The sequence below is a fragment of the Oreochromis niloticus genome, linkage group LG16 (assembly GCF_001858045.2).
Source record: "Oreochromis niloticus isolate F11D_XX linkage group LG16, O_niloticus_UMD_NMBU, whole genome shotgun sequence".
Classification (NCBI taxonomy): domain Eukaryota; kingdom Metazoa; phylum Chordata; class Actinopteri; order Cichliformes; family Cichlidae; genus Oreochromis; species Oreochromis niloticus.
In genome coordinates, this window is record NC_031987.2 from 4949974 (window position 1) to 5238331 (window position 288358).

General features: G+C 40.0%; 6 protein-coding genes, 1 long non-coding RNA gene and 2 other non-coding genes across 13 annotated transcripts; all 9 read left to right on the forward strand.

The window, feature by feature from the left end:
- The first annotated feature begins 42489 nt into the window (after nt 1-42489).
- Nucleotides 42490-47503, forward strand: LOC109197546 (uncharacterized). The gene is made up of 5 exons (XR_002058602.2): nt 42490-42570; nt 44252-44595; nt 44744-44805; nt 45253-45524; nt 47336-47503. It is a non-coding gene; the product is annotated as an uncharacterized LOC109197546 (long non-coding RNA).
- An 11502-nt stretch (nt 47504-59005) lies between these two features.
- Nucleotides 59006-188021, forward strand: tmeff2a (transmembrane protein with EGF-like and two follistatin-like domains 2a). Its single transcript, XM_005450459.4, has 10 exons — nt 59006-59962; nt 72522-72631; nt 108885-109014; nt 124857-124883; nt 158669-158765; nt 170064-170212; nt 173502-173558; nt 173735-173861; nt 184760-184918; nt 187181-188021. The coding sequence occupies exons 1-10, from the start codon at nt 59773-59775 to the stop codon at nt 187275-187277; spliced, it is 1143 nt and encodes a 380-aa protein (XP_005450516.1). The 5' UTR covers nt 59006-59772; the 3' UTR covers nt 187278-188021.
- Nucleotides 188022-191243: 3222 nt separating this feature from the next.
- Nucleotides 191244-191325, forward strand: trnas-aga (transfer RNA serine (anticodon AGA)). Its single transcript has one exon. It is a non-coding gene; the product is annotated as a tRNA-Ser (tRNA).
- A 10182-nt stretch (nt 191326-201507) lies between these two features.
- On the forward strand, nt 201508-222317 carry cavin2a (caveolae associated protein 2a). Its single transcript, XM_003443315.5, has 2 exons — nt 201508-202433; nt 218202-222317. The coding sequence occupies exons 1-2, from the start codon at nt 201837-201839 to the stop codon at nt 219054-219056; spliced, it is 1452 nt and encodes a 483-aa protein (XP_003443363.1). The 5' UTR covers nt 201508-201836; the 3' UTR covers nt 219057-222317.
- Nucleotides 222318-223717: 1400 nt separating this feature from the next.
- On the forward strand, nt 223718-223799 carry trnas-cga (transfer RNA serine (anticodon CGA)). The gene has a single exon. It is a non-coding gene; the product is annotated as a tRNA-Ser (tRNA).
- Nucleotides 223800-224358: 559 nt separating this feature from the next.
- On the forward strand, nt 224359-228720 carry nabp1a (nucleic acid binding protein 1a). Its single transcript, XM_005450460.4, has 6 exons — nt 224359-225421; nt 225639-225777; nt 225877-225948; nt 226349-226433; nt 226618-226687; nt 227365-228720. The coding sequence occupies exons 1-6, from the start codon at nt 225328-225330 to the stop codon at nt 227565-227567; spliced, it is 663 nt and encodes a 220-aa protein (XP_005450517.1). The 5' UTR covers nt 224359-225327; the 3' UTR covers nt 227568-228720.
- Nucleotides 228721-229291: 571 nt separating this feature from the next.
- Nucleotides 229292-233741, forward strand: LOC100707345 (C-X-C chemokine receptor type 2). The gene is made up of 2 exons (XM_003443316.5): nt 229292-232006; nt 232107-233741. Exons 1-2 carry the CDS (start codon nt 232000-232002, stop codon nt 233180-233182), a joined length of 1083 nt encoding a protein of 360 aa, XP_003443364.1. The 5' UTR covers nt 229292-231999; the 3' UTR covers nt 233183-233741.
- A 2309-nt stretch (nt 233742-236050) lies between these two features.
- spegb (striated muscle enriched protein kinase b) lies at nt 236051-275597 on the forward strand. Of its 5 annotated transcripts, none has more exons than XM_019353356.2 (41): nt 236051-237064; nt 247603-247689; nt 248175-248241; nt 248419-249962; nt 250121-250264; nt 250366-250548; nt 251694-251860; nt 252113-252201; nt 252985-253160; nt 253416-253676; nt 253783-253941; nt 254535-254724; nt 254832-255061; nt 255616-255735; nt 255965-256069; nt 257468-257674; nt 257788-257911; nt 258271-258443; nt 259067-259179; nt 259360-259528; nt 259618-259714; nt 259822-260022; nt 260234-260291; nt 260393-260470; nt 260602-260774; nt 261511-261537; nt 261666-261818; nt 262199-262241; nt 262332-262400; nt 262485-265212; nt 265329-265481; nt 266542-266658; nt 267069-267236; nt 267329-267451; nt 267937-268101; nt 268387-269146; nt 269359-269598; nt 269697-269920; nt 271024-271099; nt 271293-271442; nt 271532-275597. In XM_019353356.2, exons 1-41 carry the CDS (start codon nt 236647-236649, stop codon nt 271782-271784), a joined length of 10782 nt encoding a protein of 3593 aa, XP_019208901.1. In that variant the 5' UTR covers nt 236051-236646; the 3' UTR covers nt 271785-275597. The 5 variants fall into 5 exon arrangements, with proteins under 5 accessions (XP_019208901.1, XP_019208902.1, XP_019208903.1 ...); XM_019353357.2 differs by having other exon boundaries at nt 265332-265481; XM_019353358.2 differs by having other exon boundaries at nt 248181-248241.
- A 252-nt stretch (nt 275598-275849) lies between these two features.
- Nucleotides 275850-277337, forward strand: spegnb (SPEG neighbor). The gene is given in 5 exon segments (XM_019352486.1): nt 275850-275870; nt 276135-276166; nt 276475-276774; nt 276941-277096; nt 277199-277337. Coding segments are annotated over 5 exon segments (648 nt in total).
- The last annotated feature ends 11021 nt before the right edge of the window (nt 277338-288358 follow it).

Genomic DNA, 288358 nt, shown 5'->3' on the forward strand with positions numbered 1-288358 from the left:
CCACCCTGTATAATGAAGCTATGAAGCTGACCTAGTTTTACTACTACTACTGTGACTTTAATACACAAGTAAAATGCATATATGCTTAACTTGATCAGCGAATAGAGGGCTCTCCACTAATTTCATTTTATATGATGTGGCTGAATAAACAGAATAAAGAGTGTAGCCTTTGCTTACTCATTTGCATATGTATAAATTATTTAAGCATATGCTTTAATATGTCTTTATATAGCTGTAAAATACATTTGCCAGCACCGTTTTTAACAACAAAAAGTGTGATTTCAAGATGGGAGAACATTGTCTTTTTGTCTTTTCATGCCAACAGTCAGCCTGTTTCCTTTTAACCATGACTATGATCTTTCTCCAAGCTTAAAATGTTTGACATTTTTGGGAAAAGCACTTGCTGTCTTGCAGAAAATTAGATTTGAAGATCAATACCCTTTTTTTATGTCTGCTGAATGAGAAGCTACAGCCAGCAGCTGGATGGCTTAGCTTGGCAAACACACTGAAAACATGAAGAAAAAGCTGAAGTGTCCAAAAGTAAACAAAAATAGCCGACTTGTGAAGCTCACCTTAATAAGAAATTATATCTTGTTTCACAGACTGAAAACTTAATTTAATTTTAAGTTTGGAAATTGTAGAGCTACTTATTTCCACCTTTATTGGTAAGAACACAAATAAGATTACTTTCCCTCTTTATATTCCTTATAATATTACATTTATTCTTTTGCTCTAAGTCTGACCATCACTGACTATTATGTAGAACAAGTCTGTGGAGATACTAGCGGGTGGATAGATCTGGAGCTGGAAATGTCAGATTTATGAAAGTGGGAATTGGCAATTATGGGATGATGATCTTGACAATGCCCTGACCACACTGATTTCAGAACTTTACAGTGTGTTTATGGTCATATACACTTTGATTTTTTGACCCTTGTAGAGTAGCTTTGTGTCACTGACAGTTCAAAATAATGCTTTAATGCTTTAATTTATCTTATGACTGATACTTGTGCTGTCTGAAGCAAGCCAGTTTAAGGCTAACTTTCTTCTGATTGGCTAAACAGCAGCCCCATTTTAGTGACATCATAAAGATGCAAGAGCAGAAAAAGTTGCCTGTAATGGACAATCAGTTTGAAGCCTGATATGTGAATTACTTGCATTGAACTCATTATTTAAAACTGCTGTATATGCGGATTTACTGTGGTTACAACTTTTATATATGATTTATAACAGAAAATACACAAAATTATAATAAACATCAAAAAACACAATCATCCCATAACGAACAAAATCATCCCTAAGGTGAACCAAATCTACATCACTGTGTTGTCACAACACAAAACGTATTGTTTATGTGATTTGTAATTGGTTTGGCACTGCCAAATTAAGCTATTTTGCTGATATGGGGTGTCACGGCAGAAAAGGCTCATATATTTAGCTTTAATAGACCTTATATTTTGTTTTTGAGATCTTGTAGTCCTGAAACATTAGATGTGTAACTGACGACCAGAGGCAAAACAAAGACACATTAAAAAAAACACAAACACACACACAAAAAAAGGCACAATGAGGACTGATTTTTAAAAGCTAGTGTAGGAGGTGCTGTCAAATGGGTTCACTGGAGCCATCTTAAATAGATTTGATGGAGTGCTTTGTGTTAGAAATGAGACTAAGCTGCATCTTTGTCGCTGCCTGATGTGGTAAACAGAAAGAAAACAGAATGCTTTATACCCCTTACACAACATTTGCATATCAAAGCACGCCATGTTTTTATATCATTATAGTGTTTGAAGTGTGCAAGTGTGGTGGGATTATTTCATAAGCAAATCATCGGGACTTTAATTGGAAAAATCTGATGTCAGGTATTTCAGATTTTCTCTGGTCCTAAGCGCAGGTTGCAATGTACATTTGCATCACAATAGCCCCGTTCACAAATCTCAAACAAAGTGGCTCATTAGAATTCAGGTGGCAAGAGCCAGTTTAGTGGGTGATCATGTGGGGAGATGCTCTTTCAACTCGTAAAAAATAAAAACCACTGCAAGAATTCACATGGCATTACTAAACCAGCTGAATCAGTGCTGGGATTTGACAGAATCCTTATTGAGGATCAAAAGCGCTACAGTAGGAGCAGTGAATATTTCACTTGTGTGACAGGCATGGTATACCAGCTGCCAAGGGTATTGGTAGATTATCACATATACATGGCTTATCTGCACAGCTATGTTTGTGGTTGACAAATTTCTATTTAACATAATGTGTATGTTTGTCTCAAGTGTCTTTTTCTCTTTTTTCATCCCTTTTAAAACTGTATTCCTCAGACTTGTATAATTCTGACTTGAGAACTTAAGTAAACGAGCCTTTGAGAGTTTACTCAACTCACTACATTAGCATTTAATACTCCCTAGACATTTATGGGACAAAACAGAGGTGATGGACGTGTTGCAAACTAGAACTGTTGAGAAAATATACATTTTGTGAATTTCTGGAAAATCTGTGAACAGTAAACTAATTTTGGTTTTAGCGTTGCCGAGAGATTAGAGTTCAGACTGGCTCATGATGTCACTGGGGAGGTGGACACCAATGTAAACAGTGTGAGAAGGGAGCGCCTAGGTTAGCGATGGCATGCTATGCTTCATGTAAATTCCATAACGGAACTGAGGGAAATAAAATTGCCAGAATGAGAATGGAGTCATGTCTCTCTGAGGGTGCAACAGAAGTTTGTTGTGTAATGTGGCAAATTAGGCCTTGAAGGACGTAACCTAAGATTTAATGGATTGTTAGCATAACCCAAGAATTCATTCAAAACTTTCTTAGCCATCATGTTTGAAGACAGACTGGATGACACACAAGCAAAAGCTAGCAAAAACATAACCTCTTTATAAGAGATAATACTTTTTTAAAATTTCTTTTTTACTTTTTAACTTTTCATTTTTGTTGTTGCTTCAGTCTTAAGTCCCTTTTCCATTAGTACCTACGTTGATCAACTCGCCACGGCTCACCATGACTCGACTCAAATTGACTGATTTTCAATTAATAATAGAGTACCACCTAATATACGTGGTCATCGTCATAGCAACGTGGCCAAGGGTCCCTCGACCGCACAACTAAGGTGGACGTCGAGGCGACGATATACCTGCTCCTTGGTCTGTGGCTTTTCAAACAAAACAAACAACCTTTATTTGTCACATACATAATCATGCAGAGTACAACATGTAGTGAAATGCTTGAATCTGAGTGGACAGGCTGCAGGTGTGGCCGAGCCATCTCAGGGGCTTGGTTTTTAGCATGGGGGCTCTAGCCAGGACCCTTACTGGATACCACTGCAAGGCGGTAATTGAACTTGCGACTCCCGCTACGCTGTAAGACTCCGTACTCGGGGGGCCATGACCTTGTTTTTTGTGGTCATTTCCCTTATTACCAGGTTTAAAAAAAATGTTGCTTTTAATTTCATGAACGACATGCTCTCATGACTCATCGAGTGACGCCAGTGACCAGCCAATCAACGGCATGCAGTCTGACAATGTCACATTTTAGTACCTGCTCAGATCGTTTGGAACCCTGGGCGAGCATGTACTATTTTAATACCTGGTATCAGGTACAATGACCTACTGGAAAGCCCTGAAACCCTTGGCGAATCATGGCGAGCTTTCACACATATAGAACAGAAAAACAGAGAAATCTTACATCCTGTTTTGAACTAGTTCTTGTACAGGGGGTGTGGTAGCAGTTCTCTTAACTTAAGTTCTATATTTATTTTAATTTCATAACTTAAAGATGACTTTGACCTAACAAATCCAAAAAAGTGAGGGGAACTTATTCTACACAAGAAAAGAAAAAGCTGTAACAGGTTTGACCTTTTGGTCTAATTAATTATTCAAGTAATTAATTAATACACATCTATCAGAACTGTTAACCACTGATTTTCTGTTTGCTGGAATGATCAGTGGCTCTCACATCACTTTCAGCTTGTGTACTTTGTGTTTTTCTACAGATGACATACATTTGAGTTTAGCAACTTGCAGAAAAAGAATCACAAACTAACAGATCAGTTAACAGACTGCAGGTAATTTACTCAATGAAGTCAGTGTTATGCCTCTTACAGTAATAACTCATAATCCACTTGTTAATAACTAGAGTGGGTGGTTGTTTGCTTCAATTACAGAGCATTATGTTAACACTTAAAATTTTAAATTTTCAAAATAAAAACACGTCTGATGTGAAAACATCATGGTTGAGGTTTGAATGTAGAGGCTCAAACAGGACACGGTAAACTTGGTGGTCTTGATCAGGTCACAAGAAACCAAGAAACAATGAAAGTGTCAAACTGACATTTTGTTTAACATTCCAACCTCTCCAGCAGCTGTAATGTCACACTCTTTCCCAGTTCGTTTTGTGCTGTTAACCTTAACATATTATCATTTTTGAGGAACTGCTAGAACAACAGAAGCTGTCATTTTACTTGTGATGATTTTGGAAACATTTATACCAGCCAGCAAATTCTGTCTGTTTCTTTTTATTTATTTATTTTATTTTATGCAAATGTCTTGTTCAGGTCTATCTTGCAAAAGAAGTATCGCCTCTGTAGGGCTTACCTGAATGAATAAAATTGGAGTGAAGAAAAAACATAAGCACTAAAATTTGTCCTGTTACACTGCAGAAATTACTTCTTTATATACTGCAGGCACTATTTGCCCTCGGGTCACTGCAGCTAGAACAATACTGCAATTATCAATCTTTTATCTCTTTCTCAATACAAGTTTATTTCTCGAGGCTCGCAGCTATTTTAAATCATGAACTCGGCTGAGATATTTGGCTAACGCTCCTCTTGGACGTGGGCCAAATGCAGTGGAAATTGAACAGTTATTGAAAAATGTTATGTTCAGCGTAGGAGTTAGAGTGGATTTTTCACTCTCCAGCTTCGGCATGGGTTCACATTCCTTTGATTTGCACCTTGTGAACCAGAATAACAAAGAAGGCCTTGAGTAGAGGCTTTAACAGAGCCCTATTAATTTCACATTGTCTATAAACATTAATTAGGGCTGTGAGCAATTGTGTATAATTACTCAAAGTATCATTTTTCATCCTTGGTAGCGTGGTTCGCACATTGAGACACCACTGTTAAAGATCAGAGGCCGAATGAGTAAAAACAAGAAAGTGTACCCAGGAAGGTGACACAGCGTAGAAAAAGCCTAAAATAAATATTTTGGGGCCTGGAAATGATTTACAGTGATCAACAGAGAGACATGGACAATCTACACCAGCAGAGCCACATAATATGTATTTATACATAAATTTGCTCTAAAGCTATGTAATTAAAGTGACTAAAAAAAATGAAATGCACCAGGAACACCATATGAAAAACATAGTATGTGTGTCTACACATAAAAAGAATTTATTACCTTTTGCCCCTCTGTATGCAAAGCCTTTCCATTTCCATTTGCTTCTTGATAGGAGTTTAGGCCAAATGGAGCTCTGATGGGCAGAGGACACAGACAGCAAACAAGACAGGAGAATGTATATGAGAAATGTCTAATGGGAGTATCTGTAAATAAACCTGGAGGCATACTTTTTTTTTCTGCGGCTCCAGTGAGTAATTTAACCCAGACAGAAATCCATGAACCTGACAGATGAAAAAGCCAAATTTATTTTTTGTATTGATGAAGAATGATGCCTCCACCTGTATTAAAGCCACCGAACTACGTACGCGAGGCCTCTCCATATATCATCATGTTATGAGAAAAAACACACAAAAGAAAAATCTCCATCAGAAAGAGAGCAGCAGCGTTAGCTAGTTGCAACATTTTGAAATATACACTGCTGGATCTTTTACTTGATGACCTGACCCATAAACCCAAAACTACAATTTGTAATTTTTTTCTTCTTTTTTTAGTCATATGCATATCCATAGCTGGCCTTGTTTGAACAAAAGGGGAAGGACCCTGTGCCACTTACCCAGGTTATCGTTCTCTTCCCTGTCTTGATGCATTCTCAATCATCCAGGAAAGTAAATCTCCAAAAGTTGAATCTGTTCATCTGGACGTAGCGTTTTGTGGGAGAAACGTTTCGTCACTCATCCAGGTGACTTCTTCAGTCTCAGCCGACTGCAGGTTTCCCCAAACCTTATAAACAGTACATTTGCATAATGACTGAAACCAGCCCACTGAGGGAACAATGGGCTGTGAGGTCAGTTCCTTAATCATAATTATGCAATTTCCATGACCATTGATCAACAACCACTGACCAAAACCCACTGATCAAAGAACACTGATCAATGGCCATGAGTACCATTCACAGAGAGTTGGGGAATGGCTGCAATCACAGCATTGTAAGATGGCGAAAGATGTACCCTTAGGCCCCCTCCTCGATTCAGAGATGGTCTTTCCCTTTTCACGTAAATGGCCTCCTTGACTCCGCGCTCAAACCAGCGTTCCTCCCTGTCCAGGATGTGTACATCCTCATCGTTGAAAGAGTGTCCACTGGCCTGTAGGTGTAGATAGACTGCAGAGTCCTGGCCTGATGAGGTAGCTCTTCTGTGTTGTGCCATCCGCTTCGCTAGTGCCATCCCCAAACAACCTCTAGCAGCCATCTTACAATGCTGTGATTGCAGCCATTCCCCAACTCTCTGTGAATGGTACTCATGGCCATTGATCAGTGTTCTTTGATCAGTGGGTTTTGGTCAGTGATTGTTGATCAATGGTCATGGAATTTGCATAATTATGATTAAGGAACTGACCTCACAGCCCATTGTTCCTTCAGTGGGCTGATTCAGTCATTATGCAAATGTACTGTTTATAAGATTTGGGGAAACCTGCAGTCAGCTGAGACTGAAGAAGTCACTTGGATGAGTGACGAAACGTTTCTCCCACAAAACGCTACGTCCAGATGAACAGATTCAACTTTTGGAGTTCTCTTCCCTGGTTTTACTTAATCTAACATTAAATCAGAGTCTATTAAATCATAAGACACAATTCATAGTACAGTCCTCCGATTACAGTCAAAGTTACAGACAGAAAAGTTCTTCTGCATGTTGCTGTTACATTTAGGAGATGACAACTAGCAATAACATTTAGATTTTCTGTTACATTATCTGCAAAGTTGCAACATGTTCACACTGAGAAAAGGTCATAGTCAAGCTTCCTATTGTTTGTGATGATTATTTATGCTATGAATGACTGTTAATTAAGCAAAACCCATTTAGTTATGATTGCCTGCCTCTGAAATCATCAAATTTGGATTCTAAAATATCAGCAATTCTAAAGACATCGGTGACTATTATGCTTGAATAATTAACCAAAACCTTGATTTTTCCCAAATGCTGTCCAAACTGTTTTTACCTAGCCACATCAAAGTATCAGTGCAGCCCCGCAGTTCATCCTCTTTCTGAAATGAGCTTGTTTAGCTTTGTTTTCCCTCCTCTTAAGCAAGCTTACTTATTATTGGCAGCAGAAAGTCAAAAACAGAAAGTCTGAACAGCACGTGCTGTGGCTGACCATGTGTGGCAACCTACAGATCCGAAAAAACTCTGAGCATTTGTACCATTGACTTTCTGCATGTCTGTATATCCATCTCCATATATGTGTGTGTGTGCTGACTTTAACAGTCTGTGGTGTATGTGCGCAGTGTGGTTTTAATCCAGGGGATTCATTTATCAGGAGAATAAATGTAGAATGAGTAGCAGCTCTATGAGTAAAACCTGGCAGTGCACACAAAAAAACTTGTAATCTGAACTATAATTTATACCTGTGCACCATCAGTAGTGATAAATCTAAAGTATTGTAAATGGTTGTGCTCATGTGTAGGCAATCAGTTTTATTTTCCCAGCAAGCAAGCAATATCTACAATATGTACTGAGCACTTTTCACAGACAGAAGTCACGAAGTGCTTTTTAGTAGTCTATGAATTACAAAAAAAAAAAGACAGGACATATTAAAGACCAAACACAATTTAAATTTAAAATAAATAATTTACCATAATTAGACGCTAAAAATGTCCAATATATAAATCAGACTTTATATAAGAAGCAAAATTAAAAAAAAAAAAAAAAAGTGCATTTAATGACCAACTCAAGATGGAAAAAAATGACTCTAAAAGAGTGATCAGGACAGGCATATGTCAAAGATAACCACGAGACAGGGCACTGAGACTCTTTCTGATCATTTAGGCCACATTTTGGTGCCTCAGTAAAAACCTGTGTCTTTTGCAGGTCAGATGTGAGAGGTCCCACTGGAGATTAAGAGGAATTAAGTACAAGTCTCTAACAGAGACAGTGTATAGATAAACGCAGTTTATATAAAGAATATACTCATGGTCTGAAAATCTGGAGCATAAAGAAGAAATAAAATATTTCACTGATAGCAAAGTGGAGATTAACACCGTAACACCGAGGAAGAATTAAATGATAAAACAGAAGTTCTTTGGACACAAAAAAGAAACTGCACTTACCCGTCCTCTTTCACTCAGCCCACTTTGCCAAGCCGAGATTAGCATGCACATTGGCAGCCACGGTACAACACCAGCTGTGATTTTCACAGTATCATTTGCTGACAGTAATTGACAACATCTTATATGTTTGCAAGCAAAAGTCAAAATTAAAATAAAAACATTGATAGTCAGGGACTCACACACTTTATTTGTAACCTCATGAATGTCATGTCTCTTTAGGTTTTTGTTTTTTTTCTACATAAAAACAATTTTATGTTATATTAACAATAAGCAGCATTTACCAAAAATAAGTATAAGTCAGTGGTTAAACAACAAGTGGAACAATCCAACTGTGGAATAACATCAGAAATAGACTTTTTTTTTTTTTTACCTAATTCCTTTTTTTCATTCTGTGTAACATAATTCATTTTTAGCATATTCTAGATGCTGAGCAGGGTTTTACTCAATTATACCGTTCAGCTCAAGGAACTCTTGACCCAAACTGACTGCTGTGCTCTGGCTAACAGAAGAGAACAGCAGGGCTGGGAACCTGGGATTTAGCAAAGGTCTGAACCCTGAGGCACCCCAGCAGCAGCCGGGTCCAGTACCTCCGAGGGTCTCCCTTCAATTAACGCCCAGCTGTTTTCCACAGCAGTGTGGGGTTCAAGGCCTCCCTGGTATCTCCACTTCTACTACATTACACACTGACACAGCTTAGTTAGGCTTTGCAGAGGAATCTATGAAATGGTTCTATGGTTTAATTTGAGTACTCATTAGTGATAGGTAGCACTTCCCCCAAGGAGAAAAATCTGCAAGAAGAGACCATGAGAGGAGCCAAACTGGAAACTCTGGCCTTCAAAGCGGCTCCTGCAGGTGAGGCAGATTAAATCGTAGCTTTGTAAGACTCGTAGGTACGAAGCTGCAGGCATGCTGTAAGTGCTGAGGAGTGGCTGACGTTAAGTGACAGATTTAATACCTATGTATATGCCCCGTTGCCAAGACTAGAAGCTTTCATATCTTCAAGGGGGGTAACAGGCAGAAATGAATGCGAAAAAAAAGTGAAGACTACAATGACTACACTGATCTCAGAGAGAGTGGTATTTCATCAGTTTTCAAGGCCAAACAAGAATCGCTGCAAAGTTAAAGCTGTTTTATATGATTGCATATCTGTAAAATGTTGAAAAAGAAACCTGTGTTTGTTACAGCTTTTTTATGTGAGTATTTCATTCAAAATGCTTGACAAAGTTAACTATAATCTCATGTCAAGGTAAAAATTAGCTATACACATTCATATATGGGTGGCATACCGTCACAGTAAAACGAAAGGAGGATTTAGCAGCTAAAGAGCCAAACAGTCCCCTCAAGATTTGGAAGAGGTAAAACTAGGAGAGGCTAATGCGAATGCTCACCAGTGTGAACAGCTAGATGAATAAACATATCAATGTTTCTCATATGACTTTAAATTATCATAATTTTAAATGATTATGATTATGTGTTATATCAGTTATATCAAGAACCTATTTATGCTGCCCCCAGTGCCACTGAAATAAGAAAATCCTCTAATTGCCACCCACGTGAGGCTCTGAGGCTGTCTTTAGGACCGAGTCAGTCCCTATTGACTCCAATGTAAAAATGCCCGACTGAAAGAAGTAAAAACCAAGTTTACAGCCTGGTACAAAAAAAGTTGTTGTTTTCTTAGCTTCCTTTTTTATAACCACTGTGGAGTTATATTAGTAAGGCATTAGTAAGTTTCAGATTGCTACTGCTTTGAAAACCATTAGGTGACATCAGGGCAGCTATGTTGGTCTTTTATTTTGAGATTATGTTTTATACCAGTAATAAAAGCTGTTGACAGCATTAAGACACATTTGATAGACAGTGTTTAATATTTGAACCCAGTCCCAGCCAGTGCATGCTCTTCTTTGGCAGCCATTAGAGGTTGGATTTACTGAGATCGTGGGGAGCGCACAATAAGACAGGCATGTCACTACAAGCTGGATACAAAAAGAAAGGAAAGAATTTAATAAAGCAAAAGAATACTGGAATAGGGAGCAAACTAATACAATTTTTAAAATAAATAAATAAATAAAAACTAACTAATTAATAAATGATCCCATTAAGGTCTGGGGGCGGTCCCAGGTGTAACGCTCAGCATTACTTTCAACAAGTTTTTCTGCACTTCATCAAATCCAGGTTGTTTTTATACTTTTGGGGTGGACCCAGCTCTCTTACCCCCTGCTGCCTTCCCCTTGGGCCTGTGTCCTGTAAGGAATCTGCCTGATTATTTGCAGACCTGCGAGTCTCTGCATGCCTTCCTCATCATTATTTTTAACTCTTCTTATTATATTGAAATCACAGTTTTGTGCATGCTTGCATGCATCCAAATGTATTATTATTGTCACTGATACTTCCAATTCAAATCTTGTCTTTTGTTACACTGAATTTGTTATTGATAAATTGCTCAAACATGTATGCGGGTTTAACATGTGTTAATTTAATATTTACTCTAATTTTAGCACTATTATGGTGTGGCTGTGGCTATATCTGGCTCATTACTAGCAAAATATTCCCTTATTCCAAAACTGGATGATGTTGGTGTGATAGTTTGTAAATATTCATGTGATCCAAATGTGTCTGAAATTAATTTAGTATTTAATATTCCAATTATTATTTTGTATTTGTGGCTAGTGAACATGCTGTACTTTAAAGGAAGCTGTCTATTCTGACTGTGGGAAGTGACACAACTACCTCTAGTGGCACTTTTCTGGGTAAAGGAAAGGCTTTTAGAAGCAGCCTATCTGAAACCAGATTTAAAAGATGACATTCCTTTTTCTTTCTCTTCGTTTCATCCTTGGCTCTTTGTCTCATCTTAACAAGGATCAATAGGCGCTGCAACCGTACCCCAAATACGCTGGCAAATGTCTCGTTGGTAATTTTTAGCACAACCTGAAGATAAATGGGTGATCGTTTTATCACTGATGTCATCGTCAAACAGAAAATCAGCCTTCAGTGAGTTGCGCTGAGAGAGTTTTGACTGACAGGTGTGCCCAGCAGGGGTTTTGTCCTGAGGGCAGGATCTTTAATGTTCTCTCTGAATCTAGATTGTTCTTTGTTCAGATGCTGAGAGGAGGGAATCACAGATAAAGAAAAAAAAAGGCAAAGCACGGGGAAAAGAAATGTGTTCTGCATGACTAAATCCCATTTTGACATTTTTTCTTGACATAATTCTTTAAAATAGATAGCCTCATGTTCGGCTCATGATTGTTCTTAGTCATCTTAGTTGAAGTGTTTATTTGAAAATCATCGCCCAGCAGCTGTCAGAGCTGTGGTTTAGTATGTCATGCCTTTATTCAGTGTGGTTATCCAATTACTTAAGTGGATCCTGCAAATTCACCAGTTAATCACATGCCTCATCCCTAAACTGTAATACATGTTAGTACTTAAAATGAAATATCAACCAAGAAGACACTCTGTCATTACTTTTCACTTTTCAAATCAAACACACCATTAAGCTCTGTCTACAGGCAATAGATAACTTTCAGCAGCTTTTGTCCTTCCACTGTCCACAAGGAGACAGTCAATGTTGTAGCTAGTGATGCAGGGTCACAAAAGACAAGACAAGTGCACTTTTCCTATTTTCTGCTTTTGCCTTTCTATGCTCCATTGGACAGTGTGGCTCTCACTGCGGAGCCCTGACACAGCTCTCATCCATCATTCTCACTTCATCTTTGACTTGGATCAGATATGCTTCCTTTAGTCTACTGTCCCAGACAGGAGACACCACTTCCCTAGTCCCCTTTCCTGCTTTCACCTTGTTATTTGAAATGTCTTACTTTCAGATGAACTTGAGTGAATTTGAGTTTTGTGTTAACAATCAAATGCCTGATATAAACGAGAAAGAAATATTCACACTCTGTTGGAATGTTTTGATTTTATATCGCTATAATTACAAGTTAAATTGCGAGGCCATTGGTTCACTAGTTTTGAATGGTATCAGCCCAGTGCATACTGCCAGTAGGTGGTCTCCTCCACCTCCTACAAAGTCATTATCACCTCATTCAATTGTGGATATTCCGCCCACCTCAGTGGGGTGGGGGGAGCAGTGGGTGGTATTTTCAGGTTTAAAAAGTTGAAAAACATTTTGCATGTGGAGTGCAGAGGAGTCCCGGAGGGACAGTGATCTCAGACGTGCATTTAGATTTTACTTTTGTTTCATTTTGATGTTTACTTTTGGTTGTTTCACACATTTTTCTTGGGTTCTCTTCTCTTACCAATAAAAGTTTTAGATGAAAACATGTGTTTTATGGCACAATCTGATATCTATATATAAACAAGACAAATCATACTCTAACAGAAATTCAGAAATGAAATAACCACATTTGATTTGATTACAGGTTTGTCTTTATGTAATTTTGTAAACTATTCTGGGAACAGTGGGAAGAAACAGAATTGCCAAACTAGTAAAGTGTAAAGTAAAACATTGGTTATTTAAATGCAGTAAGACAAAATACTGAATAAGTAAAAATATGCAAAAAGACAAATTATTATTGTTATTATTAGTTTCACATTCATATTTCTATATAATGTGGGAATTTTGAGAGCAGACGTTGCTGAATCTGCACCCCAAGCAGGCAGAAAGTGTACTTTGAGGTCCCTTGTGTATTTGATGAATTTTGGATTTGGACAGCCTTCAGCACTCATGGGGATTTGCAGGGAATGTGACCCAACCCTTAAGTTGGTGAATCTGCCATCCTCTACAATAAGGTGAGATTTGGAAACAGCAACGAGGGCTTTGAAGTGGATCTGAGGGCTCATAGGGAGTTAACAAAGAACAGAGTGTTTATTCTGATATTTATTTATGCATTTTCATGAGCCACTGACTGCAAGGTCTTATTTATGCTGTTTATGCATCCTTTCCTGTTATATTGTGCCCAAGCAATTGCTTAAATATTTGATGTAGTATATAATTTAATGATATATAATTACATACTTTTCAATCAAGTATTTGAACAAGGTAGTATCAGCATACATGTTTAATAGGATGTTGGCAGTTGGTGTAACTTTAAAGTTAATCAAGTAACTAAATATAAACAGAAAACCAGATGTTAAGGCAGCACACCTCTGTTTACTAAGCTTTGAATGGTGCCTTGCGAAGCAGGTAATTGTGTAACAATGTAGCCAATAGCGATAAATATTCAAAACAGTAACTTCAGTCAGTGTTGCCACTTTTGCTTTGAGTCTGGCTCTTTGCCTAGATGCAACAGCTCACAGGGTAAAGGTACATGGATATTATTTATTTAAAAAACACAAAAGTTGTGCTGTCAAATCAATCAACACCTTTTTTTTTCTTTTTTTTTACAGTTTGACTTCTGCAAACAAAACCGATCCATGCTATCACATTTATGCTATTAAACCAGACTGATTAATTCTTCACCAAAGATGAATGGAAACACATGGATATAGTCTGCATGCTGCATGTGTGACTTGTTTTCTCCTGGATATGTCATGCAAACAGTTGTTCCCATTTTTCAGTTAACTGACATCTTAACAGAAAATAACATAAAGCCAGCTGTTGTTGCAAGCAAGCCTTTTGCATATTTACTTGACAACCACCAATAATCATGCAACTGGAACCAAATTTAATTATTCATTCAGTTTTATTTAGAACAAGCTGGAACATGCTGAGCCAGTTTTCATTTATTAATTGCTCTGTCTGAAACTTAAACTTATCTTTTGCTTTTTCCTTCAGCAATCATTCCTTTTGGTTGGAACCCCTCTGTATTTAGACATGTTAATACACAATATGACTTTCTGAAAGAGTCCCTTTTCCTAAATTTTGGCTAACCCAGTGGAGGTTGATATAGGATGCATGAGAAATCAGTTTTGGTTATATATCATTAACATGTTATCAGAAACCATAAAAATCTAACCTTTTAAAGCAATCAACAATGTGTGCAGGCACAGCTGATCTTTACATGAGGTAACAATATGTTAGCATCAAGGTTAAGAGGAAGGACACAATGTCACAGAAGAAATTCAGCCCAGAAAAAGAAAACTGTGTCAAGCAGCGTTGAAAACAAGCTAGATGTTGTGTCAGATGAGTCCTAGTCCCTTTCTGATTTGGCAGGGACAGAGTTTTAGTGGTTATCTCAAGAACGGCCTGAAACTCTTCAAAGACGACCCCGTGGCCAGGCAGACAGTAATATATTGGCTCCTCGAAAAGAAGCTGACTTCAGACAGAGGGTAAAGAACCTGTCAGCTAAGGGAATGAAGGCCTGATTACACCTACATACCCACACCTGAGCCTTACAGCCTGGTACATACTGTGTAATATGGATAGATGCACACAATCAGACCCATGCTGGCAGAGCCTATGTGCATGGTGCACATGAGCACATATATAGGATTCTGAAATCCCACCAAAACATGTAAGCTTTCATGACATCTTTTGTAAAGTAGTTGATTGCTGTACAGCATATATATATCTGCACACACACAAATACACACACGTTTCCTCTGGCTTTCTGGAAGACATAATTTAAAATCCTCCACACTTGCCTGCACACACAACAGTGCAACATTGCAATGGGATTTTTTTTTCCCTCAGATGATGAAGATAATATCTGAAAAGTTTTTATTGTGTACCCAACACAAGCAGCAGTAACTCCATTCGCTTGTCAAGATCTATATTGAATAGCCTGTTCCTGTACCAAGCTGGTGTTGGCATAGTGAATTTACCAATAACTGATTTCTAACACCTCAAGAAAACAAGATAAGTTTGCAGTTTTCCAAGAGCATTGTCTATTGGTACTTCCTGGATTGCAGTTTTCTTATACCTGGTTTAAATCAAACACTATTAGTGCTGCACAGGATATGTCTCTGAATCTAGGATTTTTTACAGAGGTGTGTAATTGATACACTAGTAGTTTAAGCGACTAAGAGAGAGAAATCTACTCAACCAACAGATGGGGTGACGACAACAGAGAAAAAAAAATGTTTCAGTAATTAACATTTGAGTTATTGTATTACAGGATAATGATATTTCAGTAGGTGACAGTAAAACCACATGCTGAATAAATTTTCAATTCAACTCAATTTTATTTATGTAGAACAATATCACAACTGTCACCTTAAGTGCTATATATTGTAGTGTAATGATCCTACAAAAGAAATTCCAACAATCAGATCACCTTCTGTGAGCAATCACTTGGTGACAGTGGAAAGGAAGAAACCTCCAGCTGAACCAGGTTTAGGGAGGGACAAACACCTACTGTGACCAGTTGAGCATGAGAGGAAAGTGAGAGAGATATTAGAACTAGTATCATCATCTCATATTTCATGACTTTTTCCTAAAATCGGCTTATTCACATAGCCTTATACATCAAATATTGAATTTTGATGTGAGTGGGATCAAAAGAAAAAATATTACCACTTTTAGCTAGTACCGCTGAGGATGTTATTTTGACCCCTAGAGAAATTAATGTAAAACCACTGCTGTACCACTCCAGGTTGCCTAGCAACAGGGTTGTTTACACACACTCTGATGTGAAGGCTACTATAAAAGAAGACCCAAAGCTAACTATATGTGATTAATAAATAAATATATAGGGGACTATAGTTAAATAAAAGATGAAGGATAGGATTTTGAACCGGAGTAGAGCTGGACAGAGCGGGCGGGTTGATGGCTGTGCAGAGCAGCAGGGGAACTTTAGCTGAACTGAATAAAGAGTCCAGAGTCTGGGGAACTAATCCAAGCAAATAAAGAGTGAAATCTAGAGAAAAAAAGGTTTCAGGCCTGAGCAGGAGAGCTGAGAGGTGAAGCTTCAGCCTGAGATGTTTGGAAGCTGGATGCATGTTTGCAAATGTGGACGAGATGATAAACTTTGTTCTGTTTTGCTTTTACAATATTTATTTAAAATATGTTATGGATAGATAAAGCTGGGTGTCATCTGCACAGCAATGACAATGATGCTTTGTCTTCTAATAATACTGACTAAGAGAAACATATATAATGGGCAGTGGGCTAGTTCTTACATAGCACTTTTCCACTCTATGTGAGCACCTAAAGAGATTTATGCAACATGCTTCATTCACCTATTAATACCCAGCTATACAAGCACTTTTTTTCTATGCTTAAGTACTTTCTAGCTAACATTCACACACATTCACACTCCGATGGATGAATCGGAGAGTAATGTGGAGTATAATACAAATACTGCCACCCTAATAATGTAAATAGAATTGGTCCCATTGCAGAACCCTGAGAAACTCCATAATAAACTGCAGTATATGAAGAAGACTCCCCATTTACATGAACAAATTGGAGTCTACTATCTAGATATGGCTCAAACTACTGCAATGCAGTACGTTAATACCAACATCATCCTCTAGTTTCTATAATAAAATATTATGGTCAACACTACTGAAAACTCCCCACATGTCTAGCAGGAAACAAAAGTTTGAACAGCAGATGAATAGGGCAGCTGTGTTTACAAACAAGAGTAATTATTTGAAACTGTGGGCACTTATATTATTTTTATGATTGAACAATACAGCAGACAAAAAAGGAGAGACAAAGAGAAAGAGGAATGGCCGACGGCAGACTCAAACCCGAGCCCCTGCAGTTGCCTTTAATTATATGCATTGTCGGCAGACTTATACCAGCCCCCAAATTTGACCATGTTTAAATTGAGCATTGAAAATCACCATTCTAGCAATACAGATATAATATGCGAAGGTATAAAAGCTCCATTGTATTATATTTAAAAATAATAAAATAGAGGGAGAATAGAGTGCTTGGCAATGATCTTAGCATAACTAACCAATGCAGTCAAGCAGCAGCTTCTGCTGGGGTGTGGTAACAAACCTCCCAATTAGATTATTTGTGTATCAGTATATTGGTGGGGACATTTTGAGCACATTTGAATAATTATTGTGAGGTTTAAGCAAAGTTTGATTTGCCAAGGGGTATCCACACATCCATGCCTCTGCTAAATTATTTTTTTCTTCCCTGTGGGGATAAAAATGTATATCCCCCCCAACCTCTCCCACTTAAACTCTGCACTTGAAAACAGTCTGCAACAATTAAATCAGAAAGTGACTTTCACTTTGGGTGCTCATAACTGTAGAGATGAAACTGTGTAGAGGGAAGTGATAAGGATTGTGTTCTATTCTAACTTTTCAGTATGCCACTCTGCATGTTGTTTAGTGCAAAACACCAATAGGTTTGTTTAGTAAAAACTACAATTAAATAAACACAAAATATGAAGGATTTTGATTTGATTTTATATGGATTCACAAAAACTCAGAAATATTCCTAATGCGTGTCAAACATATGCTTTATCATTTACAGCTTCTTATTTCAACTTGTTAAATCGCAGTAATACACCAGGCCTTAACACTGGGGTAGTTAAAGGCTTTCCTGAAGAAATGTTACTCATACAAAATGTGTTGGCTTTAGAAATGATGTAGCAGCCACATTTCAGTTTGAAAATATTAGTCCTAACCTGACCTTCATTAACTGCATCCGTCTCAAGTAACAGCCTACACTGAAGAAAAATGCAGTGACAGGTGACTTGGCAAGAAAAACCATGTTGGAAACTTTGGTGGAGGAGATAAAGAAGACTGAACTCTAAATTGTTCCTGCCGATCATTGCTATGCTTGACCTGAAGATGTAACCTGTAATTTTTAAAATGACAGAAAACAGAAAGCCTTCAACTTCTGTTTGATTTATGTGGTCTCTTACTGGGGAAACCCCAACAATCAGACAATTGTGATTGTTGGGGGATTATCAAGAATACTATAGGCTCTTTACCTTGCATTATAATGCACTTTGAGGCAGCTGTTATTGTGATGAATGTGACTCAGCTAAAGAAACATTAGCTGGTGCCCTCCAAGAAGCTCCAATCTGGTTTTGTAATCATGAGGTGATAAAGATATTATGGTCTACTTATTAGCAGAACATTTGCTATCTGTACTCTGTAGATGAACATAAAGGCCATGACACAGTTTCAGCTGCAGCAGGAAGGACTGAAATGAAGGTAGAGTTTGAGGTAGGTTGACAAAATATCCAGTAGACAATCCAGGGCCAGGCCCTCTGCTGATTTTAAAAAAAAAAAAAAAAAAAAAAAAAACAGGTGGAAAGTTGGAGCAGCTCTCACACACATAGGATCATTATGTTTTCTTTTCTTTCTTTTTTTTGCCTCAGTGTTACTATTCACAGAGTAAAAACCCATCAAGCATCAACATCTGTCCTTTGAGGTACTTTGAGAATGTCACAGGAGATGTGTCAGAGACCAGAGATGTACTGCAGGACATTTTGTATAACAAATAAAGAACCATCACTGTGAGCGATTCAGGTGGAAGTGTTGATTTAAAAACACCAACCCAAGACTCATCCTTGATTCTTCAAATATTCATTTTATTCAAACCAAGTACACACATTTCTGTTATTATCTAAAGTTAACAGAAATGCAACAATTTTGAATCAACAACGGTCTTACTCCAAGCATCCAGACAGATTCATTAGATGATATCAGGTTCTGAGTTTAGAGAGTCTGACAAGATGCTGTTACCGGAAGGTAGAGTGTAGCAGGGAAAGAATACATGTAGCAGACGCACATAAGCATATCAGTAGAGTAGAAAAAGGGTATGATTGTGTTTTGATTATTTGAAATAACAAATTTGGGGCATTAGCTTGTCAGCTAAGCAGTTACAAATTATTGCTTATCAGTATCAAAACTCACATCACTGCAGTCGCAACAGCAATCTATCTGTCAATCTCCCGCTCCCCTCTCCTCTCACTTGACCCCAAGATACTTAAACACCTTCACTTGGGGCAGTAACTCACCCCTGATTAGGAGTGGGCACTCTACACTTTTCTGGATGAGGACCCTGGCCTCAGACGTGGAGGTTCTGATTCTGATTCTCACCACGTCAGTGCGAGCTGAAGGCCACCATCCAATGAAGCCAACAGAACAACATCATCTGTGAAAAGCAGAGATTAGATTCTGAGACGGCCCAAGTGGAAGCCTTCTGAAATTCTCTCCATAAAATTATGAATAGAATTGGTGACAAAGGGCAGCCCTGGCAGAGTCTGACACCCACTAGAAATGAGTACTACTTATTGTTGGCTATGACCAGTGGTTGTATAAGGATTGAAGACACCCCAATACTCCCAAAGCACTTTCCACAGAACATCCCGAGGGACATGGTCGAATGCCTTCTCCAAGTGTACAAAACACGTACACGTTGAGCAAACTCCCATGTCCCCTCAAGCATCTTGAAGAGAGTAAAGAGCTGGTCCAGTGTTCCTCGACTGGATGAAAAATGCATTGTTCCTCCTGCATCCGAGGTATGACTAATGGACTGACTCTCTTTTCCAGCATAGACATTCTGAAGGAGGCTAAGGAATGTGATCCCCTTATAGTTGGAGCACGCCCTCCTTTCCCCCTTCATGAATATTGGAACCCCTACCCTGATGTGCCAGTCTAGAGGTACCCACTCTTCATCTCCAAGCAACATTGTAGAGGTGTGTCAACCAAGACAGCCCTACAACTGGGCGATCGTGGCTCAAGAGTTGGGAGTTCGCCTTGTAATCGGAAGGTTACCGGTTCGAGCCCCGGCTCGGACAGTCTCGGTCGTTGTGTCCTTGGGCAAGACACTTCACCCGTTGCCTACTGGTGGTGGTCAGAGGGCCCGGTGGCGCCAGTGTCCGGCAGCCTCGCCTCTGTCAGTGCGCCCCTCTGTCAGTGCGCTGTGGCTACAACGTAGCTTGCCATCACCAGTGTGTGAATGTGTGTGTGAATGGGTGAATGACTGGATATGTAAAGTGCTTTGGGGTCCTTAGGGACTAGAAGGCGCTATATAAATACAGGCCATTTACCATTTACCATTTACAACATCCAGAGCCTTCAGGAACTCAGGATGAACCTCATACACCCGAAGGGCCCTGCCACCAAGGAGTTGTTTAAATGCCTCAGTGACCTCACCCCCAGTGATGGAATAGTCATCCCCCTCATCCACAGATTCTGTTTCCTTGTGTCAGTGGGATTAAGGAGGGGCTCGAAGTATTTCTTCCAACGCTCAACAATATCCTCAGTTGAAGTCAGCAGTGCTCCATCCAGACCATACAGTGCAGGGAGAGCACCGCTTGCCCCTCCTGAATCGCCTAAGGGTTTCCCAGAATCTCTTCGAAACAGTCCGAAAGTTTTCCCATGGCCTGTCCAAACTCCTACCACAGCATCTCTCCAAGCTGCGTTCTGCTCTGCCTTCTGGTACCTATTGGCTGCCTCCGATGTCCCACAGGTTAACCAAGCCTGACAGGACTCCGTCCTCAGTATGATGGTTCTCTTCACCTCAGGTGTCCACCCTCTGGTTTGGGCGTTACAACTATGACAGGCACCAACCACCTATCGGCCACAGCCAAGTGCAGCAACTTTAGCATTGGAGGTGCTGAAGTTGGTCCATTTGGACTCAATTTCCCAAGTCTCCCTCAGGATCCTGTTGAAGCTCTGTCGGAGGTAAGAATTGCTACTTTTTCATGGTGGAGGGATCTGTGTGTCCCAGGGATCCCAGGGACTATGTTGTCAGGGGGGTTTTTGCCTCCTGGTACCGTCTCCCATGGCAAATTGTCCAGAGTGAGGGACCAGAAAAAGAGTGATTAAAAAATCCCTATGAGTTAAAGATCTTGGGAACAGTTTACCCTGCCCAGAATAGGGTTACTGGAGCCCCTTCCTAGAGCCAGCCCCAGGGAGGGTTGGCACCTGGTGGCCGGGTCTTAGTCCATGTTGTCCCGAAAACAGGCCATGGGCCTACTCTCCTGTAGTTCAACCACCCACAGGAGGCGCCGTAGGGCGGAGAACCTGGTCGATCGATTCCCGGGTACTGAGACTAGTAATTGGGACATGGAATGTCATCTCTCTTGTGGAGAAAGCGCCTGAGCTAGTATGTGAGATTGAGAAATACGTACTAGATATACCGTATTTTCACGACCATAAGACGCACTGTACTAAAAGGCGCAGTCTCAGTTATGTGTGCCATTACTGTATTTTTTTTTTTTTTTTTTTTTTTTTTGCCTGTCCCGTTTGGCTCTTTTGCCATCAGAATTATTGTCTAAAGGCAAAGAAAGATGCCCAACGGATTTACTTTACCAAACTGACCATCCCAGCCTTGCCGTAATGGTCAATTTGATTCACCTTTTATTGTTTATTTTATTTTCATTTGCTGAATACGGGACAGACTTTACCGGGAGAAAGAAAAGAGGAGAAAGAAACAGGGAAAGAAAAAACAGCTGAGAAGAGGGACGGGGAAAAAAGGGCAAAAACCAACAGAGCAAGCAGACAAAAAAATACATATATCGATCACCTGGATCACCTGGATCACCTGTTGAAAAAGAAAAAAAGAAAACAAGCAGAAGAAAACGAGAGTAATAGGATAAACAACGTCACAATGATATATGGGAATATGACAGTAAATACTAAATATTAAATATTAAACATTATTGTGCAGCACGTAAGATCGACAGCGCACAGTGTACTTTGAGGTAGGAGCCAAAAAGGGTGTAGTTTGTGTGTGTGATCACCCGTGTGTACACCTGTGAGCATAGACGCGTTTGTTTTTTTTAAAAGGTTCCTTCATGTAATGATCTGCTAGAGGGTGTGGGGGGCCACTGCCCCATCCTCCAGGGCATGAAGCAGGTATGGAGGAGATCGAAACTCCAGACATCCAGGGGCCCCCAGAACACAAGAGACCAAGGAAGACCAACAGAGGGGCAGCCGCGCCACTATCCCAGAAAGAGCTGTGTGCAAGTGTGCATATTTAAAAATAAAGCAGGAGCAAAACTGAGTTTGGTACTCACATTTTTATTACCAGTAATCATCATCATCAACAACACACAAGCATACAAGTGTGCGTATTTAAAAATAAAGCAGGAGCAAAACAAAGTTTGGTACTCACATTTTTATCATCAATCAAACCCATCGAAGTCCTCATCCTCCGTGTCTGAATTTAACAGCTGCGCTAAATCTCCATCAAACATGCCAGGTTCACTTTCTTCACTGTCAGAGTCACTTTCCGTGCCGTGCGGCTCCTCGGAAATGATGCCGGCTTTTGCGAAAGCTCGAACAACAGTGCCAGCAGACATGTTAGCCCAAGCATCTACAATCCATTGGCAAATTGTGGCGTAACTCGCCCGGCGCTGCCTTCCACTCTTGGTGAAACTGTGGTCTCCATCCGTCATCCATCGCTCCCAGGCCACTCGCAGCCTTACTTTGAACGGGCGGTTCACACCGATGTCCAGCGGTTGGAGTTCCTTTGTCAGGCCTCCCGGAATGACAGCAAGCTCACAGTTCATTTGTTTCACTAGTTTTTTCACATCGGCTGTGAGATGGGCACGCATAGAGTCACAGATTAAGAGCGATGGTGATGCGTGGAAAAAACCTGGTCTCCTTACATACACCTCCCTCAGCCACTCTTTCATCATTTCCTCATCCATCCAGCCCTTTTCATTTGCCTTAATGATGATTCCTGCTGGAAACTTCTCTTTAGGCAAAGTCTTTCGCTTAAAAATCACCATAGGCGGCAGTTTCTGTCCATTAGCATGGCAGCCAAGCACAACAGTAAAAGAAGACTTTTCATACCCCGTTGTGCGTATCGCTACCGTGCTGGTCCCCTTCTTCTCCACAGTGTGACTCACCGGGATGTCAAAAGTGAGCGGGACCTCGTCCATGTTTGTGATGTGGCTGGGCTGGATGTTTTTGTCGCCGATGTGTTTGCTGCAGTAGGAGCGGAAGATGGCCAGCTTTTCCTTATAAGTTGTTGCTGCGCTACCGTAGTCCTGGTCCAGATGGAAAAATGGCACCGTTTCATAAAACGAAAGCACCAAGACGGGCCTCCTTGGAAATGTTCAATGTTCATCTCTTCAGCTAGTGAAACTGCTTTTAGCCGAATGGTGACCGTCGAAACGCTTCTCCCGCTCGTTCTTTGCTCGATGATCCACCGCTCGAGTCTTTCCTCCAACTCGGGCCACCTCGCCTTATGTCCGCGGAAACTCAGCTGCGTTTTCTTGACCTGCCGGAGCTTGTTTTCTAGCTTCCTCCATTTGCGAACCATCGATTCGTTAATCTTAACCTCTTCAGCCCCAAGGGGGTTTCTGAGCTTCCTGCTCGAAAATGCAATGCCTAAATTAAATTGATTATTTCCCTGCAATTACAAACTCCGTCCTTACAATCTTGGTATCAAAATGAAGCTAACACTTGGGACATTTAATCAGAGGTGTAAATATTAAAGCAGATATTACTGTGTCAAAGTTACTGAGACTGGAACACAGAAAAAGGAAGTGGATTTTATTCTCGCCTAATTTTTTTCTTCTTTTGCGGCTAATTCGGTGAATTTTGGTCCGATCGTGGTCAAACTTTGTGTGTTTACGCAGTGATAGCCCTGGAAGCTAGCCAGCCTATTTATAACCGGTTACATGAAGTCTGAAGACTGTCTGGTTCTCGTTTGCGTGTTTAGCAGACTTCTGCGCATTTACGTAACTGCTCGTTTAATCGCGGCTTGTTTTCGGTGTGTTTGGTGGTTGTAGAAATGGTTTATATGACATTTTAGCTGAGATTCTGAGGTTTCTGTGGATACCACACATGTCTGGAGTTATATTTCTCAACCGGCGTTATAACCGATTAAACGTGATCTCCTCCCTTTTGCCCCCGGTAACGGGGGCGTGGGGCTTAAGAGGTTCTCTCGCCGCTGCTCGATTTCCATGTTCCTCCGCGTAGCTGATGGCCTTCAGTTTAAACTGTGCTTCGTAAGCGTGTCTCTTTGCCATTTTCAGGGTTGTTAAAACAACTATGTCCTGCATAACGCACATACCTGTTCTTTTATACAGGTATGTGCGATAAAGTCAACGCCCACACTTCACCCTTTAGCGTTCTCATGGTGTTCTCTACTACGTCCTCATTACAACACACAGGGCGCGCCGTACTTTTTGAAGAAAATCTAAGACTTTTAAGTGCGCCTTATGGTCGTGAAAATACGGTAGTCAGGCTCATCTCAGCACATGGCTTGGACTCCCGAAATAGTCTCCTTGACAGGGGCTGGACTCAGTCTGGAGTTGCCCTTGACTGGGGTGGGTATCTTAGTATCCCCTCAGCTGCCTGTATATTGGAGTTTTTTCAGGTGGACGAGAGGGTTTGTTCCCTGCGCCTTCTGTCAGGGAACAGGTCTTGACCGGCCTTCTTGGAGTCCCTTATGAAGGTGCTTGAGGATGCGCTACCTAGGGATGCTGTCGTCTTTTTCTTTCTTTTTTTCTTCTTTTTTTTATTATAAATGTAAGCATCTAGCTGCATTTACAATTACATTCATTTCCATGATGTGTTCATAAACCAAATCCACAAACAACAGCCTTCTTAGGGGATATTTTAAAACCATATTTTTCAGAATTGTAATTAATGAGAAAATCTTGGATTATGTTTAATGTGTGAAAAAAACTGAATGATTCAATGATAAATCTATTCAAATAAGTAATTTATGTTATATTTTCTTTCCTCTCGGTTAAATGGAAGAGATGAACTATTTAACTAATATAAAAGTGTAACAACCAACCAGGATTGGCTTTTTTTGACCATCCTAACTGACCAATAAGTGAAGATTAACTATAGCCCATATAGCTGCAAACTACATAGTGGTGGTAAAACTTTTGTGATCCTGTTTTTGTGAGAGTGACACAAAAGGGAAGGCTAAATAAATGTCAGTAAATCAAGCATAAAGTAACTTCAATACTGTTCATTTTTCAAAAACTGAGGTTTCAGTGTTGTGCTCTAAGTGAGCAGGGTACCTCAAGCCTTTCCGGGTGTTTGTAATTGAGGAGGACAAGAGGAACCGAGTATGGCAGACATCAAGTATCTCTCCAACTCTCAGAAATGAGCAAATGAAATGCACACCCTCCTTTGTCAACACAGTTGGAGACAAGTCTTCTATTTTGAGTCAGGATGTAGTAAAAATGGTGGAAAGGTTATTATGACTGAGATTTGAAACTTAGGGGTCATCTGCAGTGCAGTTTGCTTTCATTGCACCTTAACTGTTTCTGGGAAGAGAGAAGTGAGAGAGTGAATGTGAGAGAACATTTAGAAAAAAGTAAACTGACAATTGCTACAAATTACTGGCTTTACTGTGTTGCAAGTTGGTCAACACCAGAAACATCAGAGTCTCACAGATGTGTTATCAGTTTTGTGAATCACTTTTGTTGTAAGGTTTTAGGTTTAAGACATAAACCTGCCAAATTGATCTAATTTGGTAGAGCTAATTGAACATTTTTATACTGTAGATTACACCACCGGGAATGAACAAACACTGCACACTTCTAATAACCAACTTTTTTGTCTCTGTTTATAGTCTGTAAGCACAGCTGGCAAGTAAATGCTACACTATATATCTTACGGTAGAAATACTTTGTTCCTGTTTTTCAGTAGAATTTTTAGGTAACTGTACTTTGATTTTGTATTTATTTTTCTAACTTTTTATTTTTTGTCCTTACAGGTTAACACAAATATCTGTATTCTATCTATGTATCTCTACTCTTTACACTTTTCACATATTGTTAAACTTCTTGTAAAACAAACTGAAGTTGAACATTATTCAAAGGTGGCAGTTTAGTGCAGGATAAACAGATTAATTTGCTGTACTCTGATGAACTTAAAGTAAAATGCTGCACTTGTGCACAGTGGCTGTGTTGTTCATGGTCAATGTTAAAGTACATCAACTATGACAGAAATTAATCTGATTATACTTAGATTCATTCATTGAATTGAACTTTATACCAACTCTAGCATCATAATGTTAGTATAGGGAATGAAAATTAGCGAAGATAGTTTGTGAAACATCTGCTTACATCTTGTAGAATTCAGATTTGTAAATCCACAAAGAGTAGTAAACCTCAGAGCACCAACTGCACAAGTCAGCTGATTAAAGCTTGAACACAAAGAAAATCTGCTGGAGCTCACAACCAACATTACTGAGTAAAGAACTTTGATCAGTATTTCCGATTTTATATTTTAAACAGCATTATGTGGGGGATTTTTAACACAAATATATGTACTTCTGCTTATAATAAGGAATGTATGTTTGCCATCTCTGTAGCTATGAGATCTTCAGATCCTCTTTAGGCAGCACAGAATAGTTTTAAAGCCTTTTTCTGTTTCCTGCAGTTTCTAATTTACATAAAGATACCCCTTCTGACTCTACACACATATTCAAGCACACATACAAACAACTAATATCACTAAAGGTAATTGTAAATACACTCTATAAATAATATTCATATCGTTTGAATAAACACTAAAGGATACAAGATGCACACTTAACACATTTCTGTCATTCACACATACTGTGAGGCAATCTAGCCCAACCACACACACCCTCGCACACAATCGCCCTACTACTATCTCTGTTGGTGTTCAAAATTCCCGTGGAGTTTATGCTTCCGGAACCTAATTATGCCTCACTAGCAAATTAGCCACCATTAGCGAGGCACCAGCATGCATCTCCAGGGGAGAAAGAGAGGCCTTTATCTCGTCTTATGGCCTGCTTTCCTGCTCACCAAAATACTGATTAGCTCATAATTCAAACTAATGCAAAGGCAATTGCACTTCAACTCTCCACACTCTCATAATTGTCAAGTGTGTGCTGGAGATGTTAAGATATTAGATAGCTTACACCAATCTGTGTTTTTTGGAGGGGGGGGGTCAGTTCTTCAGTTAGCTTTCTTGTACATATATGATCAAGTGTCACATTATTTCAGGTTTTCGAAATTCATGAGTGGAGTAAGATAGAGAGAGATTTGTGAATAACTCCAGTGAAATACCTGTATTAGCTGAAGTTAATGTACCATGAATGTACCGAGAATCCACGGGACATTATCAGTATATGGCTATATGTTTGCAAAAAAAAATATTAGATTACAGAAGTAATATTTACCGCAAGCACAATTCCTCTTCAACTGTGCACCACAGGTCTTTTTTATAGACAAATAAAAGCATAAATAATTATGTTTTTTTTGGAAAAAGCTTTTATACTAATTCTAGATAATATGACACACGGACACAAGGATGCTAATGTCATTTTACTAAAAAGACTAAAAGCTTAGAAATATTTTCTTTGTTGGACTCTTGGGCACTGATAATATTCTGAAAGACATCAACAAGTACATGTTATGCTTAAGTTCAAAAGTGGAACCAAAGGCAAAAAGTTGACTTTATCTTAAAGCTAATAATAAAAGTAAAAAGCAACAAAGATGACTGAGTCAAAAGGTACGAAACTAAAAATCTCACAAGGAACAGCAAATGGGGTTATAGTAAGCTTACACAAGGAAATACAGTAAAACAAACACTCCAACAGAGACATAAGATAAGATAAGATGACCTTTATTAGTCCCACACGTGGGAAATTTGTTGGAGGAAGATAAAGAGGAAAGAGATACAAGTCAAAGCATCCAAAATGTAATACTGTGTAACCAAAGCTCACCATACTGGAATGACAATGAACCAAAAGCAAATGAAAGAAACAACTAATTTAAGGGAAAACCAAGTTCTAAAACCAAAGACTCAACCATTTCACCAGAAGTCAGACTCATTAATAAAATAATAATAATAAAAATATATACCATCAGTATTTTCAGAAAGTTGTAAAACTCTATGCACATGTTAAAACTCTTTACTTTGCTTAGTTGGGATCCCTTGGTGTTGCATGATAATATACTGCACCATTTAATGTGATTTATTTAATCTGGACATTTACCACCATGAAATGATCATGGTTTATTATAAACAAATGCTTATAAGCAACAACAAATAATAATAAGAAACAACCAATAGCCTTGCAAAACTAACCAAACCAAACAGTTTTGTCTAAACAGTCTAAACTTAAAAAAAAAATGTGAGTGAAATTATACTTACATATTTTGACTGTTCTGTTAAATTCCATAAAGCAAGGGCTCAGTGGCACTATTCCAGGGAGGAGGATTTTGTCAGCAAAAAATGGAATATAAAGCACCAGAGTTTGTGCTGCCAGCAGTGGTAGCTAACACAGCAGCCTAAAGCAGTGTATTGTGTTTTACCATAATTCTTGTTGTCCAGGATTTGCTGAGACTGTTCCTTTTTCTGCACTTTGGGGAGTAGGCTATTTTCCAAAACTGGAAATTCTGTAGTAGTTTAGTATGTTGGCAGATCTGTGTCCTTCTGACAGACGTGAGTCTAATGTTTACTGTTTCTTTGGTCTAGTCTCCACCAAATCAGAGGGAAAAAGCTGGCTCTTGGGTGGCAATTTGCTCTTTTAATTTTGTGCAGTTTGACACTATGGCTTTGCCATTCTGAGTAACACAATTATTAACCATTAATGTAAAAAATATTAATTAGAACAGCTTTAAGCCAACTTGAAACTGTTAATTAATTTTGCTAAAGTTTTCAAGTTGAATTAATTTAGAAGTGCTGACTCATTTAAGTCATCACCCGTTAACTTATTCTGCAAACAGTGTGTGGTAATTTCCAAAGTAAGTTCCAAAATGCAACCTTTCTTTGCCTACATAAATATAAACAGCTGTACAGGTAGAGTTGAGTTTAAACTCAAATGTATACGGTCGAACAGAAAATACCCTTTCTTTAAATTCTACCATTTTAAGTACCAGGACATAAAATCAAGTCATCTGTCCTTAAAATTAGGTAAGTAGAACTTCAGGTGAGCTACAAAAAATTACAAATTACACTATGTCATTATTTACTCGACCAAAAAAAAAAACCAAAATCCAGAAGCAATATAGGAATTAAGAGGGTAAGTAACAGCTAAAAGCTGCTAATGAGATGCATGTGTTTCACTGATCATCATCAAGTGTGACCACCTCTATAAAAGCAGAGGTTTATCAGTTTGCAGGTCAATCTATGGACTTGTCCAAACAATCGTGAGTTCATTATTCTGCAATGAGAAAGAAAAGATTCAAGACACTCTTACCAGGAGTGAATATCCCAGCAAAGTGACATGTCAGACCATGCAATGCTTAGAGAAATTACAAAAAAAACTTCCAGACTCTCTCAGACTCTACAGGCCTCAGTAAACATGTTAAATGTTGAAGTTGATGACAATAATACATTTAGGAAAAGACTGAACAAGTATGAATTGTTTGGAAAGATTACCAGGAGCATGTTTCTTCTCTCTACCAAGGAGATGACAGCGTTAGAAAATGATTAAATAAAGCTGTTTTTATTATTTTTATATACACAACACAATGTGCTCATAAATGAGTTGGTGCTTCGTGTTTTGAGGGTCAAAAGCCACGTCCAGCGGTATGTTTGGGTTGAAATATTGAGAATGGACCAGGCACACTTGAGGGGTTTTTTTGCTACATGCTCACACATCACACTTGATAATGGTTAGAAGGATATTCTCTGGACCAAAGGGAGTCCAAACAGAATGTCCTGAACTAGATATATAGAATCAGTAGTAGGAGATTATTAATATAATCAAGGCTAGGCCAGGAGGTGTTTTCATGTCTGTCTTTGTCATTCTAGGAAAAAGGAGCAGATAACGAGGTTGGAAGTGAGTGAAGAGGAGGCCAAATGGAGACATCAGGCTGGTTCTGGATGAAGACAGACAAAATAATAATTTGTTATTGTTGGGTTATAAAACCTGTGCAGGGTCATCCTTGGTGTGAAGACAGATGGCTGTGTTCACATCGAGGTCCAGCGCTGTAACTTGTAATTTCAACTGCTGAAGCAAGTTAAATCTTTTTAATAAGCGACAGATATTTCTGCTCTGCTTCCTTCTGAAGAAATCTGAAGACAACAGCAGTACACTTTGGGTTTGCAAAGTTGCATCTGAACAAACCATAAAACAGGGACCAAAGTGTCAAATGTTTGACATCTGGCAAAAATCAAACACAGCATATCACTCCAAACATTTTATACCAGCTGTGAAACATGGCGGTGGAGGGCTCATGATTTAGGCTTGCATTGCAGCCACAGGTCCTGGGCACCTTGCTGTCACTAAGTCAGTCATGGCCTCTGTATACCAAAGTATTCTACAATCAAATGTGAGGCAGTTTCTGTGTCAGTAACTACAAGTTATTGCAGAAAAAAGTGGTTCTACAAGCTATTGAATCGTGAGGTGTATGTGTTTTCACACACTGTTTCTGTATTTTGGATTCGTTTTCTATCCATCCAACCCAAGACAGGCTTGACTAACACCAAGGCCATGTCCACACTAATACATTTTCATTTAAAAACCCATCTTTTTCTCTCTGTTTTGGCCTTCCGTCCTTACTGAGGCGGCGTTTTTGGTCAAGAAAAACTGAGCTTTTTGAAAACGCTCTCCAAAGCGGATACATTTGAAAACGCCGCTTTCACGTGGCAGTGTGGACCGCGAACCCGGAGCATTTTCGAAAACGATGACGCATTTTAGTCATGTGTTGCAGTCATGTGATCAATTAACTAAGATTACGGAGGGCATTATACAGCAGTTGTTTTGTTTGCTCTCAATTTTGACAGCTCTATTAAAGATTAATATCAGTTTGTACATGCTCCAGATAGCTTTTCTTCAAATTCTTTAATTCTCACTCGCTTTTGCAACTGTGTACTTTTGTGTTAATCACAGCAACAACTCAACATAATTGTCAATCCATTCAAAAAACTCAGTGCTTTTCCTCAACATTTTGCCGCGATGTTTCAAAGAGCCGGAAAGTAAATAAACGGCAGACAGAAATGAGGCAGGTCGAATCGTCTTACGTTTCACCCATGCGCAATACAGGAACGTAATGTTTTCGATCGTTTCAGTGCGGATGAACTACTGTTCGGAAACACTTGAAAACGATAGTGTGGACACGGAGCGTTTTTAGATGAAAACGCCATTTTCAAATTTATCTGGATTAGTGTTTACCCCCTTTTAAAGCATGCGAAGGACTAGATGTGTTTTTAATATGTTCTGTTATATAGAACCTTAGAATTAAAAGAGTTTTTTTTTTTTTTTACCACCTTCTTCTAGTCTCTGCTTCTATTATCAGAAATAATTGTCTTCTTTTGAATATAATTAAACTAAATAACATTTACCTCAAGCTGCTCAAAGCACCAAAACTATGATAGAGAAACCTAGTAGTGGTGTGCCTTTCCAGAAATCATGACCTGGTAATTCAATAAAATCCAAACACTCTGCAGTGATCAGTTTCTTGTAGGTTTTCACTGTCCACATCTGCCAAAGAAGACGCTTGCAGCTAACTAACTTTGCAGCTCAGTCAGAGGGGGCCCCACTATTGTTTACATTCCGTTACACCATCACTAACAAGAGCCTCTTGTCACGGGCAGATGCAGAGTGATACAGCTAGTGGGTGTCGTTCAGTAGAAAGAAAATAGTTCCTGCATGAAACTGCTGACAAGGGCTGGCTCTTCTAGGCAGCACTTTTGTCTTTTTTGTTTTGTTTTTTCAGTTGCTGCTGAAGGTGTTCGTTTTTCTGGATGCACGCACAGCATGAACTCATAACCTGAGGAGTGGTGATGTACACAACTGACCTCCAATGCTCCTGTCACTCACTGAGGATTCTCCGAGGAGAAGAGACACCCTACTCATCAACACTACATGACAGAAAAACGTTAGAAGGATACAGAAATACTACATTACATTAAGCAGCTGTAAAATCAGCTGTTCCAGACATTTTTTAATAAGCAAGGAACCCAGGTTTTACTCATATACTCTGACAGACTACAAATTAATTACTTGTTAATCAAATCAGGGTTATTTTTTTGCATACGATTTCTGATCTTTTATTTCATAATTAATTATGCACATAAACTTTATCTAGTGCATTTGAATTTCATAGCCTTCACAAGTATTCAGCTTGATGTGCAGTGTAAAAACCTTGATTTAGAGTAATTCTTTATTTGTAACTGAAGTTTTTGCCTCACAGAAGATAAACTCTCCAAAGCTGAAAATCCACCTCATACTATGCTGAATATTCCTCTGAAACACATCTGTCAGCATATGCGGACAGCAGGAGCTCTCCTTTGATCAAGTGTCACGTTGGATGGCACTTGCTGCAATATGAAAATGGAACGAAAATTCAATTATCCGTGGCTTTGTTGTTGCATATTAATTATGCCTCAAAGTGGAAGTGGCAAAGGATAGTATGATGATGGATTTAAATAGATTCCAGAGCTCTTGGGTGAATGTATTAAGAGTGCTGAGGGTGTTTGTATGCTTGTTAAGGAAAGTGAGGGTTTACACACATTTGTTTAAACAAAACTATGTATACAGCCTAATAGAGATCAGTTACTGCGGAGGTCAATGAGGCTCTCAGGGGCTGGCGTCTCTTTGAAATCCAGAAAACATGAAGGGACTGTCATCATTTTAAATATGCTACTTCTCTTACTTTAGTTACTGACTGTAATATACTACTTTAAGATAGGCTGTCGTCTTACACAAACCCACAAAAAAGCCCTTTGGCTTCAGTGTCTTGACATGCCTGCTTATGCCACCTCGTCACATATGGATACTTGTGAAGGGACCCTGCAGCATCACATTTAATAAACACACTGGATTTTTTTTCAACATCCAATTTTTAAATCAAACCAAAATCTTTTCTTGGAATAAACCAAGTTCTAGTTCCCATAACCGAACACGTGGGTGAAACCGAAAGAATCTCTGCAGGGGCAAAATCCTCTAACACACCACATTTGATATCTTGACATTAGATTGCAGGGATTTAGAAAGGGGATAATTTAAAGCTATTAGTGAGAAAAAACAGCTATCATGTACACATATTTTATGGTTTTGTTTGTTTTGTTTAATAATGACTTTCTGAATTGCATCTTGTCTGCCTGGTGAAACCTCCCTTCTACTGCAGTGAAACAAACATTTGTCCCTTTGATACCTCAAGCACAGATACAGCAGATGAGCAAATACCCGCATTCGTCAGTTTTATAACACTAATTAAATAAGTTACTCAAGGACATGCTCAGGAATAAACATATAAATTAAAACTTTTCATCCAGCTAAAATAAGAGGAAGACTGTTTTCCTGCAAGCTGTTGTCATAAAATTGAAACTAACATTTAGAGCTTCCGACTAATATTATTTGATATTATTGTTTTTCAGTTCCAGGAATTCATCCAATGGAAATTCTCACACTGCTCTCACAGGAAATGTGCCATATGACCCATGTGAGTTCTATACAAAAGGGCATCAGCTGCAGTTTCTTTGAATTTCTGCAAACTTTCTCATTTGTCAGGGTGTAAGGGTTATGCTGACATACTCTCATTAATCTGAACAGGGGTCATCAACAGAAAGCTTTGACAAAACTATCCAAAGGGCCTCTGGCTTGAACTGGCAAAGGTTATCTAGAATGCTTATCAGATATGACTTTTCACAACATTCACAGCTCGTATCTTTACAGACAGTTTGGGTTCTTCATGTTAGTTCTTGTGTAGTCCCTTTGAACACCAATTATCTTATTCGTAAAATATAAGAAGCAACACACTCCACTATCAGTCTATCAAGTTACGGTTCAAGTTTCCTAACCCCTATAAAGTTACACCCCAGTTTGCTGACTCTACATGGCTTTAGAAACCACTCATCAACTGTTATCAAAGGGCCTTAAGCGTTTTCTCCTTTTTACCACCCACTTGCAGTGTTGTTTAAATTCATTAGATATGATGGAGTCTTTGAAGAGACTTTTCATCACTTTACATTGATGTGCTATTGCTTCCTTCCATAAGCATTTACTGTTCACCCCTGGAGCCTTTCATGAGAAGCACACTAATCAATATCTGCTTCTATTCCCTCTCTCTCTCTGCAGATTTCAAGACAAGTTTAGGCTAAGGTGATATCAGGGATGGAACAAAGTCACTTGAAAGTAATTCAAACTTTGCCAGAGGCAACTAAACTGTCTGACATCTCGACTCTATGAAAGAGACTCGCTGCAAAAGAGAAGAAATATACAGTTTTTCTTTAAGGTTAAAAAAAGTAGCTCAAGCTATACCTTGGTAAGTTTTGCAGTGTTGCATTGAGCAGCTTAGGTGTGCATAGTTCTGTGTCTGTCTGTAGCATTTTATCAGCAGTTTACTGAGATCCCTTCTGTGCGTTTCTGAATGCGTGCTCGACATCATGGTGCTGTGGGGTGTTCTTGCTGTTCCCATGGACCGTCAGGCTTACAAGTTTTAATTACATCCAACTTAACAAGACAAGACTTATGCCAATTGTAATTAGTACCTAACAGAACAGATCACCAAGGAGACGGCGAGTGTTGTAGATGTTAATGATAGAGCGCTTTATCTGCCTAAACACATAGATTGACTGATTAAACAAAAATATATATATCTATAAAAACTCCAACACTCTAGATGTCAAGCCGCCTGACAAATGGCTGCGTTGCTGTTCGGTGGATAGGTTACGTACACATGCTGGAATGTAATGCGTAACCCGACCTGCTCCATCGTTCAGATAAACATCGGCAAAGTCGTGTTGCCTTAGGCTCGACTCCTGAAGAGGTCAGGTCCAGGCCTGCAGCTGTCTGGCTCCTGTGCCTCCTGAAAGTCTCAGTCGTGTGCCAAGATGTGAAAAAGCTGTCTCTCATCTTGTACTACTTAATTCTTTTAGGTTCCCTCCTCTCATTCCTTAAACTAATTTCATGGGTCTTATACTGTACATCTCATCTCACTGCAGAGTCTTTGCAGCCACTTGAGACAGACACGTCATGTCGCAGTTTAATTTGAAAAAGCAGACTCTGCTGAGTTCTAGGCTAACTATGGAGGAGGCAGTTTTTTTTCCCTTTAATTCAATCTACAGTATTATTGCAATCTTTCCAAAGTACAAACATGTGATATTCACTTGTCAACATTTGGCAGCGTAGAATTAACCTTGTAATCTCTGTAGGAATAAAAAGAAGACATGTTTTACTTTTAAGGAAACTACTTTCACTGGAAACAAAAGCTGTTGGTTGGTTGGTCCACATATTAAGTTTGCTATTTCCTGAATGTCATCCCATGTGAAGCAATTTGCCCCCTGCTTTCCATGATAAAGGTTGAATTTAAACCAAGGAAGCTCTGTAGTTCAGTGAATGTTTAATATTATATATGTGCAGCAGGTTGTGTAACACATTTAGACATGTACAGTCTTCAGTTCCTTTTTCGTGGCTTACAGGCACTGAACACTGTCCAAAAACAAAAAAGGAAGTCCATATCAGAAAAGATCTGAATTTTTAAACTCTTTTTGGTGAAATATTTAATGTGGCTACCCAGCCACATCCACTGTCCAGCCAGTTGTGCCTTGGTGGGCCCCTCAATTTATCTGTTGTCTGTTCCTTTAAGTCATCTTTCTTTTCTGTCAGAAAGTTTGAATGACAGTTGGTGGGGCTTCTTTACCAGAACTGTGTGCTTAAGACAATCATGTTAAGAGTATTGTTTCTCTATGACATCACACAGAGCCAGGAGCAGACAAACAGCTCTTAAAGCTGTTAACAGCAGTCTGAAGCCTACGTTTTTTGTTCATAAGTATTAAATGCATATGTACTGACCTCTTTATTTAAAACCTTAACATGAACATCTGTAATTGCAACAATAAATGTATGACAGAAGAAAAGGAAAAGCACACAAGGTCTACTTTATTAGGCTTTTTTCCCTACAAGCCCCTGCAGTTCACTGGATACTTTTAGATTGTTTGCTATTAGCTATCTGGACCCTTTTCGCCTCAGAGATCCTGGTCCATGTTGGTTCATTTCTCAAAGGTGCTCTTTTGGATTGAGGTATGAAGTCTGTGAAGGCCATTTGAGTACAGACAACTCATTGTCATGTTCAAGAGACCAGTTTAAGATGACTTGACCGTTGTGACTTAGGGACATTTCCCATCAGAAGATGGCTTCTTTCTTGTCATAAAGGAACGGACATGGTCAGAAACATTACTCAAGTAGCATTTGGAGTTTAAACAATACTCAGAAAATATCCTCACACCATTATACGACAAATAACAGTCATAACTAGTCACAAAAAGCAAAGTGGTCTTCAGCTGCTGTCACCAATCTTCTTTATGTTTGATGTGTTGCTCATTCAGAGATGCTCTTCTGAACACCTCAGTTATAACAAGTGGTTATTTGAGTTGCCCATCAGCTGCTGGACATCCTCCTCTGACCTCTGCACTCAACAATGTATTTTTCCCAAAAGAAGTATTTTCACTGGATATTTTCTCTTTCTCAAATCACTCACTGTAAAACATAAAGATGGTTGTGGAAACCATCATATCACTAAGTAGATTAGCATTTTCTGAAATACTCAGACATCCAGTCTGGCACCAGCAACCATAACAAGCTCTAAATCCCTTAAATCACCTTTCTTCCTCATTGTGATGCTTAGTTTGAACTTCAGCAGGCTTTGTTGACCATGTGTACATGCTTAAATGCTTTGGGCTGCTGCTATGCTACTGGCTAATTAGATATTTGCATTAACAAGCAGGTGAACAGCTGTACCAACTTGAGCGTTAATTTAGTTCGTGCCTTATTGTCTTTTATTTTGGAAAAAAGAAAATAAGGCACTAAAACACATCCTCACTATATCTCACACAGATGGCATTTTATAAAACCATGTGCACATTTGCTGGACAGGGGAAGTCCTCTAAACTTATTAGATTTCCTTCTCAATTAGATGCAAAAATTATTGTTATCAAGAATATCATATTACAAGAAACTAAATTGCTGCACTTTCGTCAATCTAAGCTAATTACTTAACAGTTCTAGGTCATCAGTAGAAAGTTATTTTTAGATTGTTTTCTGGTGGCTGGAAGTCTTATCTTCAAAATGAAAGTTCAGTAGCAAAGTAAAAAATGACCAGTACAGCCAACATTAGTGTGTTTTTTCCTTCAACAAGTCTTCGGAAAAAGAAAATGAATGTTGGTACAAAATGTTTATTCTACTTTCTCATAGTGGTCAGTGTGTTTGCTGCCAAGGTGTCAGAAGAGTGAGAGGGGTTAAACCAGTGTTCAAGACCTCTGACTGCATTCACCCTAGAATCACATGCTGTTTAGCTCAGGAACACTAATTAAATTTGGAATCCAATTACAGGAATGGTAATGAAATTTCCAAATGGGGAAACTCGTAATCTGCTCATTGAGGTGTTTAATTACAAGCGGGTCTGTGCATCGGAGATATGTTACACCTCAGGATTTGGCGGACGGAGACATGGACACGAGTTAGATTGCATGAGCATGTTGAAGTAATGTAGGAGAAGAAAAAAAATGTTTGAGCTTGTTATGCAGCTCATATGACCCTGCTTCTCTCTTATGTTATTAGGATAAGTGACATACCCAGGTTCATCATCTCAATCTGAGTCATTTGATTCTTAAGAGGTGTTTTTGAGATATTCTGTGTTTTTTCACTCATAATGATTTTTTCCTAAAAGCACTGTAAGTAATTAAACATATTCAGTTCAGATCAGTAAACCTATTTTGACTGGAATGTGTAAAAGAGTTTTTTAATTGCATTTTCCCTGGAAAGATACTCTTAGTAATACTGAGAACAGATAATCTATTAAAATCGTTCACATATTTGAGGAAACTCAATTTCAGATCAGTCATATCTTGCTTAGAGTAGATCCCGCATGACTGTGATTTATCATACTAAGTGAACATAGTCAAGTCGACGTCACGTGTGAAGCTGAGAATTTTTTGGATCACCTGCTTGTTTTTTTTGTTTGTTTGTTTTTTAAACCGAACATTAAAATGTAGCCTCAAGGTAGTCCCACTCTAAAACATGTCCTGGTGTACTGTTCTCCTGGACCCTAATGAGGAAGATGAGGAATAAGCCTTGAACATAGGAACTGATATTATCAACTCATCAGAAAAATGGTTACTGAGGACATGGGTCAAGGATGCTAAGGGCTGTTTTACTGTAGACATCTATACCTCTTTAAGCAATCGCAGTTTTCAAACCCTGCTGGCAATTAGGAAGAATCCAGGTTTTAGGCACATCTCTGTGAATGCTTTCTTATATTTTTATGCATCTGCCTTACACACACTCTCATCTGAATATAGGTATGTTCAATTGATATGCTAGGATTTCCATGCTCCCTGGATTTGGTGAGGGTTTGGGGTTTGGAAAACTCTTCCATTTAATTGATGTCATACTGTCTGTCTGTCTTCTCAATGTATTCCTAGTTTTGCCTGGATTCCTGTAGAGGATTTCGGCTTGTTTTTACTTTGGAATTTATATTTGATCTAATTCGTGATTTCTTTCTGGGGGCATTCTGCTGTGGGGTTCTGATGGTTACACATGACCATTGCAGTCGTAGGTAAACTACTGAGAAAAGAATCAGTAAAATCGATAATGATATTGAAAATGTTTGATTAAACATAAACTGTGATCTGTCTTGCATCAATTATACTTTTACAGCTCGTTTCTCTTGACTTTATCGCCTCCTTTTTAAACATGTCACTAAAGTAGTTTGTGCTCTAACCACACTCAACAGTAGGTAAGAAAGCATTCTTTACAGGTACAGATGTAGCACAAAAGCTGCCGCTGCTCTGCTAATATAACACTTTCACAGCCTGTGTAAGAATTGGGTTACAGTCTACCTTACTGCAAATTGGCTGCACTTTGTCTGATGTTGGCACTGAATGCTGGGAAGGGATATAAGTCGTGATGTGCAGAATCATCTATTATGAGTGTAGTTGTTAAGGATACTGAGCTGCTTAAACTGTGGGCATGCAAACTTCCACTCTTGACCCAGTTATGACAAACAGCTGTGTATTATAATAGATAGATCTTTTTAAATCCTCCTCTGTTCCGTTACTTTCTTGCTAGAGCCAAGAAGATTGCCATCTAAGTCTGCTCTTGCGGCATCTAGCCTCTCTGAGCACAATACCTGGTATAGTTGAGTGATCTCTGCAATTCTTAGGTTTGATGGTACTGAGTTACTAGCTTCTTTGACTCCTGTGTGGTTATTTCTATCTCCTTCAAGTGTTACTCCTAAGCAGTTTTAAGTGCTGCTCCAGTCATTACACCACACTCTTTAGCAGTTCTGCTTGTTTGTGTAGCGGCCACTGGTTTCCATGAGTGGTCCCACTTGTGTTATTACCCGCTGGGTCACTATAAAAGGACCCAACTCATTTCAAACCCCTCTTAACAATAGTGTCCAAACTCTGTCATTTTTTAGCAACACAGCTCCTTGCCATAAAGCCATACTGTAGCAGTACTGGCTAAAATATCACTTTTCCAACATAAAGCCGGTCCTACTGTGTCTTGAACTTGTCTCTGGACAGTCAAAGAGTGCAGGCACAAGTCCTTCTTTACACAGAACTCAGTCAAAAACACATAGCAAGCACACTGAGACTTTATCTGAAGCAACAAGGTCTCTGCAGATGTGTAACCGTACTCACCCATAGACAACACAGAATTCAATATCTTCAAAGTCATTGAATGGGTACAGAATGTTCTTTCAAGTATGTACTTCAGTCAGTCCATGGTGCCCACCCTGTATATAGACCATGAGCTATTTAGCAATTATCCATTGCACTAGCTGTTACTCTCAACACCAATGGGGTACAGAGAGCTACTTCACAATGACAGCCCATTACATCAATTCTGAGTGCGACATAAAACGTCCTGTTCTACAAACAGCACAAAACTAAAAGAGATAAAAGGAATAATAACAAAGACATCCCCTAACCATGATTCTGAAATGGTAGAAGGCACTATTTTATTAAATTAAACTCAACATGCAAGCTTTACCTTGGCTATTAGGGCTTTCACCACGAAGGTCATTGTTATAATGTCAGTACTCAAGAAAGCACTTTTGTACAAATTTGAGTTGCTTATACCCAAACTGAATTTACTTTTTTGCTTCTGCACATGATAATAATAATAACCAAATCATACCATATTCAGTGTCTATACTACTACGTTTGTATCACTATAATATTGAAGTGTTTTATACATTGTGAATATTTTCAATTTTAAGCCATAGTATTTATACTTTAGCTTAAGTAAATGTTCTGAATACTTCTTCTACAATTGAAAAATGCCCATATCTGCCATCATCTGAAAACAGTTCTGATCACATGAATGGTGCCTATTGTTGGAGAATGTTAAAAGGTCCCATGTGTTGTGACCTTGACATTATGAAGTATTGTTGACTGTTTTCATGTTATTAAAGTAAACAGTAATCATGAAATGCCTATTGACGATGATTTGAAATACAGAAATACAGAGTCTATACACACTCATTATCACCAGGAATGTCAAGGCAGTATCAGGCTTTCAAGGATTTCTCTTTAACCTGATCTTTTTAATGGGCAGATTCAGTGCATAACATACATCTAAAGGAGTAAAAAATAATTAAGCAAATACAAATTGTAAGTACAAGTCAAAAAAAATTTTAGGGTCAAACACAAACATATATATGCATTACACCTAATATTTGGTTAAATATATTTAGCACCAAGATTTTGGTATAATCCCGTTTAGGTGCTGGAACACTTTTCTAGGCAGAATTAGCAGCAAACTACAAAGCAAGATATTATCAATCCTACGCTTCGTAGTGTGTGCAATTTTCTTGGCTTTGGATGACTTTTCTTTATTCTTCTTAACACACCACTGATCATTGTGTTTAGAAGAGTCAGTTTGTCTCATCTGACGATAAAACTTTGATCCAGAAGGCTTTCGTTCTCCATGTTCTCAGATACAGATTTCAGTCAAGCTTGACTGCCTTGATTCTGAAGTACGAAGCATTAGATTCCAGCTACGGACAGGCATCTGCCAAAATAAATAAAAAAATCCCCAAATTCTTGAACTCAAAGAAAGTTTGTTTGTTGTGCAATCATTTAGACTCAGAAAAAAAACTGAAAGCCCAGTATAGCCAATATTCATGTCCATGAGGAGTGTACATAAACTTTTAACTTAAAGTATAGTTATATAATACCGAAGCCTGAGTAATTCTGTATTTCTGAGGCTCCTACCAATATCAATATTTAAGAGTTAAAAGCACTTGCTATATAAGAATTCTTTTTTTTTCTTCTTTGGACAAAACTTTTTACTCGTTCAAAATAGTCACAAACATTTTTTTTTGTGTGTGTCAGCTTTCCTTGGATGCAGTTTCTCATTTCTTATCAGTAGTAGGGTACTGCATAGGCCAAGATAATTTAATGAGTTTAACTTGGCCAGTAATATTTTGCTTTATCCAAAGGTCCCCCAACTAAGTGGTTACAGCTGTCCAACTGACCTACATCAGTGTTTCCTGAAACAACATAGTGGAGGGTTTCATATTAAAAGGACAAAAAAAAGGTCAGCATTAGAGGGAAGATGGGAAGGCAGAGGAATAAAAATACTTCAAAATAGAAGCGCTCACTGTTTTGCAGGATTTAGGTGCGAAAAATTTGCATGCTAAAAGGTTACCAGGATGACAATTTTCATCCAAACAAATGATTACATTTTATAGTCAGATAGAAGCTATATTTCAAATTAGCTTTAAAATGTAACTGTAGTTTATAATAGGAACATAAACCATAAAGGACCCATGCTGTTGTTTTCTGGGGGGAGAACAGTCTTATTCCAAGTGGACAAAAATCTGGTGAGTTTCAACTGCATATTTTGGGGAAACGAAATGTATTTCTTTGTCAAACACATGAGGGAAAGGCTGGTGGAGAGGGTGCGTGGGGGAAAAAAATATTGTGAAGAAAATGAAACGGGGAGATGGCTGTGTGAAGTCAGTAGGCGGAGAGGCCGTGATGAGCAAGAGGTAAACATCAAACTGGGGTCGGAACAAAATCCTTTGTTCCTTTGTTTCTGTTTTTGTTTCCTGGCCCTGTTAGAGCTCAGTCCTTTGATCATTGCCTCAAAGCTTGTAATAGTGCAAAGCACTGCATATGTCAGATTATTGTGGAAGGGCTGAAGGGGCACACTCAGCTCCACTATCCCACAGAGCCAGCCTCAAAGTGTTCAGTTTCCTCTGAGAGATGATCTGTGTCAAATGTCTGTCCACTGATTTGCATCTTTATTTTTAGGAGCAAGTGACAGAACGCAGTCTGGTTAAAAGATGCAGTAGTGGCTCAGATCCTAAAAGTGCAAAGGAAATATTAGCGCCCACGTTACCTCTGTAGATTAAGGTGAGTGAGGACTGCAGACCATGTTTGGAAGACTGAAAGGTGAGTCAGAGTACAAGAGTCTCACTCTCTGACAGTCACAGCAGTGAAGAACACAACCCGTTTTATGTGGTCATAGATTGTCAGCTTGATGAAGATACAAATGGAAGGGATATTATTATTATTAATATTATTATTATTATTATTTTCACCAAGTTGTAACTAATTTACTATACTCTGTTGATGGAAAAGACTCATTTTTTTCACTAATTGGACAGTGGCTTGGTAGTTTTGTTTGCCCTTGTTAAAAAGGAAGCTTCAAAATTTTGAAATGCATTCAAATTTATTTTACATCCTTTACAATTTGAAAAGACAAGGGTCTGATGATAACTGATAAATGCATCACATTATTGCCTCAGCCTCTCCATTTGTCACTTTGGCTGCTTAAATATTATGAACTGCGTTGCTTTGAATACACAAATCTCCAATGGAGATATGTATCTATGCTGAAACTCAACCCGACAGCTACACAGTTAATCATCTTCTGTGAGTCATCTCACTCAACTTACTCAAGATAATTTACACCAAAGATAATCTTTACTTATCTATTAAAGAGAAGGATTCATAGTATTTTCCCCTTCTGCAAATACTGTATGCCGATCTTTCTTTGTGATCAATATCCTTATGTCTGTACACTCACCAGGCTACAGCCAGGGGAGGGTTAGCTTCACATAGGTGATTTGATATATCATCAAAAATCCAAAGTGTGGGTTTTGCTTTGCACACTGCTCCTGATAAACTGCGCTAAGATGTCATCTCCTTGCATAGCATCTTAGAAGAAACAAGAAAAGTGATCACATCACTCTGGTTTTAATGACCCTATGCTGGCCGCCCATTTGTTTAAGAATTGATTTTGAGATTTTACTTATTACTTTTAATGCCCTTCAGGGCCTGAGCCAGAATATATATCCAAACCGCTGTCCACCACCTAACCAGTGTTCAGCCAGAAGCCTGCTGACTATTCCCATGCTTAAACATGAAAAGGATGAGGCATTTATCTTACGGTTCCTCAGATGTGGAATGGACTGCCCGAGGAACTCCAGCTCACTACATCAGTATCCTCTTTAAAATTTTACTTTTATTTTTAAAGATGTATTTGTATCTGAAGATTTTTTCCCCCTTCTTTCTTTTCTTGGCTTGACCAGTTAATTCAAGGAGTCTCCAGTGGTTGCTTGGGAAGCTTCAGGAAGCGACTCTACCTCAAAATAAATATTTCCACCTCTTAACCCTCCGTAAAATACCAACTTTTCAAACTTGGGTTTTCATTGCAAATAAAACAAATGAGGTGGTGTGTTTGTTGTTTAGTGAGGTTGAGATGTGCTGCTAGCTGAAGCTTTTTATAGTATTTACCACACAGAAGTGAGCAGGGTATGACTGTGACTATAGTGCCAGTTTCAGCAAAACATTTGTTTCCTAAAATCTTTCAAACACAATCAGTCAGAACAAGTACTAAATGAACTTCTCCTCATTCATGCCCCAAATCAACTGCACCACCATATACAGCTCGACCAAAATTTTTATTTTATTGATTTCTTCTGTGACTTATGGCCATTTCACTTTATGACAGCTTCACCACCCATTAAGCCAACCTGCGGTCACATTATGTGCCATTAGTCTCCTTCGAGCCATTTGTGAAAACTGCATTTAATTCAAGTTTCTAATTACTCTCCCCTCCTATCCCCAGTGGCTAGCCAAATCGGAGAGGAAGCCAAATGAACTCTGCCTAACCAATTAGCCGAGTGGGCTGCTCAAGCAAATGACATGACAGTCTGTGGCTGCTTCACTGCTACAGGAGGCCCTGAGGTCTGCAGGATCCCTCCCTCGCAGATGAGGAGATTTAAGAAGGATTTCAGTTCCTGAGCCAACTGCAGCGTTAATTACTTTAAGGGGCCTGGGAGTATGATGTACCTTCTCCGCCCTCTGGGGCCACAATTGAATTTCTTCAATTGACCTGTAGCAGAACATTTAAAGCAAACTGATGTTAAAAACGAGCACTACCAGAAGAGTTTGAAATGACCATGAGGACTGGTGAGAGATTGTAAAGCTTTTACTTATTGCTATATAATGATGCAATTCAGACTTATAATAGCTGCAATTTAGACCTCTGCTTAAGCACCAAGTAGATGAGCTTATTTCCTTTTATTATGAGATCTCTCCTCTTGCTGTGTTTTTGTAGCAGCCTCAGGTGGAGGGAAAAGTGGTCTCCAGAAGGTTCCAGAAATCGGTGTGAAGTTTGCTGTAAGTGAAGCAGGTGCCATAAAAGTAAAAACGCCAGACAAATACTTCTGCATGAAAGACTAAGTGGACTGTAAAGTACTTTTGGTAGATTAAAAATCCAATCAATTTTAGAAATGATCTATGTGCCAAAGATAGAGGATTTTTTACATTAAATGCTTTAATGTTAAGTGCTAAATGTACAATATCCTGGCAAAGACAAGGCTCTGTGCATTAGTAACAGGTACCTGTCAGCTGGTTTATATTTAAAAGCAGTTTCTAGTAGTAGTGTGATTAATAATGAGGCCACACCAATCTTATAGCAGTTTCATTGTATTATAATTCAGTAGCTAATGACCTAACAGCACAATATTAAGTTCGGGTATACTACACCACCACTACATGCTGATATTACAGATATTTCATCATGTGGTTGTGCTGCAGGTTTTGTCATTGTGCTCTCTTTTGCAGTTTAGGCTGGGACATTTCCAGATGGACCGAGAGTCTTTTTGTCCTGTTGTGAACAGTCAGCTTGAACAGTGATAATATGACAGGCAGGAATGAGTTGACGGACCTCTCAGACCCATACGTGACTCTCACGCTCGCCATAATGTGTGAAGGCGCCCAATGACACTCATAGGAGTGACTGCAAAGGGTGTCACTGGGCAAAATGAAGTGCACAGTCACAAAAAATGTTGAAAAGGCAGCTAAATGCTGCAACAGAAGTCACAGCAAGGGACAAGGTCAGTCAAAAACACTTACTCATACACATGCAATGTGTGTGTGTGTGAGGAGGTTTTTTTTTTTAATACTTTTGGCATGCTCGATGCCTTATAAGTGTGCTATCTTGAGAATGGGTTCTGTATTTCTGTGTTAAACTTTTGAGTTGGAATTTAAAAACTAAATTGTAACCGAACAAAATGTGGCTTACGTGTAAACTGTTGTTGTTGTTGCTTGAATAAAAGACATGTGCCCACATGTTGGGCACAGTTTGAAGGCACCATAGATTTTTCCTCCAGGTCCCAAAGGCCACAGAAAACTGGTGAGCAAGGTCTAAGCTTGACTGATGGAGGCTTATTTTCAGAATGACCCAACCTTTAAGCAAACTTGCACACACTGGATGTGTTGTCACTGAAGAATTTGCTCTAGGCCTGAGAGAGGGTTTCTAGTTTACACAAAATTTTTATTACATTAAGTGATCCTTGTTTACGTTTTACATTTTTCAATTATAAGTGTTACAATTAACTGGCTACTGTCAAAGGAGTTTATCTGGAAAGTGTAATAAGCAGTGCACTTTTTAAAGACTAAACATGTGGTCCTTTTGATGTGAACTGGCCTACTTGTTGCCTTTTTGTCGTTCTTTCGTCCTTTCACCTGCACCGAGAGTGCTTATCATTTAGTTCGTCACAAAATACTTCTGCTGCTTCCTTTGCCCAGTTTAAAATCCCTTACAAAGTGACAGTAACTTCAGTCATGGTCATGCTGCACACCAGAGAGACTGTGCAATCTCAAATAAGGCCATGCAATTTCAAAGAAAGCAGCACCCACTGACAGCATTCTCTGTAAGCCTTGGGGCATAAATGCAAGTTTGTGTTGCCAAAAACAAATCATCCAGGTCAGCCCAGAAAATTAAGAGAAAATATTTTCCAACAACAGACCTTTCCTACATCTGTCTGAAATGTAGCCTAGATAATATCTCAATATAGTTCTTTCCGTTGCCATTGGCTATTGCACTAATTTCTCATAACTGCATGCTGTCACTCACAGTGTCTGTGCCCTACAAACCTTATTAGAGAATATGCTGCGATGAAGGTACAACAACAACTCATTTCTAATAAAAAAAATTATTGTTCTTATTATCAATTTGATGCATTAGAGTGTGGCCCCGACACTTATTCACACTGCAATACTTCTTTATAACCTCGTCTTTTGCCTAAACAAAGCCAGATAAAGTTATTTTCTAAGTGACAAAACCCTTGTAACTGAAAGTGTCCTCTGTGATCACAGCCACTGGTATTGATTTTTGTTCACTCCTGTCCTCACTGACCTTTCAGGATTTTGTTTCAGAGCTGTGTCGAACGCTGACAAGGTTATCTTGGCAGATAACCAAATTAAAAGTACAAAAACTCAAAAATCATCAGTTATACAACCACTATTTTTACCTTAAAAGCCAGAAACACAACCAGTTTGTTTACTGTCAGAAACCAGAAGGAATTCCCCACTCATAAAATAACTGATCCCACCCACCGTAATCCCCAACTTGTATGACCTTATCTCTGCAGCCCTGGCATGGAGAGCATTAACTGTCAGCACAAATAATTTGTGTCAGATCACTCTTGCAGAAACAGCCAAGGGTCACTTCAGGGGGACAAAGCTTACCTTTATATACATACTAATCTCCTGCATTGTAATTCATGGTGAATTCTTCATTTATTGAGTTATTTATTGAGTTATATTTATACAAACAGAGGTTATCATAATCACATTAACTGCATTAACCACTAAGTGAAGCCAAAAGTTTACTTGTTTGACAATTTTTTTATTTTTCTTGTAGCACTATAATATAACACAAGGGTAAACAAGCCATTGCCTGCCACAGACCATGTTCACAGCAGACATTTCGACTCATCGCAGCAGGGAAATGCACAGGTGGATGACGGATCAAGTGTCCCAATAAGCCACGACAGTGAACCAGCATGCACAAAAGCAGAAGCTCTCTGAGTGAAACCCACCTGTGCTTACCCTGCTGAAAGAAGTCAAAACATTCTTCATGTTTCATTGAGTAATAAAGATGCAAATGAAGATTTTTTTTTTGCTTTTTGCTTTTTTGTTCTTGTTCTTGTTGATGCTGAAAAACCACTGATGAAGCCAACAGTTGCATATTTTTGATGTGCTGTGGGGCATGTTGATTTTAAGAACTGTGGTTTTTATCCCCTCTGTCTTCACATATACACTGGGATTGTACTTAAAGGCAGGCATTTATCTCCTATAGTGTATCGAGATTTACCTTCGGTGTAATTACAGCTGAATGAACTTCACACTTGACTGGATTTTGGACTGATACTGTACAAGCACTTTGCTAATGAATCCTACCATTACGAGTGATTGCGCATCAAATCTCATCATGTACATTGCGCACACATCGTGTCTTTCCAGTCAGGCTCTCTGTCTCTCACAGGCGCATGCACGCGCAGTGCCAGTATCAGTACGTGCATCATGGCTTTTTGTTTCATTCACTTACCCTCTATGTTGCTTGTGGTTGCATTTGTGCATCTTGTTGACATTTATCTGCGTTTGTCATGATGTCCTTTAAATTCCCTTTTGTTGCTGAAGAGCAAATCTCAAGCAAACAAATAAGGGCACAGACTGTGAGCTCAGTCTATTCTGCCTCATGGCTCTGATGCTCACACCGGCATTACCAGTGATATTTTCTTATCATACAGAACCACTTTGAGTATTAATGCATGACATTTTACTTTGTTGTCACCCTTGCAGTTCTTTGACACATTGCAATGATGATTTAACAAATAGCTAGTTCATGAAAGCTCTAATATTTACATATACAGTACTGTGCAAAAGTCTTGAGGCACCCCTCATTTCTTTACATGTTGTTATGAAATGGGAAATGGGTGCAGCGATTTATTGAAACACATAAACACAAAATAATAATTCATTTCAATTGTGTATTGTTTTATATGGCGCCATTTCACAACAACACTCACTACAAGGCACTTCATACTCGAAGGAAAATACTTTATAATCACCAACATTTACCCCCTATGCACAAGCGGATGGCGATAGTGGAAAGAAAAAATTCCCTTTTAACAGGAAGGAAGAAACAGTAAGAAACCTCTGATAGAACCAGGCTCAGGGAGGGGCAGCCATGCATCTGCCATGACCGGCTTTGGGGTGAGGGAAAAGAGAGAGATAGCAAAGAAGGCAAACTGTAGGAGAGAGAGCCAGAGTTTAACGATAACTGATGATCAAAAACATGTATAAACAGACAGAGGTTCAGGGTCACCTGATCCAGGCTGAACTACAAGCTTTATTACAAAGAAAGTACAGTATATGTGGCAATAATTGAGTTTGTACAAGCCAAAGAGCTTGGAAGTCAATATTTATTATGACCACCTTTATTTGTTGAAAAGAATTTGGGGTTAGCACACCTCTGCTTTTCCACTTTTACTTTTTGTCTGCTTGTTTTTGAGACATTTTCTTCAGAGCTATGTTGTTGCTTAAATGGGAAGATTTGAGATCTGGCGCTTGGCAAGCTTGGAGCCCAGAGGAATTTTTGACAGCTGCAGTGTTTTGGTGAACAAAGGTGAGCAATCAGATGAAGGACTCATTAAAACTCATTCTGTATCTGTCTCTGTCTTTTCAGTGACGATACCCGGTGATAATGTATTTAGTGTATAGAACTTGTGTGCATCTGCACAGACAGTGATTTATGTACTGAACAAAATTCAAATTCTGTATTAATCACTTTGCCTACAAAGAAACAAACAAAAAATTGTATTTCGGTTAATTGCCAATCAATTCCATCACCGCTTCATTAGCTGCTCCACTGTGTAGTATTGCCTATCAATAAACATTGATTTTTAAAAATGAAAATATGACACCGCTGATTTTCATGGAGTATTGAGTAATCTGATTCTTGCTGTGGAATAATTTCATGAAGATGAAACTTCCATCTTTAATTTGTGCGGTGGCTTACCGGTTGTTATTCCAAAGGAATCTGTGGATTCAAACAGAAGGTGACACACACTTGCACACAGATGCAGTGAGGACGGTGGATAGTGCACGTTTATCCTTCACTTAGAGCAGCGTGGCTGTCTGCAATCAGGAGAGACGAGCTGCTTAATGCCTTTTGTTCCGCTTCCCGGCACCTGCTCATTAAAATCGCTGTTCAGAGAGAGAGACACGGCCAGTTTTGGTTTGAGGCGGGCTGGCAGACTTTGTACTCGAGCTCCTGATGCACTAAGCCACATCCACATATGAGCACATCTGTCCTGATGTAATTACTGTACAGTACATGCACATGCAAACACACACACAGATCAAAGATGTCTCAGGTGTAAATATATTCCACCCTAATGATATTTTTAAGTTGACCAACATGCACGCAAGCGTTACTTTAAAGTCGCGACTGTCATCTTGTGTATTTGAAGCATTAAAGTCAAACAAACACCAGTTAATGTGAATAAATTAAGGGATGGATATAATTATCATAGTGCAAGATACTACAATTGTACATAAAGTCTAAACATATGCAGTCTGTGTTTTTTATGCTCGAGGAAAGCTGAAAATTGGTGAGGCTCGTACTTTTTTTTTGATTCACACAACTTTTGACAAGTGAACTGTACACAGATTCTAAAATATTAAAAAATGATTTTTGGAAAGTTAAGAGAAAGTGCAGCTTGTCCACACACTGTAGGCAACATCAATTATGTGGTATGCGCAACTATGTTGGCTGGAACTTATATTGCCAGAAGTGTCTTCACTACCAGTCGTGCCGCCCATACTAAAAATGTATAAGAAGACCTTTCGCTGCGCTGCTTTAGGTGTAAGTATCCACTAACTGCTTCAGCCTGACTGTAAGAACTGTGCTGTAGCTGCATTTCTCCTCTACTGCAGGCTAATATCCTCAGGCTAACTCTATTAGTTCCCATGAGTGGGAAAGAGGAGAACTCTACTTCCTTATTCCCTTCAAAGATCTATCTGACTCAAAACACACTGGGATATTTATGATGGAGATTTTATGGACCGAACGGTTTCACATCAATTATGGATTCAGTCTGTTCTCTATTTATTCATGCACAGAGTATAATTACTGGGATGAATTAAAGGATGTTTGATATGTTTAAGTTCTTTCTTGTCTGCTTAAACAACCCAAAATAAATTCTGCTCCAAGTGATTATCTCGCTCTCTTATAGAGAACAATGCTTGCCATTGTAGTTTTGGATTGTGCCCTGAAATCAGAAGTTACAGCACGGATGTCAAACATATATCCCATGGGCCAGAACCTAATCTGTCCCTTTTGACTGGCTTTGGAAAGTGTGAAAATTGCTGTGGATTGGGTTGATTTGGGGGACTTTATATTCTATTTTGCACCAGAGGCATTGTGCTGGCGTTAAGAATGGATCACGTCACGAACGTGGTGTCCAAATTGTTAATTTTATCTAAGTCAGCAGTCTGCATAATTGTCTGACTCACATCATTTTAAGTGACAAAGACATTACCCCCTGACCTGTTATACCACACTGAAGGTGGTTAAACCCGGGATCCGTGCTTAATGACAGGAGACTAACTGAAGTGGTCTTTTTACATGAGACATCTAAAGTCATTATCATCTGTTCTTTAAATGCAAACATTTTCAGACTGTTTCATACTTTTGATTAAACCTTAAAGCATAGAGTATATGGGGTTATTATAAAATGTTTATTATTTTACCGCTCTGGCCACTTGATATCAAGTATCCAATGAACTAAAATGAATCTGACACCCCTGAGTTATGGTCTTCAGCCAGTGCCCTCAAGCTACTCACTCTCCTGCCAACCATGTCTCCCATACAGCTAAACCCCATTCTCAATTATGTTTGGAGGGAAAGATATTTTCTCAAAATACCTTAGAATCTAAAATGGTGACAAAGTCTGCAGGTGTTGGGTAGTGACAGTCACACAATCCACAATACGAGACAGAAAGTTTACACTCAGGTAGTCACAGGTGAGTTATATTAGACCATTTCACAGTTAAAAACATTTGCGCCATTTCCTAGGTTACCACTGTGTGGAGTCCAATCCTGCTGAATATATCTTTGGCTGCCTGAGAGAGAGCAATAGAAGAAAAGCAAATAAATGGCAAAAATACTGATTGAGTTTTTAGAGTTCTTTATTGATCCCTTCCATTTCTATGAGGTAAGGTATTCCTCTACCAAATATTTGTCAAAGTAGTGTGCATCAACCAAACCCAAAAGACATCTCAGTGAAAATCTCCAAGCTTAAATGTATGTGCAGAATGTAATACTTGAAGAATGAGTCCACGTGCATTCGTTCAAGTTGGCCCGTTTCCTGCAGTCATCATAAATCCCAGTTTTACTTACTGTAAGTTCATTACTTACATTTTTTTAGACCAGCGTGGAAACCCACTGGGTGGCATGGTGGTGCAGTGGTAAACAAGAGTCATGAGAAACATACATATTGAGAAGCAGGCACTTTAACTTCAAAGCTAACTGTTAAAGCTCTTTTCCTGTCATATATATTACAGTGGAGGATACTTGTATTAAACATAGGCAAAGTTTCAAATGAAGACGTCAAAGTACATACCAGTAATCCCAATGAGCATAAATCCTCAGGCTTTAGACTGGTCTAAGAGCTCAGTTAGGAATATTTTTAGAAACTCTTGGTTCTGTATGATTTCAAAGATAGGAGTTTCCTCAATATCTCAGACACACAGCTCTGGTTATTAGCACAGCATCTCCACCCATCTGCTGTTCAAACATTTTGTTTAGGAGTGGCAGACAGTCAGACGTAAGTCAGCTTAAGGGGAGAGTGACTTTGAAGGGAGAGGAGCAAAAACAGCTCATTTAAGAAAAAAGATGTACTGATTTCTTGTACAAGGCCAAGGTCCAGTGAGGTATATATGGAACATTTTTAAGTGTAAGTCATGCAAAACTGCTCCAGGGAAAATACGGAGCTTAAAATCGACATAACAGATCCACTTTAGAGAGAGAGTAGACAGGATTCTAAGAATTGCTGTATAACAAATTTGTAGAAACACTATATTAGATAAAATATTAAACCAATCTGGATTTCTTTTCCTGTCTATGCAGATCAAACTCTCCAAATCAAACCGAAATAATCACAATTTCACAGTTAAAGTTTGTTAAGCAGAAAAAATCGCACAGAGTTGTGTTTCAATGATTTAAAGAAGAGCTGATTGCTAGTTATAAACACACACATGCACACACACACACACAAATTCTTGGCAATCATGTCACAGGCTAACACAATTACATACATACACCCCTCTGTGCACTCTAACCTTTCAACTTTTGGTAAGGGTAACATACACCAGCGAATGTTTCCCATGACACTGTCAGGTCCTAGATTTACAAAAGAAATGGATGATTTATTAATACATCAAAGTAATTATGAGGTAAAAATCAATCATCAGATATCCGATACAGGGTTGAGTGTTATTCCAGAATGCTCTCTCAGGAGACGGTGTACATTTCAGCAAGTCAGAAATGTAATTAGCCTTTAGCCCACGGCTAGGCTGTGTTTAGGCCGACCTCCTCCTCACCAAGCCTGCATGGGTGTCACTGATACCAGACCAGGTATTCAATCAGACTAATGCGCAGATAAATGAGTCAAAGACAGAGGAGGAAATGTTGTGGAAATTGCTGTTTAGTTGCAGTGCAAATTTTGTTAAAGCTGAGTTAAAACTTGAACTCTGTGTAAATTATGGAGCCAAATCTCAACTCATGGATGAAACTAAAGAGGACTAAACTTTACCAATATGTTCTAAGCTGAGCTGGACAGACACTGCTCTGCTATTCTACTTTTGTTGGAGGAGCTGTGCTGGATAACAGTTTTGCCTTGAGCTAAGCCAGCTGTTACAGACAGTTCATTATCATCAGTACACCCTCCAAAACCTTGTGGGTAAAGTTTTGCACAAAGTTGGATTCAAGTGGGGCTAATATTTTTTATTGGATTGGACTAAAGTGTGCTGTGGCTGCACACACTTGGCTTCTAAGAGAAACTCAAGGAGTGTATAAACAAGATCCTGATCACATATAAAAGAAAAAGAAAAAAAATTCATACATTTCTTTCTCAAAACTCTGTGTTGGGTGGCCTTTCTGTGATCTGTGCACATATAGTTTGCAGTGACTACTGGCGTAAATAATTTTCTCTCTGATGTCTGAAAAAAAAAAAAAGAACAGAAAAAGAAATAATGCAGTGCTACAAACTGTGCTGGCCAAAAACAAAGTGAAGCTCTAATCCCAGCAAGTAACAAGACCAAACACACCAAATGTTCAGTTGTTTTCCCTGCAAGGACAAGAATGAAGGCCAGGACAAAGTGGGGTCTGGTATAAATTTACTCCTCAAGGATGAACCAGAAACTGCATGATTCAGTTGATAAATTTGAATTTCCAAGTTCTATTATGAACCCTAAAGTGCTTGTCCTGTTCTGGTTATGTTAGCACCGTGCACTAATCCGAGAGGTTTAAAGTACACGTTGTGTTTTGCTGCCACATCAGAAATAAAGAAGAAGTGTCTGCAAAGGTACCTAAGGAAGATGGATAGGTTAGTTGGACTTCAGCGAGAATGATATAGTGTGTGTGACAAATCGTCTGTTGGTCAACCATAAACTGGCCGAAAAAGCACTCTTAGAACTACTCCAGTCAAGACGCAACCTACTGCTGATGGCACAAAACTCTTCAGACAGGCCAGCAGCTAATGCTATTGCTGCCATCACTGTTGTTATTAACTCATCCATCATTGCCTTAGCTAGGTTTGTGGACATGTCTCTCTGGAGTAAAGCTTGCCCTTTTACAGACTCAAACCTGAAACCTGCTTTGTTGATCAGCAGTCAGTTTCAAAATCAGTTGCAAGAGGCAGGAGCAAAGATCTTTCTTGTGGAAAATAGACTAGTACATACAACAATAACTGTACTGTGATATTTACTAGACAAACCAAATTGTTCATACTTTTACATCTGTTCACATTTTACCAAGCGGTGTCGATATGTGCCATGTGTTAGATATCATGTTAGTCAATTAGGGAAGAGCTGTGTGGCGTGCTAATGGCTGTACTTTGCGCTAAAGTCTGTGTTTGGTGTAAAATAATGGGTGGAAAATTATAGTTTTTTGACTTTCACAAAACACAAAATAAAAAAGGGGGCTGAATGATCATTGGCAATTTTGGCGTTTTTGCAAATCACGTGTTTAAGGCACAAAAAAATCCAAATATTGTTCATTACATTTGAAGACTAGACTGCTTCCTTTTCATAAAACTTGCTTTTCAAAACATTATATTTATGCATTTAATAAGAAGAACACATAAATATGTGAATTTCACCTCTAAATATTTCATAAGATTAATTTTACTCTTTAATTAGCTTAAATAAATCAAAGCGGTGTTTTTCACTGTTATAGGTCGTAGACTGGTCGGGTAGTAACTAAAAAAAAAAAAATTTCAACCTGCATTAAACATAATGTTTTTTTAACCAGTTTTTTTACTATAAAACCAGATGCAGCATATTAATTACACTCAAGTTTCTTTAATACAGCAAATAATCAAACTCAAACAAAAGCTGTTTGCAAAGACAAAGATTTATTATGAAGAAAACAGCAACTCATATCATGAAAGCAGTAATTTGGGATTTGACATTCAAGGACATTACTGCTGTACGGAGATCAATTTCGTTCAACAGGTTTTGAGGAAAGTATTGATCATTGGTTGACAGAGAGCCCTCAAAAATCTTGTGTATGAAATATGATGTAAACAACCTTATAAGGCAAATATTCATTCTTTGGTTTACACTCTCAGAAGTGTTTCTCATACATTGCTTTAGCAATACTAACCAGCTTTGGTGGCTATCTGTTTAGCACGCTGTTATCATATCAAGCAACACAAAACAAACTTTAAGGATAGCGTGGTATGGACAGCATATAAATGATGCGTATGTTTGTTTAGATGTATCTCCACTACGTCCACTGATCTTTTGACCTTATCTGGGAGAGATCTGCCTCTCTCTGTCTCTCTGTGTTCCAGGTCTTCCACTCGTGAATGCCACAGCTGAGTAGTATTTCCTTGTTAGTGAAGCTGCACATTCAGCACCAAGTGCTCCTTTTTGTTTAATTCCTTGCCAAATCTAACAACCTCTGTTGGGCATTAGATTTCGGCTTACTTAGCATATCTTCAGCGTGTTTCTTGCAAATGGCTGGAAAGCCTGTAACCTCTTGGCTGCTCACTACATGTTTTCTTTCATTTTATATTTTAATTACTTTTTTCTGTTTTGTGGCGACCCTTGGGTCAGGTCTAAGGAGTTTAAAAAGGAAATCAACTAGACTTCTGCAAGTTTCTTTAAGTTTTTGTGACGACGTTTTGTGAAACTTACACAAGTCCAGTCACTTTCTTTACGAGCTCCTTAGATCACCAGCGCCTGGATGATTCACACAGACACCCTGGGTACAGGTTTTGTAGGTTTTCTTGCTGCTTAGTTTTTGTTTCGTTCTTTTTGTTGGAGAGACTGGTTTATTGGTTTTGGCAGCCTTGGAAACCCCAAAGCTTATTTGCTTTCTTTTGGTGCAGTTGTAGTTTACTGAGAAACTTCCTTTTATAATAATTCATGTGCAACCCTGGACTCCAAGATAAAGTAAAGTAAATCTATTTACTTAAACTGTTAAACAAGCTTTGAGAACTTTGACATATTGCATAGCAAACAATAGTTCTGTCAAGATCATTTTGTTACATTCATAGTTATATTTAACAAACTATTTACAACCATTTGAACTATTTCAAAGCACAAATTATTTCCATAAAGCAAAAAATAAAATTGTTCTCTCATGGACATTTTGAATAACTTCAGATCTTTTCTGCACTTATCCCATTATCAGTTCTGAAAAAAAAATGTATTTCATCAGAGACCACATTTATAAAAGGAGTATTATCTACTAATTTAAAAGAAAAAGTCTAAAGTCTGCTTTTGTGTGTGGCATCACCTCACGCGCCAGCAGGGCCAGACGCTGTCACAGTGGTCCAAATCCTTTGAGTCAGGTTCTTCAAAGATTCCTCTTGGCGTTTTGACTCATCCTTACAGCCTAGCTGAAATTCTAGGCGCTAAAATCCTTTGATGCTTTGTTTATATCCTGCCAACAAAATGAAACTCTGATGAAAGAACCCACTCATATCTAAATCTAACGCCATCCTTACCTATTCATTATTCACAATTTGATGGTAATAAAAATGTTAAATAGATTCTTAGCTTTTGTGTGTGTGTGTGTGTGTGTGTGTGTGTGTGTGTGTGTGTGTCAAACAGAATAATTTATAGTGGAAGTAAGTTTCACTATCATTAATGTAACCAAGGTCTACAGCTTCCTCTATAGAGCGTCGCTGTTGAAAAAGCACACACTTCATATGAAGGACTTGCTGTTGCTTTCTGAAAATTAGATCAAAGTGGTTTGACAAGCTCCATTACACTAAAACTGTCACATTTTAGCCTTTGACATGCGGATTATATACCAGACCTTGCTGGAAAGGAGCAGTTGTACAGTGTGCCCGAATGCAGCAGTGAACATATACCGCTGGCAGCAAAATGAAAAACAAACAAACTAAGATCCAAATTAGCTGAACATGTCTTCATAAAGTCAAACTTCTTTCAAACAACAGTCCTTTCCTGATTATGTTTGTAGGGCAACATATATTACCCCAAAATAAATTTAAAAGATGAACACAATCCATAATAAAGAACCTGAGAATTGGGGTTGAAGTATGCAGAAACATGACTGCAAATAAATGCCGGTGTCACTTCACAAACACACTCTGACTGCAGTTTGTGAAACAGTCACGAAATGAATTTATTGATTGGTGTTCAGGATTTTCCTTTTGGTTTGTGCAATGATTGCCACACAGGCTGAGAGATGTTTGTGATACACAGAATTATGTCTATTAGTTCATTCTTTTGGAAAAAAAAAAAAAAGATCTCTGTGCTTATTTGGTGTTTTGAGAGAACAGAGTCCATAGTAGGAGGCAGAAGGTGTTGGCGGTGGCAAGAGTTACTCATTATTCCCTTGTGTTTAAGTCCCACACAGGACCAGTGGTTTTTATGCTTTGTATAGAGAACCAAACAATAAAGTGGTTTTCATTCATTTTTTGGTTATGTTTAAGATTCGCGTTGGACTCAAAGCAAATACATCTTGAACAGTTTTACTGAAACACAGGAAAGAGAGAAGACTACAGAGCTGACTGAGTCTGCAGAGAAAAACACTGGCATAGTACTGCTGCACTGGAATAATGAGCAAGCGAAATACCATTAAAGCCTATTACAATTAGTTTCACAGATGTTTCCCCAGTCCTAATCAATATCCTGTGTTTTACACAGCATATTACTGCCAAACCGACCTTTCACAGTCGTTGAGGTCTGCGTCGCTTGCTTAAAGTACAGCAATTACTACTTGTTACAAACCTGGCTTTTCTTTTCACTCACCTGCCCCTTTCACAGGCACAGAACTCTCTTCAAAAGTTAAATGTGTTAACTGCCCTGAAAAAATGATAAAAATGATAACAAGAATGTGTGTCCACAAAGAAACAGATCGCATTTAGTAGCTATTTGGTGTTTTTATCTTGAGAGCAGGTATGATTTTGCTGAATTACTCACTGTTTGGTAAAACAGCTGTCAGGCTCAGAGGTCAGAATATGTCAGGTTTGTGTTTGCGGCTTGATTCAGCTGCCCCCTGTGGCCAGTAAAAGTGTTTGCTCATTTTAATATTTCATATCTGTCTTTATTTATCAGCTTCTTGAGTCTTTGTCATTCACACCGCATCCCACACAGGTGCAGGTGTCTGTGAAACAACCCCCTTTGTTGTTTTTGCTTTTTTCATTGTGATGACCCAGAAGAACCCAAAAGTATCCAAGTTTCTATATTTTGCATTTTGTTGTTTGTCGCATATGTTCTTCAAGAAGCCCATCGGCAGAGGAAAAATGTAATGATCTTTAAGTAAGAATAAGGGGTTTATTTGTTTGCAAGCAACTGCAACGTTCTCCTAATATCATGAAGTGAAACGTCTTCACAACTGTGACAGATCTTAACAGATACCCCCTTTGTTTGCTTTATGGGGCTTTTCCACGCGCGTGGCTTCCAATTTCCTCGGTTCAAAGGCTGATCGTTCTCAGCCTGACGCTGGACTTGGCCGCTCCAGCAGATGCTGTGCACTTTCTTTCATGACCAAAAGCACGTCAATTACCAGCTCCATCCCGCCCCGCGTGACAGCAGTAGCTGCTATCCAAAAATATATGAATACTATTGAGGTCTCTGTGGATCGCCTGGAGGCAGAGACTCAGGAATAGCGTCAGTTTCGTTTCAAAGCGGAGCAATTATCCCAGGCCAGGCTGGACGAATCGATTCCTGCAGACACTAAATGCTCCTGGCCAATTATAAAGGCAGTGTGTCCTCCTTTATGCTGCCTACTCGTGGGGAAGCCATCAGCAAGCACCGGGACAAAGCCCGGACTACTTTGTTTTCTATCTTCATTCATTTAAAAAAAATCTTTTATTTTCTTCTCTCTGTTATCGCGTGTTTTTATATTTTGCCTTTTCCACCAGTTACCCGTTCTAATTGTTACTGAGGGGCGCCCCCTTCCTCCTCGCATCATGCTCCACGTGATCACAGCCAGCTGCTGCTGAGAAAGAGAGAGAGGGAGAGAGAAACAGGGGGGAGAGAGAAACACCAACTCGCCGCGACTCTGAACGCACCGCACATACAAACTAAATCGGGAGGACCGCTGCTCGTTTCACCCGTGGATACTATTACACAACTGCCGTCGTCTCCAAATCCTGCCCGTGGGATACTCTGGCTTCATCCTCTCTGCTGTGCAGTTTTATCACCTCCTTTTATATCACCCTCCTTTTTCCCCCCTTTGCCATCTTTCTCCCCTCTCCTCATCTTTGAGCATCTTCTCCTGCTCGCAAGTCTTCTCGCTTGCGTCGCTAACTTTTTTCCTCCATCCCACACAGCCTCCTCATCGCCCACCAACCCCTCGGCAGTGCCCCGACTAGATCTCTTTTCCTCCTTCTCGCAGTCTCGCTTGGATCGGGCGGAACCTATTTGGCCGGTCAACACGGGGCACTGCTACATGGGGCGCACGGTCTCGCTCGGAAAATGTTCTGCTGTAGGTCTCTAGGCGCCCCGCTGAACCTGTTGGGATTGGAGTTGTCGGTGCGCGTCTGTGTCTCTTTCCCACCTCGCTTGTGCGGTCGGGGCCAGTGAGAGATGGGTCTCTCCGTGGCGGCTCAGGCACCTCTCGAGGAGCCCCGACGACTGCGCCGGTGGAGCGGGACAGCGGGGGGCTGGCTCAGGATCACACTCGTCTCGTTTCTCGCCACTTTACCTGTGGAGCAGCTGCGCGCCTTCCCTTCCTCCCTCAGCGACTGCCAGACGCCGACCGGCTGGAACTGCTCCGGTGAGAGTCATTTTATTCAATAGCAGCCTCGCTCCAGGTTGTGTGCAGTAAATATCTAGACGCACATCGAAGTTAAACTCATGTGAGACTAGTGTTAGATCCCCGAGACTGAGCAGCACGACCAGATCAAAGTTTAGGAGTGCGCTTGCAACAGACGCCTCATTCTCCTCGCTGTAGTTTTGTGATTGTGTCCCGTCAGAATGCCCGGGGTCGGTGCTGGAGCCGTGGAGCACTCTGGCTGCAGATACCGACCGCAAAAGCCCGACGATGAGGGGATGCAGAGTTTTGGAGGGGGGTTGCTTGATGTGCATTTAGCCTCGCTGAGGTCGCCTCGGAGCTTGACAGCAAAGCATGCAGCGGCGATCATGTCACCGGGCAGGCGAGCGGGAGGGTCGATGATTTCGATCCGACACGAAGTGGAAGCAGCGACATTAAGGATCATTTTAACGAGAAATAGAGCGGGCGGGGAGGGATGGGGGGTCTGTGGGAAGCTTGTCCACGGAACAAGGCGGCGTGCGCCACAATAACACCAACACGGTTAGTTTGAGGTCGCAGAAATTCCGTTTGAGTTCAAACGGACTTCTTTCGTGTGGTCTGCGAGTAACCCGAAGCAAAAACACATTCTAGTCAACTCTTGGGTGTTTTATCGCGCTCAGATTGAGCATTAACTTTAACCCAGCAAATTGATCGCAGCAGGAAATTACAGCCTAGTTTTATGGTCTTATTTGGCAGGCAAGTTGTTTAATTAATTGACACCTTTAAATAAAAAAAAACCGCTGTCGTTTCTTTAACAGACCACTGAGCTATAAACTTGTTTTCTCCCTTTGGTGCCCAAAACGATAAAAGAAGCGGAGCGGGCTGCAGAGCGCAGCGCCTCGCCTCCCTTTGTAAATCAGCCGACTGTGCCGCCATATATTTCCCCTGTCGCCTGTCTAAGTCTGAACCCTTAAAATAGCTCTAAGCCGATTCCACACACTCATGGGCAGTAGCAGTATTGATATTATAGCTCATAACAGCCAGACATCAATATGAGAGTTATGACTGCTGTTTGCTGCTTGAAAAAAGGAGTATCAGTGTAGCCTGCTTGGATGACATATCAATAAGAAGAAAGGGGGAGTCATTTATGACAAAGAGCATAACTAATGCACATGTGACATGCATGGGAATGATATTAAGAAATGCTGCAAGATAGATCTATATTTGATTCTACAAACTAGACAGCCAATCAGAAGGGAGGGGGGTGCTTAATTTGGATATCAAAGTTTTAAAAATGAATTTGATTATGATAATGGGCTGATTAAGTCAGACTTAATTAAGTACACGCAAACAAGAAGCGATTGAACTCTATGGTATTACTGTAACCTGTGGAAGGTTGCTGTCTTTATTCTAAGCATAACCGGTATTCATAGGTTTGAGACCAAAACCGTGATGCAAACATCCGCAACATCAGACTGTGATTCTGTCTTCCTGTATCGTGATACCCATGTTGAAGTGCTAATGTTGAAGGATCACTGAGGTAATGAATGAACTGGAAATAAATGAGGATAATTTTATGTCATTGATCCACTAATGACCAAGCGATCAGGCGTGTGGTACAAAGATTTTTTTCCTTGTTTTATTAATCATCCTGTAATGAAAAGCCCAGGTATGAAGTGAAACCGTGGCCCAAGAATCTACAGCTCATGCAGATGAAGTCATGAATGAGTTCATCTGAACAGTACTCTCCTCTGATTCAGGCCGATAATTGATCATATCTTTATTCAGATTACTGCATTGTAACCTATTGGAGGCTGGTTTTGTGCTGTTGATGGTGGTGATGATTTGCACGTAATCACTGATAATGGTACACATCCTGTCCCAATACACACTCGCCTGCCTCCCCACTTCCTGACACACTCTCATCTGCATTTCAGCGAAAGCTTTTATCCTGCACGCCTTGAGGAGGCTTAAGTGCATATGATAGAACAATGGACATGCACTCACATGCACCCAGCATCAGTTACAATTAATAGAGCACAACAAGTGACATGTAGTCCACCGCGAAAAGATAAGACCCTTTGAAAGATAATAAAAATAAGATAATGATATTAATAAACCAGTAATGGCACAGGGCTTAATTATCCACTTCTTCCTAACAACACCACCAAAGTGTGACAGTTTGCTGCACAGGGAGAATGGCACTGACTGAAAAACAGTTTGGTGATGAGCCCAATGTCACTTCAGTGCTAAGAAACAGATAATTATGGGCAGTAGTATCAAGAAAACGAGTTGCCAGTTTCAACAGCGTCGCCTTTGAAAAAGCAATGAATTCGATTTTGTTTTATGGAATAAAAGGAAGACTTAGAAAAAACTTGGTTTGACAAAGACTGCCATTCTGTTTGGCTTGCATCTGTTAATGGCTTGAGGAACTGCCAGCGTGGAGACAGAACAGCTCAATCTCAATCCTAGAAGGGCACCGAGTGAGTGTTTGAGTGCGAGTGCAGACATAAAATTGTTCTTGAAATCCCTCGTGTCATCTTGTACTAGGTAGCATTTGTGAAAAGATTTGAATGTACGAGTTGTGGCTCTGTGAAGCTGCAGCAGAAAAAAATGTTTTCCACACTTCTTAAGATCCTATATAGTATATATTTCTTTAATTAATTATATTTGAGTTAGGTGCGTGGGAAGCTATAATCATTGCATACATTATGTGCCAAGATTTTAAAAAGGGATAACTGAACTGTGAAATGTTTTTTAACACTTGCCACCATATTGATGGAGTAATGTTACAGAAAATGAAGAATTTGACATTTTGACACATCACAATACGTTAGGAGCAGTACGGTTATAAAATTAACGAGTGCTGAATTCCATTTAGCTGCTTCAGTTCCTGATGCTGTGCATGTATTGTGCAGACTCCTTGTCACACTGTTATGACTTTCTAGGACACCTGAGTGTAACTGCATCGTTGTTAACGTAATTAAAAACACATGATTTTTCCTGCCATGACAAGTCATAATGACTGCTATAAAAAGGGCCCATTTGATCTGCGAGTTGGTCGATTTTCTATTGATTTGTGTTTATGCCTGTTGCTGCATCATTATTTGTCCAGTAAAAGGTTATCATTTTCAGGATGTAGAATTAAGGGATTCATTAAAAGCCATAAGAGAAAAGAGGGGATGCTTATTTTTCTTTATTGGTCTTTGTGTTACTTCATGATGACGCATGAAGTAGTTGTGGCATTCAACAGGGTTCAGTGCTAGGGCCAATACTTTTTACCCTCTACATCCTTCGTCTAGGCAATATTATCAGAAAACAAGCAGCCATATGTAAAGAACACCAAGGTATTTCTAAATTTAAGTGAAACAAATCAGCTAAAATACCAGCACCTATTAAAAGACATAAAGGCCCCACATGACATGTAATTTTCTATCTGTGAAGTTAGACCTGAATTTGGTCCTACTTGCTATTGTAGACGGACTTAAACATAAGAAAAGAGTAGCAATGACAAACAGACCATGATATGTCAATTAAAATGAAACATCTTATAGTATGACGTATTTGGTAATAACAAGTGAAAAAGAGTTAACAAGGTGAAGAGGGTGGTTTCAGATGTGAACCTGTCGTCTCACTTGGGGGCGTAGAATATGTGGAATATTCACTAGAGACTAAATGTCAGATATGCTAGGACTTGGACGTGGCTTTTGTTTCTTTATAGTCATTTTTCCCTTGGAAAGGTCCTTTATCTAACAAATGAAACACACCCGTCTCCTGTTCAGTATCGTCAAAATCAGGAACATCTAGTTTCTAGATAATAGCTTGCTGGACACTGACCTTAAGTTGCACAATTTATTGGTGCCCGATCCAGTGATGATGTCGATCAGTGCATCAAGTACATTGAGTATTAAGATCCTGAAAGGCTCCCTATAGCCAAACTGAAGGCTCGCCTCACCTGTCATTTAATATTGCCTTAACACTACAGTAATGTGTTAATGTTACTACTGTCATGTTAAGACTCTTTGAAACACATTTCTGTTACAGATTTGTGCTGGGTAAAATCCTTTCCGGTGACATTTTACCTGCATGCACTCAGAAACTGCTGCTTTATCCAAGATGTCATACTCATCCAACACAGTTAACTATATAATTAAAATTTCGTTTAATTATCTCAATGAAACCTGCGATTTTCGGGCTTGTATTGCTTTAAGCAAGCAAGCAACGTCTGTGTTATATACCGACTGCACATCAGCTGGCTGATAGACATCTTTGACAGATGTACTTGCAGACTTCTACACACAATCAGCTCAAAGCTTTTGGCTGTATTTGGTCATATTAAAACAAGTAGTAGAACAATGCATTCATAGGTTGCTGAAAGGAATTCAGTCCAGTTCAGTTTTATCTTTATCACACATTTCTACGGTAATAATAAACTGTATGAATGACTGCTCACAATTTAATTATACCTTACATCTCCTGTGGGTACATTTCTGTGATAAAGACAATCTGTTCTTCAGTGAATACTTTGCTATTGTTAACTTTAAAAGTCCATGTGATGCTTTGAGACTTACAGTGACAGGGATAAGTGTAGAATATGCAAAGCCTCCTGCAAATCCCATCAAGCGGAGGGAATTTAAGAGCATTCAGGGGAGAAGTGGCCATTTGCTTTCGAGATCTGTCAAGACAGAAGTCAGACATACTTGCATGCAGGGTTACACCTCTGAAAATAAACTGCAATAAAAGATGAAGTTTGAGATAAGCAATGCTGGCTTGGTTTTATCAAACCAATCTGAAGTTGCTAATTGGTTCTATTAAAGTAGTGAAATGAAAGTTGGTCAACTAAGAATGCTTTATGTTTTACTTTCTCATTAAAAAAAAAAATCTTGAAAATTTTTTTAAAGTCTCAGGATGTTTTCACACCTGCATGGTTTAGGCCATTTAAAGAAGAGTCTAGTTCATTTCCCTCCTTGTTGCAGTTTGTCTGTGCAAACTGAACACAGATCACACTCAGGTGAAGACAAAAACATCTGCATCAAGATCCTTTGGAGGAGCTGGTCTCAGTCCAGTTGCAAACAACCTACGGAGCGGTTTGTTTATGGTTAGAACGTGATCTTACCTCAAGCCAAGCAAGCTTTGTGCTAAACATCTTCCCCTAGCAGTGTTATGCTTTGTATTCTGAGATGTGAAAAAGTACCATGGATGTGCAGAGTACACAAACTGTAACTGCTAGCTGTAAAATGAGCCGAGGTCTCAATAGTCCAGAACACAATATGTTCTTCCTGTATTTACGTTTGTTACTCCTTCCACAGAAACATCTGGCCAGCAAGCGAACTCAATGCTGTAATGACAAATTTTAGATCACTTCAAGTTTTCTCTGTGCGAAAAGAAACCAAACCACAAGAAAGAGCTACAAGTTTACAAACCCATCAGTTGCTTCAGACCAAACAAACTATGACTTGCTTTTGGTGTTCAGCGTTCAATAATCTGATATAAAAAGACTAAACTGTAACTTCCTCCCTCACAAACATTTGAAAAAAACCTGTTGCAAAGTTATAAAAAAAAAAGACCTCCAGTACGAGAAAGGTCAGGAGAAGATGTCTCACCGCTGTGGTTGTTCAGCCTTCATTATTAATTTAGTCTGTTTAATTATTGATCAGCACAATGCTTAAAACCTGGGTGGAGAACTCTTCATTCTTCTTAGTGCATAGTTCTTAGTGCAGTGAAATTCCAGGTAGGTAGCAGGAGATGCATTTGGCTAACAAGTTCTCTCTTTTAGACAAGTAAGTGCTTCGCTTGGCATCTTAATCGTTAGCATATAAACATTACCTTCTCAATATTTGATGTTTGGCAGCTTGTTTTCGTTAATTATTCAGCTCACTGTAATCTCCTCCTGGAACGACAGGGCAGGAGCAGGAAGTATACGTTTTCCTGGCCTCCGACACAGCGCAGCTTGGGCCGTGCACGGAACTTGTATCAGTTGTGTCCCATTTACATTTGGTTGGGAATGAGACACGAGAGCACGCAGCACACATAGCGACACATCCAAAGCAAACAATAACAGCTGGAATGATTTTATCATTGCATCTGTTTTCTGTTCTCTCCCTAAAGTTACCTTTGGTAAAGTTGGTGATGCTGGGTTTGGAGCAGCTCTATTTAAAGCTGTGGTTTTCACATTTTTATTGACTCAGTGCATGTTTAGGGAGCCAACAAATCATTGAAGGCTATATGCAGCTACAGGAAATTGCTGCGCACAGGAAATTGCACACATCTGCACATTTCTGTTTATAATGTGTTATTTCAGAGTGGCAGTTTTGTTAGTAATTGAGGTTTTTTTTAAACAGTTTGTGAGGTGGTATTTATTGGCAGTAGTTATATTTTTCACTGAGAAGCTGCAACATTAGCCCATTAGCAGCAATTTTAGAACCCTGGATTTAAAGAGTAAGGAAGAGAAGTGGTCCTAGCTTTTACAACCTGTGCTTTATGCGAAACATTAAATTTAAATTTTGGGGTGGGACCAGAATTACTCTGGCTTGCCTGCTGATTCATGAGCATTTGCTCTTGCTCGCTAACACATCCGATTTCTTTAGCTAAATGTTCTTAAGATTAGCTAACAGATAGCTAATTATCTGTTAATCGGTTGGTTACCAGATGTGACAAATACTAGACACTTTAATTTGGTCTTCATACCAGTTGGATGGTCTGCTACTGTTCATCAGATCTGTGCCAAGTGTTAACCATAACAGTTCTGCACATCAACCAAGCACAAATAAGTTATAACAACTTTAACTGCATATCCAGGCCCACATTTCTTTTGTTATATTTAGGCCTTATGTGCTATTTAGCACATGGGGCAATTAAGGGTGAAATCCAGACTACACATGTTGAGTGTATAATGTCTTAGCCATGGTGCACATTTAATTTCGGCACTATTTGCTATTTGACACTTGAGGGTTATATCTTTTTGTTTTTTAGTTGATTGCCAGATATAGCCCACATCTGCATGCTGCCCGTATCCTTTTCACACCAGAACTCTATCTATCTATCTATCTATCTATCTATCTATCTATCTATCTATCTATCTATCTATCTATCTATCTATCAAAACAAAAAGAAAGAAAAAAAGAAAAATGCTTGGGGTTATATAGAATTATAAAATGGAATCATCATTTGTCCAGTACACAAGCTGGGCCTTTGTTGCTTACGATACTCAAATACATGAAGCATAGTCTGCTTCACAGCTGAGCAGACAGTAATGTGGAGTCAAGTAGCACTTTTGCAGTAAGCTTTTAAAATTTCCTAAAATACATTGCTGGAAAGAAAATTAACAGGTGCCCACTTTTCAGTTTAACTCTGACATGTAAAGAATCCACTGGCATTTTTTCTTTTACTCCCTAAATGTGTTGGGTTCAAATACGTAACTTCGTCAATGTCAAAACTAGTTTCAGAATTCATATTTTTTGATCAGACCTGTCCTCTTCAGCTTGGCCAAACCGGGTATGTGAGGTACACTAACCCAAAATGCATTTTTCCCCACTTTGGATCGAGCAGCTGTAAAATAGTGAATATATTGTTCTGAGGATTCAGTTTTATCCATTTGATCTGATCTTATTCAGAACATCTGGATAAGCCATACAATTACTTTACTTTACCCCCGTTCATGCGTGCCGCAAAGCAGCAGGAGGCCAGCCAACTCGACAGGAATCCTGGTTACGATTGCTTTGTTGGATTGCGTGCAACATGCTCATGGAGGGAGGACATTTACGAAAGATGTGTAGCTTTCATTTGAAAGAAAATTAGGTGATATCTTGTATTCAGTCCTTCTTGATACATATACGTTTTTAGGAGGTAAAGTATATCACAGAAATGTCTCTGAAATCTGTATGAACTTTATCAAACCAGTCTCACATTAGTAAAATAGAAATTCAACCTAAAAGTTCTGTAAACTACTGACTTTGAATCACAGATTAGGCAATTACAATTATAATACAATTACAATAATCCCACAGCATATTGCAAAATGTTTAGCTAATATCCACTGACTGTACATGTAGGTACTTGTACAGGATACTGACAACATTTTTAGCTGATAACGATAATGCTTATCACTGTAATCCTGTTTCAGGATCCTTAAAATGTTTACATTTCAAACTTGGCAAATCTCTCCAACACCTCTATTTTTTTTAATGTTTGCCGAGCATGGGGGGTTGAATTTTTGAATTCAAAGCAGCTGCCATGTAAGAGAATCTGAAATCAGATTGCACCAAAAGGCAAAATGGTTTTATGATTAAAAAACAAAGGTGATGAATACTAACCTGTTGATTCTGTGTCATTTATTATGGTGTAAACAAAGACATTTTTCAAGTTGTACCATCGCAGTAAATACCAGTTGTATGCAATCATTCTCAAATGACTGAGATTGGTGCTATTTTTCCCTAAAGCCTAAACCCTTTTGGCCCCCGTGTCTCTGAAGATGTAAGAGAAGCAAGTATAAAACATAACATAATTTATGTCACATGATGATTGTTTGTCAGGCATTTACAGCTATTACAAAAGCTGATATGCCACTCGCATCCTTGTAAACAGTTCACAGGAACAATCGTCTTTGATTCCAGTAGACAAAGCGTCTTCATCTGCAAGTCTTGATTGCACTGTTGTTCATAAGATGATAAGAATGTCTCCAGCAGTAATGAATCCCTGTGAGTTATTGTTTACAAGTGATAGATGTATTCCTCTTGCTTCCTGGCTCCTGGAGATGTCCAAGCTTCGCATCTGTTTCTCAGTAAAGAAGACAGTTTAATGACTTGTGGAGGAGTCACATTTTTTTTTCATTTAAAAACGAGTTTTTGCTTTTTTCCCTCTTTGTTTTCCATGAGCCTGTTGCCCAGAGAACCTTGAAAAAAAGCTAAAATATTAAACTATGATATTTGTAGCTTGGACTGATTTCACACACACAGATTCACGCTCACACACAAACACATTTCCAATCTTTCAAAGACTTTGCTTGCTGGCTTGAAAATGATCTGATATTTTCCAATCATTTGTATGCACGTAACCAGTTGTATGATTGTCATCCTAACAATGCTTCTCTCCAGTATCATCAACATGCCAGTTGCTTGGGTGCCAATTTTATTTTATTTTTTTGCGTGTGGTTTTCCAGACCGTCTTGTATGGCCCCCTTCAGGCTGAGGGCTTTGTTCCATCAGTGCACTCCAAGCTTGGAGACCTCTCATGCCACTGTTCTTGGCTCACTGATTGTATGTTTTCACAGAAAGCTTACATTTTATGGTCATTCAGGACCCTGGCAAATAGCAGGTTCGTTTTAGCCTGGACTTCTATTCCATGGGGTATTATTGCCTGATAGGTTGTTCTATGCCAAGAAGGGCTTTTCGAAGTGGAGAGGGTCATTGGTTATGACAGGTTACAGGAGATGCTGTGTCTAAGTGTCCATTATAATAAGATATCTATGAATAGAAAATAGCTTTGTAAGATATCTTGCCTGTAACATCCACAGACAGCCAGGTATTATGATGTGTATGAATATCACACGTGCCATTTCACATGATAACTTTTTGCCATTTTGTGAGATGAATGAGGCCGGCTCCTTACCTTAATGCAATGTCATGATAGCACGCTGGCAGTGTAATAATGAGAACAGTTTTTTGTGGTTGATAATGTGTTTCGTTTGCATACGTTTAGTTTACACCTGTAAGTTCAGTGTACAATGTTGCATTTAATGGAATTTAATCAAATGAAATTTACTTGATTGGGATGCGTTCACTTTATACCGATCATGTTTTCCTCTAATGATTACTTATTTGAATACGGTACATCTCTCTTTGATTTTGTTTTGTTTGATGTTACAGAATAAAAAAAAACAGAATTTATTTTACTAATGTGGAGATTTCATTGTTTAAATTGTGTATTTCTTAACGTAGAGTTTGCTTGATTAACTTTTTTTGAATGATCGTAAAAGCAGGCTAAGTGAAAATCAGAACACTCACAGGGGTAGTGGATAGTGTAATGTGCTCCCTGTAGGACGGTGTGGTAATAAAGAATATCTCTGTAAGAAAAGTTAAGCACCCAATTAGGAGGTTTGTTTTTTTTTCAAGCTCTAATTGTTTGATTAAATAAGGTTGATTAAAATAACCTAAAATTAAATTTTATTGCTCTTAAGAGACGTTTGATCCCAAAGAAATGTGCATTTTCCCTGGGGGCTTTCATAATGGTCGCAGATAAAAGTAGGTGTTTTAATTGTTGTTTAAACCTAAATACTCAGCATCTTCATCGTATACTTGCTTCACTTGTGTCTCATGTTTAAAAGGAAAAAAAATAGATAAAACGTCACTCGCCTATTTGCTTTTCCCTTAAGGCTGCAAAGTATAAACTGAGACATAAAAGAACAAAACCCACACTGTTCATCTTTGAACATCAAAGATGAATCCCTTTGATGTTCATATTTAGCTCCAAATTCCAATTTTGCCATGCCTTGTGGACCTTCTAACTGTGTTTTTCTTTTTAATGGTTAATTAAATACTTTAAAAATGCTTGCTAAAAGACACTGAAATGCATCTTTTCTCTAGGTTTTAGTCGTATATATAACGTGCTGTACCTAAATACTGTCATTCCACTAATCTATACTGTGTATGCAGTTCGTGGGAACTTAAGTAGAGCTGGTTTCCTTCCTTCTGAAATGGTTTAGATTTATTTTCTTGTTGTTAACTTTCATGGGAATTCAAAACCACCAACTTCACACTTTTAATGAAAATAGCCTGCTGCTTAAAATTACATCCTAAAATTTGACAATATCATATTAATTATTTATATTAGTCTGCTTTTTGGTATTTTGTTTTTCTGCCTTCTGTGCGCACCTACAGCTGACAAATGGACTGATAAATGGCCAAATGACATGATACGACTGCCTCAGTGTTTGCATTTGATGTTAAAAAAGTGTTGTGTTCTCATCAGAAAAACTGTTATTTTTGCAGAAGTCATGAAATCTCCAATCACAGTTTTTTTGTCCTGTTTGGATGGAGTGGAAACAAACTGTCCATGTAACCTTTTAAATACAAACAGTGAAATAATGTGAAAAATGTACAGAGGTCTATTGTTCATTCATCTGGTGTGATGTTTGTGTTCATGACTGTAGATTTAGCATGCACTCTATATTAACTCTGCTTTTTGTCTCTAACAACTGCTCTGTTGCTGTTCAATACTCACCAGGAAGAGTACAGTAGATTATTAAAGCTTAACCTGACTGTTGTGACTGAAAACAGTGTTAAGACCTCACTCTTTGCAGAGGGAGGATTAATGTTAATTTAGTAATTAATATTAATAAAATAACTGGACATTTTGCTAGAAAACACATTGTAATTTCTTGAGAAAAAACATGTATACACCAGTAATATAATGGACTGGACTTTAAGGGTTAAATGCAAATGCTTAGAGCAATACAAAGCAGCCTGTCAGTTATGAATGCAATTTACTGACATGTCTGTGATATGTCATATCTAATATATTCACTGATTCATGATGATGTCATACAATTTATAGCTGAATAAGGATGATAGACATGTCAGTATAAACGTAAATAAAAATCTTCTGTAGTGAGTCTACAGTCTGACCTGGGCATCATGGCCGTGTTTATATAATTTAAGTCATTTGGTCCATAAATATTCTCAGCAAAAAGTTCTCAGATTGGTTTGTCTGACAAATGTCTTAAGCTTTAAAATTTTATTCAATGATCTTTTAAAAAAGGTCAGCTTTTCAACTTTTAACTTGGAATGCATTAAAATAATCTTTGTGCAAATAGATACTGCACGATTGCCGGGTTTATGTCAGCTGGAATTTGGTGGAATACACTTTAAATGTATTTTGGAAAAAGCCTTCCTGCACATTTTACGGCCTTCGTGCACGTGGCTTTTTTTTAAAGCAATCACTTCAGGTAAGCTAACAGCCCTGAGCTCAGTCCACAGTCTCAGGCCCATGTGACTCGTTGATTTGATTCAGAAAGCTATGTTGGAGTCATTTGAGCTCCCTAACGCAGCCTGAATCGGATCATATCCCAGTTTTGCCTCTGCTGGACAACGCCCCAGGAGTTAGTCTTGTTGTACACAAACAAATATTAAAGAGAAATAAATAGGTGGAGAAACGGAACAAATATGTTGTGTAGGACACAAAATTATACGCCATGACCTCAGTAATGAACCTAAATGTCACCTCTATTAAACATCTGAGTGCTTTCTAAAACGATGTATTAAAGAGCACAATCTACTATTCAATATCTCCAGTGTCATCAGAACATCATGTAATATACCATCATCAAAAAATCTTTTGTTCACCCTTCAGCAGCGACTACTGCTTTTTCATTTGATCATTCTTGCAGCTAAGGACAAGGATTGCACTAGCATTGTGTTTTTGCACAGTAGACCTACGTGTTCCAAGAGTGCAGTGTGCTGAGGGAGATATGACTAATGGCAGAGGTTCATTAGGAATGACCCTGAATGGGTTTCAGGTTAGAGTTGCTTGAAGGCTCGACAGAAAAGCACTTAGTCACTGTTGTCTCTTGTTGGTTTTGGTCCTCCAGGTTCCGATGACCGGGACACAGACCTGTTCTTGTGCGACACCAACACATGCAAGTTTGATGGGGAATGTCTAAGAATTGGGAACATGGTGACATGCATTTGCGATTTCAAGGTAAGATGTGACGTTTCTGTTACTGTTTCATTGTGTTTTTTTACTACAATGTTTTTCCTTTTGGTGTTAAATGTCTCTCTGCTAACCCTCCCCTGTCTTTATAAAAAGTTCATTCTTGGTATCTATAACAAAAAATGTAAGGCAGAGGTTCGATTTAATTGTATTATTTATATATTTGAAGAATTGTAATAGTGTCTGTCTTTCCAGCCTTTCCAAATTGTTGCCAATATTTATGCTAACATACAGAATGGTTAGCACATCTGCTAACTAGCTCACTACATATTTCATGTTACATTTTTTTCAGGGATTGTGCCCATTAATTACCATATGTTGACACATGTTGGTTAACTTTCCACTTTTGTCCTTGTCCAGATGTTAGCCATTAAAACAGGCCCTAGTTTCAAGGTTATAGCACTAATGCTACAGTCACACAAGGGAAAACAGTGTTTATAGACTGCGACACAAACAAAATAATTACAACTCCATGCAATGAACTTTTAATCTCTTTGAATTTGAAATAGTTGCTTCTAACACAGGGACCAGGTCTGCAACCACTTGTGGTTAGTTGCTGTGTAAGAGAGCAATAAAACAGCAGTAAGATGAATAAGATGAACCCAGTTATGGCAGTTATACTGAATGTGTTTGTGATGAAACAGCAATTAACTGTAGTAAATCAGCAAAAAAAATGCATATCTACTGCCTTCTGTACATGAGGACACTCACATTAAAAAGGAATTCACAGTAAAAGCTTAGATTCCAGCCAAAACCCTGTGGCAGATTGGCGAATCACAATTTTGTCCCAAGTAGTTTGCTGTCCTGTTTTGTTGTTTTGTTTTTCTAGCATAACTGAGACATTACCTGGCTGCCGCAATCTATGTTAATTTTGAGTATTCATTTTGTTACTGTGCGAATTTGTAGCACTTGAATAAATGCTGCATTGGAACAAAATAAATAGTGTGCATGGTACACTATAATCCCTCAATCCAATTGCTGCATTTTATAAATGCACAAATGATCATTCTAAACATCTGATTAGTGTTATGTAAAATGATGATTACTAAGTGTCTGAAATCTCAGTTCAGTACAGCTGCAACAGTCGTGAAAACCAGGGCCCTTAGTCTAGCCTCCTTTATTTTAATATATTTAACAGTCAAAGGCCAGGAGTGTGTGTGTGTGTGTGTGTGTGTGTGTGTGCTTTTGCTTTCAGCACAATAAATCAAAATGATTTGAGTGTCAAATGCTGAAACTAATTAAAATTGCACTTGTATACGTGTAAAAATGGCACGTATAAAAGAAAAATAATAATGAAACAGCAAAAAACACACTTGTGTTATTGGAAATATACACGTATAATAACTTGAAAGTTAATCTGTGATGCGTCTGAAGAAAGAATTTAAAGATTTATAGAATCGATTGGATCGAAGTCCATTGTCTGTATTAGATGATATTAGGCCCAAGGGGAGGTGCTCGCATACCATGAGCCCAGTTTATAGCTTGCTCTGAAATCCGACATCGCTATCCTGGTATACTACACTCTCCACATTCATAAACAAGACTGTCACTGATGAGACCAGAGACTGAAAGGCCCTCGTTAACGGCATAAATCTAGGAAATTAGGCTGTTCTTGATAATGACTCATACTTAACTTTATGGCCAGACCTATAATAAAAAAGGAGCAAGCCAGTCAGCAGAGTATTGATTTTTGTATAATGTTTGCAAGCTTTGCCAATGAATATGCTATACAGAGCCCCTGATAATAGAAACCACTGGGATCTGAGGATGTGGCACGTGTTCTCATCTGTCGCTTTTATCAGAACGTCATCAGCGCGAGCAGGCACTAGGCAGGCTGACACTCGATTGGTCACCAGTTTTTATCTCAATTTCGTACTTCCCTGGGAGCAAACGTTAACAGAGGCCTGCAGATAAATGACATTACAGCTCCATTCCTCTTCAGGAGATCTCACACTGATACTGCTGTCGCTGTGCATTCAGGCGCTCTCTGTGCTCTCGGAAAAGAACAGGTCACACCACAATTTCTGCCTCAATACCATGAGTCAGAGGGCAACTTTCTATGCATCTTTGCTTTGTTTGTGTGGAGGAGTTCCTGATGTCAGTCTCTTTATTTCATCAGTCAACATAAACATGACCCCCCTAGCCTAGCAGGCGATGCCATGCCCTGAAATAATCAGTCACTACTAATCACTGTCAAATAAATGGATCCAAGATTTTTCTCCTGTTGGCAGTTTGTTCAAGCTTTCAGAGGGGAACGTTGCATAAATTCTCATCTTGGATGGATTTCCTTTGTTCCAGAGGAATCTATGTGTGCACACATTCGCACACAAAAACCCCAAGCAAGAGACATGCAAGGGACTGTGAAGAGGAAGAGAGTTTGATGTGGTGGAATCAATGGACACTATTCATTGCCAAGATGCATTAGATTCGCCTCACACTGACTCTTTAAAGAACCAAGACTTTCTCTCGCTAACCCAAGTCAAACTGCTACAAAGCAGCGTGCGCTCTTGTACCTGAATATGAGTTACGTCTTGTCTTTGCTAATGCAATGCCCTGACTAATCACATAAAGTTTGCCGGTAATTCATCTCACAGCAGCTGCCGGGCAAAGCTATTGTTGCCGGTTTGGTTTTGTTAATGTCAGGTCACAGTGCTGATTCCCAAAGGGATCGTCCAGTCTAAAAGTATGTGCGCTCACGGCGATGTGAAATACTTCAACTCAAACTGTCCACTAAAGGGTAACTGGAACAATTTATTGTTCTTAGTAATGGTTCTTTTTAACAGAAAAGTTGGGAGTCGCTGGAAAAATGTCCAATAACTAGACACAAAATTTACATATAACTGTTCTCAGACTCTGAAAGATATAAGACATGATGGAAGCAAATAGAGGAGGTTTAAATATAGGCATCACAGGAACGTCTGGGTTTTTTTGTTGCTTTTTTATGTTTGATTACTGGGCTTTTTTTCCCAAAAAAATAATTTAACAAATTTTCATTTAATTTTTTTTTATTTTTTAGTAATAATTCCAACAGTCATCTATCCTAAACTGTCATGACTAAAGATAAAAGATGGATGTGGCAGGCGATGCTGGAGTAGCCTACTGGGAACTTTGGGACTATTTCCCGTTTTAACTGTTGAGCAAATTAAATTAGATAAACATCAAGTTAATCTGCTCTAAAAGTAAGACTCATATTGCACCTTTTACAGCTTTGATATTGGAGCCTCTGGATGGATGCTATAACCTGAGGGAATCCCCCGCCTACATCATTAAAGTTGGTCTAGCACATAAAGGATTAGATCGTTGATTTCATCATTGATATTTTCTCTACAACAACTGGCAAGAGATGAGGAGTCTTTTAATTATTACTGAATCTCTCTTGTAAAACAAGAAATGCATCAGATCAAGTCGAGTTTCGCATGTTAGGCCTATTTGTACAATTGAGTATCAGAAATGGCCGAAAATGTCATTAAAAATAAAAAATGCAGTCCTTAAAAATCTTGCAGTTAAAGGTTTTCATATATTTTTGAGCAACTGATAACGAAATTTTCTGCTATGAATGAGGATGGTCTAGAAGTTAGTTAGCGAGGAGCACAGGATTGCTGAGAGGCCTGATAGGATACCGGGAAAAACAATGTTTATGAACCACATTAACTGCACTTTCAAGTAGAAAAAACCCCACACAAACCCACAGAGAACATGATAAATGAATCCTGCATGAAATCCAGATGTTCATACGCTTCTCATGTTTACATTGTAGATTGGAAGAAATCTATCACGTAAATTCAAATAAGATTAAAGGCTATTGAGCCAAGTCATTCATATTTTTTACAACATTTCACGTACATAAAGTCAAAGATACAAGCAGAATTATTAAATGAATAATTGATTAAAGTTGTTAAATCAATAGCTTGACGGTATCCATGAAATTACAGCCGCGTTCTGACTTTAATATCAATCAATACTGATGGATTTAATACTGGGGTGGGGGGTTTGCATAACTTAGTGTTGTTTAGGAGACTGATAGGAAACTAAAAGAAAAGTTTAAAGTGAATTGTGCCGTCATTTATCCCGTTTTCTCCACCATGAAAATGGTCTGTAGCATGAAGCTAGTGGCACATGATCTGTCTTAATGTATCAGCTCTTACATGTTCTGTAGATTCTTAGAAAAATACAGGAATCAGATATAAAGTGGTTTTTTTTATTATCTGTAATCAGATAAAGTTAGAACAAAGTGCTACAGGGTTTGGTAGAGTAGAATAAAATAGCTCAAAGAATAATGAGTTTTTCCCCACATGGTGTAATTAGTAGTATAAGTATGCAAAGCATACCTTCATGAGTCTCTTCCACACACAATAGCAAGGTTTTTGGGTCAAGAATGAATGCAGTAATATTCTTCAGAGAAAGTTCAAAATCTGTCATAGCCTGCAGCAGGAACAAATTCAGGAACAGTCATGCTCTTGTTCCTGCTGAAAACAACGTTAACATTGTAGCTGCAGCTCTATAACACTAGCTAACACTACTTAGCATACACTTTTTGCATTTATTTAAATTTTCTGCTGGATTGATGCATTTAATCGACAAAAGGTAATGATGGCAAATAAATTTTAATGGCAGCAAAATACTGGTACTTAGGTGCAAATTAGTGCAACAGGTCAATCAATTAATTTAATTTGTGTGAAGGAGAGCGAGTGTTTTAGGTAGCAGAGGAAGCTTTATTTATCTGCAATGTAATTACACAATGAATTTGTCTCTCACGTTATAATTTAATAAATGTTTTCTATCAAAGTCAGTGAAATTACCATTAAATGTTTTCAGTGGCTTAGTGTATTAAACAAAATAAGATGACGCTGTACAGGCAAATGTCCTGTCAAAACATCGGTGACACCAACATTATCAATTACTACTTATTAAGCCTGTGTTTATTGAGGTAAGTGAATCAGTAGAAGAATTTGGGAACAAGTTAAAAATAAAAAATGCAAATGCTAGAAAATTAAATCATTTTTACAAAAATTTGGAGGAAAAAGTGTTGGCAAAAATGATGACCAAAGGATGTGATAGACTGTGTGCAAGCAAATCTTTGACAGAAATTCTTTTTGAAAGGCGTTCAAGTCTCAAAGGGCAGAGTTGGAAAGCACCGTGAGTAGATCCAGCAGCTCTGTTTATGAGTAAGATGTTACATTACAGCTGAATGTGAATGGAATATGTGTAAAAGCATCCAAGCATCTCCCGCCGAAGGTGTTGCAGATGAATGGGAGGCAGATGTTAACACAGCAGATGTAAGTAATGTGATGGGTCATTTATCTCGGGATTATGTACTACTCGAGGCTGATGACTACCAGCCCAGAGTCCTTGTAGTGTTCCAGGTAGGTCATGTTTAGTTTATGAAAGTTTCTGCAAATTGCCTGGCACCAGTAACACATTTCCTGAAGCAGTACACTGAATGTTATTGCTGCTCTGGATAGTTTAGCCCTGTTGTCTTAAGAAATACTTTTTTTTCTATTTAAGAAGTTTTTCAAATGTACATAAATCTTTGATCACTAGCAGTGTGACTCTGAAGTGCTGTACTGTATGTTTGTAAGTTTTATCCCCAACAAAAACAATGTCGACGAAACGTTTTGCACCGTCAAAGGCACCTGCGGTAGCGCCCAAAAGGCAGAGGAAGATGCTAACCATCGCACAAAAAGTTGGACTTCCGGACATGGGTTTGATCTTTGGTTTCATTCTGTAATACTGGACTTATTCTTCAGTGTGTAGTAAGGGGTTTTACAGCCTTAAAACATCTATAACAACTGTAACAAAAAAAAAAAAAATTCACCTATCGCGGGTTTTTTTTTACAACGTAACTCCCGCGATAAACGAGGGAACACTGTAATCCTTATAATAAAAGTGTCTTTTAGATTCATAATCATAATGCCACAGTGTGAAAGTGTATGGTTAAAGTTTTATGAATAGGCACTAAAAATCAACATAACTGAGAGCTGATTTTCCCTTTAGGCTGCTTTGAAAATACACTGGCTCTGAGGATCTTATTTAATACTGCTTCACAAAGTCTCAACGTTGTCTGTGTGGGTTTCAATAAAAATGTCATAGTAATAAATAAATATAGGAAAAAATTAGTTGACTCTTTTGTATAAATTTTTGTATAAATTCACCTCTCACCAAGACAGCAATGGCAAAAACACTCACTTTCATAATGAGAGCACATTAACCAGTGGGTTGTGCCAAAAGACAATGATCTTGGAAATCCGTGAGGGCTGATTGTAATTTAATTCACATTCAACTCTAAACATCTCCTGGCATTTTATATCAGCATCTAAGCATATAACCAACACTTGCAACAGGAACATGTCTCTCTGTACATCCCCCCACGTGGCACCTCTGCCCTCTTTATCGCCTCTTTGTAACTTTTTATCTTACCGTCTGTTTGAAGATGAAACACTATGCTTCACATATTGAGGACACTGTGAGTCACTCTACACATGTAAAAATACATTTGGGAGACAGACTCCCTGGTATCACTTTCTGTTACCAGTAGCAGTAGCGCTGCTGTGTTTGGGCAATTACCCTGCCACCGATGCTATCAGATGGCTATCAAACAATTGCTGCGCATATTGAATGATTTGACTAAGAAGGAGGTCGTTCAGCCCTATTACATCAATCTTTTATATACCCTTGTATATTCCACAAAAACAACAACATTATTCATTCAAATAGGCAAAACGACCTCTGTGCGGTACGTGTACGTGTTTTCCTCATAAATGACCTTTTGTAGTCATGGAGATAACACATTGTCTGAGACAGAAGTAGTTTAACGTCATAGCAGTGCAAACGCTCTTAGAGAGGAGGTTTAGGGTGGACAGTGTGCTTTGACATGCGGGGGCAGCTGTTCCCATGCTGTCTCCTGCTACGACTTGTAACCGCTATTTTATGGTATATTATATGTAATTGAGATCCTTCTCTGTGGAAAGCTATTAATATCGCATTTAAAAATAAGACCAGTTATTAGCTAATAAAATAACTGTATACAATCAGGCATATGTAGCACCTTTATTATATAAACTGAAGAAGTTGGGAAGTTGCTGTGGCTTTTGATGGCAGCAAGACATCTCAAATAGAGCTGGGACAGCACCATGTTTACCACTGTGGAGCATCCCCTCTTCAGTCTATAAAAGCTGGTTACTGAGGAGATCAGTTGCTGGGTTTATGGGAGAGATTGCTGCCCCTTTCTTTTCTGATATATGATTCTAACTGCTCAACATTCCTGGGTCTTCTTTGTTGTATTTTTCACTTCATGATGCACCAAGTGTTTTCAGTTGGTGAAAGGTCTGGCCTGCAGGCAGGGCAGTTCAGCATGTGGACTCTTCTGCTCTGAAGTCATGCTGTTTAAATAGATACAGTGTTCAGTTTAGCATTGTCTTATTGAATAATGCAGTACCTTCCCTCCCTGAAAAAAATAATGTCTGGATGGGAGCACATGATGCTCTAAAACCTGTGTATACCTTGCAGCACTGATGGTGCCTTTCCAGATGTGCAAGCTGCTAATTCCATAGTCACTAATGCATTGCCATATCATCAGAGATGGAGGCTTTTGAAGTGAGTGCTGATATCAAGCCAGATGGTCCCACTTCTGTTCACTCCAGAGGATCCGGCATCCATGTTTCCAAAAGGATTTATATGACTATAGATTACATTTTCATTTTGCCTAAGTTCATTTTTAATGAGAATAGAAGGCCCATAGCAGAGAGTGACATTTCTGGATTGGGCTCACACATGGCTTCTTCTTTAAAAGACGGAGATTTTACCTGCTTCTTGGATAGAAGTTGTGTTCACAGACAGTGTTTTCTGGAATTTCTGAGCCCATGCCGTGATTTCTTTCACAGAAGCATAAATGGTTTTAATGTAGTGCTCTACACCTCTAGTATTAATTTTTGACCTTGTCCCTTGCGTACAGAGATTTCTCTAGATTCTATTTTGAGTTTATGAACTGTAGAATAGGAGTTATTTACAGCCTGTGCATTTTTACAGGAACATCATTTTGAAATTCGTAGATTGGTGAACCCTGTACACATCTTTACTTCTGAGAAACTCTGTAAGATACTTTTTTGTATCTAATCCTGTCAGCGAGATGTTGCCAATTAACCTAATTAGTTGTAAAATGTTTCTCCAGCTGTTTCTATTTCACACCACTTACTTTTCCAGCCTTTCGCCACCCCTGTCCCAACTTTTCTGAGATTTGTCACTACTATCAGATTCAATGAAAAGTAATATTTTTTCTTAAATGGCAATTTTTGTAAGTTTGAACATTTGATATGTTTTCGATATACTATTGGAGTGAAATAGGAGTTAATGAGTTGTCCAAATCATTTCATTTTCACAGCTCAGCTTTTGTGAAATTTGGGTTGTATAGATTACCTGCCCTCTAATGGATCGTCACTGGAAGGAAGGGAAGTGTCATTTTTACCGATTGCTGTGTCAGTAATTTAGCATTTTTTTTAAAAAGTACAAGAGAGTTAAAATTTAGCGGGACAAATATTGACTTGAAGTTAGAAAGATATACAGAGCAATACTTCAGGCCAGGGTACACAAATGTTGTGTATGCAGGTAGTGTAGTGTGGTGTAAAATCTGTGCATGCAGGCACTATCCTGTCTGACCTCTCTAAATACATCCAACACTGTACATTCAGACTGCAAAGCAAATTTATTGACTTTATATAAAAGAATTTAGGATAATGTTGGCAGCACATTTGGTCCTCAATGTGCTCCCTGCTGGTTGTTTGATGTGGCCACTCCTCGCTGTTATGCCTGACCTCAAATTGCTCTCCCACTTTTCACCGCCGGAAGCCGTCTAATGTTTGGGTTGTGATGGCCAGACTGCTGAAGCTCGCAGCACATCAAAGAGGGATGGGAGCTAATGTGGGTTCATATGATGTTGATGGGAGGGTGTGGAAGGGCATTGCGTCCTTCATATTGCACTAAACAAGAAGCTGTGAAAACGTTTTGACACACACCTTTCAGAAGCACGTACACACGGCAACAAATGCCTGAGTGCACCTTAAACAGCGGAAACACACCTGGCCTTCCCTCTCTCCCCACCTTCCTCCTTCAACAGATTAACGCAACACCCCATTCACTTCCACACAAATAAGTTAAAATCATGAAATCCAGACACCGTCACACAGGCCCAGGTGGTACTGACAGTAGCTTTTGATGCAGACCCCATTCCATATATTTGCATTCATTTATAATCATTTTATCCAGGGCCATGTGTACCTACTGGGAGTGAGCTTTTGAATAATAGTGAGTTTGTTTCCTCGAGCTGACCAGTATCACAGTTTTGTCAGTGATCTAGATTTGGCTGTTCACTGCAGCGAGTGGACAGCATTGTGACTTTCTATCACATCATGGAAATCAGTTGGTGAAATTTGATGGTGGAAAAAGACTGTCGCGGAGAGTTCTCATATACATATTATGAAGTCATCATTAAAACAATGATTGGATATGATCTACATTTTAAGATAACAAATGTTAGAAATACCCATATTACAAAATCGCAGTTACATGTGTTTAAGTTACTTTCTTTAACAGTGACGAAGAATAAATTACATTAGTCTTAGCTTGAACTTTTGATTTTGCTTGAACAAGCGTATCAGTTAAAGCAGCAGCATTTTTATGGGAGGCATTCCTAAAGAAAATACAAAATACACTTTTGGTTCAAGTGGTTATACTCCATGAAGAGACATTCTGTTATTTCAGCTCAGGTTTTGAACTATTCCTGCTGCAAGTGCAACACAAAAGAGTTGAATGGAATGTTGTTGCTCTAAGCATTTTGTTCTGCTTTGAAATGCTTGAAAGTACTTCATAACGAAAAGCAACATTTTTGGATTAGTTTCTGTAAAGATTAGTTTCTGAATTATTATGTTTTAGTTGAGTAGGAGGCTTTAAGAAGCACAAGTGGAATTCCAATCTCCTTTATATCAGAAAGGACCACTAAACGAAGATGGTTATTTCCATCTGTAGCAATTTATATTTAGTCTTAGGGAGCTCTTCTGGGACCTCGAACTCACGTATAAATGGAAAACATAGGGCAGAGGACACATCTTACCATGTGCATAGAAAGAAAGCAGGTGGCAGAGAGCAGTAGGCTGTTAAGGACACAGTAGGCGTCATTGACTTCAAACTGATTAGTCAAACAAATTGAAAAGAGCTGCTGATGTGGAGGTGGGTTGCAAAGTGGCTTGCAGATGTGCAACAGCTGTAAGCAGCCTAAGGTAGCTTTAACAGTCCACCCTATGTAAAAGTTAGCAAAAGCTGATATCACATGCTCGACTTATTATGGTGGCAGCGGAAGTATTAGCACTGACTGTGTCAACATGTCAGCATGGTCAACTAAGCAGGACAAAGCACCATCTGTGGAACAAATATGTCTCTTTAGTTGTTTGGGTCAATTAATTCTTCAGGTTGTTTGATCTTTCCTGTCAGAACTTCATCTCTGCAAGACAAATATACCAATTAATGTTACCAAGAGAAGTTAGCACAGGAGGTGAGTTTCTGGGTTCTTTTTTTGAATTTGTTTCAAATGCAACGCCATTCATCACAAACAGAGGCAGTAATAATGAATAAAATAAAGGTTTCACTCGTATTTTTACTGACAGAATTTTTAATAATAAGCTTGAAAAAGCATGCATGAGCTTTCTTGAAGTCTTGTAAAACTTTTGAGATTATTATAGAATATTTGCTCTGTTGTTTATATAAACTCTTCTGCAGCCACAACTCTAATGGTTGGGTTAAAATCACAATAGAGGCTACTTCTCTTAACATGAGCTCTCATACCCAGATGTAGTGCATGTGATATATATCAATGATAGCCTAAATATGTTCCTGTTACACTGGGAAGGCAGAGAAGGAAGACACTGGACTCGGGGAGGAACTGCGCTGGGCGTCTCTCCTGAAAAACGGAGGATCTGTGTCAGCTCCTCTGTGGCTCTGGCTGGCCTGTCAGACACTATTACAGAGGAGTCTGTCTCTAGCGACTCGGCTGGGGAGACTCCACAGGGACTGGCAGGCTAGGCCCTAATCAAGAGAAGACTGCGAAGCGGTTAAAGAGCAGAAGCACAAGCCACCTCCCAGTCTTCCTCTATCTCTCTCCATCTTCCTGTTGTCACAGTAACTCCCGTCTCTGTCTCCCTCTCACTTGTCCAAACAACTCACCCTGCCTTGGTGCTGTCCTGTGCTACTCTCTCTTTGTCTTCTCCTTCATTGTAAGGACTTGACCAGTGTGCGTAAACATGGCAAGGCATCATGGGAAAACAGTTTGTCACTTACCCAGACAGTGCTTGACACTGCTCTATCCAGGAGGTCTGTGGAATACAACACATTGTCAGGCACAGAACAGATTTGTCACTCTGGCGGCGCTCCTCTGGGATTCATTGTTGTTTTTTTGCTGGTTTTTTTTCACATTCACCTTATATGACATCCACTGTTTCTAAGTGTTTGGGACCCGGCTTTGCTAAAGTTTATCTTCAGCAAAATAAAACTTTACTGCACTTATGGGACACTGCCTTTGTCAGCAACTCGGCTTTTGGTTGCTGCTAGCTTCAGTGGTGTCCATTCTCCCTAGGAATTTTGATATAACTGGATCTGAAAGGAAGTTGAGCCCAAGCCTGTCAGTGACCATTATCACAGATGCACCAGCCCACACCACACTTTGTTCTTTGTGTGTGAGCCATCGTTAGTGTTTTGGTTGTCTCTTTTTCTTGCATGGATGAAGGTCAGTCCCTTGCATGAAGCTGATAATCTGATAAATGTTTTTTAGCACAGTGATGCAGCAGAATAGATGTTGTGAATTTTGACTTTGGGACAAACCCGTGCTAATGATTTGATATTAAAGAATAAATCATATCAGAGAAGTCCTGATATGATTCATTCTGCAAAAACATTATAGATTAATAATTAAAATGTATGCAAAATACATTATTTTTCAGATAAAAGCTGTTTTTGTGCTGATGTTTAAATCAAAACCCAGACATATTTTATCATAGATGGAGTTTTTCCTCCTATCCCCATACTGTACATTACCTAATCAATAGAACAGTGAACATGCCGTATTAACAACAGAACGATTTCTTGAATGCTGATTGAGATCAAAAGTTTTATGGAAAGGTTTTGAGCATTACTTTGCTTGATTTACAGCCAAATTGTGGACTAACCATTAGAATATGTGCAAAATGTACTTTCTGAAAAAAGCATTTAGAAAAACATGTTTTTGAAACATTTTTTTAAAAGATGACACTAAAATAAACCACAGGTAGATTATTCGAATAGTATAATGATTTCATTTGGAATTGCTTCTGCTACCCTTGAACATTATTCTGAAAAATGAAATATGAAAAATTGCTATAATTCTTAAAAACAATTCTCAGTGCTTGAATGGATGGATAGAAGCTTTACATCAGGACCTAACGAGCCACAAGTGTTGCCTCTTCCTTTCCCCATTTTCGCTGTACAGTCTTGCAATTATTTTTTAAATGGTCACAACAGCACATTTATTTAATTTTGTTCATGAACACACAATGTCAGGTATTTGTTTTGGTTTGGTTCACTCCAGTAGCTTTAGAGTCACCTTTAGCAGAAATAACTTGAAGTAATCATTTTCTGTAAGACTTTTTCATTCTCTCACGCCAGTGTGGAGGAATTTAGGTCAGCTCTGCTTTATCACCTTCTCTTAAGGTCCACCCCAGCATTTTAGTCCGGTTGAAGTCTAGACTTTGATTAAGCCATTGAACCACCTTTTTCAGCTACTCTGTTGTAGATTTGGGATCATTGTTTTGTTGGATGACTCAATTCTGGTCAAGCTTAAGCTGCCTGATAATTGACTAGAATATTTTGGTATAGAGAGGAGCTTATGAAGAACTCAATAACTGCAAGGCGCCAAGGTCATGAACTTTAACATTTAGCATCCTAACTGAGGTCTGTAGAGTCTGAGATGTAGCTCTTGGGATTTTGCAAGTTCTCTGAGCACTGCACAGTCTGGCTTAGGGAGAATCATCAAGAATCAGTCAAGTCCATGGGAAATTAGAAAATTCAATCCGTCCATTGAAAGTTCATTGCAAAAGTTGGTTTCAGAAATGTTGCAACTTCAATAAAGCACATTTGTTTATATTGTAATGAATTATATTACAATTATTATCATACAATACACCAGGAGGGGGCAATCACATTACAGGCAGACAGGGCCACCCTATGCCCTCTTCAGCCACACCCCTGTTAATGCCACAAGAAAAGGGCAATTCAAGTCCACATTTTGTGACTACTGGCCCGCCTTTAGAGATATGCTGGTACAACTGAAGCTGAAACTGAAAAAGAAAAGGGTAATTCTGTGTTTGGCACTAATGTGACAGAAAAAGAGACATGAGTCTCAGGAAGCAAAAGAAAAGCTGAACAGAATGTGTATTTTTTTTAAAAAATCGAACATGGTATTTATGCATTATTATATACAGTCATTCCCCCTCTCTGAGCTCCCTTACTACCTCATTTCACTACAAGGTCAAATCACAAATGCTGCAGACATCAATCAACCGACGACGGGGCAGGCTGATGGAAAGAGGGCGCGTCGCATGCGTGGCGGAATCTCGGACGAGAGCGTCTGTCTCTTGTCATAAGCCACAGGTGCTCTCTGCCACCATCACCGCAGGCGCTGAGCCGTCTCAGTGAGACTTGATACAGCTTTGATAAGCATAAGTAAAGATTGCACCTGGGGGTCTCAGCAACTGAAGACAAGTAGTGTGGGAAGCAAATGTGGCGTTCAGTAGGGGCCGAGCAGGCAGAGGGTTTCATCAGAAGTAGAACGTGCTGGGCGGTGGCGTCTCCATCCTCTGAGGCTAGCCCTAGTTTCGTGGAGATGTTTATTATTGATAGAGGTGGATGATAGCCTTGGGATGAATTGCATAATCTAGAGCCGCCTCTAATGGATACAGGAAATGGATCAGGCTATCAGTCAGGTCCCTGTGGATGAAGGATGTGTCTGTGTTTGTATGTGTCTCTCTGTGTGCATGCACATGTGTGTATGTGTGTATTCACAGTAAGTCTGTGCAATCGTGTAGAACTGTGAACTGCAGGCGTGTGACAAATTAAAGGGGAAAAAAACGGAACCCTTGAGCCCGACAGTTAGAGGATTGTGTGGCTCTGATATGCTGTGGCAGCGGGCGGGAGGGGGAGTTTCGCCGGCATGCTTTGGTTCCACCTGTCCTACTAGACTGAAGGGTCATTGCAAATGAATATGAAGTTATTCTGTGTGATGATTTTTATCTTTTGTTAAAACATATTTATCCTGAGTGGAGTGGTCATTTTTTAGGATGACCTCTACTTTAAAACATGAGCAGTCACTGAATGGTTTAATGAGTATAAAAATGATATATTGCTTAGTTTTTCCCTTAAAATTAAGATTTACAGGTCAGACTAAAGCTGGGTGCTTTTTCAAAAATAAATACATATTAATAATCACGGAACTTTTCACATCAGACATTTTGACTTTAGGAAAAACAAAAAATTTGTAAAGCGTGACTTTCCATGATTTGATGTCATGCACCAAGCCTGGGAGATGAAAATAAGCATTAATAAGGCATTCATAATGATAAAAACCTTTGAATTAATGGTGCAAATTTGAATATTGCACGTCACATGTCTTTGCTAAGATTGTTTTTGAGATACACTTTTAGGTACTGTTATTGTAGACATTTCTGTCTAAATAATTATACTAGTTATATATATTTTATTACTATTGATCTCTGGTAACCGTAAGTGGTAATTGGTGTGCTGTTTAAACACACCAGGCAATGAAATTTAACCCATTTTCTGTTCAGAGAACCAAAGGTGTCCATGTCAGATGAACAACTTTCCAACTTGACAACAGAACTATCTGGTAAACGTCCCGTTCCAGTGAGCCAAGACACACAATATCAGGACTTTCCCCAGTGGAAAATAAAAATCATTATTGTTTTTTAGCTGCTATGAAATATCAAAATGCCACGGTGCATGAAAGGTATCTGTATTCATCTTCATCACACCTACGTCTTCAGGCAAAATAAGAATTAGCTGTTTAGAAAGAAAGAAAAAACACATTGTAAGGTTGGAATCTAAATGCACTTAATACGCGACAGATGGAACTTTAATTTAACTTTATTTTGCAAAGTAGACCCAACAGTTTTTTGAGTCAGTTGTTAAGCTGTGCTGTTGTTTGAGTCATGAAGTTTGGGTTTTGTGTCAAAGCCAGGAAAGGTTATCCACAGTTAAATCATGGAAGAGCTGCTGCTATGGTGAGGCTGTCAGTGCAGGAAGGAAGAAAAGGTTCATATTTTCCAATTAAAAGAAAAGCTGATCATTATAATGCTTCAAACAAAGTTTTATAGATCCTGGACTGTCAAGCATGTTTTCTTTGTCCAAGTGATTGCAATGAGCTTATTTTGGAGATGGAAATGAAAACGTCAGCGTTGCACATGTTAACCAAAGAACCGGGGATAACATAATAAACATTTAAAAAGGTGAAATTCTTCCGGCCTATCAGGTGCAACAACGTGAGCAGGTGAGTCAGAAAGTTGTCATTTGAGTCACCCACACAGTTGTCAGAATAGATTAAATCAGGTACAACAAGCAAAAAAACACCTGTGTGGGTGGACGGCGGATGTATCAGATCTTTAGAGAAGGCACTCCAAATAACTGCTAATAACGATTAAATAAGGAAGCAAAAGCTCTGTTAGAAACAGAAATAACAGAGACAGCGACCAGCTGAGTGCCCAAGCATGCATATCAAATGGTTCACTGACATCTATAAGAAGTATGTGTTAAATGTCAGAACACTAATTATGTCAGTCAGGGCAGTCTTTGTGTTGTAATTAAATTTGTCCTCCCAGGAAGCATATTATTACGACACATTATTTTTTAACTCAGAAGGTTTTATTAAAATCTCACATTTGTTCTGTTCTGGAAATTCTGAAAGTCTTGAAGGAAATAAAAACAATCAGTTTGAAACTACAACCTCAGTTCCAAACTAAGATAAAGCACTATGGATAAAAACAGAATGCAATGATTTGCAGATCTCATAAACCCAGATTTTATTCACAAGAGAACCCATCAAAGATTAAACTGTTCCATTTTAAGAAAGAAATAAGGTCATTTTGAATTTGTTGGTAGCAACATAGCTCAAAAAAGTTGTTTACTACTGTGTAGCATCCTCTCTACTTTGAACAACAGTCCAGAAACATCTGAGGAGATGAGCTGCTGGACTTTGGGGAGAGGAAAGTTTTCCCATTCTTGTCTTATAGAGGATTCTAGCTGCTGAACAGTCCTGGGTCTTTGTCATATTTTTAGTTTTCAGATGTTTTCAGTTGGTTAAAGGTCTGGACGGCCAGGCCAGTTCAGCACCCAGCCTGTTGCGCAGTATTATCTTATTCTTCTTTAAACCACAGGACATGTTGTCCCTGTTTTATCAAAAAGAATTTCAAATTTTCATTTGTCTGCTCACAGAACAGTTTTGCTCTTGGCCTCAGTTCATTTTTAAATGAGCTTTGATCCAGAGAAGGTAGTAGTATTTCCAAATCAACTACACATATGGTTTCTTCTTTGCATGATAGAGCTTTAACCTGTGAACTGTGTGGAAGTGACCATTAGTATCCAGTATTAATTTTTCAAACTTGTCACTGGCACAAAGAGATTTCTCCAGATTCTTTAATTCTTTCAATGATATATAGGACTGTAGAAGATGAGATATTCTAAGTGCTTGGAAATTCAAGTTGATGGACACAGTGTTTTGTAGATTGGTGAACCTCCGTCTCTTTAAGGTTATCTTTACATACCCAGTGATGTTGCCAGTGAACTTTATGCATTGCAAAATGTTCTCCCACCTGTTTTCACTTTAGTACCACTTACTTTTCCACTCATTTGGTGGAAGCCCCATCCCAACCTTTTTGAGACGTGCCTTTGCCAATAAATTCAAAATAAACAAATATTTTTCTTAAATGGCACATTCTCGTTAATATTATTTGTTTTTTTTATGAAAAAGGAAAATGTCTCAATTTGATGTTGTTTCTGTGTTCTAGGGTTAATATGATTTTTAAATTATTGGACTACAATATTATTATATATGAACACACAGATATTCATTATAAACTAAAATATTATTTCTGACCAGTCAAAACTCGGTATTTACCAAAGCTAGAAACACTACTTGTGTTTAATGTCAAATTTTATTTAGATTTTATCACCCATGTAGCCTGTCTTAAGCTAATCGCACATATAATTTTTGGATTACAAACCAAAGCAGACATTTTGTGGTGAAACATAACTGGCATCAGGGTGGTTTGTGAAAACCACCAGAGCAGCCAAAAGGTAATGGAAGCATTAAAGCATCTATAAAGAATCAATAGTTACCTGCAGCAGTGCTGTTCACTCAGCATGTGGAGCTATTTTCTGCAGGGCTGTTGCACAGACTGGGACTGTCTGTACATTTTTTTACCCTACAGAAGTGAAGCCAGCAATTAGCCACACTTTAGAGCAATGTCACATTTACCACTGAAAAGAAAATGCAGGCGAGAACACAATATCCACCCGTTTCCTTCATTACATTTTTAAACACTGCGGGTGCTTCTCATTATGCTAACATATATCATTACTTCCTTGCATCCTCTCCTCAGTGTGCATCTGATGCAGGATACATCGGTTTTTCCTCACTTTCACTTCTCTCTGTTAGTAAATGGTAAATGGACTAGTATTTACGTAGCACATTTCTAGTCTTACTGACCACTCAGCGCACTTTTACACTACAAGCCGCATTCACACTGCACTTAGAAGCTTTTATCTCTCACATACACTCACATGCCGATGAATGCAATTTGAGGTTCAGTATCTTGCCCAAGGACACTTTGACATCCAACCAGGAGATGACCTGTTCTACCACCTGAGCCACTGCCACAGACGTTTCTTGTCTTCACAAGGTGCATTTAAGGGATTGGAACATTCTCAGTGATTCTCATTCTCAGTGGATCTGGAATAATTTCCTGGTTATGCAAGTAGAAAAGATCCAAGGAAGCATAATTTAGCAAACTGAGAAACAAGCTGTTTCTTTAAATGAATAAATATAACTTCATTGAAAAAAGTTGACATACTGTGTGAAATACTGTTGTATAATGTTCCACAGTACATTTATTACGTTCAAGAGCAAAAAATTGTGATAACATTTTTAATCCACATTGTCCCGTTCATCCTGTTGCTGCTCATATTAAATAAGGCCAAAGTTTCAAATAACGAGGTCATCATATGTACAAAACACATCAGGCTCCACTAAAAGCTCCAAACCACGCAATTCTAGTCTAGTCTATCAAAGTCCCCTCACATACTCAGTCTAACTTTGTCATCATCCTTGTATAATTGGTTTTGTTGTCCTCTTTTGTTTTATTGTTTTTACCATTTCCTCCTGTTTTTAATGTTTGTAGTTACTTCCTGTTTCAGTTTAAAGGTTTCTTCATTGTGTGTCTTATCATGGTTGTTACTTCCTGCTGTTGCATTTCCCCCATTTTCTGATTGCCTCTGCCTTAATTGTTTTGACCTGTGCCTTGTTCCTGCCTGTGTCTATTTTTCCCAATCAGCCCATTGTGTATGTGTAGTATTGCATGATTGCACGTTTCCTTTCCTCTGTCCATTGCCTTTGTTCCTGTGCATTGTATTTGTCCCGTCGCAATTTGGGTTTCATTTACTTTTTGTGTTTTCAATATCATTTTCACAGAGCCTGCCTTTAAAGATGCATTGTAATTTATGCCTCCTCGAGTATGCAAGTGTCTGTAAATTTTGTCATCTACTTTAAACACATCTATAAAACAGTAAGGAAGTATAAAACAGTTTGACGTGTATAATAGAGGCTTAAGGTGACACAGATCACCACTTGTGTATCCTGTTAACTTATAGATAATATACAATGTTCAAAATGTGTGTTTTTGTTACATCTGAAACAGCACTCATATTTTTGGTTCTGGGAGTGTGTGTGGACAAATGTAACCAAATTTCTGACAGGCAAATTCTTTTCACTGAGGAGGTCTTAACTCCAATGAACTCCAGCTTTTCTTTCAAAGACTCCCTTTCAACTCTTTAAACTCTGCTCTAATCTCATACCCTCTATCCCCAAGACTCATCCCTTACCAACTACCACACACAAAACCATTCAAGACAAATACACAAATCTTTGCATTTCTAATGTGCACCGCTTGTCTGTCTCTTGCAACTTCTCTAAGCATCTAGTGCTACTCTTTTTTCTGTTTGTATATACTGCACATGTGTCTGTATGTTTGTCCTATCTCTACTAAATACAGAGAGAACCATCCTCAAAACATGTATTAGACTTAATACAAGCCTCTTACTTCCATGCAGTTGTCACTCCAGGTGACCTTTGCCACCTTTTAAAAAGGATGAAACAAATGGATCTGCTTTAGGCATTAATGTAGCATTTTGTACACAACTCATTTTTCTTTTGATGTCTCTACATCATCTGTTGTAATGTGTTACTGTCCAGATAGCCCAGCTGGTACACTTTAGCCTTGAGGGGTTGATATTTACTGTACTATCTTCAAACCTTCAGTCTACCTAAAGCGTTTTTGTAGAGTGAGGTTAGCCACTGAATCTATTTTTACTGTTTATAAACTTTCTGTTGCTCATATTTTCACATCATTGGTAATCTGTACTTAGTTTGGTGTCCCAATCTTTAATACAAATAACAAAAGTTGCACATCACTCACCATATATCATTTGGTGTACATTTATGAATTCAAAAGAAAAACAAGAACAATCTGAAACTTACTTGAATATGTCCAATATGTCCTTATTAACTGACAGCATCATATGAAAACAAAACACTTGACAGTCAGCTTGGCATGTAGACTCACAGAAATTGTACAAGCAAAACAGATCTCATTATTAAAGCAAAAATAAATATTTTCCCCATCGACATGGTCTTTGCAATGATTTCGTACCACGGATCCATTTTGATGGGATGCTGAATAAACAGTTCTTACAGTACAGTTTGCCTCTGGTTAAAAAAATTCCATGCAATTACATTTTTATGAGCAGTAATGTTAAAAATACAAAAAGATAGACCGAACCAATCATACTGTCACATAACCTCCTCTGTGAAGAAATCAGTGTTCTGATCTGATCACATGTTATTTAGGGCTTGGTTAGGATTGGGCGACAAAAAAGGTTAGCATTTGAAAAAGTGTTAGGCACATTCATCTTCACGGTTACAGTGATAAATACTTTGTTGAACATTTGTGGTCGTTTTAAAAGAAAATAACACGACTGTACCAGAGATGTCATGACCTTCCCCATAACTCAGTTCAGCTTCATCTTCTCCGATTTGTAAAAGTCACAGTTTATGTTATTTATGTTATATGATTGCTGTGTTTTTTGAAATTGAATTCCTCGCCCATGGGCAGATGGATGGTCCAGGAGGCGAGACTTAGTATGTGAACCGATTAAGGCTGGTTTTAGACCTCTGAAGGACTGCCACGTCCCAGATTTACACACGTTCATTTTAGGGTAAACACAATAGCCATCGAGTCTTATCATGTAAGTTTGAGAGGCTGTGAAGGAAACTAGAAAATGTGAGTTTGGATCTGAAAATCAAACAGCCTTCTTAAGACAGGCTTTTGCAATCTCCGAGACTCTGGTAGAGTTCACAACACGTCTTTGTCTACTTCTTTAGGTGTACTTCAGCGATGCACAAACAGTGTCAGATTAGCTCTCAGATCCATATGTCTCTGTGTCGCTCGTCAGACAGCTCCAGATACACTCAGACATTTCAAAAGAAGTGTCTGAAGGCCATGTAATAAATTGTTGTGCAGCACCTCGACTCCCAGCTAGGATCAGTGGACTCCATCCCCTTGAAACAGTTTTCTGCTCCCCAGGAAAATGTCAAAGTTGTCATTGAAATTCATTCTATATGCCACAGATGCTGATGAAGGGAGGGAAGTGTAGCAAAGCATTTCATACCCCTGTTTTATGTTGGGGTAATGCCTGAGATGCCTGCACAGAAAGGTTCCCAAGAGTGTCCTTCCAACAAATGAAATCCCTTCTCAGCAGTTCTGAACCACTGACTCTGTATTTAGGAGGATAGTGAGTGGGCCCACATGCACCGTTGTTCTCTTGAGATGTGAGCATGTGAGTAAAAGTTAAGTTTGCCTTGGTATAGTGCTCACAGTATCATGTAGGCTGTGGCTTTCCTCTCTGTTGCTGTTGTGCGTTTGTAATTGTTTTCCACTGTTAAATTGTCCATAAAAACTTTTCAAATGAACTTAAATTTAAATCACATGGAATTTCTCATCATTTAAAGTCAGTCACAACTACAGAAATGTGCAAAAGTCTTGAGTTATTTCTTAATATTAATATTTTTCTTCCAAGGAGCCAGAATTTAATGTGGGTTTTTGAAAGTGGTCATGAGCAATAACTTTCCAACCTTTCTCAAGGTCTTTCAAAGTGTTTCTTTGGCCATTGGTTGCTTTTTCACTTATTTTCAGTTCAGTTGAAGGTTCGTGGTTTGATCCTTTAGTCTTTTTGTTTAGGTATCCACAGTCAAGAGATGCCAAACCCCCGATGCATCCGTGTGAGTGTTTGAATCTTCGGTTAAAACCAATTGTCTTTGAACAGGTGAATGAGGCTTGTAGTAAGAAAGCACGTCAAGTGCTTGAATAGAAAAGAAGAGTAAGTACCAGTTCATTAATCACTTACAGTGGCAGTCAGTGGACTCAGGTGGACTCTGTTGGGCCTTTCCATGCTGATAGCAACCGTAAACTTGACATATTCCCACTTACAGTTTCTCAGCCTTCGGTGGTGCCCTGCTGACCTGGGGATCCATATGGGGATCCGAACCTGTCTTACCTTGCCTGCCTCTGCAAATAATCTAGACTAATAAATAGCATAAATTGCAAATAGCAAAATTATGTGATCTTGATCTTGGGCTGAACTGGCCCTTTAAATTGCATTTGTGTAGCGGTTTTGGATGAGAACAGCTAAATTAACCTGCAGTGCCCACCAGCTTTGAGTGTGACTTTGTGTTATGTAACAGAGCAGTGAAGAGGTGTTGTTAACAGGTGATTGCTTTTAGTTTTAGTATTAGCTGGCACTTCTCTTTTTTCATGTGTTTTTAGGAGAGTCATAAAATGCAATTTTTGTTGAGAGTGTCTTGGAATGCTTTACGTGGGGATTTTAATTCAGCAAGGACTTTACATGGATTTACAAGCTGTTTCAGCATGTGAGTGAATGGTCCTAGTTAGGCATTAGTCATTTATGTGATACAGTGAGAGTGGGCGCATCTGTCTAAATGTAAGCTAGCAGTAAGTCCATATGAGCTAAGGCTTTCTCAGGGAATACTGTTTGCCAGGTTTAGTGCATACACAGCAATCTCTCGCTGTGCTAGCCTGGCAGCAAATTTGCCCAACACAGCCAGTCATATCATTAGCTTATGAAATGGTCTCTGTTGATAGTAGTACAGCTGCTTTCTAAATCTCTTGCAAAGTCATAAGGGCTATACAAATATTATCATGACAGGAGCATCTGTTTAGTGACACACTGTCATGCTTGATCAGGCCACAAAGTAGAATGGATTATTTTGAAAGTGTCCCTAAATGTGTCATTATGAGTTATCCATTTCAATATTTTATAATCAAATAGTTGTGTCGTACAAAAGCACAAGGAGCTTATCTTTTTTAAAATATTTTTTAAAGTAAAGTTTCAGTATGTTCAAATTTGTATTTGTAGTTGTGTTATTTTAACTTTTCACTTCCAACATCAAGAAAACCTGATTAGTAAAAATTTTAACACTTCTTCACATCTTTTAAGGCCTAAAGCTTACTGCTTGGGAGCTTACTGGTAGATCGCCTGCTGGTAGCTCATAATAGGCCTTTGATGAAGAGTAAATAAGCAGACAAATAGCAGCTTATGAGTATATCAATGGTGATTACTAACAGGGAGCCTCTGCTGGTTGACATGGTAGCTTATTCCATAGGGTCAACATATTGACTGCTAGGTATCAATGATGTTTTGTCTTTAATTACTGTCCTTTCTGTCTCTGATAATTATTTCCACTAAAGAATCTGCAATCAAGTTTGAAATCTAAGTTTAGATGCTGATGTCATGGAATTCAAGGTGGATGTAAGGTCTTAATTTGTTTCCATCTGCATGTTGAACTCCACCCAAACCTCTAACACGAGGCTGTGGTTTGGCCATGAGTTTTTATGTGCAAAACGTGGCAAACGCCAGTTCTGTGTAAGCTTTGCCAATTTTGAGATAGCAAACTTGCAGTTATATATCTGCAAAAAAACAGCCAGGATGGAGACAGCGTCGATAAATCCAATATCTTTGGTTTTCCTGGTGATTAAATGACTAAATATAGAGTTGTAGATGCTTAAAGGATATAATGATGTTAATGATGATAATAATAATGATAATAAGAAGAATAATGATATTGATATTATGGGAAAAGGATATTATTTAATTGTTGTAGACACCGCATTGCACTGCATCTCCTACACTGTTATTGCTCCAGTCAGTACTGTTTTCATTAAAATTCATTGAGTTGAGGAGGACTTGAGGAGTTTTTTTCAAGTTTCCTTCAGCTCAAGTGCTTAAGGCTAGCATGATCTAGATGAATGAGAGCCTACACAGATATATTTTCATTCACTTAACAAAGACTCGGTGTCACCAGTGGCTGTAAGGTGCTGTATTCAGAGACTAGCACATCTGTTGTTCAGCATGCCCTTTAAATTTCCAAGAAAACACACAAAGTAGATTTTTTTCATTGAAATCATCCATTGTATGGTTGTCATGAAATGGAAAGTATTCAAAGAGACCAAAGCCATTTTCATTGCGAGGCTGTAAATATGCTTAGTTCTTCTGTAAATCTGGGCATTTTACAAAAAAAAGGACTTACTCCCTCTTGGAGTCAGCCTCAAGTGGCCAGTCCATAACTGCACTTTTTGCACTGAACTCCTCTGGCAACCTAAGAGGTCTGACTTGATCCACATTAGATCACCATCAGTCTCTATGACTGGTTCATAGCTGAAAGAGAAATATTTGTCTCAAATACATGCCCCATAAGGAGTCTCACTGACAACACCCATGTTGCCATCTTTTTTTTTTTTGCAAATTTGCCAAAATTTAAACACCTGAAGCCTACAAAACATGAATTAAGCATTCTGAGAGCCTATAACTTGATTAATAGCATTGCTCAAAGGTAGGGATGGGAAACGAGAACCGCTTCTTGTAAAGAACCAGTTCCTAGTAGTTCAGAATTGTTAGGTAGAATCTATCGGCAAGCAAACTATCTGTTCCACTTGTGCTAGCGCAACAATCGGCTGATTTCAGTCCTCATTAGGATAGGCATCTGTGTTGGTGTGCAGGACTCTAATATATTTTTTATATTTTTAAATAGTAATTACGAGACCATGTGTTTCAGGTCATAATAATAATAACTGCATTACTTTTAAGAAAAGTATTCAGTGTAATATGTGAAATATATACATTTTTTGAGTAACAACCCCAACACTGATCACAACAAAGAGGGGAAATACCTCCAGCATGCACAAACATTTGACCACACAGCATGCGATCAATTTGTACGAATCTTTAATACGCTGCTTAGAGATGATGATGATTCTCAAAGCGGAACGAATGAGAACTCCCATCCCTACACAAAAGGAACCAAGTTGTTGAAGGCAGGTCCTTAAATCCGACCAGCTTTCATTGGCATCCTGCTACAAGAATCAGAAAGTGAAAACTTGATAGATAGATGACTTAGTGGTCTCATTCAATTCCATTCAGTTTTATTTCAGCGAATGGAATTCTCAACAGTTGCCTCGAGCCACAAGAGTGTCAGACATACATACCACTGACCCTGGAGCAGAACATTGTACAGATTAACTCGGAGCGATTCATGTTGGGAAATCAACATGAAATGCTACAAAACTACAAAGAGATGTGAAAACATCAACAAAGACAAAGAGTAAATGGGCTGCCCTCCTCCCACATGAGGATACCAGTCATGCTGGTATACTTATGGCTGCTGCAGAAGATGTTTGAATGCATTTAAGGAGCAATTTGGGTTCAGTGTGTTGCCTAAGGACATACTGGCATGTGCAAAAGAGGAGCTGGGGATTGAACCTTCCACTTAGAGTGCAAGGCCCTGCTATGCCACCTGCACCTCACCATCCAATCAGATAAACTTGACAATAATGGATTGAATGCTTGAATCTATGTAGGAGGGATGGTGGTCTTTGATATTCCTGTCTTTGCTAAGAATGTTTTTTTCCCAAACTATCCTTAACTTCAGGCTATTTGGAGACACACAGAGGAGCTATTAAATGCTATTATTTAATATTTAAATATTTAAGTTGTGTATTTGGCATTTGTTACACCGAATAAATTAATGTTTTTTCATACTGGTGGGAAGCCTTCCTGCTGCTGGGAGCAGAGATGGGCAGTAACGCGTTAGCCTACTTGTAACGCGTTACTGTAATCCGATTACTTTTTTCAAGTAACGAGTAATGTAAGGGATTACCATTGCAAAAACGGTAATTAGATTACCGTTACTTTCCCGTAGGAACGCTGCGTTACTGCGTTACTAAAACCGTGAGTTTTTTGCGAGAATGTCTCATTATAGTGACGTAAACGAGTGCGACTTTCGTGACAACAGCTGTCTGCAGATCAACAATGGATAATATATCAAGTACGGGAGAGAGTATGAGGATGCAGCGTTTAAAACGTGGAAGTACTGACCTTACTTTGAGTTTGATTCCATAAAAAGTGACAAAAACATTAGCGTCCGTTGTGCGTGGGAAGAAAACTTCTTTTTACAGCGAAAAAAACCCCCTTAACTTCCAAGCAAGCACCGAGTGCGCTACGACTGTAATGGGAAATTGACAGAGAAACTCGCGGAGTCTTCAACTGACCGCTGCGGCACACCTGCACCAGGGCACACCTCCGCCTACCCCAGTCCTGCTTTACAGGTGAAAATAGAGCAACTAGCCTGTGTTTTACTTGCATCTATTTGAAAGAGTGAGTGTAAACACACAAAAAAAATTATTTTATGTGCTGGAATGTGCAGAAAATAGGTTTAAATGTTAAACAAATTTCTTCCAGTCAGAGAATGTTGCATATAATTTAATTTTTGCTTGATGCATAAAGTTAAAAGATTAAAACTAATAAAACAAGTTTTAAAAAGAAACTTTTCCATTTGATTACATTTTGTATGATGGATTATGCAGAAAAAGTAGAATTGGGCTGAAAGATCTATCGCTTTATCACCTATTCAGGTTGTAAATCGTGTTTTTAAAAAGTAACTAAGTAACTAAGTAATTAATTACTTTTGAAAATAAGTAATCAGTAAAGTAACGGGATTACTTTTTGGGGGAAGTAATCAGTAATTAGTTACTGATTACTTTTTTCAAGTAACTTGACCAACACTGGCTGGGAGTAGTTAAATGAAGATGATTTAGACTAACTGAGTTTGCTGGTGCAATCGTGACGACTAAAATCATTTACTTTCTTTCAATTAAATAAAATCTGATTCTTTTTTTTTTTAATGAAGTGGTCCCACAATATTTTTGCTGATTGTGTTTAGATTAGGTGATAACCTTCTACATGTGTTCTACAGATACTGACACACTTCTTTAGTCAGTTCTGGAAACCTTTATTCACAATTCTTCAGTCCTTGTGCCATAACAGGTGACGTTTTTTAACCTATACTTATGTTGGTGTGTCTGCATTGCTGATCATGTTGGACTTGGAGCTTATGAAGATCGGGAAAAAGCTAATTTTCCTGATATGCAGAGTAAGAAATGATGGAGTCTGCACATGGACTATCAGAGCTATGAAAAAAATAGAAAAAAAATGGCCTATGTCCACACCGGCAGAATACTGAGGATTGTGTTAGCAAGCAAGATAGAATTGCAGACTATTCCATTATCCTTGTGATAATCAATATACTGTGTTTACATGCTACCAAGCAGATCTATCAAAGCTATTGCAGTGTGTGTCCCTGCAATGTGTAGTTACATCTCTGGAAAGGTGCACATCAAGCTATGCACAGGTTACCGAGTGTGCTTGCTGTGCATAGATTTTGCACAATAACTCTAGTTTATAAGTTTAACACATAAAAAGAGGGAAAAAAACCAAGCAAAGCACTGTGAAACTTTAAGGGCTTAAATGTCTGTTTTTTTGCTGAAATTTTATCATATTACGTTTCAGTGTGGGCTTTCTCCTCTCTTGCTCTTCGATTCCCTGTGACTGTAATATTTTAGTACATTTCTGGTTATGTGTTTCATAATATCATCAGAGAGAAATGTAAGTCTATTAAGTTTGTTTTAATGTTTACACACAGTACTAAGGACTTTCACTGTAAAACACGTTTAAAGCCAATAAAGAAAAGTGAGAGTTTGGCTTGTTAGAGGTTTGTCTGCTTGCTCAAATTTTCACTTAATTATATATATGTATAATGAGAACATAATAGCCCTGTGATGGGCCGGTGTTCTGCGTGTGGTGTACCCTGCCTTTCACCTTATGACAGCTGGGATAAGCTCCAGCCTAGCAAGAGAAAAGTGGATTTCCAACATATAAATGAGTGCATTAGTGGGGAAAATTATTCAGTTTGCCTCAACCTGGACTTCCACTAATCATCAGAATGTAACCCCCCTGCTATTCTGTGGCCAACAAATGCGTTAGTGTGACTTCAGTGCACTTGATTTGCAATGTGGGACTAATTTTTGCTCGTAATGAAGATCATTTTTCAGAATGCGGAGATAGCAGCGTTCAGGGGGAGGGGGGGCTCTGCTGGACGGATGGATGTGTCATTTGTTTTCTCACTTATTGATGCTGATATCCTGTCATGTTTGTTCTTGTTGCGTTTTGCAGAGCTCTACCCCTCAAATTGGCACGCTCCTTCCCTCTGCTACATAGTCACGCACTGATGCGTGCACCCGCCTTCACTTTCTATCTCTCCTCTCCTTTGTCTCCCACTCGCGTTGTTTGCTCTCGTGTGGTTTCACTTGTGCGCATCCCTCGCCACTCCCGCACACTGTCCTCCTCGTTCTTTAATTGCTGTCATTGCTATCGCCCTATCATCCACATCTCTTGCACTATTTGTCCTTCTTTTTTCCTCCATTATCTTCTCCACATTCACTTCCTGCTTTTTAACTCCGTATTCTGCCTGCTCCTCTCGCCCCCCTCCTCCTCCCACCACCACCTGTCTTTTTTTCCACCCCTGTCAGCCAGCAGTTATGTCGGATGTATGGTGAAGTGAACACTGGGAGCTGTTATCGAGGCACAGGATGAATGATGATGGTTCTGCTTGTTTTGCTAGGTTGTGTGTTGTGACCTGGTAAGGAGCAGATGCTTTTTTTTTTTTAGTACAAAGTGCTCCGATGGTGGATGCATTGGTTGCTTTGTCTGTGTATGTGTGTCTGTCCAGGATCCCAGGCAGGTAGGGAGACAACAGGTACTGGCTGCAGTCCCAAAGCTTAGCATTTCAAACTCAAATGAGGAGGGCTGAGGCTAGGCAGAACCACAGCAGCCCCTGCAGGAGGTTTGTGGAAATTAGATTTACTGTGACAAAATGCAGAACGGGTGCAAATGACATGAAGTGGAAGATTAGAGACTGGTCTACATGTATGCATACATGCTGGATCACATGCTGCAAATGTAACTCTGATGAGCTATACGTATCATCAAATGCATTTAAGTTCACCCGTGTGGTTGTCTTCCACTTTTCCTGTCAATAAGGCGTTCCCATACCATATTCTCTAACACACATAAACAGAACCATTAGCACCTCTTCTGTTGTGGTATTTTCAGTCAAGACGCCACACAACTGTCCGGGTTTTGTCAAAGTGGAGCCGCAGGGCAGCGTCTGCGACTTCTGCAAAGCTTGAGCCAGCGGGCACATAAGGCTGCGCCATATGGCCCTGGCCACTGGCCCCCACTTCTCTGTCTGCAGAGAATTGCAGAGGATCAAATTTTCTCACCTTCTGTCTCATTCACCCCATCTCATTAACATAATCGCATCGTTTTCCTCCTCCACAATCTTCCCTTCGATGGTGCTGTTTTTCAAGCGCACATCGCAGACTTTTCTGACACCTTTGTCTTGTTTTTTTTGTTTTTTTTGTTGTTTTTGTTTTTTCATTTCCATTCCGCTGACAGTAATCTTGCCTGGCATAGAGTTAAGTGCAACAGCTGACAGCTTATATTTGCAGACTGCTAACGTCACACGGTGCTTGTTATCAACGCATTAAAGGATCAAAGCTGCAGGGCTCTGACAAGGGCTACAACAAGGATGCCTTTGTCTCTGATGCGGTCATGCGCTGCTTAAAGAAGTGCCGTGTGGAGAAATACGAGTCAGGAAAAAGTTTGAAACCAGTAACCTTAGCTCACTCCCTGCCTCGCTGTCACTTCAAGAGAAGTCCCAGAAGAATAAAAAGAAGTTGGCAGATGAGCGTCAACATTTCTTTTTTCCAACAAGAATAGCTGAGGAAAAGTTGAAAGATTCAGCCAAGATGAAGAAGTCGAACGTTTCACATCTTTTCCCGAATGTCTTACTTTATGTTTGGCAATCTATTTCTGCTCCCTGGCTGTCTTACATATGGTCCGCCTCACCTAAAACACAAGAGATCCGATCCAACATGCTGTAAGGGACCAATAACACGCTCCTCTAAGCCAACACTTGAGTATTTTTTTGGGTGAGACTTTTAATTTGCACACAGCTGCAGCCTCCGTCTTGCACCTCCTCTTGGAGAGATTGAGGTTTTAAATCCTCGCCCCCTCCTCTCATCACTTCTCTCCTTTCCACGGGGGTGAGAGCCAAATACTGAGGAAGATCAAGAGATGGGTTGAGGGAGTTTTCACGGGAAAGAAGGCACTCTTAAAAGACGCCCGCAGGGTTCTGCCGGGCAGCTTTCCCTTCAGTTGCATCACGCCTGGCATGAAGCGAGAGTCCCCAGGTTAAGGACAACCCAAGCCAGATGGGAGAGAGTGTGAGAGTGGTGCTGGTGGTGGTGGGGGGGTTAGGCAGAGGGGAGTGATAGTGGATGGCAAAAGCAGTGCGGGCCCTGCAGTAAGCTATTCCAAGCGCCTTTGTGGGCTTGCCATTTTTTTCATTCTCTCTCGGTCGCCTTTGAGGGGATTTTTTTATCCTTCTCCTTCTCTCGGTCTGTGTCCCCATTTCTTCTCCTCTTTCTTTTTTATTTCATGATGTTCCCTTTTTTTCCGTGTATGCCTCGGTTTCTTCAGGCGCTGTGGTTCTTTTTTATCGTGCCAAGTTTGTTGAGCCAGGGCCCTGTCTTTGCCTCTCCCTTTCTGGCCGTCTGCATCTCATTTCTGTATTTTTACTTTTCTTTCATTACCCCTCAGTCTCCTCCTGTCTCACCCTCATCCATTTCCACTGACTCCTTCTCCCCGTTAGCCCAATTTCACCCATCGTTTTTGCCTATCGTCTTTTCTACAGCCTCTTTCCTTCCTGCATTCCAATCCCTTTGATCAGAAGCCAGTGTGCAGCTTCACTTTCCCTACTATACTCCCCCCTTTTACTGTCTTTTGTGTGCTTTCTGCCATCTTCTTTCCCCCAGCTTGTTAAAAAGTGTTCACACTTGATCATTATCATCCGTCTGGTTTCCTGAATGGATGGTTATTTTTGCTCTTTTCCTTGTGGGTATCAGATGGGTATGTGTGTATCAATTGTCCTTCACACTTAGTTAGCTTAATCTGAAATGCAGTTTATGCCCTCGTGCTGTTTTTCCGGTCCTTTCAGGCCTTTCACAATCAAGCCCCCTAAACAACAGAGTTGCTGAATCCTTTCTGTTTTGTCCCCAAACAGCAAAACTCATGTGGTAAAACGCAGGGCAGCCAAGTTTCCCTCCCGGGCTCTCTGTTCTCATCTTTAGCATGTTTTCAGTACAGAGGTCACTGATGTTGTTAGTCTAAAGTCTAAAAGCCTAAAAGCTTTTCAACGAGGTCACTTTTTCTGGTTCATACTGTTTTAAGAGTTGATTATGGCATTTCAAAATCTATTCACTTTGGCAGCCATTTTCAACCAACTCACATGCCTGATTAAGTATGAACATTATCTTAGCCTGTAGCTACTAGAGTGCAGGGTTGATTGGTTATTATTTGCCTGGGCGGGTCAGATGAAGTTGAAGGGTGTCGAAGATGCTAAGTTAAGTTAAAGCTCCAACACTGCAAGGTAAAGAGAATCAGCTAAATCAGACATCACACTCTACTTTACTCTATTCTCGTGCCAGTTTCTTAGTACAAAGTCTGCATAAAGCCCATGGAGGCAATTGTCTGGAGAATTCCCAGCGAGCATAATCACCACCCCTTACCTAAGCTAATGGGAGTTTCTCTCTAGTTGAGTACACAGGCGGCATGAAGAGTGTCCTGTTGTGCGCTAAATATAATAAAGCACAAGTTCTGACAATGTTCAGACCTCATTCTACTGATGCTGTACTAAGCAATAAAGAGGAAAATAAATCTGGGTGCATTTCCTGAAATGGCCACTTGAGGCTGGCTTCAAAAATGAGATCCATCCATCCATCCATCCATTTTCTTCTGCTTATCCGGGGCCGGGTTGCGGGGCAGCAGCCCAAGCAGAGAAGTGAGATGCTTGTGTTAATTTGCTCAACTTTACAGGAGAACTAAACATCATGTAACCTCATACAATAATAATTTCACTGATCATGACAACTGCCCTACAATGTGATGTGATTTAAAAAAACACTATAAGGTTCAGAGTTATGGTTTTCTAAAGGAATGCCTGTTTTCGATCAGTTGTTGATGCTTAACCTGCTAGCTGGGCCTTTTATTTATATTTGTACTGTTTTGAATCATTTCCAATGTAATGATCTGATGTGTAATGATACATAATTTTTTGTACTGAAAGGACGATCCAAGAAGTATGCACTCAGATGATGCACACATGGTAAATGGAGTGGTACTTATATAATAATAATAATAATACATTTTATTTGAAAGCGCCTTTCAAAACACTCAAGGTCACTGTACACAGTAGAGTAAAAAGCAACATAAAAGCAAAGAGTTTACACAATCATAAAACATAAACAAATTTAAAATAGCAAAGTGGAGAGGTTATGTGGGATAAGCTATTTTGAACAAGTGGGTTTTGAGTTGGGACTTAAAGAGAGAGAAGGTAGAGATATTTCTTAAATCAGGAGGTAGGGAATTCCAGAGTCGTGGAGCAGAGCAGCTGAAAGCCCTGCTCCCCATGGTGACAAGACGGGGGGAGGGGACGGAGAGTGAAAGGGAAGAAGAAGACCTGAGACAACGAGATGGGGCGGTGATGTTAACCAGATCAGAGAGATATGGAGGAGAGAGATGATGAATAGCTTTAAATGCGTACAAGAGTATTTTGAAATTGATATATTGATAAAAGTGATATATATAACACTTTTTTCCTCTAACTGAACATTCAGAGACCTTTTAACTACTATTCGCATTCACCCATTCACAAATATCCATTTATACTATTCTCTTATTCTGCCCGATCACACAATAGTTGCATCAGCAGGAATTTGGGGTTTTCTTTCACTTCAGTATGTGGGCTGAAAGAAACCACCAAACTTCCAACTAGTAGAGTGCTCGTGCTTCTTGAGCCACAGTTGGCCCAATCTAGGGCTGCAACTAGCTAACATAGCTAGTTAGCACTAGCACTAGCTAGCTTTAAATCCTGGCCGAGCAATTCAATATGCAGTTTGCATGTTGTCGCAGAGTCTCTGGCTTCCTCCTGTAGTCCAAAAACATGCAAGTTAGGTAAATTGGCTGTAAATAGCTGTCGGTCTCCATGTGCTAGCCCTGCGATGGCTTGTTGACCTATCCAGGGTGTACCCTGCCTCCTGCCCTATGACAAATGGGACAGGCACCGCCATAACCCTGATATGGAAAAGTGGAAAAATACGGATTTTTCTCCCCTGCAGTTTGCTGTTTCCAGATCTCGAAGGCCTACTCCTTCTAAAAATTAGAATATGCAATGGAGCATATAACGAGTGTCAAAAGCTGGCAGCTTAGCACATCATGACATCTTGCTTTTGACCCCTTTTTTGTTAACCATCTGCCAAAGCGGACTACTGAAACTGACACCGGAAAAATATTGTGCTAATGGACAGGTGTGAAGAGGAAGGAGTGAAAAAGTCAGAGCTTCAAGTGTCACAATTTGTTACTCCAACCAATATTAGACTAAATGGGGTTTTTTTACTGGAAGGAAGGAAGAGGATAAAAAATATTCTTTTTCTCCAACACTATGCTTTTACAAAGTTGGCTTGACATGTGACCATAAACACAGACTTACTTGAATATGTTGTTATTGCCAGTCTGTGTTTACAATAGGTCCATTTGTGAAAACCATGCAGCGATCCATGAGGGCACAGAGATGATTTAGCTGTGAGAAAACAGATTTCAGAGCAATCCATTAGAGACTTAAAGTAAAAAAAGGAAGTGGAGACAAAGAGCCGTGAGCTCCTTAGCTTCATCCCTGTGGGGAATATCCAGTGAGCCTCTTGTCCTTGCGATGTCACACCCAGCAGGAACACATTTTCACACATTCCCCATTTTTCAACACTTTTATATTTAATCAGGTTACGGGCTGTGACTACCGAGCAACAATTTCTCTGGACCTTCTGATAGCTGTTCTTTCTTCCCAGGGAATAGTGGGTAATATTTCTCAATTGAATAATCACGTTTGTTATTCCTACAGTGCGGCAACAGTGAATCGATTTCAAATCAAATGAATATCTCTCCTCTACAGCCAAAAAAATGAAAACTAAGACTCGGCCCTCCAGTGCCATCAGTCATCTGAAAAATCATGACTTACTCCATAGCCAACAAACCATGTGAGGAAAATGAATGAGTAATGTTCTCATGTACCGTAGTAGCTATTTTTCTGAGTGCCCTTGAGCAAGTCACTTAACCTCCTACTGCTCCAGTGGAGCAACAAGAGGTGTGCAGCTTTTCAGAAGTCTGCAGTGTGAATATAATCCATTAACAAAATCTATGGTGCTAGTTTTTTGTTTGTTTTTTACACTTATACTGATTTTCGGTACGCATCAGTTCATAATTAAACACAATTCAGAGGAGCACTTACCCAGCTATTCTTTCTTTTTGCATCTTGTTTTTTAACACCTACGCTGGACTGAAGTTTGTCATTCTCCAAACTAATTCAAAAATCGGTCAATCTGCCAGATGTGCGATGTGTTTTAGTATGATAAGATTTTAGCTCACTTACTCCTTTTCTACACTGGTAAATTACCATTTGGATTTTTTGCTGTTGGACAAAGTGTGAACAAAGCAAAATATGTTTTGATTTCAGGGCAGTTTCAGATTTTCAATAGACGATGATCATGGCGGAAAGGATATCTAATAATACAAAAGCTAGTCAACGAGCCAAAGTCATTCTTAGCTTTCTTTGTTGCCGTGTTCTGTTGATCTTGTGGTTTAACGCAGGGCGGTGTGAATGGGGTAGGTGCAAGGTGCTGTTGGTGGCGGCTACAGATGGCTTATTAAATCAGAGTAAATAGTGTAAAAATGACATTAAAGACTGTGCAGCATATTAACTGTTAAATAAAAAAAGCATGAGTGTGAGGGTCTCGAGCTGACTTTGGGGTTTGTGTTGTCTCAAAGTGAGCGAATGAAGTCACCACGGCAACAGGAACATGAATGACGTTACCTTTCTTTAGTCACCCGTAAAGTGAGTGCAGTTTAGTAGTTAATGAAAGGGAAGTGAGTCACAGTAAACTGGAACATGTGACTGTAGCTGTGACTAGACTGGTGCTTGTACTATAATATCTATATAATCAGCTATAATGTGCCAACTTTAATTTTTTCAGGTATCATGGTTAGAATCAGCACCAGTATATCTTCATCAGGCAGTCTTAAAGAACTTCAAACACTGCATGATCTTGCTAATGTGAGGCAGATATATTTATGGTTAATTGGGGTTAATTTTGCTTAAAAAGGTATTGCATGGCTATGTTTCTGGTGCTTAATCGTCATTCTAGCAATGGTGAAGGAGTAGCATAGAAATGTTACACTGAAAATGAGGTTTTTTTAGCTGTGCGAATACATCCTAAGCAGTTTAGCTGGTTAACATACTGTACATACTATGAATTCAATACTGGGCTCTTCCACCCATCTCACTTGAGTTTAGCTTATGTGCATCTGACGCAGCACTTTGTTACTCGGCTTAAATAGACGTGGATGTTTTGGAGAAAAGCCCTGCTGAAAAATGAGCGCACTGACAGAAAACCAGTGTTGAGGAGCAGTGGATGTCAAGGTGTTTCTGTTACTTGAACTCTTGAGGGCACTAGTTCTGTGCTGTTTGAAGTTTTCCTCAAGTAATAATAATGAACTCTGGTTTTTACAGTTGAGTCACACTCTTATAAATATGCCAGCTTAGATACCCATTCAGTTTTCTTCGTGTCCCCTTACATACGTCAGGGCGTACTCCACTGTCTCTTTAACTTGACATTGGTAACAATGGCTAGTTTCTCGAGCTATTCAAGCTGGCGTGGCCAATTTGTAATCTGCTTATAATTTCAAACAGGAAGCAGAAGATTCTTATAATATTATCTGACTGTACCACATTGGGTAAGAACAAAGTGGAGATTTGCACTGTTTTCATGTAGATCTCAACTTCATTTCTTAGCTAACAATGAACGTGTTATGGTTTGTCCTTGTACAAGAAGCTTTCAGTATAAAGGTGCGCCAAAACCCCTTAACCGAAATACTGAAGAACTTAGTGGGATTAATAAAGGAGAACGCTGGAATTAAAGAAAAGCATTCCAAGTTGATCATCAGGCTTTTTGAAGTATTGGATTTAAAAGCAGATCTTTTTTCCTGTTTGTGCCGTTCAGCAGTGGTCTGCACAGTGTTGTTGGTCGCTCGATAAATGTTCAATGTGAGCAATGTAGGCATCAGCTGTTGCTTTATTACTCTGCCAAGCTGGTTATGTCTTTGGTGGAGTTTGCATACGTGTCATTCTTTTCAGTGCTGAGATTGAAGAGTATTCAAATTGGGAATTGAAGGCAGTGGCTTCCCTGCAGAATTCTGAAGGCTCAAGTGTTTACTTGAGGACACAGACTCACTATATCACTTTAGTTTAACCTTGTCCCTTTTACATGCTCCTTTTCTTACCTGTTTTCTTCTCTCCTCTCTGCAGTGCAACAATGACTATGTCCCTGTGTGTGGCTCCAACAATAAGAACTACCAGAACGAGTGCTTCCTGCGCAGGGATGCCTGCAAGCAGCAGTCTGAAGTGCTTATTGTGTCAGAAGGCGACTGTCCTGCTGGTATGTACATTTACCTTATGGTGCCTACACACAAACACAAACCCATACACGCGTGGATATGGATGCAGAGGAGTTCTGATACCAGCACACTGAACACATGCGCAAGCAGCCGTGTTTGGATTTAATATATTCAAGAGGTTTCACGGCTATCTGTAAGCATGCATATGAGATTCAGCAACAGCAAATATAAAGCTGAAAATGCAATTCCACATGAATTTTAACGTTTTATATGCAGCAGCACAGATTTCATGTTTCCTTATTACTCTCATCAATATTTTAATCTGCATCCAGTAGCTGGGATGCAGTAATTACCAACGGATCTTTTATTTCAAAGGAGTTACAAAAACTGCGTAATGAAAATGTGCAAAGCGCAAAAAAATGATTTCATCACAAGCACGGCACCATCTCTCAAGAAAATGAACACAGCATTTGGCCATAAGGCCTTTTTTAAATTACAGTTTATTAAAAATTAGGTGTGTTTAACAAGAAGCAAAAGAAATCTCGACAGCTTTGACCTTTCGTTACGTAATGTTTAAATAAATGTCAAAAGCCATAGAATGCATTGGCCAAATTGTCATAGGTAGTTACTGTAATGCTGTTGCCACGAGGCATGCTCAACAAAGCAGAAAATGAAATCACTGAATCACACATCATCTTGATGGCCGTTTCCTTTTTTCAACACTTTTTTTTTCTGTTAAATGTTATTAGGAGTACTTTCTGTAGCTTTAAGAGAATCATTTAATACTGCGCTGAGGGACCGTAACAGTACTAAACCTATTCACATCAACCTCACTGTGCTGTATAGCTACACTGCTTGTTAGCTATACTGTGATAAAAAGTATCTGCCTCAGCAAGTTGTCATTCTGAACACGTTAGCATGCTGACGCTACAGAGAATCCACATTAAACGTGAGATTTGAGTGACGTCTCTATCCTCAGAAGCAGCCGTGTGTCTGAGCTCGGAGGAGCTCAGAGAAGAACGGCTGGACTAACAGTCACGTTGACTGACAGCAGATAGATAGAAATAGCTATTCATTTGAATGATTCTGGTCATCGAGGGCTAGCTTCTGACGCATAAATGCTGCATTAACAACGCTCCTCTTTCAGCTTCGGCATCATGTTATATACATCATGTCCAGTGTATTCCCTTCCACTGGCTGAAAAGTAAAAGTGCTTGGCATAATTATTGGACATAACTGGGATTACCGTTTGGTGTTTAAGCTGCTGAGTGGGTGTCTTCATTTGGAAAAGGTCAGGCACTTCATTAGCCATGATGTGGAGACCACTATTGGTGCTCAGAGCATGCACTACTATTTGTGAGGATACCAGTCCACTGAATGAACGTGAATTAAAGACCCTCGCACATGCAAGGTCTAAAAATGGCACATTAACTCTCTCAGTGGAAGCAGTGAAAATCATTCTCATGTAATAATCAGCTATTTAACACCCTTGGCCAGTGGTTTCACTTGAAATACACACATTTTTTTATGTATCATATGAATGAAAACACTGCAGTCTGAATTAATGATGAATTAAACTGCATGCTGAGTCTGTAAAATTGTTCTTCACATGCAAATTTTTATCTTAACATGTAAAATTAGCTTTGGCCAGAGCAACGTGTTTTATCCTATGGTGACAAATTTATATAGATGAGCATAAACTTGAAAGAAAAGCAGCAACGCCTACTGAGGATTCTACCAATTAGTGAGTCATGTTCTGAATACTGTGCTTAGTTGTGAATGAGTGAATCCACTGGCAATGTGATGCTGGCTGCTGTTAGGCATGTGTGAATCATTGCTTAAGCCAAGATAGTATTACTGGCTCAAGTTGAGCAGTTGCTGACTCAGTTAACCTCGTTGACAGAAAGCCGGCACAAGTCCATTAAAGGTCCCCTTGAATGGGCACAGCTCAGCAGAGGAAACGTGGAGACCGAGGTGGAAATGTTTGTGCCATAAGAGCAGTGGTGTCTGTGTGCCAGTAAGTAGGGCTGTGCACGGTCACATGAAATTCCCAGGTCCACTCTCTAAATTGCTTGTTTGTTGCTTGTGTATGAGGTCCTCTTTTCAAGACATGTGATGGGTGTAAGCCAGTGTGTCTGATATGAATTTCCGTATCTTTTGAAATAGAAAGAGATAAGGACTCTTTTCTTCCACACAACAGGCAGTACTTCTGAGGACACAATTCACCATTCACACAAGGATTTTGTTGTTGTGCAGACTACTAATAGAGCAGAACAGTGGTTTTATATTCTTCCCTTTGGTATTTTGTTTTTATGTATGCTTTGTTCTCATGTCTGTCCAGAACAAGGTCCTAGTAAACAAATAGACGGCCTCTGAGAAAGTAAAGATTGAAGAAGTCAAATTTTATTCTAAACTGTGTGTAAAAGATGGAAATAGTGACAATAACTTCATCGGCCAGCTTGAAAAGGCATTCTAAGGAGTTTGGAAAGAAAAGCGTCTGGACTTCTTTAAGTTGCTTGAAGATGTTTCACCTCTCATCCGAGAAGCTTCTTCAGTTCTGGGGTCAAATGGTGGAGAGTCCCAGATTTAAGCCCTGTGGGAGTGTCACCCCAAGAGGGACAATGGACCCCCTAATGATCCTCTACCTAATCACATGAGCCACGGTGTGAAAACGGGTGTAGGTCACAATCAGCTAAGGTTTCGGGTGAGCTCATTGTGAAACCTGGCCCCACCCTATCATGTGATTTCCTGAGGTCAAATCTGGGACTCTCCACCATTTTCCACTTAATAACATTTAAAACTAGTGACTACCGTCAAACTCTAATCAGAAAAAAGCTCAGTAAGGTCAGAAATTGACGCAGATGAGGGTCAAGAAATAAACTGAAACTTATTACAAAATCTCTTCTTTATTCCACCCAAACAAAGTGGTATGAAATTTGCTACACTTTCACTCTCAAACTTACATTTTTTTTTCTGGGACTTGAAGCATTTCTGGTGTAATTTGTTGTTTCATGAGGATGAAGAAAACAGATAAATTAAGCAGGAGGCAGTAAAAAGGAAGAATGTAATTTAAAATGATGCACCGAGCACTTGAGACAAACAAATAAATTAAAACAAAATTTCACAGAAATTAAAATCTATTCCATTTATACAGCAGCGGCTCAGAGACTAAAATAAAAGACAAATATAATTAGTGAAAGCACACAGGCTGAGTGGAGAGCCTTATCTTTGTTTTAAAAAAATAGTGGCGTGGTTGACCAGCTGTCTTGGGATATTAAGATTTTTAAGAACAAATAAAAGGAAAGCGGGTATGATCCACCTGCATTTGAGTTCATATCCCGGTCAGATCTTTTGTTCTGCAGAGACTAAATTCAGACTGAGTGGAGAGATGAGGGTTAATCCTGCATACTGAACATTTTGGGCTTCTATTTACTCAAACATCCAGCCATCCAATTTTCCACTGCTCATTTGAGCCCAGGTCATGGTGGCAGCTGTCTAAGCAAAGATTTCAGCTCGCCCAAGGAGGAGAGATGTTTCCGAGCCAGCTGAGAGACATTAACTCTCCAGGGTCTGCCCAGGAGTCTCCATCACCTGAACCACCTCGACTGGTTTCTTTCAAAGCAAAGGAGCAGCGACTCTGCTCTGAGCCTCTTGCTAATGACTGGGCTCCTCATCCCATCTCTAAGAGTGAGCACAGACACCCTTCAGAGGAAGCTCAGTTCTGCCACTTTAGTATTGTTCTTTCTGTCGCCAGTTAAATAAACATTTTTAATTAAGGTAATACAGCCTCTTTCCTTTAATGTAAGTGAACCACTTATGCTTAAATAAATAGCCACACCCCAAAGGCCCATTTTGAGGCAGGGAAAAAAAACATTTTTTTACCCAGGTGTTTTCTTCCGCATGTGCCTCCAGAGCAGTTACAGTGGCCTTTTGTACACTCTAGGAACTGGGACTGGAAAACCCAGTCTCACTGGATCTCCTGTTATGGAGTAATTCCATCAAGGCCTCTAACTTTGTCTCATCTGCTTTCCCCTTGATAGTTTTTGTCCTGAAGTCTTCACCATCAATATAAGTGCATTTACCGTGCTTTGAGACTAAATGTCTAAGCGAAATGTTAGCTCACTTATTGTACTAAAGATATAATGTTTAAAAAAGCAGTTTTTCAATGTAAGGCTTTGCGGGGGGGCCCTCCCATGTGAATTAAAATTAATTTAGCTATTTCCCTCACCAAGACACGTCTTCCTATATGATTGCTTTTCATGTGATAAAGCATGGTAGGCAGCTGCTTCTGAATGGTTTCTCTCTGCTCTCTTGCATTTTGTTGATACTTTCAGCTTTAAAATCACTTCAGCAGTGAATATGTTAAAATGCTGTGAATATGATACGAGCGATACTGAGAGTAAAGAATTCAAGAGCGGCAGCTATCTAACCGTACATCCACTACAGCGAAGCCTTCTTTTTTCTCCTCCTGTTCTGTTCCTCTCGCAGTTTCTCCCTGTCCTCCTTTCCATTTCCATCCTCAGAAATCCCATTAGCGGCAACAGTACACTCTATAATGGATATATGTCAACTCGCTGGCACCAATACTTGTTTCCCTTGCTGAGGTGAGAGATATCATGCACCAGACTGCTGGAGAAAAATAAAAGATAAAGTAATGTCATTTTTGGGGGGGGAAACAGCTTCACTTCTATAGATGTTTGTTTGTTTGTTTGTTTTCTGGAACTTTCAGTCATATCACAAGATTTTCTTAGCAGAGTTTATGTTGGTGTCAGTGTTTACAGCCATTGCCCATTTAATATCAGTGAGACATAAATAAACATTAGAATTGGTCTGATCGTACATTTCTGGTGGCCTGATAGATCAGTCACACTAGAGTAAAGTGGGACATCAATCTCCTTGCCATTGATGGTTGAACCTTTTTGCTGTACAAGACTCTGGGCGACCACTTTCGATTGCGAGATGATCTGAGAGACAAGAGGCAGCCTGTCTCCAAACAATCACAGTCCCGTTCAGACTGAGTGCAATCATTCTCAGACACGATGGTGAAGGTGAAGGAAGAATGGCAAGACTCAAGTTCCACCAATAAGCCCAGCTCACCTGAGATGTGTCTTTTTGTAAAAGGCGATTCGACTCACCTGGTTGCACCTTGTTCTATTCCTGTACAAAAACATGGTTGCTGAGCACCTTTGCCATTTTGGAGTTAAATCGCCATACTGCGGTAATTATGTCGCTATTTTTTGAGGAAATTCAGAATTTCTGTTTCAAATCTATGACATTCCGGTTGTAGTTAATGTGAATTTCTGTTTGATGAGAATTTGAAACACATTTGCAATTTCTCTTGATTTATCATAAACAGATGGTACATAGTTGCCAACTCGACTTCAGTCAATCACAAACTAATAACAGGCTGACTTTGTCTCGTTGGACTTTTCTTGCCATCTTGACACACCAATGTCGCTTTGAAGACAGCAGCTGACTGAGAGTTGTCACAGACCTGGTCCTTGTCTTCAAAGGCAATGAGACAACAAATTCATTGCACAAGCTCTTAAAAATTTGGTTGGTCTCCAAGCAAAGTTTTCTCTAGTGTGACTTTAACACAACATTCGTGCTTTCCTTCAAGTTATGCTTTGGTCTCCGGTAAACCCAAAGCCTGTCTCTCTAGACTGTGTGAATCATACAGTCACTGACTGTCTGTTGCTGTTTAGTGCTGCCTTCAAAAGGGAAATGGCTTTATATAAGCTTTATAGCTGAAAACAACCTGCTCTAAGAAATGGCAATGAGGATACTGGTGAGACTGAACAAGAACGTTATATATGAGTGTTACCAGAAGAAACTACGAGCTGAAAGGTCCTAAACATTTTCTAGACTGATTAGAATATTACTGTTCTAATTTTTTAGTTTTAAAAATGAGATGGCTGATTAAATTCTGGATTTCATAACTGGTTGGAAATAGTACATAGAGCAGTTATTGTAGAAAGACATTTTTACAGCTTGCCCAGGGCCTGCCGTTGCAAATTTCTCTTTTTCAGTAGTGTCAGTGTCTATCTATCTATTTTGTAGCATATATTATAACCAGCTGCAGATCCCAGATTCTCTTTTCTAAAATTTGTAGAGCAGATGCCATCACTTCAGCGTAAAACCAACAAAGTGCACTCTCTAGATTTAGTGTTTGTCTATTCAGGCCCTGTGTGGAAACATGGTGGCACAACATTGCACTCTCTGGGGAGAAGACCCTTCCTTTGTAATCATGAGTGGCTTCCTCTTGCTCACCCATACTAAACCTGAAACCACACAGCTCTCCACAGATTACACTTTCCAATTTATCCCCTGTGTACTGATGTTGATTACACTGATGAAAGATAAATATGAAAACCACAGTGTGCTGTACTTGTATCTTACATCTTGCATTATCATTTTTCTTCTTATACATAAGCGACGTCCACGCTTCCCTTGCGCCGAACCCCTTTGATCCTGCCGAGGCCAACAGGGCAGACGTTGGAGTCGGTTGTCATTCCAAACAGTAAACAGGAGGCCTGCTGAGGTGCCCGTGTCATGCTGTGAGGACACCGAGGCAGAGACAAACATGATTTGATAGTGTTGCCGTCTGTTTTTTGTATATAAATAAAGATGGCACCATTTACTGGTTGCTATAGAAAAGAAGGCGCTGTGTGGTGACCAAATAACAGAGCAAGCAAGGAAGAAGTGGAAGATGTTTATTTTACTGTCAGGAAGACAAAGTTTGGACAGAATGAGGATTTGAGCCGCGATATTGCACCACAGGTTGTGATGTTTTACAGTGTGGTTATTTTACCGTTTAGTTTATCGACTTCTATAGCGTAACATTCGTGAGAAGAAAAAGCTAATTTACACTCTGTTCTGGACTCTATTACCTTTGTGTCACCAACAAATAAGGAAGTCCTAATCTAAAAGTCGATAGAAGGAAGAGCTCTCAGGATTACAAAGCCAGTGAAAGCTGATTAGAACAGGATGGCACCACTTTCCTATCACATCAGGTGCTAGCCCAGCACAGTGAGGAGCAGTTAAGCATTAGCTTAGCAAAGCGAAACAAACCCAGCAGTCTATTTTCCCCAAAGGAGAGAGTCGAGCTAAGGCAAGCAGAAACACAGTATTTCCAACTCAGTTCGTGGAGTGTGCCGCATAAGTTCCAGGAAGTCATTAAATGGAAAGGTGAGAGAGCATTTAACTGACACATTGTTAAAATGTCGATGGCATGTTTAATCACCGTTTCGTGTGACTGCGATGCCTGAGCACTGACAGATGACAGGAGCCATATGTTTGGCAAATGATTTAAGGAGCTCTCTCTGTGCTATCAGTAGACATTAGAATCAGTCCAATGGTGTCAGCATAATCTCACACACAGTACAGGAGGAGTCAATGCACCGCTCATTCTCTGTGTACAAAAAAACCACTGTCATTTCTAGTTATTTCAGAAGTCTATCTTAATTTAAATTACAATTACATTAAGTAATGATAATCTAATATATCATTGATCACTGCAGATCTTTCAACCTGCTGCCTTCCATCAAGCTGAGAGGCCAAGATGAGCCACAAAGCAGCAGGGATATTTTAACTTGAAGCAGCTCTATTAGGAAGGGTAGGATTCGACTACTTTATTGTGTCTTCTTTCTAAAATGAGAAGGAACAAACAATTCCAATGTGAGGAGACTTTGAATATCGAGGATTTCTAAAGGGAAGAATGTGAAGGAAGGCGATAACCAGAGCGTTGGGGTGTTGAGCTCTAGCTGAACAATACTGAGCATGGTTTAATTAGTCATGAACATTTACTACACAGAAGTAATTTGAATTTGCATCTGAATATCAGATGGATAAGGCTGGCATAGACTAGGGGTGTCAAATATGAGGCCCAGGGGCAAAATCTGGGCATTAGGCGTCTTTGGAGGGCGTAGATTTTGGACTTTTAACTGTGCGTTTTACAACTTTTCCTCCTGATAAAGACCTGCTCCATGGCCATTCATACTACACCAAAGTAATTAAAAATGGTAAATAGCCTGTATTTGTATAGCGCTTTACTAGTCCCTAAGGACCCCAAAGCACTTTACACATCCAGTCATCCACCCACTCACACACTGGTGATGGCAAGCTACATTGTAGCCACAGCCACCCTGGGGCGCACTGACAGAGGCAAGGCTGCCAGACATTGGTGCCACTGGGCCTTCTGACCACCACCAGTAGGCAACGGGTGAAGTGTCTTACCCAAGGACACAACGACCGAGACTGTCCAAGCCGGGGCTCGAACCGGCAATCTTGCGATTACAAGGCAAACTCCCAACTCTTGAGCCACAATCCATATCTATTAAGTAATAGATATGGATTTAAATACTGGTGACGTTCTTGTTTTTTCACAGTATACGATACAAAACATTGTATTTTATTATTTCTGGAAAGTCTGGGCAATGAAATATCAGAACTTTTTCTGTAATTCTGCATATTAGTTTTGACATGCTACCTGCCCATCTAGGCTCCAGGCCCTCACTTTTCACCTTGTTGCAACAGAATGTAATTAGTTTTTAATGATATTTTCTAATTCTCCACCCGCATCACCAAGGACACAGTGTTTCATTTAGTTTTGGTGTGGGAAATCACAGCAGTGAAGGTGACGGTGTTGTCAGGCGCACAGTAGACACCACAGCGCTGCTCACACTCCGCCTTCTCTGGACACCTCACCCCGGCAAAACTCCACCACCTGCACATATGGATTGTGTAAATTAGCAAAGTCTGGAAACAAAGCCGCTGACAGCTCTGACAGCAAAATGAATACACTCCATGCCCTGGTAGTGCAGGCCAAGTTCACAATAACAAAACTCTAATTAATAAATAAATAAAGTTCACATATCATTTTTCCTCACATCTCAGGGTGGCCTGATAGCACTGAGTGTTGCAATCATTCTGGAAAGTTGTAAAGCAGTCACTTTAGTTGCTATAAACATAAATATTTCTGTGACACTCATGCGTAATGCTGCATGATTGATGCACTGGCACAGATGACTATGTGTGGACTGTGATGTATAAATGGAAGATTGCCTGGAGGTGTGCGTACACACGGTTTTATAAATCTGATTATCTTATTTATGCACATTATTTTCAGCATTTCCGCATGTACACTTTTAGTACGGATCTTACGCACAGCTTTACAAATAAGGCTGCTGGTTCTTCCCTGTATGTTCATCGTCAAACTGGAGTTTTGTGCTAATAGTCTTTTTGGATAGTAACTACTTTTTGCCTGGCACACCTCCCATGCAGGTCAAACACACGCAGGTGGGTGTTTGCTTTCCTATTGAGTTGCCTGCACATCCAGTCATGAAAAATTGGGGATTCTTAAAGACTTAATCTTTTCCTAAAACAGTCTGTCTTTTACAGGTGTAACCTCAGAGAGCTTTTTTTTTTTTAATTAATTAAAATAACAGCCAACCCTAGATGTGAGAACAGATCCTCTGACATCAACTTGCACCTGTCGATCCTCAGTGGAAATATTAGGCTACATAATATTTTTCTCTTTGGCCACTTTGTCAGATTAGGGAGTTGTAGAGTCATAGAAATCTTCCCTTTTCATGACTGACAGTCATGACAGACTACATGTTGCTCCCCGATCAGCCAGTCTCGCTGGCTTTTGCAACAATGGCGTGTGTGATACTGGCTGTCTTCTTCATTTCACACTTTTATCTTGCTAAACTCATTCCTCTTTCGTTTTGCCGTTGTTGCATTGGTCCAGCGCTCGGCAGTAGAGAAAGACTCACTGGCCAGTGCTTCTCTTGATCAACCTCGCAGAAGAGAAGGAAATGTCATGTGGAAGACGATATAAAGTGGCCATCAGGGGGCGACTGCAATAAGACTTGTAGTTGTATTGAAGTCTATGGGACAACGGCCCTTGGCTCTGTTTCTCTCCCAGTAAACACATTCCTGATTAATTTATTATCTCATTAGCTTGATTCAGTTCTTTTTTATTTCAGTAATTATTAGAGTCAGAAAGGAGGATTATTCATGCTCATTTGCTAACAATGGCAACAGAGAAACCTTTAGCTTGGGGCTTCGCAGCAGGAATTCACTGACTCGTTTTGTCATGGTTGTGACGTTCTTATTCTAAAATTCTCACGTGCTAGCCTTTCTGTCAGGATATTATGTAGCAACTTAGATGCAGCATTAGTGTTTTTTGTCCATTGTGACCCACTTTGTAAGAAAATATATTTGTAACTCCACCCCTTTTAATTTACAGACCCTGTGTCTGGATATAACTGAGTTTACTTTGTATGGTCTGAACAAGCATACAGTGTGGAGGGGCTTTTCTCTAACAATCCAGTCATGTTGTAAAATTCTGATATAACTTTAAAATCAAAGTATTCTAATCTTGCCAGACACCTGCACACAAGCGGACAAAAATAAAGAGCCACAACTTGTGGAATGAATAGGTGCGCACAGCTGAGACAGAGCATTCTGGATTGCACACAATATTTTAACAGCACCAATTAAACCTCTGCTCTGTGAGAGAGCACACTTGTTGGCCACAAACACACAGGTGAGCAGATTCATTGTGAGGCAGAGGTCCCTCGTGACACAATGCTACTGGCTCCAAAATATCCAGTTTGCACTGGACGTACTCCAAATGTGACTTAGCACTCAGATGTTTAGGATATAAATTTCCTTCCTCATGTGCTGCACTGATGTCAATCAGATGAAGAACTTGCAATTAATCACTGCAAGTAAGAGAATGGTCACTTAGATCACATGTGTTTTTAGGCTCTTTGAAAAGGACAGCGATGCTTGGCTTTTTAAAGCATATATGCTGATATCTTAGTGTAGCGATTGGAGAGTTTTTCTACAGGTTGTGTGCTTCGCGGCAAACACTCACGGTATTACTGTAAAGTTTCTTATTCAACGCTAACTTGCAATACTTATTTACAGTAAAAAGTGGAAAAGTGTGTTTATGTGCAAGGACTGGTGTGTGTGTGTGTGTGTGTGTGTGTGTGTACAGTTTGTGTGCAATGCAGTACAGACTCAGCAGCTCTGTAAGGTTAATAACAGTTTCCCCTAGAAGGTTCCTCTCTTCTTCTTTCTGCTTCGCACCTCTTCCAATCAATTGCTTTAAAACTAGGAAAAAATTCTATCATCTATTGATGCAGTCCTCCTCTGCTCTCTCCCTCACCCTCCAGTGCCTCTCACAAAATAAAATTGTGTGGTATCTCCTCTTTGTGACCCTTCATTTGGCAGACAAATGGGAAGAAATGTAAGCTTGTCCCTCTCTCCCCTGCTGTTTTGTTCTATTTTCTAATGTCAGTCTTTTTCTCCTCAAACCTTTACCCTTGTACAGATACTAAAGGTTTTTATTGATCTCCCATGAACCCCTTCTGACTTCAGCCTGATCCTTAAAGCTAAGCCTTTTCATGAAACACTGCACATTTAGTGTCCCACACACTCCAAGGTCACTGGAATTGTGTAGGGAGAAAGGCAGAGGAGTTTTTGTAGAGGCTGTTCACAGTTTTTTTTTTTAAATATTAAAGGTGCCCTGTACAGTTTTCTTGTAAACAAAAAAGAAAGTTTCTACTTACGGTCAGTATTACCAAATGCTTCTGTTCTGGAAGTTTAATAATGGTATGCATCATGGATTCCAAAATCAGTGATTTCAAGCGAAGATACTTTTTGAATTTGATGCATATTTTGGATTTGTTTAATACATTTAAGAAGTATTCAGTCTCCAAACGATGTTCATAGAGTTCAGCAAAAATTTGGCCTTCTCCTTTTGCACACAGACACACAAGTTTGCAAAACTCGTTCTGAGGCATCACGTGCCTCTGTAAATGTTTTAAAGAGCTGAGGTGAAGTGACTGTGCAGGAAGGACGGTGCAGTAGGAATCTTTCTACGCGAACATGCAAACCAGAGGCCTGACGGATCAAGCACTGCTTGGAGTAGAGTGCAGCTCTCCAGCTGTCTGTGAAGGTTCTCAGTCATCCAGGTCATCGTAGTCAAAGGAGTTTGCAAAGAAAAGCGTCTGGACTTCTTTAAGTTGCTTGAAGACGTTTCACCTCTCATCCGAGAAGCTTCTTCAGTTCTCTCCAGCTCTAGAGCAGCAAAATACTGCCAGACTTAAATATTCCCACTACCTCCTGCTTGTCTCCTGTCATATAGTACCACATTCTGTTTACTACCACAAATCTAAAACTGAATTCATCAGCAAAAGGAACTTTTTTTTCCAGTCATCCACTGTGAAGTGCTGATTTGCGTTCTCTCCTGAGAAGTGGTTTAGACGCACTCCTCATCCTCTGGGACCACAGCGTTGTTTTGACAGGATTTTTACTTGTTAGAGTTTTTGTCTCTTGATTTAGCTAATTACATATCTGTGGTAAAGTTGCTGTAGCATCTCTCTACAAAGCAGATATAGAGAGTTACACTTCTGGATACAAGTGATTTCCATAAAACATGTTAGAGTGCCGTGCACTGACTCCCGTAGGAACCTTGTGTCATGCTGTGATTTGATGCTGAGAAATCCCTTCTTTGCTGAGAACAACAATTTGACTTCTGACATGTTGAGGGGCCCACTATCTCCATGCTGCTTAGTAAGCAATGTTTGACTGGAAAGGTGAAGACACACATATTTATACCAGGTAAACAATGGCTGCTACTTGATTTATATGGAAAAGCCTCTCAGTTTTTATCCAAAAGATACTTCAGTGGACGAGATACAACTCAAGGGAATCTGACTTTTTATTTGGTTTGCTCCACTGATGAGATTACACTTTACTGCTGACATAGAATCAGTGTACCAACCTTAATAGTTCCTCTTTTTTATGTTTGTTTCCATTGTTTCCTTTATTTCCACACCGAAAATATGACAGATTTTCTATGTGGTTCAAGACATTTTGACTTCACACGTTTTCTTCCTCATGAAATCTCCGTAGCCGATTCATTAATATTTATTAATTTAAGTGGTGATTTTTTTTTTTTCATAAGTGTTTTTAAAGATTCAGAGCTGGAAGCAAGATACAAGAAGTGTGGCCTTGTAGGTCAGCAACAAAAGCCAGTGGGATTTGTGTGTAGCCTTTTGATTTAATGCAGAAATAAGCAATTTTTTTTAAGTTAATGATATTTACGGGTTTTCTTCAGCAAGAAAATCTCAGCACACTGAAACTTTTAGGATTTTTGAAGTACAAAGGCAGTTGGAAAAAGTACAACATTAACATAGAGCTATACGAGGTACAACATATTTGGTACGTATGCCCCAGTCAGGCACGACATTTAACCACCTGCCTAACATTCCCAGCAGAACATTTCCCAAAGCATCTTCCATTGTTCCACGATGCAGTTCTAATGCTCACCTGCCCATTGTTGGCACTTTCAGTGGTGGACGGGGGTCAGCATGGGCACCCTGACCGGTCTGCAGCCCCATATGCAACAATCTGTGATTCACTGTAAATTCTGACACCTGTCTATCAGAACTTTTCTGCAATTTGATCTGTGATCATTAGCCTCCCCATGACCCTTTTGCTGTTTCATTGTTCCTTCCTTGGACTTTTGATAGATATTGACCACTGCATGCTGGGAAAACCCAGCAGTGCTGCAGTCAAATCTAACACATCTGTTTGAACAACGTTGTTCACTTGTTCCCTGATATATCCCACCTACCAACAGTATTCACTTCACCTGTCAGCGGTCATAATGTTATGCCTGATTGGTGTATATGTACATGTCATTGTCACTACCATTAAGCTTGTGTGTTTAGCTTGATCATGTTGAAAGCCCATGACAACGTCTATAGTCTATTGTTAGATGTCTTCTCCGAGACATGAAAAGCTTAGAAATTCACACTTATGTCACAATGTAAAAGAAAACATGAACAAATGTGTTTATTTCAGGCATCTAACCAAATAACAGATGGTGGAAAAGTGTGTAAACACTCATTGTCGGGTTTAGGATTTGCGCATGAAGCACTCTTTTGAATGTATGTTTGTCTTTGTAGAGTCTTCCTACTCCACGTTTCTACTCTTCCAGTCATTGCGTTGAGGTTTTACCAAACTTGGTCAGACAATGGCCCTACATCATAAACAACCCCTGTTGTTTCTGATAGTGTATCAGTTTGAAATATTCATTGGCCATTCTCTCACTCTATCTCACATCTGTCCTCAGGGGAAGAAATCACTAATGATCCCCTTTTTTCAGCCCAGTTCACTGCACTGTAATACTGCTTTCAGCTCCCGGTGCTACAGTAAACAACCATACACCATTTGTCCCAACATCACCTACACGAAGCCTCAGAATCAGGCTGATGGATGTTGATGATTCTAATGAAAATTCATCCCTACTTGGTTTATTTTGTATCCATTATGTGAAAAGTCATTTTTTTAAATTAATATTATTATGGCATTATTCCTGATGCTGATGGTGTTCTCATAGTAGTTTGTATTTTTAGAAAAGTGTGACATCTGTGAGGATGATGGATTCTTTTACTCTGGTTTATATCTATTAGTGAGTTTCACCAGTTGAGGGGTTAAGGCAAGGATGGCAAACTCATTGTGAATCGTGGGGCGCACAGAGGCTACTTTGATCTGATTTAAATGAAACTACTTGTTCCCTTGCTCCGACTGAATTATGAAATAAACTTTTTTTTTTTTGTAGATTAAAAAAATGCCCATTTTATTTAAATTATTTTGGTGTAGTATGAATATGAATTGACAGCAGGGGGAAAGCTGCGTGACCTAAAAAAATTTAAAAATCTGTGCACTTCTTCACATTTTCAAGACATTTTCAGTGGGCCAGATTAGAGCCTTTGCCTGTCCGATTCTGGCCCCCGGGCCTCATGTTTGACACCCCTGGGTTATTGGATCGTAACATTCGAAGCAGCTTTCCAAAGCGCATTACTCGATACTGCCTATCTAACTGATACTAATTCTATGCATAAGGGCTTTGACCAAATCACCAGTGTGAACGCCTAATACAGTACTCACGATTATAACGATGTGAATTATTCAGTGATCATTGAACTATATAAAATATCAGTCAAACAAGAGTGTAAGAGTTACTTTCCCCTCACACATCGGAGCGTCTGCTGCTCTGACCTCAGAGAGTCTTGACAATACCGACTCCCATCAAAAATGTATTTTATTGATCCAAACCTTGTGTCACGAAAGTATCAGTGTCAGCTTGATGGTTAGACTCCATGTGTTCTGGGACTGCAGTTGCCCCATGACGTGCACCTCTTCTTATAAAACCCTCTCACATGGGTGTTCATATGGAGCTGCGCTTTCATCCCCCCTGCAGTCCTCGGAGGGCCTGCGTGCGCTCTGGCACTGTGCGTTTTAGCAGATCACTTTGTGCAGCAGCTCGAGTTACACGGAGCTTCGGAGTGCTCATGAGTATCTCTTTCACAGCTGTATTGTTGAACAGCTCAGTAAGCTCAGTGTGTTTGAAGGGGCTTTACACAGATTCAGTGGGAAAGCCATGAAGAAGGATTCGCTGACACACAAACACATTTGCAACAGTACGCCTTCCCACAGTCCTACCACTGAGAGGTCCACAGTTGGAGGTGTTGTGGTACAGAATGGGGGAGCTGCGTGATGCTCAAAGCATCAGTGCATCCTCCACCTCACTATCATCCTCCTCTCCGGTTTTTCAGCTGTTTTTTTTTCTTTGTAGATCTGTCTCTCGGCATCACTTTCTGCACTGTCTTCACAGAAATCTCATCTCGCTTAAACACACCCACACGCACACAGACGCTCTCTTGTGTACATGTACACAATCACAAGCAGATATTCAAATAGGTCCAGACGCACACTTACATATGCAGACACACATTATTCAGCTAATGTCTGTGTCTGTGAGAGCCTCTGGTTAATAACTGTTTGTTCTCCTTTGCAGATGCTGGCTCAGGATCAGGAGACGATGGTAAGATTACTCACCTCTTCCTCCTCCACCTCCTCTAACTCCTCACATACTGCTTTTTAATATGCTGCTCTATACCCGCTGTGTTCCACAGCACTGTATTTATTACTGAGTATGAGGGGCTGACTTCAATGTATTTTAATTTCATAATATGATAAACCAATTAAAAACATGTTCTCTTAATATCATTAGCTTCACTTATTATTTTATTCACGCTAACGTTTAATGTAATTGAATTCATGTACTAAAGCAAAACTTTATTTATGAAGAATATTTCATACCAGACAGTTTGCTACACAAATGCACTAGTATCAAGACTGTAGCATGAGTATATACATAGATTAAATTAATAGAGAGATAAAACCAAGTGAATTAATAACATCTAAATGAAACAGTCAACTGGTCCGGGACCAGCTGACTGATTATGCAAATACTTATACACACACACACACACACACTCACAGCAACATGCTCACATGTTATTGGCATGGAAATGCTTCGCTGTGAGTGACGACACCGTTCACTAAAATGGACTGGAGGGAGGCAATCACCAAAACATGGACAACAAGAAACCTAAACACCTGAATAACGCTCACACAGCTGAACACAGACATTTTAAAGAAGCTAACAAAGGCAAAGTGGCTAGCAGGTCACTATCAGCTCATATCTATCAAAATCCTTATGAAACTTCTGTCAGCGATGAAAACCAAACCAAAAAAAGCAACTGTAATATGTAAACATCCTTAAAAGGCACCAAATTAATAAAATAGTAAATAAAAATAAAATGGGCTGGTTCAAAGAGCTTGTCAGAGAGATCCTACATGTAAACATGCAGGGACTATAGTGTTTTATTAATAAACTCTTTGTTAATAATTGTTTCTTGGGAAACAATTATGGGATATTATAAATGACCATCAATTATTCAATAACTTTCAGCAAACAGGGTCACTTCTGCTGATAAACTTAAAAAGGATTAAGAGCTAACTTTGAGCTGCCTCTAGCTTTATGTAGTGTTTTAGGCTCTTTTAGCTCATTGTTTTGGATTGATGGCTTTGATTTGCACTCCACCTGCTCATCCCTATTTATTTATTTATTTATTTATTTAATGCAACAAGTGGACAAAACAAGTGAGCATGGAGTCATTTTATTTATTTTTATTTTTAACATGCAGAGTAAACTTTTACTGGTTATTCATTTTAATCAAATAGCCAATCATGTATGGGAAACTGTGAGTTTACATAACGTGATGGGTGCTAACAAACACACATAAAGATGAAGGAAGTGATGTTGCCAGCATGTGTTTTTTCTTTTGTCCTTTTGTCAAAACTAGACTTTTGTGAACAGGCTGTTCTCACAGCTGCAGTAAAAGATCATGTGACTGCAGCAGAAAATACATTTAAAAAACAGAACAATTGGTATTGTAACTGATTTTCAATCACAACTGATTTTTTCAAGTCTCAGCCAGACAAAAATTTGCATAATGTTCTAAAAAACAGGGAATTATTTGAAAAATTGAAAGTGTTTTTTTAAGCAAAAGCCCAGAAATTACACAATTCACATTTCTAATCTCACGCTGATTCATTTGACTACTTTTTTTGTGCAAATTCGACAATGAAAGGCAAGATTTGCAGAGACGGCATGCTGGAGAAAGTCCTCATTTAGCTTTGCGTGCCTGTCTTCACAAAGCCGAGTGAAAGGGCGAAATGGTGGCCTGGGCAGCATTGCAGCTGACAAACAGTGGAGCTTGGGGAAAGAGTGACAAGTGTGTGAGAGTTGATTGCAATAAGATTGAGATGAGCTTATAGCCATGAGTGACTTTTTTTATGAATAACTTTTGTGTAACTAATCACATAAACCCCCATCGTATTAATAACGTGTCTTTGAGCTAAGACTCTAATTTGTTGCTTAATTGACTAACAAGATTCAACTCTAACATCAGCGCAGACAGTAGTCAGGCTCGTCTGTCAAAACACGTTTGTACCCATGCATATATTTACACTCCCCACTCTGCATCCTCTCTATCCTCCCGTGTGTTTGCCCATGCAGTTACTTCATTAACTCCAATGCATGGAGCTTTCCCAAGCATATATGAGAAGGAGAGAGAGATTGAAAAAGAGATTAGTGCCCCCCAAAAAGACGGCAGATAGACGGATGAACAAGCGGAAATGAAACTGGTGCTAGGTCAACCAGAGAGAGAAAGCGAGAGAGGGAAAGACAGATAGAGAGGAAAGAGAGGGGGATGGGAGATGGGGGTGGACAAAGAAATGGCCTGGGGAAAGTCGCAAAATAGATAACAGAGCAGAGGAAACAGACGGTGAGTGGTGTAGAGATTGAGGGACAGAAGGAGGACAGACAGCCCTAAGAAGCAGGAGGAAGGAGGAGCAAAATGAAACATACATTTTTATATATGTCCCGTGAACACAATGTGCTTACACTTGCATGGGATTAAAGGAAAAAATGGCATGGCCAGTACCATCGTGATTTGTTTGTAATGCCATGCATGCTCGGTCTATCTCTGAGCTCCGATGTATAGACGATCACACTTCCTCGGGCTGTTTTTCGGCATTTCATTGCAAGACACCACCATAAAATCTGCAGTGAAAGAAAGCAGTCACAGGGTTTCTTTTCCCTTAATGCTCTCTGTGCCTTACAAGAACCAAAATAGCACGGAGTTCAATAACAAAACCGAGAATTTTTAGAGTCCTATAACGTGAAGAACTCTGAAAAGATGCATTTAAGCGGGAATTGGAAGGAATAGCTTATGTTAGTTTGCTCTAATTTACAGAACCATTGTTCCACCCAAACCCAGCGCTTGTTTACAGTAGTACATATATTATTTCTAGCCATAAAAGTCAGTTTAAAGGTGGGAAATGTTTTAGTTCACACACCATTTACAGACCAATTTGATCAAGCTGGTTGGACCAGTAAACCACTGCATAATAATCCATAAAGAAAAGTGTTTGAGTGCAAATTAGCACTTTCTAACATTCATTCACCTTTAATGAACCGTTTAATTACAAAACAGACTAACAGCATGAGATGTCTCAAGAAAAAGTGCAGTTTCAACAACATGTTCTAGTTTTCCCAGCCAGCCTGCTGTCATTACTAAGACTCTTTGTAAAGAGAGTGGCTCTTTGGCTTCAGCACCTTATTGCTGCGCAGTATGGCAGGAATGGGTAATGTCTTTTTCAGTAAGAGGCTCTAACCTGACAGCAATTCAGAACTCTGGCTCAGGTTAAATTTACAGTTGAGGCAACCACTCAGATCCACTAATGCATTCTTACACAACACAAAGCCTCCTGGTGCAAAACACAGTGCAAAATCCCCCAAAAGTAATGCTCTCCTTCTGTGAGTTTTTAGACTTTTCAATGAGCCAAATTGGACCCCTTGCTGGTCCAGGTTCTAGCCTGCAGGTCATTTGTTTGACACCTCTGTTGACTAACGTTAGCCTGGAGTTATGCTACAGGGCTTTAATCCGTTTTTCAAAAGCATTTCTCTTGCAGTGCCATCAGAGACACACAGTGTTTGACAATTATATTGTCTGCATGAAAAATAACAGCCAGATCCTCCGACTTCTGGATTTTACTTATTTATTTACACATCCATTAAGCGGCGAGTCTGCCGACTTCTTTTACCTCATTCGGTAAGTGCATGTTTAAAATTCATTTTACTTGTGGTAAAATCAGTCTGCTTGAAAACATTAAAAGGTCAGCGAGTCGAGTTTCCAACCAACACATCATGCAAATAATTTGTTAGACAGTTATTTATGTTAGTCTAAAAATGAAAAAAAAAAAATCTTACCGATGCTGCGTGACATCTGAATAACAAAAAAAAGACTGATTTGTTGCAGTTGCAGTCACAGGAGATATGTACAAAGTGTTCTCCATCAGTGACACTTTATATTTATTTGCACTGGTCGGCGTCATCATCATGCAGGTTTAACGTAGCGAGAGGTGAATATTTTAACCCAGATTAAGACCTTTTTTATAACTAACCAGGTTGTTTTTGGTGCCTATAGCAAACCGAGCAGTGAGTGGAAGCTAAACAAACAGCAGTGTTCTGGCTGAGCAAACTCTAACTGTGGCCGAAATGACACCTACTGACTATCTGCAGCTTTAAGCCAAAGAGCAGTGCTGTGATAGCAACACACTGATGCAACAAATAATGGTACAGCAGACTGCATAGTTTACTTATTTTACACATGTTTTATCTAAAGTTTAAGTATCATAAAACAGAAAAATAATACTCCACATGCTTCATGTGTCCTTCAAAATAGTTCCCCAACAGGACATCACTCCATAAAATAGCGTGACATACAGACTGCTACAGCGGGCTTAAAAAAGCTAATAAAAAAATCTGATAAAATTTGTGTGTCGTCATGAATAAAAGTATCCCAGCCAAACCTACAGGAATGATTAGTGTAGCGTCAGACGATCAAAAGGTGAAAGGTTTAGAGTCATCGTTCACATATTTCTTTAAGTGAGACAGATTTTCTCTGAATATCCCCATGAAAGCTCATTATAAATGTTCACCTTCCAAGACCCCTGGGCGGTTTAAAGTAGAAGCCTGAGAATTGTCCTCACTCTCAAAATGTCAGATAAATCTGACGAATCGATCATTCAGGAGGAAAAGAGACAATTAAGAAAAAATAGCTCAAGGGTGGAGAGGGTATTTGCGCAGTAGAGGAGGAAGAAGGGAAAGAAGAGGGCAAGGACAGGAGGAGGAGAAACACAAACACACCCTATAAAGATAGAATCATAGCGGAGGTCACAATAGATGGAGAGATACAGTAGGAGAGATGGAGGGGAGGAGGGAGGGAGGAGCGGCAGGATCTGCCAGAGGTGGAAGAAGATGCTGGTGTTTTATGAGCAGGGGAGAAGGTTAAAGCAAGCGGTTGTAAAAGACGGCTTGGACTTGTAAGAAGTCAGCAGTAGAGAGCCATCTCAGTGAAAATCAAATATATTTTAATGGCCGATGATAAATCTACACACATAAAACTTGGGTCAGCCAGGAAGTTGCCAGTTTCAGTGGCAATGTGGTGGATGAGTGTGTGTTTGTGTGTGCGTAGAATGCAGACCAGCGGCAGTGCAGGCGCGGGTGCATTCATGCTCGTCAGTGTGTGTTCTCCTTTGTGTTTGCTGTTTTTTATCTGATAAGTACACAAGTCAACTGTGCAGGGAGATGCCCTCTGGGCACGAGTCGAGTCACATGGCCCCTTTAGTCAGAATCAGACATTTGTCTAAATCAAATTGCGCAGTGGAGAAATTGAATTGCGCTCACATGATCATGCAAGAACAAAGACAGAGCAAAGCCTTGAGCCTGAAAGATTTCGAGGTATCTCAACAGTCCAAGTATATTTTTAAAGAAGACAGACAATTTCGCACTGCTGGCAGATGATCATTTGTTAGAATGCCAAACTGTAAGAGAGATAAAACCTACTCTTGCATGATATCACCTCGAAAAAATGAGCTGAAGTGTTGTAAAAGGGGAAAAAAATACAGTCCTTATTTTTAGAACTGAAGCAGCACCACCTCTTGGATGTCAGTCCACCGCTTTTGTCCACACAGAAATATCTCCACAAGATTTGGATGGGTTGGCATGAAATTTCTTGCACGCAGCAGCTGATCACGAAATACCATTAGAAGTATTGACAGCTTCAGCAGTGGAGGTGGAGCGAGAGGTGGATTCTGAGATCAGGTTTGTCGGAGGGTGTCTATTCCAAAGTGATTTTGGTTTTTTTGTGGATGATCAAATGTGTCTGGTGGGCAGGTGCAGTAAAACATGCTCTCTGTCAGGAGGTGGGAGCAAGGAATTGACAAAGATGGTACTTTTCTTCTCTTAAAGGTTGAGAGGCAGTAATGCTCAGCAACAACCAGGAATGTAACAAATAGAAAATATCTATCTGCCATTTTGCATGCAGGTCATAAATCTTATACTGGACCCAGGATAAGTCCTTCAGTTCTTCTTCTGTCTCAAACAAACAGTTTTAGTACTTCTCCCTTTAAGCCACCTGTATTCTGATTAGCCACCCCCTGTAAAAGATGGTTTTAGTGTAATATGGGCGGAGCCATGTGCCCGAGATGGTCATTTTAGGAATTCCCCTGTCAATAACATCCTCCAGAAACAGGAGTACAAAAAATGTCCAGAATGACTCATGAAGAAAATGTATTTCCTATTTATTACCTGTCACATTATTTGAAACTGTGGCCATTTTAATATAATTGTCCACCGCAATTGTTTTTACATAAAATAAGAAAAATCACAAGTTCCTTTTGATGCATTTTATAAAAAACTCTTTAATTTATTGTGGACTAACAAGCAAAGCTTTGACAGACTGAACTGGTATGAAAGCAGCCTGCAGGCACAATGAGTAGCAACCAGCTTATGTTATATGTTGGTGTTGGTCATTGCTATGACAGATGCCAGGTGTTAGTATTAGAGATGGACCGATCCGATATTACGTATCGGTATCGGTCCGATACTGACCTAAATTACTGGATCAGATATCGGTGAGAAATTAAAAATATAATCCGATCCATTAAATATAAAAAAAAAAAAACCCACCTCACAAAACTTGCCACACAGCTTAACTCGGCTCATAACCGTAGCATGTCGGAGCAGTGTGCTTCATGTGATAGAGCGGCTGTGTGTATTTGTAGCCTCTCTACCAAACCAGCATTTCATCTCCGAGGAAGTTATCCCAGAGAGAAGTAAAGCAAATGTGTAAGTTCATCTCTGAATGTTTGTAAAGCATTCCCATGTTAAGTTTAACAACCGATACATGGAGCGACTGCCTCTCTCCCCCTCACCTTCCTGCGGCTACTTCAATCGTGAAACTGCTTAATGATCAGCTGATCGGCTTTTCTGTCGCGAGTCCGTCTCTCTTCTTTGTTTTTGGCCCACTTTGCACCAGAAAGAGGAAACCAGCGGCTGAACAACAGCAGCACCTTTAAGCTTGATAAGCTGTTGTTAGAATTTATTTAATATTACTTTCTACACCAGGATCCTTTTCTACGTAGCTGACAGACGGCTGGTAACTGTGCAGGGGCGGATATAGCAAAGTTTAGCCAGGGGGGCCGATAGGGCATTAACAGGGAAAAGGGGGCACAAAGACATACTTTTCTTTCTTATTCTCATTTAAAATGTCTAGCTTTTAATAAATAATTATCTGAATCTTACACCCAAAGTTTTAATCTGATGTAAAATGTATAGAAGTCCATTACTGTATATAGTAACTGTTAAGTCTAATATACCCTAGTAAGCTATAGTACTTTTTCCTTTGGGAAGGTACCATCTGTGCAGTCTGCAATTCTGTTGAAGAAAGATGTTGAATCTATTTAATTATTCTTGAAAAATAATTTAATTCTGTGCATTTTTTTCACACTGCATCAAATTAATGTTGATTACATCGATTAAGCATCATGAGGTGGAGGGTGGGGGTGGTTCCCTATTTTTTTTTGCTGGGAGTTTGCAACCCTATTAGTTAGGTTGCTTAATATTTCTGCTAAGTACTCTTTAAAATACCAGAATAGGGAGGATGGAGCAGGTTTAAGTTTATTAGATTGATCAGTGTTGCTGAACTATAAAATATTTTTGGTGCAGTGTATTTTTTACATACAGGTATAACAGAATAGCTTTAGTGTTGTTGTTTATTTAAACTTGAGTATGAACTTATACAAAATGCAGCAAGATATGAAAAAAAAAACAGTTTTATTGATTAAAAAATACACTATATCGGATTCATATCGGTATCGGCAGATATCCAAATTTATGATATCGGTATTGGTATCAGACGTAAAAAAAGTGGTATCGTGCCATCTCTAGTTAGTATACAACCAATAGTAGTAAAATTCCAGTATATGATCATTGTGACTTAAACACTATAAGATGCAGTGGATTCTGTTGCACAAACTTGAGTGTCTCTCTTTGCGGTGCTGAGATAAGTTTGATATGCTGATGTGACTGGCATGCAGCGTAAATGCAAACTATCTCCATGTTTGAAGTTTAATGTTTTTTATTCCACAAATTGCAACAAACCTGTCATTGGCCAGCATCTGTTGCACCGAACGAACTGTAGAAAAGCACGTCCTGTCACAGTATCAGCACTGATGGCTCTGACTCAGCTTCAAAGACTCAGTGCTCAATACAGTATCTTTGCAAACTGGGCTTCAACACTGCAATCCAGTCACTGCAAAACACCACAAGAAATCCAGCCATTGTGCAGTAAAAACACATTGAAATTAGGGTTATTTGCTTGCATAATATTTCTTAACATTGTCATGAATCAATTTCTGAGACGCACAAAACATTTTTTCTGATCTCTTCAGTTTATGAAAAACAGAAGTCATCTAATGCATCTTTATACAGGGAACTAATTAATGTGCAATGCTACTTTGCCAACCGGTGACTTTAATTATTCACTGCCTTTTTAAAAGACCCGAAAGTACGTTAGGTCTATGCTTCGCTGTGGCTTCTCCAATCCAATATTAAACAGTGAATTTTTGAAAAGTGTTCTAGTAGAGATAAAATAGTCCTCAGCTGGACCAGCAAGAATACTGGTTAGGAGTCAGCTGGACTCTGCTGCCTCGAGCCGCTAAGTCAAAGATTTAAGCGCTGTCATGCTCTGTGAGCCACCGGCATTGTAGTGACCTAATTTCACCGCAGTTTCGAGGGTAACTCTTATCTGAATTAAGTGCTTTGTCAAGGTCAAAACAGTGTCCCATAACTTATCAGAGCCTGTTTTTTTCCAGTTTGAATAGTAAAAAATGACTCCATTATAAGTCCTTAACAGCAGGGAGAGAGCATCAGGGCTGTCAACGCTGTAATTACCAGTATTTATGGGGCATTCTTCGAAGTGTCTCTCCTGCTTTTTTTCACCTACCTGCTTCTTTTGTGTGTCACTCTAATTATTTCCTGAGCTTTGTTTAGGCTCACACTTTAGAAGCACTTGTTCTGGCGGTATTTTAGTAAACTCAGACTAAAACGAACTGAAATAAAATGAAGACAAAAACTGAGATGATAGTGTATACTTTCAGTTCTAATAGAAAATACACTGAATGGCAGGTCTGTGTTTTGTAGTCTTTGTCAATTTAGCCAAATTGCTCAGTACAGCAAGGGCTTTTGGTGCGCGTACTCAGCAAAAATCAGTGGAAGATGACTGTTTTTGTGAGCTGAAATCGAAACGTTAACCATAAAAGCAGAATTTGAAGTACAATGCTGATATACTGAAGTTCGATTTGTATTTCTCTCTCCATAAGAACATGTGCCGAGCCTTGTCTCCACTCTTTGTGTAAAATGTATTTTTCTGAGTGTTGACTAATGAAAAGATAAACACTGCACTTGACGTAATTGAAATACAATAGCCTTATTGGGGTAATTAATCTAATGATCAAACCCAAAACACTATGGATTTGCAAGCACTTCATTAATTTGAATTAAGGGCGAGGCTCCACTATAGTGCAATTATGAATTCAATATCAATTGATCTTCCTTAGCCGCTATGCAGCAGTGCACAGAAATGGCAACTCGAGCTGGGACCTCACACGTTTTACAGTTTATCAAGCCTCCAAATATTTTGCAGCAACATATCTTATCAACATGCATGCAGGGCTTCTTAAAGTAGCTACAGCACACTCCATTAGGAGAAATGAAGAAGAATGTCTGCTCTGCCGATGTTGTCACTTTTCTCCATGTTGAAGCACACGACCAGAGGATGACCTCATTTAGAAAACACAAGAATAGAACCAAATGAATCGGCGAGCAGCGGAGGTAAAGCCACCGGCTGACCTGCGGTTCCCCTGGTGATTGTTACATCCATTCCCGCTTCAGCAGCCTCCACAGTGACCAACCGCTGCCCCAGTCACATTGCTATTGCTATGGTAACCAAGTTAGAGGTTTAGGGAAGTGAGTAATCTAATCTTCCCACTTTGTGGTGTAGCGATAAGGCTCGCCACCGTTAGCCCACCCGTGTGTGTGTGTCTGTGTATGTGTGTCCTATTCAGTTATTCTGTGCTGCACAGCTTACATGCACAGACTCACACACAGAACCAATATGTTCCACCCTAATAGGCAGGTGAAAGCCAAGGGGCAGATAGGCATCCAGCCTTGTTGAAAAGTCTGACCCTCACTCAAGCTGACATTAAGTGGCACTCATTTATTATGAACCTTGACTATAAACAGGGGAGGTTTTGTTTCACTATTTTCACACCCTGGACATGTCACCAGTCCTTTACATTTATATCTATAGACAGTTTATAATGTAAAGAGACCCGTTAACTTAACACACCGTTGTCTGGTTTGGTGGTGGAAGCCAAAGGAACCGCAGGAAATCCATGCAGGCACATGGAGGGCATGAAGACTCCACACAAAGACAGCACAGTCGACCAGAAAGGCATACTGATATTTTTTTTTCTGCTGTGGAGACAGTGCTAACCACTGCACTGCAGTGCCACCATAAAGAAAAAAGGAAAATAATGGCACAAGATACCATTCGAAGGAAAAAAAAATCTCTCTTTCGTCTGAAATTGACACAAATGTGTGATTTAAGAAGCCCAAAGCTTAAACCTGAACCCTGTGCTATCAGAAAATGTGTTTTTTGGCATTTGAAAAATGTTTTTTGGGGGACAAACAATTTTATTAGGATTTAGTTTTAAGGTTAGCATTTCTTTTCTCAGTGAGGACTCATTTCTTCCAGTGTTAAAGTGCTCTCTATTAATCCACCGAGATCATCTCCACAGGGACAGCAGTTTAGGAAAACATGCCCACACCTCCCTCTTCTTAACCATCTCCTTTGGGTGGAGGTGGCTGGGGAGGAGGTGTTTCGGGTGTCCTGATGAGATGCCATAACCTCACCTCTAAGCCCCTCCCGATCACTAAGCTCCTCTCCCTGAATTTAAAGCTGGTCAAAGACCACCTTCAAAAGAAGCTAATTTCTGCTGCTTGTATCTGCACTCTCATTCTTTTCATCAGCTCCTGAACACAGGTGAGGGTTTTCGCTGCGCTTGTGTGGGTTTCATTTAGGTATTCTGGCTTCCTCCCACAGTCCCACATGTCATGCATGTTAGGATAACTGCTGGTCCTAAATTGGTCATTACACTTTGAGCACCTAACTACCTCACATCCATGACCAGAGTGCTGTATGAGTGGTCAGTAAAACTAGAAAAGTGTTATATATAAATGCCAATCCATTTCTGTTACTGCCGTACCGTCTGTCAGTGTCTCGCTTCACTCTCCGCTCAGTGATGAACGAGACCCTGAGATATTTGAACTCCCACACTTGAGTAACTCGAAGAGAGCAATCCACCCTTTCGGACTCAAACTTGGATGTGCTAATTCTCATCCCTGCAAACTGCTCCATAGTGAGGTGGAGGCTAAAGTGGTGTGTGTGTTTTTGTGTGTATGCATACAAGCAAAAGAAAACAGATTACAAAACCATGTTTTAGAGAACAAAGAAATCTCAAGTTAAAGTCATCCTCCTAAAAGAGGCAAATCTAAAACATTATCTTTTTGTCATGGAGTATTTTTGCTTCACTCTGCAAGATTGAATCAGCGTCATCACGCCACAGCCGCTTGCAGTGGATAACGAAATCAAATTTTCCTCCGCACTCTAATTTATAAATGAGGAAATATTCTTTTTCCCTAGATCTGTATCATATTTGGACCTTGAAGAGACATTTGCCCAGAACTGGGCCTTTCCAGAAGAAAACAACGCGCTCATTGTTACTGCAGCAGATCATCACTAATCTGTGGTGACTGCTCTGGTGTGTTGAGGGTGAATTAGAAATAGCAAAGTGGTTCTTGACCAGTCTAAATATAAGAAAATTACAACTTTGTGTATAGAATACTGTTTGTTGTTTTCTGAGATTACAACCTCACATCATTCATTATTTAAACCACAACAGCCCCAAAAAGCCACTCTAGTTAAATGTCTGAAACATTTTATGGTAATAAAGAGCTGCATATAAACTGCATAAACTGACCATCTCCACACTGACTGTGACTAATAGTAGTTAAAGTACAACTCTCATGAAAGCACAGCGAGTGAGGTGATAGAACAGGGGTAGGGGAAGAGAGCACTTAAAAAAACGTTTTTTCCTTAAAAGCCGAGGTAGACGCGAACATTTCCACAGCTGTGAACAGTGACCACAGGAAAACTCCAAACACGAGATCGATAACAAACTGAAACATTGAAATTCAATTCCAGATTTAACCCTGTGAAGTATCACTTGACTGTTTTCTTCAGAGTCTGGGTGGTGTACTGTGAATAAATAGGCTACAACAATTTGTGTGTGATACTATGATGCCGAGGCGTGCTACTTCCATAGACAAAGTAATGTGTTCACTTGTAGGTAAGTCTCTTTGTATGACCGTATGGGCATAATATAGTTTATTCAAGTCAATGATGGTAAAACAAAGTTAAAAGGTTTTGGACGGCAGCCCCATTTCTTACAGTCCACAGCACATGAAAATGAGTGGCATTTGATTTTTTTTTTTTTTCACAGTGTACATGAAGATAGTCCCTGTGTTGAAAGAGATCTATTCTCCGGTCTCACAGAGCATACGTTCAGGCAGAGCACACAAGAAAGGCTGGGCTGATAAGCCTTTATTTTGGCACGGGGATAACAGCGTAATCTAGACCGAGAGGGATAGGATCTGCAAATGAGATAGAAGCAAAGTTGTTAGATCCCTTCATCCACACACGTTCGCGCTCACTCCCTTTCCCATTTTCCATCTCTCACCTCTGCGGGTTTGCTTTTCCTTCGTCTCTCCATGGGAACGTATCCAATCATACCACTCTGAAATTATTATTGAAATTTCCCTGGCCTATGTGTGCGCGCGCATATGTGTGTGCGCAGCAGGGGTTCTGAATGAGATGAATTGGAGTGGGGCGGTGGTGAGGTTCAGACGGTATCTGGTGTGAGGGTGGAATAATGTAAACGGAGAGTGGCAGCTGCCGTGTGGCAGAGCTATCAGTGAAGGTGGAAGGAAAAGTGGAACGGAGGCTGATGAGAGTAACAGGGTCACCTTAGGGCCAGCCCTTGCTCTCAGCGGCATCGGGGATTTTATTGTCATATATTTTTTTGTCATCCTGAAAATAATGGAACGAGGCTGAGATGGAGAGCGGTGCAGGGGGGGAAGATTGCCAAATCAAGGCCTGTGGAAAAGGAGGGATGAGCAGATATCGGGATAGAGAGATGGCAGGACTGGGCTTTTTTCTGTAATGACAGGATTTGACTGGGATTAGGAGAGGGAGCGAGGGAATCAGGTGGGCACTTTAGGAAAAAATTTGAGCAGTGTGATGAGTTTGGGATGGAAGCGAGAAAGGAAGAAAGGAGGAGAGAGAGAAAAAAGTAAAAATGAATGAAAGAAGTGGAAAGGAATAAAGGGAGGAAGGAAAAGGAAACCCTGAAAGAACAGAAAGAAAGAAGGAAGAGAGTTATTTAAGGAAAGAAGGGGGAAGAAAGGAAGAAGGAAACAAATTAAGAAAGGAAGGAGGGGGAATAAGGAAAAAAAGAAAGAGGTCACAATAGCGGTTCCTCATGAGGGTCATTGTAGCGGGGAGAAGAACATTTTCTCATTTGCTTGAAGATAATTGCAGCATTCATTATTCTGCTGATGCTCAGTTAAGCACTAAACCAGAGCAGGTCATTTTATATGAGACTTCTATGCACTGCTAAGATGTAATATCTGTTGGACACCCTGTAGCCATTTGTTGGTTTGTCTTTGTCTCATCTTATTGCTTACAGAAGCCATTATTATAGTAAGGCATGATAGCAGCACCCACAATTATATTAATGCAGTCAGTGATTTAACAGTGGGCTCCATTTAGGAGTGCAAAGAATAAATGTTTTATTCTGGATAAATCTGAGTATTTACTTTACAAATTTGGGCAATGAAATGGTAAAGTCATAGAGACGCATATGTTCAGATGTCCTTTTTTCATGCAATTGAGAGGGGAAAAAAATGATCCTCCCATTTGCTTCTGTTTATCCAAAGTTGAGCTGCAGAGGCAGCAGGTTAGACAGATGTGGTTTCCTGTTCCTCCTAGGGGATCTTCAGGTGTTCCTAAGGCATATAAAAATCAGTCTGCTCTCAGCTTGGCGTGCCCAGAAACCACCAGGGGAAATGCTGACTTCAGCTGGCTCCTACACCACAATTCCTCCAAATGTCCAAGCTCCTCCTTTCCTTAAGGCTGAACACCACCACCATACAGAGGAAACGTATTACAGCCTCTTGCATCTTCCTCCTCTACTTCATGTCCAGAGGGGAGAGGTGGAATACACAAATGACAAAGTAAACCAAAAGCTTTACCTTCACACTCAACGCAACGGCTACATTATGCTCCACCTCTCCATTGGTCATAAATAAGATTCAGATGTATTTAAAATGCTTTACACAGTGTGGCATGTCTCCTTAACCCAGAAGGAGCAAGCCACTGTTTTCAGGCAGAGAACCAGACTCCCAGCTTGTATCAACAAACTCATTCCTTCAGCACTACCCAGAGCTCTTCAGCATAGGTGAGAGTTGGTATTTAATTCCTCTTCTAAATCAAAAGCCTTGCCTTCTGGCTCAGCTCTTTCCTCTCCCAGTACAACGCCCAAAGCAACTCTCACCCAACCCATTGGGAGCAATCCACTGTTTTCTGGCAGAGAATCACTGCTTCAGACTTGGAGGTGCTGACTGTCATTCTGGCCACTTCACACTTGGCTGCAAACCACCCCGGTGCTGAAACGCAGGTTCTAATGAAGCCAAGAGAAGCTAGAAAAAGCTGCGATTCTGCACGAACTCTCTTTGCCTTGGCCATTCCTTATCTTTAAGTGCCATAAGTGAAAGCAGGGCAACTTTGTCAAAGTCACCCACTGACAACATGCTTGAGTTTGTATGAATTGCAGAGACACTGATATTACAACAGTTATACAAGGAACTTTAAGAAGCAAGCGCTATAAAGCTAAATGTAACAGACTTTGTTACATGTCAGACAGAAAACCATCACCAGCAGTATCGCAGCATCCTCATTTGAGATGCCGAGACCTGGAGACCTGCTGGAAAAAATGTTTTAAAGAATAAACATGTTTAAAATTCAGTGCACTTCATCGTTATTTCATCAACAACTAAAATAAATAACTAAAAATATGAAAATTCCTGCATAAACAGTCATTTTTTTTCCTTATCTCTGTAATATTCCTCTCTTAATCAGTCATCATGAACCGACACAGCAATTTCTGATTCTTCTCATCAACAGTGCAAATGAGCTTTCCGCTCATTCTCCGGAGGCCTTCGACGGTGTTGTGCTCCATATGTAAACATCTGAAGGCTGTTTATTTGTGGGCTTCAGCACTCATCTCAGGAGGAGCAGGCAAATCCCTCGTGGCGCTGAAGTGGGGTGTGGGGTGTATGTGTGTGTGGGGGGGATGGACTGTGTGCGTGCTAAAGGCTTTGTGTTTGGAGAGCCAAACTTGCACATTGTGCATTGGGAAACCCCACAGTGGTTTGTGGTTTGTTTACATCAGAGAAACTGATCATTTTGATTCTTGTAATGGCAGATTGGCAGAGGGACAGTTGGCTTGTTTATTTACGGAAAATCGCAGCACACACAAAGTCCTCTAAATATTAAAGTGCATTGTGAGAAAAGGAAAAGCTTTGAGACATACGCTCACTGACACATCAGTCACATGGCTGTAAAGAAACAAATAGCTCGACACACTTTTTCTATTGTCCTCGCTAACATACCCAGTGTAGTTATTTCAGTGTACACAGCTAAAATCAATCTAGCGCTTCTCCTCTAAGTCTGCTTTTTTTAATTTAATATTTCCCCAAATACCTTTCAAAATCCTCCCGAGTGTTTGTATTCAGCTGTAATTTGCTGGTGGACATAATGGCGAGCCTCTGAGTCACATCCTCAAAGACATCTATTTAGGTTTCTCTCAGCGGAGCAACTGGTATATCTGCTTCTACTTTGAATTTCCTCCTGAAGGACGTCTATAAAATGTAGCCTCGCTGTAATGTGCTACAGTATTTGAAAATGAAGCCCACTTTCATGTTTTTTTTCTGCTTTCAGCATGTTACCTTCTTATCACATTCCTAAACAGCTACTTTATAAAAGAACTTGTCAATCACACCTCATCCGTTACATACGTGAGCAGAGGCTGGATTTGGAATCAAAACGGGGGAAATGTATGTATTTGTGAATGCAGGGCGGTTAGCGGTGTTCAGCGATTACACAAAAGATTGCACTGATTATTACGTCTGAATCACTTATAAAAGGGAGCATCACTGTCACGGCTAAATGCAGGGGGAAAAAAGAACAGGTCAATTAGCAAATGGCAGGTTTATGAACTTGCTTTCAGGTGTTCTTTTTTTTGTACCTGTAGCTGCCCGTCATGCAGTACAAGCTTCTCAATACAAGCTGCAAATGGTGTCATGCTAACCTCACCTTCCTCATTACATACTCCGCCAGAGTTTCACAAATTAGGAGAAAGACACAGCAAGGAAGTGTCGCAGAGCTGCTGATGACATTTTTACTAGAGGTGCTGTAAGGCCACCGAGACAATTAACACGTGTTGTAGATTTTTTGCCTCATGTAGAACTGCCTCCATCAACCTTTAAACTATAATTAACCTGTGTTTCTGTAAAACCAATTTCTACATATAACATATCTATGAGCTCGGAGCCTAGACACCAGACTCTAACAATATTCCTCCACCGCTGCAAATCATTTCGAACGTGAGCTGTCTGACTGAACTCACTTCGATGTCTAAGCTTCTTTTTTTTCTGTTGGAATATTGCCCTTCCACATTTTTCCTTCTGGCAGTGCTGCTCTTCACTGTTATGGACAGCTCAGTCTGGCCGTAAGCAGACTGTCATTAGCAGAATGTGCCGTTTGTTTTGGGGTTTTTTGGTATCTGGAGCACTCTCATATACTGCAGTTCATAAAGTAAAATACATTTGTATGTAACACTTTTTGAAATTCAGTTAATAAACCGCTCTACAGACTGCCCTGTGCATCAAAGTGCCACAAACCATCCATCCACCCCAACCTCCTCCATATGTTGCTTTTTAATCAAATCTTATCTTTACAAGGCGAAATGAACTCTGATGGTACCGAGTAACAGATTATTGCTTTATAATCAGGACACAGTTTGCTAACAGACTTGTTTGTGTTGTTAAAATAAGCCAGACTCATATTCTCCACATCCTGACATGGCTCTTCGTCCCATGTTTCCAGCTCCTCTCTTCTTACTTGATCTAGTTCCAAATTCTCTCTAGTCCCCATATCTCTCTTTAGCTCCAGCCAATCCTCTGTGGTGGTCCTGTGTCCACAGGATTAGTCATTAACTCTTTCTCCTCCACTCCTAATATCATACCCCGCCACTGCTCACCCGCCATCACTGTCCAGGGCTCCAATCCAACTCTCAGTGGCAGCCTCGCAGGCTGGGGCCGAGATTAGACCTTCCATGGCGGGGCTCGGTGGGCAGCAAGCTGACACTGGTGCAACAGAGAAATCGCAGGCTGGAGCCTGACAGTTCCTGGGATTTTCTGACACTGCTGCATAATAGAGCAAGCAGGTGATGGGGACAGAAGGGGCATTACTATGCCAAAATCACCAATGTCTGTCATTGCCCAAGGACAGAAGTGTCACTAGATGGTGACAGTCTGGCAGGTGTGTTCTCAAAGGTGTTTTTTTTTTTGTTGCAGGGTTGCTATTAAAAAAACACTGTCATGTTGATTATGTTGATTATATCAACGCATAATATGAATTATGCCGACTTCTGATGAGGGTGAACTAAGTCGATTAAATTACTTTCACCCATCTGAACCTGTTTCTTAAAGTTGTGAGGATGTTTTTTGGCTTAAATTTGGTATATCACATTATTGTATGATATGACAGCCTACAGTACTGTGCAAAAGTCTTGAGCCAAGGTTTGTGATTTATTAAAACACACGTGGAAATGCAGTATATAATGAAAGACACTGTTTTATTCTAACAAGCTTGAGAGTCAATATTTGGTATGACCATCTTTATGCTTGAGCACAGTCTGAACTCTCTTAGGCAGCTTTCTGGTAATTTCTTTGAATAGTCTTCAGGAATAGTTCTCCAGGCTTCTCAAAGGACATTCAAACCTCTTCTTTGGATGTTGACTGCTTTTTGGTCTGTTCTCTGTCAAGATGATCCACACAGTTTCTGCAATGTTGAAGTCTGGGGTGGCCAATCCAATTCAGTGGCTAGGGTTTGTCAGTTGTTTGATGCTGGACAGGAGGTGTGGACAGGTAACACCTACGGCTCCATAATGAGACTCACTAGGAGAGCAGCTGAGTGAATGAGAGCAGAAAAGTTGCAGACCAGAAAAACTATGACCTGAAAAACATTCAAACCAAAATCAGAAGAATCTGTAGAGTTTGATCTAATTCAGTGTGGATTTGTTTCTGATTTCAGAAGTTACAACTGAAAAATAATTTGGTGCTTGGAAGCAGAACACAGTAGATTTGGAGTTGCATGTCCAAAGGAATGCCCATCTGCACTGTCTCATCTATCAGATGTGTGATACCACAACAGTAGCACATTTGTTTTTATGAAGTTTTATTTAGATGATCAGTCATGTTACATGAGTGTCATATGACTGGCTCAAAATAGCATTATTGGTGATGTGATTAGCTGTTGGCGCAGTGGAACTCCAGTCACTCATGTCACACAAATATTTTCCAAGTCCTCAAGAGAAAAGCTGTTGCTCTGCCCACTAAAATGACACTACAGATGTCTTTTCCTGCACTCCGAAAGCCCTGCTGAATGCATATTTTGGTTTCTCAGAGTGATGTGCTGAGCAAATTTCTTCAGTTATACGAGTGCCTGAAGTGCTTCTCAATGGGTTAGAGCGGTAAGCAGCAAAATGAAAATGGAGATTGTGAAACATCTGTCTGATACTGATATTTTTCTGTGAGCACAAAAGGTTTGTAATCGCAGATTCCCACAGAACTGCCTCCTTCCTGATGAGTTGTTTATGATCATGTGTTTTAGTATATACAGCCACATTAAAACATCTGACTGCTGAAGTGAAGGACATTGATTATCTCGTTACAGTAACACCTGTTGAGGGGTGTGATATATTAGCGAACAAGCCAACAGTCTTTTCTTGAAGCTGATGTGCTTGAAGCAGAAAGAAATTGCGATCTGAGCGACTTTGACGAGGGCTACATTGTGACAGGTAGAGGACTGGGTTAAAGCATCTTTAAAACCCTGGTCTTGTGAGGTGTTCCAGCTTGCAGGCGTCTTGGACCTTGCAAAACTGGCTCAGGGGGAAGCAAGCAACAAGATCACGGGCTCATTGGTGCATGTCGGGAGCAACAGCTGGCCCGTGTGGCCCAGTCCCACAAAGGAGCTACTGTAGCACAAATTCATGAAAACCGCGCACCACTTATGGGACTGTATAGCCCGCAGAAAGTGCCTACAATCGGCATTTGACTCCATAAAAGAGGAGCAATAAAAGATGATGTCCTGATTTAATGAATCGAGCTTTCTTTTACATCATATGGACAGCTTGTCTGTGTGTTTGTTTGTTTACTTGGGGAAAAGATGGCATGCATTATCTGAGTGTAAAATTGTTGTAATTTGTGCATCACGCAGATCCTTTGTTGACATATACCTGAGCTCACTGAGACTAAAAAAAAATACCGTGTCCTACTATTTGTTCAGGTACGGTTGGAAAGTAAGATGACAAAGAGTTCAAGGTGATGACTTGGCTCATGAACTTCCAGATCTGAGTTTAATCAAATATCTGCAGGGTATATTGGGAAAACAAGTAAAAAAAAAATCCCAAAGCAAATCCATGCATGAAGCATCACCTTGCACCTTACAGGAATTTAAAAAAAAAATCTGGTGCTAAAGTCTTGATATCGGATACGACAGGAGACCTTCCGAGGTCCTGAATTAGTGTGAAGTTCATGCCTTGAAAGGTCAGAGCTGATTTGGCAGCACACATGCGACCTACACTATTTTAAGCAGGTTGTTTTAGCAGATGAGCCTGTCTGCTTGAAATACAAACACTTAGATGCAATTGTTGCCTGGACAGATGCCAGTATACTGTCACATGTAGCATTTTTTAAACTAAATTAATAACCAAGCAACCAAGCCCTTTTAGTGATGGAAGATTTTTAATTTAAGAATGAAGGAGACAGTTATTGTGAATAAAAGTCTGGAAATACCCACTAATACTGCCAAAATGCCCAAAAGAGTTTCTGTAAATTCAGATCTTCTGCAGGGTTACTGGCAGCCATGGGCTGATTAAAAATTCAAACTAAATATTGATGTTTATTAAAATGGTACGTGATTCATATCCATTTTCTGTCCATGTCTTTAATTCTATTTAGTCTTTGTCTTACCTCCATGACCAAGCTACACCATTTACGTATGTTGTTATAGAGGCTAAAACCAAGATTTATGTATTTATTCACTGCAGTAAATGTGAATCAGTAGACTCCTGCTCACATTACACTTTTATTTAATAAGCACCGCTTCTAGTATTGAAGCAGAGACCTCAGTCTGTGAAACCTGCTACAGCATGCATGTTTTGATAAGAATATAGATATTCAGTGTTTTACACTATATTATATTTTGCCATATCTTCAGCCACACCTATGCTCTACACATAAAAAGGAAAGTACTGTGTTTGCACTGCTTTACCTGTCATAGGTGAACCCAATGTTTTTAGGCCCACAGCAGGACTTGGGCTAACCATATATTAAACTTAACTGTGGTTTACAAAAGCTCTTGCTGTGTCACTGATGCAAACATAAATCTCAGCCTGGCTCATTTTTCTCCCCGTTAGGAGATTTTGGTCCTCATAGCTGTAGAGATTCACACAAAGCACACACTGTCTAACTCAGAATGTGGTATCCTAGCTCTCTTTTGCTGTCATATTGTCTTCTTCACACCTGAGGGACAGCCACAGACAGATTTAAAGTGCAATTTTTGCTGTTTTTTTAACAATAATCCCTTTTTAGGGAATTTTAAAAGAACTCCTTGTAGCATAGCAAAAGATGTTTAACTACCATACAAGAGGCTAGCACATACTGATATTGTGCTTGAGCATATTTATATCATGTACTGTCGTGATTATCAGCTACTCAGCAACCGAACAAAAGCTGCTTGTGTTGCTGCAGCCTCAGTAATAACAACAACAAATGACACAGTATATAATTACACTGCTGGTCAAACGCAGCATTAGCTTACAGAAACAGTCATTAGTCAGCTGCTGTCTTGTTGCTTTGCCATGTGGGCTCGCCACTTGCAAGGCAAGGAGCCTGGTGGGTTGCCAGCTGAGTGGCAGGACATGGGTAAGCATTAAAATATGAATGGATTTGTCTCGAGTTCCAGATGGAGCTGGATGATACCTTTGGTCTAGCTTTCCACCAGACCAGAGTGTTAGCAGCTCCAGCCCCAGAAAATCGCAGTAGCACTATTAGCTAAAGTGACAGAAACATGCAGTCACAGCTCCGACAGTCAGACAGCTTGTGTTCAGTGGTCTTCTGAGGGGTGCACAACAAAGAAAGTTCAACATAGTCTGGCTTTCTTTGACCTAAAACCACAATCAAAATAAAGGGTATTATGTGTCGGGGTTATCGGCTTTCTTTGTCAACTCGGGCTTTCTGCTTCAGGGTATGTGCACACAGACATGAAAGGGGGCGTCTGACATGTCATTTGACTCCTCTTCTGCACAACATGGACCAACTGAGAGCTGTCTGGTTAGCCAGGAGAAACAGGTCATTAAGACCTATAAAGAACAAAAACAAGAGACGTTGGTAGAAACGCCTTAATACATGTTAATTCCTGTGGCAAGATGAAGGAAATGTGCAAGTGTATTTATGCACTACAATACCATTACTGCACAGCTTTGGCTCAACTGGCTGTCCGCAGTCATTTTTAGAGCCTATCATTGGGAATATAATTGGTATAAATTAGCATGAATGGGTCATTTTAAACTAATCTTAAATGAGAGAGGCTCAGCATAAGTTGCTTACACACTGATTGAACTTGGCTGTTCACTTTCTGTAAATGTAAATATGATGCTGGGTTGTGGTCATTATGCTGCAGTCACATTAGGGACCATGACACAGCCAAAATTATTGTAACCGTGTACACTAAACTTGCAATCTCATTGACTTGAAGTGGTTGCTGCAAAGACAGGGACGAGGTCTCTGACCACTTGAGGTCAGTTGCCATTTTCAAAGCAACTTTGGTGCATCAAGGTCACGATTACATGTTAATAAGACAGAGTCAGTCTGCTAGCAGTTTGTGATTGAACATGCTCGAATTGGTAATTAGACGCAATCTGTTTGTGATACTGAGATCAACTGTGATAAATTGGGATAAAACCACAAATCTGTTGCAGAAATTCCTCCAGAAATAGTGAAATCACTCTTTAGTGATTCTTCCTTGCGACAAGAACGTAGCTGTCATATTTTACTCCGGTGCGACTGGGCCATTAATGGGTAAAATATCATTCTTTTTTGCTATCATCTGATGCTGCCTTAGGAATTAATTTAAAGGAACAGTGTGACATTTTGAGAAATGTTCTAATTTACTTTCTCTGTGCCTGTCTCTGTATAACATCCCTTCACCTACTGAGGCACATAACTCCCCATTAAGTCACAGATTTTGATTGTTATGCATGGTTTTATAGACATTTTAACATGTATCTTGTTTGTTTGCAAGCTTAATAGACAGAGACATGCCAGCGGTTTGTTTTCCTGCTGCCACCCAATAGATGAGGCAAACACATGCAAAGACTTTTCATTAAGCATCACCAAAAATAAATGAAAAAAGGGATGAAGTGTACTTGGCCAAATGATCGCCTAATTCAAGCTGCACGTGGAAAATGTGCAGGAGCTGTAGTTTTTGTCAGGTTGAAAAAAAAACATTACAGGATTTTGTGATGTTGAGGTGCTTAGAGGCCTCACCCCACAGGTGTTTCCACTTCATATACCTAATTATATCACTTCTCAGCACTGTGGATGTGTACACACTGTGCTTGATTGGCATGTTTACACCTGCTTTTCTTAGTTTTGTAGCCCCCTGTCAAGCCAGAATAACGCCTGTCTGTGTTGTTATGAGGTAAGATCTAATTAGCAGACATTTAAAATGTTGCCTTAATATATTTAGGTAACTTTACACCATCACAGTAGGATGAAGTGCACCACAGTACCTATCCACGGAAGCTTCGCACTGTAGCATTGGTCCAGGTGGGCTACTTGTGTCCCAAACAAGCCGCATAGGACACGATATTTTTGCAGAAGGACCACTCAACAAACCAGAGTGCATCACAATTTTCCACAAGGGTCGGATAGAAAAAGCCAGAGACACAGAGAGAGCGTTACTCGCTGCCAGCTCATTCCTGTATATTCTTCACCTTGTGCAGGGGCTTGAGTGTAAATATGCCAAGGTTAGAGAGGCCTAGCTGCTAGTGCAAGCTGAGAGGGAAATTAATTGAATTTCCAACGAGCATGCTGATGTGAGATATGGCTTGGAAATTCAGAATCCTTGTGGGCCGTGTATATGAGGACAAACAATGGCATGATGGAGGGAAGTATACACCAAGAAAGAAAATCATTGGCTAAGTAATGGTGACTGCTTGCATATTTGCCCCGATGGTGCTAGCTGCCACATTTGAATCAAATTAAATGGAACTGAAATTAAGCAGACACAAAGGCGTGAATGATTTTGTGAGGTTGATTTTTTTAAATCCATTTTTTCAGCTTAATAGACAGTAAGTGCTTTGGACCAGAGCTGTTGCTTTGTCATAACGCATTAGTGATAACAAACTTAAAATAGATGGGTGTCCTCTTAAAGAAGGAGCAGTGTGCAGTGCTTTCTCCCCGTCTTATTTAAAGCCCAATGTGACTTGCTTTAGGCTAGTTTAGCATATTTCCGGATTAAAAGCAGAGTCTTGTCTGGGACACAACAAAGGAAGGGGCTGCTCAGAAAAAGGTTAGTGTAAACCGCCGCAAATATGCAGGGAAACGGCACAAAAGCTGATTCCACACTCTGTTGTTGGGGAATCAGTGCAGTGTGAAATAATCCCGAGCTCTTCCAAGTTCTCAGTGTTACTTTATGAATCCTAATTTTATGGCATGTTTCTCTCGTAAGACGGCAACATGTGCCATTATTATTTGTTCTGTTTAGATGCCTTCAGTTAAGTCATAATTCTTTTAATTAGTAAAGAGTTTTAATACCTGTGGTTTGTTTTGGTTTTTTTTGGTTTTTTCAACAAGTGAATAATGTGAAAGTGCATATATAAAACATACACTAAAATCCTATGTTAGTAACCTGAATGTACTTCCCCTGAGCTCTGGTTGATGTTGGTGACACATCCTGGGCCATTTGGGTTTAAGGAGAACAGAATGCGTGATCTAATCCGCTTAAAGCAGGGAGAGATGGAGTTTTAGAACCATAATTCATATTTTTAATCCATTCATAAAGGCTCTGACCCAGTTGGGAACATTGTTTATGGATTATGTTACATTAACATCCCCTTTGTTATTGCTGATGGAAGTTTTACCTGGCTGAAGCTGTGCCTGGCATTTGTGGGATTTAGACAGAGGTCACCGTGTGTGTATTTCACTTTCAATTTTAGCAGGTTTATGTGATGCACACACATTCACGGACAAAATTCATGGAGTTAAGTCTTACATAACCGCAGCACTGTGAGAATGATCGGGCTGGCTTGTTAGTCTCTCTCACGACCAGTTACGCTAACCTCGGTCCAGGATGCAGCAGCAGCTCGAGTCTCATTCGTGGCCGAACTTTGCACTTGGTTAGGCGAGGAATGGTACTTTGACACGGCGCCGTGGATCTGGGTATTCAGGAATAATCCTTTGTAGATCTTTACAAACATTCATAGAAAGATTTAAGCAGGCTTTTCTTGTACAACCTTGCGAAATCTTTGTCAAAACTGGTGTGAGATAAGTAAGGATTATTTTGGACTGTGAAACATGCAAAGCTACTCTAGTAGAGTCCAAGAATATAAACATATGGATTTGGAAATGAGCAGAGTATTTCCTTTTAATGATTTCCAGAGTGGCTGCTATAAGGGATTACTGCTACCTCATTTGTTAGCATTAGGGGTGGAACAATTCTGAAACTGAGACTGAATACAAATCCAGTCATAATACAAACATCAGCAGTTTGGTCTCTTGGTTTCTTAATGCTAATACCATGAGACCCATGTGGAATTGGTTATGCCTCCTTAAAACTGCTTCTTTTTTATTATTCTTCCTTTCTGAAAAAAAAAATCAAACTGTGGTTTTGGAGAAACAACAGGTCAGCGTGCTCACAAAAGCTCAAATATTGCAGCTTGTCATATCACAGTCGAGTAGCACTCCTTAGTAAATTCAGAACGCCAGCAACACAACTTTATTACTATACAATAAAATATATCTTGTGTTTTTGTGGTTCTGACAGGGTCAAGTAAGAATTCAAATAATATTTTATCGCATTGTTACAGGGTAGGGCCGGGTTTGTGCATGTTTGTCATCTCTTTAATTGCAAATAATTTGCAATTGGATTATAATAAAGCTCAAACCAGTAGTGAATCTATCCTGGTGTGGACATTGTCTGACTTATTGTGCGATCAGGTCAGACTCCAGTAAGCAAAATTTATCGTGGCAAACCCACTGCAGCCCAGCAGCATTGCTTCTTCTTTGGTGCATGGATTACTTGCAGTGATAAACAATCATGTTAACAATCGATCTTTTCTGAAGGAGAAGCCCATTTCTCAAACCGGCTGGAGAATGAAGATCCTTGAACTCCGGCTGGATCAGTTCGAGACTGGAAGTAAATCTTTTCTTTTCTGCTTCCACATGTAAATGAATCGCAAGCAATTTTTTTTGCTGGCTTGCACCGTCAGTAAAAGAAGCTCCCAGAGCTTAGGAAGAGTTTTGCCTTTTAATTATTTGACTGCAAATAAAATACCCTCATTCACAGCCTTAGAAAATATAGCTTAATGGGTTTTATGTTATGTCACTGTAGTTCACATGATGTGTTTCTGTGCCAATACCCACCAAACACTTTGATGGTTTCATTATTTATATCACTGTCATTATTGTCCCATGCCTGATTCATTTTGTCATTTGCGTCAGTGGAACAACCGCCCTTGGCTCACATGTTGGAGAAGCTTGGCTTCTCCTCACTGGCCTTATGGCTGACAAATGACTTTGTGAAACGCGATATGGTCTCCCACAGCAAAAAAAGGAATAGAAATTGAATCCTGGCCTCTGTCGGCAGTCTCATCTGTCATCTTTTCAATATTGATGTCCATTATGTTTATGGATTATTTGGCTGTCTTCTGTACTCTGGCCCAGCTCGCCCTGTCAGATCGGCCACTTGGGGCAGTGTCCCCGTAGATAATGTCACTTTGATTGATGGCTTTCATAGTTTAATTGTCAGCACGGTCTAATTTTAATGGAGCTCTCCACACAACAGAGAGATTACATCTTAAATGAGGCAGGGTTCAAACTGTGTGTAAGGTTGCACTGCGATGTTGATACAGTGATACTGTACAATAGATTCTGTATCATCATCCCAGGCCATTATCAGCTACTTAGCTCATGTTCATTGCTTCCTGGATCACTTTTCATGGATCGCATGTCGTTTTACGGGAAGAAAACAGCCCTCGGTTAGATTTATCACACCTGCCAGTAGGCATAATTTTGTTTTGCTGGCATGGTACATAAATTTAGTAGCCTGTACACAGGACATTTGGCGCACACAGTCAAACTAAGCATTTGGATAAGGCGTAATTCATTAGGTACACATAACTAAAAACATTGATGCACAGCTCGTAATCAGTCAGCTATGTCATTTGTCATATGCTTACAAGTCCAAATGTCAAAACATGGACACTTTAAATAATCAAATGAAACAAGCCCATTTTTTTACAGAGTACAACAACATGTTGATGGCTGAACATAAATAACTTTAACTGACTGTAACTAACAGTTGACATATTACCATTAGTTTTAACCACTAATCAAAGGTTTCCCAATATTTGAACCTTTTATATATTTCATTGTAAGACAAAATCTCAGACTTCCCAAGGGTTATGTATCACTGATTAGACATCATCACATTTTCCACAATACAAACTCATTTTTACTTTTACAATTATTCTGCTCTGAATCCTGATTAAATGTGTAATATTATATAATTTTTTTACAATATATGGCCAAAACATCCTTCAATCTTAGCCAAATAAACAGGGGGTTTGAATAAATTGCTGTAAACATGTTAGATCTAAATTGTAAACGCAATTCAATTCAGCTTTATTTACATAGTGCCAAATTACAACAGCAGTCACCTCAAGGTGCTTTATATTGTAAGGTAGAGACCCCACTATAATATAGATAAAACCAATCAAACGACCCCCTTTGAGCAATTACTTGTCGAAAGTGGGAAGGAAAAAAAACCCATTTAACAGGAAGAAACCAGAGGAACCAGGCTCAGGGAGAGGCAGCCATCTGGTGTGACTGGTTGGTGGGTGATCGAAGGGAGAAGGGACCAGAGATTAATAATGACTAATGATGTAAAGTGATGTATAAAGATGGGAGTGAAGAAGAAACACCAGCAGCACAGACCTATTGCAGCGTAACTAAGGGAGGATTCAGTGTCACCTGATCCAACCCTAATCTTGTAAATAGAAACTTTTGAAAAGGCATTCTGCAGTAACAGCAAAATGTGGGGTCTTCACAGTATGTTTCAGCAGCCACACACAGCCACATGTAGGATATATCAGCCTCCATCTCTCTCTCATCCCTCTCCACCACGCTCCATCTCTCCCCAGTGTGTTTGCAACCAAGGTCGTAGTGGTCCTGCTCTGTTTTCCAGGGCTGTGTGGGCTTCATTCATCATCCCAATGATGGGCGCGTTGGGTGTGTGTCTTTGCGTGTGCGTGCTTGCGTGTTTGTCTTAGTGTCTGTGCCGACGTGCAAGCCTGTGCCGGTCTCTTGTTCCCTCTGTACGCTCGCTCAAATCAACAACCCCCGTCTCTGTTCTCTCTTAATCTCCTTCTTATTTCACTAATGCATCTACATGAAGAAAGATGCAACTGCACCACACTGTCACACATGTGGTGGAGAATATGCTTGTTCAGGAATAATGCATGGTTATAAGCTGATATTCAACCAAGGGGGAGAGGAAGAGCATGAGAGTGAGGAAGAAAGAAAATAAGAGCAACAAAGAATACAAAAGTAACACTCACCCCACTCAAGTCAATAGTTAGTAGAGGCGCTTTTGGCAGCCGTTACAGCCCTGGGCCAATATCAATAGGTCTCTATCTGCTTGGCACATCTGGACGATGCAATTTGTCCTCTATTTTCGCTTGCCAAAGGACTTGAGCTCTATCAGGGGAGCGTGAAATCTGGATCGGTCTGAGACAGAGATGGTCGTTTTTAAGTCATCACACTCAGATCCAGCGTTACCGCCATAATCTGGGCTGCTGAGTTTTTTTAAGACCGTATAACCCTCTTTCACCGAGTCTCTGCTGAGTCTTCTGGCAAATACTAGCCTCGGTGTCACGTGAGGGGTTTTTGATAGGCATAAAGCAGTGGCAGACGAAATCACTCCAGCATTAGCAGGTCCTATCTCAGCTATGAAAGCCTGTAGCTTATTCAGAGCCGATCATTCGTAGACATTTTTGGAGGACGGGCTACTTCTCCTCTACTTATATTTTTGCTTTACTATTCAGTGCCTTTGTGTGTTGTTCGGTAGCTCCACGTCAGCCTTTCCTTTGAATGTGTTTAAATTTAGTTCTCTGATAGGTAATTTAAACACGATTGTCTCACAAGGTGCATTTAGACTGAATGCAAAGTGAATTTTAGATGTGCCGTCATTGCAAATGAAGCCAACAGAAAGCCACACAGCACAAATAGACACATGCAAATTTTCAGCGGATGGTGTGAATTGAATTGAAAATGTTTTAACTGAAATGCGTAAAGAACATGTTGTCCTGATTCTTTATGACTCCAGTTCATGAACATTTGTAGGTAATAAAAAACAAAACAAAACGAAATGAGCGTGTACTGGTGGGAAATTATTATTATAGATTCGAAAGCGTGTGTGCAGTCGCAGAAACGCACAGTTGCTACATATGTTGGTAGTTAACAGCTACATCTGTGCAGCTGATCTGTTTGCTGTTGGGGGTGAATAAACTGTGTTCACATTTGCACGGAAATGTCACCATTAGATTGGACTGCAATGTTCCTTTTGTCATAATATGCTCGTAAAGTCACAATCTGTGTGAGAAATGATTGTGGTTAACTGCTAGACCTCAGTTGCAATTCACCCAGAATCACAAATATGGTTCAGGGACTGCACACTGGATGTCCCTGCTTTTATTTCACAAGTTACAGGAGCCGAACAAATCGACCAGCGCCTGCTTTCAGCACAGTGACTCAGGCAGCTGCTGCAGTTAAATGAGCTCCAAGCTTGTCGCTGGTGTCCTCCCTTGCAGCAAACCGTTTTTTCTACGGCAGCCTGGAGAATGCATAGCTAGCGCCACCAGTGGAGTGATGAATTCTGCTGTTTTTTATGTGAATTTCCGTGGATGCATGCATGGCTAATCTCCATACACAGTACTAAGGGGATTAAGAATGCTCTCTAACCCCCAGATGAAGGTCCACAGCACCTTTGTGACTGATCCACCATTTTTTACTCCTCTGTCATTTTATCTCTTATCCTGCTTATCTCCCCTTTAACTCACATTTTTCCCTATGATCTCTTCTTCTCTGCCTAGTAACTTAATGCTAAACGTCCCTTCTCTGTTCTTTCTGTGCCTTCTTCTCTCCTCTTGCTGTAGTCTTGCACAAAATCTGCATTTCATGTGTTTATTTAGCCTGATTAGATTAAAACAAAAGGAACAAAGGGAAGGCAGGTTTTCTTAGAGATGAAGGTGAGGCTCTGGACCGCTTTGGTCCAGGCGTGGATCGATATTAGGTGATGTAGGAGCTGGCGGGGGTGATTGTGGGGGCAGCAGAGGGGCTAATCATTTCAGTCATTACGCAGCCGTGTCTCCTGATTCCTGGGATTAGCAGGCACAGAAACACGGGAGATGTTGTGTTAGTGGTACATGAGACTCTATCGGGGATTTGGAAGGTGGAAAGTACTGCCTGTCCCAAGTTGCTTTTGGTAATTGTGTCTGCAATACTGAGAATGGGGATCTGGGGAAAAGTGCGTGAAGTGTTGGCTGCAGTGCTATGGAGAAAAGGACAGAAAGAAGCAGGCACAGAGATAATCCTGGCATCTGTGCCATGCATGCGCGAATACACATGTAAGAAATACAAGCGGGCGATACAGATACGTGCATGGGCTCGCTCTCTCTGTCTCCCTCTCCTTCTCCCATGTGCAACTGTGGGAGAGTAGAGCCGTGGGAGAGCTTACATGCTCGCCTGCCCACAAGCCTTTATTTGAAGCTGATCATTTGACAGAGTACAGAGAGGCTGGCTAGTTCTGTTGCCTCCAAGAACTGAAAATTGCTGCAACCTGTGTGTGTGTGTGTGTGTGTGTGTGTGTGTGTGTGTGTGTGTGAGAGTGAGTGTGAGAAACAGAGAGAAAGAGAGAATTTCACACACCAAAACATACATGACAGGTGGAAATAAGGGAAATTACATTCACGTCAGTGGTCAAAGAGTCACAACTGGCTAATTCAATCAGCTGGAGTCTCTGCGCTGACAATACGCTAAACTCTGATGTGAGACAAAACCCAAGTCCATATAATTGAACTGCTATGCGCTGTTGAACACTTGAGAACAACACTGACAGAAGTCCTTGGAAGTATATGAATTAACAGACATGGATTTTTTTTTCCTGGCTTCTGTTAATGGGCTTTAAAGGGCACGTTAGCAGATTTTATTTTATTTTATTTTTTGTTTACTTGCGATAAAGGCAAGTATTCAGCCTCTGATTGATGTTGTGCATTGCATACATCTCTTATATTGTTTACGTAGATTTATAACAAAACCTCTGACTTACAAACTGAAGAATTTGAACAAGATGGCAATTACCAGAGCAAATAGGTTATAAAGAAAATATACTATTGAGTTACATTGTGCAAAGTGAAACTCCTGGAGTTTTGGAGCTTGACTTACCAGAGGGAAGAAGAAATGTTTTAGAAGATAAAAACTTTAATCAATATATTATTTAGCAGCTAAAAACAAGATAAATGTGTACCTTTGAGGGTATAAATTGTAAGTGGTACATTGACTGGAATTTATATGACACATTTTACTCTTACAGGGCTCTCAATACACTTTTAATTGAATGAAATTTGTAGGCAGGCATCATGTTTTGTTCATTGTGGTTACACTGTATATAAAAAAGAACAAGGTTAATACACCGGAATAAATCAGTATAACAGCTAAACATTATCACTTTAAAGAGGCAATTTATTTATAGTTCCATATTTTTATTCTACTCTTTATAGTTCAAATAATCTGTATTTATCCTGTGTTGAGCCTTGGTGTAGCCCTTAGTTTGTTCAGCCTGAAACAAGCTGTTGTAGCACTCTTTGAGCCAACTTCTGTGCTCACCACCAGAGCTGTGTGTCTGATATTGTGACTGTATTAAGGATATCCACTCTCACATACATCAAGCTATCATACAGATGCAAGAATACTTTATGAAACATTTCTGAAACTGAGCTTTTAAAGCAGTGTAAACCCTGAGCTTTTGGCTCACAGAGATTACTTTTATATATGCTGAAACCGCTACTGCTGATTCTAAATGAGCAAGAGTGGAAATTTCTAATGGTGTTATCTCAGCCCACAGAAGGCTCAGCCACCTTCTGTTCAAATGTTCTGTTTGCAGTGCAGAGCCAATCAGAAGACAAGCCAGAGAGGCTAGGAAGCTAAAACATCTTGTTTCAGACTGAAGACAACCTGTGAGTGTTACACAAAGACCCAGAATACGATAAAGGATGAATATTTTCAAATATGAATCATGTAAATCTCTAGTAAAGCTCGTGACTAGTTGACATGGATATATGTCCTGTGATAGTCCAAGAAGATGGATGCAGGTCATCTACCAATTGGAAAGTTAGGGTCTCCAGTATCCATGCCAAAGTTTTCTTTGGCATTCTGCTAAACGCTAAATTGCCCCCGAATTCTGAATGTTAAATAGACAGCAGATATAGATGGAAAAAAAGTGCTTGAGTGAATGAGAAATGCTGTATAAAGAACTTTTGAGTTCTCAAGTAAAGTAGAAAAGCAGTATAAAAGAGCCAGTCCATTTAACCGTAGGTAGTTCAAAGTCATCTACTGATTTTTTAACTGGAGAATTAGGTGAACAAAACTTTTACAAACAAAATTTATATGTTTAAAGCATTTATAAAGTAAGCGTGCTATTTGTTGATTAGACATTTCAAAGTTAGCCTAAAGTGGAACTTGAAAGAGGTTTAAAAAGACAAACTAAGCAAAGGGTTTCTCCGTGCATTCACGTTAAACTCGATGGCTACACACCAACACCGTTTCACATTTTGTATTCTTGCCAGCCCTGTGACCTGAAGGTAAAGTGGTGAATTCAAAATGTACATCTTTTCACATGACCGCAGATGTTCAGCATTCAGAGGACATGCTGCCTTATTGCCATGGCTGCCGTCTAACACCTGCAGCAGCATCAGACGCAGCTTCAAAAGAAAAGGGGGAAAAAAACACAGAAAGCAAAGGCAGAGCGTCTGAAAGGAGCTTAACATCCTCAGCAAAAGAAGTTTTCACTCTTGTAGGCTGCATTGTGGGATTGGACACAAGCAAAAGGCACAGACAAAGCTGTTGGGATAATCTGACCAATAGCAACAAAATTCAATCTGAGAGTTATGGATAAGAAACTTCACATGTTAACAGTCAAACAAAGCAGACCTAACTGACTTTGACCTTAAAAGAAGAGTCAAACTCAACTTAAGCCTGAGAGTGGAAAATCAGGTTAAAACCTTTCTACCAGAGTTCTTTCCAATTCAATCCAGCGTGTCGCGAGGGATCACAAGAAATAACAAAAGTTTCTGAAGGGAAAATGAAAGATGTGACACAAGGGAGCAATGCGTGGTGGCAGGAGCGTGGGTGTCTGTGCAAGCGTGTGTGTGTGTGTGTGTGTGTGTGTGTGTTGGGGAGATTAAAGATATGACATGGGGAAATGATGCCAAGTTCCACCTCTTCGTCTTCTTTTCCAAAGTTGTCCCCACGGGCCCTGGTAAGTTTAAAAATAGAGCTTGTCTAATGGAGAAGAGGGCCGAAGGGAAAGGAGAAAAAGCACGAAAGAGCGTGCAGATTCCTCTGTGGTAGGAGAATGCAATTTGAGATTGGCCAGATTACTTTTTTTCCCCCCCTTTCTTCTCCCCTTCAGCCGCTCATGAGGCGTGATATGCACCGGTGGGGTCCCTAAGCCACTATAAGCCTGACGCCAGTACCTACACCGCCGCCAAAGAGTCGTCGCACTCTCAGAGCGAGAAAATCAGCGAGATGAAATAAAAGAGGGACTCCGAGGAGATCAGCGGGGATTTGAGAGAGATAGATGAGAGTCAGGCGAGGGACTCGAAAGGGGTGGAGGAAGGGGGTAAGAGTGAATGGATGAAGGAGATAGCTTCGCTGGGATTATGACGGGATATGGCAGAATGTAAATGCACTTGTCTGCTTTCTCATGGTCACATTGTGAGAGGTTGGAAAGAACCTGCTGGCTTTTAGACAACAAGCAATAGAAGAAATGGCAGCAACGAATCAGTCATCGCATGTTTCCCTCTGTTTCTCTCTGTTTCTTTCAGGAGGAGAGGGCTCAGCGGAGACTGGGCTGAAGGAGACGTCCACCTGTGACATTTGCCAGTTTGGGGCAGAGTGCGATGTGGACGCAGAAGATGTATGGTTAGTGTTCCCAACCGAAACGCTTGCATCTACCATTTTTAAAGCCAGTGAGCTCATGTCGGTCCACAGTCCACAAGAATCAGTACTCCTTCTACCGTAGTGGTCGCAGCTTAATCAAACTTGCGCTCAGTGATCACCTAATGGCTCTTCACCCAAACTGCGGTCATGGTCAAGGTCACAGTTTGTGCAGTACAGCCAACCACAAGAAAACCTCACGCATTACAGTTTCACTGGCAAAGGATGGTGAGTCAGATGAGGTACATCACTAATGTTGTCAAAGCCTTGTCACACAAATCATGTTATTTTCATCATAAATATACCCCTTATGTTTGTTATTTGAGACATTTTGGCAAGTTTGAACACAAAGAATTCAAATAAGAGCCCTCCTTTATCCTGCAGACGCTCAGCTCTGAACACCCACTGAGGTTTAGTGCATGGCTGACCATTTCATTTAACCTCAATTACTAGAGCAGGGCAGGGAGAGAAAGGAGATTTTCGCTTATTCTGGAAATCCAATTACTATCCTTACAGGACTTGGCAATGTCAGGCCAAAAATGACTTTGACTTACACAAGAAAAACTAGTTCAGTGATGAAATAACGTTTGTCATAGATTTAACCATTTGCTGCAGATGAGATGGATGCAGGTAATGTGTTTTTTGGCTCGCCCACATGCATTAGCGAGGAGGCAGCACTAAAAACATCCTCAGGGGTACATAAAAACACGCGTGTTCAGAAGCCAATTAGAAGGAGGCTCAACTATTCCAGCAAAAGCATCAGTGCTTTGTGCAGCATGAATGAGGCTTAAATGAACCGACGTTACAGATTTGGTGTGGAACACCGTCAGCTGGTATCAGCAAAAAGGAAGGTAGCGCTTCTAAGAAATCCCAGATGTACCGCTACAAATTAGAAGTGCCCTGAGAGTATGACTCTATCAAACTGCTTGATGTAATGGAAAGATAATGTACCCGGGTGTGCAATAACCATAATGCCAAGGAATGGCTTCATGATGCATTCTGAGCCCTGTTGCAAATACTGAACAGCTGGAGTCCACTCCTCCCGATGCCTCCCACTTCCACAAATGCACCTTAATATTCTGCTAAAGCACATAAATTGATTTATTGGCAATTTCTTAATATCCAAAGGGAGAATCCATAAGGTCACAACGGCAGAGTGTGCTGTCAATGGTTTTGCGCACAGAAAACCAAAAACATTAAAGCAAGAGGAGCCTTGAGCATATTTAGCACAAGCTGAAATAAAGACAATTATACTCTACATAATGCAGGGAGGGAGGAGACAACGGGCGAGAGAGGCAGTAAAAGTCAATAATGCATCTCGTTAAAAAAGCAGTTGACATAAACAGACGTATGAATATTTCAGTGTCCTTTCTTGTAAAAACAGAAACTACGAGTACCCTTTAATCTTTCAAAAGCCCTAAAGGTGTTTTGATAAGAATGTTTCTGGCGAATAATCAGAAAGGTAATTGCAAACCAACAGCAGGTAATTTTCATCAAACAGCACCCAACAACTGGCATAATATAAGATCATTTTGATTAAAATGACAGGTTATTCCAATCAGGAGGCAGCTGAGTTTAATCAAACAAACCGTCAGCTGATGAAACAATGAGTGGAGAGAGATGAAAGTAATCAAATACCAGGTGAGGATAAAGTGATGTCACGTGTAAAGTATTTTTCCTATTTTCGCACAAGCAATGCAGATAATAATTAAGGAATAATGTTCCTCTGCAAACTGTTTGCTGCCATGTAAAGCGTTGCAATGCTCTGAGATATATGGGACCTGACGTGGGCTGATAATCAAAATGAAGTGGCGTCTCGTTGTCACTTAATTATTCAGTTTCGTGTTTATTTCTTGTTAATTAGTGCTTGCTAATTAGCGAGGTTAAGTGGTGTTGGTTGGTAAGACGATTTTGTCATATTTGGACAGGCCTAGGTTAACTCCTGCTTTCAGTTTTAATGAAATGACAAACTCTACAGAGCGAAGCCCAGGAGAAGTTTCTAAAACTGCACTTCCTTTGATATCCACCTGAGGCTGGCTTCAGAAGCTCGACAACCCTCATAGACTCCCATGTTAAAAGAATTTATGGAAGAGATAAACAAATTTATGAATTATGGGGCATCACACTCACTGTGTGAAGGCTTAAAGTTATGTATTATTGATGTTGATTGATTGATGTTTGCACGCCTCTAACTGTCTGCTACATTTAACCATCGCTAAGGCACATTTGCTGATGCTTTCTGCAGCATTTTCAGTGCAGTTATCTCACAAATCATTTGGCCCTGTGTGAGAGAGAGACCACCCAATAAATCCTACACTGTGCTGGGATTCATTTTAGTTAGTAAAATTCTAATATTACTTTATTTATGCATTAGCACTAGTTTGTGGCTCCACATTGTAGTGGTTAACGCGTTTTGCCTTAAATGTGAGCGATCTGCAGTTCAAGACCAGGATGTGACACAAACCCTGCCAGTCCCAGTCCTGGAAAACTATTCAAATCCATCCATTGTAGCAACCCTTTGGGATAAGAGAGCAGTTGAAAGTAGCTTTATACATTAGCACTGATCATTCACTACATGCTTTTTAGTTAGAAAAATTAAGCTCATTGGCAAAATTTAAAAAATGTTTTCAGTCACTTTCTCTGCTTTTTATCTTCATTTCTTTCATACAAGTTGATAACAAAGACATTTGTGTGTTATATGCATATTCCATATGGTTATAGCATATTGGCATATTTTCCCAACCTAATGAAAACAAATGCTTTGTGCCACTTCATGTTGTGGTGTTTCCCTCCTTTTCCTTGAGGGAATGCGTTAAAGTCTTTACTTGAGCATCAGTACTTTTCAGAAAGCTCTGAGCAAGTGCACTACTCTCAATACAATCTTATACCGCACTAACAAATGGTGATTGCAGTTACAACAATTGTCTATGCAATATAACAATTTTTTTCTCTAAATCAAGCTAGCTAACGTTGGCTGATAACGTAGCACTACTTTATCCTCCATATCAGTCTTAAAGAAACACAGAGATGGTTTGGATTACATACAAATGATCACTAGTCCACAAACAAAGAATATTATGGTGGCTATGTCCATGTTTATTTTTAAGTCTGAAGTTTTACTGCAAATTCGAGCTAACTAGCAGTCGACAGGAGAGCGGTATCAATATTGTCACCTTACTGTAATTTGAATGTTAATCAGTGGATATTACTATATTGCAATTTTATATATTATTATATTGCTCCTTTAGTTGTCCTGTGGTCAGATAAGGTAATTATTAACTGGTGGTGGTCAGAGAGCCCGGTGGCGCCAGTGTCCGGCAGCCTCGCCTCTGTCAGTGCGCCCCAGGGTGGCTGTGGCTACATGTAGCTTGCCATCACCAGTGTGTGAATGTGTGTGTGAATGGGTGGATGACTGATTGTGTAAAGCGCTTTGGGGTCCTTAGGGACTAGTAAAGCGCTATACAAATACAGGCCATTTACCATTACAAAGTTGCATTTTTTGCGGTAAGTTAGCTCGCCAACATGGCTACAAGACTTCCAGTCAATCACAACCCAACATTGGTGATTAGTTCGGTGCCAGAAACCAAGTTTGTCATTTGTTGTTATGCAATGAAGCACTGTGTATACTGTCATTGGTTTACATAATGGCAAACCTGATGAGAAAGTGAAAAATTATTTCAGTGTGTTATTGTGAATATTGTTCCCGCTACACTATAACACGCTGCAGTGGTTAGAACAAGCAATTGTCCCAATCAACCCGGATGCACAAGGTCTCAACTTGGCAGTAGTCCAAACAGCCCATCAGTGCTTGTTTTGGACCAATTTTCCTGTCACAGATTTTTTTGGCTTCGGTACAGGTACACAACTTCCACATTTGTAATTTCTCGTAAAAAGCTGTGATTGGCTCAGTTGCTTTTCTAACTGCAGTTACAGCCATTACTGAGTCAGCCAGCACAAAACTAAATTTATGTGAAACCCTGATGGAAAAGGGTCTGAAATGTGTGCGGCAATTTAGAGGTCCAGATAAAGGCTATGGTTAAAACTATTCTAGAAACTGTTTCGAAAAAAATTGCTGATGGTGATGACATGAATTTTTTTTTTTTTTTTTTTTTGCTTTGTTGAAAAAGAATTCATCAGTTTGCTATTTGCATCTTTACGTTTGTGTTGTTTTAAAACCTGATTATTATTTTTATACATTCTGGCAGTATAAAAGAATGCATGCCTGCATGTTATAAGCTGTTCAGCTTGGTCAGGATAACATAAAAACTATTTCAGCATTTTTTTTCCTCTTCAACAAAGTTCAGATGATTCCAGTTGTCATCATTTATGATTCATCATCACATGCTCGGTTAAAAATGCCCTTGACCAAGGAATTTGCTTGCAAATGTCTATTGTTGCCGCATAGGGGGTGCCCACTGGTCTTAGTTCTTGCAATGGGTTAAAGAGAGAGAACTTTTTTTTTTCCTGCAGGAATCAATAAAGTCTACCTCGGCTCACCATAAATCAGTCTTCATAAATCAATCTCCTTCTCTTCATTGATTCAGATAAGAAAAGGAAAAATGTGCTTAGTCTTTCTGTGTAGTTAGCAAGAACCTCTTTTGGGTAAACTTTGCTGCACTTGTTCCTGCTGTATCAAAGAGCCTTGGTAGCCTTACTCCACCTCTCTATATTCTGGAGGCAGACAGCAAGCAAAAAAAGACAAATTTGCCCCTGAGGGATCAATACAGTGTCACAAAAAATCCATTTAGATCCATTTGTGGTGTAAAACTGTAATTACCCAGAAAAATCCATGCTTTCAAACCCATCAGTAGCACCCATTGGTGTTGATAGAATTAAGGAAGAGGAGGAGCAGATAGTGAACCGGTCATGGCGAGGGACACTTGCTGCATGAACACTGGGGTTAGACCTCCTGAGAGGGTTTTTTAAAAGCCAGCACTCATCTCCTCACTGAAACCCATTCTGTGGAGAGCAAACTACCCCTCCTGCATGGAAACCAGAGCTTTGCTTTTCTTTATCATTCATTTGCTATTTCTATATGTTCATTTCTCTTTCTCTTCTCTTCTCTCATTGTTTTACATTTCCTTTTAGTGCTTTTTTAGACCTCTGTAGTGTTTTGTCATGTCACATTCTTATAGTTTTTATAGTGTGTTTCTGGATATTTTGAGCCCTTTTGTAGATATTTTGCATCTCTTTGTAGAAATTTTGAGTGTTTTGTTATTTTATATTAAGTTATTCTAATATAGTAACTTCACAATAGACTCTTTGTCTCTGCTTTGCATGTCTTTGTTTAGTTTTTAGACTATTTTGATAACATCCATCTGTATGTAATGCATAATGTACATTTTGAACTTTTTTAATAGGCTTTGTCATTTCTCATCTCTTTGTTCAGTTTCTAAATCCATTTGTGGTGGTTTCACTTGGAGTGATGGTGACCTTGAAAGTTGCTGTAGTATGTTTGTGATGCTGGTTGGCACCTCTTTATAGAAGTTTTGAGTCCTTTTCTGGTTTTTCATTTGTTTTTAGACCTTTTAAGTTAATGTTTTATTGTAATATAGTAATTTTTCATAGACTCTGTTCATTCCTTTGTCATTGCTACCCATCTCTTCTTGTATTATTTTATTCTGTTTCCAATTTTTAAGACTGTTAAAATCACATGCCAGCAATTAATTTTCCCAAAGGCTCACATGGGAAACTGCTGCTTGTAAGAGTAGCTGTTACAATTAGGCAGTGAAGATGTGAAATAGGCAGAGTAAAAATGCCATGGTGTTGTTGCAGTTTAATCAACATTGACAAAAACTGTTGTAAACAAAATGTGCATGTTTTTGCAAAACAAGGACTTTTAACATTATACAAAGTGCTAGTGCTATTTTACTTGTAGTTGAATTATATAATCTGCAGTTTTTTTGTCCTTTTTTCTTCTTCAGTGAGCGAAATCAATGTCTGAGGTGAAAACACAAAGGACGGTGACATCAACAGCAAATGCTGCATCTGCTTTCCATTCTGCATCTGAGAGCTCTGGAATGTCCTTGTCTTTCTTCTCACAAAACTCAAATTTCAGCTCTCAGGTCCCACACTCTGTTAGCACTTTGGCCAGGCTGAGACACCTGACAGCTTTCTCATGCATCTACTTTAAAAACGCAACTGATTTTCACAGCCCCAGCTTATTGAAGCATGCAGTTTCCCCCATGAACGAATCACTCCTGTCGTGGTCCCTTTCACTGAGTGCATTGCTGCCATCCCCGTCGTAATCTCAAACTCTTTAACTGCACTGTGTTGCAAACATTGCAGCTGTCATCGAGGACAAAGACGAAAATTTTAAATTGTCCGCTGTATGTCAACTGAAGTTCCAGATTTCTCTCAATGTCTTGTTACGGCATAAGAGTAACAGAGTCCAACAAACATGGGGTTGTCAAAGAGTTTATCAGTACAATGCCCAGATGTGGTTTATAGGGGGTTTTCTAACTTTTCATAGACTTTATTTGTCCCTTTGTCATTGTTCTGCATCTCTTTGTGGAGGTGTGGAGGTTTACTTCCACCTGTAGTCATCTTTTAACTTTCTGTACTTGTGGTTTTGATGTAGATTTACATTTCTTTGGTGACCTTTTGGGGGTTATTTGACATCCCTTTGTGAGCACTGGATAACTACTCTACTTTTAGTTAGTTTGCAACTCTTTGTGGTCTCTTTGCATGTCCGAATAGATGTTAGATTTTATTTCTCATATTACATGTTAATAGTGACTTTTGGCCCAGAGATGACTGTACAGAGAGAGCAGTGTTATTATTTATCAGTCTGTAGTTTTGCTTTGTTTTTCCCATTCCGGCATGTTTCCCTCCTCATGGGAATATCAGCTGTGTTACCCAGCTCTGCTCTGACAGGTGACGACTGCGAGTACATCTCATGAAGATAACACATCACATTGACTTAGATGATGAATGTGTTTATGTCTGTAAATAGCTTTTTCTGCTTTGTGATGATCCTCTGTCTTCAATTTGTTTTTTGATCTAGCACCTGTACAAGTTGTTTGTCTGCGCCCAGTATACCTGTTCAGCAATCCATCAATGATTACTGGACTCATAACATTTTGTGTCACAGAGCATTGCAATTTATTTTTGCCATTTGTGCCTGTTGGTTTTTATTGTATATTTTCTCTTCTTTACTTTGCATTGTACCGTTACTGTTTTCCTCTCTCTGTCTCCACAGCTCTCTCTCTGGCTCTGTTTGTCTATTTGCTTCTCTCGCACAGTTTTTCAAAGGATTACAGTGAAATTTGAGGCTAAGGATTATGAAAATCAATGCTGTGTTCAGTTGCAGTGAGGTTAGCTGCTAAGGATTTGTACACAACACGAGGCAGTCAGTGGATATGTTGTCCTCAGCTGCTGTAAGTGTTGAAATGTGTGTAAAGTGGCCTTTTCAGTTGGGAGCCCGCAGACAGTCTGGAGGTGGGGAGGCTTTGATGGGAGGGAAATCGCCAGAAACTAATCAATACTACACATCCTGCTAGGAAAGTACTCTCTCACACACGTTGTGCACAGACTTGGGTATAGTTCACACATTTGCACACACACTGCTACCTTTCATTTAACACTTCTTTACCCCTCTGTACCTCTCAGCAGCATGTGTGAAGGAATGGTTTGGTGTGTGTGAAAAGGAGAATGGGGAAAACAAGGACTATGGCAAAGCGATAGCTGTCTTCTTTATGCATATGAGTTTTTGTGCATGCCTGTCTGCGGGTAGCACTAGGATGTGTTGACGCACTGCAGTCTGGTGGTATAGTGCCTATTGTGGAGAAAGTGAGAGGCCTCATTAAAAATGTATGGAGCCCAGATATCAGCCACCGACCAACTGCGGCCTCTCGGGATGGACAACAGTCTGAAAGCGTTCTACGATGGGAGATGGGTGGTGTGCATGTACACATGTATACGACCGTGTTGTTAAGCCTATATTGTGTTTTTTGGTGATGGATGTCTGGAAACTTGCTCTCAGTTCAGAAGCTGGGAAGACTGTGCTTTGATTCTTTGAATCTTGCTGCTTCCTTTCATGCTGAAACTGTTCCCATTTAGATACTTTTTATGATAACGCCGGCACTATAATTGTAAGCCTAATCTTGTCTTTAGGGCAGCTTTTGCAAAAATTAAAGCCTGTGCTGTATAATCTTTAAAGGTTAACACAAATGACAAAAAATATTTTTTTTCACTTGCCTCCAGTGGTATCTAGCTATGCAGATAATTTGAGCTTGATTGCTGAGAGTCCTGCTTGTAAAATCTGTATCCACCTTAATGTATTGGGATGTGTAATAATAATTGTCTTGATTTGATTGTATATAGAAGACGAACACAACCACTGTGACTACACCCATTTGGCTTGGGAAATCCACACGTTATTCTTTATTCCATTACAAATGTTCCAAAAGGAATCAAACTCCAGAAACATGATTAACATGTCCAATCTAATTCAGTTCATTTTTATTTATGTAATGCCATACTGCGCATTTTGCAAGTAAATGAGGCCTAGAGTTGGACACCCCTAGTCTAAGGGAATTTACTATAACTTTATATATTGCCTCTGGGCCTGAGAAGTGAAACCTATGTGGAAGCACCTTAAACCTGCATTCTTTCTTATGATTTCTTTATCACATGGCAACTCTCCTGTTTGCAAAAAGAAGTGCAGTTGTGTAGAAGTCTATAGAAAAAAACAGGCCCTCAGTTACACTGATTCATGCCCTCAGTAAACACGTTTCTGAGGAGTCTGTGCTTGCAGTTTCAGATCTTACTGAATACAGCATAACGCTCATTATGTAAATCATGGTCCCCATTAGTGTAGAATATGATTTAGGGCAGGCCAGCTAAGTTTGAATGTGCAGTGTCTCTCTCATTATTAAGATCCAGCACAAACTCGTGACACCTGCTTTTAAAAATCTAAGATCACAGTGGCCAGAATGTTAAGTTGCCAGTCGAGGAAATGCAGTTTTTGCTATTTCTGTGTCTGCTTTATTTTTCACTCCCAGGGGTTGCTTCTTGATCTTGTCCAGATCCATAGTCCATTATGTGATACAAACTCAAAAGGAAGTGAAAACTAAACTAAAACTAGGTCAGTATTTCATCAGTTATTAATCAAACACATACGCTGCTAACGGCATCCTAGCTTGTTTAGCTTGCCGTACGATGTAGTTCTTTCGTATTTGACGTCAGTCAGGAAGAGTTTTAAAATAGCATTAGCTGCATTCGATTCACACACATTTCTGAAATGACATGTAGAGTTCTGCTGGTATATTTTTAAAGCTACTCTTCATGTTGCAGGAGGAGAAGTCTGTGTCAGGATTTCAGGCACTTTAGTATATGGTACAGTGTGACATTTCTTTGTAGTTTTTCTATCTGAAAATGGAGCTAACTAGCAAGAGAAGGTTGTTTGGTGCACACACGCCAACAGCAAAAACAGAGTGAACAGAGAGGGCTTTCTTCATTTTGTTTTGTACAGCTATATCAAATTGTGTGTCATGTCTGTGGTTGTGCATAGATTCAGACTGTTATTTTTGCACCCCTAATTGGAGGCGAAAACTGGCTTTTTTCTTGTCATTGGTGAGAAATAGTATTTGGAATCACAGCGTTACAGTCTCGTTGAGCAGCCCTCAGTAGTGGCGGGTCATTCATAGTTGTGGCAGCTCACCTTCAGTGTCATGTGGGATTTTGGATGTCGGCAGCCTCAACACAAGCGCGTCCTCTCTGATGCATAACGAAGCCTTTCTTCACATCATTCTTACTTTGCTGATCCATCATTACAACAGTAGCTAAGCGCTGCCACACTCTGCTGCACGGTGTTTCAATCAACATCAATGTCAGCAGTACGAATCATCGCGGCTGATTGTCAAGGTGTGTGTGTGAATGCATGTGTGCGTGCGCGCGTGTGTGGGGGCATCTGTTTATGTGTTGGCGGGCGCCCATGTGGGCGTGTATGTAAATGCTGCTGTAAGACAGCTGAATGCCTGTGCTTTACTGAGAGCTTGGCACCAGGGGAAAATGAAAAGGCCGGGAGAATAATGACAGATTTATAATTACAGAATCTTGCGTTCAGCGCTACTCAGCAGCAACTGTCTGGGGAAGGCAATCTGGCTGTAATTTCTGCTGATCAGGCCTGTCACAGACTTAAGGGTCACACTACACTAATGCCAAAATACACACACAAACACACAAATATGCACATGCACGCAGGTGTGCGCGGCGCTTCGCTCTCGCTGTCACTTATGCAGATGTCAGGCCGGGAGAAGAACGCAAACAGACACACAAACACAGAACGTCTCGCACTGAAATTTAATCGAAAATTGTGGCGCGCCAGCAAATTGCCTGGTTAATTTGCGAGCGCTAAAAGCATCAAGTAAGCTCCAGATTCCCGGAGAAATGGATGTTTTTCAGTCTGCCGCGAAAACACCGCAGAAACGTCAGCTCGGTGGAAGAAAGCAACAAATTCATTATGTAGAGAAAACAAACTCGACTACACAATACAATACAATACAATTTTATTTATATAGCACTAAGGACTATAGGACTAATTTTAAAGGTGAAAGATCAGGCAGCTGCCTCGAGTCTCGAGCCCATCATTATGATTTTGTGAATTTCTAAGCGGGTTTAAGTTTAGTTGAAGGACATTATATTAGCTTGTTATAAAGCCAGATACAAGAAACAAGCTGTTCTGCATAGTACAATGGCTTTTCTTCACAGGCTATTTCAATGTGAAGTATAAAGCATTAGCATATTAGCATATAAGTTATTATTTTGCATTTAGGCAATTTTCAATCTTATCTCCAATAAATTCCACATCCTACAGCTTGAATTGTGTGTGAGTGTGTGCTGTTTTCTCCACAACATTAAAATGCACTGCTTTGTTATCTACAGTTCTTTCATTATTAATTGCTTCCTGCCTTTGTAAGAGAACATCATTTGTCAGTCAAGCCCTCGGTGCAGCCTGTCTCTCTCTCTCTCTCTTTTTTTCTTTTGCAAAAGTTAAATACATTTGCTATTGTGTCAAATTGAATGAGCCGAAACCCCAGTTTGAACAGGATTACTATGCATGGTCCAGCATTCTGTCTGAGTGCAAATGTAGGGGTTTTTTTTCTGTCTTACCTTTAATCCCTGAATGAATTTGTCTGCAGCAGCTAAACACACAAAGCAGCCTTTCCAGAATAAGGATTCTCTCGTTTTTATTAATATTTCTGTTTTCATTTATTTTAGATTTTTGACTTTGATAATCAGAAGGTTTACTGTAACATGGATATTTGTTTTGTTCGTTAGGTGTGTCTGCAACATCGACTGTTCCCACATCAGCTTCAACCCAGTGTGCGCCTCAGATGGTCGTTCCTATGACAACCCCTGCCAGGTGAAGGAGGCGTCCTGTCAGAAGCAGGAGCGCATCGAGGTCAAGTACCTGGGCCACTGCCACGGTCAGACTCTCAAACACACACTAACACACTGACTCTGAAAGGCACAACAACACTTTCACAAACGCAGCGGAAGCCGTCAGTCTACCTTCATGAACAGGTGTTTGCGTCACATTGGAGTGAAAACACGGAGGCAAATGAGGCATCGTGCGGAGCTAAATGCAGGCGGCGTGATTTTGCATCTCCCTCCAGCTGCAGTTCCAGCCACATTTCATAATTACAGAAAGTTTCACTCAATCAAATTTTGGAATGGTGTGGAAAGATAATCCTCAGAGCCGCTGCTGCTACATATACAGATAATTTTACACAAAGTTAATCCTTCCTTTTTTTATGTAGTATCTTTTATTTTGGCGCACTATTTCCGGGGATAAAGTTGTTTTTCTATTAATCTCAGTGCTTTAATCCCTAAACTGAGTTATAGTTCTAATTCATGTAGAAGACAAAGTCACACAAATGTGTTTTTATTTCATTTAATGTCATTTAAGGTTTGTGTGGTTTAAAACCTAAAATCAGATTAGTATATTTTTCTTTTGCCCTGGACTCATTCATTGTTTTGTATGAGTATTCTTGACTATAATGGAACTAAATGGTATTCATGTGGAGCTCCAACTAGCAATATATATAGCTATAGTTATAGATATGAAAGATTTGAAGCACCAGATTTCCATGGACCTTTTTTTCCAAGCTGAATCTGCTCAGCCAGTCATGCCCTTAAAAGCGCTGTTCCTTTCACTTTAAAGTTTGTTAGAAAAATCTTTTCAGACTATCACAAAGATTTGAATTCAACCGGATTTTAACAATTAGCAATTTTGTTGCTATTTTGCTCATTTTGTTGAATAGTTGAAGGTTAAATTCCGTTCAAAATATCAAGTTTAGTAGACTTTAGACAACTGTTGTGATTTGAACCTATATAAATAAAATTGAATTGAATTGGTGTAAACAACATGAAACGATGGATCCATCCAGCCTTGTATCAGTGATTCAGATTGTTGTTGGAGGTATAATAGTGTGGAGGATATTTTCTTAGCACTTTATGTCCCTTAGCACCAACTGATCATCATTTAAATGTCCATCCATTTATGATCACAGTGTTTCATCTATTGCTTCCAGCAGGGTAACACACCATCTCCCAAAGTTTCTTCAGTCTGTGAAGTGAAGAATTAAGGCAAAAGTGGGTTCTACCCAGTACTAGCAAGGTGTACCTAATAATTTGTCCAGTGAGTGTATATCCATGCCCTGTAGACAGTCAACGCTTAGTGTCCTCACAGGTGAAGGCAGTACAGAGGTGCAGTGCTTAGCACTAACCTCTTAGCCAGAAAGTCTTGTTTTCTGGTCTGTTGGTCATCTGAACACTTTGCAGAGGTGTTGAGGAGAATCAGTGTCAGCCTCACTTTCCAGTTTATTGCGGCTCTCTTCTCATTATGTAACAGACTTTACTGCAGCCTGAGCTTGTCTGCACACTTTGTGGCTGGTCACTACCACCAACATTCACTTTACTGTAGTCGCAGCTAATTCCCTCGCACTCTGTGAGAGACTCACTTCCCACAATGAACCCACTAAGTCAAACTGAGTCACTCACCAGATGCAGTTAGGCTCTGTTAAGATGTTGAGTGAAGCACTGGAGATGGACGGCGTGCTGACGACCTTATTCTTACTTTAATTATGAATTTGTTGTCTGTTGTTTTTATGGTGCCTTCTGTGGGCTGTATGTACACGTAAGACTGCTTTGCACTGAGAGCATTATGTTTTCCAAAAAGTCCATGGAGCTGTGAGAACTTTCATTTTGGAATTATTTTAGGCATTATTTCCAGTCTAAACAGGAATGCAACTAGGTAACCTTGCAGCTCAGCTGAGCGCAAAAACATGAGTGTTTACTGTCACAAAAGCTTCCTTTTGCAGATTGATACACCTGACATGTGTCGTTCGGTAGGGAAAAAAAGTTCATACATAAAGCAAATCCTGTTGTGAGTGCTTTTTTGAACCAGGTGATGATTTCTAGAAATAGTTACTGAGTTTTTAAATAAAGCTTTTTTAGAGGGTCATTTAGTTCCATTAAGTGAAAGAAGAGACAGAAATCTCCCAAACTAGGTGATTCACACCTAAACAATCTAAAAGAAACACTACAGGCTTTGATTCTGGAGTCAAATGCACCTTTTAAGATCTGTAGTTATTTTTTTTTAGTGTAAGAGACCGTTTGAGAGGTTCTGAGTACACACAGAACAAATAGGTCTTTTGAGAAGTAATGGGAAGTAAAGCAATCAGGGCTAACGAGCTCTGGAACACAAACAGAAATCTGTATTCCCTCGTGTTATGTCCTGTGGGTCAGACCACCCCGTTTGATTCTCTTTCAATCAAGGAAAAAGACAAATAGCATGAAATGGAGGCACTGAGACGACCTCATGTTAGCAAGGACTCACAGTGACACCCTGGCACTTAGATGGCTGATTATGCTCCACTTTCATGCTATTAGGAAACGGTTTCTGTAACCGCTGCTTGCTACAGTGGCTCAACAAAAAGCGCAGATAACCTTGCGAAGATATTGTTGAACCTCAGCGCCACAGCCAAATTTAACCAGATACTCGTTGAATCCACTGGAGCTGCAGTCTGTTGAGCTTGTAGCGTCTCGCCGCTGGCTACGTTTTAAAATTCATTTGTTTTCTTCATTTGATTTTTCTTAAGTGGATGTCACGCATACGGGACTTGAGCTTTTGAACTGACTGAAATCTTTCTGAGTCTCTTTTCTTTTACTGTGCCTCGGGTGTTCTTGTGAATAAAGAAATAAATAAAAGAGGAAAAATAAGAAGTAAATTCAAAGTCACAGATCCAGCCACAAGTCTTGCATCATGAATCTGAAGAATGCTTTCACAGCTTCTGTTTGAGGGAACGATCGTACTGACCTCTGAAAAAAAAAAATCAATCGCAATAAAATGATAATGATTTGAAGGTGATTTTGTCTAGCCATTGTGAAAAGTAGAACTCGATGCAGCGTCAATGAGGTGAGCAAAAATGCATTATTCCCTCTGATCTTTTCCACCCGACTCTGCTCCATTCTGGCCTTTGTTCGGTGTAATACATTAGGGGCGGCGGTTTCTGACTTGAAGAGAATGGCTCACATTTATACGCATTAAGCACACAGGCGCACATGGCACATGAACCTTTTGTTGAGATGATAATTCACATTCAGTCCTCTTTACCTGCAGTAGCATCACTGTGCATGAGTAACCTGCGATAGAGCTGTAGGAGAGGTTGTAGTGACCTGAGCTTAGCTTTAATGTGTCTTTGGCCTTTCCAGATGACATAATTGGGAACACAGGCGGAGATGGACACTTCGCACGGACCGACCCCACGGGTGAGTGCTTCCGTGATGGTGGCAGATAAGCACATAACATGTGCTGTCATTCAAAGATGAATTAGAATCGCTCCCAGACTTTCCTCTGTTCATCATCCTTTCATGTTTCTCACTTGTTATAATTCATCTCTTCCTGAGGGGCAGTGGCAGATTTTAAGGGTCTCGTGTTTTTGTAGGGGAGAAAGAGGAGACCAGGAATGGACTGGCCCGCGGTCTGTCCATCCCCTGTCCAGATCGCTATAAAAACTACTGCGTCCATGGAGAGTGTCAGTTCCCCAGCAACCTGGCTCAGCCTTCCTGCAGGTACACATGCACACACACAAACAAACACACAGGACAGAGGTTCGTAGGAAGAGGGAAAACAGAAAAACGACAATGATATTGCAAAGTGATAATACATGTTTTCGCACATGAACAGCGGACAACGTCATGAGAATTAAATCAGGAGCTTTTTCGAGCTCCTCCTTTCTCACATGCAACACACTGCAGGAGATAGTCTGTTTCACAGATGCGTTCTCACTTCTGGGAATTTCATTAATGCTGCAGTCACACTAGCGAAAATAGGCATGACCAAAATCGTTGGGTTCATGTGCAGTGAACTTAGAATCTCTTTGCTTTTGAATTAACTGCTTCGAAGACCACTCGCAGTCAGCTGCCGTCTTCAAAGCGACTTTGGTGCAGCGACATGACGCTTAAAAGTGGCAGTAAGATGGAGTTCATCTGCTGTTAATTTGCACTGAATGGGGTCAAGTTGGCAATTACACGCAATCTGTGGGTGATAAAACGGCGATTAAGTGTGATAAAAAATCAAAATCGCAAATCTGTTGCCATCTGTTGCAAATCTGTTGCACAGAAATTCACATTAACCGCTTACATTCAGAAGCCAGCCAGAATCCCAAAGATCTGAAAACATAATAAATTCAGAAATTTTCCACACATGGTCATGTAGTTGCTGCAGGATGGTCATTTAACTGTAAAATAACATGGTGGGCCTTTGGGTGGTCAGTTGGCTGCTGCAACTACTTGCAATCGGTTTCTGAATGCAAAAAAACCCCATCACTTTGTCCAAGTCACAGGTAAGATGTGCAGGATCAGTATACAAGCCAGACACTCACTGAATAACCCTGACCATGACCTGCTCTGTTGTTGCATGAGCACAACAGGTCACACAGACAGTGCACAGAGCAGGTAAAAGACTGTTTAATTTTTTATGTCAAATTATGATATTTGCACTTGTTTGGTTTCATTTTTGGGCATTCTTTAGGTTAGTATCGGTGCCTAAAGTAGTTGACCATTGTCTCATCATCTCCGTGAGGGTTTGGCCCCTGGCTTTTGACATTTGCTGTCACTGACTTCTTCCCATGACCACGAGATGACTCCCACATAAACTGGTTACTCTCTATCACTGGTTACCAATGATAACAGGCTTCTAAGCTAGCCAGTGTCTAGTGGAGGGAGCCTGTTGGTGGTGTGTTATGAGATTGACAACAAATGTGGTTTGCATCTTAAGCAAAGATACACATTTCACATTTCATGCTGCAACATTTGAAGACAAGTTTGATATTCTAACTTAAAAGCTAGCCAGCCCACCATTGTTTCCTAAATATGATGTACTTTTAGCAGAGTATACTGGATTGTAGATGGTATTAACTATTATTTATAATGAGAGAAATGGATTTTAAAAAGCTTCCCATTATCAATTTTATATTTATGTTAACTATTACGGTCAGAGCGTTAGCCATTTTCTACTTATCAGTCGAGCATACCGTACTCATTAGGTTTGCACTTAAACAAACAAACTCTACATGAAGCAAGATGACTCAGACCCGTTCTGTCTTTTTTATCACAAATTTGTTGTTCCTCTCTCTCTCTGTGATCTGCAGACACTAACAGGAAGTGTGGAATGTAAGACAGCTAATCAGCTGTAAAATTTAGAAAGTGCTAGAGCAAATTTATTTTTTAATCAGCCTTGTTTATTTTAAATGAATATAAGCCAGTGCGCTGAGAGCGAGAAGTGTTTAAGATCCCTCCTGCTGTAATGGTAGGACGGGCTGTTGACCAGTCAAATATGCTGCACTGCTTCAAATTAATCCCATGTTGGGTTTGTTGCTGCTTAATGAGGATGCTGGTGTTTCCATCCCCATGCTTTATGATCTAGGGTCTTATTTTGCGGTGTGCAAGGCTTCGGGTCTTGGACCCACAGACTTTGTGCCATCTGCAATCACGCCTTTGACTGTGGTTCATATCCATACAGCACACAGTAAGAGGCTGAAGGGGGATATATACATATCAGAGAGGGTTGTGATTAAAGTTAAAAAAAAAAAGTGTCAGCTTCTGTCTTCAGCTGCAGCTGTGCTATTCACAGACAGGCAGGGATTTTTCTCAACTTAGAATGGGCCTTTGGGGAGGTGCACTCCTGAGGATGAGCGAGCCACTTATAATAAAGGCAGTGAGTCTGGTTTACCTCACTGGACAGAAATCAGTGCATTTCCTGCTATTTCTGGTCTTCTGATAAACAAAAACGTATCAAGATTTCACAGTATTGAAAATCATACCCTAGGGCGCTCTAAATATCCTGGTTATTAAGCTTGAGTAAATGGAGCCCAATTAATAAAACGCTTTAGAAAAATAATTTAATTAGAATGCCAGTGATTTTCCTTTGGCTCACAGCAAAAGTGGTTCGAGGGGATAGCCTGCATGTACGAAAAACCCTGAATAGCTTAACAAGTCCAAAGCCACTTCTCTGGGAATTCATATTGTGTCATATTGGCACAGCCTATGCCCGCACTGCCACAGAAGTGCAGATGGCGTGTGTTTTATTGGTTTTACTGAATTTGTATAATGATGGCAGAAACTTACAGTAAAAAATTAATAGTAAAAAGCAGAGTAATTTGCAGTATACGACTGCATCAATTGTTATATGATGCGATTTGAGTTTTAATCTCGCATCTAAGCTCGCATCATAAATGGTTACATCGTGTCATGAAATGTAACACAGCCATGACTCCTTTGTAACGCACTTAACTTTTACTAAAAGAGAGAGTTGGAAAGGAGGTTTTATTTGAAAGATGTTGTAATCCAGTATCTGATCATAACCTGGATGAAAAGTCCCAACAGACCAGTTTGGTGTACTGTATGTGGAGCAGTGGTGTAGTCTATTTTACTGTAGTGGGCATGCTCCCTCCCAGTAATGTATACGCCAATGATGGAGCAGCACCTCATAAACACCACCAAACTCCCTAACGCACAGAATATACAGGCCAAGTGAGATAGATGTTCCACTTTTTCAATAGCTGTAATGATCTGACAGCTGTTGACATCCAACATATTCTATAACCATTTACGAGTCTGAAAGTCTACAATAACTGGTCGTAAATTAACTATACTCTTATTTGCATATAGTAATTGACTTTCAGTGTGTAATTCCAAATGCTTATATCATATGGGTGCATGCTGCTGTTGTGGAGAACACTAAAGAAGCACCAGTTGCAGCATTTTGAAATTATCGGCTGGCGATGGCCTCTTATTCTTGGTTCTTTAATGAGCTAGTGTGCAAACTGCCATCTTATGAGAGTTGAGGTGGATTACATCTGACAAGGTGCCGGTCTAAACAAGTGACATATATATTTTTAGACTAGAAATAGTCACAAACTGTTCAGTTTTTAATAGTTTAATGACTGCTTGAAAATTGAAGTAAAATTAGCCTAGTAGTTAATACTATTATCATGTTTCTGTTAATTTGCAAAACAAAACAAAATCACTCAAATGAAAGTTCTGTCAAAAAATCCTTCCATCCACCATTTTTCTCAACTGGTTATCCAGTTCAGGGTTGCAGAGGGGAGGAGCCTATTGTAGCTGTCATAGTGTGAGAGGCAGAGTGTCACCAATCATCTTCATGTTCACATCCACAGCGATTTCAGAATCTCCAATTATAATCTCACATGCATGTCTTTGGAGTTCGGGAGGAAGCCAGAGCACCTCGAGACCCCTGCAGGTTCAAACCATTTTCTAGGGTGCAGCCAAGGATTGGAGGGTCTCAGGTACAATGGTCTCGGATCTCATCTCTGCTTTTTGCAGATGATGTTGATCTGTTGGCTTCATTGACCCATTACCTCCAGATTGCACTGGGCAGTTTGCAGCCAAGTGTGATGCATCTGGGGTGAAAAGTAGCATCTCCAAGTCTGAGGACATGATTCTCAGTCGGAACAGGGTGGAGTGCCCACTACTGGTTGCCTTGTGAGTTTCTACCCCAAGCAGATGAATATCTTATCTAAGTATCTTGGGGTCTTGTTCATGAATGAAGGAAGAATGGAACAAGAGACTGACAGATGAATTAGCACAGTCATCAGTGATGAAGAAGCCGTTCCAGTCTGTTGTGTTGAAGAGAGAGCTGAGCATGAAAACAAAGCCGTCAGTCTATCAGTTGATATATTCCCACCCTCAGCGGTGGTCAGGTTATCTGGGTGGTGAATGAGAATGGAAACAAATGGTGGAAAAGAGATTCTTCTGTAAGGTGTAGAAGCTCAACCTAAGAGATCAGATATTCGGAGGGGACTCAGAGTCAAGTTACTACTCCTCCACAACGAAAGGACTCCATCACAATGCTGTGGGCATCTGATCTGGATGCATCCTGGGCACCTCCTAGGTGAAGTGTTTCAGACATATCTTACTGTGAGAAGTCCCCGGACTGAGATAAAATCTCTTACCTGGCTTGGGAATGGCTTCGTATGCCCCCAGAAGAGCTAGAGAGGCATGATAAGATGGATGGATGGATGGATGGATGAATGGATGGAGTTGTCACATTGTTTTATCATTTTTATTTTATTTATTTTTTTAGTTTTCCATCTTTGGGTGTAATTGTATAACTTGAGCACTCAGTTTTGTAGTTGGTATGCACACAGACGACTCTGTTGCCTGAACTTTGATCAGTGCAGTACAGTGCTCATGTCTACCTGCCCATTTTCTTTGTGACAAAAATATAGCCCAAAAGTAAAGGAAAAGGAGGACATATCCTGGGGCATTTTAAGCAGGTACAGAGAAACCCAGGCACTTTCTTGGTGCAGATGTGGTATAAAGCAGTATATCATGTGGTACTACACCAGTGATTTGTAGGGATGTGTGGTTACTTTGTAGCAGCCTAGTGTCATTTGCATGTAACTGTGTACAAGTGTGCATAATAGCTAGGCGCTCTTGTGTTGCTGTGCTCTAATCATAAACTGCAGATGTATCAACATATCTGTGCCGCTGCCTTCGGATGGCTGCAGGGGATTCATGAACTGAAGCAGAAACTTGAAGCAGCTGCTGATAATAGACACTTTAAGAAACTCTCACATTCAATCACAGATAAATGCAGATGGATTTACTGGCTTTCCTGCTTCATGTTCATTTATGATGTTGATATAAAAGTGATCAATTTAAATGATTTATTATTTTTATTAACCCTAAAAGCCTTATCCTGTTATTACTGCGCATTTGCTGGAAGTATTAAATTTGTTATTGTTGATCAAATCTGCAAAGTGACAGCAAAGCGACAGACGCTGCAAGTCATTTTGTGCCAGCTCAGTCAAATCTTTATAAAAGAAACATATTATATGTGGAAAGAGGAAACTATGAGTTATTTAAAGATTTGTGCCCTGTTTGAGATTTTTAAGTTGGTATTCACAGGCAGAAAAAAATTCAGCAATTAACAAGTTTAAACATTTCACACATTAAACACATGAGAAAAGTATTTGACCATTTCCTGATTTCTTAGTTTTTTGCATACTAACAAAAACGTAAATATTTTAGATCATCAAATAAATTGTAATATTAGCAAACATAACTAAAGTAAATACAAAATACAAATTTCAAATGATGGTTGATTTTATTAGTTTAGCCCCCTAAACTAAATAAGTGATTGTGTCACGCTTGACAACTGCAGCTGCTAATGAGTCTTTCACATCTCACAACGATGCCGCATTGGGTGTGGTGAAGGTCATACCAAAGCATCTCAATCCGATTTAAGTCCAAAACCTTCATTTTGGTTTTTTTGAGTCATTCAGATGCGGACTTGTGTGTTTCAGATATACATAATCCAAGTTCACTTTAGTTTCAGGGCATGAACTGATGGCTGGACATTCTCCTTCAGGATTTTCTGGTAGAGAGCAGAATTCATCAGTTACGGCAAGTCCTCAAGATCCTGAAGCAGCAAAGCAGCTCCCCAGACCATCACACTACCACCACCATGTTTGACTGTTGGTATTATGTTCTTGTTATGAAGTGCCGTGCTAGTTTTATGCCAGATGTAACGGGACTCAAACCTTCCAAAAAGTTAAACTTTTGTCTAATCAGTCCACAGAGTATTTTCCCAAACATATTGGGGATCATCATCGTCTCTTTCTTATGTTGAATCATTCTTAGGTGTTTTTCTGGGTTCTTTTGTCTCCTGAATGAACGTTGGGCTGCCCACTCCTGAATATGATCACCACTGTTTCAGATTTCCCCAGTTTTGGATAATGGTTCTCATCGTGGTTCGTTGGAGTCCCAGAGCCTTAGAAATGATTTTGAAACCCTTTCCAAATTGATAAATGTGAGTTTGGTAAATGGTAAATGGACTGATTCTTATATAGCGCTTTTCTACTCTCCCGGAGTACTCAAAGCGCTCTATACAACATATCGCATTCACCCAATCACACCCATTCATACAAGCACTTTATCTGTACTTAGTGCTTTTTCTAACTACATTCACACACATTCATACTCCGATGGATGCATCGGAGAGCAACTTGGGGTTAGTATCTTGCCCAAGGATACTTGACATGCAGACTGGAGGAGCCAAGGATCGAACCACCAACCTTCCGATTAATAGGTGACCTGCTCTACCTCCTGAGCTACAGCCACCCAGAGCAGAGAAGCAAAGTTTGACTTTGCTTCTCTGCTATTCTTGAGATCGTGGCTCTATGAATTGCTTTTTGAGATTGTTTAGCCCGCTTTACTTTGTCAGACAGGTTCTATTTAAGTGACTTCTTGATTCAACAGGTCTGGCAGTGATGAGGCCTGGGTGTAGCTATTGAAGTTAAACCCAGCTTTCCAAAAAATGTGGAAAATCACAGTTAATTCATGATTTAACAATGGCAGCAATTACTTTTTCACACAGAGTCGGGTAGGGTTGAAGAGACTTTTTTTCCCTTAATAAATTAAATCATCATTTCAAACGTGTATTTTTGTGTTAACTCAGGTTACCTTTGTCTAAAAATACAATTTATTTGACGATCTAAAATGTTTAAGTGTGACAAATATGGAAAAAAATGAAGAACTCAGGAAGAGGGCAAATATCTTTTCATGTATGTGTTCAGGTCGTTGCTTATGATACGATATATAATGTAAACCTCTGTACCAAATCAAACATATGGATCCATACAAGAGAGAGGCTGAAAGTATTATTATTTGCAGGTTTAACTTTCTGTGCTGAAAGTGTTAGCAGGAGGTAGACACGTGTCTCATAATGGTTTTTTACTCAAGCCACAACCTCCACGACTGAAAACTAATCCATCTAGTTAACCAGCTGGAAATTAAGTATGATCACTTGTGGCCCTAAATAACAGAACAGTCACAGCTAAAATTCTCGAAGCTGTTTGAAAATGGTAGTAGGTGGGTTTAAATACATCCATCTACTATATACAGTCTGTGTTTTTACTGTCACACAAGAAACAGCTCCAATTCTGTACTGAGAGAGAGTGCAGCATTTAGTTGCTTCAGCATTTAAAGTTGGAATTATGGACAATTACAAACTTTAGAGCATTTTCCTTTTTTGAAAATAAATTGATGCTTTCACTGTGTGTATCGAGCTGTCACTCTAAAACCAGAGTTCATGCCAAACCGTAAATTCTGTGCACCCTTGCGCCCCTATTTTGCAGACAGACACACCAGCTGAGAATTGGCCACACAGGTGCAAATTTCATATTCATACAGGCACACAGAACACACTTAACACAGGCAGCAGAGATATGCATTTACAAAAAGGCACACTGAGGAATGATATTAAAACCCACCACCCACGCACCGAGCCAGTATACATGTGTGCTGCTCAGGTCTGCCATCTTTTACAGCCTGATAGTGTAGCAGCCAGGGGGTCTTGGTGTCTCTCGCTCGCGCTATCTTTCTCTACTTTCTTTCTAACCTCGATCGTCCCAGACGTTCTCTTTGCATGCTGAGCAGCCAGGGAGTGCGGAGGGTCTCTGCTGCCCCCTGATGGCTGTACAAGGCAAAGTCTGTATCTTAATGTGAAGGAAAGCGCAGCGGTCTCTGTGGGAGTGGTGCATGTCTGTGACTGTGTGTGTGTTTGTGCGTACACGAGTGTGGAAACCAAGCACAACCCCCGAACAGAACAAGGTTGCAATGTTCATCTCGTACGCTGTCAGGTCGAAGGGATAGAGAATGTGAAGCAGGTTGTGTGTTTGTGTGTGTGTTTTTGTGCCAAACAAGGATGTGCAGGTGTTGGTGGGTAACAACCTCCCCAGAGACAGGAAAAGCAGGTAAAGAGGAGATGGAGGAGAAGGGGAGATTAAAAGGGGGACTGTTTTAGCTCGTCTCTGAGGACAAAGATCATCTCCATTAGTCTTTTGTGTGTGTTTGTATGTGTTTTCCCACTCAAGGTCCACAGCAAGCTGGCAAAACCTGTAGTATTATGCTGTGAGAGCAGTCTCCCATGAAGGAAGAGCCGATTGCATCCGTAAAAGACTACCTCTAAATACAAAATGCTCTAAATACAAAAGGTTTTTTGTGAACCTGTTTCACCCCACATGTCCTTGTATGGAAACCAGGCTGTATCTGACACACAAAGGCAACAGTGTAACCAAGCTTGCAACACCAGTCTTCATTTCTTTTGCATCAGGTTTTTTGGAACTTGCAGGTGAGAGTAACAAGTTCAATAAGATGTTTTGGGTCATTGTTGTTTGGACTCTAATTTACACTTTTGATATTTGCTGGACTTTTTTAAATTCTGAAATAATTTTGGACTAAACATAGCCAAACAAACTTGTGGTATAGAACCCAGCATTGTTAATTTTGGCTTCACTTTTTTGCAGGGTGGTGAAATTTGGGCATTTTTTGTTTTGTTTTGTCAGATGTCAGAAAATACCCTAGAAATAAGCGCAGAGGTATCAACCATACAGCCAGTCGGCTGGAACCATCGAGCCAAACATCTGGCCCACTAGAGAAGGCTGTCAGTCTCGCCCCAGCCTGAGGTCTAGAGTTCTTCACAGGCGTGCTAACATGTTTTCAAGTAGAAGCTGGTGTCATTCAAAGCAATATTTGGGACTCAGGGTTAGACACACATTCAACACCCATATGGAAAAGATTAGTATAAATGAGATTTGTTGTAAAATGCACATTGGTTGTGCATGTATGTTCTGGCATGTATACACGCTAGAGAGTATGAATCTTTGTGAAATTATAATATAATGACATAATTAAAATTGCAGCGGCTCTGATTTACCTCTGTCCAACTTTAGATCTGTAATGTGGTCTTTCACAGTCACACCGTGCTCCCGGTAATGCCATTACTGTCTTCTCTTTGAACGTGTCTAGAAAAACACTCTGGCCCAGACTGTTTTATACGTTTGAAAACTAAGTTAAGAAAAAGACAAATGAATAAATCTCTCAAAACTAAGTAAATTATATTTCTTAAAAGTGTGACAAGGATGCCACCAAACAGGCTTTCTATCCATTGTTTTTAGAGTTTGGTTGTATAAAGATGTCAGATGTCTAATTATAGATAGCAAAGCCCAAACTGTCATACAATATGAAAAATGAGACAATATCATTGAATACATAGAAACTGAGTTGTGGAAATGGGTATACTTGCTGCTGTCATGCTGGCAAAGACCCACACAGGCACACCAGTTCCACACAGAAAGGTCTGTCTTGTCTTCTAACCACTCAACCAACTACGTCACCCAACTTTGCACCACCTAGTATTTCCATGTGGACATCCAAGTACTAACCAGCTCAGACCCGACCATAACCTGCAAGACAAAACTCTGCATTTGCATCTTTGTTTTTCAATGTGCGCATGTGGAAATGCAGATTATTTAGCCTCCACCAGGGGGCAGCACCTCAGCAAACCTAGCCACGCCAAAGTAAAGTGATGAATCTAAGTAGCAGGTGTTCTTTATAATGACAGAAAATGAACTGAATGTAGAAAAGCTGGGACCTATTGCTGCTTTTACATCTCTTATTCTGTTGTTACTGATCTTTGTAAACAGATAGTTTATTAAATATATGTATTTATGTGCTTATTTACGTCAAAAAAGGACACATTTTAGAGTTTCTCATTTTAAGATGGTATGTGGCTTTTCTTGAAGTGTGGCTCAAGTGGCGTGACCTACTTGGGATGAGCTAAATGAGTCTGGCACCCCTGGCAGCAAGTAGTTAATACCACTATCCACCCCGAAGATCATTTCCTGAGAAGATTTTCTTTTTTCTTTTTCTTTTTTGATGCCAAAAATGTGGACTTTATTTTTGTCCTAAGGTGTCAATGACAGCTCGAGCACCACAGCTCCCCACAGCGAAAGCTTTGATTAATCGTTCAGTGTTTGATTTCACACACTGATACCAGTGCCGCACCACAAGATGGATGTATCATGACCGAATTGCATCATGCTTTAATTATAGTCCCTGCAGTAACTGTTCTTACATTCCATTATTTCGTGAGTGTCTTCCCTATTAATCTCCTGATATCAGAAGCTTGTAAGAGAAAACACAAGGAGCCCAAACTGACCAACCGCACTACTTGATGTTTTCATCTGCTGGCTTTCACCACAGCTATGGCAGCTACATGTGTACATTCTGTACGGACACACAGCTTAACACACTATCTATAATGGCAGCATTAGTATGGCCACAGGCCTAGAACAAAGAGAAGATTATGCATTTTTAGCCACTTGGTGTGAAAACACACACACACGCTCTCCCGCTAACCGTTTTCCACTGCAAACCCCATCAGTCATGTTCATCTGAACGGCTACAGCTAAGGAAAAAAATAAAGTCACCACACTGTCACAGAAATGCAGCGTTCCACCGCAATGTCTTTATCAAACACTCTGTGACGTTTCAATTAGAAATGCTAAAAATAATGAACCTGTCACTCCGTGCACAGGAATGACTCGCTTTCTCTCTCGCTTTCCCCCCACTCTTGTGCGTCTGTGTGTGCGTGATCTCAGCTGTCACTCGGGTTTTAGGGGCCCTCATTGTGACATCAAGGAGTACAACGTCCTCTATGTGGTGCCAGGCTCCGGCAAACTGCACTATGTCCTCATCGCCTCTATCATCGGAGCACTCCAGGTGGTCATCATCTGTGTGGTGGTGCTCTGCATTACCAGGTGAGTCATGCTCGAACACACACGCACACACACATATACAAAAACAGCCTACTAATGAGCCTGGGAGCAGTGTTTTCCATGTTGTGTGTATCTGGGAGTCACAGGCTCCTGAGCATGGAGGAAACAGCTGAAAGGTCACCAAGGTTTTGGGCATACATAGAAAGTACTGTCACATTCTCAGAGGGCACACACACACACACACACACACACACACACACACATCTGAAAACCTGCAGGTGTGCATGCAAGCACAGAAACCCGCACATATCTGTATAGTCCAGCATGCACACACACACAGACACTTGTGTTTTAACATAAGCATTTTGTATTCACTATAAAAACCCAGCCACACTCAGAGCCACAAACACACACATATAGCCTGCAGCTTGTCTGCCTCTGGCTGACCTAAGCAATTTATGACATTTAATAAAAGATTTTAAAGGAGTTTTGACCGAGACAAAACTGCTCCTCCGAGCAAAGGAGGGAGGAGGAGGAGGGGCGAAATGAGAAAGTGGAGCAGGGTGAGAGGGTAAGGAGAGGAGATAAAGAAGCAAAGAGAGAATTTATAACACAAAATACAGCGACAGCAACACTAATGTGTCCTGCAGCGTAGCGATATCCATTTAACACAAAAACATACTTGAACATTCTTCTACGAGTCGAAAGGAATGAACTTCCAAGCGAATCGACGCAGGCGAGCGTTTCAGCGGTTACTGACTCGCTCCGTCTCTGTCAAGCCGATCGAACTTCCACGGCATTTGTTGCATTTTATGAATGTTGCTGGAGTTTTATGTGATTTCTGTTTGTTGTAAAGATTTGCCATTCAGTTAAAGGACAAACAGGGGGAAATGGAAAAGGTCATCCCTATGCTTTGCCTCTTGTGCAAGAGATTTTTTGACATCTTGGAAAAGGTCTGTTCAAAAGGACTTCCCTGCAAAATAACATGTTTCCACCATTTTTTTATTATTCGTTACTTCTGTCTTATAAAATGAACAGAACAAACAAGGCTTTTATAACTTGAACTTCTTCTGTGGAGCCCAAGCCTCTGGTTCCTATGAAATGACTGGAAAAGAAAATATTTTGTTTAATTTTTAAAAGATGAAGATGTTAGTCATTTCCCACAAATTCAGCATTTTATAAAATGCTATTTTCCTGTTTCCGTTAAAAAAGAAAATCATCTCTCTACAGATTGTCCTGTCATTTTCCCGCTACAAAAGTCTCAAAAAGGTGTTCATCTGATTTCTCTTCAGATGCTTCTTTTGTTCTCACAGCAACAAGTTTTGTGAGCCGCACTGAGTTTTGCTGAATAACATGGCTATGTACTCAGAACCACATGGAATGCTTTGGGTTGTCTGGCACCAGAACGTCAGGCACGGATCCTTTGGATGCTGTGGGGTTGCTGGGTGGGGCTTCCATGGATCGGTCTTTTTCTGGCAGTCTAATTGGGATCAGAGGTGCTTGAAAGTCCTTCCAGTGCCCTGGGATCTTTGTTATGTTCCCCATTTGGAGGTGAATGCAGCATGCATCAGTGTAGCTGCAGTCACACAATCCCAGAGACAGGTGAAACAAATCGCAAAGAGGCTGCTCACTCTCCAGTTGTCAGGGAATACATTTTTCCCTAGCAACCTGTGGTTGCCAGGGGGCCACTAACTGGTCCCTGGCGTGACTGGAGCTTTAACAAATTTCCCAGTGACTGTCAACAACCACTCACCAATCGATCGAGGAATGCAAACCTTTCAGTAGGTGTGACTCTCCGGTCTCTCGGCCTGCGTGGATGTGGCCTTTGGGGGTTGCACGAGTCAAAGAAGCACACACATGAATCCCAAACTCAGACTTATTAACAGTGAACCTGAACATATGCAACATGAAAGAAAGACTGCAGGCTCTAACCATGATTTACAAATGTGTTTTTCTTCATACTTGTTTAAGGTTACAAATTAAGCTTTACTTTATTTTTAATATTCTTTCCACAATTTGTTGGTGCTGTTACATTCTACACTGTAGTCAATTTTAAAAAGGGTGATTTTTACTCATTTTTCAGTCATATTGTGTGTATCATGAATTCTTTTGGTCATTATAATCATGTGCTAACATCTGTATCCCTGACAGGTGCTTTACATGAAAAAGGTTTGGGACCTCTGCTTTAAAGCATCTGCGTGTATTAAAGCAGCAGTCTGCCATCCACGTTTCTCCCTCTAAAGTCTCAGTTATTAGATTAATTTTAAAACAGCAATTCATCTTCTTCATGATTTTGTGTTTCAGGAAGTGCCCACGGACCAACAGGATCAACCGGCAGAAGCAGAACAATGTCCACTTCAGTTCAGAGAATACCATGCGCGCCTCCACCCGACTGATCTGAGCCCAGACACACCATACAGAGTCCCCCCTCCACGTTACGGAGCGCTGTGGCGTTAGATGTTTCTTTCCCGCCCCCCAGTAGGCCAACCCTGAAAATTAGCATCTGCTTCCCATCACTCTTCGCCCTCTCTCCCAGTATGAACTCAAAGAATGTCCATGGAGGATGGTGGCAAAGCAAAGACAGAGCTGGCACACAAGTGGGTGATGATGATTACACATTGGAGAAATGCTGTCATCAGTCGCCGCAGCCGCCAGCCCCCCCAAGTTGCCCATGTGTCTCCTTGCACCTTTTTCTGAAGGTTTTTTCTGAAAAAAAACAAAAAACACGAACTATGAGGACTCGGGAGGGGGGGTCCGGAGGATACTGAATGTGTGTGTGTGTGTGAATGTGTATTAGATGTGTGCACTTTGGTAGAGGCGGGCTAGCCGGTGTCTGTTCTTTGTAGATGAGGGGTACAAAGCAAATCGGGGTAGTGCAAAGCAGGGTATCGGGCTTTAAATGAGGTGTGTGTTCAGCCTGGGAGGGGGGTGGGGGGTTTTTGGGGCTACACGTGATGCCTTGCACCTTGTGTTATAGGAGACCTTTGACAGAGGGCACAATGTTATTATAGAGCTCTCTGTTCGGTTGTGACGATGACGTCAGCTACTGTATCTTGGGTTCTATTTCCAATAGTTATTACTACGTTGTCTTGATGGGGTAATTTTTCTGTAAATGTAAATAAATAATTTATATCACGAAATGTAACATATTCTGTGTCAGTCTTTGTCTGTTATGAACCAATGACATGTTGGTAGTGTTTATTAGTGTCATAATCAAAATCTGTATCACCATCCATCCATTTTCCTCAGTGTTTTCCTGTTTCTCCTGGGGGATACTGAGGCACGGTGAGTTATTGGTTTACACCGGTGCTCCCCTTCCAGGTGGAAATGCCTGGAAAATCTCCAAAGAGAGAATGCCTGTGGCATCCTGACTGGATTTTGGAATCACCTCACCTGGCTCTTTACGACATGAAGCATCAGTCTAGTTCCACACCTACACATCGCTCTTATCTCGTTCAGACTTAGTTAAAACAGGCCAGTTTAAGTCAATTTTAAAGGATCAATTGGTCATACACATATTGCATATGATCTGGATCTCACTTTTTCTCATGAGACAGTTCCATTTGTGTGATTGTTTTGTGTCAATATGGGATGGATATAGATGTACCCCACCTCTGGCCCTGTAGTAGCTGAAGTAGACACCAGCTCTGCACACAGAGCTCATGGCCATCGGTGGAGGCTGGAATTTAGATAATCTCAGAGACTGAAAGCCTTACTTTTTGTCTTAGCTGTTTCTTCATCACAATGATCTGCGTTACTGTTGACATCACACCAGTCCGCTCAGTCAGGTAATCGGTATCATCAGGTAATCATCAGTCAGGTAAGGTTGAGAGACATTTAAATGCCTTCTATCCCTAACAGTGAATCCACCATTCTGAAGCAGGAGCCCAAAGCCACAGGAACTCAAACCAGCTGCTTCACACTCAGCTGTACCACATAGAAAAAGTGACACAAAAACCTGTGCTGTGATTGCAGTTCTATAGGATGAGTAAATAGTAATCTGCAGTAATGCAGATCTTGTGTCAGTTTGTTATGTTGAACAGAAAGCTGAGCACGAAAGTGACGCTGTAGCTTCACTATCCGATCAGCATTCCCACCCACGTCTATAGCTGCACGTGGAGGGTAGTGACCAAACAAGTTGACAGGTTGAGGAGCTGAGTGTTTTGAGAGGGGGTCAGAGTAGACTACTCAACAGTGCAAGTTGAGGTGGTTCAATGCATCTGACTAAGATTACCTTCTGGACACCTCCTAGTTGAGCTGTTTTGGGCGTCTCCAAATGGTCCTGGGGTAGATCCAGGACATGCTGGTGAGATTATGTCTCTCAGGTGGAGTTGGAGCTGGAGAAGGTGGCCGGACAAAGGGATGCCTGGGTATCTCTGTCCCCACAACCCAGACCTGGAGAAGCAACAGAGGATGGATGGATAAGTTGCCAGTTCATACTACTTTAAATTGTAAGGTAAAGAGGTAAAAACTTGAATAATCTGACGAATCTGAGCATGTGCCTGTCAAAAGTGGGGAGGAAGAACTTCTTTTTAAGTTGACCTCTGATCTGAGCTCAGTGAGGAGCAGCTGAGATTTAGGGTCTGCATGATTTCTTTTGGTTTGGCTTCCTTGTATAAAAGCTTAGATTTCCGTGAGTTATTTCCCTTCCATTATTCAGATGTCACTCAGATGACTGATAACGGTGGTTTTGATCGACTCATCAGAGGCTTATTCGTGCAAATCAGCTTGCAGCCATTATTCATCTGCCTCAAGCTTCCAGCAGAACATTGCTCACTAAGCAGCACTGTGATAGCAGGAAACATCAGAACTACAAGAAAGTGTCAGAAGTCCGATTGTAATTCCAGACTGAAAGTTTCTAACTTGGCAGTGCACAGAACTCTATAACACTGTGGAGACTACATCAGCTCTATCTAAAACACAAGCAGACAGATCAAAAGTGAACACACCACGACATCAATACATCAAACTCTGATGAGACAGGAAAAAAAGCCATCACACAGAATTAAAGAAAGATGGGAAAACACTGTGAAGTACTGATGGGTGAGGGGCAGGATCTCTAAACTACCTTTCAAGAAAGCAATAAAGACCTGAGGTGGGGTAAAATAAAGTGCCATTTCAGCATTAAGATAACTATAGAATGAAAACTGTGTTTTGCTTCTTAGAGCTGAACTCCATGAGGGGAAGCAGCACTCTGCTTTGCATCTTTGTGAAGCAGGAAATTTAAAACCCCAAACACATCTCAAAGCCAAATTTTAACATAGAGCCTTTTAATTTTTTTTTACAATTACACTATAAGTCATATTGGAATTTTTTTGCATTGAATAAATTACAAGTCTCTGACTTTCATAAAATTTTATTCCACGCTATATCTGGTATTATAAACTAATTAAAAAGTTGGTTTTTTTTATTAAGTGAAACTTGATCACAAAGTCAGTTAAACTTCAGGAATATCAGTCTGTCCAGTTAGGAATCAAAACATCTGTGTCTCTGGTGCACAGTGCCAAGTGTGCCCTTCAGTTTTTTGAGAAGCGTATTAATTTACTAAATTACTCTAAAATCTGAGTTTTAATTAAACGTATATGGTAAGAAGGAGATGCAGTTCTGTAGTAAATTAGGCTCCACCCACCTTATCCAGCCACAACAGCAGTACTATACAGTGCTACATCAGCTACTGACACATGAACATAACTGCTGATGTTAATTACACTTGCATGAGTTCCTTTCTGCACTGAATGCTTTTACTTTTGATACGCCGGCATTATATTAATATACACTTACTATACACTTACAATGAATTCAGTACGAGTTTGCTGTTGTTGTTTTACAGTATGGGATTTTTTTTTCACCTGATTCCTAAAACTAAACTATAAACTAAAACTAGGAGAGAAAAAATCTTTTTGTTACTTTTTGTTACTGTGAATATATAAATATGTATTAAGTGTAATTATTTTTTATTTTTTTATTTTTTTTGGTCGTGGTCAGTTTGATCAGAAACTTGGTGAATCTGGTTACTGAGGAGATGACTTTGTTTCACGTGTTGCTGTATTACTGTAAAATTCTGATCGTCTTCGTTTTTACCATTGAGTCACCAATTAGATAATAAAGGACTAAAATAAAATTAGAGTTTAAACGGGCACTTTTTAAAAACGGTTTTAACAGTAACAGGTAACCACAGTGCAACAGGTGTCAGCCGCCACCAGATGGCGCTGTATTCACCGGAACTTGACCTCAGCATGCGCCTCTTCTGTGCACAGCGGCGTCACAGATGCGGTAACATCACTGAGGAAGTGTTTGATGAGCTTTACTAAAAAGTGGACTCACGGACTCATCTGAAGTCATCTCTTATATCGGGCTATGTTGTGTGGTTGTCGTGGCCGAGTGGTTAAGGCGATGGACTAGAAATCCATTGGGGTCTCCCCGCGCAGGTTCGAATCCTGCCGACAACGAGCTGACGTTTTCAAAACCGGTCATAAGGACGTAAAAAAATCATTACTGCTGACTAGAACCGCCATGTTTCTCTGTCATTGCATCAATTTCACGGCACCTGTTTGACATTAAATAGTATAAAACACTGGCATTACTAATAACCTCATTGTAGGTGCTGTTCTGTTTAAGTCCAGAGTTCTAATAAATGCGATTAGTAACACCTGTCTTTATTTATGTCAAAACGTCTGCTGCATGGAAAAAGGTCTGTTCGAGGATTAAAGCTGATTTTCTTTGGACCTGACTCATCCAGTCACGATTAACGTGTAGCTTTCTTGTTACCTGTACAGATGATTTAACTGTGTCCTCCATATTTGACCACTTCAGTTGTTGCCATCAGTAAACGAATTTACCTTAGAAGGCTTTTAGAAGTTGTTGGGGTTTTTTTGTTTGTTTGTTTGTTTGTTTGTTTGTTTGTTTTTTACAGATATTTAATATGATAATAGGTTCTATAGGGTGACCATATTTTGATTTCCAAAAAAGAGGACACTTGGCCCAGTCATGAACAAATTTAATAATACTGTTTGCTTAAAGAAAACTTTAACATATTTAAACAATGCCTTCTCTGTGCAGTTAATGAATGGTGAAATACAAATGTCATATAGGCTTTTCCAAGTCAACAAGTGCAAAAAACAGAGGATGGTTGGTCACCCCATAAGTATTGATTAAACCACCGATTTTTTACAGAATGAGTTACAGAATTACTTTTTTTCCCTGTGTTGCTGTTGAAGGGTAAACTGTAGAATGCACACTTCTTGAGACTTCTTCCAGCCGCCACCCAGTGCATTAAGAACATCAAAGTCACATTATTATGGGAATCAGCAAAAGACTATCCCAACAAAGGAAAAGTTAATGGAAATCCTGCTCTGGAAAATCCTGGGTCACTTTGATAGAATTTAAAATGTTCCCAGTCTCTTTAATGAACCAATAGGCATTAAGGCACGTATGCCTTTTTTCCCCCACCTTTTTTTTTTTTACTTTAAACAATTACATAAGCTATGCAGAGTTTATTATGGAATATTCAGCAAAGGATGCATTTCACGTAGCAGCAATTATAAAAATACAAAGAACAACAACATCTAATAGTCTGTGAAGGTTCTCAGTCATCCAGGTCATCGTAGTCTAAGGAGCTTGGAAAGAAAAGCGTCTGGACTTCTTTAAGTTGCTTGAAGACGTTTCACCTCTCATCCGAGAAGCTTCTTCAGTTCTAAGGGTCAAATGGTGGAGGGGGGTCCTTTGTCCCTCTTTGGGGGGAAACTCCCACTGGGTTTAAATCTGGGACTCTCCACCATTTGACCCTTAGAACTGAAGAATCTTCTCGGATGAGAGGTGAAACGTCTTCAAGCAACTTAAAGAAGTCCAGACGCTTTTCTTTCCAAGCTCCTTAGACAACATCTAACAGCACTCACATGTTCCTCCATTTTCCCACTTGCAACAAACTGTACCTCTTTAAACCTATAAGGAAGGGCGGGCAAGGTTGCTGTTGTATCAGTATCTCATAATGGAAATTGTGTAGTGTCACAGTACACACTTTACCCTTCACCCTCACTGAAATTACAAAGTAAAAAGTCATGGTTTCTTGCAGTTCAGTCATTGGCACACCCACTTATGTGTCTGCACAGAACCTGGCAGGACCCAGTCAGTGTAATCCTGTCAGTTTCCTGTCTTCCCCTGCTGCTTTAGGCTCAGATCCAATGGGCTCTAGGCCAGGGAGGAGCAGGAAGGAAGTCTTTGTGAATGTCTGAGTATCTGCTCTCAGCTGAGACCCTGGAGTCTGGCAAATGCTACAGCTGATAACAAGTTCGCCCTCCAATATTTACACTTCTTCTTGTTCTTGGCATTCACCTGTTGTTCGGTTACACACAGATACAGTAAAAATAAAGAAACTATTTTCTTTAACCTGTCCTATGTATTGCTTGCGCTGTCTGTTTTACCACCAGAAGTGATATGGACATTACTTTTATTTCGTTGGATGGTAAAGTGCAAACTGCGTCCAGGACTCAAAATCCAGTTTTGAGTTCCCTCCCCAGACGCCTTAACGCCCACTCACATCCTGGGCCATCTGACCTCAGGAATTCACATGACAAGGTGCGGCCAGGTTTCACAATGGGCTCACCCGAAACCCTGGCTGATTAGGTCCCACACCCGCTTTCACACCTGGGCGCATGTGATTAGAGGATCACCAGGGGTCCTTTGTCTCTCCTTGGGGGGATACTCCCACTGGGTTTAAATCTGGGACTCTCGGCCATTTGACCTTAGAACTGAAGAAGCTTCTCGGATGAGAGGTGAAACGTCTTCAAGCAACTTAAAGAAGTCCAGACGCTTTTCTTTGCAAACTCCCCTAACTTACTTACTTACTTTCTGGAATGGTTGGTAAACCATGAGACAGCCTACAGGGAGGAGGTGGATCGTCTGGCTGAGTGGTGCGACACAAACAACCTGCTGCTTAACACTGAGAAGACTAAGGAGCTCATCGTGGACTACAGGAGGAATGCTGACCCACATCCACCCATCCACATTAAGGGGATGGCTGTGGAGTGTGTGAGCAGCTTCAAGTTCCTGGGAGTCCACATCTCCGAGGATCTCATCTGGACGACCAACTGCTCCAAGCTGGTCAAGAAGGCTCACCAGCGCCTCTTCTTCTTGAGGACTCTGAGGAAGAACCACCTGTCCTCAGACATCCTGGTGAACTTCTATCGCTGCACCATCGAGAGCATCCTGACCAACTGTATAACAGTCTGGTACGGGAACTGCTCTGCCTCGGACCGGAAGGCGTTGCAGAGGGTCGTGAAAACTGCCCAGCGCATCACCGGAGCACCACTTCCTGCCATAAAGGACATCTACAGGAAGCGGTGTCTGAAAAGGGCTGGGAAAATCATCAGAGACCCCAGTCACCCATCACATAGACTCTTCACCCTCCTGCCCTCTGGGAGGCGCTACAGGAGCCTCCGGACTAAGACCACCAGGTACCGGAACAGCTTCTTCCCCACAGCTGTCAGACTCCTGAACTCTGCCTCCTGACATCTGACCCACGTTAAACTCATGGACTGAACATACACACACCCACAACCACTAGCACTTTACCACTACTGTATAGTTCTGTGTAGATAATCATTCTGTACATACGATAATTTTTAATCCCACAATTGTTTATAACTTACATAGTTCACATTCTGTATAACTGTATATCTCAGATTTCTGTATAGTTTTTATTTCATATTTATATCCTGTTCATAGCCTGTACATAGCTTGTACTCACTACAGCCTGTACATACTTATAGTTATAGAATATTCATAACATACTTCACACTGTGTACATTATAACATACCATAATAGACCCATTTCTGTAATATACTTACACATCTCTATTATTGCTAATATATATATTGTAATATATCTATATCACGACTAAAGCACTTTCTGGATGGATGCAAACTGCATTTCGTTGCCCTGTACCTGTGACATGTGCAATGACAATAAAGTTGAATTCTATTCTATTCTATTCTATTCTAAACAAATGAGTCTAAGCATTAAGTTTTGGTGCTTTGACTTCTATTCTAAAGAGCCTAGTTATAAAACTAATGATTCTGCTGGATTTCATCTTCTTCAGGAAAATTATACAAGAACAGAATATTTATTTCCCCGCTTCTTTAAACTGTTTGATCCTATTTGCCATTGACAAGCATTTAAAGGCCTTGTGTTTCTCTTTGCAAGTCAGCAGACTCTGCAGAAGATTTGAACTTGTCAGGTCTAGTTTTGTTTTCTCTCACCCGTTACAACCCCTCTGAGCTGCAGCCGTAATAGTGGAGCGGAGGAAGAAGACACTGCCAATTTTTACTGTGGGTGCAACTTCAAATTTAATGTGAGTCTGAACAAAGACCCCAAATGGACAATAACACCCACGGTTTGATTCTATGTTCACCTCATAACAACCTGCGCACATCAAAAAGAAACCCTGTAAACCAGAACGCATTCAGGACTGGAATCTGACACCTTTCTTAGAAATGCGTGACTCCTCATCTTGCTCCTTTTTTAAACAGCATGTTCAAACATGCAGTCTTGCTTTCCAGGGTAATGAAACACGAATAATCTACATACCACTAAAAAACTAATAATAATAACATATCCTCTACTTGAAGATCACCCTCTGGGAAATTACAGGCCGGTGCTGAGAGAAGTACCCGTGATGAATTAAAAAGAAAACAGTGAAATCAAACCATTTTGCTGGGAGGCACGTGGCTGTGTTTCAGGAACCCTCACTTGGGGGAAGCACCAAGCTGAATGACTGGGCAAGAGAGCCCTCACATTGATTTTACAATCAACAAACAGCATTTCAACCACTTTTCGCAGGGAAGAATTGGCTCATTGGTTTGAAAATTGATGGTGTTGTACACATGAAAACATGCACACTTGACCAACGAAGAAGTACACAAACGCCAGGCATTCCCTCACATTCTGAGGGCATGTGTGTAAAGCTCACCACCTTGGAAATTGGTCCATTAGCTCCAGAATTGATAGCATCGCAGAAATCACACACCACAGAAAACACACACACACACTCTAGCAACGTACAAGGCCACCTTTAAGTGAGCGTGTGTCTAACACACGCTGGTCTGTGAAAAAGGGTCATTTAAAGATCCATCGCCATCTGTTATGGTCCCAGCATGCCATTTTCTCCTCTGTGGGGGCCTTTGATTTAACGACAAAAGGGTAACATTGCTTCCTTCCTTCCCACTGTGCGACCAGACATCCAGTCATAGCTGGTTATACAAATCAAACACTGCCGGGCATTCATCGCATCATCACAGGTATGCCCACCTGTGAGGGATTGTCGCTGGTAATCACAAACATTAGGGGTCCCATTTAAACACTGATCAGGGACTGTTTGTTGTGGTTCTTGCAAATATCACATAACCAGAGAAAACTAACTATGAAGTTTGAGTAGACAGATGGGTGATTAGATTTGAAAATACAGTTTTTTTTTGCAGATTTGCTTGTAAAAAAACAAAACAAAAAACAAATCTGTTAATCCAAAATTATGTTTGGGGAGCTTTAAAGGCCTTAAAATGCCTAATTATTTCCAACATATGAGTTAGTTCAAAGGCACAAATCTATTGTGTCCTATTGTGTATTGGTCTTTGTTTCCAACACATGGACACTCTAGTGGAAATTTATCAATTCTGTTTTTGCATCCAAATATCTCAAAGTTGCAATAATCTGTGTTGATGTTAAATTATGGAGACCAAGCAGCTCCTAATGAATTAAACCATAAATTCCTACTTTGGTATGAATTTGGGTCTTTCGTCTTGGTCTTGAGCTTTGGTCTCTGCAGCTAATTCCCAAGCTCACCCATTTAAATTTTGTTAAAGGGCTTAAAGTTTGTCTTCATGAATAACTTGGTGGGACGTCAGGTTTTGACACAGGCAGCTGTAGGTGCTATTTGTCTTCTAGGCCTGACTTCTAACTGGACTCCCTGATCACTAGCACTCAACTCTGTTGGCGCCCTTTGGAGCAATTTAGATGCAGTTATAGATATAATATGAAAAAGAAACAAAATCCAATATTTTTAAGCACTAGTTAGATAATATCTGTCCTGGCAACAAACCTGGAATGTCTTGCTATCGTCAGCTAATAATTTAATACTGTCTCATGCAGATGTTGCTCTAAAAATCCAACTTGCTGGTAACAAAACTATTCCCCCACCCAACTGTTCTCCTTATCTCTACACAACTTTTTTAGCCTCTTTTTGTTTGTTGCTTTGAATTTAGGACCTGCAAAATCAATTCTCAGTGGGACAGCAAAACCTTGTCTTGCTTACCGAAGTAATTATCACCAAAGTGATGATCAAATGGGTTTAGAAAGTCAAGACAAAAAACTGAGCTAATAGAAGAGTGTATTGGATTTTGCTAATGCTGGAGCAGGTTTTCCTAAAAAGTAGACTGACGTGTATTTAAGATGATGAGTAATGTTTTTGTTTAATCCACAGACAAAGGTCCCAGACTTAAACATGACTGTGAATTCAGTATCCATAATGCACATGCAGCAGTTAAATAAAAGCGAAAGATTCACTGAACTATCTGTCAGAAAAGCTTCACACGAGAGCTAAACACTTGACATTTCAGAGCATAATATCTCAGAGTATACAAGAGTCTGTCATTAAATCTGGTACAAATTCTGCCTCAGGGTCTTTCAGTTGCATTCTTGCATCCACAAACATGTCCTGAAACAACATGCAAAGGATGGGCGCCATTTTTCAAAGTTGACAAACTGATACTGTTAACAATGACAAGGAAACACGGTACAAAAAAAAAAGCAGGAAGAAAGATTAAAGGTGCTCCATTGTGTGAGAAGCTATCCCTGTCAAAAAGTACATGTTAAGGTGAAACAAGCTTCTTCTTCTTCTTCTTGTGGCAGAGGTCGCCACAGCAGATCATCTTCCTCCATCTCACTTGATCCATCCTGTTCTATCATGCAAACCCTCTGCATGCCCTCCTTCACTACATACATGAATCTTCTCTGTGGTCTTTCTCTTTTCTGCCTGGCAACTCCACATTCAACATCCTTTGTCCAGTATATCCACCTCCTCTTTACATGTCCAAACTATCTCAGTCTTGTCTCTTTAGCTTTGTCTCCAAACCACTTAATCTGAGCTGTCCCTCTCATTTCTAATCCTGTCCATCCTGGTCTCTCCCAGTGAAAATCTTCAGCTTAGCCTCCTGTCTTTTTAGCAGTGCAGTTATAGCCAAACCATACATCACGACAGGTCTCTCTATCACTATCTTGTAAACTTTCCGTTATACTCATCTCCAACTGCCCCACCCTGCCTGCACTTTCTTCTTCATGTCTTTTCTGCATACATATATTCTGTCTTACTTCTACTGACTTTCGTTCCTCTTCTTCCCAGAGCATACCTCCTCCTCTCTAGGCTCTCTTCCACCCGTCTCCACTATCACTATAGATTACAGTATTGTCTGCAAACATCAAAGTCAATGTCTGTTACCACTGCAAAAAAAAAAGGTGCATTTTTAATTACCAGTAATCAAACTGGTTAAATTGCCTTAAGAAAAAGAGGAAAGTGAACAAAAACTGCTGACTTTTTTGCAAAGAGATTCTAAATGATCCCCCATGCATGAGACTGCATGTCAGATTCAATGAAACTAGTTCATCAACTATTCTTGAATGATTAGTCATCCACCCAGATACTTTGCCAGCAGCCAACGGTTACAGCCACACCCCCTGCTGCTGGTTTTCAAGCAACTGCAGGTATGTTTCCCAGGATACAAAGGATACAAAGCTCGTCTAATCAATATAACTTGCAGGGGCTTGTTTGCTCAGAGGATTGGATATTGGGACTATGATTCTTTTCTGCAGTACTTTCAACCACTGCTTGCTTCTGCAGTTAAAAGTTTGATTATGGGAATTTTTTTTCATGAAAAACAAGGAAAATACTAACCGAAGCTGTACCTTTCAATTCAATAAAAAATGCAAAGTTGTAATGTAGGAAAAACCTTCACTGAATGGTCAGAAATAGTTCATGCACTTGCAGGTCTCAGTCTCCAGAGGGCAAGTTGTAAATCAAGTTGTATCCTCCCAACAGCTCCAATAAAGACCTCTTTATTGGTTCCATCTTATCTGCAGGAAAGCTAAGGCAAAAATAGGCAACACAAAATTCCTTGACATAACAGAGGAAACGTGTGAAATGTATATTTGACCATAAAGAACACTGGAGGGATTCAGGACAGCATACATGTTACAGAGATCAGAGAAAAGAGGAAAGGAGGAAAAGTGGGAACAGAGGAAAGAGCAGCAAAGGAAAGGAAGGGGACAGCTGGAAAAATGACAGGATGGGATCGCCATTCCCTTCGCTCTATCCCCTGGGTGAAAGTGGGAAAAAGTCAGAGTTCAAAAGCTAGGAACAAGAGGTCATGCTTTTATGTTGACTAAAGTGTGCATCTCCAAGGGGAAGGGGTGACAGAGAGAGGAGGTAGAAAAACTGGACTCCGGAGTTAGATGAGGAAGGAAATTGGGCGAGTTGTGTCTAGCACTTCCACACTGCTCTGACAGCTCTTAGGCTTATTGGGCAAGTCACCTTGAGAGGAGGTGTTGTTCTTGGATGTTGGCGTGGGAAACTGTCACTTCTGAACTGAAAAGAGGGAGCTGTAACAGGAAAATGGAAAACTTTTGTTGTCTTGTAAATAAAGGCAGCAGTCTTTTTTTGAAAGAGCAGAAGTTGTCAAATTTTTAGGGTCATTCAATCTTGAGCAGGGAGCTCAGTATGAAAGACGCATTCAGGAAGCACTTGGCAACAGTGGGAAGGAAGAACTCCCTTTTAGCAGAAAGAGACCTCCAACAGAACCAGCTTCAGGGAGGGGCAGCCACCTGCCACCACTGTGTGGGGGTTGTGGCAAAGAGAAGAGATGGGGGGGGGGGAGTTGCAGTAAAATAGTAATTATTAGCTGTTGTTTTGCATAAAGGCAAATATAAGCTGATCAGTTACGGAAGTAAAAGCAGGGCACTGCATGAGTGGCTGTGCAGCCTAATCGCAGGTAAAATCTTTAGTTTTGGCAGCTTCTGAGCTATAGTGCTGCTGGTGGAACAGAAGATTGAATCTACAGATTGACTTGGACATTTAAAATAATATGTTAAATGAGTTTATTTTCATATAGTGAGGATAGATCATAGGTGCTAACACAAAATGGATGTGGAGAGGTACTGTTCTCTTGTGAGTGGAACACCCACGATGCGCGTTAATGCTGGCAATGAACGAGTTCTTGGATGAGCAGACCGATACCACTCTTCCCTTTGCTTTTTATTTGTAGACACAGAGTCGGCTGAAGCAAACAAAGCAACTCTAAAGCTCACTAATTAACATACCTCCTTTATGGACAGGTCACTGCACCTGGTCAAAATATAGTCCACGCTGCAGCCTCCCTCATAAAATCTCATGATGTCATTCTGTACTCTTTGGTTTTAAATGAGCAAACAAATGATGCGCTAATGGATGATGAATGAATGAAGTTTCATGCGCTGATCGGTATATTTTGCAAACACTGGACATGCATTTTACAACTCTATCTTTGCGCTAAGCTAACTGAGCCCTGACTGCAGCTTCTTCTTTACAGAAAAACACAAAACAAGCGGAACCACATGCAACCCTTACCAAGGCAGCAAATAAGCATATTTAAGTAACAGAGATGTAATAATTGTTATCAAAAACAGAGAGATGACTGTTTTTATGAATGTGATTTGGCTGTGGCCTCTGCCAGCTTTCTTTTTTAAGCTTGTTTTAAGGTGTGGCTTTTTGCATGAGCTACAGGAGTTGTGGAAACCCTAATCTGAGCTTAGGGGTGGGACAATATTGATCTTAGATGAGACAGTTGAAAACCAAACCAACCAAGCCTTTACTCTATCAGAAAGAATTCAATAAAACTCAGGCGGGGGCTTGACTACTTTGCTTTATTAGCATTGATTTAGAAATACCTTATCATTGTTATACAGCAGGTTTTCTGTTTGGGGGGGGGGGGGCAGTGACTTGGCTGAGCACACTTGCTTCTCTGCTCTTATTCAAATTTCTGTCTCTATTTTTGTTACATATTCTTAATAAACATGCCATTTTGCTTGATACAACATGTTAAGGCAGATTAGGCAATTGTGTTACTGTTAAAGTAAGATTTACAGTCACAGCGACAAAGAGGCTGATTGACACAAAGGCCAGGGCAGCGTGCCAGGCAACAGATGAGCTCACTGTTGAAACAGGGATTTCCACATTTCCATGTCAGTTTGGCCAAAGTCAAAAACAAGAGCAGGGGGCACACGGGGCACTCACACACCCAGTCATACACCGACATGTAAGGATAGAGACATACGCCAGGCTTAGACAAAACAATGTATGTGATTTATCTCTCTCTCACACACACACACACACATGGACACACACACACATCTTAGTTTATTGTGTTGTTTTACCACACTCCATGAAAATGCAGTGGGTACAAATTTGCACAGTGTAAACACACACACACACACACACACACACACACACACACACACCACCTGAGTGTAGTAAACAATAGTAGCCTTCACAGATACTTTTCAAATGCAGCCAGCCTTGTTCAATGTGGAATGGGTGGCAGTCACACGAAAACACCACACAGACACACTGCAGCTCTACCTCTATATTGTCAACTGGGCTAGGCCCTCACGGTTACCATAGCAGCCTGGCCCCTCCCTCATTCCCTGCAGGGGAGGTGTTTTGAAAGTTCACGGCGTGTTTGTGCGTGTGTGGGGTGCAGAGAGAAAGAGGCAAAGGGGCGTGGAGGCCGAGAGAAGTGCAGGAATTAGTTTACACCTCTCTCCAGTTTCCAGTTGCAACAAGTGGCAGCAGCAGCATCCGAGAGTCTGCAGACCTGCTGAACTTTCCCGTGTGCCTCTCAGACACGCAGTCACTGCAGGACCCACGACCACCCGTGAGCCATGGAAGAAGAAGCGCCCCACGCCGAGCCCAGCAGCAGCGCCTCTGGCAGTACTCACACCATCCCGCAGCCCGAGAGCAGCCCCCAGCCCGAGAGCAGCCAGCAGTCCGAGAACCCGGAGCTCCTCATCCCGAGCTTCTGCCCAGCGTCCTCCCCGCCCGCCTCGTCCTCCCCGACCCCGACCCCCACCGGTACCCTCTCTAGGTTCGGCTTTAAAGTGCCAACCAGCCCGGGCGCGGTCGCCCAGGGGAGCCCGGTGGACCGCGGACAGGTGAGCGCCATAACGGTGGTGGCGCTGCTGGACAAGCTTGTAAACATGATGGAGGCGGTGCAGGACAACCAGCAGCGGATGGAGCAGCGGCAGGCCGACCTGGAGAACGCGGTACAGAGCGTGCAGGGCGACGTGACCCGCTTGACCAAGAACCACTTCACCACCGCCTTAAACGTGGACAAGCTGCTGGAGCGCTCTCGCAAAACCAGCGGGCACTTGAAGGAAGTGAGGGTGCGCCTGGACAAGCAGGCGGTGCAGGTGAAGAAGCTGGAGAACAACCACAGCCACCTGCTGAAGAGGAACCACTTCAAAGTGCTCATCTTCCAGGTGAGGGAAGCACAAAGAAACACTAACAGCCGTTGTGTCCAAGACGCGCAGACGGCATTCCAGCCAGAATAAACGCCCCTTTGTGCTAATTTTAAAGGTGCAGTCCGCCGAGGTTTTATATGAAGCTCGTTTTATTCACAAACTTCAAGTCCAAGTCTGTAAACGCAGACAGACAGTTAATTTAGTTGCATGAGCTGGAATGCTGCACACTGTGAAAATGTAACCCTGGTGGCGTTATAGTGACGTCAGCACGGTGCCGTCACCTGGGTTTAAAACACAGTATTTGAAGCAGACCAAAATGTGGCGTTACAAGCAGAGAAATGATCAGACGTAGCTCTAAAAAGCCTCATGAATTCAGCAACAACAAAGATGGTTTTGGAAGGAAAATGTCAAAAGAAGGGGAAAAAAAATCCTTTTTATAACCTTATTTTGGGGTAAAGTCGGCAGATTTCTAAGCATTATTTATCAGATTTGACAGATTTGTGGTTCCTATGCATGCCATTTTTATGACCTGGTAATATTCCAAAATAACTGCCCAAACAAGTGCCTGGATGCATTTCAAGATGGCGGCAAAGTGGTGAGACCTGCTCCTAGAAGGAAAACGGAGGGAAAAATGAGAACATCTTCAGTGTAACTCCAATAACCTTTCAAACTGTTTAAAACTCAGTGTTGAATGGTTGGACTACTGCTTTAATGTAGATGAGTGAACTTGTGTGTGTTGGCTTTATTTGCATTTACATTTGACTGCAGTTTTGGGTGTGTTTGGTTGTGTGCACACTCGCCATGTGCCTGGTTGGCACTGACACGTGACGAGTGGTAAGTGATTTGCGACATTTTCATTTTCAGCTCTCCAAAACTTGCGGAGCAGGCTTTTAAACAAACACGTGTGCATATTAGAATAAGTCTGAGCAAAAAACCAACGCAAAATATAACCAGATTATTTATGAGTTGAGGTCCTTGCGAGTACATTTGAGTCCTATTTGTGAGGAGAAGGGTGTGTCTGGGAATGGAGCTGCACAGGATAATAGAGGAGGGCTCAGACTCTGACTTTAAGTGGATCTGTTTACACCCCACAGTCATAATTCAGGGAGACAGCTGGTTTCTTTGGATGGATTTCCCACTTTTACTGCCATATCACACCTGTACTCGGGCAGGGGGAAAAAGTTCTCCACTTTCTGTAATTTCAGGAGATGGTTTCAAGTGGAAACCATGACTAATGGTTTCCTCACCTAAACCGTCCCTCACTTATCAAGAAACATTAAAAGAGCTGAAATAGCTTTCTTTACATAGCAGGTAAAATGAGACCATCGCCTGCATTGTTGCACCGACTGATGATTGCTGCGTGGCTGTGGGAGTCTTCGTGCATGGTTTTTCACGTGTGTGTGGGTACCTGTGAGCATGTGTGTACTAGTTTGTGCCCAGGTAGTGAAAAGGGGGGTGGTGGGAGGGGGCACTGTTGACACAGCCAGAGCCTCGGCAAGCTTTTAACCGCTGTTGTTATCTGGTTTCCCAGGTACTGGGGCTCTGTTGTTCAAATGCAGCAGGTGCCAAGATCGTTTAGTATGTATGTGCTAGAAGGGAGTGACTTGTTGCTTTGGAGATAATGAGAGTGGACAGTGCTGCTGGCTTTCGATGTACCGTCAAATTGCATGTGCTCGAGTTTCTCTCACCTAAGCAGCATATGAATGAGCATGAGTAGAGTTTCTGTTGTTATTTTGGGTCCTACTTAAAATGTTCCTTCATTTTCCCCCCAATTTCAAGTCAGGCTAAGAGTGGAGTGTTTGCAGATGGGTGTAGAAAGACTAGGAATGACCTTAAGGGTGTGTGTGCAAAACATGTGCATTCTTGCAACTTGGCCAGTGGATGTTACGCTGATATGTTGGGTCAGGTGTATACAGCTCTAGAGCTTGTAAATGACACTCAGAGTGCCCTCAGGGGAGTGGGTAGTTAAAGAACTTAAATCCAGCCCTTGTTCCTTCACCTGTTTTGACTCTTCCATCGCTTTACACCTCTCCTAATCTCTCTTATTTGGTATCAGTATGGTCCACATTTTCTCCATCTAGTGCTCTACTCTGTTTTTTGTCTGATATCTTTTTATCTGCTCTCTCTTTTGCTCCCGGTTTTTGTCTTTTAAACCAAATCCAGGTTTGTTTTTTTTCTTCTCTCTCTCTCTGGTCAAACCACCTGTCCTGGTTCCCTGAAACTTCGCTAAAGCACATGCCACACGTCTCACGCTGCTCTTTGATATTTTGCCGCCCACACTAGAGCCAAACTTTCTTCTATTCACCTCCCCGCTCTGCAGAATTGATCCAAAACCCTGTACGTGCTAGATGAGGCGGAAACACAGAGGGCTGCTGGTTAAATGCCCTCCGTTCCACGGAGCAGGGATCCCATACGAGCTTTGGCCGCGGTCGGTCAGAAATGACAGCGATTTCTGCCGCTCTGCTGCATTCCTGCGCATAACGAGGACTAATGAGGTCTTAATTACTGCTGCTTGGGCTTTGTTTGTTTGTTTTGTGCATCAGTGCTTTTCCTGTCTCCGTACGGCCCTCCCATCTCCAGGCCTTTTGCTGTTGTGTACGCACACACGTGCACACACGCAAAACACAAAGAGTTCCAAGTCATCAGAGATTCCGCTGTGTACAGTGTCAAGACTGTTTTGGTCATTTCTCTTTGGAGAGGTAAAACGTTGGATTGCAGATATTTTCTTTTCCTATTATTCGTCACATAGGCGCGCTTCAAAGGCTCATTACCTGAGGGGTCTTGGAGATCTTATAACTTATCTGAATTTGCATCTCTGTGGCACGCTACATGAAACGCGCTGTATTTGGAATTTAATTTGCTGCGACAGAAAAGTCATTTATTTCTAAGTAGATCATAACGCTCCCATCTGTGCGTATTTCACTGTGGAATAGCCTCGCAACAAACACGTCAACCTCTGTGGCAAATTGAATTTGAGCGGCGTGAGGGTTTTATTTGTTCTGTCACTTTGCATGTGTGCAGAGTTTTGCTGTATATTTAGCAGCGAGAGTACAGCTGTGCTTCTTTCCTCGAAGGGATGGGAAAGGGGATGTTTGGCGATTGTCTGGGTTTGCAGGATCACTAATCGCAGAGAGCCAGTGGGAGCAACAGAAGCCCCGTCTCTCACACACCGTCACACTCGCATGGCCTATCAAAGAACCTTCATATCGCTCTGCCAGGAAAGAGAAACAGGCTTTCAGGCCAGAATAAACACACTTTCTGTGTTTTGTTGCTGTCAACTGAACAAAAAGTTCATGTAGTTTTCTTTTGTTTTCTTTTGCTTTGTTATTCTCTAAAAGGGAGGAAAAACTGGTAATGTTCCAAGCCCTGTAACTGTATTGGTAGTTCAAAGAAGCTGAATGAGCAGGGTTGGAAAAAAAAATCAAAATAGTAGTAGTTGTAGTGTACAACTTTGAACTCTTATTCAAGTCCCAAATTGTATATTCAAGTGAACTGTGACACAACAGACAAGAAAAAACCTGCAAGCTAAACTCAGGGTGGCTCTCTTATTAGCTTTCCTTATAAAATCTGTTCTCTAACAAGAGTAATTAGATATTTGAGTGCAACTGGAGTACATATTATGTATGTTCACAGTATTTTTACAGGTTGGAGCAGGAAGCTGTCTGCAGGCTACAGTCAAGGTTTGTTGTATGTCTCCCTCTTTGACGTGGTCGATTTCACCACTTTATGGCTGAAAGTAGTGCTAGCTGTTTCAGTGTATTCAGGCCTGCTGGGCATACATGTCGCAGATGTTGAGTACAGCAAAGGTGTAGTTAAAGAGAGTAACTAGTTACGTTACTTTAAAGAGAAAATCATCAGCAGTGCAGGGAAAGGAGGTTGGAGTAATGTTTGTCTTTCTTAGCAACTAATAGTGTAAGTTCAGAACTTTTTGTCAGATTGAAGATGGAACCGCAAACGTTCAGTCACAAGATGAGTTCACATCTCGGAACATCAAAGTGTTGTCATATTTTGTCCTTTTAGTTTTATTAAGGCCTCAGTCAGGTAGCCCTGTAGACCCCCGTCACACCCCGGGGACAAGTGTATTCTCTGATCGGTTGGCGAGTGGTCAGAAAGAATGTGCTGACCTTGTGCTGCAACCGACGTGCAACTTCTACTTTGAAGACAAATGTCGCTTTTTCACATTTCAGTTTTAGTGCCTCTTACCAAGTAGTTTGAGTGTTTGCAGATAAATAAGATTCTTCCATGCAAACTACTGACCACCACACCACTCTGCTAGCAACCCACCAATGCAGCACCATACACCTCTTTGCAACCAATTTCATGCTAGTAACTACCAGCAACCACTCGCATTCTCTAGGAACAGGTGGTTGCCAGATGATCATCAGCACATCTGTAGGCCTTTGTGACTGAGGCCTAATGTTAACCATTTGCAAACCTGCGTTAATGTTTTATTCTGAATCGTACGTGGTTGAAGAATGGGGCTTAAATAGCTGTTGGATGTGTTGCATCCATTGTTTGGCTCAGTCCTCAACCAGTTTTGGTCTTGGTTTTCAGAAATGACCACCAGTTTAACTTGTGTTCTCTACAGTGAGATTTTTTTTCTCTTAGGAATATTTTTAGAAAGTGCTGTTTGAAGCAAGACTCAAAAGAGTAAAACTGGTCTCAGTAATAATAGTCACTGGGTGTGCAGCCTTTAAGGCGTGCTTTCTAGTTGAATAATGAAGTATGTTTACAGCATGGGTTCTCGCTTTGTTATCATTCTTTCTTTTCCTTTGGGGTTCATTCCTCAGATAATCCTCTGGCTTTTTCCCGACAGCAAAAAATAAAAATGGCAGAACTGCAAGTAAGAGATAAATATAGAGTGAAAAATGATAAGCAGTGGGGAAAAATAGGCAAAGTGAATACGTGGCCTGCAATTGTCAGTTAATGATAGTATAAGAATGAGTGTGGAGATTATACAGAAGTTTTGTAAATGAACAAACCCCGTGCATCAGAATGGGGATCTATTACCTTAAGTGCTCGCTTTTATTCCTGATGTAACATTCAGGTTTGACGAGTCGGCTCAACTGTTTCAGCCTCTGAGGCAAAGGCAAGTTTGCAACCGCAGAATGTTTGAGTAAAATACCATCTGTAACAGCTTTAATAATAACGCAGAAAAGAGGTGGTAACATTAGAGCCTGGATGGGTATCCGCAACTGACTGATACTGTATGACTGATAATCTAGTCTCACTGTTTAATTTATGATATTTTTGCAGTAAAGTCATACTTGCAGACATACAAAGGTATGTAGTCTCCCACCGTATTGCATGATGCAATGCACGTCTTTGTTTGGGAAGCGCCGGGAGCATGTTTTCCATGATATCTCAGATTATTAATAAGGTAATGAAGCTCAGTGTTTCCACCACTGTGGATTTAGAAGGGTGCCCCATCCTCCCAGTTGGGCATCCCTCCAGGAAACTGAAGGCAAAAAAAAAGTGGATTGTGTGCGCTTCTTGAATTTCTGTGCTGCCGTGTACAGTTTCACTAGTTTTTGTGCTCTTGGTTTCAGTGTGTATATGCCAGTTTCATGATATGCTCCATTACAAGATGCCCATCACCTTCTATCATGTCCATGTAGAGCAAAGGAGAGACCACTGAAGTGAGGAGGAAGTTACTGGAGTTTAAACTGCCTTATAATCTCACTGCTAGTGTAGCAAAAGTTTCTCAGCAGCTGCTGATCAGTGTAAAACATGGAAACACTGAAGCTCTTCTACACAACCAAAATAAAAGGGAGGGAAAAAAAACAACTAAATACAAAAGAAGCAGAACATTTTGGTTTGTTAACAATCTAATGTGCACTTATTTCATTCATATGGCTGCCAAAGTTGACACTTGTGTCCTCTGCTCTCTGTTTCACAATGTGTGTAAAGCCCCACCCCTGCCCACACATTGAGCTAAGTACAGACTAAGGGTAATGCTACCTTTTTGACAGGTTTTGACATGTCAGTATATGTCAGCAAAAACGTGTGTGTGATGACCATTACTGTAGATTTGTTTTTTGTTTTTTTTCCAAGAGTAGCTTTAAAGGCAGAGACCACCCTCACTTACTTCCATTGCAAATCCGATAATTGAGTTCAGAAAAACGCTTGTAGCGTTATTCCTAGTAGGCTTTCGAGGGGTAAAGAGTTGTTTGCCGTTTCTGACTTTTGTGATCTGTCTAATCCCTTCTTTTAGGCCTCTACATTCATGTCCGGAAGAGAGGCAACAATAACTATTTTGTTCTCATTCCTCTGCTCTTAAACGGAACGTGAAAATTTGACATGTTGGCATTCCTGTCTGTACTGTGGACACATATGCCCTTTAACCTCTGTATGGAGTAAACATTGTGACAAATATAGAGAGCCTTATCAAAAATGCTCCCAGAGCCCTTATCAAACAATGGTTTTGATACACACGCACACAATGAGACTAGAGCTTTGTGTGAAGAAGGATCTTGGGAGATTCGAACAAAAAAGCAAAGGGAGATTAACATAAGAGTGCAAACTAGTGAAGACATTATTTAGCACTGTTGGATAGATTGTGGTAAACTTTGGGATCTGGTTGATGTAGAGGAAGTAAAATAAGCGACAAGGCTCCAGAGATCCAGTCAATAAATGGGTTTGTATAATGGATACAAGGCCATAGGTGAATTAATTAGGACCGGAGAGCTTATGTGACAGAATATGAAACGCATCAGCAGCCAAAGTGCACCGACGGTTGTCCTGTAAATACTGGGTTGTGTCAACAGGTTTCCTCAACATCATTATTTATGTCAACGGCAATAATGGCAGCTTCTCTAGACTGCCACAGCTTCCATTCTGCCAGCACGTAAGCATGACATCGTGGCTCAATTGGTTATTGTATTGTGCGATTACACAAGCTCACAGGCCCAGTAAACATGCTGTGTTTTCTTTTGGTGAGGCAGATATGGGAGGGGTGCAAATGCAAAAGAATGCCCCGAGTTGTTTGCAAAGCTCTGTGGGTATTATGCCAAGGGGCAGGATTCAAAATTGGAGCAAAGTCGTTGATGAGATTTTTTTTTTCTTTCTTTTTTTATGATCATGTTTGTCATAATTGATACATATTTGGAATGACGGGCTACAATACAGTGCTTGTTTCTACATTCAGAAGTGAATGTGTAGAGCACAGTGGTATTTTATCAGGTCTCTTGGTAAAATTACAGTCAGAATAGTAGAATTCCATTTCCTTTTCTTCATTTCCTTCCTTCCTGTGTCCACAGATGGCTCTTCATTCACACTGGGTTGGAGGGTAGACAGGATGTGAGGTTTTGGAAAAAGCTGGGTAGGGGTGAACGTGAATGCAAATGTGCACAATCACGTGAGTTCCAGGTGGACTTGACACTGCTATTGTTCTGGGAATAGATGAGCGTGGCTGTGGTGTAATGGACAGTGGTATTGTACAGATGGTGAGGATAGGCAAATTTAGAAAATGGGTAACAGTGGGAAGATGGAAATCTTTAGAAACTTTGTCTTTGACCTTTTGTTTTGACTGTCCAAAAAAATGGGGGTAAAAAAACTCTGCCTGTATCTGGAGCTGTCCATTCTGTGCAAGCAGCACTGAGTCATTCCACTCTCTCTTCTGTTTATTCTTTTTAAAATAAACTTCCAGATTTCCTCATTCTAAAATTACAAGAGTAACAGTGATTTCTGTGTGTGTGGTGGTGATGCTGTACCCTCTCATTGCTGCTGTCCCCAGGAGGCCACCTGACTAACTACACCAGTACACCTGCTCCAACCTCACCTGGTTGAACCCCCGTTCAGCTGAAGAGCCAGGAAAACACACATTTAATTGCTGTGTGCTTTGGCATCCTGATTATTTTCTTTCCGTGAGATATTAATGCTGAAGTTTGCCAATAAGTTCTAAACAGAAACTCCAGTTGAGGTTCATGTGAATGTCGTGAAAGCCCAGGGGACGGCCTCACGGCGGTGCTCGGTCAGAGAATCGCCAAAGACGGGATTTGTCCTCTGAGGTCCATCCTGTGCTTTCTGAAAATGTGCACGGATGTTTGTATTCATGTGCACGCATATGTAAACTAAGAGGAGAGAAGAGATACAAAAGAAACAGTATAGGATGTCATGGTGCATGCGATGTAAACATGAAGTCACTCATCCAGTAATCCGAGCCCATTTGACTTCTTTCACTTAGTTGCGACTCTGCCTTTCCCCACCCTGATCTCTTTATCTGAGTACAGCAAGTGACTCTTGAGGCTTAGCAACATGTCGCATGACATGCAATTAGATAGTCACTGTACCCTCCAACTTGTCCTGTCACCATTGCTACTTTTAAAAAAACATGTCCCAGGAATAACTGTATCGTTTGATCAGCATGAGATTGATATAATGGTAGCATGGGTGACTAATTCATTCATTCATTCATTCATTTATTCATTCATTCATTCATTACACCCTTTCAAAGAGCAGTGAATTGTCAAACATTGTATAGAAAGGGCCTCTGTGGATGCCTGTTCAGTTGCCTCTGGTGGTGAATTAAGAGTTGAATTAAGAAAAACTCCTTCTAATCCACTCCTTGATACCAAAATGTATTGAGTCCTGCCTTTGACTGAGCAGTTAAACCCTAGCTGCCTTGATAGAGGTAACAAAGACAAAATCAAAATGATGTTTCTTCTTTCGTTTGGCTCTAATGCAAAATGTTGCCACAGCAGAGATGTGGAGGGCTCTGTTGAACCTAATCTTTTCAACTTCCTGAGTAGAAATAGGCAGCTGACAGAGGGAGGGGAAGAAACATGAGCTTTAGGTTCTGTGTTATCTTCACTTCACCTACTTTGATGTCTCTTCAGCTCCTCTAGGACTTGAGGTTGACTTCAATAGGGAGTCAACATGCTTACCTTACTAACCCCTTTGCATTTAACCCTGTTTGTGCTATTGGTGCCTTTTGACATATTTTAATGTAATCAACCTACTTGGACCACCGATGCAGGGAGTCTCTGCTTCAGTTTTGTTGACTGATGTGCAGAATTTTATTCTTAATCTACTACTAGTTTTTAGTCTAGACTGCACTAATAATAGTGTAACTCTGTAAATCCAGAGTCAATAAACCAGTGGGTGACATAATGGATAATTCTGTCTTTAGCTCATCTAGCCAAAATACCAATGAGCTCATGTCATAGCAAAGTATCTAGTAATCTGTCCACAGTTCACAAGAATATCTATTCTTTCTACACTTGTACACAGCAATCACCTAATAGGTCATCCAAACTGTGCCCAAGGTCACAGTTGTTGTTTTATAGGCAATATTCCATGAACTGTGATGGATCGCGGGTTGGATTACTATGGTCTGTGGTGTTCATGTCTGTGGAGGAGCTCTCTGAAAACAAGACTGAAAGGAAGGAGGGAAAAAACATAAGCAGTGCGGGAAGGTATGAGAGAAAAACGTGTCTTGGCATATTCTTTTCCTGTTCATCCTGCGTAGGTGCGGCCCCAAGTCGTAGAAGGGTGGTGAAAATCCTGTAGTGCATTGTGGCATCATGTAGGCTAAAAGGCTGCTCGTAATTTGACATAAACAAATGTATGGTTAACAATACTAAGAAAAAATGATGTGCTGATGTGCATATATTCAGTCAGTGAAATAATTATCTTGACAGGCCTACATGCAACAGGTACATGGGCTCTTGAACTACACTATATAATTATTAGTACAAAATTTCTTTGAAGTGTGTGCCCTGTAATGTACAGTAAACTGCCTGTCACACTAAATTAACTTTGTTTTGTGGTTGCTTCCAAATATATTTTAATTATAATGCTCGGCATCCTACATGGCTGCACACAAACACTCAAACACACATGCTGTATCGCATTCTCGGGGGCTAATGAGCGATCGCTTAGATGGTGCATTAATTAAGAGGGTTCCCAAGAGCCTAGTGCCAGAATGCAAGGTCCACACACACAGGACACTCATGGGTCAAATGGTATTTAGGGAAATTTTGTTTGTTGCTTGCTCGCTAACACTGTTGGGGGCTAACCTGAGGGCAAGCTAATATCACACTATTTTAATATACTTGGGCAGCCAAACACACCAAAGTTATATCTCAAATTTCATCTCCAGTAGCTCTTACGAGGTACTTCATTAGGTACATCCATTCATCTGTATTTGAATGCTGGTGTCTAATAAGCCAGTCACATGGCAGCAACTCGGCTACTGTAGACATGGTCAAGATGACCTGATGAAATTCAAACTGAACAGAATGGGGAAAGAGAGGTGATTTTAATGACTTTAAACGAGTCATAGTTATTGGTACCAGATAGGTTGGTCTGAGTATTTCAGAAACTGCTGATTTGCTGGGATTTTCTCATACACCCATCTGCAGAATTTCTGGAGACTGGTCCAAAAAGACAAAAATTTCTCTGAGCAAAATGCTTCGTCGATGTCAGACTTAAGAAGAGAATGTCCAAGCTGCTTTGAGCTGATAGGAAGGCAGCAGTAACTCAAAACAACCATTCACTACAACCAAGGTATGCAGAGGAGCATCTCTAAACGCTCAACACATCAAATCTTGAAGCAGATGGGCTACAACGACAGAAAACCACACTAGATGTCGTTCCTCTCAGCAAAGAACAGGAAACTGAGGCTACAGTTTGCACGAACTCACCAAAACTGGACAACAGAAGATTGTAAAAACATTGCCTGGTCTGATTAGTCTTGTTTTCTGCTGCGACATTCAGATGGTAAGGTCAGGCCTCTTAGTACAAACTGATCATCTAAATGCCACAGGCTGTTGCTGACTTGAGGAATCTCTGAGGAATGTTTCAGCACCTTGTTGAATCTGTGCCAAAAAGATTTGAGGCGGTTTTAAAAGGAGGTCCAACCCAGCCCTAGCAGTGCAAGTAAAGAAGTGGCTAGTGAGTGTAAACCCACCCAACTTTCTGCTTTTGTTCCCATCTATATTCAGAGTGTTTTCTATATAACATGTAGGGCCTAACATGTAGACGGTAGTTTCTGATTCATGAAGTGATAAAAAGATTCTTTCTTTAAAAGCTAACTCACCCTTATGCAAAACAAATTGTCCCACAAATCCCAGGTTAAAATTATTAGATTAGAAGCACTACAAGCATGTTTACGGCCTGGCACAAACAACTGGATTGTCCTCCATAGGTAGTTTACCCCTTCATAACAACTTTAGTTGTTTTAGATTAGGGGCATGTGTACTCGGTTTGACAGGTTTGCCAACAACAGGCAGTTGTAGCCACTAGTTGTCTGTTAGACAACTAGTGTCTGTTAGTTGTCTGTTAGACAACTAGTAGACTGAATTTATCCCTTATCCCTCACACCCTGCTTTGCTATTGGTGCCCTTTTGGAACACTTTTAATTATCTGACTTTAGATTTCTTGACTTTTATTAGTATGTTACGTGGCACTAACTGACACTAATAACCAAGCTTACCACTAGTAACTGAAAGCATGGTACTGTGTGATTGGAATATGTTTTTTGGCTCCACAAAAAACCCATGTGGACTACAAAACCAATGGGTGCAGATATATATATATATATATACCGCAATGTACATCTCTTGGATTTAAAGTCATCTCCATACATTTTGAGCAATGCATGTCTCGGTTAATAACAGTGTTACTGAACAAACTCTTGTAGATTTAGTCACAGGTGTGCTCAGAACTCAGTCTCTGTGTTTAATTTGCCTCCCACACACACTTCAGCACCCACACTGATTACCCCAAACATGTTTGAGCCAAATCACAAAGTCTGTGGCGTGCCCAGACTGGTGCAGAGGTGTCAAGATTGAATCTTTAGAAACCTTAACTGCACAGAACAATCAGGGAAGATTAGTGTTTATTACCAGGAAATGCTCCACTGGGGGTCAGGAGAGGCCATATTGGCTCTGATTTTTTCTAATCACAGCTGGTCAGATTTTAGATGGGTGCTTAACCCTTAAGCAATCTCATACATCATGCTGATTAAAACTGCCCAACTCAATCTGAAGTGTACACACAAGAACAGAGGAGATAAGCACAAAGCCTGGAGCACCATCATCTTCCTAGAAGTGAGCTTTCTGGTATTTCTCTGTAATCTCTAATGTGTTTGATTTTTTATTTATTTATTTTTTGAAAAGCTGTCACCCACAGAGCTCCTGGCTTTTCTGATTTGAGTCTGCATGAACATGTTTCTGTGGCGGTCCTACAGTGTCAGACCAGCAACAAAATAGGGCATTCAGATTCTGCCCATTCACGCACAACAATGGAGTGCCACAGAGAACAAAACTGAAAGGGAGAGATTACAGTTAAACCAATTGAGAGGCAGCGGGTAACCAGAGCTGTTCCCCAAGGTGCCACTCTTTTGTCCTTTTTGGGGGGATTTCAAGCCCCAAATCCAGAGTGCATCACAATTCCCAATTTTTAGGGTAGATGGCATCCCTCATTTGTTTTTGAGGGCACTTTTGGGCTGATATTGTTTTTTAAAGAAACTTTATGGGTTGCATTGAAAGAATTCTTCTATTAAAAAGTAATTTTTAAAATTACAGCATTACATACTGAGATAAGTAACTGGTTAGAGTTGCATGATGAAAAGTAAACACCCAAGTGTATTTTTCTTGCACAGGTTGGTCACACAGCCAGCTGGTATCTACTCTACTGTATATTTAACTCTGAGTCTACTGACTTTACCCCATTGCATAGTAAGTTGATATTTGTAGCATTTTCTGCACCACATAACCAGCATCAAGCTTGTCATTTTCCTCAGAGTGACACCTTACTTGCAAATAATTACTAGTATTTAAAAAGTAACTATAACTATTATGTAGAATAACAGTGTTTTGTGAAGGGTTACACCTAACACTGGTTGGTGGTGAATAAAGACTTTCTACATTCTCAGATCATGATTTGATATTTTGTATTTCTTAGAAACATCCCAGAAAGAAATTTCATAAGGTGTAATTTCTTTAGAAATTGGCGTATGATTTCAGGAAGCTGTAACTGGCTTGCACTTCTGAAATGAATCAACTTTGTCAACTTTGCTCTGTCTATATTGCATTTTATATTCTGAAGCTGTAAAACATGCATTGTTTTTTCCTTCCACTTAAAAAATGTGTCCCTTTTCTTGAAGTTTTCTGGGTGTTGTGCTTTATATAACATGCTGACAGATTTATTGACTTGGCACACCTCAACTGCAAATCAGAGCTGCATGTTTCAGATGAAGCCGGAGATATCAGCTGTCTGCAAGGTGGTTAAAAACAGGAGGGCATTACTTACCATTTCACAAAAGCTCTACATAAGTTGTAGTTTGGGTACTCGGAAAAGCTACGGCAGGAGAACATAGTCTGAGGCTTAATTTTTCCGAATGTACAGTTCAGGTGAACATTGCTATATTGTTGACCGCTATCTGCCTATTTTTAAAGAAGTTGTCATCTACCGATGACAGAGATTGATGCTTATCTGCTATGGCATGACAGATAAACAGCTGAAAGAATTCAAAATTCACTATCCTTCCCACAAGGGAAGCAATAAATAACAGGAGAACATAAATACGTTTAGAAATGGGCCATATTCATTTTAAACATTGGGAAATTACGAGCCTGTGGCAAATGCTGTGTTTTGGGGTATTTCAGATTTCATGTCACCCAATTTGGTTGAGTTTGTGCAGAAGATCAGACAAAGTCAGAAATGATATTGAAAATGTGAGGAGGTTTTCTTGCAAATAAAGAGTTAAATCTTCTGCATACAAACACTGCAATCACTGTAATTTATATTGTTGCAATTGATTGGGCTTTTTAATTAAGGCAAAATTAATTTATATCATGAGTCATTTTATAATTATTATCATTTTGCAGTTTATGCATCAACAAAAGGGTTACAGAATTGTACAGAATGGGGCACTTTTTAGGCATTTCAAAGACCTTGTTGTTGGCCCTGTTCCAGTTTGGTTGGCCCAGTCCTTGTGCAAATGACACTACAAGAAAGATGCGTTGTAGCATTCAACAACATAAACAATCCTGTTGCTTTGAGCGTTCTCATAATACGCAAGAGTTATCGTGCATTCTTTGAAGTGTAGTCATATTTGAATGAAGACTTTTTCTTACAAGGTGCAAAGAAAAAGCTAGTGGTTTAGTTTTTTATGATAATATGAGTGGTATTTGGCAGTGGGCAAAGTTCAAGAAGCTCAGAAGAGGAATTGCAACACAAATACTTGACTGACAGTCTTGTCTTTTTATTGAGTCACCCTAGTTGCAATAAAAAAAGATTTGTCAAGGTCTCATCGGGCTCTTTTTTTTTTTTTTTTTTTTTTCTTTTAAAGAAATTACCAAAATGGACAAAATTAAGAAAGGTCTTTATTCGTTATTGTAAGGTTTTTTGTTTTTTTTTTCTAGCCAGAGTTTTAGTTTTGGCTCAGTTCGCCTTTACTTTTAGTCAGCTATAAAGGTTAATGGCATCTTTACTGGTTATTATAACTGATATATTTAAATGTTAAATATCTCAAAAATGTATTCCTCCACTGTTAATCTGTGACCGCAAATTACAGTGACAGATTCCCCACAAAGTTCACATATTCAAAGAAATCAATCAACTGAATGTACACGTCATTGCTTCCATTGAGCAGAATGTGGGCGGGGCTTCATTAGGCTGAAATTTCCATGTAAGGAATAGCCACTCTGACATCATACAGACAGGACAGAAAAAAAGTGTCTTAAAATATGTTCAGAACACTCTGAAACCTGAGGGTTTGGCTCAGAGGGATTATTTGTGCATATGCTGATTTAATTACTTGTTTAATGTGATCATGCACTATTGTAGGTGTGTTTTTGTGTGTGTGTTTGTGTGTGTACATATAGATATCACAAAATAAAGAAAAGCACTCAAAAGCATAATGGGTCCGCTTTAAGAAATTATAGAAGCTAATTTAGTCAGTCAGGTCATACATCATGTGTTATGGACTGTACAGCATTAAAATGCGTTTCACACTTCACACTGTGCTACATTGAATTAGCTCAGAGATGAGAATACAGTCGCGATATTTAGGCTCTTCCAGGGAGGGTTTGTTTATGAGCATTTCAAATGTGTAGTGGGGTATGTCAACCACTGAAGCTTCACCTTCACTCTGCACTCACTCCTGGGTGTGAAAGGATAGGGGCAGTGGTGGGTGGGCACTGAGGCTCATAAATCCCCAGTGGAGGAAAACGTTGGCTGTGTATGTGTGTGATAGCATGTTTGTGCACAGATGGGTGGGGACGAAGTCAAAGGGAGGCGGGGGAGCTCATAGAAAAAGAGAGAGTTGAACAAAATGAATGTCTGCATATGGAAATGATTGCTTCTTATTTTACTGGGTTTATGGTTATCGGTATGTTTATGGATGGGGAGGTCGGAGGTATAAAAGACAGTACGAAGTGTTTGACTACTGCAAAGAAACAGGTGGAATTCCTCAGGCACCTTGAGGAGAAAATCTGGGAGGCATGCAGAGACTCGTTTCTTCAGTCCTCAGCAGGCTGAGAATATTAAACACAGACGTCAGTTTACGATGAATCAGAAACAACTGCGCTTATCCAAAAAGTATACAGTAACGTGTGTTTGAAAGTGCAGTTTGAAGTACATCTTCTGTACTTAAATTGTCAGGCTGTAGACTCTGGTAGCAATCATCAGTAGACTTAAATATACCCCAGCCATAGCCAATCCAGACAGCATTAGCGCATTCCTTATCAGACTTGCCCTTGTTCATAGTTTTCTTTTACTGATCAAAATGATTGCCCTCTTAATAAACCTCTTTCTGTCCTTCTGTTTCGCCACCAGGAAGACAATGAGATCCCTACCACCGTGTCAGTCAAGGACTCCCTCAAGACCCCACAACCAAGCCAGTATGATGCAGAATCCACCCGGCCTGCTCCATCTGTTACAGGCTCCACTGATGGCATCCATACCCAAGATGAGGTCCTCCAGAGTGTTAACCTGTCCTCTGACGATGAGCTTCCAACACAGGAGGAACACGATAGTGTGGATTATGAAGGTTTAGGGGCCACTTCCGTATTGTATGAGAGAAGGGCTGACAGGTTCAAACGGTCCAGCCTGAAAAAGGTCGACAGCCTCAAGAAGGTCTTCTCACGCCAGAGCATCGAAAAAAAGATGAACCAGATCACTACCAAGATCGTGCCACCAGAGAAACGTGAGAAGATCAAGAAGAGCCTCACCCCTAACCACCCCAAGAGCCCAACTGCCAAGAGCTCCTCTTTTAAGGTGTCTCCCATGACCTTCAACGTCAAGAAGGTCAGAGACGGGGAGTCTCCTTCACAAGATGTGCCCAAACCCATAGGAGGAGCCCACGTAGAGATTCCTCCTTTGGGAAGCATGGATGCTGAGCTCAACCGGGCAGAAGTGCATACCCAGGAGGGGGTTGTGGGGGTTGTGAAGGAGATGCTAAGCCCTTCCAGCCCAGAAAGCTTGAAGGCAGAGTTCAATGGAAAAGCATCAAGTGAGATTAATGGTGATCATGTTGCCGGTCTGGCACTTCCAGAGCAAGATGATCTCGGTGTGGATGACGAAGAGGATGAAGAAGAAGAAGAAAAAAAAGAGGAACAGAAAAGTCCTGTTGAGACGGCAGCAGATACCCAGATTACCGCAGCAGTAGTTGCAGTGGAGCAAGTTTCTTAATCTGATTGAATTTTGATCATAAGCTCTAGTTGCCAGTTTATTCTTTTGTTTCTCCGATTACTGAGCACACAGCAGGCACATATTATCCCTCCACCGCAAACTGTCTCATGTTCTCGTCTTTAGCACCTATTTACACTAGAAACGTCCTCCCAACCTCTTGAGGTAGTCCACCCCCGAACCTTTCCCACAACACTACCTTTAATTATCACCAGAAGAGTCTAAAAACCCTGACGTGGTCAGCAAACCTGGACAGTACTTGTTGTGAAGAGTTCAGATTGAAGCTTCTAGTGCAACTGCTTCATGAACCCTGTAGTTAAGTTGTCCAAATAAGGCAACATTGCAGAATTTAGTCTCTTCAGCTGGTGCCTACCACTTCAATAGGTGCACATCTCCTGGGCACGGGACCAAATATCTCCCTCCTGCTGTGTTTGTCTGCTCCTGGCCCGCTCTTCCTCACTGACAGATAGCTTCTTTTGTTCTTTGTGTTTTTGTGAAAAATAGTAAATCTTGGCCAACCGTGGTTCTGCCCACAGCCTGTTGAGGCAGTGTGTTGCCAGGTTGTGCAATAGTTGGAATGGGAAGTTTCAGCATTTTTTAGTGAAAAGGTCTTGGGGTGGGTTTTTTTTTTTTTTTTAAGTAGTGGACTAGAGCTTGTTCACTGAAAATCTTAGGCCTATGCTGACCAAACCCTGATCTAGACTAACAGGCGGCTGTGTCTTGCCTCTTGTCCTTCACTTCCAGTTTTACACATTGCATTTTAGTCCCATAGTGAGATCCAGTTCCGTCATTCCTAACAATTTAAACATTGACTACCTGAAACACTATTTGAATTGCATACCGCTGCCATTTGACTTCTAACAATTAGCTGTTTCATCACATAGAAATGAAATGTAATAGATACATTTTAAAACCCTCAGAACATCCTTAAAAAATTAAAATATTTAAAAGAAATTGTGGTTATTATGGTTGAATTAAGTTTGAGTTCAGTCACGCTGATGCAAGTAAAGCATATGACTACAGTATGGAAGCTGCTTGAAATGTAGAAGACATTGTTTTAATACTGAGATACTAAGTGTCTATTTTGGAGAAATGATTGTATTTTTCTATGTGAGGTACACTGCTACACGATAACTGCCTTCAGTACATAAATTAAATGTATCTGTGAGATTTTTGTCATTATGTGATACTTGGGTGATTCTAAATTGCATGTCTTGAAGGCATTCCTAACTTGCATGGTGAAATGTTTACTGGGATTCATATGTTTAAAATGTAAACACTGTTTCATCACTAAAGCCTGTCTGCCTTGATGCTGCACAGACATTCACCTGCAGTGTCTTTACCATGTACCAGCTGGTATAAGGAACTGCTCCCCAGTAGGCTTGGATTACTATGCTTTTGTATATAAGAGTGATGGTAAACCATGCCGGAAAATCCGTGGAGTTTAAAATTTTTAGAAATTAACTCCATGAGACATTTTAAAGGAGGCGCAAACATCAACTTTGTGTTTGAAAGTCATTCCTTCAAGTTCCTGTAAAGTGACCCTTCTCTTGTTGCTCTTCCTTGGAGCTTTTACCAAGCTGTCCAATGCCATGACTTCCTAAAAATAATTTAGCAAGCCCAACCAAGTGCAGTGGATCCAGAGAGGTCACAGAAGTGGATAAAGGCAGAAGACAGCATTCCTAGGTTTGACGGATGACTCCTTCTCAGCCCATTTTTCATGCTCTTGGCCTCCTTATTGGGAGTGCAGAGAGAGGAAGAGCGTATGTGGAGCCACAGGTGTTATGCCCCAGCAGAGGCTCCTGGGCATGAGCTCGTAGTGGAGGGCGAGGTGAGATGTCTAGGAAAGGACTTGAGCTGTTGGAAAAGATGCTAAAGTTGCCTTTGAGCAACAGTATGTGCATCTTAGTAGGATGGTGTTTAAACTGTGGGAACCAGATGTGTTACACTGCTTCTGATTGAAGTGGGTAATAATGCTTTAGAGTCTTGATTAAAGTTTAAAAAAAGAAAAGAAATCTAAACTATACATTAAAGATCACTTTATTAAACGTGTGGACACATTCCTAATTATAATAATAGTTGAGCTTAAGATTATCATTCTGGTGACTCTCTTCATAAATGTGCCACATTTAAAAAATAAAAAAAATAGAAAAATTTAAGAAGTCCTTAAAGTTTTATTCAGTCTCTATGTTTTATCCAGGAACATATGTATTGTTTTAGCTTCATTTGTGGGAAATCAATGGGAATATTTAACATGGGAAATGAACAGCAATATAAAAAAATCTTACGTATACATCAGATAGCAGATTAAATAGAGAATTTACTGACAACAGCAAAGATGTATAGACTGTGTTGTATGTTTACACCACGTGGGGGAAAACGTACTATCCACTGTTGAAAAACAACTAAACAAATAAAATATGTTAATTGTTAAATATGCTGTTTAACTAATGTATTGTTGTTACTATGTTTAAGCAGTAATCTAAGGGTATTCATGGCTCTGTTTTTTATAAATGGCCTCTGTAGCTTGCTTGCATTTCAGAGCTTTTTTTTTTTGTTGTTGTTGTTGTTAAAAAGGTTTGTAGGTAGGTTGAAGTAAAAGTAAAGAATTTTATCTTTCACTAAAATTCAAAGGCAAATAAAAGTCTCTGCAAACACAGCACATTTTGGTATAACAGTATTTGGGGGAAAAAAGTGCTTTGTGTGTTACAGCAATACTCTGCAAGTTTATTGAATAAGATCTGTTAAGAATAAATGCATAAAGCAATTGGATATGTATTCTTTTGAACAACTTAAGTGTTTTTAACCTTTGTTTTTCATTTTAATTTTTCATATAAATCACCCAAGATGAAAATGGATTGAACACTAGGTGTATGTGTACTTTATGCTTATTCATGCAAATGTGTTACTTGGTGATATCTGGTCTGCTAATGTTAAAAAAAAAAAATAAATGTATACAATGTGTCTTTGTTCAAAAGTCTTTTCTTTCTTTGCATTGTTAAATCTGAGTTATGAGGACTGCGGTTTGCTACACACCTTGAGCACTGTCAGGTAGTGGTCTTGTGTTTAACATCATCTTTGTTTTTCTTCTTAGCCGTCTGACTTAGATAACCACTTAAACCAAAGAAGTTTCCTTCATGGCAGAAGATTACTCATCACTTCAGGGCTTAAATGTGCTCCCCTCACCAATCTTGTAAACATGCTGACCTTTCCTTCGCAGACTTTAGTATTGTATACATTAATAAACATTTTATAACACTGAAATTGTTGTTTGTTTTCTTTTAATCTATGTTAAGGTTAAACAAGATAATGGTGTATATCTTACATAGTGGTAGTTAGAGTATCTATTGTTCTTTTCCTTGTTTTTCTGTCAAATTTGTGTGAATGCACATATAAAATACGATTATAGTTGTAAATGATGAAGTATGCAGTGTGCACAAGTAATCCCTGCTCTTAGATCTGTATGAGGTCATTAAAAGCAAGTATTCCTAAACGTTTATAGACATCTCAGGCTTAAAGTTGCTTTTCAAACCACCTGGAGATGGCTATTCAGAAGCAAGCTACCCTTTTTAGCAAGAGAATGAATTAAGGGCCTCCATATGACCTAGTATAAGATGAATATGCATTATTGTGAAAAGTGAATCCTGCAAAGCTAGTAAAGTCCTAGTAGAAAGTGTCCTTTAATTCAATATCTTTGACCTAAAATGTAGAAAACATGTAGGCTAGTTAAGCTTGTTACTGACAGGGCTGTATGGTTGTTTAGTTTTGTCATAGGGCTGGAATCTAGTAAACTTTAGAACAGGTAGGGCTATGTGTCACCCATATCTGAAAGGAGTGGCAAGGTTACTCAACCCTTATTTACACAGTTTGGATTCATGAAACAGAGATTAGATCAGATTATTCATTCTCATTCTATATAAACAACAAATTCCTGGTTGGTTGTGGCTTAATGTTTCAGCAGCTCCTTAGACCAACTTTAACCCCTGATCCCTAGCCTAGCACTAACCATTGACTTTATATAGACTAGCACTGAGTAGAAAGGTTAGTAATCAGATACTGTAGAAATACAAATTTCCATTAATTGGAATTGCACAGTAACATAAGATCACATTATCCCTTTAACACAGTTTAATCCAATCAAGGATTGATTCGCAACAAAAACCCTTTTGATTTCAATTTTGATTTCCACAAATAAAGTGAGGGAATCTTCCTGTTAAAAAGAGGATATCGATAGTGGCATTCCCTTTTCCTTCCAAAGTTTATTGTTGGCAATTTCCACAGCAGTCCTAACCTTACTTTTATTGTCTGATACAACGTTTATAAAATCCGCAAGAAAAAAAAACTTATTTAGCATCACTGTACTTTAAGCAGTTCTTTTGCGTACATCACAAAAAACAACGTCTAATTAGCTTTATTCCTCCGACGTCTGTGGGCGAGCCGGGGTGTTTTGACGGTGTTTGTCTCCCTCCTATGTCCGAAATCACGCAAACACCGAGTGCTCCTTCCACCGCCCCATCCTTCTTCTGGTTTGCTGCACAGTCGTAATTAGCACGGTAGGAAACGTAGCTGTTTGTTTGCACAATTCAGCCAAATACATATGTAACATAAACGGTCGGCAGTACTTATGTTTATAGGGAAAAGGATATAGGAGACCTGATTGTATAGTCACGGTGGCCGAGAGGTTAAGGCGTTGGACTCGAAATCCAATGGGGTTTCCCCGCACAGGTTCGAATCCTGTTCGTGACGTTAAACTTTTGATTGCCACAAATTTCCTCTTATAAAGCACGCTCACACTCAATCGTTCCGAAACTCGTCAAACTAGACCCAGTTTATTGATTTAATATAATGTGTGTCTCTGAAAGGACACACACGTTACCTAGTGCTAAAAACCGGATAGTACACTGAGTGAAACCTGTGTTTAAACTGTACCTTGAAGACAAAAACAACGATAAGCCGAGATTAGTAAAACGGATGCGACATTATTAAAAATAAATAAATAAATGAGCAAACCACCGTTAGTTTTATGGTTGATAGTAAACTCACATTTCCTCTCGTCTCGCGTTGTTTGTGAATGGAATTCATTTGCTATGGTAAAAACCAACTGCTTTCATTCGTAACTCCAAACGGTTAGGTTTTGTGTCTGTTTATGTTTTTGGATGCAGTATCTTACAGGAATAAAACTATAAAATTCTTCTCTATATATTGATTTGTCTGTATAAAAGCACATTAAAATATACTTTTACGAATATACCCCTTCACCGTGTAGAATAATGGAATCGTCCGGTGGAGATAAAACTGACCGGCAGTACAGCTGACGTAGTTTTTGGGGGCATTGTTCAAGGAGGTTAAAGCGTGTAGTTTGCAGTGTGTACATATTTTTAAAAATAGCGTTTTTGGGGCCGTAGTATTTAGGTATAAATACCTAGGACATTTAACAATAAGTGTTTTTCGAACAACAGTAACGTTACTGGGGATACAGATACTTAAAAATAGACACACTAGTCGTATAACAAAGCATTTGGCCAGACTGCGCGCTAACAAGGCTAACAGTTCCTTATACTTCCAAAAGGCACACAAAGGAAATGCGGTCGATTAGTTTAAAAGCATTAAAAAGAGGTGTCTAAATGATCGAGTTAATCTACTAAAAAAGGCTAGACGTACAGACAGCATATTAAGCTGTGATGTAACTTGCAGTCAGTGGAGTGGTATTTGTTAAAACAGGAACCTCAGATTGAACCAGCGATTCTGGATTTGTCAGCCAATTGGTATCTGATTTCGAAAGATCGTTTTGAGTACTTGGCAGCTACTTTGCAACGGATTCTACGTTAGCTAATTTTATTTGAAGAATGAAGCTGACATTATGGCGATAATCGCGAAAAACGAGATATCCAGACACTCGTATTCTGAAACTAAAAGAAGGTAGCTAACTGGGAGCTAGCAAACAATTAGCGAATTGTTCCTTAGCGGGGCTATCTTGTCACCCTGCTAGTGTCAGTTAGCTGTGAAGAGTATAGTTGTCCTTCACCACTGTCACAAGCGTTTGTGTTAAGTTTCACGTGGGTGGCTATCTAAGGCCCTGGTCCCCCGTGTTTTATGTTATAAACTGTTAAGATACGTCTTAGAAGTAGTTAAGACTGGCAGGCTAACTAGTTAGCTAAGCTAAAGCTAACGGTTTTAGCTCCCCATTACATAGTAACGACAGTTATAGCTGCTGACTTTGAGTGACAGGAAGAGAGATATCAGTGGGCTTTTTTTTCCACCCTCGACACTAATAATGGCAGCACCAACAAACGAGGCCTTGTTTTTGATAAAGGATGTGAAGCCTGGCTCGAAAAATTTGAATATCGTGTTCATCGTTTTGGAAATAGGTGAGTAGTTGGGCTGCGAGGCTAAAGCGGTCTCTCCCTACATCAACTCGTGCTCGTTTTCTTAAAGGGACCGGCAGCAGCTTTGCTGTGAAAGCCATGAGAGATACAGCCTAAATACAGTGAGGCTGTGATTTCATATTGTTTTATGTGAGAGTTGAGAGTTGGCCTCTGGTAGAGCTTTTTTTTACCTTGAGTCTTTTTTTTTTTTTTTTGTTAGGTCGAGTAACCAAAACGAAAGATGGCCATGAGGTGCGCTCATGCAAGGTGGCAGACAAGAGCGGTAGCATAGCTATCTCCGTTTGGGATGAACTCGGCAGCCTTATTCAGCCAGGGGACATCATCAAGCTAACCAGAGGGTAAGACTGCGGATGTAGAAATCTTCAATGTTGCCAGAGAGATCAGTGCTTGCATATTTTGTATGTCTGCACCAGTTTAACCTGGTATTTCTCTGCTAGCTATGCATCTATGTGGAAAGGCTGCCTGACCTTATACACTGGAAGAGGAGGAGATCTACAGAAGATTGGAGAGTGAGTAGACCGTCACACACATCTATTTATGTATGTAAAGCTCCGGTCCCTCTTGGAATTCTGCTTAGCGTATCATTCTGCTCCAGAGTCATGCTTTGTTAAATGTAATGGTGACAGGACAGTTTTAAAACACAGTCAAGCATTTTAATACATTTCACAAAATATGATTGGAGCATTTTTGAAGTTTATTTCTAAAGCCAATAAAATGTCATTTTATAAGTTTGCACACTGATCTCTACTACAATGCAGTACATTAGTTTGTGGCTGTTACAGTCTGGCTTTCCCTTGGCTGATAAAAATGTGAATAGTGGGGCTATTTTCATATTGATGATGAGTGCAATACAGCTGATGGCTGAAACTATTATACAAGATGATTAAATGTTCTCTAATATCTTTCCAGATTCTGTATGGTGTATTCAGAAGTGCCCAACTTCAGTGAACCAAACCCAGAGCTGCTAGCCCAAGCAAACCAGCAAAACAAGTCTGTGAGTACTCTTAGGAAACTGGCCAGCCGGTGCTGACACCTCAAGAACACTTTGGTTGTACTGTTCTCGTGCAGATCTGTGCATTTCCCCAAATAAGTTGAGCTAAACCATCTTCTGCAAGCTTTCTGCATGCCTCAGTCTAAGTGAAAAAATATTTAAGGTGGCCTTGCTCTTTGTCTACCAGGGGAAGCCTGACCAGAACCAGAGGGGGAACTCTCCACCCAATCAGAATTCAGGTACATCTGCCCCACCAGGTCAGTATATTTTCCTAATGCAAATTTTAATTTAACTACAAGCTGACTGCTGACTTGTGTGCACTTTGATGCTGACATTGGGTTTGTTGTAGTCACCTGCATTTAAAAAGCTTTGTTTGCATTGATAGAGCCTCAAAAAATCAGATTACAGAGTGGCATTGATATTTGGGAATATGAAATGATATTTTGTCTCGTGACAAACTGTTTTGTTTTTTGTTTCTTTAACATCAGTTAAAGCTTTTAGAGTAGGTAAGACTTATGTGTGCTTTTAACAGTGTCTCAGCTCTAATGCCATTTTCTAGTAAACAGTAGCTGTGACACTGAGTCAGTACAGTCATAAGGCAAAGCAGCTAAAAGAAGTTCAGCTGTCATCAGTTGAATTATTCACAAATGTGCTTAATAACATTTTAAGGGATGAAAAGTCTGGCATTTCCAAGGTTATGTAATTTTCTCACTTTAGTTTTAACTAGAGTTAAACACAACTTGGAGGTAAAATAAAGAAAATACACCAAACATGAGGTGGCAATGTTACTGATCATGAGCTCGCTTTTAACAAATGCCCCATGTTGTGATTTAAAAGGAAGAAAGTGAGCGAACTTCAGTCGCACCCACAACAGTGAGACAAACGAAATGAAAACTGAATCGAGTGAGGACTGACTCATGTTTCTAACCTGCAGGTAACGGTGCCATGCCGCCATTTGCCAACAATAATCAACCGCCTGGTGCACCCCGTGACCCCACGTTTGGGAACGTCGGGCGGCCCAATGGACGGTCGCCTGGCAACGGTGCCCCTTCGGTTACTGCTGCTGGAGCCCCACCAGCTACAAAGTCCTCAGTTACAATTAGCAACGGCAGGGACCCACGACGTGCCAAAAGATGAAATTGGGGGTTAGAAGGTGCAAGGGAGGGGGGTATGTGAGAAATCTATGGATGTCTCCATTTACCCCCCTCTTACAGCTTTCCGACCTGTCTGCCCCGTCTCATCACAGCCTGTGTTGGCTATAAAAAACAAAAACTGACTACTTGCAGAATTTCTTTCTTTCTTTGTTTTTTTAAATCCAGGCTAACATAATCAGATGTGTCGTCTGTCATGCGTAGTGCAGGTAGTGCTCTCATAAGCAGCACAGTGTGATTATGATCTACCACTTTATGCGTTATCAGGGCTTCTTATATAGTCGCGACCTGGTGTGGCTGAGCTCTGGGCAGCTTCCCAGTCTGCACCCTTCTTCTTCGAGTTGCCAGTTCTGTGCCAGTGTTACCCCCCAACTCCCAAACAAACACCAACCTGAACCCTTGCCCTCTTCATGTTCTTTAAAACTATACACCCTACTTGAACACTTGATGCACTTTCTTCTCTTAATTTATGTCAAGGCTTAGCTGTCATTTAATTCAGGAAATCAGTTTCTGCTTTATTTAGTTTTTTAGTGGGAAAAAAAAAAGGCCTTAAGTTGGTGAAAATAAGGAGTTGAACTGACTGCCCATGTGAAACTCTTCAAACCAAACTGTTTTCTGAAGTGACTGTGTGAAAGGAAAGGTGTTTTGAGTTTTAATGATAGGTAGGTAGACTGGTAGTGAACTGTTTCCTTTTTTTTCCTTTTCAATAAGACGTATTTTACTTCGTTTTCTTTCTTTCTCTTTTTTTTTTTTTTTTTTTTTTTTTTTTTTTTTTTTTCTTTGTTGGCCATCAACTGTACCTTTAGGGACCACTTAAATACTGGCAAAAACGGTTCACCAAATAAATTTTAGAGCAATTTTCTGTCACATTTGCTTTTCTGTAGTCTGTCTGAGAGCTTGAGTTACTGGTACTGTTGCTGATATATTCTTACACTGCAGTTTAAAGCCTACATGAGAAGTGTTCAGGGGCCTGAATGCACATCACCCCAAAAGACTCATCTCCTGCAAACATGCTGCCACCTTTTTTTTAAAAGCTCCACACTGCCATCAACTGCAAAATAAACCTACTTTCTGCTCATCATTGCACTCTACAGCACCATCTAGTGCCCAGACTAATAAATTACATGTTTTTGGACGTGCCTTCGGATGATCTGCTTTGCCCAAACAATGGTTTCTGTACCATTTTACTTTTCTTTATCTCCGGTTTGTGGCGAGATCGCTCAAGCAGAAGTGGAACTGGAGTTTTATTGTTTAACTTCCTTCATCAGTTGGATTAGGACACTTATGTCTGTACGAATGAAAGCATTCGCATTAAGAATTTTGTTTTGAAGCAATGCGTCGCTTTCGACAAAACCCTGTCTTCATATCCTCTGTTACACCAAGCACCTAAACATTATGGCCTCAGGATGGAGCAATTTCCCAGTCTCACTTTTCTGACGTACTTGTGTTTCTCTTTATGTATTTATTTTTTTGGTACTTCCTCTCTATGTCAAAAGGTGAAAGGGCCTTTCACGGGGTGATCGTGGCTCAAGAGTTGGGAGTTCGCCTTGTAATCGGATGGTTGCCGGTTCGAGCCCCGGCTCCGACAGTCTCGGTCTTTGTGTCCTTGGGCAAGACACTTCACCAGTTGCCTACTGGTGGTGGTCAGAGGGCCCGGTGGCGCCAGTGTCCGGCAGCCTCGCCTCTGTCAGTGCGCCCCAGGGTGGCTGTGGCTACAATGTAGCTTGCCATCACCAGTGTGTGAATGGGTGGATGACTGGATATGTAAAGCACTTTGGTGTCCTTAGGGACTATTAAAGCGCTATATAAATACAGGCCATTTACCATTTTAGTTCACGTACATGTATGCTTCAAGCTGCACAAAAACACCAGGACACCAGCTTTCAGCTCTGTGTGCACAAGTGGAACAAAAGTGTAGTCGCCTGTAGAAGCCAGCTGTTTGATCCGTGTGCTGCTGGGACTACAGAGATCACCAAAGCAGCTGTAGGAATGTTTTGTTTTGTTTTTAGTCTAAACTATGAAACAGCTGGACTTCATGTCATATTTAAAGTAAGACAAATGTAGGGTGTAGGGTGAACTTAGATCCTGTGCACCTGCATAAAGATAAATTTAAATATGTCCGTCCCCGACTCATCTTTCCACTGAGCCTCTTTATTGCAAATTTTGTTTCCCGTCAAGGGGAAAAATCTGATGAGTTTAAATAACCTTTATTCAGATTTTTAAACTTCTGTTTTTGTGTGAACTTCTTGAAAAAAATGAAGTTGCTAAACACACATTGCACTTCTTCATAATTCTGTTTTTGCATCCAGTTCTGTAGTAAATGGAAGATATCTGTCAGAACGACTGTTTGTCCTTAAACTGTAAGAAGTAAATGTGTAAAATTATAGAAATGTACCATTTAATTGCTTTACTTTAGTATGAATGGTCACTGGGGAGGATTTTATCTGTGGGAAAAGCTGCGATTGGATAGGAATCTTCACCAGGATGTTTTTGGCCCCTGGGCCTTATGTTTGACACCCCTGCAATACATCATGCAAGTTTGATTGGTGTGTCAAGTACACTTTGATGTTGCATCTCTGGAATGGGTAACGTTCCTTTTCTCCCACATTAAAGTCTTCACAACACAATAAGATCCTGCAAAATGCAGTCCTGTCTCACAGATGGTAAAAGTGAGAATCTGTGTGTCGTCTTTGATATCGGACAGGTTTTTTTCAGTGTGGCTCAGTGTTAGGGGTTAGTGAGTCTAGATTTCTGCTGCACACTGCCACTATATCTCAGAGAATCGAAGGTTGACTTAGTCCAGAATTGCAAAGTTAATCCAATCAAAGAATCCACCAGTTTTAACATCCCTACTCCAAAAGATTATTATTAACAGCTCCTGATACGGTAATCCTGTTCTCCATCAGAGGTCAAGGCTCATTTCAAATATTAAAAGCACTGTTTCAGAATTCATTTCTGTGTTGCTCATGTGTTGTAATCACTTGTTCATTGACTGTAAGTCTTTTTATGCAATCATGTCACTGCTGAGCACCTTTCAAAGAACTATTTTTTTTTAAGTTATTTTATTATTTTCTCAAAGAACCATATGTTCAAAACATGTTTACAGTAAAAGCCGAGAGCTTGTGACACTGCAAGTTGACACACACATGAGAAGCGTGGCAGGAAATGTGATCGTAGACACTCGTGTTGACAAAGAATGTGATGAGCTGGGAACTTCCTCAGTGTTTGATCAGAAGTGTAGTAGTGTTGTGTGATTTGTCATATTTTAGATTTGTACTGACAGAAGCCGAGATGAGGATTTCAACCTGTAACATCAATAAACTTTGAACATATCGGCTAATTTAATATTTTCTTGAACACATACGAAATCATTTGTATAGGATTCTAAACTGAGTCGGAAAAGGTGGAGCAATGTTGTGGTGTGTTTTGCTTCATTTTGTATTTTACCCCTCGGCCTGAAAGGGTATTGTCAAGTTTACTGGAAATCTTTTGAACACAACAGCTCTAGAGTTAGGCCACGTAGAATGTTTTAAGCCACACCATTGGTTTATTTACAAAGAAGGATCTCTTACCAGCCTCACATACTGACAGCTTCACTGCATCTACTGACAATCTCTTTTGGGAATCTGGCTACCCTGATACAACTCATGTATAACCTGTAGCTATATACCAGCACCACTGTGCACTCAGGTGCACGACATTCAAGGCTTTTCCCCAATCTGCATTCACTGAATTATCATCATGACGGTAACCCTTCTGCTGTCAGATTGCTGTAACTGTTCATATTTTTTTAGGCCAGGGCACAGGTTGACGGTTGCGGTAAAAGATCATCTGGTAACTCCTAAAGATCCTACTGTCAGCAGGCTGAACGGTACCCTGGGCATTTTTTTCCCCTATTTTCTCTGTATACAGCTTACACGATCACGATACTTGGCATGAGACAAAACAAACAGTGCTATAGCCTGTGTTTTTTGATTTCACAGATTTCACAGACCACATCAACAAGTGGTTTCTGTTTCAGTTTTGCCTCCAGTGTGACAGTAATCCCATGACACAGTGATTCACATCATGGCCTGGGTTTGTTTTGGGGGAAGCACTGTGGTTTAGCAACAACAACAAAACAAAGACTATTAAAAATACTCTGTAATGATGTATTAAAAAGAAAAAACAACAGCACATGAAACTGTAAAAAGAAATAACTGACAATGACATTGTGCTATATGCTTGCAGCCATGTGTAAATGTAAATGGGGCTGGAAACAGACTTCCTTCATGTTTGGATTCTTGAGCAAATCAAAGTCTGTGTGTGTGTGACGCAAACAGGGAAATGGACCTGATGGGAGGGGTCTAGAGGGATACATCATTTGTCTCCTGCCTTCGTGTGACACATTCAGTGCGTCCCGCTGAGAAGACATCACAATGACTGGTGAGTTTTTTCATCCTCAGAATATCAACTTAAATCTGTTTGGGAAAAGTCTTTGTAATAATTTAATGTTTTGTTTTCTTTTTTTCATTTTTGTCCTCAGAACCAAACTCATCATTCTCCTGGGACGATTTTGGTGCCATTTACGATGCTCTGAACTTTAGCTATAATTACACAGACTTTTTCCTTGACCCCGCCACCCAGCCCTGTAACTTTCACACCATCTCAGATACTGTGATGATCGTTGTCAGTGTCTTTTATGTCCTCATCTTTCTGATGGCACTTCCCGGTAACGTGGTGGTGGGGCTGGTGATCAGCTTAAGCAAGCAGCCTTTGACCCCTTCTGACCTCTACCTCCTCCACCTGGCAATCGCAGACCTCTTGCTCGCCATCACCCTCCCATTCTGGGCCACCTCGGTTACTCGGGGCTGGGTGTTTGGAGAAGCCATGTGCAAAATAGTCACTATCCTCCAAGAGGTGAGCTTCTACTCAACCATTCTCTTCTTGACTTGCATCAGTGTGGACCGTTACACGGTGATTGTGCGCGCCATGGAGGTCCGTAGGACTAATCGACAGCTGGTCAGCTGGGGAGTTTGTGCTGCTGTCTGGATTGTCGGAGCGCTTCTGTCCCTCCCGGGCTTGTTCAGCTCCACTTTCACCTCTCACAACTCTAGTCATGTACTGTGTGCTGAAAAATACGATCCCAGCACTGCTGATGAGTGGCGACTGGCCACCAGAATTCTCCGCCACGCTTTGGGTTTTTTCATCCCCCTGGCCATCATGCTGCCCTGCTACGGAATCACCATCCATCGCCTCCTTCACGTCCGTGGGGGGTTTCAACGCCAGCGAGCCATGAAAGTTATCATATTTGTGGTCCTCGCCTTCCTCCTTTGTTGGACACCGTACCACCTAGTAGTGATAGTGGACACATTTTTCAGGGCGAAGATAGTAGAGTATCAGTGCCCAGCGAGGACAGCAGTGGACCAGGCCATGTTTGTCACCCAGAGTCTGGCCCTGCTTCACAGCTGTTTAAACCCAGTGCTGTACGCTTTCCTGGGAGAGAAATTCAGAAGGAGGCTGTGGCAGTTAATGGCAAAGATAGGAATCATTGAAAGATCGCCAACGTCAAGAAGCAGCAGATCATCGCTGTCATCGGAGCTCACGCCTACAATCATGTGAGAACATCAGAGACACTTGAAACTACTCAGATCAGCTGATCAGGGAGAATTTAATACGTGGATTAAAGTGTGGAAAACTGCTAGTTTTGATAATCCTCATATTTGTACTGCAGCTAATATTTGTCAAAGAAAGACTTCAAAATATGTTTAAATAATTTGTGTAATAATATTATTAATGTACATACTTTTTAAGACTTTAGATTCTATTTTAATATTATTTAACTTTGATTTGCTGCACACACTTTTATTTTCCTTTGAGGTTTGTTAAATTCGCCCCGTCATCTTCAATGACGTTTCTGAAGAAAGAGTGAAAATAAAAAATGCCGCATTTCAACACGACATCGCAGCATTACAACATTAAGACTGAGCCCTTGCCAGTGAACTCTGAGTTGCAACAATTCAGCGTTAGATTGTGAAACATCAATTCATCAATTAAACTGTCTGCTGTGCTGTACATAACTTTGAGTTATTTTTATAGAAATGCATTCACATTTTTGTATCTGTATATGGTTGCCATCAACGTCTGTATATATGAGAAATGAATAAAACCATCCACTTTGCTCCTTTGTTTGTGATTAATACGACACCGCAGAGTCATTGGAGGTTTATGTTTTCATTGATCAGCTGAGACACAACAGTCAAATGATGGGAAACCCCCTCCACGAGGTTCCCACCATTGGGTTAATGGTGTGAATTTTGCTTGTATAAGGGAGGAAAAGCAGAAGTTTTGATGACTGCAGCCACAGAAATGCAGCCATATTTAGAGATCAGAGGAGTGATATCTACTCCCTCTTGATTACAAAATGATCTCTGAGATGCACATCTGCTTATTAATAAAAACTAAAGCAAAAACTAAAAATATTTTGTTTATCACATTGAATAAGTGTTGCCACGGTTCATTAGTTGACTAACCTACAAACCCACATCAAAATAGATGGTTAATAGAGGTTTGCATTAAATGTTTGGACAAAAACATGTAATTTACTTGATAACTGACAAGCAAGTTGGTTCAATCCTGGGTCTGGCTGTTGGGTTTGCAGAAATTGTGCCAGTTTGGACGATCCATACTAATCCAGAAGTAAATCCCTGAGCGAACAGGAAAGGGAAATGGATTTTGAAATGCAGTTTATTAAAGTGCAATTCAAAAATGAATTTACAAATGCAGAATTTATTCTACAATTCATTATTTAAGCACAGAAATCTTTATTTCGATGTGCGTGGCTCTTGTGGTCCTCCATACCATAGAAACTCTTGTTTTGCTGGGAAAAACTTCCAGTTGTGCAACTAACCAACTGCTACTGCTGAACTTGTGTCTAATTTTAAATAGTTTTCACAAATCCAGGAGGCAAAAGCTATGAAAGTGGATCTTCAAACTTGTTAATCTAACATTTACAGCCCAAAACGTTGCTTTCTGGGGTTTGTGCTTTTCCTTTTTTCCTAGTAGATGTAAGAGATTAATTAAAAGGTTCATGTTTTTCTTACAGCTCGGTTCTTGCAAGCTGCGTCCTCTTTTACAACAAAACTGCTCCATGCAGGTATTGTATGTCAGGCTTATTTGTTTTCATTGCAGCTGAAGTTTGCATCTTCTTTCACATTCATGTGTATTGTAAATCAGAATAAGAGAGACTTTATTAAACCCAGAGGGAAACTGAGTTGTCATAGCAGCAAATATACAACAAACATCAGGCACTCATATAAAATGAGTGTAGAAACAGAGATGTTGATAGATAAATATTAAGATAAAGAGAGAAATATAGAGATATAGGTATAAATATACATATAAATATAAAAGGAAAAGTACGTGTGCAAAGCTAGCATGCTAGTGCTAAATGTGTAGCAATACTGAGACAACAGTTTTTTTGAGCTGTTTTGGCCACGGTTTGTGGTAAAAGTAGAAAGCGACGATTATTCGTCTTAAATTTGGGTTTGTTGATGGAAAGTTACTTCCAGATTGAGTTTTGTGTTGTTACTTCAAACATGTTTATTGCCAGTAGCGAAGTTCCAGAGGACCCACTGGTGGACAAACACTTTTAACACTCATTGTAACAGTCATAAATTACAGATGGTAAACTGAATGTAATGACTAATAGAAAAGTAAGACCAACCACTAAAGGATTTTTAAGACCGACACCGATACTAGTATTTGGTGATTTAAAAAACAGATATTCAGATATTTTTTTCTTTTAAAAACCTAACATTTGTGACTGTGATAAATTGACTTGTTTAAGGCCTACCTTAACTAGATGATGCAAAGTGTTGTGTGTTGGAAGTGCCCACTGGAGGGCAAACTATGCAACATTAACACTCACGCTAATATTTTTTAAATATATGATCTATGGTTTACTATTCAGGCTGAAAACAATGTGCACTGTTTTGCTACATTTTTGGGGGGATTATGCGACATACCAGCCAACATCAGCCAACAGGTTAGCACCTCTGACGCCAGCTCAGTTTTGCTACTAAATACTTAAGGATTCCTAAAATATTTGTTTCAATGGTCCAGCTGTTGCCTCACATAATTATTCCAATGATAGTTTTTTTTTTAATGATACACATGACATTTGACACCTTACACATAATAGAGGGGGGCAATTTTAGACTCTGCGACTTAGAAATTAAACATATGCCCCATGCAGACCACCTCCCTCTGGTGTACCAAGTGTTGCGCCATCTCACATGTTCTACTGACCTCAGGTTGGCTAAAAATTACAAGGGGGCGGGAGCCCAGCAATGAGTGGTCAGACGGTTCAGCGTGCAGCTGTCGTTCTAAGACTTGCTGGGCTGTGACTGTCATTATCCCTGACTGGTAGAGCAAAGGGGAGATCATGACTGGGGCGGTTTAACTCATGGGATAAAGTGGGAGGGGGGGGGCACTGCGCGACTCGCCGGAGAGGACTTGATGCTTCCATTCAACCAGAAGCCAACCAAGAAAAACTCTCAAGGCCACCAGGAATAAAGAGGAATCTCACTGAAGACTTGTGCACCATGCTGAGTGAAAACGTTACATACTTCTGGGAACTGGTTACAAAAGTTTGAAAAGTCAGAGAAGACCACGAAAGGAAGGGGGAGAAGCAACCGTCACCTCTAACAGACAAGTCCAGGGAGCCGTTAATGCAACATGATCCAGTAGGTCTTGCCCTAAAAATACCTTCAGGCAGGAGAGCGGCAGCGATCTCTTTCTGCTTAATTACCTGGTGATCAACAATTTCTCTTTCTTCTTCAAACAACAGCTGCGGTTAGAGAACAGCAATTCAGGGAGCACTTAATGTTATAGACCTGTTTCTAAAGTAAAAGTAAAATGAATTTCTCTCTCCAATGTTCAAAAACATGAAAGCCATGTTAGCTGTAATGTATGTGTAAAACCTGACTGTAGCCTCTAATGCCCTACTAAGGCATGACTCCGGCTTGCTAAGACAAGGCCCAGGTAGTGTTATAATCATAAAGTCCAGGTAGACAGTTTTAGCCATGAGAAAAGCTGAGGTGCAAATGACCCTGAAAAAAGGGGCAGATGAAGCAGTGGCACCACCAAGTCCCATCATCCCCCCAAAACGGTCCAAAGCGAGCCCAGAACAGGTTGTCCCGGAACCTCAAGGACCTGGTTTCCACACCCCAACCCCGCCGGTTTTTACACGGAAAATGAGGAACGCTGCTGTGGGGACAGGCTGTGACATCCGTCTGAAGGTGACTGTGGCTGGAGATCCGCAGCCCTCCCTGTATTGGTACCATAACGATGAACTCCTCAACATGGAGAACCAAGAATACGGAGGGCTATGGATTAGGGATTGCAAACCGAGTGATGCTGGTCTCTACACCTGCATTGCCAACAATCACCTGGGAGAGGCTCGGAGCAGCGCTGTGCTCGCTGTACTGGATCTGGGTGAAGGTAATATCCGTCTGTCTAAAGTTTTACTTCAGACTGAGTGTAGCTTTTTTTGGATTCACTTTGCAGGTTTTGATATGTGAAGATCCACTAAAACATATTTTATACCACACTTTTCCCAAAGTAACCTTCAAATTAATTGGAAAAAACCCTCCAGTTTTCCCTTAAAAGTCCACTATGATGATTGATTGGTTCCTGAGCCTTTAGAATATCAGTAATCTCTATAAACAAGCATCTGCAAATGAATATGCAGAATCTGAAGGCAAAGGACAAGGTTTTCATGACAAGAAGCTTTCATGATTTCCATTTGCAGCCTGATTAAAGACCATCTTCCTCTGACTAGTCTGCAGCTAAACAGTGCACATGGAGAGCAAAATAGCAACTGCATTTGCTAAAAATCAATCTCAAACTTGTTCATGCAGCTTTTTAAAATGTAGCTGCATGTATTGATGCACAACGACTGGCAGAAGCAAATGTCTTAAAGTTATTTTAATGGAAGCCAACAACTCTAGCTACAAACTTGTTCAGTGTCAGTATCAGTCATCATATACATCCATGTTTTGCACATGTACACAAGGCCAGGGATGACGTGCTACAGCAGCCACTGATCAGTCTGTGAATCATGGTTGGAGTTGCAGTTAATATCCCAAACAGGATGCAAGGTGCTCCATAGGCTTCATTATCACAAGATCATTATTATAGCTCACCATTCATTTAAATGTTAAATCAGTTTTTTATCATTATCATTTCACTTAAGGTCAGTGCATGGCACTGTGATCGAAGCTGAGATTAAGGCAAAACACTTAAAATACAACAGCAAAATCAGACAATAAAGAATAAACTTCTACACACAAACAGCACACAAATGCAGTGTGTGCTTGCAAAGCATATTGTTTTTCCTTCTGTCCTGCCGAAGCGTGCAGCCAGATACTAGTCTCCCTGTGTGGTGCATAGTTGTTTGAGAAAAGCATGTAGTGGAAAAGCTGAATTTCCACCATGCATGCTGAAAATAAACCACTCTTAAGCCAACCACTGCTTTTGACCGATTTAGCTGAGGTGAGTCCCTGAGAATGCATTACAGTTAGATTCCTCAATGTCTAACTGGAGACGCTCCGGAGGCCGGTGCAATGCATTCTTATCAACAAAAACCTCTTCTCATGCTTCTTGTCATCCCCGGCACTGATCTAAATTCAGCTCACCTGAGTGCTTTGACCACCTCAGCTGCTTTGAAAAATGGCATTAGCGGCTCCTCAAATTTGCCCTTCATATATCAGCCCCAGCACTTTGTCATTGTTGTGCAGTGCTCAGCACCAGTGTGTAGAGAAACTCTTATTTAAGTTTCTAACTGCCCTTTCCTGCTGTTAGAAGATATTACATGTGGCATGCATTTACATGAACAAAGATGTCAGAACCATCTCTCCTGGATACAGTGCACTCACTTGAACATCAGTAAAGTTTGGAAGATTGAAAGTGTTTTCTGGTGGGAAAAGGGACTGGGTCCTTATATAACAGTCTTTCCTGGTATCAAAGAACAAGAGAGATTGTGCAAGCCTAGGACAAAAAAAAAAGGGTTCTAAAAGAGTGGTGAAGTCTGCAGACTGGACAGCTGATCACTAGAATTGTTTGTAGTGTAGGGAGCAAAAAATACTGCAGCGTATAACATTTCCTTTCCTACATAAATACTGAATGCTTGGACACTGTCCACAGAAAGATACACAAAAGTGCGCAACAGGATCTCACAACCAGGCTGTTAAACTAAACAAATCTCGGTTGAGTCTCAATTTCTCTTTGATTGTTGGAAAAAATATAATTGGCCTTTCGCTTTAAAAATCCAGAAACCGCTCATTAATCTGCAACATCATACGATAAATCGCAGAAAAAACAGAACAGTGTCAACACTTCATTAACAAACTGTATGTGACCATAATGCAGAAGTCCTATTTCACCCCTATCACATGATACAGTATGACAATGTTTACAGCAATCACATTGCAAAAAATGTGGTTTCATGTAAGCAGGCAACACAATATTCACATGAATGTTCATGTTTCATGTGATCAGTTTATCAATTGTGGAACCGTTAGCTGGACGAGAGCTTTGTCAGCATTTACAGCCTGTGAGGACTAAACAAGTCCTGTACTGCTGGGCGTTTTATGCTGGGAAGTTTTCATTTGTCGCTCCATTTTAACCTTCACTTTGATTCAGCTCTCTTCTTCTCCACCATGTGCGTAGTCTACAGCTGTCCCATCACTCAATGATCCGGCCTGAACCTTTTCCCTCTCTCTTTCTCTCCCTCTCCCACCTCTTCCTCCGTCTTTGAAAATGTCTCTCTGTCCCGCCCCCCTTGTCCACCAACTCTCCCTAGTTATTTATACAGTGGAATGTGCCAGGCCTTAGATTTTTCTGATGTTAGCAGGCCAGCATCTCTCCTGTTACACAGGAAGACATCACTGCTAATTTTAGCCCAGCCCTGCATGACCCACCAACACACGCACACTGATCAGGAAAAGGGACGCGTTTGAATCCACATCATCTAAATATACAACCAAAAAACTGTCTACCACATGCTGAATGATGTCATGCCTTTTTCCTTATTTAGTTGTTGCCTTTAATTAGGCAGTTGATTTATCGTATTTACCCAGTAGCTGCATATTTACACATCCAGACACAGGGCCACAATAGCATTGATTCGTGTATATCTGGCCACCTGCTAGCTTTAAGCTCCTATTAGCTTAGTCATTGCTATGTGAAACATCTGACTCTTAGCTGCTAGTTGCTAACTTAGTCTGTCATTTGGTGCCAGGCAGGTCATATCAAAGCTTTTTGGCTATTTACATACTTGCTATGAAACCAAACAATAAGCTGAAAGATGCTAGAAATATTTGTAGAGTTCTTTATTTTCTATTTTTGCTATTTTCTACACAACACATCTATTATTACCTTTTATGACAGTAAAGCAGCCAAACAGCTGCTCTTTGACACATCCAGTAGATACAGAACATTAGCTTTCATTTCGATTTATGTCTCAGGAAGTAGGAAAAACACTAAAAACGTAAGGTGAGTGAATCACTTTGGTCACTGGCTGATATGATTTAGAAAGGTGTAGTGCCTGTCTGAAGCTTAAATGATACTGCTTGGCACTGCCTAAATCTGGGAACATTAGAAGTCGCCACAGAGTGTGACGGTGGCCTCTTTCCAGTATGTTTGGATAGTTTCCTCACCGTGTTGTCTTCCTCCTGGACCTCGAATGTGAGTGAACAGGTGGAGCCACAGTTACACTGTGGAAATCCCCTACAGCGCCGTGTTGCTTCATAAGTACATCAACAAATTATTGTTTTTTTCAATGGACAGAAGGATAGGTAAAGGGTTTATATGAGCTGTAAATGGTTTAGAATATTGGAGTCTGTTTGGTCAGAGTTTGTCAGCAATGTCTTGTTTTCATCCAGCTCATAAGAAATACAGAAGGGCATCACGAGAAGTAAATATGCACAAATGCTGATTTTTGTCCCAGATCTTTAATTATTAAGGGTCTCAGAGACCAGTGACCATCCTCTAAAGTGTGTTCTGAAAATGATCTCACCCATAACTGTTCTGTCTGATAACAAGGCTTTTACCAAATATTAATTACAGTTTACTCAATTTAAACACAGTCCAAGTATAAGCAGTATTAACGTGAACAGTATGGTCACAAGTAAATATCAAATTAAAACATCCTGAAGGTGAATTTTTGTAGTTTACATTTTCTATACATGTGCAAATTGAAGTTAATGGAAACAAGGAATTAAAGCTTGAAACATAAACAAATAGCTAGCTCTCTGGATTTCACTGTCCTTAGTGCACCCTTTAAAGATTTTTCATTGTCAAAAACCAAACACAGCTACAAACAATAATTCAGTGAATACATAATCCAAACTATGAAATATAATGAAGCTGTGATTTCCATGTTTGAACAGAAAAAGGTTAAGTGATGGATAAGCAGAAGAACTTAGCAACCATTAAGAATCCACACATTATAAAAAAGAGCTTTAATAAACTGGTGTCTGTTGGTTACTAACGGTGCTCGTCACGTGGCCTTGGATATGTACTGGTAACAGTTTTCTAAATCTGAATTCCAGATGACAAACTGAATATATATAAGAGTAAAGACCAACCAGTACAGGATCTGTAAGACCAATACTGATACCAATATTTGATGATATAAAAACCCCAAAACTGATACGTTCGCCAATATTTTTTCTTTTATAAACACAAACAGATGTTGTGTGTTCTTCTGCACATGTTGGTTATAAAAAGATGTATTCTGCGTCAGAGCCTCCTTCTCATCAGCTCAAAACAGTCTGTCTGTTCTACTCTGGCCTCTGGCATCAACAGGGCATCTTTGCCCAGAGATCTGCCTCTTACTGAATATCTGCTCTCTGTGAACGCCACACGTGGTTGTATGGGGGAAAATTAAACAACCGTGCCATCTTCAGTCACTTAAATAACCTTTTTCCCTATCCTGATGCACAATTTGAACTTCAGTAAGCACTGAGTTGCTGCCATGTGATTGGCTGATTAGATATTTGCGTTAACAAACACGTGAACATGTGTAGCTAACAAAGTGACTGATGACTGTACATTTACATAACTATTCTAGAATGAGCTGTTGTAGCACACAGCAAGTGTAAAAGCAAAGCGGTCCATGATTTCATGTCATTAGAGTGTGAGGTTAATGTCGAAGTCACACATGATATTCAGCTGCCAAGGAAACGAAAAGGCCTGAGGTTACATAATCAACAGACCGTGTAATTAAACCCGAAAGGTGGCTCCAATAATGAAAGTGATCACTACATTTGCTTTGCATTTGTGATCTGTAATCATTAGTAATTATATGAACTATTATCTTAGTAATATGGACTTTATTCCGCACTCTCACACTGTCATTTTCCCGAGAGTACTGTGTAATCATGTGTGAACTGAAATGTTATTTTAAGCATGTTTCTGTGTACTGATTGATTCTACTGTATAAGCAGGTATTGTTTCATCATCTGTGACTGTACCAAAGATAGAATATTAACTGTAATTATTACATCAAAACAATAAAGTACTATGAGCAGTTGAAATTGTCATGTGGAAAAACAACAGTCTCTAGCAGTGAGCACAGCTTGTGCAGTCAGTTAAAGCAGCCAGTAGGCTAAGACATTTTCTGTGAGCTCGAACAGTGCTCCAGCAATGCAGAGGAGTGAGGAGGTCCCTTTTAGCTGTTGCGGCGATTCTCCCCCTCTCTTCCAGCAACACAACATAGGCTCATTATACCCGTTGATGAAAAAGACACAGACACATGGGGAGGAAGGGAAACATGAAAAATGTCAACCAGTGCTGTAGAACACTGATCTCAAGAGGGCTGGATCACTCCCACTGGTTTTTCTGCCTATCGGTGTGCACTGCCTGTGGGGTGGAACGCAGCGGGGGAAGATGCTTACGCTGTCGCTGGCTATTGTGTGGACAGGGGGGCTCCCTCAGAGTGTATGATATGCATTCAACAGACATTTCCACCTGCGGACGGAGGTCTCTGCTCTGTGCTTTTCAGAAACGGATTCTCTCACAAGAGCTGCTGAGACTCTGACTTGTTACGTAATGGACCAAAGTGCCTTTTCTTTTCATTTTTCTTTCCGTTTTAGTGAGGAGCTTTTGTCTGCATGTTAGGAGAGTTACAATATGTAATAAGTCTTTTATTTATAGAAATTGCTCATGTTTTCTTAGAAAATTTGCTCAGTTAGGCGTGTAGTAATGGCTCGGAGCCCCCAGTGTATCTCGGGGAATACCCTGCTGCTGTGTGTAAGCCAAGACAAAAAATACCTGTCGAGGACATACCAGCAGTGGCTATGAAAAAACATTCAGACCAAAGAACAAAACAGGCAAGTGCTATTTCAATTTATCTTTTCTTCCTGCAATGATTTAACCCTCATCTGTGAATAGAGCATTAAAGCGCTGTAAAATATTTCATTTAAAATGCTGACAGCAACATTTTATAAATATTATAAATATGTTGAACTGACCACACTGTTGTTTCAGCTGACAGTGGCAGAGGCAATGGTACTACTGAACAGAGCTCACTCTGCAAGTCCTTAATTGAGAAGGAGCAGTGTTACTGTGAGCTATAACCAACTAGAAACTCAGTCAAAGCACTTCCGTAGCTTTGAACTTCAGAAAACTGCAGAGGAGTCTCACTAAAAGTTTCACTAAAATTCTTCCATGCAGTACTGCGATGTTGAGAGGAAACTTCCAGAACTACTTGTTATACTTAAGGGCTCTTTGGTGTTATTTGGCGTGCGCTTTTATGTCTATTTGTGCACCAGCAAACCGGTAGCAACTGTAACCCAGATGCCGGGGTGGCCATTTGGTTGCCACTAAAAATATTGGGGTGGCACACCAAAAACAGAACAGTGTAGGGGTGCAGCAGAGGGGAGGGGGTGACAATGTCAAATGATGAGGGACATACGAAGTGACACAATACGAATGACAAACATCGTATATGCAGGAAGAAATAACAAGTTTATGTTTCAACTCATTGCAGGGTGTCTTCCTCTCTCTTGTGCACACTTTTATTCAAACTATTACCAACATAGGGTCTTGCCGAAAAAGGGGCAGCGGGAGGGCCAGCAGTTTTTTGGGGGTGGCTGCTGGCCCCCCTGGCCCCCCTTGGTGACACCCCTGCCCAGACAATCATTTATATTCTACCTCCTCTGACAGATTTCACAATGACACTAAAAATATGCTTGACAATTATTAAATTGGATTTTGGAAACTGTAAGTTAAGCAATGTTTTTTTTTCTGAGTGACAGGCTCATGTACTGTACTGTTCTGAGACTATAGCATGATTGATAATACCCCATGCAGTCAGTCACAGTGTTATTAACTGTCATTTACTAAAAGAGTTATAAAATCACTGACAGCAGGGATTTAATATTGTCTACTTCTCATGTGCAACCAGTCAGGGACTTCCTTTGCTTTTCCATTTATCTATTATCTAATTCAATTTCAATTCAATTCAATTCAATCTTTATTGGCAGACTTCATGTCCATAAAAACAAGACAGAAACACACACACAACACCCCCCCCCAACACAAGGTATAAACCATTAAATATATATATATATATATGTAGATAAATAAGTATATAAAGCATTTGTAAAAATATAAAACCATAATATACATAAAACACAATTGCTTAAAATAAATCAATAAATACATAAACACTTTAACCAGTGCTTTCTCAGACTGGATGAGTAACGGGAACCACTCACTGTCGGATCTGTAAGTGCTAAAATTATACTGTTACTCGAACCATCCAGTCGTTCTCTAAAATTGTACATTAACTTTCTTAAAAGTGCTTTAAAAGTCCAAACACCCACAGCTACAAACATCTGACTGGCACTACCACTTCTAGGTATCCTGCAAAGGATTCTCATCGCATCATTATATGCAACATGCAGCTTCTGCATGCTACATTGTTTGTAGGATGACCACAAGGGGGCAGTATATAGCGGTGTGCAATACGCTTTAAACAAAGCCACTTTAACTGGAAGTGAACAAAAGCTGAATTTGCGTGCAATAGTATTTGCCTGCACATAGAGCTTACATCGTTGTCTGTATATGTCATCATCATCATTCATTTGCTCAGTAATAAAGTGACCGAGGTATTTCACCTTTTTATGAACTTCAAGAGTTTTTTGGGCCAGTTTAAACAAAGGGAAATTTAGCTGTTTATCCTGCTTGGTTCTACATATCAAAACAGCACTTTTAGCAGCATTGTACTCTATGTCATATTGCACACCATATTCAGTACAGACATTAAGAAGATCCTGTAACCCAGCACTGCTTGGACTAAAAACAACCAGGTCATCTGCATACATAAGATGATTTATCAGTGTTTTACCTAATATACACCCAGTGTTACAGGCTCTCAGCTGTATGGACAAATCATCAACATATAGATTAAATAAAATTGGAGACAAAATCCCACCCTGTCTGACACCATTGCTGACACCAAAGGGGGCAGAAATACTGCTTCCCCATTTAACCTGCATGCTCTGATGAGCGTACCAGTAAGAGAGAATCCTCACGATGTATTGAGGAACTCCCCATCTCTTCAATTTATCAAAAAGTTTTCTGTGGTTCACTCGATCAAAAGCCTTAGAGGCATCAATGAAACACATGAGGACAGATGAATTTTTAGCCCTATACAAACTGACTATTTCCTTGAGTGCTGAACTTAGGTTCACAGTAGATACTGAGTAAGAGGCACATGATACCCTGGAGAGGTTGCTAGTCCACCGCAGAGCCAATATAGAAAGACACCACCGCTCCACCTTGACTTCAAACAAGATACTATTACATACTAATTTCATACTACAAGCTAGTTTTATAAGGAATGGAAAAAAAATGATACTGGAGTATATTTTCGTGATAAAAATATCACAATTAGAATTCACATTCATTCAGTTATATTTAATTAAAACATAAGTGACTTACTGGAGTCACTGCATAATGACTCTTCATGGTGGCACTTATCAAATGAATGAGGCGAATTGAAAAGAAGTTAATTAACTTGGGATGAAGAAGAAGAAGCACAAAAAAGTGAATCTGAGACCTCATTGAACTGCCTCAAGATTAAGACTGAATGATAATGGTACAACACATACACTGATACCAGAAATGGGCTAAATATCATTTCTGTGTTTTGTCATTTTGGGGTATATTTTATGGATAAGTGGAAGAGGATGGGTGGATAGAGGGATGGCATATTTTAGTGTTGTGAAGAATGATAGTTACCTTGCAATATATCAAAGAGGACAGGTCCTGAAGTTATATTTCTCAACTTTGAGGTGAGCGATTAAAGTGTCAAAGAGAAGGATAGCATTGCTTAATATAATGACAGAGTACAAATAAATTAATGTTACCTGAGCTCCTCAAACCTGGAATGTCTACAAAGGACTAAAGTCATAGTTGATGAATTGTTCTATGCACAGGAATTTATATTAAAATTAATACAGGAAAAAAGTTTAATACTTACATTGTTAGTAGAGCTTCTCCAAAGGATACAGGAACATGTATTTCACAAAAAAGGAAGTCCATATTTGCATCCTAGTATTATGTTTCCCTAGACCTAACAAGCCATATAGTTTTATTTATTTATTTATTCAAGCCAAAACAGGCATCACATGAGAAAATGTGTTGATGTAAATGGCACAGACTAGCAATACATTTTCAATTATTTAATGTATGTTTGTGTAAATTTTCAGTAATTTAGTCTTGGACAAAATCAGCTGATTCTAATGACTGCTTTGGAAAAATAATGTGTTACACTGTGAAATATGATGTTATACTATGTAATAATATTCTGTACAATGTTGTGTCTGTGTGAAAGAGTTTTACTTTGAAATGTAAAATTATGTTATGTGATATTAATATTGCATGAATGTGCAGTGTAGCTAAATATAGATTCAATAGCTTTGAGTAGGGCTCTAAGCTTTTCTGTGTAGTTTATAGCTGACTTTTTTCTCTCTGCTGATTTCAAACAAGCCTGTTTTTTAAAACATTTTTCCACCATTTCCATTGTGGCCAGCGTCACCCTATTGTGTTCTTTTACTGCAACAGAACAACAGATAGCTTCTGTTATTTATTTATTTAATTTTTTTTTATAAGTGGTTCCACCTACTGTGAAGCAAACACCTCATGAGAGCTGCTGGGATGCCAGTGACTCAATACTGCTTTCTATTTTGAGTCCTACCAATGACTGAATTTTCTCTCAGCCTGTGAAGAACAGTCATATTTATCAGATAGTACAGCTGGAACAGTTTTTTACGTTTAAAGAGGATACATTTCTACTGAAAATATGAACACACTTGTAGTTATTTTCTTCTTGTATTCCCTTCCTTGAAATAAGTTTGCTGATGTCGTTGAAGTAATTATGGGTGACAAGACTCAGCAACAATTCAGCTGTAACAAATTTAGTATATTCAGCTTAGCTGTGCTAATGAGACCCTGGGGGTGTCAACTCATCAAGTAGAACAACTACATATATTATGAAATTCAGTTAAGTGCCACCAAAAATTTCAGTGGCATTACATAATTTCCTTTGATATGAATAAAGTATTCTGATTCTGATTGTTAGCCCCCCACTTCACCCCTAAAAGGGTTATTCCAGGTCAGGAAAATCACTTCAGTTTCTTTCACCAAGCATCTCCATAAAATCAGCTGAACATGATAAGGTAATAGTGACGATATCCTGTCCTCTGTCTGCTACATCTTTTGTTGCTACTGCAGAAAGACAGTTTTCCATTGTTGCCAAACAAAATCACAGACGGTGCCATGCTTCATTTAGTAAATAGTTTTAGATTGTCCTTGACTTTTATTTTCTGCTTTTTTACAAGTACGCTTTCAAATGTACTTTTATTTTCTCACCAAATAATGTTCTTCACAAACTGGTCTAGTTGAAATGTTATTACATCACAAGTAATTTTCCATTTTTTCCATTTATTCTGTTTCATTTATTTCAGATTCTGAAACAACAGAAGATGAAGGTGGAGACCAATATGAGACCAAAGAAGATAGCGGGGGCGTTGAGGACCAGGCTGTGCCTGCAGGTATAAACTGTTTCTGATTTCAATCATTAATTTGCATCAGCGCTTACAGGATGGTACTGAGACCTGCTATGAGGTTGTAAGATTGTAGCGCCAACAATAAGAAAGAAAATGGAACTGAAAGCAATCATACAAACCTAATGAGAAATAAACATACTCTAGCTTTCTTTCTGGTTACTTCTGACACAGAAACAAACATATATTATCTTTTTTTTTTTTTTTACTTTTGTGTTGGAGGTATTGGCCAGCATCTTTCTGTCCTTCACTCTTTTGCTCTCCTTGTATGTCTAATCAGGGAAATAGAACCTCAGTTCTCCACAGTGGTTACCGGCAGTGTTCCATACAGATAGTAGAGCCTGCAGTGATACAGCGAGTCATTTCATCCAGTGTTTACATAGAAATATTATTTAGTGGAGATTTGAACATGAATACCTGACCTAGAATTTTTACCATACAAATGTGTTAATGCATCTCTTCTTTCACACGAGACACAGTGATGGAAAAATGTGCTGAGGATGTCAGTAAAACACATGGAAATGAAGATCACTCTAACAGGCAAGTAAAAAACATACAGCATTGATGGTAACCCCAACAAATCCAATAAAAAGAACTTTAACTGTTAACTATACTACTGGGCTTGAATTCAGTGCTAAAACACAGTAATGAGTAAGGTTGTAAATTAGCAACAGCTTCCTGATTTCAACAGGTTTTTCCTCACATCCTCTATTTCAGGAGCCAGTCTGAGGATTTTTCAAGAGAATCTCCCACACAAGTTCTCCCACCCCCATCTCCAAGACTGGTCAAACGCACCTCCACCTCTCCAATGCCAAGTCGCTCTGGTTCAACTACTCCTCTTAGCTTGCGGAAGAAAATCATTGTGCCAACTGAGTACCAAGACACAGTGCCTGGGGAGTTTGAAGAAAAGGTTAAGCAGCCAAAATCTGTGTCCCAAAGTAACACCCAAGATTCCCGACCACAGACTCCACTGAGTGAATATTCCAAGAAAGAATTTACTCTTAGACCCTCCCCAAAGCTTACAAGGGCTAGTTCAAAGGTTTTTGAGAAGGTCCGTGACTTAGAGGAGCGGAGACGGAGTCTTGATATTCCAGAAGGTTCCATTTCGGGAAGATCCTGGGCAGGATTCAATCGGGCCGGATCTGTAGATTCAGATGATGGAGGAAGCCGGTTGGGTATCTCTAGAGAAAGTTCAAGGGAAGATCTTAGAGAAGCTCTAAAAGAAGATGCTGCTGAACGAAGGTCTATGTTTAAACAGAGAGCTGCTTCGCTGGAAGAGAAACCTCGCTACTCTCAAAAAGTTCAGGACATTGAAAACAAGTTCACTGAGGAGCTCCAACGCATTAAAAAGCTTGTTGGTAAACCTCATCTGAAGAAATCCTTTTCAACTGAACAGCTAACCCTGAAGGTCAAGCAGCGCCAGCCTTTTAGGAAAATTGAACCTATTCCTCCTCAGGTCCTGCAAAAACTCCAAGAAAGGGAACGAGTCCAGTGGGCAAAAGAACAGAGAGAAAGGGAACTAAGTAAGCAACCAATGCAGCAACAGCAGCAAACACAGCAAGAGCAGAAATCTCAACCTCAAAAGACAGCAAACACTGGTTTAACAGCTGTACCAGTTAGTAGAGTTGGAGAAGTTGCAGGCACCCCAGAGTCAATGCAGTTATCTGACTTACCAGGACAACGATCGGTGAGAGAATTCAATAGAGTCAGTCCAGTTACAGAAATTATTCAGCGATCATCATCACCAGCAATATATAATCAACACAGGGAAGATTCACCAAGCAGAAATGTTACAGAGATGACACTGCGCAAAGTTGAACGAAGGCCACCGAGTCCTCTTGTACAAAGGGTATCTCGAATGCAAGAATCCCCACACATCCAAGAGTCTCCTGTACAAACATCGCCAAAGGATGAGACTTCGGGGAGAAAGACACCAATAGAAGTCGCAGTAAGAAAAATTGAAAACAGACCCGAGAGTCCTCTGGTACAAAAAAAGCCCATCATTGTGCAAGATCTTGCTCCTTTAAAACCCCCAAGAATATCACCAAGCTCTCCAACAGAGGAGAAAATGGAAGTGGAACTTTCTAAACCAATCTCTAAGATTAAGGTACCTACAATTATTGTTGAAGATGAAAAAATGGAAGAGGATGTTCCTGTAAGCACAAGTGAGCCTAAACAGAAGCGTCCTGGTGCCAAAGAGGGACACCAGCAAAAGTCCAGAGGAAAGAACCGTCGTACACGACCATTGTCTCCAGAGTTAGGTTAGATTTGTTCTCTTTCTCTTGCAAGCTTTTTTTGTGGTAATGTTTGCTTTTCATTTTTAATAAAGTGACTTTCTCTGTCGTCTAGTGTCTTTTTTTTGTAATTTGAGCAAAGGAACAAAAATCATTTTAGGTTTGTCTTTTGTTAAAATGTGCAGATTCTTCAGATGATTCATATGTGTCTGCCGGAGAAGACCCCATGGAGGCTCCTGTGTTTGAGTTTCCCCTCCAGGATACTGTAGCATCTGCTGGTGAAGATGTACTGCTAAGAACTATAATTGCTGGAACCCCTAGTCCTGAAGGTAACTTGTTGTAGTTTTTGTTTCAACAGCAAAACCTTTAAAGGTAACTTTGAATCACTTGATGGAGAAGTGGATTTATTTTGTTTTCTTCTCTGTTTAAGTTACCTGGACTAAAGACAACACTGAGATCACTGGAATTGCAAATTATGCAGTCAAAGTGGAGGGTGAACGACATAGTCTTCTCATCAAATCAGCTAAAATAAGTGACGGGGGAAGATACTGTGTAACTGCTGTTAATCAGATGGGAAGAGCTTCAAGCAGTGCCTCTCTTATAGTTAAAGCAGGTAAGTTGAGTCCAAAACCATCGCACAGGCCTGTCTGACTGAGGCTTTAGCAGCTGATTTCACAGTGACTGCCACTATCCTCCAGCAACCAGTCACATGCTGGTCAGGGAATACACATTTTTCACTGGCAACGTGTGGTTATCATCGGGACACCAACCAGTCTCTAGACTAGTGTGACTGGGGCCCTAAATATTATGTAAAGGCAGTGTATTCATTACTTGGAGAGTAAAAAGGACAACAATGCAAGGTCTTGTGATAAGGAACATCCATATCTATACATACATCCATAATCTCTTACCCAACAAGGCATGCAGCCTTTCTAGGTGGACAATGGGCAAGTAGCGGGGTACACTCTGGACAGGTTGCCAGCGCATCACAGTGCTAAGACAGACACAACTATTCATTCTTTCATCCACATTTAAAGCCTATTCAGAATCACCTAATTAAACTAACATGCGTTTCTTTGAACTGCAACAGGAAGCCAGAATATCTGGAGAAAACCACCACAGCTATTGGATGATTATACAAACTCCACACAGAAAGGCCACGTCAGTTATTATATTAAACTTTTATTGTAGTCTCTCAGAAATTGAACAGGACACTTATCACTCCCCCTACATTAATATAATATGCAGCCTAATCAAAAAATGGCAAATGTGCTAAGCAGTAATTTCCAGTTTACAGTATTCATTTTCAGAGGCCATTTTTGTCTTCTTAAAAATCATCTCGTAGTCGCTTCCCACGTTGGTATTGTGTTTCTCTCCTGGCTCCCTTGTCATTATCTCTCTCAGCAAAATGTGTGCGCCATATATTCCAGCTGAATAACCTCACTTATAGTTACCATGGAAACTCAGAGGCAAAACTGAACCTATAAATTGCCCAATGAGGCTCAGTGGCTCCACTCACTGTGAATCCACCATTGTTTAGATTTCACATTTGGCATCTTAGATTCTAAATGTGTTTTAAACAGGAGGATGTTTTATTCCACATGTGAACTCTTTTAAATCCCCATGTACTCATTCAGTTTTGCTCCCAGTAAAAAAAAAAAATCAAAGGCAAAATAAAATGTATAAATGGGACTTGATTGTTAAAAAAGGTATCAAGATACAACAATGAGTATAATAATACCATTTTTGGTTTTGCAGATTCTGTGCAGGAACCAAAGGGAAACTTGGGTGTTCCTATGGATATCAGCAGCCCTATTACATCTGATGAAGAGTATCTCAGCCCCCTGGAAGAAGTCATGGACTTTGGAGGGCCAGAGCCAAGGCGGACTATTGACACACGTTTTAGGAATCCCCCTGCATTCTTGGTGAGACTGTGTAGGGTTTATTGGATAAATTTACTTAATGAACTTTGCCCTTTAGTGTGACCATAGTATGTTAATTGAACAGTGGCAACAATACTGCATGGAAATATGTTCCATACTAAGCATTCTTTCAATATTAATTTTCCCTTAATAAATGTATTATCTGCTGTGTGGTCACTCCATCAACACATCTCTCATAAAACTTACAGGTGAAATGCATCCATAAGCGTCTAACTTGCATTAAATTTTAAACAGGTAACAATGAATGATCAAGCTGTCATTGAGGGACAGGAAGTCACCATGTCTGTCCGAATAAGTGGACAACCCAAACCTATGCTGTATTGGTAGGTCCCCCCCTCACTTCATCAGTCTACTTAAACTCATTGCTTCCATAAGATATGGACAGAACAAACCATGAGGAAACATGAATGCATAGTTTGTTTTTGAGCATGGTCCTTCAATTCATTAAAGGAGGTGGAAACTTAAAGTTTTTAAAGTCAAAACTTTTAAATTGATTTTTTATTGCATGTATTGCTTTTGCAAACCCTTAATCAGTGAAGTGATCTTAAGATGTAGAGACGAGATCATTTCCTTTTCCTGTTGCACCTTTAACTTGGTGATACTTTTCTTCATAAGAGTAGTCACTGTAGTTGGTTTTAAGTTAGTCTCATACAGCTGCAAATGCAAAGGTTATATCAAAGTAAAGCACAAAAAAGGAAATAAATGTACAAATAAATTTTAGAGCTAAAATGTGGTATCCAAATATATGATTTAATTGAAAATAGCACTCTCTGTAAATGTGTTTTAATAGAAAAGCATACATACTGCTTTTGGTCTTTTTGTGGGGTTCTTTTAATGCTAAATTTAACATTAAGGCTAATAATGCCAGTCTTATTTTTCAATGTAGTTGACAATAAATGGCTGAGTCATTCATGCAGGTTTTGTCATAAGAGTTAGTCATGATTCTAAAGAGACAATAGCAGAAAAGACAATGTATTCCACCCCCTAATGTGGTGGGACAAAGCGTGTGCTTGACCATCCTTTATTGAAAAAATGAAATACAGTGTATGAGTAATTTACCTCTTGTTGAAAAATATAGAAACAATTGGTCCCTTGTGCTCTTGTAGGCTGAGGGACAGAGTGACGGTAAAAACAGGCCCACATCACATTGTACGTGAGACGAAGGATGGCGCCTTTGAAATGACAATCAAGTCGGCAGTGAAGTCGGACTCTGGAATTTACACTTGTAGGATTATTAATGAGTATGGGACGAAGCAGTGTGAAGCAAAACTGGAGGTGAAAGGTATGCATTTTTCTGCTTGCTGTTTCTTTTAAGAATGCATAAATCGACATTTCGCGCTTGTTCGGTGATTAATTATGTCTGTGTCAGTTTTGGGGAAATAATTTTGTTCTACATTGTAATGAAATGCCTCCAATTCCTTTACCATAGTTCCACATGAATGAAAACATACACAGAAGGCTGGAACTACTTCACAACACTACCGTTCTTGTATCACTTAACAGCACTCTTCAGAAAATGTACTTTATTTATATCCAGCACCACCAGTGGAGCCAGGTCTCGCAGTTATCCGGGCAGTCAGGGACATCACAGCCAAGGCTGGAGAGACTGTTTTGTTTGAGTGTCACGTCATTGGACCAAAGGACACAGATGTGGACTGGCTTGCAGATGGGAAACTGATCCAGCCGGCATTGCTCAACTGTAAAATGCACTTTGATGGAAGAAAGTGCCGCCTGCTGCTTAACTCTGTACATGAAGATGACAGCGGAACATACATGTGCAAACTCAGCACAGCTAAAGGTAAGTGTCAAGAATATATCCCACATGTATGATGCAAAACTTGAAGAAGTATATTTATCACTTCCAACTTTTTTTCTACTTAAGAGATATTTTTTTTATTTTTTAGAGGAAGTGACCTCATGTGGCAAACTCAAAGTCATCCCCTCCCTTGAACCTCTCTTTACTCGCAATTTGGATGTTTTGGAAGTAATTGAGGGCCGCAACGCTCGATTTGACTGCAAAGTCAGTGGGATGCCGCCTCCTAAAGTCACCTGGAGCCACTTTGGTAGGAACATACTTATACTCCTCTAGGTTGATGACGCTGTCACTTATACACACACTCCTTCTGTGGGCAGTGCAATAACCCCTGACTTCATTTCACCCTAACTGCCGATGGCCCCGCCCCTCCCTTAGCCTGGTTCTGCCGGAGGTTTCTTCCTGTTAAAAGGGAGTTTTTCCTTCCCACTGTCACCAAAGTGCTTGCTCACAGGGGTCATGTGATTGTTGGAGTGTTCTCTTTTTTCTTTGTATCACTGAATTTCACTGCCAACTGACGATTTTAGCCTTTTTTTAATCTGATGGTAAATCAGATATAAAATTGACTGTCAAGCTTTAATTAAATTGTCGCTTAATAGGAAGCAAAAAGTGAAACTTGGCTTTTATTTTGGAACATATAATTAATTATAAACACAAAGTCTCTTACTGACTATTGCATTCTTTATCATTTGGTGTTTTTGATTATCTCTGACCAGTCACTTATCTTTAAAGTTTTACTGGGTAAACTTCTAGCTTACATCTATTCCTTCTTTTTCCCGTATTTACAAGCTATGCTCCTCCAATATAAATTCCATATAAATATGTTTTCGTTTTTCCCTTTAGATCATCTACTTACAGAAAGTGAGGACATTCGTATTCTTCAGGAGGGTGGCCGCCATTCTCTCGTTATTTCTCACGTGACCAGCGATGATGAGGGTTTCTACACTGTCAGAGCCCGTAACAGTCACGGCGAAGCAGAGAGCTCTGCTGAACTGTACATACAGGAACCGCGTCCAGCCATCTCCTCACAGATGTAAGAGTGTTAGATTTTCTCTGTATCATGTGTGCTTTTTGAAATTCTGCTTGAGCTTCCAGTGATGTTTATTGTTACCTATCTAATTCTTCTTCTCATCACTTCAGGGCTAAATTGGAGAAAATGCCCTCCATACCTGAAGAGCCAGAGGTCCCAGAGAATGAGGTGGAGCGTTTCACCATGCCTGACTTCATCAAACCTCTTTATGACCTGGATGTGATTGAGGGAAAGGAGGCTGTGCTCAAATGCAAAGTGGCTGGTTTGCCATATCCAACTATCGCCTGGTTCCACAATGGAAAGAGGATTGAAAGCACAGAGGACAGAAAGATGACACAGTGTAAGTTTTGCAGAATGGATTTATATTCATCTGATGTTTATTTCCATCCTTTGTAATTTATTTCAAATTCATTTATGTATGATTTTCTTTTCTGCAAACTCAAACAAAATGCATATTTTAATTTTTTTATTACCTCATTTAAAAAATAACTGCTTGTATTAAGCAGGTATAATAACCAGACAGTTTTTGTTTATTACTGGTCGAGCGGTAATAATCTGAACCAAAGCGTTTTTATTATTCCCTTTTTGGCCTGTTTGCTTCTTCATCAGCAGGATCGTCGCTACTCCTGTGCTTCAGCAGCAAACCAATTCAACTACTTTAATCTACAAATAGCAATTTTCAAAAACAAGGGCGCTGTCCTCTTTCTGTTTGTGTGGAGCAAAAGCACACAGAATTTCATTGTGAGATCAGGGTTTAATTAAACTCAGAGAGTGTCGTTATTCTATAGCTGCTGCACTGAGCACTTACACACTTGAATGAATGCCCACTGCCTCAGTCTTCTTTGTCTGTGTCGTGTAAAACCGAGTAAGCCAAGCTGCTTTCTCCTGTTGCAGTTCGTGATGTTCACAGCCTGGTCATCCGCTCTGTGTGCCATGCCCATGGTGGTGTCTACAAGAGTGTCATCTCTAACAAAGTTGGGAAGGCCACCTGCTATGCTCATCTCTACGTTACAGGTAATTTTTTGTCTTCTTCCTTAAGTGCTTCAAGGAAACCTTTCGTTCTGATTTGATGCTATATGAATAAAATTGAACTGAATTGAACACTCGTGAGAAAGAAACATGTTCTGATTACTCAGCCGTACTCAGTTACACCTTATAGATTGATGCTGTTATTCACCCTGCCTCATGCCGCACCACACCAGAGAAAAATACAGCTGCCTAAATCCACTGTTGTCATTTTCAGACATCCTCCCTGACCCACCCGATGGGACTCCAGTCATAGAATCCATTACTGGCAAAACCATCACCTTGAGCTGGAAGAAACCAAGGAGGCTGGACCCTTCCATTGGTAAGCAAAAGCATTGTCACATATGCTATATTGAAGAGACAAAACAATATATCCCTAATTCTTAAGGTATTTATTGTTTTACACATTTAATGCAGAACATTTTCTTAGGTCCCTTTCAGGCATGTATTTTAATATCTTTGTGTCTATCTCATCTTTCCATAAAGGTCTGACAGATTGTAATCTATCGTTTTCAACACGGAACAGATCTGAGCTGAGAGCCATTTGATCATAGACTGAATGTAAAAGACGGACCATGCTTCTAGGTCTAAAAAGTGAAGCCAGTGCATTCTTTCTAATGTCCAGCAGAGGGCAACAGTTCTGGTTCCAAAAAAACACCGGGTTGTCTAAAACAGCAGCCCCCAACCCCCGGGCCACGGACCGGTTCCGGTCCATGAGTCATTTGATACCAGGCCGCGAGAGTTGAGGGTCGGGTGTGAAATTTATGGTTTTCGGGGTTTTTATCGGTTTTTAGCGTTTTTATCATTAACTCGGTTTCCCTCGGTCTTTTCCCTTGTGTTATGAATAAATCTTTTTTTTTTTTTTTTTTTGGTGCCGGTACTGGACTTATTTTGTTGTATTTATCTGCGACACCTTAAAGGCTGGTCCATGAAAATATTGTCGGACATAAATTTTCTGTGGAGCAAAAAAGGTTGGGGGCTGCTGGTCTAAAAGACTATGAGCAAATTATCCCATTTCTCAGTTTCTCTGTTTTATGACCTCAGTATAAGATTTACGTGATGTGTTTATGGTCTCATTTGCTAGTTTTCAGTCTTAATAATAATAATAATAATAATAATAATGATAATGATAATAATACATTTTATTTAAAAGTGCCTTTCAGAACACTCAAGGACACTGTACACAGCAGAACAAAGCAGGCATAAAAACAGGCAGTTTACAAAATCATAAAACATAAAAATAGATTTAAAATAGGAGAATGGAAAAGGTTATGTGGGATAAGCTATTAAGCTAAGCTATTTTTTACTTAATGATTTTACTGATTTATTTTATTATTTAAGTTTATGTTTTCACAATATTCATTTTGTAAATTGTAGTCCCAAATGTGTCAAAATGAAAGAAAAAAAATGTTTGACAAATGACCAGGCTGTGAGTGTGATGTGTTCTTTCATTTCTGGGTAAGACTTACTCATCTCTGGTTTTACAGCAGAAATGTTCAGCTTGAGTTTCATGTGCAGAAAATTCAGTGCTGGGACACTGAAGCAAGCAGCAGATTTCATTATGAAAAAACATCAACAATAAATGCTAAAAATAACATACTGACATACTGCAAGGTGCTCCAGTTTTTACATGTTGTACTTTACTTCATATACTGTGAGATATAAAAAGGAATCACTGACCCAGAGCAGTTTGAATCAAAAGCCTTTTTTTTCCTTCCAGATCCCAGCTCTTTGATGTACGCCATCCAACAGCAAGCCTTAGGCTCCATTCAGTGGATCATCATAGCTTCAGGCCTGAAGGAGACAACTTACACCATCACAACACTCTCCAAAGGTGTGCGCTATGCTTTCAGGGTACTCACCATCACCTCCAAGGCTTTCAGCAAGCCCTCGCCAGCTACTGACCCAGTGCAGCTCCTGGACAGAGGTAGGTTTGACTTTGTAGATCATCCATCCGTCCATCCATCCATCCATCCATCCATCCAGCCATCCATCCAGTACAAATTTGTGAAATATTACCTCTGTGGTTTATGTCTTTAGGTCCTTATCTGCAGGAGGCTCCAGTGATTATCGATAAGCCAGAAACTGTATATGTGATGGAAAACCAGTCGGTCACTATCTCGATGACTCTCAATCATGTTAATGCTTCAGTCATCTGGAAAAGGTTAGTTTCTGTCAATACACTTCATTTTGTTGTTTTTAGAAAAAGATGAACTCAAGGAAATGAATGAGTTTTATTTTAATTTCACTAAAGAAAAAAAAATTCAAACATATTCCTCTCACATGAGAAAATCTAGTGCCGTTTGTCCCCTTTCTGACTTAGTACATTACAGGATATATGTACTGTTACTGGGAAGCATAAATACAGTATGACAGTGTGCACAGAGGCAGCTGCTTTATTCCCAGTGATTATCCAGGATTCCAGAGCAGTTAAAAAAGTCTATTATTATGTCCTGACTCAGTGACACTGCCGCCCTCCTTCCTATAAGTATCTGACTTGATTGAAAATGCTTTTGTTCCCAGGAGAGGAGTGGTCCTGGCCAACAAGCCAGGCCTGTATGAGATGACAATGCCAGATGACGACCAGCACACGCTGAAGCTGCTGAAAGTGAAGAGCGCTGACGTCGGAGAGATGGAGTTTGTGACCTCCAATAAGTATGGCAGTGACAGCTGCAAATTCATTGTGGAGATGGCAGGTATAGATTTCAGGTAGACTGTGTGCATATAAATTATGAACATAGTCTCTGGGTTTAAAAGCAAAGCTTTTGTGGAAATGCAGTCTCTCTAATGGCCAGCAGGGGGCGACTGTTTCAAAAAGACGTCTGATTGTGACTATGACTCCCTTAAAAGTTTATGTTTTTAATAACTAGTTTCAAGTATCATTTATACCACATGATGCTAATTTTATTCATGGTCTCAGTAAAATAAATGGAAAAACAGTGTATTATTATGACATGGTTACTCTGTGTTTGACAAGAAGTCACTGGAAAAATGACTCTGGGCTCTGACCACTCTGGTTTTCCATGACCTCAATAAACCCTTTCCTTATGAATTTATTCACTGGTGTTAATGCATCAGGTCTACAACATGATAATGATCTGCACTAGTGTCAAAAAGGAGGATGAAGTGTACTTTAGGGTGGATCTCCTGTGATTCCAGATCTCTACCGTATCAGCATGCGTAGTCTCTCAGTTTCTCAGTCAGATCATCTGTGACATCTGCTTTCAGAATTCCAGTGATGGACATATTTGGAGACTAAGTACAAAATAACTGCAAATAATTGCCTCAAAATTGATTTAACTTTATACTGTCATTACAGCTCCACCAACATTTGAGACCATTATGGAAGATTTGGATGTTTGTGCTGGGGATACCCCTCGCTTTGCTGTGGTCGTGGAGGGCAAACCCATCCCTGACATCTTGTGGTTCAAGGTTTCCATCCATTATAGTGTTTAATGCAATGGCCCTGCATGACTAATTATTCTTTACTGGTTTCTCTGTGCTGTTAACTAAAGTAGTGAAATGGGAAATAACCATAAGAGTTTTTAAGGAGTTTTTAGCAAATGCAAGACGACCCGCTGTAAAACTTATTTAAAACATATTTGCTTTCAGAATGATATCCTGCTGTCAGAGAGCAGTCATTACACGTTTGTGTACGATGATAATGAATGCTCCCTGGTGGTCCTAAATGCTTGTCCAGAAGACTCCGGGGTTTACACCTGCACTGCAAGGAACTTAGCCGGATCTGTATCCTGTAAAGCTGAACTCACCATTCATGAAGGTAAGAGGCCAGTCTGTCTGTCTGAGCTATCAAAGGCTCATGAATGAACAAATTGATGGAACTCATTTAATCTTTTATCTTTTCTGTAGCTAAAAGTAAAGAAGATCCCATGGACGATGAGGAAACTATTCTAAGGAAAATGCGCCGACTGACTGATTACTATGACATCCACAAGGAAATTGGAAGGTAAATCGGTTTTAAGAAAAGATCCCACAGCTGAAGTGCACTGTTACTTGACAGTCTTTTTTTTTCACCTATTAAGAAATAATGAAACTGACAAACTGTTTCTCCAGAGGTGCATTTTCCTATGTGAAACGTGTGACTCAGAAGGCAGACAAGATGGAGTACGCTGCAAAGTTTATCTCCACGCGGGCCAAGAAGAAGACATCCGCTCTGAGAGAGATGAAGCTGCTTTCCAAGCTGGACCACGAGAGAGTGCTTTACTTTCATGATGCTTTTGAGAAGAAGAATGCTGTTGTCATAGTCACTGAAATGTATCCGTATTTTAAAGCAGTCATAAAACAAACCTTCTGATGCTGCGTACTCAGTTAGCCTTTAGAAGAGAGTCAAAAGTGAAGGCAGTATAATATACCAGGTTTATGTTAAAGACTCATTTTAATATTGAATGCGTTATAACATAATAAATCATTTGTTGCAAAGTGCATTTAATTTAACAAAAAGAAATGCCTTAACTGATCGTTAAAGATGCCATGAGGAGCTGCTTGACAGATTTACAAGAAAATCTACAGTAATGGAGTCTGATGTAAGGATCCCAATTTTTCACTAAATAAATACTTCATTTATCTGTATTTTCTTATTATCTGATCAAAAAAATCTTTTTTGTTTTTGTTTTTGGATCATCAGGTTCGTTCATGTATTAGACAACTTCTTGAAGGCTTGGACTACCTTCATCATTTGAACATCATACACCTGGACATCAAGGTAGATACATAAGAGTCCTCATTGTACTCTTTCATCGTCTTCTGTGTCAAAAGGTTTTTTTTAAATGATCATATCAGTTGCACTTTCATAGCAGACAATGGTTAGATATTATTTCCTAATTCTCTCATCAGCCTGAAAACATCCTCACTGCGGACCCCCATGGTGATCAAATCCGACTCTGTGATTTTGGCAATGCCGTGGAGATCACACCTGATGAAGCTCAATACTGCAAATATGGCACACCAGAATTTGTTGCACCAGAAATTGTCAATCAGAGCCCCGTGTCAAAAGCAACAGATATATGGTATGACTCAGTCACACTACACTAAAAATAGAAAACCACCTTCCATGTGACTAGTGAAAATCAGAGGTAGCCCGATGATTGCACTGATTTGTTATGTATTTATTTTTTGTTGAAACCCAGTTGCAATTAGTTGCAGTGACCCGCTGGTCGCCCAGAGGCTGAACGTGCAACACCCTCAGTCTCTGGTCAACCACTTATATCTGTCCTGGTGGGTAGCAACCTGTCTCCAAGCAATCACAGTCCGACTCATGCTAAATGATATCACTCTCAAACAGATGGCCAAAGGTTTGCAAATAGCAGCTATCTAGTTTTAAAAAAATAGACACATTGCCAACACATTTCAGTTGATCTGAGACTGCCTGTACTGATGAGTGCAACTTGTCTGTGACGCATCTTCTTGCAACAGCGGACTACGCTCAACAGGTTGCCAGCTGGTTTTATTCTAGTTTTATTTTCTATATAAAACCCCAACTCTGCTTTGCTTTTGAACCCTATATTTTGTTTAAAACAGTAAATTTAAAAAACAAAGTTGCCAATTCCCTATATCATTTTGTTGCCATCCTGCAACAACTAAATCACTATTTGTGAAGGAATTTTTAAATTTTTGCTTCACATTTATGAGATCCTGGGAGAACTCTGAATTTAATTTCCTACTGGGACTTTCTGTGTATGTCGATGGCAACAGTTTAGCAGTTTTGGATGATTCATCACAGTTGTTTTTTCTTTACTTTTCTAGGCCTGTTGGAGTAATAGCATATCTGTGGTAAGCATATTTTTTATTAGTTTTAATTTTCCATAATGCTAAAAACCTTTTTCAGTGTGTTGGTCAGGACTACATCTAAGTTTCTTATTAAGTTTGTTATTATTAAATGCTATTATTTCTCTTGTCAGTCTGACCGGTGTATCTCCATTTGCTGGCGAGAATGATCGCAGCTCTGTACTGAACATCAGAAACTATAACGTGGCTTTTGAGGAGAGCATGTTTGCCGATCTTTGCCGAGAAGCTAAAGGGTTCATCATAAAGCTGCTGGTGGCTGACAGACTGTGAGTAACACCGCTGTATCTCTTTTAGTCCAGGTTTCAATACTTGTAAACAGTTATGTGTCAACCACAGTAAAATCCTGACTTGCTGGATAACTGTGATTAGTTATTATGTATCATCGAATATCATACATCAAATATAATAATTTATGAAAACAATCACATCCAAGTCAACAACACTGAGTTGATAATCGGAAGTATAAAGATTTGTCATTACATATTAGTTTTGTTCACTATACTGAGCCTGAATTTAATATTTTTTAATATTTTTGTAAAAGTAAAAGATTTTTGTTTCAGTATTTCCAGAATTCTGTCTGATACTTATTTATTTATTTATGCAGATTTATTTATTTTCAGTTTTCATATTTGTTTTATCATTTTAGACGACCAGACACCCAGGAATGTCTCAGACACCCCTGGTTCAAGGTATGAATAAGTGATATCCATTTGGCAATTCTTAGTAAAGTCCCATTTCTCATTTATTTGTTTTAAATTTTATGTCCATTTATTGTACAGACCCTTAGTAAGGGGAAGGCCATAAGTACAGAGGCCTTAAAGAAATTTGTATCTCGCAGGAGGTGGCAGGTGAGCTGAGCTGTAGTTCTTAAATACTGCATGTTGAAAAGGTGACATTGTGGTACTTATTTTGTCACATTTTCCTTTTTTTAGCGTTCTCTGATCAGCTATAAATCAAAAATGGTCATGAGATCCATACCCGACTTGCTAAATGATTCCTCCAGCCATGTTTCCATCGCAATTCCCAGGCACCTTAAAGAGGGTTCGCCACCGCCATCATCTTCTTCTGATTCTGATGAGGACATTGATGAACTACCCTTTATTCCAATGCCACTTAACATGGACTTCTCTGGATCAAGGATGTCACTGAATGACATTCAGACCAATGAGCAGGAGGCAGGGAAGCAGAACGGAGCAAATAACTGGTCTGGGTCTTCTGTTCAAGGCCAGGAGACAATGGAGTGTGATCCTAAAGAAATAGATAAAGACGGACTTGAAGTAGGAGGCAAAGGCCGCCTGAGGAAAAGATCATCACAACCCAATGAAAAGGGTTCTTCAGATGAGGAAGAATCACCTGCTGAATTGCCCCAAAAATCAGAGCTATCTAGAAAACCACTGAGACGGGGTTCAAGCATGGAGTCAGACAAACCAGAAGGTGGACGACGAAGAGGAGAGCTAAGGCGTGGTGGCTCAGCTGATAGTGCATTGATGCTTCGGATTACACCAGAAGCACCTGGAGAAGGAAGTCAAGATGATGGCAGAAGAGTTCTGAAGAAAGCTGTCTCTATGGAACTACCAAAAAGGAGCACCAGCCCAGGAACTGCCAAGATGAGTCAAGAAGACTATGCTCTCAAACTGGAGCTGATGAGGCAACGACTGCTTCGTGGTGGCTCTGTGGACAACAAGATGAGTGGACTGAGAGGACCTCTGTTAGAAACATTAGGAATGGGAGATGAAAAACGTGCAGTGTCCTCAGATCGGTATTCTCGTACGGTCCGTTTGGGCCCACCTCCACTAACAAGAGCCGCATCCAGTGATTTCCCAAGGGATGAAGTTCCTAAACCAAAAGTTTTGCGCAAAAGCACTTCTTTCAGTCAGGGGGATTCAGAACCCATACCTTTACACCGCCGTTCAGGAGCTCCTCTGGAGATTCCCTTGGCACAGATAGAAGAGAGAAGGCTCAAGGAAGCTATATCTATGTCATCTCTAACAGAGCAAACCAAGCTAGACTCCCGCCCAGTTACTCCCAGGGAGCCTTCACCAAAACCGCCAACACCAGAGTCGGTTTTGCAGGAAAGTCCAACCAAAACTGAGAGTGAGGAATCGTTTATGGAAAAAGAGATAAAACCAGATGAGACTATAAGTGAAAAGATGGAAGGGCTGACCACAGATAGTAATTTTGATGAGAGATCAAGCACCAGTGGATTCTCAGAGAAGGACATGAGTATTTCAGAAGAACCAATGATGGAATCAGAGTCTGTAGGTCAGAGAGCTCCTACACCTCCTTCTATGGTCCAAAGCCCTATGTTAGAAGAGAAAATGGAAGAGGAAGAAGAGGTAGAAAAGAACCATGAAGAAAAGGAAGAGTTAACGAAAGAAGAAGAGGAAAGAGTTGATACTGTCACTGAATCAAACGCTAAGGAAAACGTAAAGGTTGCTATAGAACATGTAGAAGAGAAAGAAACTATTCCTGAGAAATCTTCTGAGGTGACAATAACCACAAGCTCATTTATGCTGAGACCAACACAAGAATATTCCATTTCCCCAGGAAAAGTTGTTTCAACGTATGTAACACCCTCGCTTCCTGCTCGAGTTGTTCTGCCAGATGGAAGGACTTCAGCATATGCCAGTATTATGCAGACTATGATGGTCCCCACACTTCAGCCACTCAGTGAGCCACCGCTAGGCCCTTCTACACCTGTTGTTACTCCAACGATTTCATCATCCCCAGTATCAACTGGTATATCTTCCCCTGCCAGCTCTGAAATACCTGGACCACCAAAGCCAGCCACCATTTCAACCACTGAGCACCCTGCTGTATATTCCAGAGTAGCATCACCAGAAATGATAACAAAAGAACCCAGTCCACCCAAGACTGTTACACATTCTTCAGCCCAAGAAGGGCTTTCAGCAGGAGCAGACCTACAGGATATCACTTCTGAAGAGGTCTTTGAGGCACGCTTTAAAAAGCGTGAATCTTCTCTCACCAGAAGTCTGAAGTTTCTGTCACGCTCAAAGCAAGATGATGGATTACAAGCTACTTCAGATTCTACAGAGAAAGGCGAAGAGATATACAGACCTGGGCCAACTGGTGCACCTTTAGAATTAAAACCAAGAAGACTTGAGGAGAAGTCAAAGTCAGTCCAGGATCTTCGTGAAGCTCAAAAGGACCAAGGCTTTATGAGAAGGCTCTCAATGCGCTTGAAGAGGACTCCATCAACAGAGCGCAAAGAGGAAATGATGAAGGAAGATGATTCTCTTGCCTCAAGACGTAGGCTTTCTTGGACACTTGGTCGAAGAGGATCTCAGGAAAAGAAAGAAGTCGAGATGTCAAGAATGGATGGGGGAGCTGACAGGTTGGTGGAAAATGATGAAAAAGAGATTAAGAAACCAAATGAATCACCAGTGTTGGCAATGCGCAGGAAAATTGAATCAACAGTTGCTGGGATCTCTACAAGAATCCGCAGCTACTCAGAGGAGAGAAGAGCATCAGAAGAAAAAGAACCCAAGAGGACACCCATTCTTTCCATGCTTCGTCGTTCAACATCAGAGAGCCGTGCAACGAAGGTTCCTCAGAACCAGCTAGCATCTCAGGCCACTAATGGCGCCTCAACCGAGTCTCTAGAGTCCATGTCCAGCCTAAAATCAGACACAGCAAAGGGTATGGCCAGTTACCTTTCCATTTTAAATCAATATTTAACCAGGGGACTATCTGTTGTACTTTTTTAAGATTAATGTTGTTTATGAAGCTTTTCTTTCTTATTCCTTTTCTTGTAGCAGGCTTGGAGGCTGAGCGCAGATCTCGCTGGGATCGATGGGGCCTGACTAGAGGGAGGCGAGATAAGACAGTATCACAGCCTGACATACCCACAGCAATCTCCAGAGATAATAGTTCCTTACGTTCACGCCAATACTCCAAACTGGCTTCTGGCAAGTTATATTTGAGTGTAAATAAAGTATTTGGGTAAGGCAATGATGACATTTACTATGGTAAATGGCCTGTATTTGTATAGCACTTTACCTAGTCCCTATGGACCCCAAAGCGCTTTACACTACATTCAGTCATCCACCCATTCACACACACATTCACACACTGGTGATGGCAAGCTACATTGTAGCCACAGCTGCCCTGGGGCGCACTGACAAAGGCAAGGCTGCCCGACACTGGCATCTGACCACCACCAGTAGGCAATGAGTGAAGTGTCTTGCCCAAGGACACAACGACCGAGACTGTCGGAGCCGGGGCTCGAATCAGCAACCTTCCGATTACAAGATGAACTGCCAACTCTTGAGCCACGATCGCCCCGATGTATGGGCCTTGAATCGCCTTTTTATTTCAATAGGAAGACCTCTTCCATATGTATCCATTAAATATGAAGCTACAGCCAGCATCAACTTCATTTTCATTATCAGACCAGAAATAAAACCAAACATCACCAGCATAGAGTGGATCTGTGACATTATTGTCACCGTGCAATTGCGGTACTTTATAATGTGACAGTTTCCACCTGCTTGGTCAAAATGCTTGTTATTAAGAAATATATTTTTCCTGACTAAAATATAGTTGCTTAGAAAAATGTGTATTTCAGTCAGGCAGGGAAGCCTCAGGCACAAAAAGCAGCAGCAAGACCCCATTACAGAAAAATGCAACCATCACTTGCAACAAATAAGTCAAAAACAGTATTAAAATAACAAGGTGGTAGTGGGTTGTAAAGCAGCTTGCAGAGGCTACAACAACCACAGACATGCTACAGTTATACAGTTAATAATTATCTTGAGACATGTTATATTTTAAAGTAACATTACGATGTAAATAGGGTTTTATACAGGTCATTTGCCAATGGCATGTACAGAAATGTATTTGCTGAGTCCTCAGATATGCTCAATTTCAGATTGTTAAAAAAATTACTTCATAATGATGATTGTTAGTTTTGTCTTTAATCATACAGTGTTTATGTGATTAATTATTGTAATTGTCTTCAACTGCCAGATTTCCCTCCAGTATTCCATATCAAACTGAGAGATCATGTGCTGCTGGAGGGAGATCCAGTGACACTCAGCTGTTTGCCAGCTGGAAGTCCCCACCCACACATTACCTGGATGAAAGGTGAGGATCTTTAATGTGAATAAATACTAGTGTCTTAGTGAGGGTATTACATGTGCATGTGATTAGAATCATTTTGTTTGCAGTTTGCAGTAATTTGCAAAATCGTTCTAACATTCATGAGTGCAGAGACATATTATGTTGCATATTGATGCAAATATGATGTAATTACAGATGCTACATACAGTGAACATAAATGTTGCTGTAGGTAAAACAGCTGAGATTATTCTTTGAATGAGTTGTTATACCGGTATCAATTTCTTTAGAGTGGTATCCTTAAACAGCAGAAATGGGCTCAAATTCACAACCAGACACGGGGCAAGTAAGAAAAGGGTAGGTAAGAAAAAGGAAACAAATATTCACCTTCACATCTTATAATGAAATTCCCTCCCTGTTCATGTGTTCTTTCTCAGATAAGAAGCCCATAGAGATTGATGCCAGGATGAATATGATTGCTTGCCCTGATGGCCGGCAGCTGCTGATGATCATGCAGACCACCAAAAAGGACGCAGGAGTCTATGAATGTGTGGCTACGAACCCGCTGGCCTCAGTATCAAGCTCTTGCACAATATCTCTTGCACGTAAGAAATGAGACATTGTTTGAGTCTTTGAAGAAGTACATTTACTTCATCCCAACAGTATTACTAGTAATACTAATATATTTGTTTTACAGGCCTGCCCAACCGTCCTGGGACCCCAGAGATTCCTCAGAAGTACAACAACACTGCACTGGTTCTGTGGAGGCCTTCAGACACAATGGCCCCCTGCACATACTCTCTGGAGAGGCGAGCAGAGGGTCTGTGTTTGCAATAATTCTGTAATCTAGATGAATACTGCTGTACATCCATTGTTAGATTTATTAGGCTTATCCTAAGTAACCCTTTCAAAACCTAAAACTGAGGTTTTGAAAGGGCTACTCTGACCAAACTTGGGTCTCAAACAAAGAAAAACACATTGCATATATATTTCATGGGACAAGAGATCTGGCATTGCAACTAGAATCCCAGACACTGCATATATCTATTTGGTTGCAATGTATTTAATTTTGGAAGGTGACTTTCATAGCTGATTAGGGTATATAGGCTTTAAGCTAAGGAAACTTGATCAAGTATCATAAGGAGACACACTAATGTGTTTTAGGTGTACTTGTGTTTAACTCTTGAGCATGTCTTTTTAAATTAAATTAAATAAAGACAAAAAACCTCGGTCACAGGGAGTATTTAACTTCATATTGCTACTTTAAGCAAGTGATCTGAATATTCCTTCCACATCTGTCTTCAGGTGAGACCAACTGGCTGATTGTGGCCACTGGGATAGCAGACTGTTATTACAATGTGACTGACTTACCAGCAGGGGGCTCCTTCAGATTCAGGGTGGCATGTGTCAACAAAGCTGGCCAGGGCCCCTACAGCAACCTCTCAAAGGTCTTGAGCATGGATCCCTCAGGTATTTACAGAAAACTTTAAATTGTTTTATATGCACTTGTCAATGAAATAATTAAAGAAATTTAAAGGCTGAAAGATTTACCTTTGTACCTTTTGTTGTTGTTGTGCTCAGCTCACTATAGAAGGTTATATTTTTATGTGTATAATTTTCTTTTTGATGGAATAATATATATGATAAATTATTCAACTCCACTTGAGGTAAAACAAACCTCTGTGTTGTATTTGTTGCATTAATGCATAAAATCAAGTCTTTGAGCAGCCTCCTGCCTTTTCTTGTTTTTCATAGAACCAGCTAAATCCAGTGCCACAGTAGTGGTGAAGACTGTTCCTGCAACTTCTCCTCCTCCCCCTGCTGTGATGATGTCATCCATGAAAGTGCCTCCCATGAAACTTGCTCCCAGTAAATCCACAACAGTGACGAATGCCCAACTTGCCCCTCCATCAACATCAGCTCCTGCTCCATCTTTGGTTAAATCTGCCTCTCCAGTAACCATCAGTCCTGCTGTTAGTACTGCCCCAGCGGAGCAGGCTCCTGCTAAGACCACAACAACTGCCCAAGCCACGCCAGCCAAAGCCAAGAGCTCTATTAGCATCAGTGTGAGCAAACCCCAGACAAAGCTGACACCGCCGCCTGTTGTTCCACCCAAACCTCAGAGTCCAGTACATACTGTCCCCCAGTTGACCAACAAACCTCCCTCCCCTGTACCACCACCTGCGCCTGTCATAGGGAAGCCTATTTCATCTGTACCAATGTATGTGCCAGCTGCTACTGCTCGTGCTACTCCACCTTCCCAAACTACTTCCACCCCAACAACTACCACCCCTTCAGTCACTCCCGCAACCATCTCCCCACCTGTGGTGGTGGTGCAGAGCTTGACACCCGTGTTGCAAGGAGGGGACACCCACACTACCCCATCTGGACGGATCACTCCATCAGGACGGATCACACCATCAGGACGTAGGACCCCACTGGGGAAGCCTGGAGAGGGATCTCTGCGTCAGGGAGTTCCACAGAAACCGTATACATTCATGGATGAGAAAGCAAGGTGATGAGTGTTGTAAAACAGAACGGTAATATACTTGCAAAACTAGCATTAAGATAAGGAACCAAGTAAGCAAACACAATTAAACAGGGACAAAAGTTTCAAATGTGAGCAAACATTTCATTTAAGGTCTGAATTAGTAGCTATTTATAATAGACATAGAGAATGTTCTGTGCTTTTCCATTGGAAGTTTATATCATTTCTTTCTCATGCAGAGGTCGGTTTGGTGTGATCCGTGAATGTCGGGAGAACGCCACAGGCAACCTTTTCATGGCTAAGATTGTTCCATATGAGGCTGACAGCAAGCAGGCAGTGCTGCAGGAATATGACATTCTCAAGTCGCTTCATCACGAAAGGATCATGGCTCTACACGAAGCCTATGTCACACCACGCTACCTGGTGCTTATCTCTGAGTACTGCAGTGGGAAGGAGCTGCTCTACAGCCTTATAGATAGGTATGATTTGATAGGACATTTTTAGCACCATCCATAAACGAGTGCCCTAAACTGTTCTACTTGGAGTGGTTAACAAGCTGTTTAATCATGTCTCTTAGATTCCGTTACTCGGAGGACGACGTGGTAACCTATGTCGTGCAGATCCTCCAAGGTTTGGACTACCTCCACGCTCGACGCATCCTCCACCTGGACATCAAGCCGGACAATATCATTGTCACCTATATGAATGTCATCAAGATCATTGACTTTGGCAGTGCCCAGACATACAACCCTCTCTTCCTGAAGCAATTCAGTCCTCCTGTTGGAACACTGGAGTACATGTGTAAGGGTTTTTGTTTTTTTAACAGTCCAATGGAAATGATACAATGATGACAATAATAACTATAGAAAATCTGATAATAATAAATTCCTTTATTAGAGTTCAACTTACAAGGCTCAAAACCATGAAACTGCCTTGAAGCAACTGCTGCTGTGATTTGGTACTATATAATTAAAATGTAATTGAAATCAAATAGAGCGGAGAACCACCAATCATGACAGTTTCTGTCTAATTGCTCAACACAGAAGAGCAGTCAAGAGTTTAAAAGATAGATATTTTAGTTATAAGTGGATGAAGACTAAAACAGAGGTGATAGGGAGCAAATATTGAATTTATTTTCACCTGAACATCTTCAGCATATTACAGAATGAATGCTGTTCTTTTTAATTTTAATGAGCATGTAAGCCAAAGTTTGCTAACTTCATACAGAGAAAATTTGGTATGTACCGATAGCAGGATGTACATAAATGGTTATAAATCAGTAATTTGACCCACTTTTTTTACTATAATGAACTTCAGTAAAGGTAGTGGCTATACAAGTGTGGCCTTTCCACCCATTCCACCCATGTTGTCTTTGGGCCAACAGATAATCAATTTGTCATGAGATAATTCATTTTCTCAGTGTTTAACGAGCTGCCCCTACAGCAGCATTAGTTAACTTACAGTTTTAGCCAACTAGCTTGCTTGAAAGCAGTGTGAAATATTTGAGTCCGTTGACAATGTCAAGTGAAACTGACCATACAAGTTGATTTATGTTGGAGCTACGAGAGGGTCCTTGGAATTGTTTTTCATCTATAAGAGAGCCTTTGATTATACTACTGAATATATATGTATTGAATAACTGATGGTTTTAAACCAACACAGTTAAAGAAGAACGACTGTACATTTAAATATGGACTTTCTTTGGATATATTATAGTTATCTTGGGCATTGTGGATAGAGAAACAACCTTTGTGTACATTATGTAATCTTAACTGTGGCCATTTATCAGGAAGGAAATTATAACACACACAAAAGAAAATCTAAGTCAAAGTGATAAATGAAAGCTCTTTGTACATCGTGTACACAGATAATAAAGGCTGTGAATTTGTCCTTTTTTCTTGCAGCTCCAGAGATGTTGAAAGGGGATGTTGTGGGCCCTCCAGCTGACATCTGGAGTGTAGGCGTGCTTACTTTCATCATGTGAGTATTGCTTTCACAGCTTCCACCCTCTGAGTCCTCTTTAAATAGAAATATATTTGTGTTCTTTATATAAGATCAGGCTTATGATTAAGAATGGTCTGCTACATTTGTATTTATAATTTCAAGCCTTTTTAGGTATTATTCTATTATATATTTCTTTTGATACTATGAAATCTTCCTCCTGATTTTTCAGGTTGAGCGGCAGGTCGGCTTTCATGGATAATGATCCTCAGGAGACTGAAGCCAGAATCCAGGCAGCAAAGTTTGACCTCTCTAAACTTTACCAGAATGTGTCCCAAAGTGCCTCTCTGTTTCTTAAAAAGATCCTCTGTAGCTACCCCTGGTAAGCTGAATAATGGATTCTTCTCATTTTTGCCGTACTTTGAAAGTATTGCCAATTTGTAATATTTGGCTCCTTGTCATCCTCAACAGGGCCCGTCCATCCATCAAGGACTGCTTCAGCAACTCCTGGCTTCAAGATGCCTACTTGATGCGCCTTCGTAGGCAGACTCTTACCTTTACAACCACCCGTCTCAAGGAATTCTTGGCTGACCAGCAGCGCAGGCGAGCAGAGGTGGCAACCAAGCACAAAGTTCTCCTGCGGTCTTACCAGAGCTCGCCACAAACCCCCACTAGCCCTGCCACACCGAATGTGCCAGTATCACCCACTGCACCTGTCACCTAGTGAAAAGAACTTCCACACACCATTTTGGCAGGACTTCATGGTGGGAATGGGGGGCAAACATCCTCCAAGCGAGATAAAACTTGAGGCTACAGTGAGGTAGTCCCTCCAGGTCTGACTTGAACTTGATCAGAAGAAGAAAAACTCACAAAACCAGCAATGGCTGTGATCTACAGAAACATAATTTCTATTTCTTATCTGGTTCTAAAAGAGAATCTAATGCATTAAGGAACTCTGTGAAAGAGCCTGACTGCATTTTGTATACCGTTAACCTTGTTCATACAGGGCAGGATGTTCTCTTCAAGCTAGTACCTCAAGGTTTGTAACTTTGCAAACATTTTTGAATTAATTCCTTTCTTACTGTTGGCTGAACATTGTAAAGAGAGGAAAAACAAATACAGTGTGGTAACCGGCCATAATTTAGTAGAAAAGCTCATTTAATTCCTCAGCGAAAAGCTCTTAGCACAACTTTAAAATAAGGGATAATCCACACAATTAAAAGTACATATTGAAACAACTGATACCTTTGTCACTGGAGCACATCTAAAATAGTAGTCTATAGTTTGATATTCTAATGTTTCCTGACCAGAATTTTTAATGCGCTATCATCCCATTGCATCAGATAATGCTGTTTTTGTCAGATGCTGCCAGCATCTCTCTGTTGCACAGAGGCAGGGATGGTATTGGCCACAGAGAGGTAGCAGTTGTGTTTCAGAGATATTAGGTATTAGGATGGAGGTGTTGCAGTGGTAGGAGACCCAGGTTCACGTCAGATTGAAACTTGTAGTCAACTCGTGTTTACTACATGGTTTTGCTTTTTTTTTCCACTTGCTGATTTGTTTTGGGTGTGGTGGTGCAGTGGGTAGCACTGTCACCTCACAGCAAGAAGGTTCAAACTTCCTTGTCTTTGACTTTCTCTGTGAAATTCTCATCTTCGCCATGTTCCTGCATGGGTTGCCTTGGCTATTTTAAATTTGCTACAGTAGTAGATGTGAGAGTGTGTTCCACAAACCCAAGTTGGATAAGCAGTTAAGAAGAGGGATGGCTGAATTTTCTGGTTAAGTTTAGTTTCGGGGTAAGAAAAATGACTGGCAAGGTGGAGCTGTGGTTAGCATGGTTGCTTCACAGCAACAAGGTTCTTAGTCTGAATCTGCCATCATTCTATGTGGACTGTGTGTTCTGCCTGAGCCTACTTGGGGTTTCTCCGGGTACCCCTACAGATGTTTCTTCCCACAGCCCAAAATAAGTAGTTAAGAAAATGGATGGGTGATGGGTAAAATATACGTAACATTAACCCTGGATGTTGAAAAATGAGTTCGGAGTGTCAGTCATGTCTCAGAAAGGCCACAGTGCAGTGTATCAGGGCACAGATGCTGAACAATGCCTTGTGTGTAACGCAGCGATGTCTGCAGCTTTGACAAAACAGCATTAATGAAAGCCAAGATAAGGAGAGAGGGTTGTAAATGCACTGAATTATGTCTAATTCTGTCCTTGATTTAAACAAAAGTCACTCTCCAAACCCACAAACTAGTTTAAGGAATTGTAGTGGTATCATTGTGCTGTTGGCACTTCAGTGATTTTAAAGATTGTAGCAGTTCCAGAAAGTTTTTGTTTGTTTGTTTGTTTGTTTTTAAAAATATGTACTGAGTTAAGAGGAAACTGGTGGCTTCTCTACAAGGGCTATTAGAATAGGAACTTGTCTGCATTTTCCCCTTTCCTTGTGTTCTTAGACAGCACGGTAATGATGATCTCATTCTCAAAAGCAGAATTTACTTTTTAAATTTCTTATTCCGTTGTCATCTTTGAGCTTCCATATAAAACTGTTTTCCTCCCAGTGATAATGTGGACAGTTTTGCAGGGCAAATAGGCATTCGTTTCTTCACCACAGATAAGATGTCATTGGCTTCAAGTAAAATCTTCCACTCAAACCGCAGCGAGATACCTAAGCCACGAAGAGATACTCATATCTGAGTTTTACAAAACAACTTTAAACATCTGTAATGAAGTTTTCCTAAGATCAAAAACACTTAATCACATCTGAAAAAATTCAGGGGATTAAAGGGAAACTGAAGCATTTTAGAAACCCACCGGGGTATTCGGGTTCCCCAAAGTGCCCTTAAAGAGCATTAATCAGCAAAAAATAAAAATTAAATAATAGACGTTACTGACTGTATTAGTCCTTATTTTAGTGTTTTTAATTGCCAACAGCTACTGCTTTGAGAAAGCAGTTTGCTTCATTGTTTTTAAAGAAATGCAGGCTTAACTGGCAAAACCTTTGTTTAATATAAATAAACACTTAAAATAGTTATAATTAGCATTAAGCTGAACATAAATTATGTATAGCCTCAATTATATGTTTCCATGCTATACAAGCATGCAAGACACCATAAGCACTAATCCAAGCATAAATTCATCATATGAGCCCCTGCAGACCATAATAAACATCAGATCACAGAAAGTAAAACCTTTAGAAAATCTAGTGGTTCTCAAAATGTGGGGCAGGCCCCAACGCTGGGGCACAGAGCCACTGCAGGAGGCTCTATAAAATATGGAGTGAAACTAAGTTAATTCAATATTATTTACGAAGAAAATGCAAGAGTTTGCAGATACAACTGTGCATCTACTCACTCATTTATTTCATTGAAGTTGAAATAACTGAAATGCAAACTTTCTCAAGTGGGGCATGCCAGAAAAAGTTGTCTATGAAAGATATATTTAAGTATGGATATCCATAAATATGCAGATCTAAGTATATGTTTTAAATATAATATATACAGTAAATACTGAAAACCAGGCCATTGTTTGTCATAACAAGAATGTTAATGAGAAGGCTCTGTAACTGCTTTATTTTCAGAGAAACAATATAATAATATTCCGAACATTTGTTTGGAATCTGTCCTCTTAGAGTCAGCACATTGGCTCTAGCACTAAACTGAACACAGATTCTATCATTTTATGGCACATCAAAGGCTAATTTGCTTTTTTATAATATATGTTTTCCCCTTTGGGGGTAAACTGAGTTTTCAGACCAGCACGTTTGATTTTTGATGCTGTTGCTTTCATACGCACTGATATCAAGCACAGATTTGCTCACTTAACTCAAAGTGTAACACTGATGATAGTTTAGATCCATTTGTGGACAGATTCAGTTTTTCGGGTGTTTAAAAGCTGCTTCATACATAAAATTATGAGTTGTTTTAATGTGTATTAACCGACAAGTAGTTGGTAATTCTATGAAATTATTTTACTACTGCTTTATTGTCTAATGCTATTGCTAGATAAATACTGCCCTTCTGCAGCTCTTGTCTTCTTTGGCTCCTTTGCCTATGCAGAGTATAGTCACTGAGGGAGTTTTTTCAAACCTGAATGAAAACATGCAAGTGCAGCATGAAATGCAATGTTGCATTAAATCCTAAATGTCTGTGCAATATATAGTAAATTTATTTGTTCATCTTTTAAATAAAATGACAGCTGTTTGTAAGCAGAGGACAGGAGTTTGGGGGGGGGAAACACTAGAGCGCTCTACATTTTGTATTCAAATCCTACGCTGTATTTTGTGGAATGTGTTGCAGTGCCTCGTGACGGATACTAGACTCACAGAGATTATAGTTTGTTAAAAAGAATGACTATTTCTTTATTTTGATTATATGACTGCGGCTGCTTTGTGTGTGTGTGTCTTTTGCAAATTGTTTATTTATTGAGTGACTGTATTTGTTACCGCTTCTGCTTTTTATTTGTGAAACATTTGAATCTGGCATGGAAATGGCATGACAGTTGTTAAGATTAAGAACAATAAAGGAAATGTGACAAATATAAGGGGAAACCTTGCCATCTTCTTGGCTGAAAACTGCATGTAAGACCATGCTGAAAATGGTATACATATCACAGCTGATCCATAACCAATTACCTTACACCACTCCATCCATCTGCATCACCCTGAAGACCAACAACTATGCGCTTATTTTCACCCTGGGAAGATCCATATTCCAGAATACTCCCTCTACTATAACTAAACTATGAACTGCTTCAGTGATTCTCACAAGTATTTGATTTGATTGCTATATGAGGATGGGAAAATATCTCTGGAACGTATGTTGTGCATCTTCAATCAATCTCATCATGTGTAGTACCCAAAGGAGAATGAATGACTGTATGATACAATACTTACTGCTTATAAAGCATCAGATTTCTTAGGTTTGCCGACTGTGTAGTGGATCTGAAGCTGTGTGTTTGACAGGATCTCCAAGGAAAGAAGAGAGGGAATAAGCTGTAAAGAATTGCTGCAAGAGAAATTTCCGGTCAGACTAGTTTGGAAATTGTTAAATAAGTGTTTACTATCTCTTTCCGCTGCAGATGTCTAAAGCTGAGACTGCACCCCCTCCCAGGTGCATACTTAATTATTATTAATATTATTATTAGGCATTATATTGTGGACACAGGTAAGAGAGGAGGTTTTGAGGCATAAGAAATGTTTAAGATGCAGTGTCTGCTGGATTCTTTACCCCTTAAGACAACCCACAGTCCAACCACATATTCACTGGATGGATGGACTTGTCTCATGAAGTCTACATTGTACCATAAACACCTTCAAGAGATTGTACCTATCCCAACAGTTATTAAGTCTGTGCCATCAAACCTTTTAGACTCACTGAACACTTATTACTTGTTATAAATGCCTATGTTTCTCATCTAGGTCACTTAAAGAGCTGCAAAAGAAAGGCCCTCCTAAGATCCTGCAAGAGCTCAGAGATGTGGTCCTTGTTGAAGGCAGCGCAGCAAAGCTGAAGTGTAGTGTTAGCACTTTCCCAGACCCTTTCATTGTCTGGTACAAGGATGGCAAAGAACTGAAGGATGGTCCCAAGTACTGCTATGTTTTTGAAGACCCTGATGTATTGGCACTTGTGGTCCGAGATGGAGTTCTAGCAGATTTGGGAAAGTACACCGTTACTATAAAGAATCCATTTGGAAAGAAATCTGGATCTGCCTGTGGAAGGTATAAACTTTTATTTAGAACTTGTATTTGATGTTTGAATCTGGTTATGATTATAAGTTGTTGTTTTTTTCTTGATTATGACATGAAGATTTTTTTAAATAATCACTGATGAGAACTTTACCCGACATGTCAGATTGTCAGGTTAGGAATCATATGGTTCACAGAGTTAATCTCTCACAGTCCCTGCTAAGAATTCTAAAGACCCAGATAACATTAAGCCCAAGAGAGGGACAACAGTGGTACTCAAGGCTGAAATAAGCAGACAGCCTCCTCCAGTCGTTGCCTGGCTCAAAGATGGAGATGACATTGATGAAGATAACAGGTAGACTCAATGTAGACGCTGACCATCTACACTGACATGTACACAGCAGATGACAATTAATTTATTCAGGTTTTGGTAGTAATAACAACTGTCTTCTTTCAGGGTGTTCTTTGACGTTGGCGACACCAACACAATGTTGACCATCAAAAATGCAAAACTGTCAGACACTGGAAAGCATGAAGTTTTTGTGGAGAACAATCTGGGCACAGACCAGTCTTTAGCATGAGTGGACATCCTCTGACACAGCTTCATGGCTGCACCAATGCTCAGCTTCTCTTCTCTTACAGTATTCATATTGTCATTAAAGTACACAACCTATACCATTTTCAAAAGGGCTTTTTCTGGGACTTATGTTACATCGCCCACTACAAAGTGTAATAGTATAATGTCCTAAATGGCAAATAAAAAAGATTTATAACTAAAACCATGTATTGCCCCTATCATAATTGTAAAACAGGACAATGATCTTTAAAAATGGTCGTCTATTTTAATAGCTCAACTGGTTGGATCATGGTTGGCAATGAGGAAAAAATCTTTTGTATGCAAACGGCTATAATGTGTCATACAATGAGAACAGAACAAATCAACAACTGACAATGACTAATTAATATTATAATGTATTGTTTGGAGTTTAGTCTGTTACTGTTACTATTTTTACCATTTCTTCTTGGAGCAACTGTAATCCACATTATTTCCTTATGGGATTAATAAAGTAATGTGGCGTGTTGGGGGAGCAGCTAGTTCTCTCCCATCATGCCTTGGGACATGTGCAGCTGTTTAGATGTTCTTGTTTTATTGTTTATGTTTACGTTACTTTTAACTGTTACCTTGAATGTTGTGTTTATGCTGCAGTATAATTTCAATGACAGTTATTGTTGATGAAAGAATGTAGTACCACGAGTGAGTTCAGGCTTGTAGTTATTGACCCTCTGAAGCACAGTGTGGTATGGGGAAGTATTATAGCAAAGAGTTTCTCCTACCAGCTTGGGGTTGAACAGCAAGTTCAATCTCTCTGTGAGCTTCTTTGTTGAGATTTCTCTGTCTGCCACAGTATTCTGATTCTGATTGTTTCAGGATGACCTGCCATTATCCAATGACACCTCTACTTACCTGCATCTTTTGCTCTTTTCTCCTCCTTTTCTTTTCTCTTTTTTCTAAACTAAGCACCTGATGGCTTTGAACTTTTCTTGACCATCTTTCATTGGTTTTAATTTTGCACTCCAGTATGAACACAAATCCCCCAACCCGAGGATCACCACAACATAACCTAATAGACCTACACCTTAGTTCACAGATTCACTTTGTATTTCTGGGATTTCACACAACCCAGGATTCAAATCATGACAACATAATGGGCTTGGATTTACAACATTATGAAGGAAATGTGCTGTATTTGGAAGCAGCCGGCCCCTCCCCTTTCAACAGGTTGTGTATGAGACTTTAAATCATCAAACTGTAAATTTTAAATTGTTATTGATCCCTTTACCCCTAGTCCTAAAGTGTGTATTTATTTTCTTTCTCTTCTGATATTTATTGTTTGTTTACTTGCACTGCTGTAACTGGAGCCTCGCCGTCTCGTCTCTCTATATGCTGGACTGTATGTAGCGGAGATGACAATAAAGTTTACTTTGACTTCAGCAGCGCGCAGGCGCACCGAGGGCTCTCGCGCTCACTTTTCGTGTATAGAATTTCGAAAAAACATCGGTGCAAATTATAAGTCTGTATCATGATGTCTGGTGTTTTCGTGTTTGTTGGTTTGTTTTTATTTTGTTTTATTTTGCGAGTTGGTTATTAGATGCTGCTTCAGCCAGCCAGAGAATCCCCCGCCGCCCCGCCCTCTCCTCCCTGTGCCGCAAGCAGCAGGCGCACCTCGCAAACGGAGGGCGCCCTGACGCCCAGCAAATGGGCGATAGAAAACCGATCGGTGCCTATGCCATTCCCAATATGCGCTGGCTGGCTGATGTCGGGGCAGCATAAGTACGAGCATTTTTTTTAATTTTTTTTTTTTGCCGATGCCCGTGATGCCGCCCCCACCACGATGCCGCCCCGGGCAACCGCCCGTGTCGCCCGTATCTAAAACCGCTACTGTTTATTCATAATACGTACAGTATATGACATATTTTAAGCTAAGAATATCCAGATCCTGTTTCCATTGTACTTTAATTTGAAAGTTACAACCAAATTTTGAAAAATACAACAGCTGATACAAAGTTGAGGCTGCACCTCTTTGGCTGGGAGCGGTTTATCTTCACTGTGTCTCTGAGTTATGTCTCTTCATGTAATTTAGCATTTTGACCAGAGAGTTAAAGAAAAAGACAGGATCAGGGATTTTTAGGTGCCAGCAAATAGTAGCAATCAGTTCAAGCTATTGGACGAAGCTATACAGCAATAGCTATGGCATATTTTGGCTTTAAAGTGCAGCAACTCTCTGCATGGTCCCCTAGCACAGATTGCAGATTGTAGGTATTTATTAACAAAGTGCAAGAAATGAAGATGTGCTTCTCATTCTTAGTTTTATTTCCATTCTTATTGTTGTTAATTTGTTTTCTATTTGATGCCATTTGTAATGGTCCTTAAAATAAGTTGCTTTTAAATTGATATTGACAGAAGTGCATTAAAAATACATACAATAATGATACAACAGTGATCACAAACACCTTTATTTCCTGGCAAGGACTGAAATTTGATGATGTGATAGCAAGTATATACAGAGTATATGGTATAAACTACAGCAGGACATGAACCACTGACACAGTTTGTATTCACCAGAAAAACAAAAGGGATAAGATCATTAACAGTTACTAAAGATTTCCATCTAGCGCAAGCTCGATAAACCTGTAAGACATATGCCATTTATTTTGTGTGCCTGCAGGTTCTCTGTTATCCGCTAGGGGGTGATGCCTCAGCTTTATACTTCCACTTTCAGTGGACTGTAAGTACATGATTCCCTGAAACTCTGTCATTTCTGACTTCACTAAATGGTTTTGACGACTTTCGTTACTGGAAACAAGTCAAATAAAAACGAAAAGCCTCGTTGTGATAGGTGGAACCTTTACGGCAACAAAATGAGGAGTTTCTATGATCTTATATCTGGCCTCTTTAGAGACCGTCCCTAACTCGGTCGGTTTCAAGGCCACCCCCAGCTGCAACGTTATCTGTAAACTTTTTTTTAAAAGTTTCTAAGAAGTCAAAGAAAAGCAATACGAGAAACCGAAATATGTTTTTGTGTTATGCAAAAACAAAAAGAAAGGAGAAAACACTGTTTTGTTCACGGTTGGGCTCCGGATGAAAGTAAAAATAAATAAATAAAGGCCAAATTAAAAGAAAAATAATGTCATTGTTTAAATAACATTTATGACATTTTATATCCAACTTAACTGCCACTGCGTTGAACCTGCAACCATGCTTTTTTTTTTTTTAAAGTAAAAATAAAAAAACAAAAAAACTTCACATCCTGCATTGTGGCTTTAAGAACCGGGCTTCCTTGAAACCGTCAGGTCCCATTTAGCGAAGACAAATTGATGAACTTCTCCAGTATTTACATCTTTTGTAACTTTTTAAGACTTATTTTTATTTTATTTTAGCTTTTACAGGTATTTCTGTTCGGTGTTTCTGGCCGTTTACAAGGTTTCTTTTAGTTTTAAGTTGCAGTATGCGCGTCCGCAAACAGGGAGTGGCAAAATTTAAAGACTTGAATTTGCCGTAACTCCTCGCAAGTTTTAAACGGCGGTAAAGTTCCTGTGTGCGGATCCAATGGCCCACCCGTCGTCGGTAATCACGCAAGTAAGAAGAGAGGAGGAGGAGGGGGAGGAAAATGCCTGTCTTCGTGAGGAAGGTGAGTTTGGGGGAACTTTTTGGAGCTGCGCATGATAATGTCAGAGTTTGTTTGAGGTCGCCTGTTCTCTGTGAGCGGTTACAGACATCTCTGTGATAACGCCTGCTCCTTTAATCAAGTGTCCGTGACCGGTTCTCACCGAGTTTAATAAGTTTGCATCCGGTGTAGCTTTTTGGGTTAGGTGGGACCCACGGGAGATTATAGCCGTTTCTAAGTAGATAAAGTAGAACATGTGTGTTTCACTGGGCCGATCAAGGGGAAATTCACAGACTTCACGATGTTCCGCAGAATTTTTAGGCGGAATGAAGTTTGAACAGCAAAAATAACGTGTCTCTGAAGAGGGGGCGTGGTCACAGCCCCATTGACAGCTCACTCGTCCTGCTCTGGACCTCCATGCTGAGCTGCCCTCAGTTTATTTTTGTCTCCTCGTTTCAAAATGAACACGCTGTGGTCTCCCAGCTCTTATTTACATTATTATTGTTATGGAGACTGTGGAGCACGAGCAGTGTTACTCACTTTCTATAAGTGGGACACGGACTAAGCATCTCTACTAAACAGTATTTATAGGTCACTGTAACAAATGATTTGGCCTATCTCTGGGATAGGTTCACTTACAAACACTTGGAGCTGTACACTCACCATCCGCTTTATTAGGTACACCGGTTCAACTGCTTTTTAATGCAAATGTGTAATCATCCAGTCACATGGCACCAGCTCAGTGCATTTAGGCATGTAAACAAGAGATCGAGACGATCTGATAAAGTTCAAACTGAGCATCAGAATCGGGAAGACAGATGATTGAAGTGATTTTGAATGTGGTGTACTTGTTTGTGCTGTACAGGCTGTTTTGAGTATGTCAGAAACTGCAGATGTGCTGGGTTTTTCCCACACAGCCATCTCTGGGGCTGACAGAGTCGCCTGAAAAAGAGAACCTGTCCAGTGAGTCGGAGTTCTCTTGGTGATACTGGCGGTCAAACGCAAATTTTCTGACGGGTTTAGGCTGATAGGAACGCAAAGGTAACTCAAATAACCACAGGTTATAACCAAGGAATGCAGACATGTCAGACATTGAAGCAGATGTGCTACAGATGCCGAAGAAGACCACACTGGGTGCCCTTCCTGTCAGCTAAGAATAGGAAACTGAGGCTACAGTTCATATTGGTTCACCAACATTGGACAATAGAAGATTGGAAAGATGTTGCCTTGTATCAAACTTTCAGGCTGATGGTGGGGCAATGTTGTGTGTGATATTTTCTTCGCACCTTTCTGCTCTCTTAAACTGAGCATCGTTTAAACAACACAGCCTACCTGAGTGGAGTTGCTGACCATGTCCATCCCTTCATGACCACAGTGTACCCATCTTCTGTTGGCTGTTTTCATCAGGATAACACACCATGGCACACAGCTCAGATCATCTCAAACTGGTTTCTTGACAATGAACTCAATGACAATGAGTTCATTGTATTCATGGCCTCCACACTTACCAGATCTCAATTCAGTAGAGCACCTTTGGTGGAACGGCAGATTGACACCATGAATGTGCAACAATGGTGTGATGCTATCATGTCAACATGGACCAAAATCTCCAGCACCTTATCGAATCTGTGCCGCGAACGATTAAGGCAGCTATGAAAGCAAAAGGGGGACCAACCAGGTACTGGCAAAGTGTACCTAATAAAGTGGCTGGTGAGTGCATATTAGTTGTGGTAGTACTTCAGAATACAGTGCCGGATTTATGCAGTTCTTTTCTAAAATGTCACTTTGCATTTGGTGTATAATTTTTAGTATCCAAAAATACTTTGTTAGATTCAGTCCCTTGTTATGTTGTACTTACATTTTGAGTTGGGCAAGAATTTTCAGGTACTTAAAAACTTTAAAGTAAGAAAGATTACATGATAAACATGGGGGATCTACACCATAATTTTTGGCCTGTATTATAGTTTTTGTTTTTTCTAGCTTTGTTGTTTACTTCTGTCTTATTGTTAAGAAAATAATAGAAAAGAAGAAGAGGAAAAAAGCTGTTTATCTGGTTTAAGTTCCTTATCCATATCACACCATCTCTGAACATGTAGTCAGCGCAAATTTAAAAATGGCTAAATATCAACCACAGTAAGTACTGACTTATTTGCAAATAGGCCAAATATTGGTCATCTAGGCCAATGTTAGCTGAGGCAGATATTGATCCAATGTGTCAGTGAATTCTTAGAAAATTGTAAAGTTAAAAAAATGATTTTATGTATATAATGATGTTGCTGTTATTAGTTACTTCAAACCTAGTTTAGCAGTTCTGTAATGCAGTTTTTCTTGTTTCTTATCTGGAGACGTACAGATGCAAAATGGTGATATCAACTTAACTCCCAGAAAGGAACTCTGCGTATGTTATTTGCAAAGTCTCATATGAGCCTCAAAAAAAAAATAAAAAAAAAAATACATATATATTTTTCTGTTATTGTTGATTGAGGGTTACATCAGACATCAGTCTTGTGATTGAAAAACGTGCATTGAATTCTAGTTCTGGTACTAAACCTGTACAGTCATATATAAAGTTACCGTGGTAACTGAACTGAGGGGAACACTATTGCAGGATGAAGTGAGCAACGATTTTTATTTGGTCTGAAAATTTACAGTCTGAGTCACATGTCACTGACTCTCTATTGATAGAAAACGTTAAAAATAAGTTTGTGTGGGATTTTTTTTTTTTTTTTAAGAAACAATTAGCTTATTTTATTTATATATAAAATATAATTTTTCATCATGAAGGAGGCCTAAAACTGGTGCTCTGTAGAAGTTTATTTTGTTTTTTCAATTTTTGAGCAACATTCTGGTGTAACAGTGTAAAACAGGAACAAAGGACGGTACATAAACAAATCTTAAACTAGAGAACGAAGCTATTTATTGCAAAATAATGGTGATTAGAAAAAGACATTTAAAAAAGAAATGAATAACAAGAAAGGCTGTGTTGTAATTATGATCGGATAAATTGATGCCCAAGGCTCTGCGTACAGATGATGTAAAAAGAATATATATAGTAAAAAGAATCTTAAGATTGTTCAATCCTGCTTAGCAAGGAAGACGACACTTGTTCATTTGCTGCTGCCCTAACAAATGGATTATTGGTGTCTGTGCTTTTTTTCATTGAAGAATTTCTACAAAAGACACTCAATCCAGTTAGCGTCCGTAGGCAGAAATGTCTTTGTATACCATGGCTCCTGGAACAATTATAAACAAATAGACTTCCTGAGCGTCAGTTCTCTGAATCCAGTTGTGACCAGCGGTCTTAAATCCTATATTTTAATCCAGTATATGAGTAATCATACCACAATCGGAGCAGTTTGCAGACCTGTGGTCACATTTAAGCTGAATCTGAAAGAGTGTAGCTTGGGTTCTGTGCATGCTGATGAATTAGAGCCCCTGTTGAGTTGAAGTGATTGGATTTCATTTCTGTACTTTGACTTCCTCTCATACCAAGGAGCATAAAGGTGAGGCATTAGCAGTGCTGGTGGCCTTGAAAGAAGAAAAGATTGATAGTTGACCGTGCTGAATTTCTAATACGTTTAGTTCTGCTTCCCAGTGATGTGATTTGGTAGGCTGTCCTTGTGCTGTGGCTGAATCTAAATGAGCTAATTAAGTGAAATGAATAAATCTGCTAAATGACCTATCCACAACGAAACAGCATGATGAAGTGACTTCATGTGAAGAAGCAGGATAAATAAAACATGTATATAGCCTATTTTGAACTCTGTGCATCTTAGTAACTTGTATTTTTCAAGACAGTCATAAGGTGTCAGTAATGTTCAGCTTTCTGGTCAAGACCACCTCCTGCCTGCTCTCAGATTATTTCCTCCTGGCTAAAAGGTCATGAGTTCAAAACATGGCAGCCATCCAGAAGTGAGAGGCCAGGGAGAAGGGGAAGGGGAAGCTGCCTTTCTGTAGTTTCTGTAGTCAGTGGTGGTGTTATCATATAGTCCTAAATGTTTTGCACACTTTTCAACCCCAAATACCTCAAGCTTCTTGATGTTTTATTGTAAGTTTTATGGGCATTTGTTTTTTTGTTTTTTTATCTCTGTCACCTCTACAGTGCTCTGAAACATGCAGTTTAATAGGCACATAAACACTGCTAGTGATGTATTTTGACAAGTTTCTTTCCACACTCCAGCTACTTTAACAATTACATTTACACTGTAGTTTTTGCCATTGAACTTGAGACTTGCTGTAAGGTGAATATTTTCCCTTGCAAATATGTTTAAACTTTTTTTGACCTGACCCAAGTCCAGCTCGGCCACCATGAACTTGCCATACCATTTGCTCTGGAGGGGTGTGAAGCAACTTGTCAGATTGTAGTGGGATATCAGGTGTCAGAGTGTTGGAAAGTCGGTCATGGGAGGGGGGGGCCTTCATTCTTTTTGAGCCTCGATGGGAATAGAAGCAGCCGAGCACTGAGGCATGGCTTGCCCGAAAGGGTCCCAGATAAGCCTGCTTTCAACTGAGTAGGCTGCTGATGTGGCGCGAGGTCTTTGCTGCCCCTTGGAAATGCTGTAACCTCATTATCAGCGTCTGAGCCTCTTGGATGGTGAAGTGTGAGGAATGTTGCGGTAGAGTTTGCCTACTCAGTTCTGCTGCTACCTAAGTGTAAGAAAAGAAGGTGCAAGTTTGTAATTGTCCGTCTTTGTATCGATGTGTACAGGTGTGCAGCACCTTAATCATAGTCACGTTTCATAGAGACTGGGTTTTTCACTCAGGGCCTTGTAGGTTTGGATTTTTTTTCCCTTTAATAATAAACACCTTCACCTATAAACTGCATTTTGTGTTTACTTTTGTTATCTTTGTCTAATATTTAAATTTGTTTGATGATATGAAACATTCAAGTGTGACAAACATACAAAAAATAGGAAATCAGGAAGGGGCATGCATGCAGCACACAACCTGTTTGTTTGTCTATCTTTGTGAGGATATTTAACAGCATCAGTATATTGTCGATGCACATATGTGCCAGACCATTATCTAAACCCTAAAACCTACTTCTGCTTTCTTGTACAGATAAGTACTAAATGTGGTGGCCCTGAGGGGTCAAATGCAGTGCAGTTTAAGAAGACATCAGCAAGCAGATAGAAAAAAGCTCGAATAGCATTCAAAACACAAATAATAATATTTCACCACTCAAACTGCTTCTCACAAAGATGGTTGGACATCTTTGGTTTTTGCTAATAAGTAGGGCTGCACGATTAATCGTTAGAAAATCGTGATCTTGATTCATACTTATGTGCGATCTCATTTCCAAATGACAACGATTTAAAAAATATAAAAAAAAGACGACGACGATTGTACCGCATTTTGATCCGGGACGTAATCTGCATGAAAACAAGCGCTCACCCTTCCTGCTCAACAAATGACATGGGCGGAGCCTTATACCACGTGATACAGAAGCTGTGCCGTGATGCTCAACTTGGCAGGAAAAAACAACGGAGAACACGTCAGGGATGACGAGAAAGTGACAGGAGAAAATTTGTGCCGGTCAACCAGCCAAACATCAATAACGGGAACCTTATACAGCGCTTCCCTATACACGTCGAACTCCCGCAGGCTCAAAGAAATTACGGAAGCTATTACTTATCACCTGACCAAAGATATATCAACACTGTGCAAAACGAGGGATTTAGGAAAATGATCAACACCCTAGACAAACGCTACACAGTGCCGTCCCGCAACTATTTTTCTATTGTTGCACTACCTGCTCTATACACGCAGTGTCGAGCAACGGTGGAGACAGAATTTCAAGCAGTACAACATTTTGCGGCAACCACAAAATGTGAGGCATTTATTGTTTTTATTTTTATTTATTGTTTTTATGTTCAGTTTCAACTGTTACGAAGTTGATGTGCAGTTAATAAGTGCAATAAATATTTATATTGGAAAAGAAAATCGTGAGAGAATCGTGATCTCAATTCTAAGCAAAAAAATCGTGATTCTCATTTTATGCAAAATCGTGCAGCCCTACTAATAAGTGACTAGAACCACGTGTTGTTTGGATTAGCAGACACAAATTCAGTGAGTTCCTCGTCGGTGTCCATCAATCTGTCCATTTTCCTAACTGCTTATTTACTTTTAAGGGAACTATATTGTATTTTGCACATATAGTCATTTTGGTTGTTTGTTTTTTGTTTGGTTTATTTTGTTCTTTTTAAATACACATTATGAAGTTTGTAGTGCGGTAATAATCAGTTAAAGGGAGCATGACAGATATTTACTTTGATTACACAAACATTACATAGCAATAAGCAATAGATAATAGGTATTGATTTGTAAATAACAAATACTCAGTAATAACATGATAACTCAATACCCTGAGGTTATTACACTATGTTATTCTGCAGTATATTTCTAACTAACTTGGCGGCTCATTCTCTTTCTCTTGAAGATAAAATGGATTTTGGGGGTCAGAAGTCAGATGTGACATAAAATCTTTTTTCTTTTTTTTTAAAAAAGTATATTAAATATTTATATGGTACTTTCTATATGTTGACAATGCACCACATTTATTTATAAGAATAATAGTTCCTTTTGTCCATTTTTGACCAGTAAATCACTAAGTTGAACTTGAAGACCTTGGTGGATGTAAGCCAACTTTTAACAGAGTATTAACAATAATAACCCACACCCATACAAATGCATGAATTTGATCAGGATTCATTCAGAACTTTAAGATATCATGTTTACAGAAAAAATGACACACATGCAGGCAAATGCAATCAAAAAATGTAACCTTGTAAGAGGTAATAATATTAGTAGTATTTTGATACATCACTGAAAGCTCTGCATTTCCACTGTACTATATAGACAGGCATACATGTGCCCTGATTCTCATTTTATTGCTTTGTAGAGGTATTACTGCTGCATTCCCTTTGTATCAATGAATTTTGTACCCGTGTCACGTTCCCACAGTATTTTTAGCCATGTTAGAGGTGGAAGAGTAGAGATCTTCAAAGCGAGCGTGTCTGGGCATTGAATAAGATATTAATATTATTGCTATGGCTCACATTGTTAACATCATCTGCTAAAATTGACTGCTATTATAATTTAGTTTGTAGGTTAAAGCAGCACCCAAAACACTGCACACAAAGCAGTACAATGCTGAGACTGTATGCCTACTCTAACAATTCCCTACTTTTACTGTTTTTAAAAAGGGGGTTAAACTTGTTTAACCTTACCTCTGTGGCCTTTTTGTGCAGTCACGATTTTGCCATAATAGTTCCCTTTTAGCAACTGCTGCTCATATGGAGGGCACGTGTATGGTGTCAGATGGTTTCTTTAGTGGTGGTTCCTTTTAATAGTACAGGTTTACTTTTCATCCCCACAGATTATCTATCAGAAGAGTTATTCATCTTATATTTATTTTGGACATTAACTCACGCTGACAGGAGCCAGAGCTG

What these genes read in the sequence shown, in the direction of transcription:
- tmeff2a (XM_005450459.4), top strand. Translation starts at nt 59,773, where the DNA reads ATGGGTCTCTCCGTGGCGGCTCAGGCACCTCTCGAGGAGCCCCGACGA. An exon ending in CATGCATTTGCGATTTCAAG is followed by an intron (nt 72,632 to 108,884) that starts GTAAGATGTGAC and finishes TCCTCTCTGCAG; the next exon opens with TGCAACAATGACTATGTCCC. An exon ending in GTACCTGGGCCACTGCCACG is followed by an intron (nt 170,213 to 173,501) that starts GTCAGACTCTCA and finishes TGGCCTTTCCAG; the next exon opens with ATGACATAATTGGGAACACA.
- cavin2a (XM_003443315.5), top strand. Translation starts at nt 201,837, where the DNA reads ATGGAAGAAGAAGCGCCCCACGCCGAGCCCAGCAGCAGCGCCTCTGGC. An exon ending in TCAAAGTGCTCATCTTCCAG is followed by an intron (nt 202,434 to 218,201) that starts GTGAGGGAAGCA and finishes TTTCGCCACCAG; the next exon opens with GAAGACAATGAGATCCCTAC.
- nabp1a (XM_005450460.4), top strand. Translation starts at nt 225,328, where the DNA reads ATGGCAGCACCAACAAACGAGGCCTTGTTTTTGATAAAGGATGTGAAG. An exon ending in GTTCATCGTTTTGGAAATAG is followed by an intron (nt 225,422 to 225,638) that starts GTGAGTAGTTGG and finishes TTTTTTTGTTAG; the next exon opens with GTCGAGTAACCAAAACGAAA. An exon ending in CAAACCAGCAAAACAAGTCT is followed by an intron (nt 226,434 to 226,617) that starts GTGAGTACTCTT and finishes TTTGTCTACCAG; the next exon opens with GGGAAGCCTGACCAGAACCA.
- spegb (XM_019353356.2), top strand. Translation starts at nt 236,647, where the DNA reads ATGAGAAAAGCTGAGGTGCAAATGACCCTGAAAAAAGGGGCAGATGAA. An exon ending in CTTGAGCATGGATCCCTCAG is followed by an intron (nt 268,102 to 268,386) that starts GTATTTACAGAA and finishes TGTTTTTCATAG; the next exon opens with AACCAGCTAAATCCAGTGCC. An exon ending in TTCATGGATGAGAAAGCAAG is followed by an intron (nt 269,147 to 269,358) that starts GTGATGAGTGTT and finishes TTTCTCATGCAG; the next exon opens with AGGTCGGTTTGGTGTGATCC.